General features: G+C 36.3%; 4 protein-coding genes across 4 annotated transcripts; 2 read left to right on the top strand and 2 right to left on the bottom strand.

The window, feature by feature from the left end:
- Nucleotides 1–67,268: 67,268 nt before the first annotated feature.
- Nucleotides 67,269–76,718, top strand: LOC149776457 (sarcoplasmic calcium-binding protein-like). Its single transcript, XM_089940876.1, has 2 exons — nucleotides 67,269–67,425; nucleotides 75,579–76,718. The coding sequence occupies exon 2, from the start codon at nucleotides 75,593–75,595 to the stop codon at nucleotides 76,133–76,135; it is 543 nt and encodes a 180-aa protein (XP_089797002.1). The 5' UTR covers nucleotides 67,269–67,425; nucleotides 75,579–75,592; the 3' UTR covers nucleotides 76,136–76,718.
- A 37,223-nt stretch (nucleotides 76,719–113,941) lies between these two features.
- On the top strand, nucleotides 113,942–171,448 carry LOC149776456 (glutathione S-transferase LANCL1-like). Its single transcript, XM_089940875.1, has 9 exons — nucleotides 113,942–114,115; nucleotides 118,963–119,080; nucleotides 134,086–134,302; nucleotides 142,160–142,304; nucleotides 144,752–144,892; nucleotides 147,196–147,381; nucleotides 149,862–150,038; nucleotides 163,273–163,345; nucleotides 167,308–171,448. The coding sequence occupies exons 1-9, from the start codon at nucleotides 114,044–114,046 to the stop codon at nucleotides 167,385–167,387; spliced, it is 1,209 nt and encodes a 402-aa protein (XP_089797001.1). The 5' UTR covers nucleotides 113,942–114,043; the 3' UTR covers nucleotides 167,388–171,448.
- Nucleotides 171,449–172,551: 1,103 nt separating this feature from the next.
- LOC149776454 (transmembrane channel-like protein 7) lies at nucleotides 172,552–283,759 on the bottom strand. The gene is made up of 17 exons (XM_089942398.1): nucleotides 283,661–283,759; nucleotides 278,446–278,603; nucleotides 276,418–276,551; nucleotides 273,043–273,115; nucleotides 264,017–264,089; nucleotides 253,594–253,769; nucleotides 248,427–248,560; nucleotides 244,818–244,965; nucleotides 221,129–221,232; nucleotides 217,413–217,491; nucleotides 208,407–208,499; nucleotides 205,875–206,000; nucleotides 194,842–194,916; nucleotides 186,868–186,981; nucleotides 179,818–180,203; nucleotides 176,351–176,429; nucleotides 172,552–172,783 (listed from the first exon to the last, which is right to left on the bottom strand). The coding sequence occupies exons 2-17, from the start codon at nucleotides 278,572–278,574 to the stop codon at nucleotides 172,688–172,690; spliced, it is 2,019 nt and encodes a 672-aa protein (XP_089798524.1). The 5' UTR covers nucleotides 278,575–278,603; nucleotides 283,661–283,759; the 3' UTR covers nucleotides 172,552–172,687.
- Nucleotides 236,271–237,254, bottom strand: LOC149776455 (uncharacterized; the record flags this gene model as incomplete). Its single annotated transcript, XM_089942546.1, has 3 exons — nucleotides 236,271–236,471; nucleotides 237,018–237,111; nucleotides 237,196–237,254. Coding segments are annotated over 3 exons (354 nt in total), but the record flags the coding sequence as incomplete, so codon positions are not given.
- Nucleotides 283,760–288,358: the final 4,599 nt, after the last annotated feature.

The following is a 288,358-nucleotide window of genomic DNA, read 5'->3' as shown; positions in this document are numbered from 1 at the left end:
CGTCCCTTTATCACTAAGCTCGGACAAACGTTTGAACTCTGCGAACTGTTATGCAACAGTCACAATATTCCTGCCTGCCCTCTACCTGCCAATACAAGTAAAAAACGAAACAGGTACATGGGCGTATTACTGGAATTTTCCCTGCCTTGGATAAGTAACTGGTTTATCACATGGTATACTTGTTGAAGAGTCATCAAAATCCCATAACCAGGGCATAATGTTTATCATAATAGGATCAGAAATAGAATGATAGATAATCCCCAGCTAAAACCTTGACACTGGAATTTCCAGATATTAAGTACACCTGGGTTGAACATCTAGGGCAGGGTTGTATGTATTTTTATGACAGCATGACAGATAGGAAGAAACCATAGCAAATAATTTTATAAAAATGTCAGCAATTCGAATTGCACACCATGGAAAATTTATAGCAATAAATAAATGGGTTTAAATTTTGTTACGACGTACATTGTGATAAATAGAGAGAAGCAAAACTTTATATGGACACGATATTTTCACGTTCTAGTAAGAGAGATATTAGTGGCAAAAGCCTTTCGAGCGAAATGTGTTTTAAACCTTTCAGCTATTACATAGCATCGTTCAATAAAAAAAAAGCCGGATTCAAACTTACAAAACGAGAAAGCGTGTTAAAGGAAGATGAAACAACAATGACTAAATTATGAATATGCCAAATAAAACAGAAAAGAAACAAAAAAATATTACTTTTTGTTGTCCAGTTGGGTGATTGCTGATAGCCACGTTAAATGTCTCTTGCAACTTTTACTTGACAGATTTCTATGTTATATATATGTGACTAAGTGAAGTTCGACCAAACTTCACATCTATATATCGTAGCAGGTCAAAACTATCCTGGTCGATATTCTAGCATTGTTTACTGGATTTATGCAATACGTGAGGGAATATCTAGCATTGTTTACTGGATTTATGCAATACGTGAGGGAATATCTAGCATTGTTTACTGGATTTATGCAATGCGTGAGAGAATATCTAGCATTGTTTACTGGATTTATGCAATACTTGAGGGAATAACATGTCTACCTGCCTTTCTCACCCGCATCCTTCACAAGAACAGTATTATAAAGATTTGGGAAAGAATATCCCCAGCATATTTCCTTGATATAGCTATAATAATGTGCTTATTTCAGAGAGAGAGAGAGAGAGAGAGATTAAAGACTACTTTGCAATGCCGCACTGATGTCGAAGCAGAATACCGATACTATTCAAAGACGAAGACAGTACGTTCGTATCATCAGCCAGTAGAGAACACTGGATGCTTAAGGTACCAACTTGGTAAATTACAGATTTTGTCGACTCTTAAAACGACATCAAGTCCTTTACCACGGCTAAGAATAGTTTATGCCGAGGTTTCTTCCTTGTCCCACTTTGGTTTCCTGAGCATGGTTTTTAACATTTTCCATCGAGCATTCGAGAGCCTTGAAAATAATTACGAATCAATCTCACGTTCCATTTTACTGCAAGAGAGAAAAGCTTTTAGGAAGGCCATCACGTCATGGTGTATTGATGGACTCGGCATATTCCAGGAATGCAGCATATTTCTTTGAATGCCTTTCAAGCTAGTGAGATATTTCCTCTTTTGTAGCCAAGTTTTTATGCATGTATATATGTGTGTTTTATTTTGTATGTACGTATCCAGTAATATATCCTTGTATGAAATGTGACTATACATCACAGTCTCTATTTCAAAGTATGTTATTTTTTTAGCACTTTGTACTCCCTAAGAAGATAAACTTGAATTAAATATTTGAATAAATAAATTCAAGCCCAAATTTAATACTTGACACAATAATAATACATCTGATTCTGCTCAGAACTGCACGAATGAATAATTTATAGAAACAAGAAGATGATTAAGTCCTCTACTTGACCTCAGGTCACAATTAGCAGTTTCTAAAAATAAACACATCATATGTATGTATGTATGTATGTATGTATGTATGTATGTATGTATGTATGTATGTATCTAACATGAAACAGTATATATTTTCGCATATAAGATAAAGATCAAACTTCATTGTTTACACGCTTTATGTTTTTTCTTTTTGTTCTTCTTGACAAGTATGTACGTTGATCAGTGCGAATCCTACACTGTTACACAGAGTGTATAGCGAAGAAGAAATTCCCAGATGCCAAATAATATTTGACTTTTATAACTGGAGGGGTGGTGGCTTATTACATCATATGGCAATTCAGGCAATACAAATGATTAGAACTGAAAACCTCTATCTACATATACATAGGTTTGACATTCAGAGAGATGACCTGATAACGACAATATGCATAAAATTATTGTATTCACGCTTTAAGTATAGAACACTTTCCAACCTAGCTTAAAAATAAATTCTTAATTTGCAAGAATAACATTTTCAATCAGCAAAATAGAAATTAAGGATTAAGTATTCCAAGGGATGATGTCGTTATCCTGCTTTTAATATGCATATATTTGCAAACATTGTGACAGTAAATGTGCAATATTTACATCCAGTTCATTCAGCCAAACTTGCATCATGGTAAGATATATGAAAGAACAGGACGAAAAAACCAAAAGATTAAAGTGTGAATGAGAGAGAAACTGAGTGAAACGAAAAAGAATAGAAATAGGGTTCATAGAATATATGTCACGTTATATGTACGCAACAATAGCCAGATTGCAACATGTATATTCTAGACTCTGAGGCTAATTATTCGCGTCATAAATGTTGTGAGTGTGCGCCGACATAAAAAAGACGGGAGGAAGCCAGTTGTATATAACATGACCATATAAACTTGTTACTGGCGCCTTATTCGCCTTATTCGGCGTCGTGCGATTCACAGGTAAGTGGCATAAATTGCCGGTGTTGGCTGAAAGGATATCAAGTGGGGGTCATAAATCCACCCTTGACAGACTGCCGGGGAGGGGCAATGTTTGCTAATTATGTAGACCACGGGTGAATCGACATCCACTCGGAAATGAGCAAGGTGTGGCCACCATTGGAATCGCAAGTTTAAATCTAGTGTCTTGAAACTAAACGTCAGTAGTCGCTAAACCATCTTGCGGGCATAAGGAAGTTCTAAGCTACTCAGACGTCATTCGAAATCTACATACATATTTTGAGATATGAGCAATGTTTATGTAAAGAATTAATATTGTAATTCGCTATTTGGTTAATTCGTAGTAACCTCGTGCATTTATTCATGTGATATTCTAGATTTGCAAATGTTGAATTGATTTATAACTTTGTATAATGGTTGCAGTGTGCAACATTAGTTACTATGAATATTATATATACTTTGTAGCAGTATAATGTGTAAGGATATATCAGCGCATGGATATGTGGATATCTGTGTACACTTTGTAGAAGTGTAATGTACAGAAATGCATCTGATTATGTGATATTGTTCTGTATAATTGTTGTTGTTGTAGTGTTTAACGCCATTTTTCAGCACACGATAGGCTATACATGGCGGCCAGTATTAATGGTGGAGGAAGAACCCGGGAAAATCCCGGAAAGAACCACCGACCCACGAGAAACTACTGGCAAGCTTTCTCACATACCGACATTGGCTGAATCCGAGACTCGAACCCACGCAGGCAGAAGTGAGATGGCAGTGATCCGTAACGGAGAGCGCTTTAGACCACTCGGCCACTCGGGGCCCCGTTCTGTATAATAAGATTGAGAATCTATATATATCGATGTGATGAAATCTATTGATATATGATAAGCAGTTGATACCGTGTATACCATACCAGAAAGTATGGGTATTTCGATGTGCACGAATGCATGACCAAAGAAGGTAATGGCTTATCTAATGATAGATTGTTGCTAGATAGCTAGAGGAAAATACTAACGTCTTCTTGTGTGTTCGGACAGGAAGCTTTTAGGGACCGGAGGAACTGTAAGAAACAGAGAAGGGAAATACCCTGGTACAGTTGGTCCGGAGTCTCTGGGAGACAAGAAAAGGAGAGAACGAAAGTGGAGGAAGTGAAGGGTGAAGAACGTGGTTGTTGGACTGAAGGTGTACTGGATACCAGTCAAAAAATACTACAGATGAGTAGAAACACAGGACAGGAGGAAAATCTATCACACTAAGTCAGATGATGAAATAGGCCGTCACTTGGTCGAGTGAAAGACGAGTGATAGGGTTTTGAATATTGAATTTCATTTGAGGAGGGATTATCTGTAATTGAATGGCGTTAAATTTGTTGTTTATTTGAATTTCACCTTTTGTGTATTCAGTAATTTAACTGTCGGCATCGCTGACTGGGGGCTCGGAGCTTTGCATCTCTATGACTACTTCAATTTCTGACAAGAACGAGCCAGGGTGGGTCTTCTGTAATAATTAAATATAATACTGGGAGCACCCCACCCCAGCCTAAGTTAGTCAACGACAGCCCCTTTACAATATGTCTTGTTATGTATATTTAATTTTCATTGTTTGTTATTTTTTATATTTATTATATGTCATGGGTTGTGCAAGATCGTATTTTGTAGCTGACCTTGTGCAAAATCAAGTCTATTGTCTGACTGACTAGAATCATTAGGTATTTTTATATTCTGTAAACAACTAATACATAACTACTATTTTCTCTTTGAGTGTGGGTTTAATGTTAGGATCATTATTAATAGAAGTAAACATACTTATCCTGGTCTGCGTTAAGGACATTATGTTTATCATGTTTTCTATAATAATTTTAGTAACAGACCGTGTCTAAGTACAGCTTGGATTGTTCTTTTCAACTTTTATTCTATATCCTTCATTGTCTCAAACAACATCTACGTATAACACTTATAGGTTTGAAGTCAAGTTTAACCTCACATAAAAAATTCGTAAAGACAACATCCTATGTAAATTCTCGAATAATTACGTCCATTCATGATAATTCTTGATGAGGTCACATAACAGGTGACGCGAATGAAACCGTTTACTTTGCGTCACCAATTCCATTCCCACTACAATACCATTCCTGCACTAAATAAAAGGTTTCCAACATTCAACAATTCTATCCAAATCGATAAAGAAAACATGGAAGTGGAGCTGTGATTTATAGAGTTTAGATAAACAAAAGTTACGAAAACATCTAAGCTGCGATAGGACGAACAATTTTCTTGCAAGCATGCAAAAACGCAACCCAGTACAAGTTTCTACTTTTCGGAAAATGAGTCTCGTTTTCAAAACTGGTACCTCGCTGAGTATAATCACAATTATTTAATTTTTTGTTTTAAATTTTATACATAACACTGGGGTTTCCCCAAATCTAAACAAGATGAACCAAACGATTTGGATGAAGTTGGTGGCAAGACAATTATATTAAATATCGGATATTCTCGTTTATAAGTCCAGTCAACTGCAGACAAGATCGACCCTGGGCTGAGGGTGGATAATGCTATAGGTAGATCAAAGTCTAATTGTTCTACTGATTACTCCGAACAAACTGCACACACCCAGATCTGCCGTGACTCTATTGGACTGCATATTAGAGTCTGTGCAGTTTGCATTTGGATTCAACTTAATAGAGGACGGGTGATAATCATATGCTACAGAGGTTACATTTGTCATATTACCTAAAACATCTACTTTTGGGAGATAATTAGCTTTATTTTGCATAAGAAGAACGGATAGCTAGGTACTAGGTTGGTGTGTACATATGCATGTATGTGATTTGGATTTTTAACGTAGCTTTAACAGTTTTTTCAGTCATGTCGCTACGATGTATGCAGTGTGGCGGTTTATAATAATGTCTAGCACTGGGGTACCATGCCGCAGACATGTATCATTATATCCCACCCGGTCACATTATCCTGACACCAGGCCGACCAGTCCTAACACTAATCTCTTTATGCTGAGCGCCAAGCGAGGCAGCTGTTAGTAGATGGATGGATGGATGGATGGACCGACGGACGGATAGATAGATAGATAGATAGATAGATAGACAGAGCCACGAAAAAGTTTTTTTTTTGTCCAATCAGTCGTGCATGCATAATTCATTAAATGGTGCATCATAGATCGTCTAAAAACCGGCAGGGCTAAGTCAAATCTGATCAGGATGTCTTATTGAATGTATAGAGATATACTTAAGACAAACGCTCGATGGAACTTTAAAAACTGACTTTTTAAAACAATTACTGCTTTAAATAACATCCTGGATAACTCGTAGAAGAAAAATTACAAAACATGTAGTCAATACAACTATAGGTACATAAACAAATAATTGTACACAATTTAAGAAAGTAGACATACATACATACATACATACAGTTTCTCATAATTTTAGATTGATCTACATGACACATGTACATTAAATATTCCCAAACATAAATTAAGACTGAAGCAAATGCAATTTGCAAATTACATATTTTCAGGTCATTCTGATTTTTGATGCATTTCTTCAGATCTTTACCTGCAGCAGCTGCTCTTGTGTTATTTTTGGCTGACCTACAACTGTTTTTGGATAACTTCAGTTTTCTAATCTAGGTATTTATTCCATATTTAAAAACCTGAAAGAATATTAAGAGTCTTTCATTGTTAAAAGACCATATAGACTAGAGGACTGGTGCCATTTAAAAGTCCTATAGGTCTCAACAGTCACACTCCTAAGCCAATGTGTATGCAGAGCTCTTGTGAACAGTTCCTCGTGCCATTGTTGACTTCATACGTACATTTTAGTGCTCTGAAATCGAGCTTTTCGAATGTGCTAGTGTAAGTTGGGCTACAATAATGTCATGCCATGGGACAACACTTACATTTGACATGACAAATCCAAAGTATATCACTTTTCTATCATCAAGTTACAGATAATGTCTACACCGTTTCAATATATTTTTTGTTTTCAAGCTTTCTTGCAGAATATTTAATCAATTTAGACCCCTGAAAGTTCTTGAGATTGTACAAGTGCAATCTCTGTATCCCTAAAAGCAGAAGTCGGGGTTTTTTTTAATCAAAGGATTTCTCTTCTATTGATGAACCTTGAAAAATAATCTGGATTAACCTTCAGCTGGCTTTGAATTTTTAAAAAAATAAGAAGACTGACAAAGATTCTTAACAATGCAATTATAGAGTCAGAAATTATATATGTATAAAAAGTCTTAAGGATAACAGACACTGTCGAATGACAAAGGATTAAACGAATATATCAAATGCACCTCTAACATGATGATGCCCTTATAGGTCTCTTTTTCAATATAATATTTTACACTGGTCTGATTCCGGACGGTTTGCTTGAAGGAATAATTCGACTGATATAAAAGGGGAAAGGGGGCCGAAGCTCATCTGATAAACAGTATAGACCTATCACGATTCTGAGCTATTTTACTAAACTTTAAACATCTGCTCTTGAAAAGAAACGTCAGACGTTTTTAGATTTTCACGATGATCTTAAAGAGAACCAAGCCGGATTCAGGCCAGCCTCTTCGACTACAGATCATATATTTTGTCGCCACTGAAATTTTAAACACTTGCAAGGTTTTGTGCTTGTATTGATATTAGTAGCGCTTTCGACATTTTTTGGAGAATAGGGCTATGAATGGAACTATTAGACAACAGTGTCAATGGGGAAATGTTTATAACAGCATGTAAAATGTATCATTAAATCAAATCTTTTGTCATTTATGCGGGAGAGCAATCCCTTTTCTTTCGATGAAGTAAGAGTGTGAGACATGGTGAAAATCTTTTGCCAATTCTATTTATCAGATATCTAAATAACTCAGATGTGAAAATATATTTCAGATAATGAGTGCACTATGGCGCAATTACATTTTTTTAAATCACTATATGTCTTTTTTCCCGCAAAATTTTATAATGCTTTACGCTGATGACACTGAGTTTTTTTTTTTGGGGGGGGGGCACTGACGACAAACCTTTACAATATAATTGATATGTGTTTTATGAATACTCATGGCTATGCAAATTGAGTATTAACCAAACAAAGACAAAGATCATAGTACATGAAAAGATGACGATGAATATATATTTACAATTGATAATAATCTAAAAGACATATGGGCTGAAGTTTTAATGCTTACGTGTTATTTTGTCTAAAAATGAAAAGTTTGTTGAGTCAGTTAAATACAGCATTGATGAAGCTAGACAGGCCCTGTGTCTACTTAACCGAAAATAAAATACTTCACTTCTCCGTCAGACCAGCAATTGCATCTTTAGGATTATAATATATTACCTATTTACTATACGAGTGCGAAGCTTGGGGATTTGAAAGTGTCAAATTAATGAAAATCTGCATATAGAATTTTTAAGAGACATTATTAAGGTGAGGAAAAGTACTCATATATATATATATATATATATATATATATATATATATATATATATATATATATATATATATATATATATATATATATATATATATATATATATATATGCTTTGTTCATATCTAGGATTTGAACCTATTGAAATAAATATCAAATCACGAATGACAGGTTTTGGATGTGTTATAAATGGTAATATATATATATATATATATATATATATATATATATATATATATATATATATATATATATATATATATATATATATATATATATATATATATATATATATATATATATATATAGTAACGGTAGCCTTATCATCCAACATGAACTTTTACCGTAGTTTAAAAGAAGACCTGAATTTGGAAAACTGCTTATTAATGTTACCTAGGAATCAGTATTTGCCGTTGATAAAGTCCAGGATTTCAAATCACAGACTCCCCGTTGAAATTGGTAGTTGGAACAATATACCATTTGAGGAACGAAAATGTTACTATTATGATAAAACTTACATCGGGGATGAATGCCATTATTCGCTTATTTGTCCCAAATTTCAAAAAGTAAGAGGTAAGTTACTAAAACCGTTATTTTAACGCAAACCATCATATGGAACGTTACAAACCTTATTAGCTACCAATAATGGCAAAATTCTACAAAATCTTGCAAAATATGTTACTGTAAAAATGTAAACAATATCATAAACTTTGTGCTATCTGTGAAAGTTATAATTTTTCCATACTTCACAATGATATAATATGTTCTCTCTTACACCTTCTGTACATTCCATGAGAAACCTTGTACTCTACCCAGACAATGTTGCATGTAGATACCCGAATGATATCTCGTGACGTCCGAATGTTTATTTTGTTATGATTGTAAATGTTGACCAGTGATTTGATTTGTATATCCATATGTTGGCAAAGTCGCCTTACAATATTGTGGCAGTTGTGGCATTCTTATATGCTTCCCGTGACTGGCCTGAGATATAATTTTATTAATAAATGTTCTCTTTTTTTGTTCTATTTGAAACCATTCGATCATTACCGTACTTTCATTGTTAAAGGGTCAATTAATAAATATTAGAAACCACATGCAAGTCAAAGTATTATCATCAATATAATTAAAGAGTTTATTATTTTTGCGAAAATAAAAGATATCATTAATACATATTTCAAATACGATTGGCGCTAGTACAGAACCATGTGGCACACCCCAAGCAATATTTAAGTAGCTACTATTGCAACGGCCTAATTGAGCACGCTATATGCTCGGATAAGCAATAAGTAAAATCAACAACCACATCAAACAGCCCATATGGAATCTGCTTCTGTTTAACAACGCAGTGTGACAGGCAGTCAGATACGTTAGATAAGTCCATTGACATGTCCTAAACCATCTGGCATTCCTCAATGATAGCAATCATAATTGATTGATACTTGTGTCCTCTCATGATGGCTGATATGAACAGGTGCAAAATGTTACTGAAATATGCATTCGACTGCTGACATTCCTGCTTTCTCAAAATGTGTTGGCAGAGTTGACAAAATGGTTACTGGCCGATAATGCGGCTTATTTGATGGATCAGTGAACTATAACATAACAAACATTGCAATGCCCGCTGCACAAAATGATCACGTGTGTAAGTACGTTCGTGTGAATATTATCATACAGGTTCAAGAATATTTATTTAGTTCCCTACCAAAACTGGAACCCGGGTCATCGGGTTACGGCAATAATATAATATATAAGCTGTCATAAGCAATCATTTTTAGGGTGTCTGGGGTGTGTGATCCAGACAGATCCCCCCCCCCTTTTCAAACAAAAGTGTGTTCATGTTTTTCTGTTTCCCTCTACGGTGTGTATATGTCTGTGTGTATTTCTTTTTCGAAATAGAATTCCGATCAAAAATGTATTTAAATACAACAAAATTTATGGGTTATATTTTTATCCCTAGTGTATTCTAAAAGGTTGTTCATCCGATCATGACTTCAGTATAAGGTCGAATTTCCCTCCCTTGTTTTCTTCAAATGACGTTTGCTAAGGGTTCCCTATGTCCTGTGTATGCTATCTGTCTATTTTGCTATTATTTTTTTTGTGCTATAGATTTGTTCTCGAGGACAGCATTAAAATCCAATTCCCCTTCAGTTTTTCTATATTTTGATTGGTATAATATATATATATATATATATATATATATATATATATATATATATATATATATATATATATATATATATATATATATATATATACAACATACATTAAAAATAACATGGCATTTAAAGTGTTGGTATAAAAGAAATTGATATACCAATACTATTGGTATATTAAATTGTGATCCGCCGATGGCGCAATAATACGAAGATATAAACAATCTTTCAACAGCAGGTCTGACTAATCCTTCATTAGTCATAAATGACATATGAAAATAACTATAAATCGTATTAATAGTCCCTGTTTTCTCAATTAAATTAAATAGGTGCACGATTTCATCGGAATCCTTTCTTGTTTGCATTCCCATCTCCCCTCTCATGCATAAGGGTCAAAATAAGCAAAATCTGTAGTGAGAGAGAAAAACATTTTCCGCTGGACCAAAGCAATAAAACTAAAGTTGTACCAAGTACCCTACAGTAACCTGGTTCTTCGTAACGGTATGTTTACGCTTTCCTTGGGGTCTGTCTACAGTGTTCATAGTATCAGTGATACATAATTGCGATAGCCAGTCGACACTAGGCATATTCGTTAAATTTGTCGGTTACGAGGCGCAAATACTGTAACGTATTTAATGCTTTGTTGTTGTTGTTTCATAAACCTATTATGATGTTCTAAAAGTCGATTTTTAATTATTAAATTTAAAAAAAGTCCAAATGGTCGCCCTCTCTCTCTCTCTCTCTCTCTTTCTCTCTGATGATGATGGTCAAGTTTAGTCAAACCGTCAAAAGGGGGAGAGAGAGTATTTTAATAGTGTTTAGCTGTTTAGAAATGTTAATTAAAGCAGAATATTGACTGAGATAAACTCTCAGTATATTAAAATATTTTAATTACCTCTTGTTGGTTCGTCATTTCATGTTTAAATCATGAGTGTGTCTTATATTGAATTAATAAATGTGAATAAAAATATAAACTAAAAAAGAAAACAATCAAATTATGTGATTGTGAACAACAAGAATAATCCTAGAACTACATTTTGTAGCGGACACACTCGCAGGATGTGAGGAGCTCATTCACGCGATCAATACACAGTTGCCGGAGCATATCGTAACTTCATTCAAAGTGCAAACATGTGTATTTGTATGTGATATAAATAAAATATATATGTATAGTATGTATGGTGTATCAATGATATACCATTCGCTGTCGTGGATGCGAGAGGTTGTGGGTTCGAACCGCGGCCGAGTCATACCGAATACTTCACAAAATGGGGCTAACAGCTGCCTCGCTAGGTGCTCAGCATTAAGAGGTACGGTGATGACTGGTCGGCCTAGTGTCAGGATAATGTGACTAGATGGGACATCAGGTGTGCGCTCATAGTGTGACGTTTCTCATTTTTCCTTCGAAGTGATTCAGGAGTGAGAAGGCTCATAGTGTGATGTTTCTCATTTTTCCCTCGAAGTGATTCAGGAGTGAGAAGGCTCATAGTGTGATGTTTCTCATTTTTCCCTCGAAGTGATTCAGGAGTGAGAAAGCTCATAGTGTGACGTTTCTCATTTTTCCTTCGAAGTGATTCAGAAGTGAGAAGGCTATGTATGCCCTGCTTTAGTAGCCGCATTTCCCTTATTGTATTATTCATGCTTCTCTTAATTTCTTTGCATAGCCTTGTCTGCAGTCTTGTACATTATGTTCATTTAACTCAAATGAAAATAGTCCGAAAGGTCCTAAAGTTAAGAAGATAACAACTTTGTTAGTTTTCTCCTAAGGTTAGCTTGGGTACCTTTGTTACTGGAATTAGTCCTATATCCCGTGTATGTGTTTTATTTGTCCATTTCCTGCATACGAGTTTTTCTGAGACTCTTTCGCAGGCCTGTTCACTTCGCGTAGCGCCTTGTGACTTAGCACTGCGACGTCTAAGCCTCTTACTTCACCCGTATGCAGGTTCCCTGTATCCCTCTAAAGTTTCACGAAAAAAAAGAAGAAAAAAAGGAAGAGTCTTATGTTTGTTAGTTTTTTAGTGTTGGGGTTTCTATATGTTGGTTAAGTTTTAATGCAAAGGAAGTTCTTTTTATGCTAAATCGGTTTTACCTTTTTATATTTTATATACAGTGGTACCTCGGGTTACGAGCTTAATTCGTTCCAGAACTCGGTTCGTAACCCGAAACGTTCGTAACCCGAAACAGTGAAATCAATAAAATAGAGACAATCCGTTTCAAGATGAAAGAATCGTTCTTTTTTATTAACATCCGGTCGTTTACCTGACAAAACGCAAAGAATACGTGTACTTCACGTATTAAATAAAGAGAAAGAAAACAACCAAATAAATTAAATGTAAAATAAAAAAAGATTTAGTCCATCTTTCTTACCAAGGAAACGATCATGGGAAATTTGTCACTTTGTTTGCTATTCTGAATCATTAGTTTCAGGAGTTTCTTGTCGCTGTTTCTTGGCAGCCAACTGGGAATCTTTCTGCACCAAGAAACTATCAAGGGAAATTTGTCGCTTCCTTTGCTGGAGAATCTTTCTGAAGTGGGCCATCGCGTTATTATTCATCAGGTTTACTGCCCTGTTAGCAACAAGTTTGTTTGGATGATGGTTCACAATGAAGTCTTCGACGTCTGCCCACTTGCTGCAAATTTCTTTAATCCTGGCAGTTGAAACGGTCACTGGCTCCTCATCATCGGACGGCTGCTCTTCCTTTAATGTCTTTAGCTGTTCATTCTGAAGATCCACAAGCTCATCTGTAGTGAGCTCACCACTGTGGTCCTCAATCAGCTCCTCCAAGTCGTTGCCATCGACTTCCAGGCCCATCTTTTTGCCCAAAGACACAATCTCATCCACTACAGCTGTTGCGTCTGCCTCTAATCCTTCAAACTCTTCTTTCTCTGGTACACACGATGGCCAAACTTTCTTCCAGGCAGACTTCAAGGTACGGGTGGAGACATCATTCCAGGCCTTGTCAATGAGGTTGATGCAGTGGAGGGTTTTGAAGTGGTCTTTCCAGTAATCTCTCAGAGTCAATTCGGTGTCATTAGTGACCTGAAAACACCTTGAGAAGAGCTCCTTTGTGTACAGTTTCTTGAAGTTGGAGATCACTTGCTGGTCCATGGATTGAAGCAGAGGAGTAGTGTTGGGAGTTAGTACTGCGAGGCCTTCGTTTGTACTGTACGGGATCGTTTGTCTCCAACGTTAAACCTTGTTCTCTCTCTCTCTCTCTCGCCTTCGTTCGTAACCCGAGGCACTGTTCGTTACCCGAGACAAAAAATTTTCGAAGTTGTTGTTCGTAACCCGAATTGTTCGTGACCTGAGGCGTTCGTAACCCGAGGTACCACTGTATGTTTTTTATTTGTTGCCCCGAAGTTTGATATGAGATGAAGGCTCCAGCTCGCGCTCAGGCCAGTGCATACCCCTACTCGGACGGCAAACCGAAGCCCTCTTCCCACCTGTCCCCTCCTTGTCGCGCTGTCTTGTTATTGATTTTTTTTTTTAATTCAGTCATTGGTTAATCTGTAGTTTCTCTCTGAGGTTTCAGCGCAGGAGAAGGGGTCTGGCCGGCGCACAGGCGGTACATACCCCAAAGCGGGCTGTAAACCAGTCCCCCCTTGCACCTCCTAGTTGTTCTGTTATTTCTTTATCTTGATTATTTGTCCACAGACTATCATTGTCTTTGTGAGATAATCGGTTATTTTCAAAATTATGTTAGTGTCAAAGTTTCCGTCTATAAACAGAAGATTGTTTCTATGGTATTTTTCGTTTCTGCAGATTTCCAAAATTAGAGTTAGCCTATCGTTTTTTGGTTTTCTCACATAGGAATATAGTATGTAGTTTTGTGAAGTTCGCTATTTTGCATAGTGGGCATCTCGGCATTAATCTAATCATATGTCTTCTTATTGCCTCTTCGCCTGTAAGCCAGACGTTGTGTAAGAATTTAAATAGAATGCTTTATATCTTGACAGATTTTATTTTTCCCGATTTGCCCAGACTCTTTCCCATCTAGTTCCCCAGTTGTCTTGCTCTACTCCGCATCGGATTTTCTTTGTTGTCTCCTCTCTTACCCACTCGTACGTTTTGTTTGTCGCCAAATTCCATAGTTGGTCTTTACCCCTAAATTTTAACAGAATAACTTTAATATACCGAAATTTTCTTGGGACTTCCAATTTTATGGAGACTAGGTTATATATATATATATATATATATATATATATATATATATATATATATATATATATATATATATATATATATATATATATATATATATATATATATATATATATATATATATATATATATATATATATATATATATATATATATATATATTACCTGTCTTATGCAGACACACTTGCATAGCGATCCAATTAACTCTGTAATACTCATCACTCTGACATAAATTAAGGCAGATAGCAATTGATATGTACAAAATATACATTAGAAGGAGCGGAAAGTGCTATCCCAGGATCCGCGAAGATAAAGGGTGAAATTATAACAACCGCAATATATATTTTCACGCAATAATGATTTCATTCTATATCATCACGCAATAATAATTTCAATCGATATTATCACGCATACTCGTGTAGAATCCGTTAAATACGCTTGAAAATTAATAGAAAACTTAATAATACATTACAACAGAACTAGACAGTTTTGACATAATAAACACCTTACCCTTCAACAAAGTATGTGGCGTAGATAAAACAAGTGACCATATGCGCAAAGGAACGGTCGCCTCCATTATTAAACCATTCTGCATAATATGCAACATGTCCCTTGAACATCCTCCATTATTCAGTCCCACATCTTAACAATGACTGCCTAAATAGTTGTTTTCTCTTACCTTGGTAATTTCGCCTAACTACGTGTTCTGTCTAAACTCAATGTTCTATAATTTATTTGAGCGTTATATTTTATTTTATCAATCTCAACCATTCCTATTCAGTTTTCTCTTAAGCTCTACGATCTGTATTATTTACGTTCCATGCAGAACTTTACATTGTATTGTAGTGTGATGTGCGCACGAATTGATCGTGTAGGAAACTGTTCTAAAATAATTCGCGCCTGTCAGAGTTATTTGCGTATTCGCAAAACCGTACATTGTATTATCGTGACAGGTACGTACGAATAATTCTTGTAGGTAACTGTTCCAGTAACCTTGATCGTGGTATGGAAAGACGACCCTTTAGTGAGCTGATAGCCTTTTTCTCGGTAAAGGAAAAACAACAAAAGAAAATCATATATTCTTAACTATTATTCATTGATTTTGATCTTTTTATTATTATTTTTTATATATATGCACAAAATATCTTTTAAATTTCTTTCACCATAGGCTACTGTGTTAATACATAAGTACTGATCGAGTGAAATACACTTTTAGTTTAAAAAAGTAGGCTTTGTTGCATGAGTTATATGTAAATGTAATTACATATCTGCGTATTATTTGCCATTGTTTCTTAAATATTAATACATGATCGTGTCTTGTATTTATGTGTATTCCATATTAGTTACATGTATACCGTGGAATGCACTTTTTCTCCCTCCATGTAAGGGTGCAAATATATATCAATCGATAAAGAGCACATTAATTTTGGCAAGAGAACAATTAATTAGATTTATTGGGACAGGTGCGTGTTAAATCGTTATACTGCAGTGACTTTTTATGTCTGTGTAGTGAGAGGAAGTGATTCTTAATTAAGCCTTTGGTTATTTAACCGTCAGACAGACTGAAAGAACAGGGTTAACTTCGATCTTTGTATCAAACAGGGCAGATTTGAAATTGTCCAGAATCAGTTATTTGGAAATCTATAAGTCAGGCTAACCGCAATTTTGGCTCCGAAGTATAAAAGGCGGTAGATACATTTAATCCTGATTGGTTACGCTAAATAAGGGGCGTGTTTCACACTCGAAATTTTTTGGTTTTATACGCCCCATCGCAAAAATTTTGTCAGTCTACGTTTTCCTGCAAGAGGAAAAAATATAGGAGACTCCTAGATTGAATTTAGAGTAATTCTCTCGTAAAACATTTTCCCCAGGGACCAGATGTCTGGAAAATCGACGAACACAATTCTGGCGGTAGAAGCGAGCAAAGCTTGAAAGCAATATGTATTTGCGTCAATCTCATGTAATTCGTTGATGCAAATATAACGATTTGCTTGAATTTATTTGCTTCTATTTGCATGAATTTATTTGTTGAAATCCGTAGATCAATTTTCTTGATATGAGTATAAACGTTTGAGTTCATCTATCTGAATTCGTACAATGATCTTCTTTATATAAAATTGACGAATTGTTTCAATTTGTCATCTTGATTGTTATAGGAAGAATTCATGCATTACTTTAGTTGATATGAGTTACGAGAATCCGTGTGAATTCTCCGATCTTAGATGATTTCATGTATGATAAATACTTGAGTGCGTATTGACTGAAATTAAAGTTGTTAAGCCATGAAGTGAGATTTCATGTATGCTGAAGACTTGAATGTGTGTATTCGCTGAAAATAATGTACTTAGTCTATGTAATGAATTTTATTCATTCATTAGTATAATTGAGTCGAAAACGGAACTGTTATGTCTCGTGCGATGTTAATGTGCGTCAGTGATGAAATAGCCATTAGGAAGTATATTATTATTATGAAACTAGGCTTGTTCATGGTCTGCCACGTTTGGCTTGACCAGATAGCCTTTGATATCTGTTTGAATTCAGATAGGACGAAATCTGACATAATGAGAAGGTAGTTATGATCTATTCCCACTAGGATATCTGACAGAAGAGTTATGCTGCTTCTCTGTTTATTTTGAAATGGGAAAAAGCTCCACTGATGTATCCACGTACCTAATTATCCAAGTATCTACGTATCTACGTACTTACGTATCCACCTACCCACACAAAGTTTGATGGCCGAAAGAGGCGAGACAATGGAGAGTTTGGAGAAGAAAAAAGCGAAAGGACCAAGAAGAACAGCCACAGTGAAGATGGAGTGAACCGGAAATAAGCAGGTTATGAAGTTGTACAAGGCATTGACTTCGATTGTTAACTCGATTCTATGATGAACCTAATATATCTTTTCAAACAGATCGCCTATTTATATAAGTATATCTTTGTTTGAAAATCGTTGAATGATTTATCTCAAAAGAGACGTGCATCTTCCTAATGTAACGTATTATCACAGCTGTTTATGTAATAGATTAAATTGTTGTATTTCGGGGGGGGGGGCCTTTTGTCATTTAGTTCTATATATCTTCTCAGATCTCTTTTTATTCCATCTTTAAGTTTCACACTTTATATTAATATTTACTCGATCCGGACAACAACATTTAGGGTGATCATAGATAACGAAACCCAGATAAAGCGGACACCTTGTAAGAAGGTACAATACGCCAATCAATCCCACAAACCCTCCAGCCCCCATACTGCACTTACCACGTTACTCGTCTTAATCAGTTATATTAAATTCCATGCTATTTGCGCTGCATACTGCTCAAAAGAATCTCTGTCTCGATTCAACAGTAACATAAATTATCGTCATTCTCTATCCATTCATTCTTCCTTCATTCTGTCATTTCTATTCTGTATTTATTGATTATTCTGTTTTGACCGTGGCATGTTTCATTGTATTTAGTACTCTATATAAAATGTGTAGAGTGTAGATTTTTCTACAGTTGAAGAACGAGACAAGTCCGTCATATTAATTACGTTGAAACTAACTACACGTAATGTCTTTGTTATTTCAGATGGATAAGCATCGGACTTTTCCTCAGTTTGAGGTAGATGCGTACCTTGTAAGAAAAGGTTGACATGCAATAATGTGTTTATCTACCTCATTGTTACAGCGGGTAAAGAGGCTGTTCACTTACCTTCTCCTTGAACCATTCATACAATGCTACGTTGAATTAGCAGAATTTTGGTGCGTGCAGGGGCGTAGCTACTAAATAGCATTAAGATGGAAAGCATAGGGGCCCACGAATAAAGGGGTCCCACGAGCACATCCAAACAAAATTATTTTTTTAAGCAATAGACAGAAACCAGGAAGAGGCAATATACCGCCCCATTAAAAACCATAATTTGTAACCATTATTCTCTATTAACATTGTAAAACCCATTATTAAGCTTTATATAGGGGATCCATGCACAGGGTCCCTAATATTCTAACAACGCCACCAGCGTTAAGAAATATAATAAAATTATTCATAGGTCCAATACTTTTGAATATCAATCGGTTTAAAATGTGTACATTTGTATGTTTTGGATGTTTCTAGTTCTTATATTATCCGGTGACAAAAAGCTTAGCCCATGCCCACTATCTGTATTTGTAGTGCTTCCCTTACGTCATCATTTCTACGTTTAAATATTAGATCCGTTAGCCATAAATTAGATTTCGTCGCTATATATTTTAATGATTTCGACGTTGTCCTCTAGATAATTATAGTACTGACGATAATCATATAGACGGTTACCATAAACGAATTAGGTGTATATATGCGCGCGCGCGCGTGTGTGTGTGTGTGTGTGTGTGTGTGTGTGTGTGTGTTTTCGGACCGCTCGTGTGGCCTAAATGATTAAAACGCCCGCGTCGGATGAGGGAGGTCGCGGGTTCGAACCCGGGCCGAGTCATACAAAGGCCCATAACAATATTACTAACATCTGCCTCGCTTGGCGCTCTGCATTAAATGGTTACTGATAGGACTGGTCGGCCTGGTGTCAGGATAATATGGGACAGGATGCTACATATCTGTGGCATGATGCCCCAGTGCAAGACATCACTATAAATTGTCTCACTGGAGACATTGTAACGATATGACTGGACAATTATTAAAACGACGTTAAAAATCCGAAGGCGGTCTTAGTGATGTCATTGCAACTTGTCGTGTATTCAGTTCGCTAAAGATTGTATACCATTTCGCACAGTATTCATTCGTTTGAGTGACAAATGTTGGTATGATAGCACAACTCGCAGAAAATACAGAAAGCGCAACTGCATGGAAATAAAAACACATCTATTTATTGTAATAACAGGGAAACGTAAAAAAAGTACGTAACAATGTCAATAGACGGTAAAAAAGGAAAGGAAAACATTATACCTAACTTCGAAAATATTTATTTTTATTAGCTTAGACTCGAAAGTTTATTGAAAACTTGTGCGTCATTTTTGTCAAAGAAATATTTCCAACTTTATTACATCCATTATAGAACATTATAGCTCATGGTACGTTAGCATTTTCAGGTGTGGAACAAAGCAGAATGTCTTAATTCCTTTTTCGCCGTTACAACGAATGCTATGACAACAACGTCAATAGCAAACCTAATAATCTGTTAATAACAGGGCAAGAAGATTTTGATGTAATCAACACCTTACCAGCCAACAGAGCATGTAGCGTGGATAAAGTAAGAAACCGTATGCTCGAGATCCATACATAAACCACTCAGTATTCTACTCAACAAGTCCCTTGTTCAAAGCGTTTCCGTCTTTATGGAAAACCGCGAAAATAATATCGGTAAACAATAAAAGATGTAACAAAGATCCTTCAAATTACGTACCCTTTTTACAATTGCGTAGTGTTGTGAAAAATTTGGAAATGATATATCTTTACAACCACCTACAAGGAAAGAATATTATATTCAAATGCTGATGCACTTTTCATCTCAACAATTATACAGTATTTCAGCTCATATATTGAATGCAACCAGACTCTTTGCTGGTGATAGGTGACTAGCGTTTTTATCAAATGATACTTACGACAGTGAATATGTACTGAACACAGATTTACAAACGATTGACGATTGGTCAGGACAGCGGTCAGGTGACTCCCTACATCCAGCAAAGAGGCAATGTTCTTCTCGCATGGTCTAAAGTCAGATTTTCCTAAACTAAAATTCAAAATTAAATTCTTTCTTTTGTTGACTTCCATAACTTTGAGTATTCTAGGCAAGTGGATCAAACATATTGATAATAGATTTATGTCGACCTCAAAAAGTGATAACAGCTTTAAACTGATTTAAACAATTAAAAATAAAATTTAGCCGAAAAATGTAGTAGGGAATATATTTTACATAATATCGCTCAACGATAATTAGAATCAGGAAGAATAATATCTGACCTTAGTATTAGTGCTTCGTATAATAGGATTTATTAAGAAAATGGTCGTCATAACTTGGCAGTTAGACCAAAGTTTCGTAAATTATGTTACCTTCTTAAAATTGTATACGGATTCTTACCGCGCTAGTCTTCTAGGACACACGGTACTAATTCAACTCCAATAGTAAACATATGGAAACACCATCATATTCAAAATTCAGTAACTTAAAATTTCTGGGTGCTGGTGATGAGACCTAAATCTCCATGCACATCTAACCTTGGTGCAAGCTTATGTGTGGAGAACACCGTATGACCCGCGGCATTTTGTTTACATACATGTGCATGAAACACATGTTATTGATTCTGCACCAAATGAATCAGGTGCTACTTTCATTATTGAGTACTCCTGAGTCAAGCCTGTAAGAATGCTAAAATTGCATCAGTAGAAATTTGTCTATATTTTTTTAAAATTACATATAGGATAAGCTCTCAAAAGATATTTTCACTAAAATATTAAATTTTCATTATTAACCAATTATGGACCACCAAACCCGTAAATACTCTGTTGTTTCTTCGCCCATTTCTAGACTGGTTCACAGTTCTTCCGTATAATTAGTACCGTGTGTCCTCTATACCACTGGTTGATGAGACAAACGAGACTGCACTTTGAAATAGTAATAAATGTATTCGAATAAATGATAATCGAAACTCAATCCTACACCATTTTATTCCGATTTGGAATTCTCTTTATGATTCGATAAAATGCGTAAGTAACTATTTTATTTTCAGAAATAAAATAAAGGCTAAAACAACCCAAGTGCCTTCCCATTTTAGTTGGAAACAGTAATTGATCTATTCTGCACATTAGAATTAAAAATAAGTGTGGTTATTTACATAGTGATTTATATTCTAATCTATTGCGAGATAACCTGTTGTGTGCCTAAGGCGATGACAGAAATGCATATCATTACATATTTGTTTGAATGCCACGGTCATTAATTTATTTATTTCTATCTTCTTTTTTTTAAAAAAAGCTCAGTCAGGCATGTTTACGTGTGATTTATGGAATACTGTTTTAGTGCCGCTGTCCAAGTAGATTTATTATCAATTATAGGGGAAGAAATTAGTCTTAGTTGTGAAAACTTGTAGTCCGACCCCATTCGTAAACATTTATGGCAATAAACAACCGGTCTGGCTACTCAGAAAACTTTGGATACATAACATGCATATTTGTCCTTTTTAATTACTCGCTTATAAGTCGGGTTCAACTGCAAACAACATAGACCCTGATCTGCCATCACGCAATGCTAAGTTGTGTGTTTTACTGGTGAATCGTCACAAACTTGCATACGCCCAGATTAGATGGCACGTTATATGACGGCAGATCTGGGTCTATAAATTTTGTAGTTTGACCCGACTTATAAGCGGAGCACGTACAGATGTTTTTAATCGTGGCCACATGACGCTCATCTCAATAGGACCAAACGCTTCTGTTTAGAACTCATTAAGGCGCTGCTTGCACGTCACATATTTGTTATATTATAAGTAAATACTTTCGTATCATATATTTGGTATATTTCCGTCACATTTATAGAAAAAATACATACATACATACATACATACATACATACATACATATATTGGTTGGTTGGTTAGTAGATTTTTTAAAAATTCAGTTTGAAAATGAAATTAATTTACTGATATTAGTCTTAGAACGTGTTGAGCCTTAAATGGCATCACTCACCTTCAGACATTTAAATGGCATCACTCCCCTTTAGACACTTCAATGGCATCACGCATCTTCAGACAAACGAATGTCATCACTCACCTTCAGACACTATATAATATCTCATATACGTAATGTAGAAATACATCTGCATGTTTTACTCTATGATTCCTGTGAAATACCATATGGGCGTTTTTATCTTTGTTTAACAAATACTGGTGAAAAAAAAAGACTGACACTAGGAATAAATGAGGTAGTAATTGATTGAAAGAATACAAAACGTATTTTACTTGTTATTATTACGGTTATGCAAGCAAACGATTTGATTTAATACTGTACGATAACTCTTAGCTGTGGGAGACTTGAGCAATATGGTTTTCATAAACTACAAAGTTAATTCTTAATTTAAACGGAAAAGCTAGAAGTGCGTGCTTGATGAATTGTACTTTTTCGCCAGATGGGTCTTGTTTCACTTTCCACATTTGTTCCATACACTTCTGAACATTCATCACTGATGTCATTACACCTACCATGTAACTTCATGTTAACTTTGCGCACTGAATATTTCCGTTTATATGTCGTTTTCACTAGATCATAGTGTATCAACGTCCGTACACACTTGTTAATTATACACAGAGAGAGAGAGAGAGAGAGAGAGAGAGAGAAGTTAATTACTGATATTTTCCCACCAGGTTTTTGTAGTATCTTATATATACATGCTAGAATGCTTATGCAATCTTTTGAGAGATAGTTAAAATAAAATTTTCTTTACTTAACAAAAAAGCGTATTTGTCTAAAAGTATGTAACATAAGGAAAGCGAAAACATTAATTTAAATAAAATCAACAAGCCACTGAAGTAATTAATTTTCTCTATATTGTACAATATGGAGAATTCTTCAGGAATATTTTTTTAATCGTTTGAGTCAAATTATTTTTAAAATATTACTACTCAAAGTTCTTTATCTATTGCCTTTATTTTTCTAATAAAGTGGTGAAATCCAGTGCATTTGTAAAATACACATCTTTGTTTTTTCATTTTATGCATAAGCCGAGAGCTGAACTCAATCAACCTTTTACTTTATGTTCAGATTTTAATGCTGTATTCTTTTTAATGTGAATAACAATCTTCACTGTTTAACAGATCTGCTAGAAAAATAAGATAACAAGTACTAATTTTTTTCGTAGAGACTAAAATAGGCTGCAAAAATTAACAAGTCACTGGCCCAATTAGTATAGCGATAGTAGTTAAGTGGGCCACCATAAGGACAATGGGACTTAGCATTAAAAACACCCCTGGGCAACTCTAGGGACAATGGAAATTTAACATGGAGAAAAACGCTGGGCCACTTTAGGGACAATGGGAATTTAACATAGAGTTTTGGTCTGTCTAGGGACAAGGGAAATTAACATGGGAATAGAGTTTGGGTTTGTCTAGGGACAAGGGGAATTGAATATGGGATTTTTTTTTTTTAAAAAAGTTTTTTTAAATTTAAATTTAAATTTAGAAAAGGGGTAAGCAATGGAAAGGCTATCTCTTTTCGAGAAATATGGCTGGCCCTGAAAAGGGGCCTTTGGGTTTATGTTAATATTAATATTAACATAGATGGCATCTGTCACATCTTCTTCTTCTTCTTCTTAAACTCCTTCTAACTACCGGTCCATACACAAGTACCCTCTTGAGACATCCTTGTCTTTCTATGTAAACTCTCCTCATCCATTGACTAGTATCTGTCCTATCAACAACAGTCCACTTGGACCTGATATACATGAGCATGTCCGTCCTAAACATCATGGAAGACACAAGGGTGGATGACTCAATGAGCGGGTACAAACACAAACACACAAACACAAACACACAAACACAAATACACAAACACATACGCTAAGAAACAATAAACAAATCCATAATCTACTATCCACACAATCTTACGTGAGCGGGTACAAACACAAACACACAAACACAAACACACAAACACATACCCTCACACTATCTTAAAAAAGAGTTAGTGTTTATATTCACACTACTCTACCAACACATTGGCAAATTGATGGTTATTTCTTTTCTAGAGTATTGGGTAGCCCTGAAAAGGGCTGTTTTTTTGGAACTTCATGGACACCTGGTTAATGGTGGCACCTTCCAGGCCTGGCGCCACATACACATCTTATCCCCCAGTTACTTTTTACTTTTTTGGGGGAGAGAGCAGAGGCAGGATATGTCGCTTCAGAATCCCAATTTTCGCTCTCTGGGATTCTGAAATTTATTCTTCTTCTCTTCTTTTCCTTCTCCTCCTCCTCTTCTTTGTTTCTTCTCTCCTCCTCTTTGTATCTTCTTTCCTCTTCTTCTTTATATCTTCTCTCCTCCTCTTCTTTATTTCTTCTTTCCTCCTCCTCTCTTATCCTTCCCTCCTCCACAATGGCTTCCGCGGCCAGTTCATTCAACAGGCGCCTGGCATATTCCAGATGCACATGAAGTTCCAACAGTTTAGACAGTCTCGTGTTCATTTTTGGTGTTGATCAATCAACAAGGGTAGCTAGACTGCGCAGCGAGTTTCAATTTATAGTGAAAGCGCGGACGTGAAGGAAAACATCCCCCTAAAAAACATAAAATTGATGTTACCTACATCATGACCAAACACAACAACGCGCGGACCTAAAAGAAACACTCACTCACTTTTTTATGCTACCCATCACTATTTTAAAATTTTTTATAAATCACTTCAATAGACTATCCACATATGCAAAGCAATCCAATCTAACTCCAAATATACACATCAAACACCAAAAAAACATGATTTTAATCTACTATTCATACCAACTTACTTAAGCACTTACTAACACACAAACACATACCCTCACATTTTTTAAAAAAGAGTTAGTGTTTATTTTCACACTACTCTACCTACACACATTGGCAAATCGATCGTTATTTCTTTTCTAGAGTATTGGGGTAGCCCTGAAAAGGGCTGGTTTTTTTTTTTTGTTTGCTATGGCATTCTTTTTTTAGTTTCTAAGAATGCGATGTCCTCTGAGGATAGACTTTCTGGCGATAGGTCTGCTTCTTCGGAAAGAAAAGAAGAACTCTTTGGTGTCGATACGGCAATCGACAAAGCCTCTGTCAGGTTCAGGTTGCTGCTGCTGCTGCTGTTGTTGCTGCTGTTGCTGCTGTCTCTGAAGTCTGTACTTCTCTGTCCATTCTTCTTTCTCCCTGTTCATTTCTTCTCTGAAGAGCTCTTCTATCAGGTCTTCAGTGATTTTTAACATTCTCACATTCTCTATTTCTTCTGGCTTCGGTATCAGACTGTGTCTGACCCTATGCAAATTCACGTAGGCTTCGTTGAGTTTAGCTAGTTTGGAGCACATCTTCTTAGGAGGATGAGTCGACAATGGATGGTTAGACTGGAAACAACCCGGTTCTTAAAGTCAAAGCGCGGACGTGAAGGAAAACATCCCCCACACGGTTTTTGAGTCGCAACGTTTAGTGAGTGTCATGAGAGGGATAGTAAGAAATGAAAGAGCATCAATCCAACATTCTTATAGCTAAACAAAAGACAAAGGCATTTTTTTCAAAACACAACATTTTTTATTCAAAAATCACTTAACACTAAACAACAACTCTAACATTTTTAACAATAATCCAACATCATAACATCAAACAATTTTTTTCAAAACACAACATTTTTTTCCACAGTCTCATCACATTCCATCTTTAAAGTTTCTCCACTAGGTAAAGAGGGATAACAGTCTTCCATGGTTTCTAGTAATCTAGGATGACTTCTCTCAAACTGTTGATTTCTATGGTATTATCGAATTCTGCATACAGGATGACGTTCACCGTTTCATCAGGGTCTCGGTCTTTAAACTGAATTTCCACACGAATCTGGCCGGATTTTATAGGGTGGAAATGTCCCTCGTCGCTGCCTTGGTCTGGAGTGAAATCGAAAGCCCACAAAGCGTAGCCTCCTGCATAATCCTCGTACGTAATGCCGTGACTGGTATTGGTTCCTAACTGTCCGGTGGCTTCGTACAGGGACAAGTACGATCTCAAGTAATTCTTCTTGGTAAAGTCAGGTTCGAAAGGTCGGGTACACAAGGTCTTGCCATCGCGACTGACTTCGATTTTGGACACGCCAAAGTGTTGAAAGTAGAAAGGATTTTTTTCGGCAGCTCCGTTGAAGGCTGTATTCTCGACGATACCAACGATCAAACGTTTGGGTAACTGTCCTTGGAACAGATGATCTTCGATCATGGATCGCTGTCCCTTGGGAATGGTGAAGGTTTTCACTTCCACGCGTCGTATGGGATACTTGGCGGTCGTTCTGCTCAACGTCTGACTGATGTCGTTTCCCACTTTAGGTAACACTTCCACACGGCGTACGTAGAGTCTGGCTTCTAGGATTTTGGTTTTGTAACCGTCACTATCAGCCATCAAATGGAAAGCGGCACTGCTACGATTCAGTCTCAGGCGGACATCCACCCCGTTCAGCAAATACTTTTCTTGCAACCACATGTCCAAATGCAAACGATCCATCAGTTCTAAACTTGTGTCGGCTCCCGTGATTCTCTTTCTTCGTTCTAGAAATCCATCATTGTTGTCTTTCTTTTCATCAGTTTCCAATATTTCAAACTTGGTAGGTTCGTCAGCTTCCCATACCACACAGGCATTGAGATGAGTGTTCTTGGCATCTATTCCGTACGTCAAGAGATTTTCCAGGTAGGCACGATAAGGGTAAGTATCCATGCTGCTACTGACCAGTTTGTTATTCAAATACAAGTCCACTCCACTGAACAAGGAATGCATGAAATTGTTGACGGGAGCTACTGCTTCATCGTCTATAGCACCTCCAGGCTTATCTAGAATTTTGACTTTCAGGTACAAGTAACTGCTATTCAGACCGATGTAATCTTCGGGATGCCTTTGATTTCAAACTCGATGGGAGCGGAATCGGTCAGTGAGGAGACGGGGTGAAATTCCACCAACTGGGATTCTTGCATGGTCATTATGGTAGGGGGCATGGCAAACAGATCCAGTTCCGTCTTGGAACAAGCGCAAGATTCTCGGTGCATCAATTTTTTGTCTCTTTTCTCAATAATCGAAAACGTCTAAGTCTCGAACGGTTCTTCTTTTCTTGGCCTTTCTCGCTTGAAGTCTGGTGAAAGGGTGTTTTCTTCGTCGTCTCTTTCTGCCTTGTCCTTGCTGAATGCCTGACTCGGTAGCGTGCAGGGCATTTATAGGTGTTTCTCGTTGGCCTAAAATGTCTTTGCCCGTTTGCAGCAAGACATTTTTGCCTGCCCTCATGAAGGCTTCTTTAGGGTTTTGTTTGTCGATGATGACATTTTGGAGAAATTCTTTGCCTTGCGTCAGTGCCGCATCTTTCAAGGCGTGCAATCCGCGTGTCACCATCGGTTTCAACACCGGGGCCACCGAACGAAAGGCCGATTTTAACATGTCTCCTAAGCCGTGTCCTCGCTGTCGAGCAACCCCTCGGTACACTGGATACATGACTTAAGAGTCGTGAGAGAACCGTTTTCGAAAATGGAGTTTCACCGTGACTTTTCCTTTGGTGAATGGAATATTTTGTCCCAAATCTCCTTTTATAGCAATGTTGACCGTGTCCAAATACGACTTGCTGACCGGCAAATAGTGAGGATGGACAAATTCGCGGTGGACGTGGTAAGTGTTTCCACCTTCCTCGTCAGTGTTCGTGGCAGAATCCACTTTGAAAGGAATGACACGCAGTAACGGTACGGAGGTGTGTCCCACCACGTTGTACTCCACCACATCGGAATACACGAACATCAAATTCAGTCCTTGGTTCAGTTCTACCGGGGCACGAAATAACTTGCTAAAAGACTCGTTGTCGTAAACGATGGGTAATTCGTTTTTCTTGAGCATGGTCTTTCTCATGTCCATGTCTCCGCCCAACATGTCAAACAATTCAGGACAAAATGAAATGGACAGGATTTTACTCCGTTCAAATTTCATCAAGAAGCGACGAGCTGCTTTGTGGTACTCCATGGTGACACTTTTGTTGACATGCTCCAAAGCTTTCAGAAACACGACATTAAACCTGGAGGCTATGGTGCTGACCAAATGTTGACCACTAAAATAATAGCCTGGGGGAATGAACAAGTGATAGGTGGTGTACTTTTGTGTACGGGTTTTCTTGTCACATTTGACATTGCTATCTATCCACTGTTGCATTTGCTCGTCATAAACTTCCACATCAAAAAAATTTTGATTGGGAAGGACATTGAGGACTTGGGTCGGGTGAATCATTTCTACTAAAGCCACTTCCCAATAGGCTTCGTGATCTAACTGGATGGCTTGAGGTAATTTGGCCGTGTAACAGCACAACGTGTTCTTGGGAAACACCTCCATGGAACTGTCACTGGGTAAAGTTAAGTAAAATTGGTTTTGGTGACTCATAATTCCAGAGTTCTGTGGCTGTCCGAGGGGTTACTGGACGTCAGAGGCGTGTCTCCGTCTAAAATGCGGTTCTGGTTGTGATTGAAGTGGTGACTGGCACTGACACTGGACACAAGGTTCCCGGGGTTCCCGTTCGAGGTGAATTTCAGGGAGGGATTAGGAAGCAGGTAACCGATGCAACTGCTCAATAAAATGGTCCACAATTGTTTGTCTCCTTGTTGCAAACTCAAATTGGCGATGGCTGCCCCGATGACACAATACACCACGAAGATTTGGCAGAAAAAGACGATTTGCGTTTTAGGCACACGTTCTCCACACCACACCCACAAGGGTTGTTTTTGTAAATCTTGCACAGAAGAACTAGGTGAAGGAGGAGTGGTCGACGTAGCTGCGTCTGCTGTGTGAAAGGGCATGATGGTCACTTCTTTTTATAATCGATGACTTGCGAAGCGTCGATCCAAGAATCGAAACTGGGTGGATATCCTTTCCAACGTACTTTGACTTCTTTGACACGTCGTTTGCCCACTTTACGGGTTCTGCGTTCGAGAATGCTTTCGATGTCGTACACGTCGTCTTCTTTTTTGGTGACACGTTGTAACTCGGGCAAATAAAACGTTCCTTTGAGCACTTCTCCGTTCATGTCTTCCAATTTATAGACGGTAGGATGACGGCCATGCACTCGTCCAGTGACGCGAAACAATTCGGTCGTCCAGTTAGGTAAGTAACCTTTGTCGAAAGTGCGTTTGGTTTTGCCAATGCGCACCCAATCTCCTACGACCAACATTCCACTTTTCTCGGGGACAGCCCTCGTCGGGGACGTACCAAACAGACGCTCAAACACCAACACTTCGTTGTCGGGAGTCACGTCTTGCGGGGCACGTCCGATGCTTCGATGGTAAGATTGGTTGTACGCTTGCACCAGGTGCGGTAAGATGTCGATGTACTTCAGAGTGTGGTGATGCGTAAAATATTTCCACATGCGTTCTTTCAAAGTGCGTTGAAAACGTTCCACGATGCTGGCTTTGGTTTCGGGATTCTCGGTGGTAAAAAAATGAATGTCACGTTTCTTTAATTCTTTTTGGAAAGCTTGGTTCAGAAATTCGGTGCCTTTGTCCGTTTGCCATCGAAGAGGGTGACGACCGCTTTGTTTCAACACCCGTTGCAGGGCTCGCACTAACTCGCTGCTCGATTTGGAAGTCAAGGGCACGACCCAGGCAAATTTGGAAAAGACGTCGATGACACAAAACAAATATTTGTAGGCACGATTGTAGCTGGCCAAATGAGAGACATCGGCTAAATCGGCTTGCCATTGATGATCGATGCCTTCCACTCGGGTGCGACTTCTGGCAAACTTGCGTCGAATGGGTTTGTGTAAAGTGTAGGTAGCTTGTTCTTGTAACCATCGTTGCACTTGAGGTAAACGGAGACTTTTCAGTCGAGTTTTGGCAGCACGATACAATTTTTGAACTCCTGCGTAACCTGCAGGATGGGAGGGATCGTAATAAATGCTGGCTAAGACTTTTTCCATTTTTTTGTGTTGGTTGGTATGTTAATAAGACACCCACTCTTGGAGGATGCTACTCTTTTTCTCTTGGGGTATTTTCTTGGATTGCAATGCTTTGCGTGTGCGGCCAGCAATAGGTGTCGAAGAGGAGAAGGATGTCTGAGCGGGGGATATCGGTTCTTGTTTCACTTCTGTCTTCACTTCTGTCTTCACTTTCTTTTTCTCTTGTGAGGAAGAAGGGGTGGCTATCATCTTTTTAATCCATCCAATTCTGGAGGTAGGTGGTGTTGTTAACTTGCGTACTTTTTCTGGTGGAGTTTGAAACCCTTCCTCTTCTTCTCCTTTTTCTGTCTTGGTCACGGGTACTGGTGGTACTGGTACTGGTGATGGTGCTGGACTTTTCATCAAGGTCTTAAAATCTTTCAGAGTGGGTAGAGCTGTTTCGTCTAAAGCTTTCTGGTGAAAGAGTTGCAGTCGTTGCAAGAGTTGACCGTACTTTTGCGATTTTTCTGTTTCGGACGAATCTTGGCGATCCATCAAGGACTGCAATTCGTGTTGTAACTGGGACATCTCGCTCAAATGGGGATTGGGAGGTAAATGCGAAGTGTGTTGTTCTTGCCACCGATGGTATTCCATCCATCGTTTGTAAGGCACTAAAGCTAGTTTTCGTCCTTCGATGGGGTTGTCAGGGGTCGATTCTGAGATCTTGGGACTTCCGAAGGCCTTTTTATCTTGCTCCCACCAGTCCTCCCAACATGATTTCCAAGACTCCTTTCAGTATGGGGCCTAACAAGAGAGGTAAAATACCTCCACGTTGCACTAACATCTTCTTTTTTTGACGAATGGGAATTTTCTTTCGAACCATTTGGCGAAGAACGTGACGATGTTTGCTTAAGCATTGTTTCTGGTGTTTGGACAAAGGGATCGTGCCTTTCAAAACGTTCAAACAACATTCGCACACGGTATCGATGACCTCTTTGGAGGCTGTTTGAATGAGTTTTTTTCGTAGGGGTGGAGAAGCTTTGGACAGGACAGATAACATGTCCCCATGTTTGGCTAAACGTGGTGGCAGTCCTTTCCTTTTCTTTCCTTGGGGTTTTCTGGAGGGTGACATCTTTGAGTCTTCAGGAGCACCAAAAAAAACACTGATACCCGACTTGGTCACAGGCCTTTTTTTATACTGGAACGCGTCGCCACTGATTGTCTTGACGTCGTATCAGTTTGAGGACAGGCATGACACGTCGTGCAGGGGTACGTAACGGACTAAATCGAGCCAGTTCTTGCTTGGACAAATCCAGCAAACTTTGTAACATGCCCGATCTTTCTTGAACTTTGATTTTGGGAGAAGGTACTTTGTGAGCAGCAGCCACTGCCACTAAATTGGAAGGTCCTGCCACTGGGGAAGTTCTTTTGGGGGTCATCAACGGAGAAGTTCTTGGTGTGATCAACGTCTCCAAGTACTCTTCAGTTCTGGGTGTCATTAACGGAGAAGTGGACAAACGTGAAGCTGCCGCAGACGCAGTCACCGCCGTGGCAGATCGTGGTTTGCGAGTGTAAGGTTGCGTCCTGGCCGAAGTGCCTCTCTTGCGACTAGTTTTCTGTGGACTTTTCTTTTTCTGGGGGCTTCTTTTCTTTTTCCGGGCTGGTGGTGGTGTCTGGTCAGAGGAGGATCCTGCCACTGGAGAAGTTCTCCTTGGGGACCTGGTCTTTTTCTTCTTGGGGCTTCGTTGGACTTTTGTCTTGGGGATAACTTTGGGGGTATTAGGATCCCATCTTAAGAATGAGCGAATGATGACCCCTCCTAGAGTACCGCTCCCTCCAGGTTTCAAAATGATTTGTTTTTTGGTTTGAGTGTCGATGCGGGGATCGGCCAGTTGGACCAAAGCGACTTTGTTTCGATCGAAAAAGCGTTTGGTTTGATGAGGAATCTGAATGATTCCTTGGAGTAATTGACGTGCCGTCACCGTGAACCATCGTAAGACTTCTTTGAGACTAGCTTCTAAGACACGAGCTCGTGTTTGTGGATCTTTTTCTCGACTGATGCCATACAAGGCACGAATCAATTTGACGGGAAGATGCGACTGAAGGGACGTCATGTTCGCACTGAGAGTGAGACAGACGAAAAAGGGTCTGAGGTTTTTATAGATTTTTTTATGGGGAGTGAAATGAAGTCGAGGACGGAGACGTGTACAGGACAGGCCCTCCGTCTTGGCACCAGTGATGAAACAAGTGGGTACGAAATCGCAAATCCTCAGGAGTCGTAGGTTTCAAATCGACGAGTAAATAGGCGTGTGGCGTTTGAGTGGCATCGTCGTACGCCTGAGTCAGCCAAGGCGTTCCTAACTGTTTGGCTAAGACTTGCACTTGCGATTTATCTCGAGGGCTTTTAAACAAGACCACGTAATGCGCATTGAGACTGATGGTGCGATGGGCTTTACTTTGTTGAAACAAATTTTCGGTGATGTAAACGACACTGGCATTACGGTGATGCCCTTTGCGCGTGAACCACAGTTTAATTTCTTCTTCGTCTTCTCCTAACATGTCGTCGAAAATGACCAAATGGGTTAGACGGGAGTCAGAGACGATGCCGTCATCTTCTTTAGGAATGCCTTCCACAAACACGATGGAATCGTCTTGACTTTCTCGCAAGAGGCTGTACGCCGATTGCCACTCTTTGTAACACCACACGATTCGTTGAGGGGGTCGATCGATCAAATGATGTTTATGTTCGATCAAACGTTTGACGAATTCGGTTTTGCCTGAACCGCTAGGTCCAGCAATGAGCATGTTAAAGGGATGGCGAAGATACAAAGCCTCCAACTGGCACGATCTAAGTGTTCGTCGATGACTTTGACAGTAGAGGAAGAGGGAGCAGAGACAGCAGAGGTAGCCATGGTGTGAGAAATGTCACTTGTGACACGAAAACAAACAAGACAAGAGTTTATATACTTTTTCAGAACACGTTTATTGAATGTTTCAAACATGAATACGAAAGACAAAAATGCATAAAAGCCAAAGGCTTAAGTACAAGAATAAAAGGCACATGATAACCATGAACGTGGAATAAACACAAGTGTCTGTACAACATGTTTTGGGTAAAGTTCTAACCAGTTCTATAGTAGGGGTAAGGTCACACAAGTGTCCTCCCGAAAGGGTCTTTCAGGCCTGTCCACGACAGTCCTGTCCTGGGTGACGGGTTCTTCTGGCACCGTCACTAACACAGGTTGAAAAGTAACTTTTTTGCTTGAATAACTCTCGTGCATACTGGGCCACCTCTTGTGTCCAAGCCTCAAAACCCTGGTCTCGGTGATGTCCAACATTTGACTCCTAACCAATCTGGTTTCTTCTTCGTCAACGACATGGTAAGCTACTTCAATGAACAGTGAACTATCGATCTTGCCTAGGGTTCCTTTTCATATACAGACCAATACCGACGTGACCGTACGGTAAGGTGAAGTGATTGCGAAGTCGCACTCGCTTCTGGTATACAATTTGATAGACTTTTTCCAAGGGTCGACTGACGATGTGGTGAGTGGGTAAACGTACAATCTTGTTCGGTTGATAGGTGGTCACTTTAAAGTTTCCATCCTCTCCCGATTGCAAGGCTTCTTTCAATACCTCAAAGTTGACCACTCGACTGGTACGATGATTCAGAGTCAGTCCTTTCACTTTGCACGTCGTGTGCACTTCTCCTTGTTTGTCCCGGTATTCGTAGCCGTAATTTTTGGGACCACCACTGACGAAACTTAGAATCTTGTCGTCGGGATGCTCGTCTGTCCAGGCTCCTAAACGGTCTCCTTCGATGTCAGGGTGCTGTTGAATCGGGTGATGGATGTAAATGCAACTGTCCGTGTCAAAGTACAGGACGCGTTCTTCTAACAGTTCTAAAGCTTCGTACAATTTTAAGCGAGCGTGAGCTGTCACGTAAGCCGCAATGATGACGTTTCCAAAAGGGTCGTCTTGTACAAAGTCCAGATCTTCTTCTTAATTGACCAAGATCAAATCCTCGCGAACGACGTCCACGTGTTTCATGTATTTGGTTTTGTCGTGAATCATCTGGAAGTAGCGGGAAGGTTCTGTCAAATATTCCGTCTTGGGTAAACACGGTCGTTGTGCCATTTTACCCCACAAGCAATTTAACATCACTTTGGCAAACGATCGCCTGCCCTCGTTTTTTTCGATGTGGTCTAAAGAGATGCCTTCTTGTGCGTAGTATTTCTCTTTGAATTGTATTTGGTCTTCGGGAGTGTGACACCAGGAAGGATAGCCGCTGGCTTCTTGTTTCAGTTTCAAAAAGGCATCCACGTAGTCGGCGAAAATGCCTTTCTGAGTAGGGTCACCCTTGTGGTACTGTTGTGTCCTGGGAAAGTGGCAAATTTCGTACACTTCTAACAGTTGGTATCCCATGTCCAGAGCTTTTAACAATTCCACGCTGACCCAGGTTCCCGTCAAGGCCCGTTCTTCCTGGCTGTGATGGCAAGGTTGGTCCTGGTTGCACGTTTCGGCACAAGTACGGCACAAGGGAAACATCAGTTTGCCTTGACAATGGTGAGGTAACACGGGATGGTATAGGTTCGTGGGAGGCAAAACTTTACACTTGATCAAGCCTTCGTATTGTCGAATGTTTTTCAGGTCGATGTGTTCCGTGAACAATTGCGGGTGCCCTACAGGAAAGCGACAATATTTGCACACGTAGGGATACAGCGAACACACGTCCAAGTATTTGATTTCTTCTCCTTTCTCTTCGTCGGATTGGTACAGCAAACAGGTGGCATTGGTCCTTCCTCCGTACAAACTATCCCTCGGGTTCAGCGGGTCCATGAACTGGTAACTTTCCACGAGGCGTTTAAACTCGGGATCGGTTTTCATACGGTGATCGTACTCGTGTTCCCACATTTCCACCACTTGGTATACTTGCTGTTCTAACTTTAGGCGTCGCTGACAAGTGTCCTCGTACAAGTCTTCCATGGTTCGTTGCAAAAACTGATTTTTAGTGCCACGGTCAGGGTAACAGACGGGACATCCGTGAAATAAGCAACCGTTAAACTCGTACACGATCTTGGGGTTTTCTAAGTCCCAGCCATCTACCGAATACGTTCCGATGGTCTTTTCGCCTCCTCCGTTGCGGGCATGCTGAATCCATTTGTCTTCCTTGTCGCACAAGTAATGTAACCAACGTTGGGCTTTGACCGAGTATTGACGCTTGACATAGTGGGTCGTTTGAGGACTGATGACAGCCACGGTGTTTTCAGGCATGAATCGTTGGCGGTACACTAAGGAACACGCTTTGGCAATGGTGCAAGCTTCTTTCAAAGGATCGACCCCTCCGTGTTCCATGAACAGTTCTCGAAATTTTTCACAGCAACGCCGTAAAATGTCCACGTCGGAACGACAATACTTTAACATTTCTTCCTGAAAGTCGAAAGGGTCCGAGGCGTGAGCTTGGTACCAAACGTAGAAAGCTTCTCGTTGTTCGGTACGCATGTTGTCGGGGTCGTAATAGTGAGCCTCAGGCAAATGGGGTAGAACAGCATGTTGATTGGCTTCCGTATTGAAAAAGTGTGGAAAGTACCCTTTAGCCATTTCTGTCATTCCAAACGTTTTAGGCATTCGGCTCAAAGGCATGGCCAAGTAGCTCATCGAATCTTTAAACTGTACTTGTCCCACTTGCATGAAAATGATTTTGGCTTAGTTCAAAATCACTTTAGGACGTTCGGTGCCATGTTCCGTATAGTACCTCAAAAGAAACTGTCCATCGTATCCGGAGAAATTGTGAACCATCACCGTGGCATGACGATGACAATCTCCGTAACGTTCGATGTCCTCTTGGCTCCACGTCTTGTCGATGGGGTCTAAGACCCATTGGGCAAAATCGGCTAACGTGTTTGGTCCCCGAAAGATTTTTTCACGTCCTCCAGGAATCTTGCTGCAGTGAGGGCAATGACTGAAGATAGGTTCTTGAATGCACTTCTCGCACGCTCGATGAGCCACGCAGAAATTAGGGATGTGAATGCCAGTCTCTTGCATGCATTCGAAATCGAAAAATATGAAATTGCCTTTCTTCTTGTGACCGTCCTCTTTCTCTGGTGGGGGTTGGTATTTTTGCACGTGACATTCGTGTTCCAAGTCCACGATGTGGTGACAAATGTGACATTTTTTCTTTCCTCGACATACGTGTGCCTTGGCATTGTTGGTACGTATGCCTTGTCTACACGTAGGGCACAATCTCAGGAGTTGACAAGCACATTTCTTCTGTGAACCTTGTGTTTTCAAATGTTGTTGGTAACGGGTAGGGCTGACAAACGTGCGCAGACAAGTTGAACAAGGCACTGGTTCTTCGCTCAGACAGGGTGGAGAGGCCAAACATCCTGGGCATTTCCATCCACAATGCTTGTGTTGCTCTCGATTAGTATAACCATAGTCACATTTCTCACAGTAATATCTGTATCCCAGGAATCCGGTGATACTGGTAATGGTATCGAAATGGTCATCGTGATGATAAACATGAATGTATTTTCCGTCCTTAAAGTCTTGGCCTCGAAACAACAGAGACCCGCGCATTTCTTGAGGGTGCACTTTCAAGGTGTAGCGTGGAGCTAGGGCATCTTGCAATTTTTGCATCTCAGGAATGCCACAGGGTGTGTCTTTGGACAGGCCAGCTTGTTGCAACAGGAGTTCTGCTTCGTTTCGTTGTTTGGTTCGGTTCGATTTTCGAATGTTCTCCCAGGTTCTTTTCCATTCTGTCGTGTCGTTCTTGTTGGCATAGGTTCGTCCCACCACGATGGCACGGGCTAAACACATCTGGTCATGAGGATTGTGAATTTGGACAAGACTACGCTTAATGCTGCGAAGCTTGTTCACCAATAACATCTTTTTGCGTCCTGTCCCTTGAGGAAGAGAGACGTGGGCCATTTTCAGTGTGGCTTTACCATCGGTGATGTCAAACTGGTCATTAGATTGTTGTACGTGTTGAATCTTGTCCATGATTTTGGAAAGGGTTAGTTCTGCAGGTCTGCTAAACTCGATCCAAACAGGGGATTTCAAACCGTCGTGATCTATGGATAGTGTCAAGCGATCGTCTTCTTTGGGTTGACATTGTCGCTTGAGTGCGGTGAGCAAAGAATCCCACATCTCGGTGATGAACCCTTCTGCTTTCTCCAAGGGTACGTCGGCCTTGAAATCTTTAAACTTCACCGTGTAGGTGTAAGCCGTGGTTCTAAATTTTCTAGAGGAGCGCTTTTCCGTCTCTCGAATGGAATAGTATTTTTCAGCGTTGACTAAGGGTGACGAACTTGGTTTAGAGGTTTCAAATTCTGGTTCACTCATGTCCTCTTCAAAATCACTGGCATGAATCTGTGCCAAGATTTGAGCCCTGGTACGAGGCGATAGATCACGTTTCTGTCTCTTACTTTCTTCTTCTTCTTTCTTCTCGAATGAATAGGATCGTTTCATCTTGAGTGCAAAACGTCAAATGACTCAAGTTTAAACACCATAGACTAATTTATAGTCTTGTCAAACCAGCGTATATAAAAAGGGTGTGTGTCTTGTCCTTTCACTATTCATTTCACTCTCAAGCTGAGCACAACGATGGAAGAGACTACCCAGATGGAACGTTTCGTCAGAGCTTTGCGAGGGGTCATTAGAAAATTCTCTTCAGACCAGCCGACGGACTACTCTCCTTCCTTTCGAGATAAAAGTCAAGATACTTGCTATATCTGTCAGAAGAAAGGGCATTGGTCTTCAGAGTGTCCAGACCGTCAAAAAAGAACACAAACAGGGGCTAAAAAAGACAAAAGTCAAGATGCCTGTTATTATTGTAAAGATAAAGGACATTGGTCTCCAGATTGCCCAAAAAAGAAACAAGAGGAGTCAGAAGAAAAGAAGGATTCTTCAAAAGAAGAGAGGGATTCTTCAGAAGAAGAGAGGGATTCTTCAGAGGAAGAAGAGGAAGAAAGAAGACAATTCTATTTAAAAGAGGCAAAGAAACAGGAGAAGAAAAGAAGAAGGGAAGAAAATGAGGAAAAAACGGTGAAGAAATTCAAAAAACAGAGAGACTAAATAATGAAAAAGAAGAAGTGTGCGAACTTTTTAAAGTTGTTCTGTGGTGAATTGTGAATTGGATTGTAAAAAAATGGATAAAAGAATACATGAATGATATAAGGTAAGTGTCTTTGAGTTTTGATTTTAAAATAAGAAGCTACACTCACGCACTCATACACAGACACGTACTATAAGGGTAAAATGGGTGGGTTTATTTTTGAGTTATTGGCAAATTGAAATTGTATTTCTTTTCGAGAAATGTGGGTGGCCCTGAAAAGGGCCTTTTTTCTTTATGGTGTAGGAGTGAGTTTAACCAATCAACTTTAACTGCCTTAAGCCTTTGCCACGGCCAAGGCCTACTTCTGATGATTGGGTTGAAATAACTAAGGGTGGTACGACAGGCTTAGTCACAGGGTTGGCGTGTTTAGCTCGGGAAGGTCGTATTCTCTTCGGTCGTGATAAAGAAGTCTGATACATTTGTTTCAGACTTCTTAACTCCGCTAAAATGTCCAACAGTACCGTAGCCGTTTGATTTTCACCCTCTTGTTTCTTTGCTGCTACTTCTTCTTGCTGTTGTTGCTGTTGTTTTTTTCTTACCTCTTCTTGTTGTTGTTGCTGTTGCTGTAGGAGAAAAGCTTGTTCCGCTTCCTTTTGTCGTTGCATAAATTTCTCCAATTCTTCTTTCTGTCTCTGTCTAAAATTCTCCACTTGCGGTAATGAAGAAAGTAACGAAGGTTCCGGAACAAATTCTTGCGAGGTAAGAAAATCCACAAAATCCCAATGTACCTCTTCTGAAAGTAAGTCCGGGTTCCCTTGGGCAGTCTCCCCTGCTGGTGCACCCCAATGGATCGTTTTCTGAGTTTCCGTCATGTTGAATCACTGTCGCATAGATTGACTGCACACAAGCGCTAGCGAATCTATATAGACCAACTGACGTCACAGACTACTCTCTTCGGATTGGATGCGGGCTGACTGAATTTTGTAACGCGTGTTTGGATTGGTGAATGAACTCAATCCGTTTCAATCCTGCCTCTACCTATAAATAAGCGCAGTTCAGTGCATTGATTCACCTGTTCTCGTCGCTTCAAGATGTGGACCGATGTGCAATCTTCTACGCTTGTGTCTTCCATGATGTTCAGGACGGACATACCCATGTATGTCCGATCCAAGTGGGCCGTTGTCCACAGGACAAACACCAGCCTGTGGATACGTAGGATCTACGTAGAAAGACAAGGATGCCTGAAAAGAGTGCTGATTTACGGACCAACAGTGAGACGTAGCCTAAGAACAAAAAGAAGACCAATGCGGTACCATTTATGTTAATGAATACATTAACATAAACCCAAAGGCCCTTTTCAGGGCCAGCCATATTTCTCGAAAAGAGATAGCCTTTCCATTGCTTACCCCTTTTCTAAATTTAAATTTAAATTTAAATTTAAAAAAACTTTTTTAAAAAAAAAAATCCCATATTCAATTCCCCTTGTCCCTAGACAAACCCAAACTCTATTCCCATGTTAATTTCCCTTGTCCCTAGACAGACCCAAACTCTATGTTAAATTCCCATTGTCCCTAAAGTGGCCCAGCGTTTTTCTCCATGTTAAATTTCCATTGTCCCTAGAGTTGCCCAGGGGTGTTTTTAATGCTAAGTCCCATTGTCCCTATGGTGGCCCACTTAACTACTAGCGATCCCTCAAAATGATCTGGCTCTCTGACTATCTCCAATGTACGACACGGTATTGGTGGATCCTTATCAATGACACTTTAGCGTTACTGCTTGGCGTCTCTCACATCAATTAGAATGTCTTCCTGCTTCCTGGTTGCATGCAAAGCACGGACGTTAAATAACCGTAGTTATTTCATAGGAAATGCTTCTATAATTTAAGTGTATTGGTCGATCCTCTCTGAGCCAGACAAGCATGAAATTTTATGGTGGACCATTTCAAATATTTTATCTCTCGGATCTATTTGTTAGGATATATTTTACTACCTTATCTTTTCCACGGAAACGTGTACAACAGAATGTATATCTTCTATTTAGTTTTTTATTCGCTGCCTATTTTGTTTATTTCTTAAATAATATTTTGAATACAATATTTGTACTAAATAGGGCAAAAAAATGTATGAACAGAGGAATGAGGCCTCGATAAACTTGGATAGTATTGAGTGTTCAAATGCTCGCTCGATTCTTGTTGAAGAAGGAGCATCGGATCTTGACTGAACTGAAAAAAAATCGTACTCCCTCCTCCTCATCTTCAATAACTGTCATCATCTGGTGATCGAGCTTGTTTGCAATGGCTTTCGCTATTTCTTTCTCAGCGCACTGTGCTGTAACTGGACTCCAGAGAGACGATTATCGATTCTGCCTTTGAAGAACCAATGGTACTCTGATTATAAATGGTGCCGGGTGCAAAAGAGCTCATTATTACCTATATTACATAATAATAAGCTGATCACCATAAATCAAGCTCTTGCATTATAACAGTCACTACCATTTTATTCCGTGAATGTTTCATCATTGTTATGACATGTAAAGAATATTGGTGCTTTCCTGCACATGCGCGTTAGATACAAACACTACTAATTCATTCTTTTGAGGTCTGTTTTATGTTCTAAGGCTTATTTGCAAGAATTAGTGTAAATACAATTCTCCAACAGTAGTATACACGAGTAATTCAAGGATGCGTCTTTTGGATTACCCATTTGTTTAGCACATGGCATTTCCGTAAATGCGCATGCCTAGAACCATTTGCATGACGTCTTACAAATTAGCTATTATTCGTTGTCGCAATACCTTTTGGTTTATCATTTTTAACCCCAGCCCCACCCCTAACGTTTTTCCGACTTACATAAATTATTATGTATTTATTTTATTAATGTGTTGTTCAACCAAACGTATGACTGAATGTTTTATGTACTTCACATCGGTCTAACTAAATGTCTAGTACTGCACACCGTTGTAACTGAATATTTAGTACTGCACATCGGTCTAATTGAATGTATGGCGCATCACATCAGCCTAACTGAATGTCTGGTAATGTTCATCGGTCTAACTAAATGTATAGTTCATCACATCAGCCTAACTGAATGACTGGTAATGTTCATCGGTCTAAATTAATTCCTAGTACTGCACATTGGTCAAACTGAATGTTTAGTACTGCACATCAGTATAACTTTATTTCTAGTACAGCACACCAGTCTAACTGAATATATGGTACTGCACATCGGTTTAACTAAATGTCTAGTACACCACATCCGTCTAACTGAATGTCTATTCAGTCGCGTAGCTAGATCAATTTTCGTCTTGCACAAATATAGAATGACGAAGACATCCTACTCGTTGCATAGCGAACAACTAAGAAAGTGGTTGCGAATATTCAATGTTAGTACTGGTCATGAAATCATGTACTGATTTTTCTCATATCAAGGCTGGTTAGATTACTAATAAATCATTTGAATGATTGGTTTTTCAGATACAATTTTTAGGTGTCACAATTTTCGTACACAGCTGCGTGCCTGCGTCTAGGCAGCTACCCGTCTGTAAGTACTGCACATCGGTCTTGCTGAATTGCTAGTACTGCTCATAGATCTTGCTGAATTTCTAGTACTGCTCATCGGTCTTGCTGTAGTTCTAGTAGAGCTCATAAGTTTTGCTGAATTTCTAGTAGAGCTCATCGGTCTTGCTGAATTTCTAGTACTGCTCATCGGTCTTGCTGAAGTTCTAGTACTGCTCATCGGTCTTGCTGAAGTTCTAGTACTGCTTATCGGTCTTGCTGAATTTCTAGTACTGCTCATCGGTCTTGCTGAAGTTCTAGTACTGCTCATAGGTCTTGCTGAAGTTCTAGTACTGCTTATCGGTCTTGCTGAAGTTCTAGTATTGCTCATCGGTCTTGCTGAAGTTCTAGTACTGCACATCGGTCTTTTGAAGTTCTAGTACTGCTCATCGGTCTTCTGAAGTTCTAGTACTGCTCATCGGTCTTGCTGAAGTTCTAGTACTGCTCGTCGGTCTTTTGAAGTTCTAGTACTGCTCATAGGTCTTGCTGAAGTTCTAGTACTGCTCATAGGTCTTGCTGAAGTTCTAGTACTGCTCATAGGTCTTGCTGAAGTTCTAGTACTGCTCATAGGTCTTGCTGAAGTTCTAGTACTGCTCATCGGTCTTGCTGTAGTTCTAGTACTGCATATCCGTCTTGCTGAATTTCTAGTACTGCTCATCGGTCTTCTGAAGTTCTAGTACTGCTCATAGGTCTTGCTGAAGTTCTAGTACTGCTCATAGGTCTTGCTGAAGTTCTAGTACTGCTCATAGGTCTTGCTGAAGTTCTAGTACTGCTCACCGGTCTTGCTGTAGTTCTAGTACTGCATATCCGTCTTGCTGAATTTCTAGTACTGCTCATCGGTCTTCTGAAGTTCTAGTACTGCTCATCGGTCTTGCTGAAGTTCTAGTACTGCTCATAGGTCTTGCTGAAGTTCTAGTACTGCTCATAGGTCTTGCTGAAGTTCTAGTACTGCTCATCGGTCTTGCTGAAGTTCTAGTACTGCTTATCGGTCTTGCTGAAGTTCTAGTACTGCTCATCGGTCTTCTGAAGTTCTAGTACTGCTCATCGGTCTTGCTGAAGTTCTAGTACTGCTCATAGGTCTTGCTGAAGTTCTAGTACTGCTCATAGGTCTTGCTGAAGTTCTAGTACTGCTCACCGGTCTTGCTGTAGTTCTAGTACTGCATATCCGTCTTGCTGAATTTCTAGTACTGCTCATCGGTCTTCTGAAGTTCTAGTACTGCTCATCGGTCTTGCTGAAGTTCTAGTACTGCTCATAGGTCTTGCTGAAGTTCTAGTACTGCTCATCGGTCTTGCTGAAGTTCTAGTACTGCTTATCGGTCTTGCTGAAGTTCTAGTACTGCATATCCGTCTTGCTGAATTTCTAGTACTGCTCATCGGTCTTGCTGAAGTTCTAGTACTGCTCATCGGTCTTGCTGAAGTTCTAGTACTGCTCATCGGTCTTGCTGAAGTTCTAGTACTGCTCATCGGTCTTCTGAAGTTCTAGTACTGCTCATCGGTCTTCTGAAGTTCTAGTTCTGTTCATCGGTCTTGCTGAAGTTCTAGTACTGATCATCGGTCTTCTGAAGTTCTAGTACTGCTCATCGGTCTTCTGAAGATCTGGTACTGCTCATCAGTCTTAGTGAAGTTCTAGTACAGCTCATCGGTCTTGTTGAAGTTATTGTACTGCTCATCGGTCTTGTTGAAGTTATAGTACTGCTCATCGGTCTTGCTGGATTTCTAGTACTGCATATCGGTTGGAGCCAATGACAAGATAACGATAACGATCAATTGTTATCTTACTCTTAATTCCGCTTTAAAGTCTGTTAAATAATATAGACTAGATTTTGGTAGAATTTCTTCAAAATAATCAATATTTCTTGGAAGGCATGAAAAGTGAACATGGATGTATAATATGAAAAAAGTGATATCTGTTTATATTTTCTGAAATAAGCATTATTAATAAAATGAAATTAAAAGAAACACAACAGACGTATATTTGCGATACTTCTTGACAAATAAGAATGCACACGTAATAAAACTCAGTTTTATTTGATAAGCGGGAAGCGTGGATAAAACTAAGTCTGTGGTGGAAGTGCTTTTATTGCATATCTCGCTTGTAAGTGGGATATAAAAATCTGAATCGTTTTATGCCTCAATGAAGCTGACAGATGGTAATCAAGGTTCTTCTTTAAAATTAAGGAATTCGTTTAGGATGTTTAATGTTCTTAACAAGATGACATTATACCAAGGGGAAATAACCAATGACTTTTAAGACTATTATATTGCATATTTTCCTTTTTTGTTTTACAAGGGGCAGATAAGAGGGAAGGGCACATCTCGACCTGAAACTGAGCACGAATCAGCTGTAACGTTTCCGAGCGTAAGTTTCTTTATGGTTATATGGTCAAGATGCCGGAAAAAAATTTTAAATGAGGAAGCTTCCGGGGGCTTCCCACTTTGGTCTCCCACAAGGGGTTCCGTATCATAAAGAACTAGCCTGCTTGTTTACGTTCGCCCAAACAATACCAAACAATATTTGCAGATACTGTTTTTACTTCTCGCTTATCAAGAAACATGTAACAGGCAAGGTACAGTCAGAACGATCTGAACATACAAAACAAATGTAATGGCATGAATAACAACAGCTGAGACGATCCACTTTTTAAAGCGACAACATCAAGAATAGCATGTAATTATTAGAGGAACAACTATAATGTAGACATAAAGACAAGGAAGTAGGTTTAATTAACACGAATGCAGAATACAGACTACAGGAACATTCACTTGGACTCAGGCTCACAAGCAGCACGATGAACGTCAACAATTCCTTATGACACGGTTCAGCTTTAACAGGATTTCAATTATAAATAGCTACACGTGCTAAAAGGAAGTACATGTACGGCACACAATAGGACTTTCTTAAGACACAAACGGGCTTACATAATTTACTTTAAAACGAAATAAACTTCTATGCTCATTGATACCTCGTCTCCTACGGCAAACTGCACATCCCATATATGCCAAGGGATCTGGTTCTATGTAGTTTTGTTATGGGTAATCGGTATAATAAACGACATTGACCCCGATCTGCACGCGCACACTGGAAACATATAGTGCGTTACATTGGCATGAGATTCAATACCAAAACAGCTATATGGATTCGGAAGACCTTAATGAATATGGTTATGTACAGTTTTGTTGACCTGGCTGACGATAAAATTAAAACTGATCAAATTGTCAGACTCTCACGACAAATCTCGAACCTAATACGATACGATATAATAAAAACAAATACATATGAAACAATACGTTACTATTTATTTTATAATTTTTACTAAGTCCTATTCCTCTTCGAAAGCTTTGCAAAATGTGTTATTCATAAAAAAGCGTCATAACTTAAACCATTAGAGACAAATCTAAGTGCTTTCTCGTATTTTGTGAGCATTGGGTAATTATGTTCTACGGAGGTATTATTACAAAGGGCTGTAGTCTTCACAGGCAATAATAGAAAAATAACCCCATTAATATACACAAGCCGAAGTCTCGCCTCAAATAGGCCTACACAAGAACTTTGGAGCTGTATGCTTTGTAATTCACCCTTCTCTTGAAATTATAAAATGTATGATAAAGCACTTTCTTTCAAATATATCTTTGAAAATCTGGGTCATACGAAATTCACGTGCTGATAACGGTACAATTTGCCCAGACACAAGAAAGTTACACTTAGAATAATTGCAACTATCACCGAAATCAAAGGATATGGAGGGAAAACATCTAAATAAATCACCTCTTCAAAGGTGCAAGTGAATCTACAACATCGGCTTCTGCTAACTTTATATCCAGTGATGACGTAATGAGGACATTAGAGATTAAATTCAATTCTTCAGTTTGGCTGTACTTGCTTATGAAGCTGATATCAACATGAACTGGGGAGAGAGGCATTCCGTTTATATAATTAAAGTTCCATATTTAGGTGCTATGCAGACTCGTACTATTTCTGGAGAAAGACCAAATTTATTTGGTATTTTTGGGGTGCTAGATAAATGGGGGTGGGGTGGGTGAAACAATGCTGATATTTTGGCCGGTATGTCTTGTGCATTTTGTACTTCTTTGGAGATGCTATTTCTAGAATATCTGATAACAGCAAGATAAAGTAATTAAATGATTATGCAAGAAAAAGCCACAAGATTGGGTATCACCTAATAATAAACACACATACGGAACACTAAAGCTGTCATGTAGGGATAAAATTTGCTGTCGTCTATGTAAGATAAAGTAATTAAATGATTATGCAAGAAAAAGCCACAAGATTGGGTATCACCTAATAATAAACACACATACGGAACACTAAAGCTGTCATGTAGGGATAAAATTTGCTGTCGTCTATGTAAGATAAAGTAATTAAATGATTATGCAAGAAAAAGCCACAACATTGGGTATCACCTAATAATAAACACACATACGGAACACTAAAGCTGTCATGTAGGGATAAAATTTGCTGTCGTCTATGTAAGATAAAGTAATTAAATGATTATGCAAGAAAAAGCCACAAGATTGGGTATCACCTAATAATAAACACACATACGGAACACTAAAGCTGTCATGTAGGGATAAAATTTGCTGTCGTCTATGTAAGATAAAGTAATTAAATGATTATGCAAGAAAAAGCCACAAGATTGGGTATCACCTAATAATAAACACACATACGGAACACTAAAGCTGTCATGTAGGGATAAAATTTGCTGTCGTCTATGTAAGATAAAGTAATTAAATGATTATGCAAGAAAAAGCCACAAGATTGGGTATCACCTAATAATAAACACACATACGGAACACTAAAGCTGTCATGTAGGGATAAAATTTGCTGTCGTCTATGTAAGATAAAGTAATTAAATGATTATGCAAGAAAAAGCCACAACATTGGGTATCACCTAATAATAAACACACATACGGAACACTAAAGCTGTCATGTAGGGATAAAATTTGCTGTCGTCTATGTAAGATAAAGTAATTAAATGATTATGCAAGAAAAAGCCACAAGATTGGGTATCACCTAATAATAAACACACATACGGAACACTAAAGCTGTCATGTAGGGATAAAATTTGCTGTCGTCTATGTAAGATAAAGTAATTAAATGATTATGCAAGAAAAAGCCACAACATTGGGTATCACCTAATAATAAACACACATACGGAACACTAAAGCTGTCATGTAGGGATAAAATTTGCTGTCGTCTATGTAAGATAAAGTAATTAAATGATTATGCAAGAAAAAGCCACAACATTGGGTATCACCTAATAATAAACACACATACGGAACACTAAAGCTGTCATGTAGGGATAAAATTTGCTGTCGTCTATGTAAGATAAAGTAATTAAATGATTATGCAAGAAAAAGCCACAAGATTGGGTATCACCTAATAATAAACACACATACGGAACACTAAAGCTGTCATGTAGGGATAAAATTTGCTGTCGTCTATGTAAGATAAAGTAATTAAATGATTATGCAAGAAAAAGCCACAACATTGGGTATCACCTAATAATAAACACACATACGGAACACTAAAGCTGTCATGTAGGGATAAAATTTGCTGTCGTCTATGTAAGATAAAGTAATTAAATGATTATGCAAGAAAAAGCCACAACATTGGGTATCACCTAATAATAAACACACATACGGAACACTAAAGCTGTCATGTAGGGATAAAATTTGCTGTCGTCTATGTAAGATAAAGTAATTAAATGATTATGCAAGAAAAAGCCACAACATTGGGTATCACCTAATAATAAACACACATACGGAACACTAAAGCTGTCATGTAGGGATAAAATTTGCTGTCGTCTATGTAAGATAAAGTAATTAAATGATTATGCAAGAAAAAGCCGCAACATTGGGTATCACCTAATAATAAACACACATACGGAACACTAAAGCTGTCATGTAGGGATAAAATTTGCTGTCGTCTATGTAAGATAAAGTAATTAAATGATTATGCAAGAAAAAGCCACAAGATTGGGTATCACCTAATAATAAACACACATACGGAACACTAAAGCTGTCATGTAGGGATAAAATTTGCTGTCGTCTATGTAAGATAAAGTAATTAAATGATTATGCAAGAAAAAGCCACAAGATTGGGTATCACCTAATAATAAACACACATACGGAACACTAAAGCTGTCATGTAGGGATAAAATTTGCTGTCGTCTATGTAAGATAAAGTAATTAAATGATTATGCAAGAAAAAGCCACAACATTGGGTATCACCTAATAATAAACACACATACGGAACACTAAAGCTGTCATGTAGGGATAAAATTTGCTGTCGTCTATGTAAGATAAAGTAATTAAATGATTATGCAAGAAAAAGCCACAACATTGGGTATCACCTAATAATAAACACACATACGGAACACTAAAGCTGTCATGTAGGGATAAAATTTGCTGTCGTCTATGTAAGATAAAGTAATTAAATGATTATGCAAGAAAAAGCCACAACATTGGGTATCACCTAATAATAAACACACATACGGAACACTAAAGCTGTCATGTAGGGATAAAATTTGCTGTCGTCTATGTAAGATAAAGTAATTAAATGATTATGCAAGAAAAAGCCGCAACATTGGGTATCACCTAATAATAAACACACATACGGAACACTAAAGCTGTCATGTAGGGATAAAATTTGCTGTCGTCTATGTAAGATAAAGTAATTAAATGATTATGCAAGAAAAAGCCACAACATTGGGTATCACCTAATAATAAACACACATACGGAACACTAAAGCTGTCATGTAGGGATAAAATTTGCTGTCGTCTATGTAAGATAAAGTAATTAAATGATTATGCAAGAAAAAGCCGCAACATTGGGTATCACCTAATAATAAACACACATACGGAACACTAAAGCTGTCATGTAGGGATAAAATTTGCTGTCGTCTATGTAAGATAAAGTAATTAAATGATTATGCAAGAAAAAGCCGCAACATTGGGTATCACCTAATAATAAACACACATACGGAACACTAAAGCTGTCATGTAGGGATAAAATTTGCTGTCGTCTATGTAAGATAAAGTAATTAAATGATTATGCAAGAAAAAGCCACAACATTGGGTATCACCTAATAATAAACACACATACGGAACACTAAAGCTGTCATGTAGGGATAAAATTTGCTGTCGTCTATGTAAGATAAAGTAATTAAATGATTATGCAAGAAAAAGCCGCAACATTGGGTATCACCTAATAATAAACACACATACGGAACACTAAAGCTGTCATGTAGGGATAAAATTTGCTGTCGTCTATGTAAGATAAAGTAATTAAATGATTATGCAAGAAAAAGCCACAACATTGGGTATCACCTAATAATAAACACACATACGGAACACTAAAGCTGTCATGTAGGGATAAAATTTGCTGTCGTCTATGTAAGATAAAGTAATTAAATGATTATGCAAGAAAAAGCCGCAACATTGGGTATCACCTAATAATAAACACACATACGGAACACTAAAGCTGTCATGTAGGGATAAAATTTGCTGTCGTCTATGTATTAATAGAACCAGACACACCTCTTATTGTGTCAGTTCTATAAAATGGCTACCACATCAGGTCTTGATTCTTGATACTTCATTAGCTTAAGAATATGAAAATCATTGTGGTTAATTTCAGATGAGCATTCTCTCAATTCATTATTGAAGAGGTTTTTCGTGTGTTGTTGTTGGTATTTTAAAATTATTTTATAATTTTTGAGGTGCGGGAGTGGGTAACAGTTTTAGGGAGACAAATGGAGGAGTGATTCTGTTTTCGGTTTTCTCTGTGGAAGGTGAGGAACAAAGTCATGTCCTCTGACGAGCCTTCGCGGTAACAAAATATGAGAGTACATCGAACGTACATTCTCCTCTCCAACTCTCATCCCCCCACCCTGTACGAGGGGCTTAGAGTTTGGGCAACTGTACTTTATAAAACTGTTATTCGACACTTGTGAACACGTGAGTAGGTGTGAAAATAACGCAGGAAGGACCCATACAATCTCAAAACAACCTGTTTCACAGGACACCTCCATGCGTAATATACATGATCATAAACAATACTTACAGAAATCTCCAGTAAGAAAAATGCTTAATATTGTCCTTTATGAAGGTTTCTTGAAAAAATAATTGGACACAATACATTTTTGCAACGAATGTACATGTTTGAACTGTATATAAATGAACCTCGCCATTTAGAATGTTCAGGTATTGTAGTAAAACATATTCAGTCACACTTAATGTGGCGGTCTTTCCAAGTGTTTTACTCGTTCATACTAGTATATATTATTTTATGTCATAAGAATTGACAGATTTGTAAATCTTATGATGTCACTATATTTAGATTTCAAAACACGGGTAGTTAGAAAAAAAAAACAAAACAAGAATGCATAACGGATCGGATGAATAAAAGAAAAATATGATGCTTTCCAAAACGACTTTTACAAATTGAACTTACGTATCCCGAAAGGTCTGTTTTCCGCCCCTTGACATGACCATACTAGACATCAAATTGAATTATTTTTACGTTTCGTCCAAGCTAAGATAAATACAATAAGCATTGTCTGTCTTGCATGCCTTAATTTTGCCAGGCATCTACGCATATATGCGAGACGATAGACCAATAGACCAAACGACAGCTCGCTCGATAGACATCAAATACAGTATTTGGAGTGTAGCGTCCCTTGGTTACAGAATAAATTAAATGGAGACATCGTTGCTAGACAACAGTATGGAAAGAGTGGATGAAAGCAGAAGTATGCAGAAGTCATATACGTTTGAAAATAAAGATATAAACTACCGTCTGGTCAATATAAATTGAATTGGATGGCGGGAACATCCTTTGGAGAAGTACGTCCATCATTCATGCGGAACGTATATTATATTAGATTCAATCGATATTAATCAACCACAAAAGTTGAAAAGGATAGAAATAGTAAGGAAAACGGGATGAAATAAATAAGAAAAATGTACAAATGACGAAGATAGTGATGAATAAATACTTTATAAAAACGTTTGAGATTGATAATTGATTTGAAATGGTATGATGCTTTCCAAATATTCGTCAGCATGTTTCCTTAGAACATACCTATGGAAAACCACATATAAGAGTATTATATATAAATATCAAAGAAAAAACATTATTTACTAAAAGAAACAGAGAAAAGCAACCGAAGATAGGCAGACAAACAAAGAAAATTTACCATATGTGTGAATAGCTCAAGTGTATTGTATCTAAATCATACAAACATAAAAATACTTAAAAGATATTGTTTGCAGAACATTTATTTAGCCTTAAAGCTGATGTTTTATTATATAATACATTATATATAATTTCCAATTTGAATATATTGTCAATGTTGGAACAACACAATCCGTATACGGCCCATTTTTTTGGACATTGTTTAAATATGATGGCAATTACATTATCTGATCAATTTTTTAATCACGTGATTAAAAACTGCTACACGGGGCACTTGAGAAAAGAAGACTTCGATTTCAGAATTGTTGGACAGGAAAAGAATCATACAGGTGTAAAAGGATAAAGCCGGGCTGAAATTAAATTTTAGCTAAGACTTTGAAAGCAATTTCGTGAATAAGATGTTTCTTTACAATGTATTGAACGATAAATGAAGCTGACTGCAAACTCGTGCGCATGAAGTCCACAGACGGATTTAACAGAATGATGCGCATCGAGTAAAAATAAAATGATACGTGGAAATGGTATGTTCCTGACTGGAAGTAATCACATGATGCATCAGAAATGAACAATCATGGTAGAATCGCGATATGGAAGCTAATATGATTTCTATGTATCACCAAGGGTACCAAGGTATAGAATTTACACAACATTGAATAAGGTATGATTATATCACCAAGAGTGATTACATTATAGAACTTTCTTATGTCACGTGGTTAGGCTCGAATAAAAAGTAACACATGCAGCAGTGAAAACAACAAGCTTCGAAAAATACAATAATTTATTTCCCTGGAAAAATTGTGTTAAAATATGAACTTACGGTTTTATAGAATGAATCCAAAAATAATCCAAGAATAATCCACGAATAAAATTTTAGTAGTCCTATTAACAAAATTTTCTATTGATTTCAAGTTCGAATCCCGACGAAGAATCCAAGATGGAAGACGATGACGTATGGTGAAATCTGTAGTGTTGAATTCTATAGTTCCTCATAGAAACAAGAATTATCACTCAGGTTTCTGACAGCTGAATGAATTTTTATTGTAAAAAACTGTCCCTGTTCAACAATTTTACATGAGCACACGTATTTTCCAGAAAAATAATAGGATTAATCCTTTTGAGTCCAAGTAATTTGAATTAACTCCAAACAGCAAAACAAACAACTTCCAGTTTAACAGCCCAGCTTCTACTGAGAATAATTCTCTAAAACATAGGTTATATGTCTTCTAAACGTAATCAATAGGGTAAAGTGATCATGTTCTGGAAGCTCATAGAAACTAAGTACTTGTTAAAGATCACGTCTACCCAGTGTGACCCTGACGAAAACCAGTCATTTTACTCTAAGATTTTTTTAAAAAAAAAACATCTTAAACACGAAGTTCCACCATGACCTCGACAACAACCAGTCATTTTAAAATAAAGATAAAACTTGTTTACGTGATTGCTACAAATTTTGAAACAAGGTTAGGATCCAGATCAACACCTGGTGTTTATAAAACAAACAGTCAAGGTCAAACTATTTTCTGAAACAAAGTATCATCTCTAGTGAATAAATTTACATTAAAATAGTATATAATAAAAAAATCACAAATAATTAAATTAAAATAAATATATGTTAAATCAGATGCAAGTAAATCAAATATACACAACAATTTGTACAACAATAAAAGAATAATACTTCATCCACAACTAAGATATATGTATATTTTTGATTTGATTTTCACTCATATACTGATACTGACTAATTGATTTTACTCATATAGCCATAGTGAATATTATTTTGGCAACGTAACATGTGTAACTCGTGGAGTTCAGTTGGGGATGACGAGATATTTCCGGTCCCACAACTCTCGTCGAATGGTCAATAAACAACCAAGCATGGCCCGCTTGTTTGTGTCAGTTGCTGAAGGACCATTCCAGAGCCTTCCTATTCCCTGCAGATCAGGCGGTCCCAGTGCATTGATCCATTACTGTAAGATAAACAGAATTCTACGAATCTCCATCCAAAATAAGCTAAACTTATAATGACTAGACCCGTGTAATACATAAAACACGGTTAAGTACGAATGCAGTGATATAAGTTACCCATGCGCCCACGTAAAATTGCTTCGTTACATATTAAATCATTTCATGAGAACTACTGTACGAGATTATTATTATTAAAAGAACCAGATTCATGCATAAATCTGTATCCGACAAGAATACTCTCATTGAAATGATAAGAACTTGAACATTTTCTAATCCTTTAGAATCAATGAATTAAAAAGACTGTTCAGATATGAATGGGGTAACTTGAAACAGACTATAGCCTATCCAATAGCAAGACGTTAAGTGACAGAAGTCTGACACACTTTAAATTTAGAATAAATACTGGAACATCCAATATATCAAACAATTTTATCACATAATACATCTAGCTAAAACAAATTCAATTTCATATTTCACATACCTCTACAGCTACATATTGATTCCGTAAAGTTTAATGGTTTATGTCATTTTTCAACAACCAGTCAACACCTGATTTGATTGGGCAGATTCCGTTGTAGGATATTTTCTCTTATAGGCTTCTTGTTTGTTCAGGAAGCCATCGGTAAAAGATAGTGTGTGTGTGTGTGTGTGTGTGTGTGTGTGTGTGTTTTGTGTGATTTGGATTTTAAACGTAGCTTTAACAATTTTTCAGTCATATTGCTACGACGTCTTCAGTGTGACAGTTTATAGTGATGTCTAGCACTGAGGCTCCGCAGACATGTATCATGATGTCCCACCCGGTCACATTACCCTGACACCAGGCCGACCAGTCCTAACACTAACCTCTTAATGTTGAACGCCAAGCGAGGCAGCTGTTAGTGCCATTTTTGTAAGTCTTTGGTATGACTCAGCCGGGGATTGAACCCACGACCCTCCGCATCCTAGACGGACGCTCTAACGACTAGGCCACCGGAGCGGTCGTAAAGGATATTGGTTCATATAATTTCATCATACAATCAATAACTGATTTTGGTTGGGCAGAGCCCGCTGTAAGAAATTTTGCATTAGATGATTATTGTTGGTTCAGGTTTTTGATGTGTGTATTTTCAGCACACAACTAGCACCTGATCTGATTGGGCAGAGCTCGCTGTAAGACATTTTGCGCTACACGCATTTTGTTTTGTTTGAGGATGCCATCGATCCGTAAATAGACAGCTTCCTGACAAAACTGACTTGGCTATATTAGTACACTGGCTCTGGTGACATCAACGGCCAGAGAAATTAAGGCAAATCGGTTTTCTCACTGAAAGCACTTTGTTCGTGCATCAATGGTTTAACAGAACTCAGTATTTTGAACTAGCTAAAGACGTAAATAAACCACCCTCAGGTAATGTTGAACGCGGTAACGGAACTCAAGTACATTTTCGTTCAATAATAAAGTATATGTATTAACATATAGTGCACAAAATTCCATGACAAGGTGGGTGGGGTAATAATAATCTAGCAAACATGAGAGATATAGTTCGTTCATGATGTTGCATATATAGCAAATACAAAAGCGTTTAATTTTATGTTTACAATTGAAAACAAAATATGAAACTAAGTATTTAAATATTCATTCACTGAAAAGAGACACAAGTACAAAGAAAAACATAGACAAAAGCACAAAATTAATATGCAGTATACGCAACACATAATCAGTATAAGGGATAACAGAAACATCAGATTGATAACGCATACATTTTGAAACGTAAGATTAGAAAGATTATTATCATTTTCGAGGGAATACTTGAGCAAACACGTCCACGTCGAGGCACCTCGTAGACCTCCCAGCTGGTGCAGATTAACTTACAAAATAGATTCAAACCAATCAAAGCGGGCAAAATATATATTTGAATTAACAAACGACTTTTAAACAAAGATTAATGTCTTCAAACAGGTGTAGCGTATTCTTCGATAGTCAATACACCCTCCTGAAAAAATAGATATTGACCTGCATAGCAGACGAGATGCCATCTGTATATTGTTACGTCATAGGTGCTTAGTCTATGTAACACGAGAAGGCTAAACCCAAGAAGCATTTAATTATAAAATGAAGCAAAGTGAAAGATTACAAAATAGCTTACAGTATGGTATGAGTCCCAGTACTATTTCCTACATGTACTATCAATTTCACAGTAATCCGGAACGAGACAAAATTATTCCAAATGAAGGTTCTAATGTGTGTGTATGCTAGCACCAATGAGAAACATTGCACTGATATCCAAAAGTGTACTTCAAGGTAAATCCAATGAAAGTAGCATATCACAAATATCCTTCAATGTTTCCAATAATATAACGAAGTTAAATAAATATCCAAGTCCTTGAATGTTTCACAGTAATCCAGCAAGGTACTGTCCGGTTAGAATAAATGGTTTACCGCTCTGCAGTTTCAACGAACAAATTATAAATAAATCAAAGTTCCTCTCATGACCATCAACTGACTGAAATACAAATGTAGAATGAAACGCCGTGTATTTAATTCCTTTATATATCCACCATATACGCATCAAATCAACAATTATGAATAACTAAAAATTCCAGGTACTTAAATTATTCTGTATTATGAAATATCTTTAACAATCATTATCTAACTTTTTATTATTATTGAGCCAGTTAGTATCTATGGCATGCATGACATCTCTAGATTACCGATGTCCTCCTATGATCACGTGATGGTGAGATTAACTTTGACCGACTTATTTGCTGACATGCACTTGGCAATAGCCTTGATTTATGAATGGAGAAATTACGTATATGTACTCTTCTTACAGTACAGTCCACCTAATTGATTTAAGTTAAATAATAAAAGAATATGTCATTACCCAAATGACCCACACACAATTATATTTATAAAATTATCTATGTGTGATATGGATAACTGTAACAGCATGCGCCAAAACAGTTGCCATCCACAGCACGTAACAAAATATCTTCTTTATGGCCTGTGTCTTCGGACCAAACGCAAATCGTCTAATCCGGCTACCTCTGAAAAGATACTTGAATGGCTCATTAGAAGGAGTGGATACAAAAGGAAATACCGATACAAGTCTATTACCAAAAATTATACTCCTCGATGGAACAGCCCTCTTGAACAAGAAAACCAACGTGGATATTTCCAACCTCATTGCCCCAAAACTTACAACAGATCATTCCGAAGAATTGTCACCAGATCTATTGTGCTGAAAGTCTTAAGGGCATATTTCAAGAAGTTCATGTGAGTGCGTACCGTAGACATACAATTCTCAAGGACCGTATGGTACGTGCCAAGGTAATTTCAAACACGACGACAGATTCACGCATACAATGATCCAAAGACAAGCGCCACCTGATCCGAAAACATATACCCAAGTACAAGTTTGACTACGTGAGTTAGCTTTACGATTAATCAGAAGTGAGGATGTCTTACAAAATATTTAATATATCTTTATATATGCACAATTGCACTACTCAATATTTTAGCAAAATGGTTGAGTTTTAGAAAGCGAATGAAGAAAAAAAAGCCACTCTCGCTAAAAAGTCAACGCGAAATATACTAACTACTACAATACAGCTGGGCGTTTGGTCGAGTTCCGTGATATGCTACCGATGGAGTCTAATGAATGAATGAATGATGCTGGATATTGCAGCTGAAAACTCAGAGAATTTGGCCTAATTGAAAGAATACAACCTTCCCAATGCAATCTTATCAGAAGTTAAAGGTCATGCTTCAGTTTATCACCGGTACTAATTTATTGCGATACTATTTACCCAAATAAATATTCCTGAAGACCTTTCAGGCATTACTTATTATTATTATTATTATTATTATTATTATTATTATTATTAACTTTATCTCTTGACAAACATCCTGCCACAAAATTCTTATGCCATACTTACTTTACATCTTTCACATAACACTTTGCTGGGATAAAATATATATTATAGTATCTTGTCTAAGATGGCGTTGCTTTTGCTTTTAGTCACGCATGGTTCCCAGCCTTAATCCCCAGTCGAGAAGTAGTTCACTGCAGTTTGGTTTTCTGTACGATAAACAAGATCATACATCCTTTAGTTTTGCTATAAGTCTATGGTAATCTGACATCAACATAAATTAGATATGTAGTTACTAATTTTAAGACTGCTCTAGGGGCCTAGTGGTTAGAGCGCCCGCATCAAATACGGGAGGTCGCGGGTTTGAACCCCGACCGAGTCATACCATAGACTTATTAAAATGGTACTAACAGCTGCCTCGCTAGGCTGTTAGTAGGCTAATATACCGTGTTCACTGGGGATTGCACGTCTCCGTCCAGATAGGTAACGAAGGTAACTTTGTCATTGGTCTGCACCTTCACACGATCTTCGGAAGGCAATCTGAACAAGCGTCTTCGGAAGTTGTTGTCTTACTCTGATTCTTTTTCAAATGCCACACCTTTCCATTGTGTCAACTCTTAGGCTGTCTTGAAAATATATGTCAGTACAATGTCTACTCTTAATTATTTGCTTACAGTTGCCAGCACACGATGAAAGAGAACTGTGGGGCTATTCTCGCCAAAAGTCGTGGCATTTCTGGGTCTTGTTAAATGTTCAAATACATGTGAATAACTGCCGTCGAGGTTGTAATGTATTTATCTGACAAACTCTGCGATTCAGTACAAATATGACTGTATAATAGTCATTGTTGCGGAGTCTCTGCTTCTCGTTTTGTAACTACTGGCTAGCGGTTCTACAGCGAAAGTGCCACGTGATGTGAACGAAGAGGACAATGTTTTATTTACACGCTAGAATATGGCATGCCAATATTGATTATGTATATTTCAGCTACAAGACGATATGATCACCCGGATTGGCCGAGTGGTCTAAAGCACTCTCCGTTACGGATCACTTACATTTCACCTCTGTATGCGTGGGTTCGAGTCTCAGATTCGGCCAATGTGGGTATGTGAGAAAGCTTGCCAGCAGCTTCTCGTGGGTTGGATAGTTCTTTCTGGAGTTTTTCCCGGGTACTTCCTCCATCATTAATACTGGCCGCCATGTATAGCCTATCGTGTGCTGAAAATGGCGTTAAACCGTACAAGAACAACAACAATATCATCAAAGAATGTTTAGATTAAATGTTTGGAGAATCGGCTGTGGCAGGGATAGGGAATTTCGCATGTCCGTTACGATAAATACTTAACCTGACATAAATTTGCACGGCGACAAAAAGCTATGTTCACGTTCAGAATTATAAAATCTTGAAGGATACATGCCACGTAAGTCTTCCGTTACAAATAGCAGTAAATGATACAAGCAATGGACTATCAAAGTAGAATGTAAATGATAGCTTAATTCAAAGTTAACACTTTTAATACCGAATTTACAAATGTCGTTTTTGTATCCCCTTATGAAAAGCACTCAACATGCAGCTTGTAAATATATCGCCTACACACCATGCACACTTAAAGTTCAAGAATCTATAGTTATTTTCTGGTTTTTAGCATCTGCAAAGTGTCGCTTAATGACACGAATGGATGAGAAACAATTGTGTTTAATATAGTTGAGTGCAGTAATTACATGCAAAAGACTCTTAGAAAGGCACAAAAAACATGCTAGATTGGTGCGTAGAATATTCATTTTAGATTACCGGAGTAAAATTACGTAGATGCAAATGCTTTTGGATTTGATGATGATACAGAGAGACCCGAACAGACGAAAAAGAAAGGAAGGAAGAAAATTAATTGACAAACAGACAGACATATATATATATATATATATATATATATATATATATATATATATATATATATATATATATATATATATATATATATATATGTATGTATGTTAATCCCAAAGTCATATTAATCCCAATGTGTACTTTGTAATGCCAACGATAATTTAAATACCTAATTCCTCACAAATTATATCTGAACAACACTAAAAGTGATTCTACGAAGACTGATATTAAAACAGAAATGATGATTTGTTCGCCTGGTCTTCTTTAAATATAGACTGTCAACTGACTTACGATACAACAAAATGCCATGGACTTGGGTCGTTTCCAATGGAAATTTCAGGTCTTTTTACCTAAATTTAAGCTTCCGGCGACTACGGTATACTAATCGCTATTTTAATCACTGCAAATGATAGAACGTGTGAATGTTTTAAAATGAAAGAAATTAAAAATCGGGTTCCTGGGTGGCTGATTTGTCTATCGGGCTCGCCTTTACATATAACCATGGCCTGGCGTGGATTCGAGTCGCAGGAAGCTTACCGTGAGTAGGTGGTTCTTTCAGGATTTTTTTTTCCTTCTTCCTCCCCTAGATATACTGGCCGCCATGCACAGCCTATCATGCGCTGCAAAAGTGCATTAAACCCACAATAACGGCAAACAACAAATTGAAAATCATTTATATAAGGACACTGGAGATATTGTGCAAGGACAAGATTAAATAGGAGTTGACTGCGCTGCAAATTTTGTTTCGATGAAATAACAAGAATGTAATCTAATCGAGAATAAAAACGAAATTAAATTAGAGAAACTATTAACAATTTATCGTTATAAAAAAGGCCTGGACTGTGGAAAATATACAATACAGATAGTACAGATGTATGTAGATAGTAATGTGGCAATAAATAAATAAATAAATAAATAATCCAGAGTAAGATCACTTTTGTTTTTTAATCGAAAATTATTGAGATTGGTGGTACAAAGCTTACTGTATCTATCTCAACAGAATTAATTTATCTTTAATAATATATTACCAGAAGATGATTCTGCAAACCGATATAAAAAAAAATCTCTTTCCAAAATACGATATCAATGTCATGAAAGATTACAAAGACTTTGACCAACTGAAGAATAGTCGCATACACAACCAAATTACCCACATATAACTACTTTTGCATAACGCCAAACAAGACATGTCCCTTTGGATAATGAGATGCAATGAGCTGGTTGTTTTATGAATAGGTAAGAGAAGGAGATAGTATAATTGACGATTACCATAAAGGTCGAGAAAAAAAAGAAATAAACGATTATAAAAATTGCTATATACGGCATCAGTTCTAAAATGGAATATTTGTGATCTGGTGTTGAAATGAATGAAAAACGGTTTAAAGAGATTTCTAAAGAAAACAACAAAGAAACAAACCCAAAACACAAAGATGTTTTGGCGGGAGCACTTTGAAATGGGTCTAAGTAAAGAAGCACAATTAGCTGCGTGTATACAGGGCCGACAAGAGTGGGGTAACCAGAGATATATCCCCGGTGCCCGGGTCCATGATGTGGCCCGGGACGAACAACACTTTTTAATTTTATAAAAGAAAAAGTTTGCCTGAACAAGAACTAGGAGAGGCCGGGGTGCTTTTTACATCAGGGCCTGTGATCGCTCTCTACGGCCCTGCATGTATAACACTGATGGGGATATATTTTAGAGAAAATATAGAACGAAAAAACTAAAAGTGTTACGCAGAGACTGCAGTTGAATGAAGGGCTAAAACATCCTTCTAATGAACAGGTCCTGCCTACAGCTGCCGCTGTGAGAGACGTTGCAACTTGGGGTTGGAGGTACTGCTTCATCAGGAGGCAAAGATTTTTAGTTTCTTGCAAAAGTCAAGACAAGTTTAATAAAAATGCTAATTATTTGTCTGAGTCCGCTTTGCTTCATGTTAATGGTATTTCGTAAAGCTTGTAGCTCACGGGAGTTAACCAAATTGTTTCTTTCCGTAAACACACTGTTTTCCTTGTTTTGACTGTCGTGTGTTTGTTATTTCCTGTTTTGGAAGCACCGAACCCGATTAGATTTAGCAAACTATTTCAAAATGTAAGCTACGACAGAATATTGATATAAATTATTTTTTATTTCATTTGTTTTTCGTCAATGGTTTATTTTAATGGAGTTGTCTCTATGGACCTGTTATGGATGTTAATAGAAGCATCAATTTGCTTTGACATAAGGTCAACCCCTTTACTGTCTTCACACTGAGTGAACTACTTCAACGATCTAGCCTTCCAGATTTACTTCCACAATCTACACTTAAATGTAAACCCCCTACCTGGCTACCACAATCTACACTTAAATGTAAACCCCCTACCTGGCTACTCTTTGAGTGAACTACTTCCACAACCTAGCCTTTAGACTTCCGTTAAACCTTTCAAAATCTGTACTGCCAGTAAATGTAAAAATTTAAATCTGTGACGTTTACTGTGTTTGCGACATTCAACTGTATTTCCGGGCATTTCCGGTATTTCTTGGCATTTCCGATATTTCCGGGCATTTGTGACCATGATGGTCATTGCCAATATTCCGTTAGCTAATGAACGGTTTAAAGTACGGTCGATGGTGTGCAAATGAAACGGAACATTCACAGTTTATATTTAGCACAAGCTGTTTATTATTTTAAGAATAGAAAGCGAAAACAACATCACAGTTGTATGGTTAAGCGTCTGTTTAATGCACTTTAATACAAATTACTTTCGTCTGTAAGCATTAGAGACCGACCTTCTGTTACTTGATACAATCTCCTGACTGAACTCTGACTGCAGTTTAGACGTACATATATTGTTCATTTACAAGCAGTAAGGCGGTCTGGCAAAATAACAAAAGCATAATATGATATTCTCGTAGTGGGCACAATTCAGTGGGATCAAGTCTTACCATGTAACGATCAATGTCCTTTTCCGGTGACGATTTGATGGTAATTATTCACCTGCTTTTGATTTATTATGAAGAGAAATAAAATCAACCGTCAAACAATATAACAATAACTTAGTATAAATTTCTAGAGTTTAAATAATTTGATTTCCAGTAAAACTTTATTTTGCGTGTTGACCGTATACAGCACTGTTTGCGACAGCCACGGAAGATAGACTCTTGCTCTTTTCAACCAAGAAGCATCGAACAAGCTTTTCGCAACATAAATGTTATTTTTTTATTATCAAGAACTCGGGTCCTTGTATATAATAAAAATAGATTAATGAAAACAAGCCGAAAGACATTGTAAGATATCTCACCAGTTTGCATTACAATTACCAATTGCACCAATTTTGAAATCTATAAAATTTGTTTTCCATTTTCCTTATCGGAAGCATAGCATCCATCTTTTGGTATAATATTGCGTAAAGTGGGCCACATTCGCATCAGCAGCTACCGATTGCATTAAGTAACAACCTGACGGCTTTCGTTTATTTAACGATTTTCTATCAGTTATCATTCAACTCTTTTATTTACATCTGGTATTTGTATTAACGTTTAATGTTTTTATACATGTGAAGACTCTAGAAGTGTCAATTCCGGAATATCTGGAACTAATTATGTATCTTCATTATTAACAAATCAGTTCATACCAACTCCCAACTTCGGGAATGTATCATATGTTCTCCAGTTAATGTCTGGTGGCCCGCTATCAGATATATACGAGGTCTTTGACGCAATCAGGTGAGAAGAACCATTCTTAATCTTTTGACTAATGTTATTCATTCATCAGTCAAACTCATCGGGATTAATCGAGACAATTCGATATTATTCGAATTAAAAGGTCTGATGTATGTCAAAACCGATCATTTCCATATATATATATATATATATATATATATATATATATATATATATATATATATATATATATATATATATATATATATATATATATATATATATATATGTGTGTGTGTGTGTGTGTGTGTGTGTGTGTGTGTGTGTGTCCGCCGAGCTGACTTGCGTAGGGATAATATACAACACTCTGTAGTCAATCGCCAACTTCTGACCTTTGCGTGGAATGTTCCTGTCCTACACTGATACAAGTAACAAGTATATAATTATTTTAAGCTAAACTAAGTGACAACTGCGTTATAAGAGAATGTTCCACCCCCTATAGCACAAATATTTATGTGTGTTTGTTTTTCTTTCCTCTGAAAATAAAACACAAAATCATTTTTTGACACAGTACGTTTAAGCAACATGCAAATGTTGTATGAACATTAAACGCAAATACCATAGGTTGATAAAAGTTTGTGGAACGCTGATGTAAGCGTTTAGTGGAATATGGAACAAACCATTGGTAGACAGCCTTTCTTCATATTAATTAATTCACTCGCCGTAGGAGAACTGAATATTATTTCACACCAGTGTGTTGCATATTTTTATTATCGACATCTTTGCTGTAGATAGGTCGGTCTGAAGCATATACGGAAGATGAAACTCAAAAAGCGATAAATGCGAGAAATATACATCTAAGTTAGATAGTGAAAACGTTTGAAATTGAAATTAGATAATATAATTTTCAATCTAGACAATATCGATATATTTGATCAAGTGAAAGCGTATGTGATCACAGATTTCACGGGCATCATCGAGACATCATCATACACCCTCTTTAACTAAACAATTATAGAGAAAGTTTCTGTTTTTAGTATTTTGTATTTCATGATATACTGCAAAAAAAACGCAATTTATATGATATTCGAATTGCTCCCGTTCTTTAATAGGATGCAGAAGTGTGGCAATTTATGCAAGGATGTATGTACATAATTTATTCCAAACCTCGAAAAAATTTCATTGTCGACAAGAATTAAAGGGCTGATTGATACATTCGGTGCCGAAGATGTACAGTCGTAACAACGTGTTCCTCCAAATGGTAAAGCTAATTGGATTCAATATGGCAAATTCTTCAGTCTTGGTAGAATAAGATTGTATAGTCATTTTGCAAACAGTACTTCATAATAAAAAAAGAATATTTAACGTGCATTGCTATTCTTAAATGGAGATAAACACTGACTAAATTCTGAACATCAGCCATGTCCATGGGCAAAGCTACAAGTTAATATGGTCAAATTTATTTATCTACTTTCAAGCAAAATTAAAATTATACTAAACGGAATTAGTTTCATTGCGAGAGTTTGAAAATTTCCCAGTGAATTAATGAAGTCTGATCCGTTATCCTAATTTATTAAACTTTTAATATCCGTTATCCTAATTTATTAAACTTTTAATATCCGTTATCCTAATTTATTAAACTTTTAATATCCGTTATCCTAATTTATTAAACTTTTAATAAAAATGATACATATTCAGCCATTCCCAACCAGCTACTATATAAGATGATAATTATTCATTTTCACATTTTGTTGTTTTATTTTTATAAGTTACCTTTAATGTGTTCACACTTTCCTTTCCTTTTCGTGTGGTTGTTTTTGTACTTATTCTTTCTTATTCACTTTATTCATCACGGAAGTCTTTTATAGCAATTAATATAGACTCAAGAATCATAACGATTGAGATTTTCACGTATCCATATCATTGGTTAACATTTGTTTATAATTTATACTTTTGAACTTCGTTTTGTGATTTGGAAACACCGATTTCTATTGCATATTGTTTTATCGGTGCCTACCTTAATTTTCTAATGGCATTAACTTTTATATATATATATATATATATATATATATATATATATATATATATATATATATATATATATATATATATATATTAATATGCTTGTAAAAGGCATAGAGACTAACACACAAGGACGACTGTATCATGCTATCGCCTACAACAGGCAGAGTTACCACTATTTATATCTCGATAAGAGTCGGATGTCGGCGAATAGATGTGTGGAAATATCTTTTAATATCATATAAGGACATATAAATCAGCTGTAGTCGTCACTGAGCAACATGGTTGTCTACAGACAGGGAGTACATCTGTCTCCTTCTGCCCCGGGGGAACATCAGCAAGCTCACTTTGATCAGATTCAAATGCTTGTGCACGTGTGATCGTTATACTTTTAACTGTTTCTTTAACACGTGCATAAAGGTAGCTGGTTGCATATGCTCAAAATCGGTAAGTTCGTTATTGGAGATTGTAACATGATAAGAAACGAATGCCATCTACACATGCATATAATTAACTCTAGACTGAAATTGACGATAACTTCCATGTCGATCAGTTAATATACGGCAAGATGAGACCTGCAGAATTTTGTTTGATATAGCTAATACATTGTTTATCGACACTAACAGAGTAACCAATGTTGCAATGCCTTTCCATTAAATTGTTACGACTTTTCTACGAAGATTTAAAAAATAAAAAAAATTACGGCATTATCGTCTTTGCTTGACTAGTAATTGCTTGGGACCTAAAATATGCACGAACAGACCCCGCCCCTCGCCCCCCCCCCCCAAGACAAAGAAGAAAACAGTTAAGGTTACAGAACTATCATGCTATAATCCTATTATTCAGTGCTAATTCCTTTGATACAAATAAATGACCTCTGATGGACCAACATCGGAAAGCGGGATCGGAGGTTCAGAAATATGAAATACAAGGTGGGGGATTTTTCACTGCAATGGAATTAACTTTTGTTTTAGTACAACAAATATCCGCATCATGACTATGAATTTCCTTCCCTCTAAACCTAGATACTTTTCGTTGACGACATTTTCATATGGAACAAAATATTGTTTCGATAGTTTAAACAGAAAATGTCTTTGATATGTACTGAATAACGAATAAATCATCGTCTGTATGTATCGTCATTCGTATTGCAACAAACCAGGGGTGTAAAAGCATCCAGTTCATATATGTACATCAGCACCAAGAGTAGAAAAAGAGCCACCTCGAAAACACTGTGTGCATTTGGTTTAAGATCCTCATTACCATCTTTATTTTCACTTCAACAGTTTATTGTAACTAAACGATTCTTAATTGTGCCGACACAAATAATCTTTCTCTAATCAAACGAAGAAACATAAATTCAGGAAACCAGTTTCACACTTGCATGTTTTTTCTTATTTCAGTACGTAGTTCTAAGACGTAGAAAGGTATTTTATGCTACGTACAACCAAACAGGCCTCAAACATCTAACATACAGTAATAATCATATATATACTTAATAACAATTTATAGGTGAGCACACCCCAAGAACTCTTTATTTTAACAAAGTGCCATAATACGAAACTAATCAAACTGGCCATGAAGTCACGTGAATACGCCTGTACCTAGTAATTCGTTAATTACTTGGATTCCGAAATATCTTCCCAACGCTGAGTTGCCATAATCAAGCCAATGCCCACTAAAATGTATCCAAATTATAAACGGAGATTCAATTAGAAATATCACATAATAATGCTTTTGTGCTTTCGCTGTTAGAAATAAACGACTTGTCCTCAATACTACACTTTTATGTTGCCGTATAAATGACCTGGATTGATCCTAATGTTCGATTCGAACCCGCGTCCTTCTCTCTCTCTCTCTCTGACACCCACCCACAGAAATTTAAAAGTATGTTTGTATAGGCATGAAACGACGAAATAATTATCATTCTTGTAAACCAGTTCTCTCAAACTCAAAACTGCCTTCTAAAATATCAAATACTAAATATGTTTCTATATGAATTATTCTGTCTTTAAACGTCGATAAAATGATTGTTACTACGGTATACTATCCCGTTAGGCTTATCTGTAATTTGAATAAAATCTACATTTGACATATTTTATCATACATATTTAAAGTGAGAATGTACTGCTTGGAATATTCAAACAATAATAAACAGATATAAAAATTTTTTTTACGTATATTATAGTTGACCATATGATTCTTTCATATCAAATTAGTTTGATGGATTAAAGTCATAAGACACTAACAATAATTCCTTCCATACTTACATAAAATTTTAAACGTTTCTTACTTCCAACACTAAAGGACGAATATAATTATATGAGAGAATATATTTCAGTTAGCCAATTTTTGTAAGCCATTTTAGAAAGAGAGACAACGATAAAATGTTTTCCTTCTCTGAAATAAAGAAATAAATCAATTAGATAAAAGTAAATCACACCAAATAATCTCAGTGTCAATTTGGGAATACTTATCTTTAGCTAAAATGAGAAACATTTTTTGGGGTATTGTACTTGTCTGACATTTATTCCTAGCTAATGATCAATATACATGTATCTCGTCACCTGGTAACATATGTCTGTAGCATCTTTGACGAATTACAATCATTTACGATAACATGCCTAGCTATATTCACAACAGGATTATATAACAGCACCGTTTGATACAAGTACATATACAGCCTGAAATATGATAGCGTAACATCACCCTTGCTGTAAACGTGCCACTCGCTTATCTGCTTATTGTATCTGAAGTCATATTGAGCACAAAAATCGTACGAAAATTGACACCGAACATATGGTATTGGCCTACGTCCCTCCCCTCGTGCTTTTGTAATGGATTGCCAAAGTTCGCGAATATTTGCATGGAATGCAAACAAGGGAAAGTTTATGACGTCAACGCAGGCGACATATATATAACAGGCGAGTTGGTAGTAGTCAGTAGATTGTAGCACTCGTGCTTGTCTAGCAGCTGCCATTTGGAGACCAGAGCGCCAATTTCCCGGACCAGTTCACGTCTGCTGCGGAAAGTTCTACCTCAGTAGAAAAGGAACCTAGTTAGTTTTTCGTTGGAACAAAGTAAGCAAACCTTCTATCTTTCTGAATAGTTGCACAACATTTTCTAAATCATATATATTCCTGTCATTTTAGAGCATTTTTATACATAATATCGTTTCCTACCCAATTTAGTACATTTTGTCTGTCACAAACTTGTTTGTGGAATTCTGTCTGGCGACATAGCTGCTTAAAATAATGCTTAACAAAAGCATAACAAATGTGCATATTTTTATAATATTTTTCTGCGCTGAAACATTGATGTGGTTCTTTTCGGAGAAATAACTGTCTTAAGCTTAGTAGTATCCAATTTTTATCATTTGTTCCAATGTTCTATAAGATTTAATGAATTTCAATCATATTAAATTCCAGTTAATGTAAAACTATTCAATCATCAGTCAATAAAGCAAACATTCCAACAATTAAACATATCCACGTAATATGCTTCATCAATGTTATAGAAAATATAGTACTCAGTTTCCTTCAAATTAGTTCATGTGAAACGGCTGGAACTTTTTTTTTTTATATATCAGAGAATACTGTCACGGTTCTGAAGCCTGAAAAAAAAAATTACCTATTTATATGCCGAACTGAGCACATAAGAGAAAACGGATTATTAATCTTTGGGGAAATATTATAGTACAAAGAAAATTAAATAAAATAATCTGATACTTAGAAATAAATTTATTCTGTTAGAATCCACTAAATTATTTCATTATTCTATCCATGCTTGATAGGGAGTCTTGCAGTGAATTAGGACTGGCGATCAATAATTTATGCGATTCGAATAAATGCTAAATGTGCCAATGCTCGATTCCTAATATGTCTAGTTTTGTTAATAGATTCAAAAATTGTTTGTATTGTCTTCATACACTGCAATACCAATTTGAAATGGTTCGTTATCGCTTATGCTGTAAGAAAAAGTCGCATCATACGACACCGGCACAAAATATAAATAAACAGTGCAGGTTGCAAAATAACAATGCTCTGCAAGCAGTCTTTGTGGCATTGGTTTTCGCTGTGGTATTACTGTTCTTATCTATGTATCGAACAGGAAAATAACTTTTTCTTCGAATTAGAAAGGTAATGGACCTTAATACCTAGTTAATTCCAAGTTGAAAGGCTTGTCGTCTTTGAAGCAAGAACAGAAGGGCGTTAGAATTCTTTGCCTCGGCAGATGTATGGGTTTCTTAATGTACATGCCGTTGTTACGGCAGTACTTGACGCCTTCTGAAGGAGGTACGAACATACTGATTTGATTAGAGACGCTATTAGGAGACGCTCTAGTCCAATTAACTGTTAATGGCATGTAGGTAAATATGTATAAACGAATCTTGAAAAGCACTTGTAGAGGATTCGGCATTTTGTACCCCACAAAATACATTTTATTCGTAAATGGCACATTAATGTAAAGGTACAATTTAATATTGTCTCTATTAAAGAATAATTATATTGTTTTTTCCTCTTCTTTTCAACTATCTTTCTCTCTAAAAACAAACGTACCATAGTGTGAATGATTTCGAGGAAGAAATTTACCATCTTAGCTCGAGGAAAATATCAATAATTTGAGTGCAAATTTTGTCATGTTAATGCGTATTAATGTAAAACAACGTTTCATTTATATTTGTGCAAAAAGAATGCTTTTGGCAATATTTCACCACAAAATTAACATCACTCTTTGATATATATTGAGCTCTTTCGGTAAATCAATATGCAAACGACCCGTTAGATTGGCGCAGAACTGATTCAATCTCATTTTAATTAAGTTATTTAGTAATCTAGGGGCTATAACCAGTCAAATGGAGTGTGAATCGGATCTAAATCGGGCAAATTACATATGATTATTGCGTTTTAGATACAGTAACAGCACCGTCATGTCAGTTTAATTGCCATTACTGAAATTCATTCAAGATCCCTCGGCATTTAACAAACAGACAAGATCGTAGACACAGCAGACTGTTCAATGATTATTGATCACTATCATTATTGATCAATAGCAGATACAGACTGGTTTTATTTTGTTCACTTCAATAACTTCGTTCGATCAGTCATAATCGCTCATTTAATTTGTAAATAATATAACAGGGGCTATCGTTCAATGTTATGAAACTGAAACCTTGAAGGAAAAAGTCTTATAATAGTGAAATAACATTGCCTGAAATTTCGTAATTGAGACATAATCGTCTCCAGTAATATAAATGATTTATATTGTCTGGTTTTCCCATGCCAAAATATTCAGATATATTTGAATGAGTAAAATTACATCGAAATGTTGTGTCCAAGAAGTGATTTTGTCAAGTCATCGTTTAGCAGGTAATGAGATACTGGCATCGCTTGCAGGCAGTGTCGGTGATAACATTTTGTAGTTCTATGCCTTTGAAAGTATGGTACATTCCGTCCTGCCTGCGTTATTGCTGTTACAAGGTGAGATGTAGCGTCCTTCGGAAACTTTCTATAATGAGATGTCTGAATCTTTTCGGGCGAATGCCGGTTCCACGCACTGTTCATATGCATCTGAAGCGTCCATTTTTTGTCACATTAAGACTTTTTTATTTTATATAACAGACGTTAAATTAGAAGAGAACAAGTCTTTAACGTATTACATCATATATGTAACCTTTTGAATTATTCCTTTCTTTATATTTACAAAATCTTAGTAATAAATCTCTATTGCAGAAGCATAACTCCAAATTATTTGTATTTATCCATATTAGATTGCGCAAATGTACTATTGATCGTTTTGAAAGTATACGCTATATTAGCAGTAAGCGAAAACGAGTGTAATGCTTTTTTGTAACTATTTTCTTTCTACGCCATGGTGCGATGGAAACATTATTATATTAAGGCACTTTTAATATGCCGTAAAATGAAATTAGGATTTTTAAAATGGCCTAATTAACATACCTGTGCTGAATTGTAGCAAACATTCAGTTCGGAAATCTATATAATAAAAAAGCCATTTGGACAAAATCTCTGGGTTTTATCTCGTATCTATTACACAACACAGCTGCAGTATTGTGATTATCTTCTTTGAATGCCACAGAATGATGTTAACTTTAGTATATTCAAATGCTTTTAATGTGCCGTAAGATGAAATCAGGATTTTGTAAATGGCATAGTTATGATACATGAGCTGAATTATAGGCAATAATCAGTGCCACAAAATTACAGTATAAAACCATTTGCACTACAATTTGGCTGTTCATATCGTGTAAAAGCAACGCTTCCTCATTGTTGTGTTCATTACTTTCCAGCAAGGATTACAGTTAAGCTGTATCTTGGGAACGAGCATCTGCAGTCAAAACTGGTTTATAACCAAGCTGTTCGAAAAACGAACTTTGCGAACACTAACTGAAATTGATTTGTCGTTAATCTGTGTACATGTACTTTGCACTTGCAATACAGTGTACGTTGCCTTCCATCCCGGAAACTGGACTAATTATCTTAGTTATTCGGCATATAAATGAATGGAAATATCAGGAGGGTAATCTAACAAGCAACATCTTCAAAGTCTTCATTTAAAATTGAAAGCTAAAGTATGTGTAAAATTGTAATTGATTTTAGATCGGAGAATCAACGTTTATGACATTTTACATAAATCTTACGGTTTAATCCTGTTTTTATTTATCATTTATACCACCTGATACTGTTCAAATAGTAAAAGTAAAATTGAGGTTTACAGTGAAAGAAACTTTATTCCGTTGAACACTTCCTCAAAATAAGGCATTTGTAATGATTCCTAGATATCCGGAGGCAGGTAAAGATCGTTGTCCTTAAAGTTTATTCGTGTGAGGGCTTAACGACGACATTACTGCAGTCAGGCTATGTATGAGACAATTGAACCTAAACTCGTTTTTAATGCTCTTCCAGAAATTTGTTTTCGATTCCAATCTTCACGCTTGTCATGTCTAAATATATGGGTTTTTTTATTAGCTGCAAAACTACACGCTCGTAATTTTATTTGATGTAGTTGGTTGGAGTTACATGCCACGAAATAAGAAACGTCTGAGCTTTATGTCTCAACTGCTCGTACGTCAAAATAATCTTGTTCAAACAAGGGATCAGACAGCGACTAACGAGTTGCTTTGGAGGCATGCATTAGCAGGCAGCCATATTGATGATAAGTAAGTCAATATATCCCTAGCTTGGATGCAGAAAATCTAGAACACAGATTTATGTACTTTCTGAAGAAGATTGTCTTTCAAATCGATAGCACCTAAGAGGAGGTTGTATGGTCAAAGAAAAATGAGAATAAAACAATATTAAGTGTACCTCATCATTCTTATTCATCCACAAACAGACATTTCTTTCTTTAAAGTCGGAAGTGTTGATTCGTACATTTAATTAAGTAATAGGTAATATTTTATCACTTATTTGCTAGTGTTCCACAATTGGCAGTTTTGAGATCGAATAATGTATACTATCTTTGCATGAGTTGTTTTCTGAATAAATGTATCTGCTACAGGTCATTTTATCCATCAATTTTCTGTTGTAAATGTTTTAGAAGTAATAGAGATATAAATTCAGAAACAATGACTGTGTGTATGGTCAGAGTGATTTATTTCCACGATCGAACACATAGGTCTTGTATTATTAAAGAAATGTTCCGCTTTTTTTTTTACTTTGTTTACATTTATTTAAGGTGAGTTCTTTGTATAAATTTTAAGTAATAAAATTATTGAATGCTTATGCCAAAATGTTTAACTGAATTTAAACTCGTGACATCCAAGTGGCACCACTGTTTGATAAAATGTATATGAAGTTAAATCTAAAGACAAGCATAGATGTAGGTATATCATATAATGCTTGACCATTCTGGCTGAATTCACTATGGCTTAGCTATGAATTGCCTAACTTTCATATGTGATAACATGCCCATCATCATTTAAAAGCGTAGGTACCTGTAATAGGTAAGAAGACAGAGTACATAGTGTCGGTGATATGTTTTCTACAATGGATGTTCGAAATGTCGTAGTCAGTTACTGCACATCATGTCGAACACAAGCTCATGTTATGCTTACTCCTTGACCTAGTGATCTTATCGTCGGGTACGATGAAAGACTGAATATTCTGGTGTCAGTCATATTTAGCATAAAATGGTAAGCAATGAATGCCAGACTGAATCTAAAGGGCGGACTAGTATGTGTAAAGAGGCGAGCATGTTTTCCTATCATTTTCTTCAATATGCAAAAAAAACCCAAAAAAAAACATTTAATGGCAGTTACGGGCAAGTAGTTAATTGAGTTTTCGGCGTTGAGTGCTTCATGTCAACTTTGCAATACTTTTACAGGCAACGCAGTAAATGTTCTCATCATAAAAATAGATATATTATAAGAAAGAATGGAAATGACATAAAATCGAATATCAGTTCGTGTCCACGAGAAACAATCTAATTGCCACGAGAAAATTTCTCGTGGCGACAACATAACTCTCGTGACCACGAGACACTTTTCCCTATATCTCTTCCGTGGTTCCTTATTATCAAAATGTTCTGGGTGGTGGTGGTGGGATAACGTAATTTTAAGGGCCACTCGGAAAAGAACTTTTAATCAAGTAAACAGTAAATTAAATTTTGACTTCAACGCGGTACGATTTTTCTCGTAACTTTAGGTTCTGATTTTGATTCATTGGTGTTTAGAAGCACATCAGCACGTTAAATGCTATATTGTGCCATGACAATAGACACAGACACTATAAGTTTTCAAAGTATTTAGCTAATAGTTGAAGTACTGATCCATGTTATAGGAAAATTCATTACATCTCATTATGTTATTTTTTAGCTGTTTAGTAATTTTTTGTCTCCAAAGGCAATTTTCTTAGTTGTTCGATGTATTTCAATAGTTTTTTTTTTAATAGAAATAGCTGCAAAGGAATAGAATAGAGATTTTGAACTGGTAGGTCAAGGTCACATCTGCTCTTAATAATTGGCACGGCACTGCATTTTGATATATTTCCTTTTATTATGGTAACGTCATGTCGTTTGTCCATTCTGATATTCCTTTCTCAAAAGGAAGCTCTACATTTTTATGATCACATGTGATTATATCTATACTGCTAATTTGAAAAGGTAATTGCATATGTTGTCCGCCCTCAAGTGCAGACGTCATGCTTCTATAGCAACTATATAGTCGTAACCATGTTTGGTTATGTTCTTCTGATGCATATTGTATTATCTCCTGTGCACATTCTATCTTTCTAAAGCCTAGATCTGAGATGACTGTATTTTACGTTCTTACATATGTTTCCAATGAACCTCTCCAGGTACAGTGATTAGTAATGGCAACATATATCTCTCGGGCTGTCGATTTCTATACCAGCTTCATAGAACACTCATAGACTATTAACAGTGTCCCAGTCAATTCTCAATGAGCGACACCTGGAATATGTTAGGATGGCTACCACGTACTATGCTAGAGACAATTAGCATTGCCCAGAATCTTCGCGCTCCAGGAGTAGGTTCGCGGCATCTATCAAATACACCTTTCCTTTTTTATCACGCAGTCTATTTTTTCTACAGATTTACTGTTGGTTATGATAAATGGGTCTTTCAAGTAGTAGTCTGTGCCCAGCATCTTTGCAAGAACCGTCTAGGTGATATCATCGTAATATTGACATCGACATATAACTATTTCCTAATCCGTAAGCAACAAAAATATATCTTGACTTATTTAACATAAAACTGAATTTAGTTAAATCTGCCCAAAAAGTCACCATTATTTTAACAACGCTCAGTCTCAAAACGGGTTCCGTTCTCAAGGCTTTTCATCAGTCCTGATTGATTTTTTTTCGAAACAAGGTTTAAAATTGCTTTCAGTTAGCAGCATATAATATCTTAGCTTAAATATATTTAGCTAATCTAATATTTACAAACCCTTTCACTTGATGAAAACAGAAGGTAGGCTCCGTACCACTTAACTGCGAAATAATTTGTTTTCACCCAAATTTAGGAAATGAATTCTCGTTTTACAAGTTTCTGCGATTATATAGAAAAGGCCGAGGATAGTCCGATTTACAATTTCATATCAAATTACTGTGGAATAAATTTCGTTGCGGTAGCCACATGTCTTCAATCTCCTTTTTTCACCGAGAGGGCAGATTAGGACAAATTTGACTGTACTATAGTTTTGACTAGAAATGTACACTGCATCATTTGTCGAGCAGTGAGTGGCATTCTACAGACATCAGACACTCCAAATTTCAATTCAATATTCAAATATGCACTCTTTAGTCCTAAAAATGCTAGAATAAATAAATATTAAACATGTAAAAAATCAACAGGTACGTCTACTCATTATGTAAAATTTTTTTTGAGTATATTGAACCTCTTGTCGATGTCAATTTCCCTCTTTTATCCGTATAAATACTATCTACTAGTTTCACAGCGAAGCACGTAACAGGAATCCTTCTAAATCCTGAAAGAAAGGCTGCCTTAGCCTTTCAACACTTGCTTCAAGATGGTCAATATTTTGAAAGCCGTTGAAGTACAGAAATTAACATTGATTGTTTAATATAGAATGTTTTGACGAGACAGTTTATTAAGTTGCGTGCGAATTCAAGTGAGAAGTACTGTAAGAGGACGAACTAATCTGAGTCAATACATGGTATACATGAATCCTAACAAGATCTTTATTTGCACAACCTTAAATGGTCACTGCTAATCAGGAATATTGCAATCATACACGGCACACGATATTGAAAACAATTAGATATGCACAGTCAGCACATACATGTTTGACTTAATGGAATGATCATTTTCAGTCGACATTAACGATGATACTAAGTTAGAATATGTATTGTAACCATTTTCAACCATCTTTTTTGTACGTATCAGTCACTGATTAAATAGCTAGCTAACTGACAAACTGACTCACATGCTGATGTTCACATACTTTGTCTTGAAAGAAGGACAGGCTTGATGATATAGAACATAGAAATAAATATCGCACTTTATACATGTTCATTGGTACCTCAATCTAATGTATTTGTTATACAACCAATATGTCATTTTACTGGAGTTTCAGTGAAAATGTAATCTAACCTGATTACCAGTTTCTTGATATAGATTTCATTCGTCCAATCTATCCATCAGATGATAAATCACCAAGCATTCGATCAATTAGTCCATCAGTTTTAAATGAAATGCTCGCCTTAACCTGTTTTAAATTCTTCTATTACAGACAACTCACACAAAATGGGTATGGAATATTTGGCACAGAAATGGATGATTTGGTACAAAAGTCTGGACGTCAACCACGACGGAACTATCTCCATGGCAGATGTAGAAGAGTCCCGCAAAAAATTCACAGATCTTCACCATTTAGCTGCAGACCAAGGAAAACAAGTGGAGAAAAACTTCGAGGAATGGTGGAACAAGTACATCTTCCGTGGAAAGACGGGAAATATTAGCCAGAATGAGTTCGTCGACGCTCTCAAGAATGAATACCAGACAAACAAGGCCAAATTCGTCGAAGAGATGACTGAATGCTTCAATATATTCTTCGACGTCATAGACACAAATAAGGATAGGTCTATTTCCGAAGAAGAGTTTCTTATCGCCTTCAAAGCTTATGGTCACGAAAACGTAGCTTTGGACAGCAAATTCTTCCAAGCCTACAACCCAACAAATGATCTTGTTCCACTCCGCAAGATTGTGGATTCTTGGATTCAATTCACTACCTGCGAAGATTCATCCAAAACAGATGTAGTGAAAAACGCATTTGAAACCGGGTTTTGACCATACAACTGTGAAACCTGTTTATAATGATTTTGTTCTCTCTTGAAATTCATGTGTTCGCAATCCACGAATATTATTTGACCAATTACATGTACATGTGTGGAATTGGATAAATCCATGGACATTATTGTTGCATGCATGCAAATTCACAATGTACAAGTGATCGACCGAATGATCAATACAGTCATAGGTCCCGATGTCTCACCATAAACCCACACAAGATTATCCCTAGGTTTTGGGGTGTTTTCAAACTGTTCCGAATGTGGCATTCAAGAAAGTCAGAACAGCAGAACTGTCGAAGGTACTGTTAGTGAAGATCTGACCAAATCGTTGTCACACGAGTTGCCAGTGACACGAGTTCCAAACATTAGTCCAGTTGTGACTCTTAATAAAAAGAATGCAATAAATTGTACACTACATCTGATTTACTCAGATGTATGTCTTCATCCAGTTGATGTTCCAGATACGAGAAACAAGTACAATGATTGTGTTCAAGAAGTAAATTAACAGCTCGAATAATTACATCTGTCCTTCTAATAGCCGGCTATTGTTCAAAAGCACCCTGAATAAATCTTTCCAATTACTTTGTTTCTTAGAAGTGTGAATCTCTCTCTCTCTCTCACACACACACACACACACACACACACACACACAAGTACATACACACATTCATACACACACACACACACACACACACATATATATATATATATATATATATATATATATATATATATATATATATATATATATATATATATATATATATATATATATATACAGCGTGTAAGCATGTATTTCGAGTTGTGTTATCTATATATAATTGCAGCTGCATCAGGTGATGAATGTAGGGAAGATTTCCATTGGTCAGAACATAGCCATGTGATCAGACTCATTTGAGTTTATTTCTGTATACAGTATACCAAGACCTACACTATACTAACGTCTTTAAAAACGAAATAAAAATGGATAGCTTAATATTTTATTTAGAAAATTGAATAAATTGATTTGAGAGAATCAAATAACACGTTTATAATTATTCTGAAGATAAATAATTCTTTCCTCTTCTAATTTGAAGAAAAAAATACGGGAAACTCAAAATCTGCCACGAAAATATTGGGCTTATACCACATTCACTGCAGCTCGTTACTAATGAAATTAAAACTATAGGTAAATGGACATATGAATTGGGAGAAGGGTTATGGTCAAAGACTAACATTATAACAATAAGTATACTATGTGGAGCTGGGTGGGAGTAGACAGATCCGTTACTCTCCCATCGTAACTGTCAGGGGCGATGTCTTGCACTGTTTGAATATTGGACCCCTATCACTATAACCATTTACCGATAGTCTTAATTTCATTTGTAATTAGCCCCTGTAGGTAGCCTAAGCTGTTAATGAACATGAAAATAGATTTAAATAACTGAAAATTGGTTACTCACGTGTCTGGACAATAATGATTCGGCCAAGTAACAATTAACTCATGAGAGCATCAAATCCAAGAGTCATTCGCATGTCAAAGAAAACACGACATCTTTTGCTTTGGATATTGACTCCTACTCAGACCACATATGCCAATTTAAACAAAATATTAAGACCATACTGTGGAATGTTCAAAACCTTAGAATATCTACCATTGGTAGAATTTGCTTGATGCTGACGTAGCTATGACGTTAGAGATGGAGAATCCCCTGTTATATAAACAATTACGCAGCAGACGCCCTCAAAAAGAATTCATATCATAAATACGACTCTAAAACGGATAGGAAATATATCTATAAAAGAATAAAAATAAAAGAATAAATAAATTTATGAAGAATTACAATTATAAGAGTTTAATGGTTTTTTCCTGAGTTTCTCGTGGTATAAACTCTCGTTTGCCGAATAGCTTGGAAAATAGTCTTGCGTTGATTTATAGGAAAGTATTATCTTGGTTACAAGATATAGTATTTTGAGATAAATTACTTTTTTCACATCCCAGATCGAGAGAAAATCCCATCCCCTTCCACACCCACACCCTTCGACACCGAAATTCTGATGGTCTGCCCCTAATCTTACAATGCTAACTGTTATATTTTTCACTTCTGATCATTTTATACTCGAATGTTTTTGTTTCACCTTTGGCCTTCTATTGTTTTTGATTAATCATCGCATACTTTAATGTTTGACCAAACAAAAATCTATACTAGATGTCGAACGTACAGTTTTATCATTTTGAGGTTTTACAATGGAGACGGTGCCACTACTAAACTATGGAAGCCTACTTAATAAGGCTTAACAAATTATTAGGCTTTAGTTTAGTTTAAACATTTTTTTTGGGGGGGGGGGCTAAGAAGATCGCAGTTTTGTACGCAGAACAAAAGGATCGGAAGCAAGTTTTTCAACCTACAAGTTGCTCTCCATTATAATATAAATAATTGCATAACGAGCGTATGAGCATTAACTGTCAAAACCGTCAGTACACGTGACGTGCATGTAAATAATGAAATAAGTTTTTCGGAATCTGAGTTAGTATACGAAGATCAAACGTAAGATGCACGCTACATGATTGGGTGAATGGGTGTTAAACAAATTTTACTCGGGTTATATTTTGATAATTGCAAATAAATTCGTTTTCTTAGATGTAGATTTACATATGTTAAAAATAAAATCTTTCGAAATTTTCTGTATATGTTATAAACCCACCGTTATTATATCTTTTTCAAGTCATGCAGTGTGTATGCCTTCTGAATTAGTGTTTACATTAGTTACTTTGCACGTGACTCTAGCTACAGAAATTATTATAAAGTAGTTCTCAGTACACTGTATACAGAAATAAACGCAACTGAGTCTGATCACATGGCTTTGTCCTGACCAATAGAAATCTTCGTTACATATATGAACTGATGCAACTGCAATTATTAGAAATATGGAGCATTCGAGAAAAATGTACATTCATACATGCATGCATACATACATACATACATACATACATACATACATACAATATTCAATTTTCTCAAACAAAACTTTTTAATCGTTATTCAATAAATGATTCTAAATGTGGTAGTAAAATTACATATTTACAGCCGTCTAAAACAGACACTAATTCGTTTAAAGCGTAAATACGGTGAGACAAAAGGGGAAAATATGCGGGCGGACGAATGGAATCACTGTAAATACATTCCATCTATAATTAGTGATGTATGATGCACGTTTGAGGAGAGCTGCATAACTGCCTATAATGGCGATAAGACGTCAAGTAAGTTGTTGGAATCTTATTGCACCTTCGTGTGATGTAACATTCTAGCAAAGACAACAAGTGATGATTACAGCACCTTCGTGTGATGTAACGTTCTAGCGAAGAAAACAAATGATGATTACAGCACCTTCGTTTGATGTAACATTCTAGCAAAGACAACAAGTGATGATTACAGCACCTTCGTGTGATGAAACGTTCTAGCAAAGACAATAGGTGATGATTGAACCTGTTAGAATACATAAAGAATATAAGTTGAGTGTCCTGATATACAAGGTTCACTTGATCGAGGTTATAAACTATGAAAACAGTAGCAAGGCTAGTCCGAGCTGTCTTAACGTTTCGCACCGAGACCAAATAAACCTTGAATTAGCATACACTAGCATATAAAGAAAATAAACCTTGAATTAACAGACACTTGCATATACAGACCAAATAAACCTTGGTTTAGCATGCAATAGCATGTACAGACCAAATAAGCTTTGAATTAGCATACACTAGTATACACAAAGCAAATGAACCTTGATTTAGCATATACTTACCTTGTATTTTATTTATCCTGCAACTCTGTAATAAAGAAACCTTAAACAAACACGTCATGTTTTTATTATAACTTCCGTTAACATTACTGCGTGCTCACTGTGACCGCAGTACCGGATAAGAACTGGAACCATTAAAGAGATGTAACTTCATCCCATGAAAGTTAGCAACATTAATATAGTTCGTAACAACGTGCAAAAGTTATCAATAAGCTGATGAACAAGCAGCAGACGACTTTTTCGAATATACTAATGAACACCTCTGATCACAATTCAATAATAATGCATTTTGCAGATTGAACGAAATAAAAAATTTCCAAAATAATATTATTCATAAAGCATTCGGTCCTCCAGCAAAAAATAGTATTCTGTTGGATTGACACTCACTTTGGAATATATATCTCTATGAAGGGGTGATAATATCGGTACATGCCGTGCTGAACCGAGAAAACAAACGATAAATATAGTCCTGGTGTGAAAGTGAAGTTCGTCAGGAAAAACGATTCCTGCACACGAGGAACTGTGACTTGAATTCGGGAGAGAATTTTGAACCGTGTGGATGACTTTATTTATCAGCATATTCGAATAAGTCGTCTGCTGTTTGTTCCTGATGAGACTGAAGATCGTGAATGGCTGCACGTTTTGATTTCCACCAAAGTTGCATTATATCTATTGTGTGCACATTGTTTTATCACTATTTTTGGAAGAGATGTTTTCGGGTCCCATGCAGTATTCACCTATATGTAAAGTTGGTCAAAATGTTTACAATGTCTGGTCGCGTGTGGCTTTCTTTTGGGTCCTAACCAATTAAATCTTTGGTTTTTTGGATAACTTACTCTGAGTGAATTTTTTAACACTAGTTGCTGAATAAAAAGCTTACTTATGTTGTATAAACCTGGTAAGCAAAATTAGTGTACTCTAATCTGTCAATTTATTTCACTTTTGAAAAAAACCATAGCAACCAAAGAAACATTCAGTCCTTTAATATACACGACATACATACACACAGAAACAAAGATACATGCATAAACGTACACACAGACATGCCCATTGATTAAAGCTTGACATTCTGTAACACATATACATACAAAACAACACAATTTTGTCGGATGAAGAACTATATAGAAAATACTTACATTCTTGATCCCCATAGCAGCTTTAGCAGTCAACCTAAACAAACTAAAATACATGAACGAAATAATAGCAGTTCACACGAGCAATGCAGTTTTACTTTAATATTGGAAAATCAAAAATAGGAAATAAATTCAATAAAATGGTACTTTCTTTATTATCTCATTGTCTAATATATGTATTCTACTTCAGGCGCCGTATCATTAATGAGTAACACAATTTTGCTGATCATAACACAATTTTGTGCTTGAGTCTTGGGCAGACTGAGAGATGAAAGTACAAAATAATGGACAACCTTGGTCTAAGCTGAGTGATAGCACAGGGGCAGAGAAACAGGTACGCCTAGGCAGATCGACGCCAAAGTTAAAGAATGTGACAACGAAGAAAGGACGCTTCGCCAGACGGGACAGTGCAAAATATTTCCATGATTGAAACAAGACAGAACAGTCAACTTCAGATGCCCTACCATTAATGAGTAACACCATTTTGCTGATCATAACGCAGTTTTGCTGATCATAGCACAATTTAGTTGATCACAGCATAATTTTGGTGATCATAGCACAATTCTGTGCTTGAGTCTTGGGCAGTCTGAGAGAGGAAAATACTTATAGAAAGCCATAAATGTATTATACCATACATAAGGCGTACTATCTTTAAACAAGAGATTTGAATTATTGTGAGCTTACTTTTCAGGAGTTTGGTTTCTATTTGTTTTTATCTATACTTTTCAAAATCTCTGCATTCAGACATGACATTTTATGTGTTGGCAAGTCGATCTTGGTAACTGACATTGCATTCAAGTTTGGATTGTTACAGTTTTAAAATATTACGATAAATACTCGAGTTAATAATAAGGAGACTGTCCCTACGTTTGGTATAATATGTACAGTTAATACTACGAGACTGTACACTTAATATTAACGAGGCTTCCTTTTGGTATAATATGTACAGTTCATACTAGCGAGGCTATCCCTATGTATGGTATAATATATACAGTTAATGCTAACGAGACTGACCCTGTGTATGGTATAATACGCTGTCCCTGTGTATAGAATAATATGTACGGTTAATACTAACGAGATTATCAATGTGTATGTCATAATATGTACAGTTAATAATAACGAAACTATCAGTGTGTATGCCATAATATGTACAGTTCATACTAACGAGATATATGTACAGTTAGTATTAGGAGACTGTTTCTGTGTATTCTATATGTACAGTTAATAGAAAGAGACTGTTCCTGTATATGCTATATGTGCAGTTAATACGAACGATACCATCCCTGTGTATGATGTATGTGCAGTTAATACGAACGATACCATCCCTGTGTATGCTGTATGTGCAGTTAATACGAACGATACCATACCTGTGCATGCTATATGTACAGTTAATACTAAGAGACCATCTCTGTGTATGTTATATGCGCAGTTAATACTTAGAGACTGTTCCTGTGCATGCTATATGTAGATTTAATGCTATGAGACCATCCCTGTGTATGATATATGTACAGTTAATACTTAGAGGCCATCCACATGTATGTTATATGTACAGTTAATACTAAGAGACTATCCCTGTGTATTCTGTGTGTACAGTTAATACTAAGAGACTATCCCTGTGTATGCTATGTGTACAGTTAACACGAAAGATACCATCTCTGTGCATGCTTTATGTAGGGTGGATACGAGACTGTCCCTGTGTATGCTATATGTACAGTTAATGCTACGAGACCATCCCTGTGTATGCTATATGTACAGTTAATGCTACGAGAATGTCCCTATGTATGTTATATGTACAGTTAATACGAAAGATACCATCCCTATTCATGGTATATGTACAGTCAATACGAAAGAGACTGTCCCTGTCTATGTTATATGTACAGTCAATACGGAAGAGATCATTCCTTTGCATGCTACATTATTTACAATCAATAGGGAAATGCAATTCGTCGTCAATTGCAGCAGTAGGACAGTGTTTACCTAACCTCTCAGATACCAGAATGATATGAGTACAAGGAATGCAAATCCAGTAGTCTGTATTCTTGGCACATGTGCTTACACGAAATTAGCTACGAAGTCGTATTTTTCTAATATCATTTATACATAGATTGTTGTTATGGTTTACACTCAATGTTTGTTTTGCAAAATAGACATGCATTTGGTCCGCCAGAACGACACTAATACGATTAGGTGTAAGTTGAATAAATGTGTTATCAACTGGGGGGGGGGGGGGGAGTAGAGTAGGCCCAAATTTCACACTTGTACAAAAGAATAGGTTCGATAAAACAGGTGAAAAACTTGTTCTTATACACAGCTTAGGTGGAAGCATTGTACTGTTTTGGCTTAAACAACGGCCTTCAATACCGCATTACATAGTTCCTGCTTTGCAAGCATAAAAGATCATAAACAAGGAAAAAGTAATCTATATGTATTTGTTAAAGGAAGTACATTCTAAATATCTGTTGCAAAGAACAAAGTTTCTTTTTTATGAAACGGCCTGTGGAGGGAAACATAATAATGTTAGATTTGTAAACTTTCATGTCTTTAAACCGATCATTACAAATCTGTACTAATACATTACATTTTATTTTTAAAATTCTGTCATTATTAGATAACTCAATAGCATCATCTTCATCAATTAGGGATCAATTAGGAAATAAATTCGATGTTGGTGGATTTTAATAGGACCATTAATGCATAATAAGTTTGTGTTAGATAAATCATTGAATACATTTTTGAACTCACACTTCGCCTTGTAGGACACAACCACTTGTTCAGAATGTGTCTGTATGCTTTATTCCCAGCCTTCAATGATAATAAAGATGCGCTTTACCTGTTCTTTACGATGTGATAACAGGGACTATTAATTCCCATCGACAGCATCTTTAATTGTATGTCTGTATCGAGAACCTTTTGAAAAGCAATTAAACATGTTTAAAGTTTGCTTTGCAAAAAAGTGTTTATCAATAATGACTTTAAGCATAAATCTGTTATTCGATGTTCTGGCTTCTTTGACAAAACCAATTTGACATTCATCTATAAGACTGTCTTTATAAAAAGTTTAAAATATTGTATCATCAAATAATTTGCTAAATTCATATATTACAGCAAACCCCCAATTCCGCCTACCCCCTCCCTGTAGTTAGTCTGATAGAGGTTTTCCCTGCTTTGATAAATAGCAGTATGTAACCATTAGTCCAGGTGGAAGGCGAGAAGTCGGATACAAACGTACTATTGAACAATTTGGGTAGGAACGGTGCATGTAGGGGCTGCCTATATTTGCTTATACCATTTGTAACGCGTTGACTAGCACCAGGCTTGCCATCTTCAAGGTTCTTGATAGCTAAATCTAGATCTTTTTCGTTGAATGAAGAGAATTCCATTTATCAGCAGAGCCGCAATCATTACTTTCAGGCAAAGTACGAATATATTGAATTTGTGCCGATCTTTTAGGGGCAGTATTAGAAATGTTATCAATTATTCAAATTGTGATTCCAAGTATTAGGTTGAATTATAGTAGGGTTCTCATCTTCGTTTTTCAACAAGTTATCACAAGTTCATAATATCTTTAGGTTTGTCTTCATTAAAAGCATTATATTGATCAAGAATTGTCTGTCTGAACTGTCTGACCTTGTATTTTCGACGTTTATTGCATTCTCTATAGATTTTATAATGACTGCCTTTGATGATAGGACTTGTGGGGCACAGGGATATAATCTTGCCTGTGTTGATGAACTGATTTATCGGCTTTCTAAGGTCTTTACCAGCCGTGTTTCTATTTTAAACACAAGTCAATCGTTTATTATTTTAGGGGCGACAAAGGCTTATATTGGGAGAGTCAAGGCTGCAAATTTATAAGGCTGATGAAATTTGATTAATTTCGTAGGATAATAGCCCAAATTTCCTCCTCCAAAACGTTGTTATTTATACTTTCCGACATTGGGTCAGTACATTAAAAAAAAAAAAAAAACCATTGCGATATTTCTCATGTGAGTTGTCAGTCTGTACATAATGAGGAAAGATTATTTAGGTTAAACTGACTACAATATAGGATGAATTCTGATATCCCAACATGTATACATTGTTTCAGCATGCTTTCTGTTACTATTAAATAGTTTACTGTATTGGGGCCATTGGCAGTATAATAGGAGTAACTAACGAGTCTGCCATTACGTAATCGTAATCAATACTACTTGACACAACGGTAGATTGGATTTTTCCCCCTACTGTCGACAATTGCGTCCGTACTGAGGCGATATTTGACCCCACTGGGGTCATAATTGGTATACGCAGTACTCTAGTAGAATACAATCAGATTAACCTCCAGTTCGCGTTCAAATCCCAGCATAATGCATATTACCATTTTTAAAGCACACAATATCATGTTATTCTGAAATCGTCCTTGAACAAGACGAGTAAATCATTCTGGTCCGCTGTCAGGACGTCTGGTTGCCTGACGTCTGGTTGGCTGTCAGGGTGTTTGTCATGCAAGAATAGCAACATGGGAGTTTATCTAACAAAATACACGAATAGTTCAGTCTGCAATGTTGAACCAGTGCTTCTTACGAACAAAATAGTTGTTGTTAATGTTTTCAATTTTGAAAGTTTAAATAGATTTTATAAGATACCACTTTATAACAATTGCAAGGACAAAATATTCTTAAAGATTTATTTACTATTATGGGAGTATAGTTTTCTATTGCTCACAAACTCCTCATATCCAATATGTTTTTTAGATACTATTAATGATATCGTGCTTATTTATATGCTTTATCAGCGTATGATATCGGACCGCAATTATTCCATTATCATGTATCAAACTTATGCTGTGGTACAATATTTCACTTTAATGTATTTGCAATCGGTCAGTTTGTAGCGGCATTGACCGTAGTAAATAAAAATATTCCCCGTTCCTTATATGGTAAACACGTACCCGCATTCAAGGAACTACATTCGGCTACGGCTAAATAAATCGTTGACCACGTCATATATTTAATTGCCCCGAAAGGCCGACGGTGACTGTAAACATTTCCACCTGAAACAAAACCCGAAAAATCAGTAAATCTTACATTCAGGAAAAAAAAAAGAAAATTATATAGATCATCTAAACTGAATAAAGAAAATATGAATATATCTTAAGACTTAAATTGCTGTGCGAAAATATATGATTTTGTAACAATAAAATTTTTAGAACACATGATAGACTATACATGCCAGCCAGAATATCTAGTGGAGGAAGAATCAGGAAAACACCGAGAAGAGCCACCAAACCACTTGAAGCTATTGACAAGTTTCTCACACACCCATGCTGGCCGAGTCCGAGATTCGAACGAAGTAAAAGTCAGCGTCTTAGACAACTCGACCAACCGCCCACACCCCAGAGAGAGAGAGAGAGAGAGAGAGAGAGAGAGAGAGAGAGAGAGAGAGAGAGAGAGAATGATTTTACATTATTGTTTCATGTATTATCCAGAACCGATGGACCTCAATCCACAATGCCCTGGCAACAATCATGACAAGGACAGCAATAACCTTTGGACGGAATTTTTTTCTGGCTCAACTTTTCATAATTGGTATCTTCGATTGTTAATCATGCATTGTGTCATTTTCACATTTTCACCTAATATCAATATTTTCATGGGGCTTCTTTGCCTAAATTTCCAATTGTGTTTTAACAAACTAAGTTTCTTTCATTGCTGAATGGGAATCACCCCATGTTCGAGCACACTTTCATACCAGTAAAGTTTTGTTTTCAAGACGGCAATGGCAAATTCGAGTTTGATAGTATTGCTCTCCTTGGTTGGTATTTGTAGCAAAATTATTATTTTCACATAAGGCCAATTTTCACTCTTTCACTCAACATACCAAGGCCATACTAGACAAAATTCCATTTGATGAATCTGAGGTGACCTTATTAGTAAAGTAACCAAGTATAATGTGATATTGTTTTGTGGTGACGTCACTGAAGCATTAGACTATGCGGTATTTATTTTGGTGACATTATCAGTTAAACATTATATGATAACAGCATACGGTATTGTTTTGGGGTGATCTTATTAGTAAAGCAATGAAGCATAACATGATGGCATTGTTTTGAAGTGACCTTTTTAGTTGAGGTGCGCGGTATTACCGGTATAACGGATGACAGCGGTGTTTTCTTCCGGTGGTACGTACCACGATACTTTTTGACATAATGGTTCGTCGGTAGTTATATTAGCAGTATGTTTTACGTTTTATTACAAAATAATTGTTAATGTTTCTCTACAAACATTTGCATTTGTTCCCAAATTAGTTTTGAATAGTACAAATATAATTATAGTTACTATCCTTTAATCACATATTTGATACATGTAATGTATGCCAACGTGGGGACCAAATGGTTTGCAAAAACTTTCCAATTAAAAAAGGCTACGTTTTATTTATTTATTTGCGGATGATAATGAATTAAAAACATGTATGCCATTGTTAGACTGCGAATCATCCTATGATTTTTAGGACAGCAGTTGATTTTGAATTTTACGTAATTTCTCAAGTCCACTAAATATTTTCTCGTTTGTTGAGTGTGTGTATGTTTTATATTTAATGGATGTTTACTGGCCATCTCTGATACAAATCTTGCCAGGGTGTTGGGATCTCATTCAAAGTTTACCTGCTTATTATATTAATAGTGTAGCTACCAAATTGTAAGTCATGGTGTGAACACCTCCTTTTTTATTCATCACCTCTTGTGTCAGCAGAACGTCTTTCAGAAGGTGGCAGCTAAAGTGCAATCATTTAAATTAAATTACAGTTTCAAAATTACAATGTACACAACGACTTGGCATTGTTTTGAGGTGACTTTATTAAAAAAGCAACGAAGTATAACAGAATATGGCATTGTTTTGATGTGGCCTTATTAGTAAAACTACAAAACACAAGAGGATGAGGTATTTGTTTTGAGGTCGCCTTATTAGTAAAGCTACAAAACACAAGAGGATGAGGTATTTGTTTTGAGGTCGCCTTATTAGTAATGCTACAAAACACAAGAGGATGAGGTATTTGTTTTGAGGTCGCCTTATTAGTAATGCTACAAAACACAAGAGGATGAGGTATTTGTTTTGAGGTCGCCTTATTAGTAATGCTACTTAACATAACAACATGTGGTATTTATCTTATTCCGGAAGTCCAATTTTTTCAATAAGTAGCTTTTTGCGGCCGCAATGTGTTATTTAGGTAGGTTGCTGTATATTTTTAATACGATGAGACCCATTGGCGTCTGTATTTGGTGGTTGAGGTCCCAACCATGGGATCAAAGGATTTTATCGCAGTTCCAATGGGTCTCTTCTTTTTATGAGCAATACAATCTTTCACATAGTCGATGAAATCAATTTGCCTAGATGCATGCATCTTAAGCACTATAGTATCGCTACACTTTTGTTTCCTTTCTTTGACCGACAGTGACTGGTTCTCAATTTTCAGAATCTATTCATTCTTTACTTTATTCGGTTAAAAAGAATAAACATCTATAATTGTAGTTGAGATTGCAGACAATCAATTTTACGATATAGTCCGATGTACGAGATTTGAATTTGCTTTCCATGGACAGAGGGCTTTTGTTAGTAGTTTGTGTTGACACTTTCGTGTTTGGCCTGGAGTTGTGCATATTTATTCTTAGTGCCAGATAATTTCATCATTATGGCATTGATCTGGTTTCGGGTCGGAATTAACTTTCTCTGTAATTAATCTGAGTTCATTGCACAGAATGTTACGATTTTCGAAATTAGTCCATGCTGTCAATAAAGTTGGACTCCAGCTTAGATATAGCACTTAGGATGTTTATGTACTGTTCTTCAACAAACTTTGATTAATGGTTGGAACTGTGGGCTGAGATTTGATTGTTGTGGTTACAAATGGCTCAGGCTGGGGGCTGTCAGTGGTAGACTGGTTTTCTAAAGTTTAAAGGAAACCAGAATCCAATGGAAATATAGACTACTAATAAAAGCACGATAGAAGAAAACCTTATTCTGAAGTATCAACTGTGACCGTGATGCCAATATTTAAATATCTTGTAGGAGCTGAATTTCCGTGACCTCGTATGCAAAATTTCCGGCCTATTCGGTTACTTTTGGGATATGACGTCATAGTACCGACTCCAGCGTCCCATATGGGAGTTGCCAAAGTAAAAGACGATGCCGTTTTGCATTGCTTACGGGTGTAAATAGCACATTAAGAAAAGCACGTGGACAAAATTTTTTATTTTTCCAGAAGATAAAGGCATAAAGAAAGTATGGATACATTACTACAAGCGAGTCGATTTCAAAGCAACACCATACAGCACTCTGTGCTCATTACATTTCTCAAAGGAATATCACGAGATGGATCCTGAAATAATGGCAGCTCTAGGATACGCAAATGCGAGGCCTGGACTAATAGTTGGCGCTGTTACAGACATACCTTTGGATATTTGAAATCCTGCGAAAAGTGTTAAAAGTGTGAGTTGCGAAAAAAGTCAGAGGGCCGAGTAAGTGACCACAAAATGCAACAATCAATTTACAGATTTTTTTTTATCTACACCAGCAGTGCTAAAAAATCGGATAGCCCGACACCCGGTGCCCCTCTGGTTTTAGTTTGGGTCCATCCTGAATTCAAAGTGAGGTGCCCGTCGGACTTGTCGAAACATAAATTGTTTGCCTCATAAACTTTGATCGCGCTGGTGAAATGAGTAAATGTATTTTCAAGATGTTGACATGCATGCCTTAACACGGCACAATCTAAATCAAATCACCACTGTCCTAGGTGAAATTGAGATCTGATTTTAATCAAATGGAAGTTTCGCTAAAAATAAGAGTAAACACAATTTTCAGTAATCTTAAAATACAAAAATTATTTAACAAAATTCAGTCTATGCCTGTTACATGTAGTATGTATAAACGATAATCTGTAATGATTGGAACTGATGTAAAACTATCTCTTGGGCAGTTTGAATAGCAGCGATTAAAAGAAAAGAGGTCAAATTTCACATTAACTAGCTGACAATAGAAATTGGGGGGAAGGAAACTATTGACCCCACCCACTTGCCCCGATGTGCGAGCGCCCATGGGACGTGCCATTTCTCCCTGTGATACGCCTTATTATTCCCCTAGGACAAGCCCCTTTTGCATATTCTGGTCAGCTCTGGCTAAACTGCAAAATATCTAAAGTTTTTTTTAGTACGCAAACAATAAAGACAGTGTCCTTATCCTTGCATTGATCTTGTGAAAAGGACTGCCCTTCGGACATACTTCAAAGAAACCATGTTCGACAGTGTGTGTATGTAAGCACCAGAAACTGATTGCCAAATAAACTATGCCTATTTTGTTGTAACTTATGATGATTCAACTTTTGAATGTGCAACCCAAATCTGGTATCCTCCCGTCTGTCTCGCTCGCCATATTTATGTTTGTATTCAAGGACTGGCTAGTAATGCGTCAAGGGACCACGTGATATGTCGTCTAAAAATTAAAACTCAGAAAAATTCTGCAATTTGCGAACGACATCGTGGTATCTTCCACGCAATATAATCACTACCCGCTTACGATATTTAATTTTAATCATGACAGTCAAATTAAAATATGTCGCCGTTATGCAGGCTTCGTCTGATGATGTACAATTAGACATTGTGCCACAATTGTCAGTAGCAAGGGTGTTAATTTCTTTAATGCGTGAAGTTATTTTCTCTCATAAACAGCGAGGAAGATCTTCTCTGCTTTAATAGTATCTGCGTTAACTAATACACTAAGTTTGAACAGCAGTAAATTCCAGGAACTCAGCAAAAATGATATAGAGCGAGACTATGCAAATATAATCATCAGTGACATTATTAATATTTTTGTAAACTATACTGAACTAACGTTTTCATAAAGGGCATCAAGCTGAAAACTTTGCAAATGTACGCAAGAATAAAACTGGCTTTAAGCAATGATTCGTCAGTGCTGTATGCAAGCCAGAAAACATTACCATTTGTGTTTGAAAGAAAACGAACTTAGGAAAACTTCAGCGAGTAAAGTATACGTGAACTGCAAGTAGGCATTGTAATACAACTCTTGCAAAACATTACTCTCGTCATAAGAAAATCATTTCAAATGAAATTACGCGCGTTACAGTCGAAAGATTTAAAGAGATACTGGAGCATGATAGACAATGCCGGCAAGGTAAAACCGGTAAAAAAAATTGCAATTAAAGAATGTAAATAAAAAAAAAAATAATATTATTTTAAAGAAATAACTTCAGTTATCACATATAGTGATGATTGTGTAATCCCAGAAACGGTGGGTTCTCTTCATAGTTCTTGTTTGAACGACCCAATTACTGCTGAAGAAATATTAAAAAGTTGTTAAGATAAAAATTGATAAAGCAGGTTCAGTCGGTAATATATTAAATGAATATATAAAAAAGATAAATTGCTAAAATGTTAAACGTATATGTACAACATTTTAATATAATCCTTGATAATGGCTAAGCGCCAGATAGTTGGACTAAAGGCATTACTGTGCAATTTAAAAAAATAAAAGTGACAAAACCGATGTGCAAAATTATAGAAATATTACTTTAGCAAGCTGCCAAAATGTTTTGCACAATACTAAACGTAAGATTGTCTAAATTCTTTTACGATAATAAATTATTATCTGAGACACAATCTGAATTCAGAAATGGCTATCGACAATTGAATATATTTTATATAACATTAAAAGTATTTATTAGTCAATGCAAAAAGAAGCATTTTTTGTACGTTTGTTGATCTTAAAAATGCCTTTGATAATGTATGGAGAATTGGATTATGGCATAAATTATATTCGGTATGCAACACATAAAAATGTTTTAATGTTATATTAACTATTCATAATACTATTAAATCACCTGTCTGTGTAAATAATGAATTTCCGTTTTCACGTGTGAAATAGGTAAAGACAAGGCGAAATTCATTGTTTTCCTTATTCCTTAATGACCTTGAATCTTCTAATTTTTTTATTAGTAATTCGGTGCACATGATGCGCTGTACGTTCCAAACATACTGACCTCGTAAATATTTTAAATGTTATGTTGGTGATGATACTTGTCGCCGATAATCCTGCTAACATGCAACATACTCTTGATGTGTTTGGTAGATCTTGCGAAAACTAGAAACTTAAAAACAAACAGGGAAACCCAAAATTATCGTATTTGATTTAAAAAAAAGAAGATACATAGAAATTTAAGATAAGCAATACCGATATTGATGTTGTAGAAGAATGGAACATTCTCCAACTGCCTGAACATCTATTATTCATAGCTAATAATAGTATGCGTTTACTTTAAAAAGCGTATACACAATTTAGACTTGACTATTGATTGTAAATTGAACCTGTTCCATCAAACCATTGTACATTTGCTTGTGAAATTTGGGGATTTGTGAAATCTGATATTGTTGATAAAACTCATCTTTCTTTCCTCAGAAGTATATATATATATATATATATATATATATATATATATATATATATATATATATATATATATATATATATATATATATATATATATAAGGTGAACGTTAAAAAGTCGCATGGTAAACTGTGGGGTAAATTGGTTAGTGGTTACTTATGAAGAAAAAGTAATTCATTGTATGTAGTTCCTCTTATACAAACACATTGTTGATAATACTGTAAACGGTTACTTGAAGTATACGCTATACTAGATGATGTTAGGTTAAATTACATATTGAGATATCAAACTTTTGTGTCAGTTAAATGGCTAACAAACTGAATGCATACAGTTTTGGACAGCTAACATCAACACGTAATTTAAATGTCTAACTTACAGTTGTTTTTTTTAAACCTTAATTTGCCAGAAGCTTTTATATTCTTGAAGAAAAAATAAAATAATTAAAGTAATGTTATTTTCAACGGCCAAGCTTGTGAAAGTTGCTTTTTACTGGTATTTACACAAATTATAACAGAAAATGTTTCTTAGAGAAATCTTTGCATCTTTTTTGCGGCCATCCTGAAGACGGCGGTTAGGATTGTAAATCATCAAACATGACAATTTAGTTCAGCATGGCTTGCACAACGGGCTTTAGAGAATTAAACAACTTAACTAGATCCAACTGTAGGTTTTCCGGTGATGTACGTTCTGACTGCTTTAATACGTAACATGCCGATTGATGAAAAAGTTATCCCAAATTAATCACCAGGAACTTATCGGTTATCTCCCATGGGGAAGCTCTCCATGCTTCCTGTTAATATCATCCCGGTTGTCTTGATTAACCAATATAGGTTTTGATAAATTCAACCGACTTACCAGATTCTCTGATTCCACTGATTTCAGCTATGTTCTTTGTGATGGCGCCGTGCAGCTTCAAACAAGATCTTGGATATCCAAGTTGGACATTTGTAAGTTTTCCAAATTGATCTTGGAAAGCAAGCCCAGGTCGACGTCAACAACAACCCAACTAGTAAACTCGGTAATTCTGGCAAATCTGATCAGATCCAACTGAGCACCGCATCGAAATGCTTCTTTCTCGTGTTTGTAAATGTCAATTGACGTGTTGTATGCTACTATGCGTAAATTTGAAGTGATACTGTACCACCAATAAACGTTTGCGCGGTTGGTGAACGTATGAACTGATGTGTCATATGTTAAATTAATATGCATAGTGATGATGAGTCTAGCAATGGTGCGGTATGGTATCTGGACCCTCCACGTTCTGTGCATAAGATTAGTTCGTCTGTGGGAATCTGAATAATATTTACAGGCCTACTGTTGCTACAGATGACTAGGATGTCAACAGCGTATTGTGGAAATTCGAGATAAATAAGTCTTACTAGCTGATAACGAAATCCTATCGTTCCATTTACCTTTTTGACCACAATCCAACGAAAACACAAAGGGTTATTTCGTGGGATGGCTACCAAAAACGGTCGCAAACGTGTACTTGCTCAACAATAAATAAAAATGCAACGAGGTATGTGGAATCTCGAGTGTGTGATCTTCCCTATCATTACTCGGCGTAGAGAAAACCACACACAATTCTGGTTTTGTTGACGAGATTGGGATGATCGAAGTTTCGCTCTTGGTTGTATTTACAACTGCAGGCTGCATCGTAACGCTGATTTCGTGAAGAATCGATTCAAAATTCACCACCATCTCTTGCGTCGAAGCATGAAACGTCCCAACGTCTGTGATGTCATTAGTAATCAATTGCTGACACATCTATGTGGACTGATTAATAACTTCTGATGTATTGATGACCGCAAGAACCGATCCCACGAGTGTTTCCAGCCCTCTGCAGTGACACATTCCGCCAAGGCCTTCACCTTTCTTCGGTTATTTGTCTATCTGCTCAGCAATTTGTTTCCCATTCTTCTTATTTCCCCGTAGCTTTATTTATGCTGCAGTGAAGTAGCGATGTAGATACAGATCATGATTGCTTTCTTTTTTCCGGTCAGCTTGTAGGTCTGGATGTGACTATACGTTTCAGTTGCTGTTTTCTTTTTTTATCCTTGGGCACAGATGATTTTGCCAGTAGAAGTATGTGGACGCGTCTTTGTTAGGCTTTGGAAAGATGTGCTCGTAGAGGTACAGGTAAATCTACTAGGGGTGGGGTGGCTGAATGCAGGTATTCGTTGCTCCGCTTCTGTCTTTTTTCTTTGCTCGAATTGAGGTATGGAAGATTGTATCAGTGGAAATTATTAGGATAGTCCAGTTTCTTATGATGTTTTGGGTTCGGATCCCAGTTTAGGTGGACGTGTGTGCCGCATGTGACATCAGTTTATTGTTGATTCTATTCTCTGTTTGTCTGATTAAATCCTTAAACATTGCCTTGCCTTCTAAGCTTTTTCAACTTCAGATGTATCAAGTATTTTATTATAATCTTCCCAGTACTCGGGCGGGGTGGGCGGGGTAAGGTAAACCCGGAAAGAATGAGATTTTCAAAGTTCCACTGATATCCTTGATAATTACAATAACTGCTTTGGTGCTTTCATCTTTGACTAGCACAAGTGTGGAGACAGCCACATAAGTTTCTAAGCTGCCGCTCTGTCGTCTTCGTCAAGCACATGGGTGCCTTTTTGCGATCACACCAACATTCTCTACAGTTTCTCTGATGTCGTCTTGGAAAACCTCCATCTTCGCAGGCAACTATTCAATGAACCAGGCTTTTCCCTACAATACGCAAAGAAGCCTAGGTGGTCCCAGCATATAAAAACAACAAAACTATCGTCTGTCAATCTTCTCCCAACTAATTCGAAACCCTTTGAACGAGCCATCAACAACCAGATCACTAATTATTTTAACAATATCTCACACAGGTATCATTCAAACAACGATAATTCGGCTGTTAGGAGTCTTACTCTTCATTCTAGACCAAAACTGCAGATATATTATTGATTTATCAAAAGCTGTTTAACCTATTGACCCCTGCTCAAGAAACTGGCATTATAAGGACTTTCAAATTTGGCAGTAAATATTTGCACTGTACCCAGTTATCAATTCTTGGACCCATGCCTATTAATGTCTACATTAAATGATCTGATCTGTATAGATATGCTGATGGCAACACACTTGCCTACGCTCACAATGACTTTAATATTGCGAAATCTACTCTGGAAACGGACTTGCAATACATTGATTAAGTGGAAAGGAAAGGGAACCAACGAAACACTTGAGACTTTCTCTTCCAGCGAGGCTAATATATTTTGTGCCGACGAACTTGCGGCGATGAAGTTCCTAGTTTAAACCAACCACAAGGCCACAGTGTACGCTTGTGCTATAAAACCAAAGACAAGGCCACAGGGTAAGCACGTGCTATAAAACCAAAGACAAGGCCACAGGGTAAGCACGTGCTGTTCAACCATTATATGCATAGTATACATCCACCTGTGTGTGTTTGTTTATATGTATAGTATATATAAAAATTTAAAAATTGAAACATTATTTTATCAACTTTTAAACAAGGCAAGAAATTAAAGCAATACGAAATAATTATACATACATAAATATAAACATACATACATACATACATACATACATACATACATACATACATACATACATTTACAGTCTTGTATTTTTAATGAAAGTACGTGCTAAGAAATTTATAGAAGATTGCTGTAAACTACAATCGCAAGTAGAAAGTTGATTCAGTGGTAGAATTTAACTTTTAAGTTGTCAAAACCTATCCAGGGTCCATCATCATTAATAAAATCACTTAAGATAGATGCTGCCTTTCTGAAACCATATTTTGTTAAAAACACTCTTATCTTATTATGTTTTTGCTAGGAATAAACCAGTCCAATTTTTTTAAAACGCACTCCGGTGAATTAACTTCAGTTGATTTAAGTACTTCTGAGAGCGTGCCAAAAACATCTTTCCAAAAGGGATTAGGTTCATTTCTTATGGACTGAAGATAATCCATTTAAAGGAAGTAGAAATAATAAATATTAGAGATGTAAGGTATTTATATTTATAGCTCCCAGACAACATTCTGCTGGGTCATGTAAGACATCTTTATATTTTGAAAAAGTCTGCAATCGTTATACTTTCTTCATAATACTTTTCTATTAAATTTTTTATATTTTCATTTTTTGGGGGGTCTTTTTTTCCCTTTTGTTTTCTTTCTTTTGCTCCCATCCATTGAAACTTGTAAAAATGTGTACTCATTTTATTAGGTACCTGTTCTGATGGATTTGATGAAGTTAATACACGGTGAGAGATTTTAGATTTCGTTACTTTTATCGCTAATATCACGTCAAGTGGTGTAAGAACACGTTTATTCCATTGTAAAATGGAATTATTAATTACTCGAATTTTGGTGGGATAGTTAAGAATTAGTACATGATCTTGGTTTGTTGAAAACGTAATCCCCAAGCAGAGCTGGTGCAAGCTATGTTCGAGTGGTGCATTCGCACAGTACGCCGTTTTTAGAGGGGCGCCAAAATCGGAGAATAAAAGGGGCGCACAAATCAGGCAGGGGAGCTAAAATGAAACAAAACTTTAGTTTTTTCTTCATTTGGGAATCCTTTTATTTGGTCGTAACTTACACCAATTTCTTAGCTTTCTTATCAGCAAATATTTTAATGATCTGGAGAGAGAGCGAGAGATTAGTCATCAAAATTAACAAATTTCACTACTGTAATCTATTAAATCTGCTTTTTAATTCGGCGATTACTATATTTTTCAAGATACAGATTTCAAATTTTCAAATTTCTCTTCTCTCTTCACGCACTCCTTAAAAATTGCATTCAAGGATAATCGAGCACATTTTGAATGTAGTTTTTTCATCTGTGTTCAATTCGCGCGCGTGTGCGTGTGTGTGTGTTATTTTTAATGTAGCTTTAATTAAAAAATTCCGTCGTATCGTGACGATGTCCACAGTGTGGCAGTTTATAGTGATATCTAGCACCGGGACATCATGCTGCAGACATGTAGCATCATATTATCCTGACACCAGGCCGACCAGTCCTAACACTAACCTCTTAATGCTGATGGCTAAGCGAGGCAACTGCATGTACCAATTTTTCAAGTTTTTTATATGACTCGGCTGGGGCTCAAATCCGTGACCTCCTGCATCCGAGGCGGACGCTCTAACCACTTAGGTCACTAGAGTGGTCACAGTTCAAGAGAACTGATTATTTAGCTGCATATGGATGATGCATGCATAATACATGGTATTAACCATCTATTTGAATCTGTGAATAACAGTTTTGTTATGTACTTGTGAAGTTTTTGTTTGGTATTTCATATATCAGGTATTTTTAATTCCTTCATTTTCTATTGCACAGTTCTTTCGCATGTATTGGAGACAAGAAAGTCGTCTTTTTTAAAATATAAATATTCAACGTTGTCATGCTTGTCAATAGTGTAATTCAATTATTGTTTTACGTCGTATCAGACTGAGAGGTGTGCTTTTGCAGATGATCATTTACATCATGTCTGTAATGGTATACTATTTTCATCTAGTACCCAACTGTTCATCATATCCTTTCTATTTCACGAATACCGTTCGCTATTGTAGTTTAAAGTCTTTTCTTTTTTGTGTATGTTATCTTGTTTGTCAGATACAGATAACTGGATCAATTAGAATTACTTGCATTGTGTTACATATCTTCCGGGTAAAGTTAGGAAGGTAGTCTTTTTCAAACATATGCCTGTTTTGAAATTCCAACCGTTTCGCCGATTTAAATTTAGGCGTTCTAAGAAGTATGTGCCAGGTAACAGAGTAGACTGATTCTTGCTTTTTATATATATGTTTTTATTTCGTACTTCGACCTGAGTGATGTCTATTGATACGGGATGAGTAGAACAGTATGCCAGAGTTAGCTTTTAGTAAAAGGTAAACCCCTTTTTCTGGTTTCATATTTACTGTAAAACCTTCGACACTATAGTATATGGATCTTTTAAACTTTATATCTGCATATTATCTTTTATCTGCACAAGTTGATAAAATGTTTTGTTTTAATATTTTCCACTCGTTTGATACAGCAAGAAAAGAACAGGTCGCTCAGTGAAATTTTACGTTATTTTGTTATTGGTATATTGATAAACATATTATAAAGGAAGACACTAGCAGAGCACTTAGCGTGTCAGCTAGTGATCAAATAGCATCAGAACAACTTAGCGTGCACCAATCAAAGAAAACAAAACGCTCTACGCACAATGAAAATTCGAAATATATCTTCAAGGGCGGTTAACGTAATTGCACATGTTGTATAACGCTATTGAGCTTATATGTAAAACAATAAAGTGTGCGGGAGATAACCCAAACTTTACAGTTGATAGCCGATTACATCCAAACTTCGGTTGATTCAGAAGAAATTTTCAATGAATAAATACATTAATTTCTTTCTATGCGAAATATGAAAACCTGTTTGTTGGGGATTTTTTAATTTTTAAATATATTCTTTTTTTTTACGAAATTCAGTCACGTCAACGTTGAGAAGGGAACTTGAGAACTTAATTTTCAGCTGCAGAATTGTATGATGCGGTCTGGTTTGAAGATAGTCCAAGCAATACGACCTAGTGCCTTTTATACGGACAGAGGTGGGATATCTTAATATTTGGCTTCATTTTCACGTAGTGAGCTGCAATTGAGATTCACCAGGAACATTTGGGCATTTAATTTTGCCTCAGATAACGAAGTCTGTCAATCAGAATATAAACAAGGCCTTAAACACATTAATAAAGTATCGAAAATTAACTTATATCATAGTCCATCAGCGATGATGATCGCAAATTTTAGTTTTGAATCGACAAACCGTATCTTCGTTGCAATGTGTCTATGAAGCAGTGTGAGGTATGCCGAATGATAGCTGTGTCACACTTGTCATTGAGGCCACAACAAAATTAAGAAAAAAATCTATTAAGTCATTGTTGGTTTCGTTCGTACACTTTGTAAATTTATCTATTTATAGTATCATTAAACCATTCCGCTCCGCCATTCCTGTTCATTCTATGCTTTACAATGAACCACCTCCCTCGTGAAAGCAATGGTAGTCAATACTAGGCATTAAGTGAGACGACCACACAATGAACTCTGATGAAAGTCATTTCTAGTACGTGGTAAATGTCATATTTTTGCATAAAGACAGTTTCTTCGTAGATTTTTCAATTGGTAAGCATACTTTTTTTAACGCCTACAACTATATAAAATATTGCCATATGCTCCACCTTTACTAGAAGATGACACTACAACTATGTTTGCTATATATCTACAAGTATATGAAAATACTGTCAAATCATATGCATAAATGGAGACAAATAACAAAAGCCTTCATATCCCCGTGAATGTAAAAAAAAAGTTATGTCATACAGACTGGGCTTGCCTAGAGGAGAAATTCATCATCAGAGATACTGGTTTATACGTAACACACAATCCACCAGACATTTTGCTCGTCAAAAAAAGTCGAACATAAGACATGCCTAAGCTTATTATAATAGGATACGTTTGGAATTTAGACTTTAGATTAAATGTTGCCATCGTTATATACTGATTACTCACAGATTTTACAATCAGAACAGCTAGCAGAGTGAGCATGCATCGGTTTTTATCCCAAACATGCTGGTGATAACTTTTGCTAATAAATAATTCATCGCAGCGGTGAGGGGTGGGGGATAAGGATGGTGACTACTTTGATCCCGAGTGCATCATGGATATCAGCTGGCGTGATGGAACTCAGCTGTCCCGTGCCTGCATACAACTCTAACAAGGCGCACTAGGATGGAATGAAAATGGGTCTGCTCAACGACTGGTACCGGAAGGATGTTTGCCTATGCATATAATTTTCACAAAAGGGTAACCGGGGAGGCACATTTTGGGGGAGATCATGGGTAATCGGTTATAAATCCTAATATTTGATCCTGTTTTACCCGAAGAGACTAGGTGAAATGGACACCTTTGGTACCAAATGGAAACTGGCTATACCAGATACCTTTGTGTATAATCTGGGTGCATCATGCGGGATCTACGATATAAAACTATTTGGTTTCCTGAAGCTGTGGCCAGATTATCCCATTATTTGCATTTGTGCTGTTATTTTTAGAATGAATGCAAGTAGTATGTTTATACTTGGTCGGTTGTTAAGTGAAAATAATTACTGATTTCTCGAAACTCCTACAGTAATCTTGTGTGATCGTGCATCCACCAAACCATCTTGACGAAAACATCGCACACATCGCACCAAGATGGCGTATCAGAACTGGACATGATTAAACATATGCATGCATATTATTATTCATATATAATTGTGTACATAACCGTTTTCCATGACTGTACGTTGTACTTCAGACAATGTTAACATAATGTATTCATAACTACCTTTTGACCACGATTGTATGTTTACACAGTATTTGAGTTCAGAATATTCTAGGCTCAGTCTTGTTAACACTCAGATAGGAATTTTCCATTGGAATGATTCACATCTAGGCCAAGTGAAAATGTGAATAAATAGGGAGTCGATTAATAAAAATTGTTTAAAATGTATTATGTCACTCTGCGTGAATTAAGGTTAGTCGGAACTTACAGTAAAGTTCAGATAAAATTCGAGAGGAATTATTCATTAAAAATATTCATTGTGTTAGTGTATCTAAAGTGTGTGCGTAAGTTTTGTCCGTGATCGAGTGTTGTGCTTACACGATATTCATCACGTTATAAAAAGTAAAAAAGATGTTTACTTGTTTTTAAGTTCAGGATCTACCATGGTTAGAATTAGTAAATGTTTGTATTAGAAATGATTAGTTTTCCAGACCATTATGTTCTGTCATAGGTCGTGTGACAGTTTGTATATAAATAGAGATTTTGTAAATAATCATTCCTTCCTATCCTTAGATCAGTCTGCGGAATCATTTTTAGCTTTGTTTTATATATAAGTTAAGAGGAATTGTCTATTTAAGTTATTCATTGGACTTACTTGTGCTCATTGACTTTTGGTCACATTCAAATACATTCTGGATTGTGTCACGGTGTTACATAAGACATTTAAGATTATTGGAATTTATTAGGAATATTCAATATGTTTGGACTTGTGATAGAAAATTTGCTTTATCTGCGATTTAATTCGCAACAATGTAAGTGTCTCTTAAATTTTAACAATGTATTGTAGAGAAATAAATTGTTTCTTGATTTTCCTTAAAACTGTTGGCTTTACAATCTTTCTGTTACATAATTTAAGACACAGAGTCGTAATAATATTCAAATTGTATATCACGGCGTTTCAAATTAGCATCCCACGAATAAAAAAGATGCCGCTACGAGCAGGATTCCTTCAGGCACCATTGTAACAGGATTAGCGAAGACAATGGAATCAATTTCGTGGATGAGATCTATAGTTATCATGTAACTGAACGATGAATGAATCTAAGAGTATATTCGTGCGTATAGAGTCCAACAACAGGTTTAAAAGAATAATGCGCGCCAAGTTCAACAATTGATATAAATAAATGATATCATTCCTAAACGGAACCAGTCAGAACATGTAACATCAAAATGTAGTCGAACGCGAATCGCCGTATGAACCTATAGACACGTTTGATTCATATATGGAAATATCAGCATGAATGATAAGATTATACACTTTATATACAAATATATGCGTTTGATTATATCGCCAAGGGTTATCTGACTATAGAATTTATATACAAATATAACGTTTGATTATATCGCCAAGGGCTATCCGACTATAGGATTTATACACAAATATACACGTTTGATTATATCGCCAAGGGTTATCCGACTACAGGATTTATACACAAATATACACATTTGGCTATATCGCCAAGGGTAATCCGACTATAGGATTTATACACAAATATAAACAATGTATGAATATATTGCCAAGAGTGATCCATGGATCGGATTCATGCAAAGAGTTAACTTAAGTATTTTAAATAAATACTGTTTTTTGTTTTATTGGAATCACTGATTTTTATAATATTTATCGGACTGTGTTTCATGCCTGAATAAAGAGTATTTCTTGCATATGCTGCGCATTTTCAGTCCGAATGAGAATCATATCCTCACCAGTAGGTGCTCTGCAATAAATTGATCCAATCTGTATGTCTGCTTTATTGTTTCTATAATGATCAATTAAATGGTTAATCAACATGCAGTATGGTGTCGATGATACTATGCCAACTTGTTGAACTCGTCGTTGTTCGATGAAAGTTCTGGCTATTCCATCACTCCGTGATACTAGAGGGGATATGTTCTCGTAGCGGCCTTGTAGTATTAACCAGCACAATTAAAAGAAACCTATATTATAAAGTTTTCTGAGCATGTGGTCCTGCCGTACAATGTCGAACAATTTAGAAGTATCATATAACTGGCATTTAATCTTCTGCGATGGCTTCAGTAAAAATCTCGGCAGCAGTTGGTGCCTAGTACGTTTTTTTAGCACGTACTTTCTATATGGAATTTGAATACTAATAGCATGGTTACTTTTATTACAAAACACACACACATACACACATACACACACACACACACATACACACATACACACACACACACATACACACATACACACACATACACACATACACACACACACATACACACATACACACATACACACACATACACATATACACACATACACACACATACACACATACACACACACACATACACACACATACACACATACACACACATACACACACACATACACACACACACACACACATACACACATACACACATACACACACACACATACACACAAAACAATTCATAACAACAACAAACAATAAATTCTTCCAACAAATGTTTTCGCAAAAACTGCAGAACAGAATTTGAAGACTATTTACTGAAAGCGTTTTGGCTAAAAGCCTTTCTTTTTTTCTTTTTTTGGTTACAAATGAAACCTTCAATTAACTTCTCAATAGTAGCAGAATAATTGTGACCAGATTTTACAAAAGCATTCTGGGATGAATCTTCGTGTTGGAATACTGTATGCTTGTTCTCGTAGAGAGAATGCTATGTCCCGTTGAAACTCTTCCGACAGTTGCACAATCAGACTTTTCTAGAGTTCTGGTTAGCCCTGAGAAGAGCTGTTTTTTTTAAAACTTCACATGCACCCGGTTAATTGTGACATCTTCCATGCAGGGCACCACATATACAACGGCGGCTCCAATCTTGCTCCCAATTCCCAGTTGTTCTTGGGAGAACAGAGGCAATTTGAGTGCACTCATCATCCCATTTGCCACTTTGAAGGATAATGAAGACTTCCCGGATTTGATCGATTATCGACGTTTGACATAGTTGATCGTTTGAGGGCTGATGACAGCCAATGTGTTTTCGGGCATGAATCTTTGGCGGTATACAATGGAACACGCTTTGGCGAAGGTGCATGCTTCTTTCAAAGGATCGAACCCTCCGTGTTCCATGAATAATTCTCGAAATTTCCCAAAGAAACGCCGTAAAATGTCCACGTCCACAATACTTTAACATTTCTTCCTGAAAGTCTAAGGGGTCCTAAGAGTGAGTTTGGTATCAAGCCTAGAAAGCTTCTCGTTGTCGGTGCGCATGTTGTCGGGGTCGTAGTAGTGAGCCTCAGGGGAATGGGGTTGATTGGCCTCGGTATTGAAAAAGTGTGGAAAATAACCAGTGGTCATTTCTGTCATTCCAAACGTTTTAAGCATTCGGATCAAAGGCATGGCCAAGTAGCTCATCAAATCTTTAAACTGCACTTATCCTACTTGCATATAAATGATTTTGGCTGAGTTCAAAGTCAATTTCGGACTTTCGGTACTTTGCTACTTATAGTATCTGAGAAGAAACTGTCCATCGTATCCCGAGAAATTGTGAGCCATTACCGTAGCATGATGACATTCTCCGTAACGTTCGATGTCCTCTTGGCTCCACGTCTCGTCGATGGGGTCTAAGATCCATTGGGAAAAATCGGCTAGCGTGTTAGGTCCACGAAGGATTTTTTTCATGTTCTCCAGGAATCTTTCTGTAGTGAGGGCAGTGACTAAAGATAAGCTCTTGGATGTACTTCTCGCACGCTCGATGAGCCACGCATAAATTAGGAACGTGAACACAGGTCTCTTGCATGCATTCTAAATCGAAACAGATGAAATTGCCTTTCTTCTGTTCATCTGCTTCCTCTTGATGCTTGGAATGGTATTTTTGAATGAAGGATTCTCGTTCCAAGTCCACGAGTTGGTGACAAATGGGACATCGTTTCTTTCCTGAACGTACGTGTGCCTTGGCACTGTTGGTACTTATACCTTGTCCACAAGTAGGGCACAATCTCAGCAGTTGACAAGCACTTTTCTGCTGTGAACCTTGCGTCTTTAGACGTTGTTGTTAACAGGCAGGGCTGAAAAAAGTGCGTTGACATGTTGTGCAATGCACCCGTTTTTGTCCTTCGTCCAGACAGGATTGAGAGGCCAAACATCCATCACATTTCGATCCACAATGCATGTGCTGCTCTCGATTGTTATAACCATAGTCACATTTCTCACAGTAATTACTGTATCCCAGGAATGCGGCGATGCTGGTAATGAAATCAAAATGTTTATCGTTGTGATAGACGTGTATGTATTTTCCGTCTTTGAAATATTTGCCTCGAAGCAATAGAGGTCCGCGCACTTCTTGGGGATGCACTTTGGAGCCAGGAAATCCTGCAATTTTTGCATTTCATGAATGTCACAGGGTGTGTCTTTGGACTACTCCTCCTCCTTCCGAGATAAAAAGTCAAGATACTTGCTATATCTGTAAGAAGAAAGGGCATTGGGCTACGGAATGTCCGGACCGTCAGAAAAGCAAGACAGGCGTCAAAAGAGACAAAAGTCAAGAGACTTATCATTGTCAAGAGAAAGGATATTAGTCTTCAGTCTGCCCTAAGAAACGATAGGAGCAAAAGAAAGAGAGGGGTTCCGAACAGGAAAAAGATGTAGAGGTACCCTCACAAAAAGAAGAAACCAGTCACGTTCAGAAAGAGAAAAAAAAAGAAAAAAAAGACGATGAGAAAGTGAGGAAGAAAAGGAGAAAAGCCTGTGAAAGTGAAGATTTTTATAATAAAAAAAAGAGAGTGAACAAAAAGACAGAAGTCTATGAACTTGTTAAAGTGTTGTATTGTGAATTGGATTTTTCAGAGAGGTGGGTGACCCTGAAAAGGACCGTTGTGCGTTTTTTTAAATAGTGTTTTAAACACTCAGGAACGTGAAGTAATCAGCTTTAACTGCCTTAAGCCTTTGCCAAGGCCAAGGCCTACTTCTGGGTTTGTTTCTGTCGATGATGATTTGGTAGAAATCACTAGGGCTGGCATCTCAGATGTAGTAACAGGGTTGGGCTGTTTGACTCGGGGAGGTCTTCAGACTTCTTAACTCTTCCAAAATGTCTAAGAGTACCGTTACCGTTTGACTTTCACTGTTCCCCTTCTCTCCTAGACCTTGTTCTTTGCTGCTGCTGCTGCTTCTTCCTGTCGTTTCCTTCTTCTTGCCTCTTCTTCTCGCTGGTGCTGTTGGTGTTGAAGGAGAAAAGGTTGTTCTGCTTCTTTCTGCTGTTGTAAATTTTTGTCCAATTCTTCTTTCTTTCTCTGTTTAAAATCCTCAACGTGTGGTAAAGAAGGAGAAGTTGAAGAAGGTGCTGGTACCGGAATAAAATCTTGCGAAGACGAGAGAAAATCCACTAAATCCCAATTAAAATGGGTCTCTTCTGGAAGTAGGACTGTGTTGACTTTGGTAACCGCTGTTATGCCATCGCTTCTTGTCTCTATGGCCGGTGCACCCTATTCATCGTCTTCTTAGTTCCCTTCATGTTGTAAAACTTTGTCGCATTGATTCACTCCTCACAGACGCTAGCGCATCTATATAGAGAATTTGGCGTCACAGGCATCTCTCTTCGGATTGGAAGACAGACTCAACACTGTGACTGAATTTTGTAACGCGTGTTAATATTGGTGAAAAAACTCAATCCATTTCGATCCGTTTTTCCACTATAAATAACCCCGTTCACTTTCGTTCCCTTCGCCTGTTCTCGTCACAATATGTGGACTAACGTTGGATCATCTACCCTCGTATCGTCGATACTGTTCCATACGGACTTACCAATGAATGTCAGATCATCATGGACAATCATCCGAATCATCGATACTAGCGTTTGGAAATGAAGAATCTATGTGGAGAGACAAGGCTGTCTGAAGCGAGTTGTCATCTACGGTCCAGAAGTCAGAAGAAGTTTGAGGAAGAGAAGAAGACCTATGCGTTGCCCTGTGTTAACGGAATGATGTTAACAAAAAACCAAAGCCTTTTTTCAGGGCCACTCATATGCCTCGAAAAGATTTGCTTTCATGCCTTAAACTTGTTTGAGTCAGTTGTACAGTTGTTTGTGTTTGTATGTTGTATGTGTTACATATGTCTATGTCCCGCCAAAACGTTCCAGTGTTTTTTTTTCCCGCTCTTTAGCCCCGATTGAGGACAGCCCCTTGTTATATTGTTACCAATCTTCAGTACTGTGACGTCACCTTACCTGTTCCAATTTGTCGATATATAACCCCGATCTTTTGTCCGTATATAGTCCCAGTGTGTTTTTGACTGAGATTTCCATTATCCGTATAGTGTCTAAGGGGGTTATGTAATGTATATTCGCGTTACACATTTACTACTCTTAGGTAAGAAGAAAAAGGCACTTTGTGACATATCGTAGTTTACTTGCTAGTTCTAACTAATAACTGCTCCCCTTAGTAGCTGCAACATTAGATAGGGACCGCTCCCAGAGGCAGGGTGTGCCGGGATTTATCATGGAAGCTTACTGATGTGTACTCAGCACGTGTGTGAATAAATACTGTTTGTGTAACAACTTGAGGCTCCCTCATTTTCATGACATGGTGTCAGAAGTGACTCCAAAGGATATATAAACTTTTGCAGTGAGTGAAAATGGCGAAATTCCAGGCACCGGAGAGCTTTAACTTTGGGAAGCCAGTGGAGTGGCCGGATTGGAAACAGCGTTTTGCGCGCTTTAGGATCGCCCCCAAACTAAATAAGGAAGATGAGGCAGTTCAAGTAAGTTCACTAATATATGCAATGGGGAAAGAAGCAGAACAAATATTTAAATCGTTTGAGTTTGCTAATGACGAAGATGCAGACAAGTACGCCCCAGTTTTGCAGAAATTTGATGATTACTTCGTCCCCAAGAGCAATGTAATCCACTAAAGAGCGTATTTTCACCAACTTAGTCAAAAACCAGGAGAGTCTGTGGAGGAATTTGTAAGAAAACTGTATGAAATCGCCGACCATTGTGACTTTGGCGCACAAAAGGATGAAGCAATAAGGGATCGTCTTGAATTGGAATTCTGGATAAAGAGGTTTCGGAAAAGTTACAAATGGAAGTCGACCTTACCTTAGTGAAGGCCATACAAATAGCGAGACAGTCAGAACTGGTAAAAAGTCAGATACGCGACCAAAGTCAGACCGTCAAAGTTTTGGATGAAATCTCTAAACAGAACAAGGCATCAAGCACTAAACCAGGATCGACCAACCGAAATGGACAGCGTCATTGGCGCAAACTAATTCAGATTGGTCAAACAACAGCACAACAAACATGTCACAAATGCAACAGGAGGCATGGTAGAGGTGAGAGATGTCCCGCTAAAGGAAAACGGTGCAGAAGTTTTAACAAGCTTGACCACTTTGCCATTGTCTGTCGCTCAAAAAGAGTAAATCAGGTCACATTCAATGAAACACAAGCTACAGATTATGCAGAATACCAAGAAGTCTTCTTCCTTGGCTCAGTAACTAAGTGTGATGATGATAAGGAGGCATGGCGTGTGATTTTGAACATTTGTGGAGCCTCAGTTCACTTCAAAATAGACACTGGATTCTGGATTCAAGAGGTGAGATTATGGCACATACTACCTATAAGAAAGAATCATACCAGTTTCGGGTATTTGTCATCAAGGGACCACGTGCCAATAATCTCCTTGGACGTGCAGTTGCACATGCAATGGGTCTTGTGAAAAGAGTTGAAGAGATCAACAAAACAGCCTTTGGGCACTTTGGCCTGTTGAAGTGTGAGCCAGTAAAGATCGTTCTCCAGGATGAAGCCAGGCCATACAGTATAGCTGTACCCAGGCGTATACCATTTTCCTTGTTGTCGAAGGTAAAAGAAGAACTGATCCATATGCAGCAGGAAGGCATCATTGAGGAAGTAACTGAGCCCACAGAATGGTGTGCGCCTATGGTATCAGTCCCTAAGAAAAATGGTAAAGTCATAATTTGTGTTGACTTGAAGAAGCTCAACGAGGCTGTCAAACGGGAAGGATATCTGCTCCCTACTCTAGATGATATATCACCGAAGCTGATAGGCTCCACTGTCTTCTCCAAACTTGATGCAGAAAGCGAATTTTATCAAATACCTTTACATCCAGAAAGTGCAAAACTGACCACCTTCATTACACCACTGGGTCACTTCTGCTTTAAACGAGTTCCATTTGGTATTACGTCGGCTCCAGAGATTTTTCAGAGAAAAATGACAGAGCTGCTGACTGGCTATGAAGGGGCAGAGGCCATTATGGATGATATACTCATTTATGGCAGAACCTTAGAGGAGCATGACAGACGCCTAAAATTGGTACTGGAAAAGCTCAGCAGGAGTGGTCTCAAGCTCAACAAAGAAAAATGTGAATTTAGGAAGAACAAACTGGAATTCTTCGGTCTCGTGATTAGCTCGGATGGCATACTCCCCAGTCCAGCATTGGTTGCCGCAGTGAAGGAGCTACCTGCTCCATTAAATATCAGTGAGCTTCGTCGTACCATGGGCATGATCAACTACCTTGGTAGATTTCTCCCAGACTTGTCTACAATAATGCGACCAATTATGGACCTGCTGAAATCAGACACAGCCTGGTATTGGGGCCCAGACCAGGATTATGCCTTCGCGAAAGTCAAGGAGATGCTGACATCCACACCAGTCTTAGCATTTTATGACCCTGGCAAGTTAACAGTTGTCAGCGCTGATGCCAGCAGTTATGGAATTGGTGGGGCAATATTCCAACAACATGGAGATAAACTCAAGCCAGTTGCCTTTTGTTCCAGAACACTCACCCCTGCAGAGGTTAAATATGCACGGATAGAGAAGGATTGCCTTGCATGTGTGTGGGCCTGCGAAAAATTTTCACGATATCTTGTTGGGCTGGACTTGTTCAGATTGCACACGGACCACAAACCTCTAGTGCCATTGATCAACACACATGATTTAGATAAAGCTCCTTTAAGGTGTCAACGACTGTTGATGCGGTTGAGACGCTTCAACGCAAAGGCAGAGTATGTAGCTGGGAAGCTTTTGGTAGTTCCATACACCCTTTCTAGGAGCCCTCTCCTGGGCCAGGAAGCCACATACGAAGACGAAATGGAAGTTTTTATAGAGTCAATGGAGGCATGCAGGCCAATTTCCGATATGAAATTAGAACAAATAAAAGAAGGTTACAGGAGTGACCACAATCTGCAGACTGCAATGACTTTCACCAAAAATGGATGACTGGATGAGAAACATAGCTGTCCCCTAGATGTACATCCATACTTTGCTGTACGCAGTGAACTCTCAATTCAGAACGACCTATTTCTCTTCAGGGACAGAGTTATCATACCTACAGTCTTAAGGCCCGGAATTCTTGATAACATTCATGAGGGTCATCAGGGATTAGCCAAATGTCGTGAGAGAGCCCAAAGTTGTGTATGGTGGCCTGGAATCGCGAGACAGATCGAAGACAAAATAGAGACATGTGAATTTTGTCAGATTAGGAAGCCAGCACAGAGGAGGGAACCATTGAAGACAACCTCTCTACCAGACAGACCATGGCAGAAAATTGCAATTGATATTTGTGAAGTCAAACAAGAAAGATACCTGGTAGCTACTGACTACTTTTCACGCTATTTGGAAATTATGCATCTAACAAAAACAACCTCCCAGCAGGTAATTGGAAAGCTAAAGAGCACATTTGCACGATGGGGAATCCCAGAAATTGTAGTTTCAGACAATGGGACCCAGTTCTCTTCCTCAGAATTCAAAGAATTTGCTGAGAAATACAACTTCAGAAAAGTATTTACCAGTCCTCACTACCCACAAGCAAATGGTGAGGCAGAAAGTGGTGTCAAAATAGCAAAATCCATACTTAAGCAGGATGACGTATTCCTTGCCTTAATGGCTTATAGAGCCACACCGACGGCTGCGACAGGTGCCAGCCCAGCCCAATTGATGATGGGACGCCAGATGAGGACAACATAACCCATTATTGAAAAGAAGTTAAACCCCAAGTGGCCAAACCTCAAAATCATCAGGCAGAGAGACCTTAAGACAAAACAAAGATATGAATTCTTTTACAACCGGCGCTACACTACACATAATTTGCCAGATATTACTGAGGGAGACAGCGTCAGAATCAAATGGCATGGAAATGATAGCAAGTGGTCAACACCAGGCGTAGTTATTCAAGCCGACAAAGACCGAAGAAGCTACTTGGTAAAAACTCCCCAAGGGATATACAGGCGCAATCGAATCCATGTACAGCGGATGAAAAGCTCTGAGAATCTACTTCCAGTCGAGATAAATACGTCTACAGACATTGCAACAGAGTCCCCACAGTGTCCTGTTTGGAGTCATTTGGAATCCAGCACAAAGTCTCTCAATCACATGGAGCCCGTGCCACCATCTGATGATTGTACCACCGAGTCTGACCCAGTCCAGCCAACCCCCAGCAAGCCAGCTGTACCCAATGGGACAAACAGTCTAAACACTCCAGTGCGGACTTTAAGTGGGAGAGTTGTCCGAAAACCAGCCAGATTCAGTGATTTTGTCTAAGAAAGTGACTTTTATAAATGTGCCAACGCGTTGTTTAGTATTCGTTTTCTGAATTATTGCATTAGAATTGGACGTTTAGGTTTTTCTATAGTATTAGAATCAGGACTATCCTGTACAAGTTTACAGTAACCTATTATATAAATCAATTCCGTTAAATTCTTTCAGTGGACATTTCAGATACAAGGACAGTAAATTCATTGTTTACGTATTTAATGTTTTCATATTGGCGGAATTTTATCATTGTTTTTAATATCTACTCATAAGCAAAATCTTATGTTCATATAATCTGAAAAGAGTGGAGATGTGACATATCGTAGTTTACTTGCTAGTTCTAACTAATAACTGCTCCCCTTAGTAGCTGCAACATTAGATAGGGACTGCTCCCAGAACCAGGGTGTGCCGGGATTTATCATGGAAGCTTATTGATGTGTACTCAGCACGTGTGTGAATAAATACTGTTTGTGTAACAACTTGAGACTCCCTCATTTTCATGACACACTTATCTCACAGTAAATATATAATAATATACAGTCCGTCTTACAATCCTGAGAACAAACAGAACAATTATACATCTTCGACATTTTCTCTGCGAACACAAAGTACAAATAAAAGTAAGATTATACAGACCGCAATATATAATTTTTAAGCTAGATTTTGTATATGCAACAATTATAATTATTTAAGTTTAAATAAAAACTGGGGTTGCTGGAGAGATTCTTCTTTGATGTCAGTGTTCAGACATGGTCACAAATATGTAGTTCAGTTAATTGTAAGATAATTACCGGATTCACAACTCTTCGTAGGTTACCTACACATAAATGATTAATTATGAGTGCGCAAAAGAACAATTATAATAAACAAACGTGTGAGAATCAAGTCAACATATCCATCGTGGACATTACAATATCGGCTTTAAATGAAGTTGAAGATTAAAGAACCACCATGGGTTTATTAAGAGTCCCCTTTCTTATGCCAGATGTAGATAATGATTTTTCTTGACCAGTGCTGACAAAATTTTCTGTTAATCCAATTTAGGCGAATGAATGCAGTTTCCTTCCATGAAGAATTCAAAGTCAATATTCTTTCAAACTTTATAATTCTTCTTTTATTTCCTATGTACACGTGATAACATTTTTTATTGATAACACTATCTCTACAAATATTCATGTCAAGGAAACTAATGTTCACCAAACATATTTCCAAAATAGAACTTATCCTACACATATAATCGATTCTGCGCTGAACAAAGCCCGTAATCTTACTCAACACGAGGCTTTAAAGACAGCAAAATGTACACTAGAGACAAATATAACTTTCACAATACAATATAATCCTTCAATACCTAATATGGGCCTTATAATTAAGAAATATTGGAGTCTCCTAAATTTATCAAATAAAAACAGCGTAAAAACGCTTTACAAAAATAGACCAATTCTTGTTTATAGAGGACCCAAGTATTTGCAAGATTTTTAATTAGAACTAAACAGACAGAAAATATTTTAAAAATATATTTTCATCTAAATGTAACGGCATTGGTGCTTACAATGTGCTAACATAAGAGAAAGTACTTCTTTTAGCAGCGCCAATACAAAGTAAGTATTTTATCTACGTTACAACACTAACTGCGTATCAACTGATGTGATTTATTTGACAACCTGTAAAAAAAAAAAATGTGTAAAATGGAATATGTTTGACAGACACTTCAACTATATAAAATTGTATAAAATGTATATATTTCATTTTTTTTTTTTTAAATTCCAATAATCACTCTACTCGACTTTTCTTTCATGCCAATTGATATTGTGCATAAAAGAAAGTTATTGGATTCATAAGATACTTTGTATCCTAATGGCCTTAATACCAAGGCACTATAACTGTTAATTAAAAGATTGATATGTTGTATATCATTTATATAAATGTTATTGTATGTATGACTGTTTGTCTCTATTTTATTATTTTACTATAATTTTTAATGAACCTTTCGTAACGTTTCGCAACTTTTCGCATTTTAGTCATACCGCTTGTCGGAAAGTCCGCCCAGTTTGTTTTTGTCTCCTAACTGATGTCAGCATACATAATAGCCGGGGACATTTTAGCTTTGTAGTTTTGTTTTTGTGTTGAACACATTTCTTTTTTTTCCTCTCTTGGTTTTCTTGCAAGTTTTCTTTCTTGATAAAGCAAGCAAACGCGCGTACATGTTTATGTGTATCAGAGTCTGATTTTGGAGTTTTCACTTTTCCATGATCTACATGTTTTCCATTTTCCTTATTTGTTGTGTTAGGGTCTCTCTTCTTTCCAACATTTCAATAATTTCCAAACTTTTTTAACCCACCCACCCATGTATGCATTTTCTGTGATCAACGTTATAAAATAAACATACAACAACAGTAGGCCTAGTTACGACACTCTTTTCCATGAAATATTATATTTTTTCTTTCTTTATGTTTTGCCAATTTCTTTTTTTCAGTCTTCCAGTACTTTAATCTACGACTAAGATGTCCAATATGCTACACCCGGCTTTAACTAATCTTATTTTGTTGTTTCTCTTTAGCGAGGAAAGGGTCGATATGACGTAATCATCAACGTATGGATAAACTTCTTTAGATATAGATTATATTTCGACACCGGTTTGTTCGTGAGTGGGTCGATATAAACACTATGATAGTTTAGCATTTAATACGAACATACGTTATCTTTTTTACATCTCCAAATGGAGAAAAGAGAGTTTGATAATCCTTTTGAAGATTATTCTGGAGAGACTTTGCTGACACCTTCAGGAAAGGCAAGATAAAGCAGAATAAAATAGCTCTTAATTTCGAGTACATCATAACACGCTGGTCATTATGAAATGAAATTTGGCAACATGGTTATAAATTATAATGAGCACAGCACAGTATAAACTATAAATTGTAATGCATTCAGACTACTGGTAGTATATGGTACGTATGATATATATACTAAAACTACTTCCTTTGTCAACCAGACACAATGTAAATATGTAAACCTGGTTCTTTCTGTTGACCTGCAAACCACATTATCCATGAACTATGATACAGATTTCCGGTCAACATTCGATTTCTAGGATCAGTGACCACTTTGTTGTGCAGTCATTGTGCATTTGGCCTTGTATGCATTTAAAGTGGTTTCATTTTTATTTTAATGGCTTTTTTCAATTGTATTCAATCAGCTTTTGGGAGCTTATTGTTGAAGCTAGTTTTAGAATAGGCTTGGTATAGTTTGGGACCACCATTCCCAGACTTTTACAGGATGCAAAAAAAAAAAAAAAAAAAAAGATTGGCAGCTAGATTTGTTACACCCAGTTTTGAATATCCTACAAATAACTTGTCCTGGAAATTATTCAACCATTAATATTTTGCTACAAAGTTTTAAAATATATAAAATATGTCATGCAACAGTTCGATTAACCAAATATAACCAGTAGAAATCAACATGAATAAAACCTACATAACACCAAGTGAACAAAACTAATTCTACAATTTGCTTATTTTCCAACAACAATGAAAAATTGGAATTTGTTGCCACAAATATTAATCACAACTGCTTAATCTTCAGAAAACTATACTGATACCTGTTCTAAAATAGGACGGTCAGATTTTGTCTAAAGCAAGGCTTTTGATAGGGTTGACACAACATTATGCAACATTAGCACTATGATGTATCGCCAAACTAATCATGATCAAGGTTGACAAAGCATTGTGGTATTACGATGTATATCCAAACTAATCAAAATCAAGGCTGACAAAGCATTGTGTAACATTGGCATTATGATGTCTCACCAGATCAATCAAGGCTGACAAAGCATTGTGCAGCAGTGGCATTATGATGATGTATTACCAAACTAATCAAAATCAAGACTGACAAAGCATTGTGCAACAGTGGCATTATGATGTATTGTCAAACTAATCAAGATCAAGGTGACAAAGCATATGTAGCAGTGGCATTATGATGTATTACCAGACCAATCAAGGCTGACAGCATTATGTAACATTGGCATCATGATGTCTCACCAGATCAATCAAGGCTAACAAAGCATCGTGTAACATTGGCACTATGATGATGTATTGCCAAACTAATCAAGATCAAAGCTGACAAAGCATTGTGTAACAGTGGCATTATGATGATGTATCACCAGACCAATCAAGGTTGACAGCATTGTATAACATTGGCATTATGATGATGTATTGCCAGACCAATCAAGGCTGACAGCATTGTATAACATTGGCATTATGATGTTTTGCCAGATCAGTCAAGGCTGACAGCATTGTATAACATTGGCATTATGATGTTTTGCCAGACCAATCAAGGCTGACAGCATTGTGTAACAGTGGCATTATGATGTTTTGCCAGACCAATCAAGGCTGACAGCATTGTATAACATTGGCATTATGATGTATTGCCAGACCAATAAAGGCTGACAGCATTGTGTAACAGTGGCATTATGCTGTATTGCCAGACCAATCAAGGCTGAAATCATTTTATAACAGTGGCATTATGATGTATTGCCAGACCAATCAAGGCTGACAGCATTGTGTAACAGTGGCATTATGATGTATTGCCAGACCAATCAAGACTGACAGCATTGTATAACATTGGCATTATGATGATGTATTGCCAGACCAATAAAGGCTGACAGCATTGTGTAACAGTGGCATTATGATGTATTGCCATGCTAATCGGGATCAAGAAGGGCCATGTTAATTTTCCATTGGAAACTATAGAAAACATTGTTTATTCTAGTGTCAGTTTACTAAATATTTGTATCTGTTACCAATTACCATACTGTAATCAATGTACTATCAATAGTTAGAATTCATTACAATGTATAGCTTCAGCTGTTCCAATTTGAAGTAAACTATATTGCCAAAAATACATGTTGTAATGAATAAAGAGATATAATGTACCATGAAGATAGCAACATTTATACTTCATTTTAAGGCAGGGCTAGTGTAAGGCAATATCGTACCCTGTGTTAAACAGACATCCCTCCACCACCACCAATGATCTGCAAGCTTAATATAGTTATGACCAAATAAAAGATTTCCACATGAAGGGAATAAAAACAAAGGTTTTGTTTCATTTTAGCCCCATGTCTGATTTGAGTGCCTCTTGTCTTGTCTGACTTAGTGACCCTCTGAAATGGCTTTCTTGCTAAGTGAAATGATAACATAGCTTGTGCCTGTATTTTCTAAAGGTGAAATGTACCATGTTATGGTGTTTCTCAGTCTGTCCAATCATTTGTTTTTGGCATTTGAACTTTTTTTTTACACTACATAATTTGACCAATTATTGTGAAACTTTGATTTTAAGGTTAAAAGAGTTATAAGTCTATGAACTTAATTACTCAAAGTAAAATGATTACTGCCCCACACTGCAAATAAAGTTATTTACTGAAAGTGACTCAAATGCATATTATTTTGATAATCATGCAATATTTGTGATATGTTTTCTATGAGCCCATTCATGCTTATGAATTGAAGTATTATCATTAGATTATATTCTTTGCATTTTTCTTAATTTGCATCTTATTGAAATACAGCATAACCACTGTTGCACTATTAACATCATCAGCTGGGTGTTTCACCCCTTATCCAGGAAACCACTCTGGTGGCCTAGTGGTTACAGCATCCGCCTCAGATGTGGGAGGTTGTGGGTTTGATCCCCGGCCAAGTCATACCTAAGACTTACAAAAATGATAATGACACTTGACTCACTTGGCAAAAAGCATTAAGAGGTTACTGTTAGGTCTTCTCGGCCTGGTGTCAGGATAATGTGAATGGGTGGGACATGATGCTACATGTCTGTGACATTATGCCCCAGTGCTAGGCATCACTATAAACTGCCACACTGCAGACATCATAGCGATATGACTGAAAAATTGTTAAAGCTTTGTTAAAAATCTAAATCACACACACACACACACACACCCTTATCCAGGAATATCCTCCTGATGGCTGGGCAGCAGTACTGATCAGTCACTACTTGGTGGTAGTAGGCAGCCACTGCCTACCCTCTTGTTTCATCCAACGCCAGCTGGATTCTTTCCAGCAGTTTTGCAGAGTGTTTGAACTGCTACTTTGCAATTTTTCTCCTTTATCCCTAGAGCAGTGAGCATCTTCCAAAGCAAATGAGCAGGAAACCCTCTACCTCCAAAGGGAACAACCAAGTACAGTACTTACTCTGCTCCTGCACGTCTCCATCAGCTCTGCATAGTTGGTCAACTTTCTGTCATGAGCATCATCACACCTGTCCTCCCAAGGTACAGTTAACTCAATGGCCACCAGCTTCTTCCTAGACTCTGATAAAATGACTACATGTGGATGTAGAGGTGACTTTAGAATTACCTGGAAAACACAATTTCTTCCAGTATTCACAAAACATGTCCCACCTCTGTTTCAAAATCCTCCTCTGTAGTGAGGTGTTACTTGTTTCTCCTTCTTTGACAAAGCTGATAAATCTTGGTCTGATGATTGGTGCTAGTCTTTTCTTCTTTCACTCTCTCAACTAGCTTTCTGCTAGCTCTCAGTGGACCTTCTCATGTCATCATCTGTAGCAGCTTTGTAGGTATTAATGAAGTTTGGCATGCTGACAGGATGTGCTCTTGGCTGGAAGATCATACAATGGTCTCAGCAGAAACTAGTTCCGGATATGCTTGTTATTCCAGATATCTGGATCCAGTTATTGTTGTTCCAGTTGTTGTTATTCCAGATATCCGGATCCAGTTATTGTTATTCCAGTTGTTGTTATTCCAGATATCCAGATCCAGTTATTGTTATTCGAGATATCTGGATCCAGTTATTGTTATTCCAGTTGTTGTTATTCCAGATATCTGGATCCAGTTGATGTTATTCCAGATATCAGGCCATGTTCGCTTTTTTCACATAATAAGCATCCAGCATAGCTGACAAGCCACTATCTCCCCGTATTGGGGGACTTGAGACAATAATATGATTTATAATTTTATTCACAAATTTGATGAAACATTGTCCATATGTCCTTTTTGTGTACATCACAGCTTAATATAGTGAGTGTGGATCAGATCTAGTTAATTAAACTGTTAATTAAATAATTAATTAGTTAATTAAGCTATTTACTAGAATGAATTCAAACAAACTGCTTGCTACACTTTCTCAATTTATGGCTATTAGGTGATTTGCCTAGAAATCACTTAGGATGACCACATGTTTGTTTCATGATACGTAATGAACAAGTTAGATTGGCACTTTTTAAGTGTTTGAAAGTAAAGCAAAGAAAAAAACATGAGTAAACGATAAGAGTGATTTGAGTGCACAGATTTTTCATGAGGTAAGTGGTCACTATTTAAAACTGTAATTAAACTACTATTTTATATTTAATAAACCAAGTGACCAGTTGGAGGTGTTTTTAAGTAATGACTTTGGCTTTTGAGATGTTTTGAAATTGGTTATTGCTATAACTTGCACCAAATGTTTAATGAGGACACAATGTTTAATGAGGACACAAATTGCTCACACTGAATGTAAATAGTTCTGTAGTGAAAACTCTTTAAGCTGATGGATTGATATAGTGTATACAGTGAGTATATATGGTACTTTTAGAGATCCTATCAGGACATATTGTGTTGTATTTCAGCTTGAGGAATCCCTAGCTAGCATATTGAGAAAGAACATAGACAGCCTGTTACAGAGACTGCATGTTGGAATTGCAGATACGGATCCCGGAGATTACTCAGTGTACACAGGCACCAGTGGTAAAATCATATTTATTACTAACATTGCTTGGGTGGTGTTTGAATATTCGGTATAGTGGTCAGATTTGTCGATAAAAATATTGACATGATGTATACAGTTAGCTAGTATACCAGGTAAGGGTCACATTATGAAATTTCCATTCTGGATCTGTCTCTTTTTAAACCTGAATCATTACCCATTATTAAGTTGTATTTTCTTTCATAATTGCCCACCTTTTTCTGATATTTTTCTTTTGAAACTGATATAAATAAAAGTTTTACATTCCCAATGTTAAGAAATTTCCTCGCAATGTTATGCTAACTGATGTCAGGAACTTGAAGGTGAAAAGCATAGACAATAACACATGCCCAAAAGTTTTAATTGCCAGACATGTTTTTTTTTAAAACCAGAGCTCAAAGAAAATTATTTTAGACACAGGCCCAGGGCTGGTGACTTAAAAACATATCACATGCCCTGACTCAAACTCCACAAGCAAGACTCCAATTTCCATATGCCCAAAATAAGAAACTAAATCATATCAAATTTTTTACTTGGATTATTTGGATCACAACAAATGTTATGCAGTATTTATCTTCAGGTCCCAAGGTTGTTGTTGTTGTAGGGTTTAACGCCATTTTTCAGCACACGATAGGCTACACATGGCGGTCAGTATTAATGGTGGAGGGAAAACCCCGGAATGAAGCACTGACCCACGAGAAGCTCGGCAAAGGTCCCAAGGTCAGCCATTGTCTAATTGTCCTTCTTAATCAGTAGGTCAACAGTGTTTATGTTCATTAGCATTAGGAACTTTTAACATTGCTCATAGGTGCCACTTAATTTGGTAAGTCAGTATTTTGTTACACTAGAGTGAGCATGTGCATGGGACAGCTGAATTCATTCCACTTAACTTCAAACACCTGGAACAACACAATAGCAATTAAACAAGTCCATTAAAAAAATAACACTCATTGACAGCATTCTTGCCGGTCTCACCAACGCCAAAGGTCGGCCGATTTTTATGAAGACAAAAAGTCAACATGGTCCATTTATACCTCAAAAAACATTTGGCCTCCAGATTACAACAAAAAATTAACCAATTAACAGCCAGTCATGTATATACACTGGCCTTAAATCCCATTATGATTACAACAATAAAGTAACCAATTAACAACTTGACATGTATACACACTAGCCTTAAATACCATTATGTAGCCACACATCATTGCACCAGTTGCAACAATTAATGAGACAGTTCTGGTACCCACTAGACTGGTTGTGGCTGGTTTCTAGTACATACATATCCAGAATGTGAGCAATGGTTAAAGTAACTGTTCCAGAGTCATAGGTTACTTGCTTTGTTTTAGATCTTTTGAGCGACTTACAATAATAATAATAATAATAACCAGGTCCTTGTATAGCGCCAAGAGAGACAGTATAGCGGACTGTTTCACGTGACATGCAATGATGATACAGTACCTTAAGCGAAAAGATAATAATAATGAGGACTTTGTATAGCGCCTAATCTTTAGAAGCTCTAAGCTTAATCATTAGACAACAACTATAAGATAAAAAACATATATAATGATATGATTACAGAAACAAACACCATGAAATTAGAAAACATAAAAAAAACATGCTGAGAATATTTAAGGTAGGAAATATTATTAGGTCTTTAAGTTTGTTCTTGCAGTCCAAAAAAGTGAGTTTTGAGAGCACTCTTGAATTGGATCACTGTGTCTTTGTGTCTAAGTTTAGTGGGCAATTCATTCGACGTTGCTGGGCCCTGGTATGCAAAAGAACGCTGTCCATATGACTTTGTTTTCATAGTGGGAATAATAAGTATACGATTGTCAGAAGAGGAGCTTAAGTATCTTGCTGGTGTGTACACATGGGTGACATCAGATAGGTATGTTGGACTAGAGTCCGACAGTGAAATGTAGCATAGAGAACAAATTTTGTGTTTGATTCTGGATCGAATGGATAGCCAGTGTAGGGTACAGAGTAGCGGGGAGGTGTGCTCTGATCGTGGTACTCTAAGTATGATCCGAGCAGCTGTGTTTTGAAGTTTCAGAAGTAGATATTGAGATGAACCAGACAGAATTGAGTTACAGTAGTCCAATCTTGAAAGTACTAATGAACGAACACACAAGTGTTTTAGTGGCATCAACTGAAAGATATTTGCAAATGGAGCTAATGCGTCTCAGTTTAAGATATGCAGCCTTTCATGTGTTCATGACATGTTGGTGCAATGTGAGAGTACTGTCCAGAGTAACACCCAGGTTTCGTACTGATTGTGTGAATTTAATGTTGGTGTTGCTGATATTTATTGTTTGATGTAAAGGATGTGAATGAGAAAGTCTTTGTGTTGTGATCAGAATGGCCTCAGTTTTATTGTCATTCGTCTGCAGCTTGTTACATGTCATCCATGATTTCACATCAGAAATGCACCTCTCTACTCCTTGGATGGTAGCATCAACTTCAGTTGGGTGGCTAGATTTGTATATTTGGGTGTCATCAGCGTACAATTGGTGAGACACTGGATGATAATCTATGACACTTGAGAGCGGCTGAGTGTACAGAATGAAGAGAACAGGTCCAAGAACAGACCCCTGTGGAACACATAACATAGATTAACTGGGCTGGAGTGTACTCCATTTGCAGATACAATTTGTGTCCTGTTGACCAAGTAGGACTTGAACCACAGTAAGGCGGTATCATGAATGCCAAATACATGCTGGAGATGGTGAAGTAATATATCATGGTCTGTTGTGTCAAATGCTGCAGACAAATCAAGGAGGGTGAGGACTGTAATCTTTCCGCTATCCAACGCTAAGAGAATGTCATTAACTACTTTTAGAAGAGTAGTTTCAGTACTGTGGTAAGGGCGATATGCAGATTATACATTGCTAAAAAGACTGTTTGAATTCAGATGAGATACAAGCTGGGATAGAACAACCTTTTCTAAGATTTTTGATATGAATGGGAGATTAGAAACTGGGCGGTAGTGCTTTAAATCATTATGGTCTAGTGTTGGTTTCTTCAACAGAGGCTTTACAATTATGGCAGTTTTGAATAATGATGGAAATTTCCCGGATGAGAGAGGTATTAATAACATCAGTTAGTGAAGGCAATAATGAATCTAAGCACTCGAGTAACAGTGATGTTGGAATTGGATCAAGTTTACATGACTTTGGTGCACTCTTCATTACGACTGTATGTACGAAATCCATAGAGACAGGTTCAAATGCTGCTAATGGTTGCCGCTCAAATTCTTTATCCCAACTGTATGGTGACAATGAGTCAGTTGAAAGTGTGGTGTCAAACGTATCTCTAATGGTTTGTACTTTGTCACGGAAGAAATTTGCAAACATGTCTGGAAGGTTTACTGGAGAGACTTAGGTAGTTGGAAGTGGTGTAGATTTGTTCCTTGACATTAGCTTGTTAGTAATCTTGAAGAGCTCTTTGCAGCTGGAACTTTCCATGATCTTAGTACTGTAGTGGGCTGATTTCGCTGAAAATGTGTGTATTTTGAAAAACAAATTTTCAAGGTATAATATTAAGTAGAGATCTTTATAAACCTTACCTATGACCCCTTGAGATGAAAACCTGTATACCAGACCAATAAGAAACTTACAAAGAGCAAAAAACTTAAACGAAAAAATGTATTCATACAGTATATAAGATTAACAGTTTTACACATAATTATTTACATCTCCGAAACTTTAATTTATTTTATTATGTTGATTTTGAGTGAGTTGTAACACACATGCTGTTATATGTGACACGTGCAACCTTTGCACTTTTCAAAATGTAATCAAGGGTTTAAAGACTGGTATCAGTGTTATTTTACACTGTAAAAATGTTGTTAATGTGTCTGTATTCAGGGACTTCTACAAGCCGTATGTATTTTTTCCATCATAGAAAAAGATCTCTCACAGTCTGCATTGTTGTGAGGCAAGGTATTTAGTAGTCACTGAATAATTAATTTCAGATTTGGGAAGCGGATGCCCCCAGTACTAATTGTCTGGCTGATAATATCCAGCCAGTAGCTACAAAAGCTCCTTTTCTGGTGATCATCTATTAATACAGGCACAGACTCATCAGGCAGCATACAGTATTCCTCAAAGGTGGCGCTCACCAATTAGTTTGAACTTTTGAGAGAGTGACGTAGGTAAGGTGAAGTTGTTTGCATTTGTAAGATGCACAATGGAGATAATGTTGGCCTACCTCTATGTTACTTTTACGTAATGTGGCTGACATTTCTTTGGATACTGTACTTGTGGAAATTGTACATGATCTAAGCACACGGTAGAACAAAATGGATGCTCCCCTGTGCTTGACAAATTAACCAGAATTAATCAAAAGTACACTAACTTTAGCAATTATTAAAATAGGGAAAACGAATTTTGCTGAAGTAGACAATGAATAGCATTTACTGAAAGTGCAATGAACCAAGTACAAAATATCTGAAAAGTAAAAAAAGTTATCGGCTCTTTTTTCTACAATTTACCTCTGAAGTCCAGGAAGTGAAAATGACCATGCGGAGCTAGCAGTTTTTTTAAACGAGCACATCTTAAGTGAGCCCAAGCTGTAAACTCTAGAACCCATAGTACACCCATCAATCATATATCAAAATAAAGGGAATTAAAAGTTCTTTTAACAGCACCTAAGATATACAAAGTCTTTATTATATAGCCTGTATAACCAGTGAAGAAATCATGGGAAATTCCTTTTCCTTAAAATTCTAACCCTATGCAAAATACGAAACTGTAGAGCGCCACCTTAAAGAATCAATGAAAATGTGTTGTCAACTTGCAGAAAAATTTGTCATATTCTGTATTCAATTTCAAATATTTTGATATATTATACATGGTATTTACTTCCAAAATGACAACTACATAATTAATTTACTATACCCCTCTGAAGTAGCTTGAATGTAGTTTCATGACATCAAAACTGTATTCTAACGTCACTAGGAAATGCTGTAATTTGTACATGAAAGAAAGATATTCAAGAGTAAAATACATATGAATTATTTGTTTTATTTTTCAATTCCAACATTATATGATGTATTCTGATCATTTCCCAAGTTGCATACCATACTTTAGTCATGTTTACATTGAAATCAAGAGAGAAAAGTGGGGAAAAGTCCATATAGTTTGAGACAATAGTGCAAAAATTGTCCAGCATTGGATTAATAAAAATAAGTCCTTGATGCTATAACTTCATAACAGTAGACAAAAATGTATATTTTTGGTAAATAATTACTTTTTCTTTGTTACTAGAACCTAATTTAAATCCCTACCAATGCTTTGTATGCCAAAGAATTGAAATGAAAAGTCAGGGGGAATTAACTCCTGGTGAGACCATTCCATGGACAATGAATGTGATTGCTGATTACATACACAATTGATTACAATGAAAATGAAATAAGTTTACTGCATTATATAATCAAACAAATTAAAAACCTCCAAACATGTACACTTTTATACATTGGGGGGGGGGTTGCTTCCTAACAATTTCAAGCCCCAGCCTGACAATGATGTCACATCCTGTCTAAGATCCATCACAACCAAGAACAATTGGTAACCATGACGTCACTGATACAACATCAACCTACATTAGCTACTTCCTAAGAAAACATGGCTGCAGGAAGACCTATGAAAAGAGCAAAGCGTCCACAACAGTTCACACAAAAGAGTCAACCATGGAACTATGGTGTACAGATAGCCAAGAATGACCAACCAGGATCTAGGTTGCAATCTGGCTCTGCATCTCCATTAATAAAGCGGCCAAGATTAGATGTTTATGAAGAGTCACTATCATCTTGTGGCCCAAATCAAGTGCCATCCAAGCTTTGCCCTGAAAAGGAGAGAAAAAATGAAGAAAACTTCATTGTTGGGTCACATGAGGAGGCAACCGGTGTGGACAACATCAGTGGAAATATAATAATTAACATACAAAAACTTAATATTATATTGGAAAAGTTGCACATAACGCATGATAGAGTTGGAAGTTGCTTGCGATACAGTCCACAGATGTATGCAAGCAAAACTCAAGGACTATGTGCTTTTTTGACCATTAAGTGTACAAACTGTAATCTTCAGGAAGCAGAACAGGCTGCCTTTCCAGAGAAGTGCCCAGGACAGAGAAAGAGAGGCCCAGTCACGGGAAACTTAAATGAGATGTTGGCACTTTCATGCTACAAGACCAAAGTTGGAGTGACTGACCTAAGATTTATCATATCATGTCTGAACATTCAGCCTCCTTCTTGTGGCTACTTATACAAGAAACTTAATGAACTGTCTAGTACTATAATAACTGTCAATGAATATGCTTTAGTGGCAAATCAAAAATTTGTTCATGAGGTTAATCAGTTAACATACAAAGGCATTCATGTACAGACAGACACTGCATACAACCACAGACCACAGAGTGGGGGGGAGTCTGCCACACAGTCTGTGGCTATAGTCATGGAACATTCCACAAGCAGAAAACTTCCCCTCTGTGTGTCCATTGCAAACAAATTATGTGGGAAAAAATCCTGCATACACTTAAACTGCAAAAAAAATCGCACAGAAGACTCGATGTCCTCCACAGAAACCAAATTAGCAAAGGAAAATTTAAATAAGCTTGAACTGTTAAACATACTAAAGATTGATTCTTTAACTTGTGATGCAAGCGTTCAGCTTGAAAAGACTGTCCGGGAACATTCGGCTAAGGTTCAGAGACCCATACGACAATTTACATGCTATGTGCATGCAATGCGCACACTTCAAAAACATGTTAAAAATGTACATTTAATTGGTCCCTTCCCTGGTAAGGACAAACAACTCTTTCAACGAAAAATCGCAACTGCTATCAGGAGAAGAGTACATTTTGAGCTTGTACGCATACAACAACATTTCAGTTCTGAAGAAGCATTTATGGCAAAGGCAAAGGCAGCCATCCTAAATATTATCCAATGTTTCAGTAATAAGCATGGAAATTGTCGAGAAACATCCTTAGTCTGCCTTGCCCATTTAGCATCCTATTCATCAAAATTTCTGCCATATGGTAAACATTTAACTCTTTCTTCTGATGATATTGAAAAGCTTGAATCGGTACTAAGACATTTTGTCTCAGGTGTCAAGCTAAGTAAAATTTCACGCCTTCTAAACACTAATAAATGTGAAAGCTTGCACAGTAGGATTTTTACATATGCACCTAAGACATCAGTATGGAGCAGAAATTTTGATGCATTATGTCATTCATCCCTTCATAGCTCTGTGTATGGTACAGGAAAGTCTACACTCATACTGGCCAAGTCTCGTGGAATTGTTTCTAATAAATCTGATCCAGTATTTCAGCACATGGTAGAACGAGATCAAAGAACAGTAAAAGATAGGGAGAGGAAATCGAGTTGTCAATATAAGTATAGACGCTACATTAAACGCAAACAAAAATGCAACAGAAAACTTATACAAAATTCAATGTTTGCCAATTCAGTAAATAATTTTGTAACCAATGAACATTCATACACATTAAATCCATTAAATTAACACCATTTTACCAATATTAAATTTACCTGACTATCACAGTACACACCTCCCATAGCCCCTATGGCCTTGGCATTCACCATTGGCTTTACATGATTTTCTAGCCATGTTTACTCTTTTTGGTTCAAGTGATAAATGATCAGGATTTATACATGTTTTTGTATGGCATCTATGCGATACCTCACACTGATATGGTAGTGAGTTTACCATAGTTTCTACATAAAACTTTAGTCCGTGAGCCAAAACAGTCTTTCTTTTCCCACGAAAGGTTACATAAATTATTCCATAACCATGTCGGTCATGTGAGCCTGTCCAAATGTGACACTTGCTGGTGACTTGTGTATGTCGAGCTAAAGCTCTTTTAAATGTAATTAATTCTTGATCTGTTAATTTACTGTGAAATATTTGTGACATATCAAGACCATATGATACTATAGAATTTTTATCTGAAAATAAAAAAAATATTAAACACCATGACAATGAATTTTGTTGTGTTTTTTTTACATCTTTGTCCATATAGTTTTATTTAACAATTAAAAAAAAAGAAAAAATACCCATATTATTACCAGTTCAAAGAATAACTGATATTGTCTTCCTTGAGAATGGTGAAACTAATGCAATATGTTTAAAAAAACAAGTACACACAGAGGTTTCTAATTGCCATAAGTCATTGCCAAATTGTATACAATGCCAAGGGACCTAACTCTTCTCAAGCCTACCTGCAACCTCTTAATTAAAGCATATTTTGGAATGAAAGACACATTTTAAGTTCTAAAATTTAGTGACTATAAACTAAATGAGCCAATATTAATACAAACAGCAATAAATATAACTCCATGGGTATACACCCTAATACCCTTTATGGTGGCGCTCACCAATTAGTTTGAACTTTTGAGAGAGTGACGTAGGTAAGGTGAAGTTGTTTGCATTTGTAAGATGCACAGTGGAGATAATGTTGGCATACCTCTATGTTACTTTTATGTAATGTGGCTGACATTTCTTTGGATACTGTACTTGTGGAAATTGTACATGATCTAAGCACACGGTAGAACAAAATGGATGCTCCCCTGTGCTTGACAAATTAACCAGAATTAATCAAAAGTACACTAACTTTAGCAATTATTAAAATAGGGAAAACGAATTTTGCTGAAGTAGACAATGAATAGCATTTACTGAAAGTGCAATGAACCAAGTACAAAATATCTGAAAAGTAAAAAAAGTTATCGGCTCTTTTTTCTACAATTTACCTCTGAAGTCCAGGAAGTGAAAATGACCATGCGGAGCTAGCAGTTTTTTTAAACGAGCACATCTTAAGTGAGCCCAAGCTGTATACTCTAGAACCCATAGTACACCCATCAATCATATATCAAAATAAAGGGAATTAAAAGTTCTTTTAACAGCACCTAAGATATACAAAGTCTTTATTATATAGCCTGTATAACCAGTGAAGAAATCATGGGAAATTCCTTTTCCTTAAAATTCTAACCCTATGCAAAATACGAAACTGTAGAGCGCCACCAAAGTTATCTTAAAGTCAGTGCTTCATGATCCAGGTGTGTAGCAACTCGAAAATGTGTGTAAGGTATTTTGAAAAACAAATTTTCAAGGGATAATATTTTATTAATATAATTATCATGGTCTCATTATTACATGTTTATATTTTCCCCCCAATAAACCCGTAGTCCTACAGTGTAAGACCTTGACCTGATATTTATTTTTGGGGCATTGAGGTCTTACTGCCCAATAACGATGCTTTGTAGTGTGATCCGATGTTGATTAACATGGGAATGATAAGTCAAATTTTCAGGAATATCTCACACACTTAGCATCCCATATTGGCTCTTTTCTACAAATAAAAGTTATAATCTTTTAGTCAGACTTTACTTACACTGATATCTTTTACCTAATAAATTCAAATTTCCTCACAAGCAAATGGACATGTTTTCAAGTTCCATTGGTCTACAGTTCAGTTCACTGGAATGCGAAGGAAGTTGGGAATCCTGAAATCAGTTTAAAGGATCACAAGAATCTTGAACAAATGAAGCATCTAAACACTTTCTTCAATATTAATATATTTTTAATCATTTTGTTAAAGAAGGAGACATTAACTTAACCTGATTTCGGCATTCCTGGCATCCATTACTTTCCAAAGCATATTAGAGTTATCCCCACCTTGCTTGTGCATAGCTAAAAAAGATTCTGGATCATGCTCATTTTTTAAAAATAATTACGTCCTGACTTAGGAATTAACAACAACAACAACAAAAATTGTAAATTTAAAACAAAAATATGTGGTTTTTTTATAAGAAAAAAACACAGAACGGTTGTACAAAAACCTGTACAAATTATGGGTAACCTGTACAGGTTCACAGGACCTGTACAAATTATGGGTAACCTGTACAAGTTGACAGGTATGATAAGGGTAAGGGCCACCTGTGGGGATAAATATTAATAACTTACTAGTCTTCAAACATCTTGAAAATAAATTAATGCATTTCATCAATGTGATGGAAGTTTCTCAGGCAAATTGGATTTTTTTTTTTATTCAACAAGCTCGATGGGCACCCCACTTAGAATACAGCAGGGGCCCATTCTGAAATTTGAAGGGCTCTAGGCATTGGGCAAACTGATTTTTGAGCACTGTAAATCTGTATCCTCGTTGGAGTTGGGGGAAATCTCCCAAAGCCCCTGCATACTTTGACAACTCATCCTCCAACTTTGATGGAAGGCCCTGTTGCCAGAGTTTATGTCATGGAAACAATAAGTTATATGTAAGAGTTGGTGAGAGAAATGAAAATTTCAAAGTGTGTAGGATCATATAATTATTTGCAAAGTAATGGAACACTGTATAATAATGAACGCTAGATCAAAATTCCACAATAAAAAGTCAGTAAAATGGTGACATATTTGTCAGGATATAGGATGAAAATTTGTTTATGGTAATGTTTAGTGTGTTTAAGAAAAACCCAGAACAGTTTAGGTTATTAATTGCAAATTCATTGCAAACTTTAAACAGTTTTGATCAGCAAATTAAACAGAAACGGCAGCATTATAGACCGTTAATAGCTCTGTTTATGCGTGTCATCCTGTTGCATCTTGGCATTTATTCTTCTGATATTTACCCTTTATCTTCATTCCTATGCATGTGATTATTTTATTTGTATGTATGTTATGAAATCAGAGCGTACCTGGCTTGTAAGATATCATGAGGCTGCTGACTCGGTTCTTTAAGATATGATTTTGTAAGGTGGAGTTGTTGGTGGATGTCAATTACAATTTGCATTAAAATGAAGCAATTGATCACATTTATTATTAGAATAAATAATTTTAAATTTAAAATAAACAAAAAAAGAGAGTTGCAAGCTAATGCATAGTCCGTAGCAGTGATTCGAAAATTTGCAAGAGAGTATATGATCAGATCTACCCATAAGTTCATTCATTGTCTTTATGTCTATTCTTTTATATGTTTTCTTTTCTTTTCTTCATTTACTATTTAAAAAGTTAGTTAAAAAAGACTTTTCCCAAGTGCTTTTACTGTAGCAATCCTGATTTGCTGTAATTTTAGCCACAGATTCTTTAGAACCTGCCATTACACTATTATGGTATGCTTTTAGGTTTCCCAGACCCCTTTAAAGTGTATCTGGTAAACAAAGATTGTGTCATCTAATTCAGAGCCCAATCATTTAAAGAACACCTTTTTTGGGGTCTGTAATTAAGAGAAACAAGTATAATTACTCACTCAGTGAATCATTAATTTGTCTTGGTCCGTATTCTAGTGCTCAAACTTTGATGCTGGTTTTGTTTTTGCATTGATAGAGGCGCTTGATTGGCCAGAAATCTAGTCTTCTTATATATATATATATATATATATATATATATATATATATATATATATATATATATATATATATATATATATATATATATATATATATAAACACAGAGTAAAGATTATGTTCTTCTTACCACTGTCTGCATGGGTTTAAGTCTTGGCTTGGCCAATGTGGATATGTGAGAAAGCTGCAGGTTGCTTCCTGTGGGTCAGTGTTCCTTTGTTACAGTTTGGTAAGTTTAGCATTTCAAAGAAAATTAGCTCAGTTATAATGTTTTTGATGTGCTGAAGCCAGATAAACAATGGAAGTTATTTAAGTAGCAAAGGCATAACAACAGTGATGCCAGGTAACAAAGGCATGATTATCACACGTCATTCATAATCATCACTTTAGAATCACAGGTTGCTGGTTCAGTGCAATTAAGGCATGAAAACAAATGTTTCCGTTTTGGACAATTTTTGAATAAATAATTTTTTAAATAATCATTAGCTATCATGCTGTGCCTGAGTACACGTTGAAGTAAGTCTCTTGTATTTATTTTGAATTCTATTTGAAAACTGCTGAATATTTGCTAGTCAGCAAAAGAAAAAAAAATGTATCTTTAGACACAAAGCTACTGAAAAAGAATGAGAAATTGAAGTGAAAGTACTAATATGCTCTATGCCAATAGATACCTCACAAGCTTTGACAATGGAAAAAATTTATCTTGGAATAAATGTACCGTCCACAATCAGTGTGATCGATCGTGTATGGCATGTTTCCTCAGACTGCATTTCAGGCTATTAAAGCAGATTTTAGTGAGCAAACAGTTGTAAATACCAGTGTTAACAAACTGCATAGACCCGGACCTGCTGGCACATTATGCGATGGCAGGTATAAAGTTTGTTCACTTTTTGAAACAGTATGTACTATATATAGTGAGCTTACCCTGATGCTATCAGAAATGTTTGGGGAGATCACTGAAATTTAAAAAAAAATACCATATACGTGGGAATTGTGGACATATTCAGTTTTCCCTGACAAATTAATTACATTTCCATCATACTTTAAGAATTGTATATTCTCTAGGTAGTCTTTGCTAAAATTGGGATATTCTGGGTAGTCTTTGCTATAATTGGGATTTTCTGGGTAGTCTTTGCTATAATTGGGATTTTCTGGGTAGTCTTTGCTAAAATTGGGATTTTCTGGGTAGTCTTTGCTAAAATTGAGATTTTCTGGGTAGTCTTTGCTAAAATTGGGATTTTCTGGGTAGTCTTTGCAAAAATGGAGATTTTCTGGGTAGTCTTTGCTAAAATTGGGATTTTCTGGGTAGTCTTTGCTAAAATTGGGATTCTCTGGGTAGTCTTTGCTAAAATTGGGATTTTCTGGGTAGTCTTTGCTAAAATTGAGATTTTCTGGGTAGTCTTTGCTAAAATTAGGATTTTCTGGGTAGTCTTTGCTAAAGTTGGGATTTTCTGGCAGTCTGGATTTAAGTGTAATTTTAATAACTAACAAGCTATTTTCTCTTTTCCTTACCTTGGTTTCCACACCATAAAGAATGTTGTATTTAAGCACCATCTGTCAAGCACCCCTATAGTGATAATGCATTGAAGGAATTGGATTTTGAGCATTCTATATAATTATTTATAAGAGTTATGGCCCCTTAATGCCCATTCTTCTAACTATCATTTCTTAACACGAGTTCCACTGTTCAAAGCCCTGTAAAGTATGTTTGTAGTAAATGGAACCCTTTCTGACACTCCCATTGCTTATAGCTCTAGTGTATATAGGAATGCAGCCTGCAGAACTTGTACATTGTAAGTAATCTGTATATGTAGGTGGTTGCTATAACAGGTTTGACTCCTTTTATTATAAATGTACTGAATTTACGCACAAAGTTTTTTTTATCTTACTTAAATCAACAAAACTTTTGGCATATATTAAACCAAGTCTACAAAGAACATTCACAATTTATTTCATACTATCATTTTATGTTGGCATCTCATTGATATGTCCCGCAGTCTTGTTGGGACCTCTGCATTCATTGGTGGGAATTATTGAAAAGTTCACTGCAGTTTTTGAGCCAGTAAAATCTGTTACATGTAGCAAAGAACAAAAATCTGCATGTCTACATTCCATGTTAGACAGTTATGCATAATGGGAGATTCTTAAAAGTATCCTCTCTAAATTTACTTTTGCATGTGAAAGCATACACATGTGGGTAATATAGTCAGACCTCGGTTTTTATCCCAGTCCTTTTAAAGACAGCTAACCCATACATAGGGTCATTGTGAATCCTATTACACTATTCAATCTTGGCACATGAATCTTGTGTGAATGATAGCACTGTGGGTGTAGATTGTGTCAGAAATTTTAGAATTTTTATTAATTCCTGGAGGGAGGCATAAGGGTGATTTTACTTGAGTTTCAGATTAAGTCCTGTGCTTTTGTCTCACATGTCTGAGAACTGACGTGTGTGATCAGCGACCCAAGTTTCATCATATTGTCAGACTGGGACCATGGATGATGCCTATGGTCTTTCTCTACTCTGAAGAACTTAGGTCCTGGTTCATAAAATAGAAACCATTGAGATTACTACCGGATAATCATGATATATAACCCATGTCCTTGGCGTGAAAAAAAAAACCCAAATTGTATGGGTTACATATCCCCAAAGGACCTTATCCTGTGGCTTATATCTTAAAAATAATTGAGATTCCAACACTATAACCATTTACATATTTGCTAGGTATGAAAGATGGTGCAGGTCAGGGCAGGGAAGCATGTTTTACAAAAAACAGAATTCTTATCTTTTCTGTTTTAAAACAAAGTTTCTGGAGAAACCTGTTATTAGAAGACTGATAGACTGTGTAACCAGTAATTCATGCAACTCGGACATTATTAACAAAATACTTGGCATAACTATATGCACCATTCACACACATACTTGACATAACTCAAAAACCATTAAGACAAATACTTGTCATAACTTGGACCCCATTTACACAAATACTTGTCATAACCATTCACACAGATACTTGTCATAACCATTCACACAGATACTTGTCATAACCATTCACACAGATACTTGGCATAACTATTCACACAAATATTTGTCATAACCATTCATGCAGATACTTGTCATAACCATTCACACAGATACTTGTCATAACCATTCACACGAATACTTGGCATAACTCATACTACATTAACACAAATGTTATAACAAAGACACCATTCACACAATTACTTGGCAGAACTCAAACACCATTCACTCAGATACTATGTATAACTTAGACACCATTGACAAGTACATGGCATAAATAAAAAAAGCCATTTACACAGATACTTGGCATAACTCAGACACCAATAACACAAATACTTGTCATAACCATTCATACAAATACTTGTCATAACCATTCACAGATTCATGTCATAACCATTCACACAAATACTTGTCATAACCATTCATACAAATACTTGGCATAACTCAAACAGCAGTCACACAGACATTTAGCATGACTATGGCTGTTGCAGTTCTCAAGTAAAGCATTGGTTTTTTTGCAGCCTAGGAAAAGTTTAACTCCTGAAAAACTGAAACCTGAAATTTGATCATGAAGTGTTTTAAGTTTTTATGGTTCAGCTCTATGAATTTTCTTTTCTTTTGCATTTCAGGTATCGCAGCCTTATATTTACATCTTGCCAACAAGTTAGGTGATGGTAGAGGTGCACAGTATTTGCAAACAGCTTTGACTTATGTCAAGCATCCATTGAATCACCTTAATGGAAAGCGTTTCAGTTTTGCTTGTGGAGATGCTGGGCCTCTTGCCTTAGGTGCTGTTATCTACTCTAAACTTGGACAGAATGATAAGACCAAGGATTGTATTAACAGGTATACTTACATGGTCAGGTAGGTTGTATTAACAGGTATACTTACATGGTCAGGTAGGTTATATTAACAGGTATACTTACATGGTCTGGTAGGTTGTATTAACAAGTATACTTACGTGGTCAGGTAGGTTGTATTAACAGGTACACTTACATGGTCAGGTAGGTTGTATTAACAGGTATACTTACATGGTCAGGTAGGTTGTATTAACAGGTATACTCACATGGTCAGGTAGGTTGTATTAACAGGTATACTTACATGGTCAGGTAGGTTGTATTAACAAGTATTCTTACATGGTCAGGTAGGTTGTATTAACAGTTATACTTACATGGTCAGGTAGGTTGTATTAACAAGTATTCTTACATGGTCAGGTAGGTTGTATTAACAGGTATTCTTACAATGTCAGGTAGGTTGTATGAACATGTATTAAATAAATAAAATCACCATCTGGCAATGGAACTGCAGAGGAATCTAAAAAAACCGACCAGAACTGCAGAACAAACTGAATAATACGACCGTAAAACCAGATGTAATCTGCCTACAGGAAACTCTCATAACACAAGAACACAAACGCCTGCCCAAACTACAAGGCTATACCCAGGGAATCTTTAAAAACAGACCCAAGGGGCAGAAAGGGGGTGGACTAGCAATTTTTTTGATAGATACACTAATCAAATATGAAATAATAGAAGTACCCCCTTACCCAAACATCAATAATAGCATCGAAATAATGTCGGCAATGATAAATATAGGAACCACAAACATTCAAATAATAAATGCATACAACCCAGGGGGTACCTTCTGCCCTACCAACCTAATCTCACTAAAGGCAATCACTAATAACAACAACAACAATCTAATTATCTGTGGCGACTTTAATGCACACAGTGAATTATGGGGAGGTAAAAAGAAAGATCAAAGAGGGAAAATGGTTGTTAAATGGATAACTGAGAACAATCTGGTCATCTTAAACGATGGGTCAAACACTAGATTAAACCCTGAGGATGGCACTCTCTCAGCCATATACCTAACCATCACTACCCCAAAATTGGCTCAAATCACAAATTGATGGATGGATCAAGAAGATATGTTAGGAAGTGACCATTTCCCCATCACAATCAATATTCAAACAAAAACTCAACACATTCGAAACGAAACCAAAAACCATCGATAGAAACATACAGCTACCTATAGGGTACCTATTTAGAACAGAAAACCATAACAGGATAATAACTGGAAAAACTAAACTGGCAAGTAGTTTTGGAAGGGTTATAGGACCCAAACCAGCAACCATTAACTGCTTTAACTGCCACACCACCAAAGATCTACACCATGTATTCAATATATGCCCAAAATATCAACCCACTAGGAAAATATTTATCAAAATCCAAAAAGAGATTGGATCACCACACACATACCCAGAGTTTCTTATGGACTCTAATAAAAATAAACAATCAGCATAAAAATATAAATAAATTCATAGACTCAGCAGGACTTAGGAATAAAATATACTTACTATCCCCACAAAACCAAAAGACCCAGTAACTAGCTAAATAAATTTAGAAGCCCCCACATAAAAACCCATAACATATCATTCAATTTTCTAAAAATATTAATAAATGATTCACTTATGAAGCACCTATCAAAAACTAAGGAAACCGCAAAATTGGATGTCCTAGATGTCCTTAACGAACTGAGTAATCAACTAGGACTCCGGTCCTAGATGTCCTTAACAAACTGTGTAAATGGCTAGGACTCTGGTCTCTTGCTGAATAAAGTATAAATAACATTCAATCTCTAACAACATTAATAAATAAATAACTTAAAGAGGCAATATCTAAAAACTTATAAATAACATAACATAGAAAGCACACCCTAAACACCTCGACTAGTAATACCATAATAACCTTGAAAATCTCTCTTCATACATGATTTCTACTAACAACCTCTATAAACAGCATAGAACACACACACCCTTTTTAGAACATTTTGAAAAAGAAAAAAATGCAAGAAACACCAGGCAAATGCAACAAGAAACCAGGTATGTGAAGCAACCAGGACCGTTCCCGAGCTCTCCTTCCCACTAATGACAGCCAACCATTCAACTGTAAGGGACCTTTATGGACCCACAGATTGAGGCCAAACTATCAGGGTTCCTTGAACCCATAAAAGCCTGGGGGAGGTGGCACCATTCCCTACCCTAGGAACAACTAGCAGGCTGTGGTGCAGTCAGAAAAAAGTGGCACATATACAATTCTGCGCACGCCACTATAATTAAACTCAATAACAAAAAACAACAACAGGTATTCTTACATGGCCAGGTAGGTTGTATGAACAGGTATTTTTATATGGTCAGGTAGGTTGTATTAACAGGTATTCTTACAATGTCAGGTAGGTGGTATGAATAGGTATTCTTGCATGGTTGGGTAGGTTGTATTAGCATGTATTCTTACATGGTGACAGGTAGGTTGTATTAACAGGTTCTTTTACATGATCATGTAGGTTGTATTAACATGTATTCTTATATGGTCAGGTAGGTTTGATGTGTGCACTCTTTCAGCAGAATTGATGCTTACGCTGAAAGTTGGCATTTTGAAATAAGTCAGTTCACAGCAGTATGTTTTCCTGAAGGTCACAAGGTGCGGATCATGCAGATGTTTTCTGTACAGTACATGTTCCCTTATATGTTAGGTCCAACTGCAAACATAGACCCAGATATGCCATTGTATAATGTGCCATAGGACATTATCTATGTTGTTTTGCTCTACTTATTACTGCTAACAAACATCATAGAAGCAGATCTGTTTTTGTGTTATGCAGAAACAGATCAGGGTCTATGCAGCTTACATTTGGACCCAATTTATAAGAGAGTACATATGGTAGAACTTGTGTGACCAAATTCATATGTCAGCAGTGCTGGAAGACTCGTATATTTTGGAATGGATATTTAGTCAACCTGGCCTTTTGCCCATCATGCATCAGCAGTGGTTGTTTTCAACTTACTGGACTAATTTTGACCAATTTTGGCACCAAGCATCTTGGCGTGAAAGACTTGTAGATTGATACTGTAACAAATGATACCAATTCACCATAAAATATGGCCACCATTACTAAAAATAGTTTTACAAAACCTCTTTTAAAAAAACTTTGTCGAAAACTACTGAACAGAATTTAATACAAATTTCATATAAAGCATCCTGGCAGGTAGATCATTTGATTTTTTTTACAAATGATGCCAATCCACCTCCAAATATTGATACTGTTACTAAAAAATAAATGCCACTTATTAAAAATTGAAAACCTTCATACGACTTAAAAAGTACCAAAGAGAATTTGATAAAACTTGAAAGTATGTATCATGGCATGAAAACCTTTCCAGTTCATACAAATGATGCCAAATCCTTCTCCATCTAATATGGCTGCCATTAATAAAAATAATAATCCTATTCAATGACTTCTTCTCCAGAAGTATTAAATAAAATTTGAAAATACTTGATAGAAAACACCATGGCATGAAAACCTTTCCGACTTTTAGAAATTATGCTAGTCCTCCATAAAATATGACTGCCATTACTTTAAGAATAAAACCCCTTCAAGGACTTCATCCTGGCATGAAGACTATTCAGAGTTGTACAAAAGGTGCAGAGCCACATTCAGATATGGCAGCTTTTTCTACTAAAAGTAGAAAACCTTTAAATGACTTTTAAAAGTCTGCTGAGCTGAATTTGAACAATTGTGACAGAAAACATCAAGGTATGAAACCTTCAAAATTTGTACAATTGATGCCATTTCAGCTTCAAATATGGCCACTGTAGAAATTCATTTAAACAACTCATCCTGCTGATTGTGTATAGGAGTATCTCTTGAGTTTTTCTCATCCAGCTGATCGTGTATAGAAATATCTCTTGAGTTATACTCATCCAGCTGATTGTGTATAGGAGTATCCCTTGAGTTATACTCATCCAGCTGATTGTGTATAGGAGTATCCCTCGAGTTATACTCATCTAGCTGATTGTGTATAAGAGTATCCCTTGAGTTATACTCATCCAGCTGATCATGTATAGGAGTATCCCTTGAGTATACTCATCCAGCTGATTGTGTATAGAAATATCCCTTGAGTTTTACTCAACCAGCTGATTGTGTATAGGAGTATCCCTTGAGTTATACTCATCCAGCTGATGGTGTATAGGAGTATTCCTTGAGTTATACTCATCCAGCTGATTGTGTATTGGAGTATCCCTTGAATTATACTCTTCCAGCTGATTGTGTATTGGAGTATCCCTTGAATTATACTCATCCAGCTGATGGTGTATAGGAGTATCCCTTGAATTATACTCACCCAGCTAATGGTGTATAGGAATATCCCTTGAGTTTTTCTCACCCAGCTGATTGTGTATATTAGTATCCCTTGAGGTTAACAGCTTATTGTGTATAGGAATATCTCTTGGGTTATACCATTTATACATGCATATAAGACGATTAATTTAGGAAAAATTAAAGGCATGGAAGACCGAGAGGGTGTGTAAGCTTATCTGCAGGCCAGTGGCTAAACTTGTCATTTTTTAAGTCTTTTTGTTGACTACTGTAAAGGCTGTAAATCTTGGGACATGAAAAACTCATTTTTCGCTGTGTCTTAAGACATATTCATGTAAAAAAAAGTCATTTTCAGTGACGTGACACTTATTGAACTGTTATCAAGTACTATGATTGATTTTGTTATTATTTTGCATGTGCATATTTTCTGATTTCTCCAGCACGAAATTAATTAAAGGTAAATACAGACTTCAAAATTTGTGGGCCAGTTGAGTTTACCCAGTAGACCAGGCTGAACTCTAATGTACAGTACTTACACAGTGCAAAACATAAACAGCATCAGTTAAATCCATCCCAAATATATTAGATGCTGGTTTTGTTTTAATCATTGTTTCGACCAAATTGCTTTCTTCCAGATAACATTTCAGCAAGTCCTTAATAGCTGTTTCATTTAAGTTTAATCATGCGCTCATGAGTTACTCATTTTCATATAATGTAAGCGATCATACAAACTAGGTAATATTTTTAAAAAGGTACCCATGTTTAATTGTACAAGGCACATAACCAGCATAACTTACATGTTCATGAAGAGAGGTAATAATAAAGGCTAAAATTCTCATATAGATCAACTAAGATCAACTTCAATCAATTTTAATTTTGTGTCTTGGCTGAATAACATAAAACTTTCCTCACAATTTAAAGCTTGATGTTTTGGCATCTTCTTTGTTAATATATGGTGGATTTGTCTTTCGTTTAACAACAGCAATACAGGCCAGTTAATCATTAAAACCCTGAAATTTGCTTGTGTTAAGAGGAATTTTGACCAGCAACTAGTCCAGTACATTGATGTGTAATTGCCTAAAGTCGGGAGGTTTTCTGTGGCATTTTTAAAGCCTTGTTTTCACTAAATATTGATCCATTTTGTTAGTCTAATATGGGCAAAATTCGCAAAGGAAGTGCATTTTCTCTGTTATGCGCCTTATTTTCCCCCAGGACATGCCTTATTTTCATATTCTGGTCAGCTGTGGCCATACTGCACAATAGCTAAAGGTTAGTCTGAAATAAACAAGCAAGAAAGACAGTGTGACTAATTAAAAGTTAGTCATTATCGATACAACTATTTTATTAAAATGACTGGCCCTCCGTCATGATTCAAAGAAACCCTGTTCTACACTACCGTGTGTTACACAAGCACACACAATTGATTGGGAAATAAAGGATTACCAGTTTTGTTGAACTAAAGGTACCTAAGTAGGCAGCCTCATGGTACCGTTCATGTAACTATTTTCCCCTCATATATCCAACCTTATTCCTTCATTGTCAACTCGTAAGGCATTTAATATTATCTACTATAAAACATATATATTTTGAATTAATTTTTTGAGGATACATATGCTCCATGGTATGTATTTTCATTCCTTCTTTTAATTTAATGATGGTAATTAACGTTTGTATATATGGCATAAAATGCCAGGTGCTTTTTAGTTTAAGTTTCTTTGGTGAGAATGGAGCTACAGCATTCACGACAATCATTCTTTGGATTGAAATTAAATGCAGACAATTTTATGGTTGTGGTTTATTTTTTGTTCTGGTTTATTTTCTGACTTTTGTATTGTTGTAGATGAAAAAAAAATCATATATTTACGTGAATAATGTTTAAACTTAACATCCTGTTTAGTGAAGAAGCGAATTCTTTCTGGCAAAGTAATTATTTTGGTCACGATAATATTCATAGTAGTCATACATGTAAGACCTCCATGCTGATACTTATGTTTTGGCATCAGGGTCATAGCACTAAGACATAAAGAACATGTAATACGTCTTACGTAGGACTATATTCACAGGTGATACAACAGAACATGCCTTCCATGGATTGTATGCAATATATCTATTTATGTAGGACTTTTCTGTTTTAGGAGAAATTAAAATCAAAGACATAATCAAATAATTGGGAGTTCTCTGCAAAAATCGGGAGATATTATGAAATCAGAAGGTAGGCGTGGAGTGGCTCGAAAATTTGGGAGTTTTTTTCTTTCCTGGCATGAGAGTTGACAGGTATGGTGTAAGGTCGCTTGCATCAGAGCAAACTACAACTCAGCTTTAACGGTATTAGGATAATTTTGAAGGATTATTTCTGAAACTTCATTATTGTATTTTGGAGATATTGTTAAAATTTAGTGCAGTGGTGCCCATGATTCAACTCTAAGGGATGTACTTCATTCAGCGGAATGTACTTCATTCAGCACGTGTTCAAACCTATGATGTACATGCGGTGGTGCCATTATGTAAATACGTTCAGTAGACTAATTGCAATCGTTGAATCAAACCGTATTGTTATTTGTTGAGTTGTCATACTGGGATCAAATTTTTAATGAGTTAGATATTTACAATATCAAGGCAAAATAAACACATAATTACTGGTGCACTGATATAAAAAGTCCAATGCAATGATGCATAAACAAACAAAAATTAAGTCAAAAGGAAGAGGTAGTGTTACAGCAACTAGTGATTATTCAGTTCTTTCAAACAAGTTTATATCATTTCTTTTTAATAATCATTTATGCCATGCCTGTGATAAGTATACATGTACTCTTTGTTAACATAAGTTTGTCTAAATGAATGCATTTAGAACTTACCGCGTGCATCTTGTAATGTCTCAGAGTTGTGTGTTGGCTTATACGCAGGTCATGCATTATTTAGTGTTTATACCTGTTCAGTTTGGAGGGTCGGTTTATACACGAACAGGCTTATACAAGAGTAGATACGGTATTCACCCAGCTGATTTTATAAGGGAATATGTTTTGTGTTGTACTCAATCATCCAGCTGATTTTGTGTAGGAATATCTCTTGAGCTATTCTCATCCAGTGGACTGTGTATGGGAATATCTTCTGAGTTATACTCATCTAGCTGATTGTGTCTAGGAATCACTTCTTGCTTACCAAAGTTCAGTATTCTCAGTACTTTGATATACCAAGGGAGGCAAATCCAATTTATGTAATGATTTGAATTTTTGGTAATTACCTCTCATGGATATTGTTCTACGGATGGTAATACTTGAAATAATAGTAGAAAATGCTTTTAATGCCATAAAAAGTTTCAGATGTCAATAAAACTTTCTCATATAACATATATAGGAATGAAAATTTAGAATAAATCATGAAAATTATTTAGAGCAGTCAGTTTACAATAGCAAAGTGGACCATGAATAACAGTATCTTGGGAGTTCTTCCGTCTGATCTTATGTAATTTAGGAACAGTGTAACCTCCAAGCCATAAATGTTTTCAATACTTTGATTATTCTAGTTATGTATGCATTATAATTTTAGATTGTCAGCTATTCATGTCACAGTGTGCCAGGACAAGTCTCTCCCAGATGAATTTCTGTTTGGACGAGTGGGTTACCTTTTTGGCCTTCTTTTTGTGCAACACCACTTAGGCAAAGACAAGGTAGACGACTCACTTGTTGCCAGGGTACGTAAATTGTAGTTTCCATAAATATTCAGAGAATATGTGTTGAGCATGATAACAGTGACTTTTTTCAAGAATGATCAAGTATAAAAACCTATACCCCAAGATGTGATTCTGTACTGTTGTGCCAGACAAGTTTAATAGCATACACCCCAAGATGTGATTCTGTACTGTTGTCCCAGACAAGTTTATTATCCTACATCCCAAGATGTGATTCGGTACTGTTGTCCCAGACAAATTTCATAGCATACACCCCAAGATGTGATTCTGTACTGTTGTCCCAGACAAGTTTAATAGCCTACACCCCAAGATGTGATTTTGTACTGTTGTCCCAGACAAGTTTAATAGCATACACCCCAAGATGTAATTCTGTACTGTTGTCCCAGGCAAGTTTAATAGCCTACACATCAGGATGTGATTCTTTATTATTGCCCCAGATAAGTTTAATAGCATATCCCCAGATTGTGATTTTTTCAGTTGGTACAGATAAGTTTAATAATCTACACCCCAAGATGCGATTCTGTACTTTTGGTCCAGATATGTTTAATTGCCTGCACTCATATGTTTGGTTATAGACTGTTTCCCCAGACAAGTTTATTGCATGCACCACTGTATATGTTTCTGTACTGCTGGCCCAGACAAGTTGAAAAGCTGACACCTTTGTATGTAATTCTTGACTGATGCTCAATTGTTACTATATAAGTGGTCGTTGTAACAATTGATTACATATAGGTCAGTGGTGTCTGTCTGTTCTCACGATACGGTCGTTTATAGGGATGAAGGGACTTACGATAAGGCAGGGAAGCATGCTAAGTGCGGGAATAGTCTGGTTCCCTGCTTTGTATGCTCTCTGTGTTGCTCACCCCTATGTGAATAGTGGAGAACAACACAGGGAGCATACAAAGCAGGGAAACAGACTATGAAATAATCTACATATACTTTAGTCTGGTTTATGACAGAAACTATAAAACACTATTGGCATAGTTAAAACGTTCAGGCATCAATAGCCAGCCTGTTTTTTAAAAACAAATTCTCATTTAGAACAATATGATCAGTCATTCTTACAGGGATTAAATAAAGGTCAGTGGATTTTATCCTCATTTTTGCGATATCATCGTTCATAGCAGTGTCGAAATGCATATTTTGTCAAGAAATCACGGTTGCTGGTCATGTTTAGCAGGTGGTGACATTTTTCATCTGTCCACACATATATACATCTATTAACCAGTTTTGTTGGTATGCAATAACTTGAATGTTCCACCATCAACACTCACCAAACTATTGGATGGATTGCCATTGGGGTCAGGAATAACCTGATTGATTTCAAGGTCAAAAGATCAAAAGTCAAGATTACTTGGCTGCAGGAAGAAAAGAAAAGGTGTGTGTGCGATCAAATTATTTCTCATCACATACCTGGACCAAACTTTGTGGATGGCTTTCACTTGGGGTAAGGAAGAAGGCTACTGGATATGGAGTTAAAAGGTCAAAGGTTAAGACCAATGATTTAAAGAAGCAAAATGGCTTCTTCACAGACATTTATCTACATTAACCACAGTGCATACATAAAATGTGCCAATCATTGTAGAATTCTATTTTATAATTTAAGTCATAATTTCATGGTATTTTGGAAACTGAAAGGGTATGGTCAAATATTTTTATCAAATATGGTCAAATTCTGTTGAGTAGCTTTGGAGAAATCAAAGAAAGGTCTTTCTATTTTTATAGCAACATCAGTTATATTTTAAGGTGATTCAGCCTTATTTCTATGAATTTAGAAGCCCTAAGTTACACCTTAGCACTCTCTGTTACATTTGGTCAATCTTCTCAAAGCAGTTTTTGAGAAGTCACTTACCTGGCTGTAAGGGGTCAAGGGATCTTATGGCCCTGCTGGGACTCATGCAGCATGTGTCATACATCCATCTATCAATAATTGCTTGTCACCACACTGAAGTCCATATTTCTGTTCCAGTTTCAATCAGTCTTGGAATGTGGGTTTATATCATCAAAATCTTGGACTAGTTTGATAATGAGCAAGAACCATGCATGTTAATGAGGTTATCTTGCACCTAATTGGCTAATCTTGTTAATGCTTGTTAATGCTCTGGAGGCCATACCTCGAATCAGATTTTAAATGGTATGCAAACTTGGATTATCAAGAAATTGGAGGAGTTCAAGTATGAGTGAGATCCACTGAGGATTCTAGCTGATCTAGTAGTGTCAACATTCGACATGTGTCATTCAACATGTAAGTGCATCTAATTTTAGAAAGTGAGATTTTCATAATGTGATGACTCACTTTTTAGCTTCATTACAATAGTCCATACACATTTAGAAGTAGCACTGTACTGGGAATTGATAATCTCTTGTTTACATGTATTGTTAGCAGATCAGATTGTGAGGCTGTGATGAAACATAATTTATTAAAATAAGTACATTTTGTTACACTTCAGGTAAGTAAGGAAGTGCTAGATTCTGGTAGAAGCCTGGCACAGGCAGAGAGGTCACGAGTGCCATTGATGTACATGTGGCATGAAAAATATTACTTGGGAGCTGCACATGGTCTGGCAGGGATTTTCTACATGCTTATGCAGGTAGATCTGTTCATCAGGTCTTTTTATTTCAAATGTAAATAGTTCATTATTATAAATATGATAACTGGCAAATCCTTTGTTTAAAAAATCTTGAATTTCATGGAAAATCTAAAATTGTATATATTGGCCTTCCTGATTTTTTTCTGTAGAATATATTATGTTTTAATATTCATTATATATATATATATATATATATATATATATATATATATATATATACATACATACATACATATATGTTGTGATAGACTTGGGCTCTAAAGTCTAAAGCTGTAATATGACGGATGGGGAAGATGGTTTTCCTATTTCATAAATTTAACATCTTTATGTCAGTGAATATATATGAACTGCTGAAAGAGTGAATTTGAACATTGTATGCTTTATAAATGTATAGATTGCGACTTACCAAGATATCTGTATTAAATTGTTTTTCCTGCTTGTCAAGTGCGATCGCCGGTCATGTTTTAACAAATGTCATCGATTCCAACCTCGTACATTTAATTTCATAGTCAAAAATATAAACATATACGTGTGTGTGTGGTTTGTGTATCAGTGTTTAAGCAATGAAATTATAACCATGTATCAGGCATGCACATTAATATTTTGGTTTGGTTGGACTGAGACTACTGTAAACTGTTTAGCATAAAACAGTATATGCAGTTCTTCCCATTTAACTCAAAATCCTTTGGCCCAAGGTGATATTGTCAACAAAAGCTGATTTTTAAATAATTGACTGTTCAGGGGTTGGATGGGTGTAAAAAAAATCACAGTGAAATTTGTCTGTAGGAGATCAACTGGTGTCAATAAGTAGGATTTACAAGGAGAGAAAATAAACAATGGAAAATTTGATTAAATAATGACAAAAGTGTTGAAATAACACTTGTATATTGCCAACTTACAGTTGTGTTACCTTTGTGTGATACAATCCATAATGCATTACAGTACATGTGTATAGAAAATTCAAGAATTTGAGTATATTTCACATGTTCTTTTCATGTATCGGTCACATTCCTAAAAAAAAAATACATTAAAAACATCAAACGATAGATAGATATGGTGGTCCGCATTTGATCTGTATGACATTGTCAACAAATATGTGTTGCTGTGATACATATTATCATTATTGCCAGTACCATATTGCTGGTCAGTAGCTGTTTACATGCACATGTTCTTTAACTGGCCTAGATTTTTGTCTGCCTCAAATAATTATTGCTGAGCCTACCAAGGGGAGGCTATTCATAGGGAAATGAAAACTCATCACCGAATGAAAATTTCACAACACCATTGCTAGATGCTATATATTTAACTTCCTTTACAGCCAGATATTTAGTGTCAAGGAATTTTAAATTTTGCTTGTGTTTTACACCACCATTGGTAGCCATTGTAAACATGACATTACTTTTTTTTTTACAGCGAAACAGGAAACATTCATTGCACATTAAATTTGTTCCAACACTGAAGTTTAATGTTTTGTCAACAAAATGCAACAAAAATTTGTGAAAACGTGACAGTCTTATTTGCTCTGTGTTGTATATTTATTGTATAGATAAGGTTAATGTGTGTTGGCACATATTTTGTTGCATTTTATTGATAAAACACCAGACTGCTATGGTTGCAATCACCAATAATGCAGAAAATGCACATGATCAGAATCCATTACATTTTTTAAGGTTTGGTTCTACTTTTCTTTATTGAAGGGTGCATTGTCTGTACTGAAGAATATACTTGGCTTGCTTTAATGAAGGTTGCCATGAAAGGCAATATTTGGATGATCAAAGAAATACCCATTTGTTGATGCAATTGCAACATTAAAGCTGGCAACAAACATCAAATTTTGTACAGTAGAACAAAGTATGGGTTGCAGCTGCCAGCTTGGCAACATAAACAATTAGAAAATAAAGGACTTGTTTTATTTGGGACCAATGGCTTCTGTTGACATAGGCATTTTTTATCTCACTGTCAACATAAGCATGACAAATTTGGTAGTAATAATAGACCATGGGCCTTGGATTTGGCATTTTTGTCAACCTAGGTGGCTTGTTGACACAAGTGATGTTAAGTGGTGTCAGTACCAGTGACTGTATATGTGGTGCATGTTTGTATGTATGTGTGTATATATATATATATATATATATATATATATATATATATATATATATATATATAGATATATAGATATATATATATTTCTACAAGGTCATATTACAAAGTGATGCATGTCTTTGTTTGGCTGTTCATTTCTCATGTTATAATTAGATTAAACTTACGCTGTTGGAATAAATCCCACACATTTTCCATCACAGGTGTCAGAACCATCAGTACAGTCCATAATGGCAGAACTTGTCAAGCCATGCGTAGATTACATGCTCACACTTCAGTTTCCATCAGGGAACTGCCCTTCATCTCTAGAGAACGTGTCATCAGACAAGTTGGTACACTGGTGTCATGGGGCCCCTGGCTGGATTCATACATTTGTACTGGCATACCGGGTAATTTAAGACAAATGAGAATGAGAAAAAACTGAAATTTTGTTGAATGTATATCTTTAAATAAACACTTTCTTCAGAAGCATTGGAAAGAGTGTGATATGTGATGTTATCCATCCATCCATCCACCATCCATCCATCCATCCATGTTTTTGTTGCTTTTCTAGTTTTAAGTTTTATTTCTGCGTCATCATCAATTGAAGGTTGAAACCACCAGCCTAAACACTAGGCAGCATTCTTGTTAAATCTGATAGTTAAATACCAGGCAGTATGCTTGCTGAATACCCCTGGCTTAAATACCAGGCAGTATGCTTGTTGAATCCCCCCGGCTTAAATACCAGGCAGTAAACTTGTTGAAACACGTAGCCTAAATAACAGGCAGTATGCTTGTTGAATCCGCCAGCTTAAATATCAGGCAGTAAACTTGTTGAAACCCATAGCCTAAATACCAGGCAGTATGCTTGTTGAATCCACCCCCACCCCACCCCCGTTTAAATACCAGGCAGTAAACTTGTTGAAACACGTAGCCTAAATACCATGCTGTAAACTTGTTGAAACCCATAGCCTAAATCCCAGGTAGTATGCTTGTTGAAACCCATAGCCTAAACACCAGGCAGTACATTTGTTGAAACCCGTAGCCTAAATACCAGGCAGTACACTTGTTGAAACCCACAGCCAAAATACCAGGCAGTACACTTGTTGAAACCCATAGCCTAAATACCGGCAGTACACTTGTTGAAACCCATTGCCTAAATACCAGGCAGTACACTTGTTGAAACCCATAGCCTAAATACCAGGTAGTATGCTTGTTGAAACCCATAGCCTAAATACCGGCAGTACACTTGTTGAAACCCATAGGCTTAATACCAGGCAGTACACTTGCTGAAACACATAGCCTAAACACCAGGCAGTATGCTTGTTGAATCCCTCTGGATGAAATACCAGGCAGTATAGTTGTTGAAACCCATATCCTAAACACCAAGCAGTACACTTGTTGAATCCACCAACCTAAATACCAGGCAGTAAACTTGTTGAAACCCACAGCCTGAAAACCAGGCAGTATGATTGTTGAATCCCCCAACCTAAATACCAGGCAGTATACTTGCTGAAACCCATAGCCTAAACACCAGGTAGCATGCTTGTTGAATTTCCCCACCTAAATACCAGGCAGTACACTTGCTGAAACCCATAGCCTAAACACCAGGCAGTACACTTTTTGAATCCCCCAGCCTAAATGCCAGGCAGTACACTTGTTGAAACCCATAACCTAAACACCAGGTAGTACACTTGTTGGATCCCCAAGCGTAAATAGCAGGCAGTATACTTGTTGAAACCCATAGCCTAATGCCAGGTAGAATCTTTCTCAAAGCCCCTAGCCTGAACACCAGGCAGAATCTTTGTCAAAACCCCTAGCCTGAAGAGAAGGCAGAATCCTTGTTGAAACCCATAGCCTGAACACCATACAGAATCATTGTCAAAACACTGTAGCCTAAACACCAGGCAGAATCCTTGTCAAAACCCCCAGCCTAAACACCAGGCAGAATCCTTGTCAAAACCCCTAGCCTGAACACCAGGCGGAATCTTTGTCAAAACCCCTAGCCTGAAGAGGAGGCAGAATCCTTGTCAAAACCCCTAGCCTGAACACCAGGCAGAATCATTGTCAAAACCCCTTAGCCTAAACACCAAGGCAGAATCCTTGTCAAAAGCCCCTAGCTTAAACACCAGGCAGAATCCTTGTTATAACCCCTAGCTGAAGCACAAGCCAGAATCCATGTCAAAACCTCCAGCCTAAACACCAGGCAGAATCCTTGTCATAACCCTTAGCCTTAACACCAGGCAGAATCCTTGTCAAAACCCTCAGTCTAAACACCAGGCAGAATCCTTGTCAAAACCCCTAGCCTGAACACCAGGTAGAATACTTGTAAAATCCCCTAGCCTGAACACTAGGCACAATCCTTGTCAAAACCCCTAGCCTGAACACCAGGTAGAATCCTTGTAAAATCCCCTAGCCTGAACACTAGGCACAATCCTTGTAAAATCCCCTAGCCTGAACACCAGATAGAATACTTGTAAAAACCCCTATCCTGAACACCAGGCAAAATCCTTGTAAAATCCCTTAGCCTGAACACAAGGTAGAATCCTTGTAAAATCCCCTAGCCTAAACACTAGGTAGAATCCTTGTCAAACCCCTAGGCTGAACACCAGGCAGAAAACTTATAAAAATTGTTAGCCAAATTACCAGCTGACACATGGCTGGGTTGTTACATCAACAGGGTACTGTATTATTATGCTGTTTATTTTAATTATAATTTTGAAAATTTGTAAACCTCAACAACAAAAATTCAATATAAGTTAGTGGCTTTGTATACAGTTGTCCATATTTAAGAAAACGTACAAGGGCATATATATTACCTTGCCAGAAGAATTTGCACAAAGATATTCTCTGATATGTTTTGAATTGTAAAATTTATTTTTTTCTCCAGATGTTTGGTGATGAGGTGTATTTACATGCTGCAAGGCGTTGTGCTGATCTTATTTGGAAGAAGGGTTTGTTGAGGAAAGGTTATGGAATTTGTCATGGTGCAGCTGGGAATGCTTATGCCTTTCTTGTGATGTTTAGAATCACGCAAGACCAGAAATATCTGCACAGAGCCTGGAAGGTTAAATTTATTTTTCAACTAAATCTTTGCAGATTTCATAATAGTTTTGTTATCTGATTTATTTCAGCATATCTCACAGATTGCAGTTACTGTTAAAAGCGTTAATTGGTTAAGTGTATTTTAAGTTTTTGGAAAGACAAAAACATTTAGCATTAATCAAAACACATTTTCAAAAAATTCACTTGAAATATAAGGTTGATCTTCATTAATATTGTTTAGAACACCAAGCATCGTCTTGGTGACCCAATCCAGAATTGCAAGAATATATTCATTCCCATTCAAAGACTAAAATTTTAAATTTTAGTTTCATACATGCTGTATTTCATTTAATAATACTTTAGGGTGTTGCTATTTCCCTTTTCCAGTTTTGCATATGTCAGTACTAGTTATCTGCCTTTCCTAGGCTGCATTCTGCTACAAGGAAACTGTGTCTTGGTGCTTTGTACCATTTATATATTGAGCTTTATTTTCCATGTGGAAGAATTCGGAAAGGGATGTATATTAGAATATATACAGCATGTCTTAGAGTTAGCAAAGTTATCTTTAATGTATCATGACAAGAATGTTCTTTGCTTAATTCATCGCGATTTCAGAGGGAATGTAGATTCGAGTGCTACTTTTTATTTTTGCATATCCTTAAATTTTTATGTTCATAAAACATTGGAGGCTTGAATATAGACAGATTACGGTAAAACCTGTACTGAGCGACCTCTGCTATGAGTGACCACTTGTCATTTCTGACCACAATCGTAATGCATGGATCGATTTTATTATATAAACACTGTCATGAGTGACCACCTGCTGAACGCGATCAGCGACCACAGTGTCTTGGCAAAAAATGCATTTAGCCACTGCTATGAAGGACCGCTTCTCAAAAACTGGGATAAACTCTGCTGAGCTTTATTTAATCCATGTGACACTGACCACTTACACCAGTCTAAAAAACATAAAAGCAAAACAAAGCAAGAAAAAAAACCCAAATTGAAATATAAACTGGTTACCGATAACTGAACTATTTTAGGTATGCTTGTTGTGTATATATTTTCTATTGTAAACCAGACTAAAGTACGTGTAGATTATTCCAGCACTCAGTCTAGTTCCCGACCTTTTTGTTCCTAACACATATGTACGTGTAAGACCCAGTATCCCTATGAATGACCGTATCACAAGAACAGAGACAGACACCACTGATCTATACATAATCATTTGTAACAACAACCGCTTGAATAGTAAAGATTGTTCTGATAAAAAAAGAAACATAAAAAGAACAACAACAAAAAATATGAAAAAAACACAAACAAAAAACAGTCTGGCTACCGATTTGTATATAGTGAGAGATGGTACAGTCTGTAAACCAGGCAAATGTATGTTGCAAATTGCCATTGTAGTGCTGAAATTAAGGTAGTGGTCGCATATATTGTTTTGTTTTTAGAGTTAATCCATATTGCCGGGGGGTAGATAAGGTCTTTGTCTATTAAACCAGCAAGTGAGGAATTGTTTGCGGGATTCGATTGATAGTGTTATATGTTTGTGATGTTAGTTCTTTCTATTTTTGACTGATGTTACAGTTATTACATCCCAAACACCAAGCTGTCAACTATTCAAGTGGGTGTGACTGGGTTACACACTTTGATTATAGAGTTAAAAGGTGTTTAATATAATTAAATGATGTTTACACAAAGAATGGAGTCCAGCCTGGGCCCGTGATGTGGGTCAGTTCAAGTCAGTTCATTGGACATGCACACTAAGTTGGATTAGCAATCAGCCAATCAGAGACAAGGGTCTGTTGTGCTGAGGTAGCTGACAGCAGGCATTCACTTTACAAGTGATCAGCATCGAGAGTGGTCTGTTTTTGTTTTCGTATTATATTCTATTTCTGAGTTGTTTGCTATTGGAACTTGACAGTCTGTCAGGACTCATTTATAGCCTATACTGGATATATGTTGATATAGTTATGAATTTCGAGGTTTGACGCTTACATTTGGATTCATCTGGTTTACATTACAACGACAATTTACAAGTTGCCTGATTCTTTTAAGTGGCTGTCGTGTAGCACCATCTGCTTCACAACCTTTTTGTTCAGCTGGGCAATTGCTGACTTAAAAAAGCTGTGTTTTGCTTCGTGTTTATCACCCATTGTTCTGCGGGCAGTTGCTGACTTCTTGTATATCGTGGATAAATCGCACCAGCTTTCGTCTTCTGGGATGCTCAGTCACTAAAAAATTGGTCGGTGGGAAAACTTAAAATAATACATAAAATAAACATTATTGTGCTGGCTTCTTTAAAGAAGGCTCAGCTTGTGCTGATTTACGAGGAAAATTTGAAGCTAATTCAAGATGCCAGCCTAATACAAGCCATTAGGCCCCTGCTCGGGATGAAGTTCCCACAGACTCGCCCACTTACCTGGATGAGACTGGGCTCAGTATTTCTGCCAGCCAGCCAGTGGCGAGCCTGTGGCAATCTACCGATGCAGCTAATCCCTTACATTCATCCATGTGCCCAGCATTGAGAACCAGTCATCATAGTGTGCAGCCTTGAGCAATAGGATTACCTTGTTTGAAAGTCCACAATTTCCTGTATTCTGGATTAGCCCCCTCGGCATAGTACAAAGCAAATATTCTGGCAAATACAGACTTATAGTAGATCTGTCGGCACCTCACGGTTCACTTGAACATGAAAGTATCAATGCCTTAATCAGCAAAGAGGATTTTTCACTTTCCTACGTAAAAATAGATGGTGCTATTCACATTCTGGTGCAGTTAGGAATGGGTGCTAATATGTGTAAGACGGATACCGATGCATTCAAGCTAATTCCCATACTCACAACATTGTGACCTCTGTATGGTGTCAAGTGGAGGAAACAATATTATTTCTACACCAAGTTAGTGTTTGGTAGTAGAAGTAGTCCTAAGATTTTTGATACACTATCCAGAGCAATTTCACGGAAAGCTCAACATAATTATGGTATATCGCATTTTTTGCATTTACTGGATGATTTTTTGTCCATTGATGAGCCTGGATTTCCAGCTGAAAGAACAATGGCATTAATCACATTGATTTTCAATAGGTTATCTATTCCAATTGCTTCCCACAAGACTTTTGGACGGTCACCAGTCATGGAATATTTGGGTATATTTCTAGACTCAGAAAAAATGGAATCTAGATTGCCACAAGATAAGCTGAGAAGATTAGCTACACTGCTAAGAAATCTTGTATGAAGAGGGAATTGCTAAGTCTGTTGGCTCATTTACATTATGCATGTCAAGTGATTGCCCCTGGTTGGTCTTTCACATCATATATAATATCCCTGTCAACAACAGTCACCGAATTGAATCATCCTGTAAAAATAAATAGCAAACGTAGACGGGATCTAAAGATGTGGGGTGACTTTATGGCTCAATGGAATGGAGTTTCTTTTTTCTTGGATTCTAATATTACTGTTGTTACAGATTTTGAGCTCTTTACTGATGCAGCATCAACCCCTGGCTTTGGCGGGTTTTTCCAAGACAGATGGTTCCAAGGATTTTATCCGGATAATTTGGATGTATATGGCACAGACAAGTTGTCTATGGCCCCGCAGGATATTTACCCCATTGTAGTTGCAGCCCATATATTGGGCCATATGTGGCAGAGAAAACAAATTTTGTTCCATTGTGACAATATCAGTACAGTCAAAATAATTATGAAGTGTCGATCTAAGTCTCCCATGATAATGAAATTGCTCAGGCGTTTAACTTGGATATCAGCACAATATTGTTGTGAAATTCTAGCTGAATATGTCCATCCCAGGGAAAGATAACCTCATTGCAGATGCTCTCTCTCTCTCTCGTTTTCAGATGGAAAAATTCTGGCATCTGGCTCCAACTACAGAAAAAACTCCTCACCCATGCCCAGAGGAACTGATACTCTACTAAACAAAACTGTAGACAGGTTACTACAAGCAACACAGCCCACGGATGCAATTGGTCTATTTATTAGGTTGGAAAACCTTCAGTCATTTTTTGGTCATGTTGGGTCGCTGGGATCATATGTGTAATCGCCCTTCAGGACCAATATATGAAGATGCCCTTGTTGCTTTTGTGGCTTCAAGAGTATTGGTAGTTGATATGCATCTATCAAGCTGTATTTGTGTGATGTGAAGTATTTGTGGCAAACCTCACCCCCTTGATGGCCATTTGTATACATGCTGTCCAAGATTGCAAATGGTATTGCAGGGTGTGAAGAAATTGCAGAGTAATGTACCTAACTCGAGGTTACCCATCACCTTCGATATATTGGCGTGCATGTGCACCTTGCTTCAAAAAGGTTTCTTTAGTCCCTGGGTGGATGGTATGCTGCTTGCTGCATCTTCATTAACTTTCTTTGCCTTTTTAAGTTGTGGCGAATTTATGGTGACGTCAGCTACGGATATGGAGTACTTGCATATCAGTGACTTTATTATTGCTGCAGATAATTCTAATGGGACTGTAATGTTGAAATCATGAAAGGCTGATCCATTCCAGTATGGTGTGCAGATCAGACTTTTTTCAGTGCATAACTATACTTGCCCCTTAAGGGCTAAGCACGAGTACCTAGCACTCTGCAGCAGGGTGTGTTGTCATAGAACTTCGGACCCACTATTTACTACAGATGGCATTGTTGTTGCTGTTGTTGTTGTAGGGTTTAATGCCATTTTTCAGCTCATGATAAGCCATACGTGGCAGCCAGTATTAATGGTGGAGGAAGAAACTGGGAAATCCCAGGAAAGAACCACCGACCCTCGAGAAGCTACTGGCAAGCTTTATCACATACCCGCATTGGCTGAATCCGAGACTCGAATCCACGCAGACAGAGGTGAGATGGCAGTGATCCATAACGGAGAGCGCTTTAGACCACACGGCCACTCTGGGCCCCACAGATGGTATTAATCCACTTTCTAGATCAGTGTTTTTGGAGAAGTTATGTTTGCTCCCACACATACTAGGCTATCCACAAATTCAATGGGCACCCCTTTCAGATGGGGCTGCCGCTACAGCAGCAAATGCTGGGATCGAGGACCACCTTGTTAAAATGCTAGGCCGTTGGAATTCTGATTCTTATTTACATTATATCAGGACCTCCAATGATGCCATTATGTGTGCACAGCAGGCCATGTGTGGAACTACCCATTCATAGATAAAGTAATGCCTTATGAGCAGTTTCAACTACGCGTTTCTTTTGGACAGAGTGCATCTGATGGAAGTATGTGTGTTCTAATCTAGGCTAGTTCATGTGTGGCAGTGTATTCTTTCAGAGGTAATCATTCAGCTTCTATGTATTTCTGAGAAGGAAGTAAGCAGATTCTGTGTATTGTACTAAGTATTTCATTGCACGTTAGATTTCTCAGTTTTCTACGCGTGATCATCAGATTCAGTCATTCTGTGAGGTGTGTTAGCATCGGTAGTGTGTGATCATTAGATTCAATCACTCGGTCAGGTGTGTTTTGCACTGGTGGTGTGTTCTGTGGAACAGGATCATCAGAGTCATTGGCATTGGGCAGTGTTTTAAACATTGTGTTCACTTAATCTTGTTTGGTGTATCTAGTAGGTTTCTAGTTAAGTCAGTTTACTGTATATGCACTGCAATCTGTTATATGCATCTGACTTAATTATTGACCAACTGTATACGTGTCTGCGGAGTAGATTTTGTGGCAGCTTGTGAAAACTTTACTGTTTTATGCATCAACCCCAAACGGGGAACAAGCCATGAACATTGCAGTGCTGAACGTACATGTTTATAGTTGTCTTAGTTTCATCATATATGACTTTCTTACAGATTCTTGCATTACATGCTTGCTTACAACTACATCTGGCTCACCCTTTGCCTGCAGGTCTTATGATTAACATCCCACCAGCATACTAATTTCCACTATCTCTGGAGGTGGCAACCAGACCCTTCATACTAATAGGCTGCTCTTGCCGTATCTTCTCATGTGGTATTTGCCACTATTGCATCATCAGGCATTCTGTCCCCAGTCCACTTGACTTACAGACATAACTAGTTGTGGCAACTCTGCCTCAATACAGCGGCAATTCTGCCTTAACAGTTATGTCAGTCAGTCATACTGGCAAGTCCACCTCAAAACATCGGCAATTCTGCCTGGACATCAGTCATACTGGCAATTCTACCTCATAGATAGGGCATGTTGGCCATATGGCCCTAACATCAGTCATCCTGGCGATTCCGCCAGCAAAAAGATCATTAACATAGATTTAATTCTAGTGTACTTTGATCTCATTCATGGATGGACTGACAATAAGGTGGGGGTGAAAAGTGTGAGATTTAGCATGACTGGTGCAGATGTGGAAAAAATCTTTAGTCCTTGCAGTTTCCATTTCAGGTGATGTGATGCCTCTAAAAATAATTTTTCATGGTACAAGAAAGCTAAAACAATATTCATGCACCAAAAGAATGGATTGTACATGTGCAGGAGAAGTGTTGTATTGATGAGATGCTGCTGCAATGCATTAAAGAGTTTATCTCAAGTACACAGTTTATATTTTTTTAAATAAAATTTCAGTTGGAGTGCATTTTCCGGCATGTAATTTTGAAATGATTTAAAAGGTGTACCACAGCTTAAGACTAAAGAAAACGATGTGTCCTAAAACATACAGTGCACACAAAAGATTACTTTCAAAATTAATTTATTGTGTCCCAACAAATACAGTAAATATGGTATTGCTTGTTTATCTTCAAAAATGATGGTGTGTGATATGGAATTTTAATGTAGCTTTAAAAATTTTTTAGTCATATCACTATAATATCTGCAGTGTGGCAATTTATAGTGATGTCTAGCACTGGGGCATCATGTCCAACCCAGTCAACATTATACTGACACCAAACCAACCAGTCTTAACACTAATCTCAATGCTGAGCGCCAAGTGAGGCAGCTTTTAGTACCATTATTATAAGTCTTTGATATGACTTAGTTGGGGTTTGAACTCGCAACCTCCCACATCCAAGACAGATTCTCTAACCACCTAGGCCACTTAAGTGGTTGAAAATGGTGGTTGGTGTTTGGAATTTTGAATCAGCTTCATTATATTCTCAACTTTTAATAAGAAATCCTTTATTTTATTGCATTTCCTGTATAAGAAAAATTCTACTAATCTGTAAATAACAATATGTAGAGGGTCCTCGAGTGGTCTAAAGCGGTCTCCGTTATGGATCACGCCATCTCACCTCTGTCTGCGTGAGTTCGAGTCTAGGATTCGGCCAATGTGGGCATGTGAGAAAGCTTATCAGTAGCTTCTCGTGGGTCGGTGGTTCTTCCCGGGGTTTTTCCCGGGTTCTTCCTCCTCCATTAATACTGGCCACCATGCATAGCCTATCGTGTGCTCAAAAATGGCATTGACCCCCACAACAACAACAATATTTAGGGTTTGTTGAGAAAACTAGGGAATCTGAGTGCAGTTTTATCCTAATTGATCCTCACAAGTTGGAGAAATCTTGGATAAATAATCTAAATCTTGCAGAAGAGTTTCCCATGAAAATTATGCCGTCTCATACCTGCTGAAACAATGTTGCATGCAGGTTTTCTATCCCAACCCAGAATTTGTGCATCTGGCTTTTAACAAACAATCCCTCAGGAAGAAACATTTTTGTGAACAGATGATTGACAGAAAGCCTATTGAAGGGTAATGGAGAGTCCTTCCAGCAGTGCGAGCAGAGAAACATCACCTTGAAAGACATGGTAGTGAAATTTCTAACTCCCTCCTCAGGATCTTCAAGAAAAGTTAGCCTGTCAGTATCAAGGGCTGTCGTTCTATGATATCTGAAATGTGTTCTCATCATGGAAGTAGGAGAACAAAGGCAACATCAAAGACCTCTCCAACTATCTGGTCAATTTCAACTTTAAATTGAAACCTGTTGGGTTTTCACAAGGTTCCATTTTATGTTTGAACCATTATCACAAGCCTTGATGTCTCATCTCATATCAGACCTGCTTCCTTGTCACTCTATCTTGAGCAGGTGGAATCTGTGGAATTCATGCCTTGTCAGTCAATGTAAATACAGGACTGTTACGTTATCATAACTTAACAGTTCTGTCAAGATGTTTCGGTTTCTCTTATGACAGCCCCAGGATTTATGGCTAAGAACAGACTCCCATTTGTGGAAAAGCAGTCTCTCATTTGGAAACCAAGGTCTTCAGTGGACCCTTCTTAAGGAAATCTTCAAGACCCCATTTGGGCTTGATGTGGTGCCTTGGACATGCCAAGCTAATCAGAATAGGGAGATTTTGCATGTTGATTCCACTCAGAAAAGGAAAGGACAACATATCCATTCTGTTATTTCATCTTGGATCCATTGGACAAGTGGCTAGTCAGTCTACAATGAACTAACCCAGAACCATGTTACTTTCTTATCATTGGCTGATAAAGTTAGGGCAGTGGCTACCAGATTAGCATTGGCATGAAGCTGCTCCCTGACATCGAGTGAGAAACTTAAATTCTCAAAATGCTCAGTTTCATCTGGTGGCAGATTATCAGCATCTTTGTACTGACATGTATTATTCTACTTCTTCCATTAGATTTGCAGGATCAACATTTCTTGTATGTTAGGCAAAATTCTTGTACATTTTGGAGGCTTGAGCCAAGGCTAGCTTGAAGGAAAGGAATGTAACTCCTTCCACCACTTACTTATTCACCTACAGTTATAATTGGGTGATGTATTTGAACAAGAAATCAATTTTACTTGTAAAATATATTTGTTTGAAGATACTTTACCAGTCATAATGCTGGCATTTTCTACCAGGCCATCCCTAAAAGATCACTTGATTCTATTCCAGTAGTAACTGAACAGTTAGAAGATTTCTTGCCAGCTGGTTAATGGAAGGACTCAAAACATTATGACTGGGTAATTATTAGTATTACTGAAGAAATATCTTTTACTCCAAAAAGTGGTTTCTGCTCAGTAACCTCCAAAGAACACACACACATCCCACCCACCACTCCCCATTGAAACCAGATTTGAAACAGGGCATTATCTCAAGACCTGGCTTGTCTTATGTTTTCCGTACCTTCTGACATTTGACTGAGTTATGGCATTAGAACATTGTCCATGCACATACTAATAAGCTTCTACAAATGCATCATATGGGAAGGTGTCCAAACCTTATGGACACATTTCTAGCTTTTTTGTATGCCTTCCCATTATCCAACCATAAAAGGGCTTGAATGCCTTTCCACTATCCAGCCCCACAAAAAGGCCTGAATGCCTTCCCACTATCCAACACAAAAAAGGCCTGAATGCCTTTGCACTATCCAACACTAACAAGGGCCTGAATGCCTTCCCACTATCCAACACTAAATATGGCCTGAATGCGTTCCCACTATCCAACACTAAAAAGGTCCTGAATGCCTTTCCGCCTCCAACACTAAAAAGTGCTCGAGTGCCTTGACACTATCCAACATTAAAAAGGGCCTGAGTGCCTCCACACTGTCCAACACTAACAAAGGCCTGAGTGCCTTCACATTGTCCAAAACTAAAAAGGGCCTGAATGCCTTTCCGCATCCAACACTAAAAAGGGCTTGAGTGCCTTCCCACTGTCCAAAACTAAAAAGGGCCTGAATCCCTTCCCACTATGCAACACTAAATATAGCCTGAATGCCTTCCCACTATCCACACTAAAAAGGGCCTGAATGCCTTCCCACTATCCAATGCTAAAAAGGTCCTGAATGGCCTGCAGTAAAATGTTCTCTATATACCTCTGCAGGTACAAGCTCAGTCTCACTGCTCCGGTGGCCTAGTGGTTAGAGCGTCCGTCTTGGAAGCAGGAGGTTGTGGGTTCGATCCCCAGCCGAATCATACCAAAGACATACAAAAAGGGTACTAACAGCTGCCTCGCTTGGGGCTCAGCATTAAGAGGTTAGTGTTAGGACTGGTCAGCTTGGTGTCAGGATAATGCGACTGGGTGGGACATCATGATACATGTCTGCGGTATGATGCCCCAGTGCTGGACATCACTATAAACTGCCACACTGCAGACATCGTAGCAATATGACTGAAAAATTATTAAAGCTACGTTACAAATCCTAATCACACACACAAGCTCAGTCTCTGCTTTCACTGGATGGGAAGGTTTGTTGCCCTAGTCTGTATGGACAGCATTCTTTTGCATACCAGGGCCGAGCAACGTGAAATGAATTGCCCACTGAACTTAGACACAGTGATCACATTCAAGAGTGCTCTTAAAACTCACATATTTTGACTGCAAGAACAAACTTAAAGACCTAATAATGTTTCCTACCTTAAATATTCTCAGCATGTTTTTTAATGTTTTCTAATTTCATGGTGTTTGTTTTTGTAATCATATCATTATATGTTTTTTATCTTATAGGTGTTGTGTAATATTGTAAAGCGCTTAGAGCTCTAAAGATTAGGCGCTATACAAAGTCCTCATTATTATTATTATTATTATTATTACACTGGTCAACAGTGAAATCATTACTGACTTGAAAAGGCCCTAATCTGTAGTATTTTGGTGTGCCGAACACGAATATAACCGTGAAAAATTTGTATTGGCTCTCGTTTTGAAGATATTCATATACCTCATTTTCTATGTTTCACTGTGTAAATTTCTCCAGTAGGACTGCAGCAACATCCGGAATAATGATGTAACATTGCATAATACCATCATGCTCACATCATCCACAGTTGATTGCATCATTTTCTGATGCAATGCAATACTAATGCCATGCGGCTGCTGAAGTAAGTTGACGTCAGCAGTGTACTATACATGTGTAGGCCTATTATACTAATGCCAGGCGGCTGCTGAAGCTGACGTAAGCAGTGTACTATATAAAGCCCAATCAGATAGGTTCAGCATTTAAAATATTTTAGACGTTGTGCGAGACAGTTCAAGCTACTGTTACATAAAACTTATTATTTTATCCATTTACGTACAATAAAGAACAGTAATGCCTCGAAAGTGTGTTAATACCGCGGACAATTTTTGCTGTATTTGTGGGGAAGTGACATTTGCCAACCAGAAGAAAAGTATCAATTCTCAAGTGAAGAAGGCATATCATCTTTACTTCGGCTGCAAGGTTGGTGACCAAGACAAGCCTTGGGCTCCGCATATATGCTGTGCTACATGTACAACACAGCTTTCACAGTGGTTGAATTGCAAAAGGTCATCAATGCCGTTTGCAGTCCCAATGGCGTGGAGAGAGCCAAGCAACCACCTAAATGACTGTTACTTCTGCTTGGTTCCTCCTCTTTCCGGCGGAATAACGAAGCGAAAGAAGTCGAGAATAGTCTACCCAAACATTCCGTCTGCATTGAGACCAGTTCCACATGGTGAGGGACTTCCTATTCCAGAACCTCCAGCAGAATATTCTCTTGATTCATCTGACGAAGACAAAGGTGAGTCGACCTGTTCTTCTCCTGGTCCATCAGCATGCAGTGATCCAGATTTTCACTGTGGTGCATCATCAACCCCACACAGAATAACACAGGAAGAACTAAATGACCAGATTCGTGATTTGGACTTATCAAAGAACAAGGCAGAATTGCTAGGATCAAGACTCCAACAATGGAATCTTCTAGAAGAAGATGTCACAATTACTGCATATCGAAAGCGCCACCAGCAATTGGAGCCTTTCTTCAGAAAGAAAAGTAATCTGATATTCTGTTCCGATATTGAGGGCCTCATGAATGCTTTAAAAATCACTCATGACCCACAAGAATGGAGACTATTTGTGGACTCTTCGAAACTGAGTCTCAAGGCTGTGCTTTTGCACAATGGAAACATTCTTCCATCTATTCCAGTAGCGTATGCTGTCCACATGAAAGAGACATACGATAACTTAAGGCAGCTACTGAATTCCATTGAGTATAACAAGTACAGCTGGCACCGCTGTGGTGATTTGAAGGTAGTTGCCCTTTTAATGGGACTGCAGCAAGGATATACAAAATACATGTGTTTCTTATGCGAGTGGGATAGCCGAGCAAGGGAAATGCACTACATGAGGAAGGAATGGACTCACAGGCAGAATGTAGCCATTGGAGAGAAGAATATCCAACACCCAGCTCTGGTTGAGGCTCAGAAAATCTTGCTACCACCCCTTCACATCAAACTAGGTTTGATGAAGAACTTCGTGAAAGCCATTGACCGGACTTTGCCAGCATTCCGATACCTGCATGAAAAATTCCCTCGACTCAGCGAAGCAAAGATTAAAGAGGGAGTTTTTGTGGGTCCTCAGATTCGAGAGCTTTTCAAAGATGACCGGTTCAACAACTTGCTGGAAGGTGACGCGAAACAAGCATGGAATGCTTTTCGCCTAGTTTCTACAAACTTCCTCGGAAATGTTAGGGCAGAAAACTATAAGGAACTAGTAGAAGACATGTTGATGAAGTATAAGAAACTTGGCTGCAATATGTCTCTAAAGATTCACTTCCTTCATTCCCATTTGGATTTCTTTCCTAGCAACTGTGGTATTGTTAGTGATGAACACGGCGAACGTTTTCATCAAGATATCGCAACAATGGAACAAAGATACCAGGGAAAATGGTCCACTACAATGCTGGCTGACTACTGCTGGACACTCCTCAGAGATGCTCCCGAACAGCTGTACAAGAGACAGGCGAAGAAATCTAAGATGTAGTCAATGACTTGATTTTTTATAGGTAGGCTATTACAGTTGACCTTTTACTATTGGAATGCATTTCGTTATGTAAACATTAATTTCTTGCAGATTACAAAAAAACTAGAGCCAATTTTGCAATTTGACTGTCATATTCGTGTTCAGCACATAAAAATTGATAAGAATTGACTAATTTTATTTCAGTAACATGACTTTTGTAAAAATTTGTTGTCCAGTGTTATTAAATGTTATGGTATTGTCTTTGTTATTTGACACAATTTCAACCAACATGATTAGACAGGCATTGAAATGGAACCCTCAAGGCAAGCGGAGAAGGGGACGACCTAAAAACACCTGGCGACGTGACCTTGAGGCAGACATGACTAAGATGGGTCACACCTGGAGTCAGCTTGAAGGGATGGCACAGGACAGAAGCCTCTGGCGATCTTTTGTGGGTGGCCTATATCCTGGCAGGGGTGACGGGCAAAACTATTCTCTTTGTTATTTAACAGTTCAGACACAATTTCAAAACAGAATATTAGTTGTCAAGTTGACCTGTAACAACAAAGTTGGTTAACTTGTGAAATTGATGCTGAAGAAACCATAATGTCTCTGCTTTGTATTTTCAGTTTGCAGAATGGTGTTTCAATTATGGAAAACATGGCTGCAGAACACCAGACCATCCATTTTCATTGTTTGAAGGCAAGTATCAAAGAATTTGTTAGGTGTATTTATCCAAAATAACAAAGGAACATACATTTTCTTATAATATTTACTTAGTATTGTTCTTTTAATATGATTTCTGCTATTGCTGAGGGATTTTCTTCAAATTACAAATCAGCTTAATAAGTACAAAGCTTATGCCATACATCGAAAAATGGCATGTTTTTTGTAGCTGGGGTTGATTGTATCATTAATGGAAAGATCTTTTTCTCCTTAAGAGAGTAGAAAGATATATCAGAATAGGAAGTAATACCCATTAATTTCTAGCTTGAAAATACTGTACTGTATCAGGCAAGACAGTTAACTGGAATATTTTTCATTTTTTTAACGACAAAAGGCAGATTGATGCCAAAAAAATTATAACTATTTTTTTCTTATAGAAAAATCTACGCTCGCCAGTTTATTTCCAACCATTATACATCCCCAGCTACCAAATTTTATGGATTGCTTGCACCTGAGGTAAAGAAAAACAAACTGATTTTGGAGTCAAAACGAAGGTCTAGGTCACTAAGACTGAATAAAGAGAAATCGATGTTGAATAATGACTTTAGTTCTAGACCGAATACCTTGACCATAGTTTGTGTACTTCAGTATGGAAGATGCCTGTGGAATTTGGCATAAGTAGGTCAAAGGGCAGGATCAATGTGAGTCAGAGAAAAATGGGTTTTGCAAAATGACTTTTTCAAAAGTTACTGATTAAACATTTTTAATGGCTTGCACTTAGGCTAAGAAAGAAACCTAAAGGTCAGAGGTTGCACTCATATTAAGTCTAATGTTGTTGTTGTTGTACGATTTAATGCCATTTTTCAGCACAAGATAGGCTTTACATGGCAGCCAGTATAAATGGTGGAGGAAGAACCCAGGAAAACCCCAGAAAGAACCACTGACCCATGAAAAGCTACTGGCAAGCTTTCTCACATACCCACATTAGCCGAACCTGAGACTTGAACTCGCGCAGACAGAGGTGAGATGGCAATGATCCGTAAAGGTGAGCTCTTTAGACCACTCAGTCACTCGGGGCCCCAGTAAGTCTAATAATAAAATACTTGTTTCTTCACAATAAGTTCAGTTCAAGACTGCATACCATTAATCTGTTTCATCAAAACCTCATGGTCAGTAGTCTTTTGAGATAACCTTGCAATACTAGTGCCTTCACCTTGCAGTACCAGTGCCTTCACAGTGAACTGTTAAAGGCAAGGCAGGTGTACAGTGAGCTGTCCACAGTACTCTTATTTTATCAATGTCATCAGAATTTTGTGTATAATTCCATATTGTAATCCTTGGTAATATACATGTACTGAATCTGGATAAACTTCATTCATTTGTTATAATTCATGCACAATTTTGCAAAGTGCCTTTAATGAATACATTGAATTTTTATTTTAGTCAATGATTAAGTGCATTTTTATGCAATTATTAGTATATGTTAGTATGATTTGTATATTGGGTTTAGATCAAATAGGATCAAACATTGGAATATATGAAGCAAATTGTCATAACTGACACAAAAATATGCTTGTTGGCCTAGAGCACAATTTTACGCAATGTATTTCACTACCGTGTCACCCGAATTTATGGTTGTATCAGGGTCATGGCCAGGAACGTTTGATCTTGTCAGACCTTGCAATTATGCCAAATTTCCCATGACATATGTAATTACAGTGAGAAATGTGCATATACTGGTGTTTTCACTATATCAAAAACCATAATTCCTGCTTGGAAATTGTACAAAACTTCAGTTTGAACATCTTGCAGTATAATAACTGCTATAATAAGATATATACGTCATAATTAAAATTAATCCTTTCTCCAAAATGATATGGATCGATTCCAGCATAAAACTTTTGGCCAGTTCAGAGAATAATTTACAAATGCAGGGGTTGTCACAGTAGGTAACAAGACCAAGAATGTGTCATAGCACTTGCAGAACACTAGAACACCCCTTTCAGTCCTACATGGATGGAGTCCATCATTATTTTCTTGAAGACTTAAAGAAACATGGTATAGTCCCACTGAGGACAGATTTTCCAACTTAATTTATTTTATTTATTTACTAGTTTGCAAATAGCTGATGTTATTTGCCATATATACTTGCTTATCAGTTGAGTCTTGCAGACTGCACAGAACCAGATCGGGTGTTGCACAGTGTACATCAGATTGGGTCTGTGCAGTTTGTTAGGTGTAATCAGTGGAACAAGCATTATTATATGCTCATATTTTTCTCGTTTAACTTTACACTGTTGGAATCATGCAGTATTTTATGATATTGAACTCATGTGAATAAAGGAACTACTTTCTACTGTAAACAAACGATGGATGCAGATGCCAGCACTTTTTATTTATTTTATTTGTCTGTGGATGAAGTAAACCAATGAATGAACTAAAGCAGAAGTTTCGTGGACTGCCACAAACGAGCTGCTTTGCCACATTCCATGTGAACTTTTTTGATACAGTGTTTTGGATTTAGGCTAGCTAAAGACGCCAGACAGGGTCCTTACAAATAACATGCAACTGACAATGCATAAACTGTCTCCTTTAGCTGGTAATAAGAATGGCAAAAAATATAGTTATAGTTTTACATACTGACTCTCCTCAAAATGTACTTTCTTAGTTCTGCAAATCCGAATTACATGAGCTATGTCATAGGTTCTCAAACTTGATTACACATTTCAAAAACTGTACTGTAATTTCGACTATATTCCAAGTGCAATTACATCCTCCTTACTGCACTCAAAATAAAATAAACATTATATTCCATAGCATCTTTTTGATAATTGCAATTGAAAGACTTCATATTTTTCCCACATTATGATTTCAAACATTCAATGACAGACCATTCCGGTGGCCTAGTGGTTAGAGCATCCGCCTCAGATGCAGGAGGTCGTGGGTTCGATCCCCAGCTGAGTCATACCAGAGACTTACAAAAATGGTACTGTAAGCTGCCTTGCTTGGCATTCAGCATTAAGAGGTTAGTGTTAGGACTGGTCAGCCTGGTGTCAGGATAATGTGACTGGGTGGGACATCATGCTACATGTCTGCAGCATGATGCCCCAGTGCTGGACATCACTATAAACTGGCACATTGCAGACATCATAGCGATATGACTGAAACATTGTTAAAGCTAAGTTAAAAATCAAAATCAGATCATATCAATGACAGAACAGAAACACACTTGCAGATGTCAACATGCTGTTGAAATCCGATGTACTTCATGTAGAATTGGCACAGATAAATCCAGTCCATAATCACAAAATTTTGTAGAATCAACAAAATAACCAAAATCTATTCATTCCAGATCCAATGGAAAAATTGTTGCAATGCGCATTCATTCAATTATGACCCCAAATTTAAATTTTAAGTAGACCAAAACGCCATTTTCTTTCTTAAGTTATGTCTAGCACATGAGTAAGTTCAGATTTATCTGGGCAGAGTTATGTGTGCACTAATAATATTGTTCTTGTGTAATGATAAATCTGCACATGTGTATTTCATTTGGAATATGGCATACATTTAGTTTCTTTGTTTCTTGTAGTGTATTTTTGTTCATATAATTAAGCCTTAGGTAGAAAAAGAAAATGAGCATATAATAAAAAGGTTGCTGCATTTGTATGGGAAAATATGAACTCGTTTGGTTGGATGGATATACTTCACTCCCAAGGTTGTGCAGTATATCATCCGAAAAACTCATTCATATTTTCCCATACAAATGCAGTAACCTATAAATATAGACCCTGATCTGCAGGTGCATAATGGTATGGCAGATCATGATCATTCTTGTTTGACTCAAGGTATGTTGTGTTTATTACTCCAAAATAGCTCACATACGTAACTATTTAAGAAAAAGCTTTGGTATTAAGTTATTTACTACCAACTAGAATAATATAAAATTAATTGACTATCAGCTCACCTATCTTATTACAAAGCAAAAATTCATTTTTCAGGCATGGCAGGTACGATTTATTTCCTGGTGGATTTACTTGATCCAGGGAATGCTATGTTTCCAACTTATCAGCTCTGGTAATCCAGATATTGATAAAACCAAGATTTGGAATTGGATCTCAGCCACTGTATAGAAACAGAGTTGCCTCCATGTTTAATATTAAGATTTCATGAGATGTCATTGTAGGGCTCAGCCCACAAATTCATTTTCCATAGACATCTATGTTAACACTTGAAAATATAAAACCATTTTGAGCACCAGAAGGCCAAGTAATTTAAGTTAGTACCAATTTACTTATCAATCAAAATAGGGTGTGTTGCATCACATTTTGTTTAGATAAATGTTCTTATCTTGGGGTACCGGTAAAAGCCAACCTCTGGGATGTGTCACACTGGGATGGCACAAATAATTTTGGCCTGTGGAAAAAAACATTGTACTTGTGAAAGTGTTTAGACATAAGCATGGCTAATAATTAGTGGTTTGAGTGCTATACCAAAAATGCAGTTTTACAAGAGTCAGTCACAGTCTTTATATCTGCCATTTTTTCATACATGTCAGAAAAGTAATTTTTCTTGTTGAATTTTAGTGCAAAATGTGTTATTTTCATATCTGTTTGAAAATATTTGTTTTAAAGGGACACATGACAAAATATTTTAGAATGAACAGTCATATAGACTTAATTTCTTTACATTAATGAACTTAAGTTCTCTTGGAAAATTTGTATCAGTGTAATGTATTTCAGTATATAGCACATGGAAGTCTTAATACATGTGTGTTGTGAGCTCAGAATGACTAAATTTCAGATACAAAAATCAGATTTTTGAAAAGTCAACACAAAGTGTCTTATATTTAGATATTTCTACATAAATAGACCATTATAGAATTTAACAGCAGTTCCTATTTTATCAGGATTTAATATATGACAGACACCCCTCTTGTGTTTTATCAATTTTCTGTAGAATCAATGTTGTTTAAACAACCAAAGGCACCGTATGTTAAAAGCTACCTAAATCAAAGGTCTCACACCAAGTGGAACAAATAAAAATTGTGGAAATGCACCAGCAGAGTCCATGTAGAAGTTGTAATCACTGTTAAAATTAAACAAGAAAAATTCAAAGCTGATATTAAGGCCAGTGGCCCAGTCTTGAAGTATTAAATACAGTATTCTAATGTTCCCCCACTTTGGAACTGGTACCTTGCTTAGTTAGTAATTAGTGGTTGCAGTCATGTCACATTCAGAGTGTCTTCCTTAACAGTCATTTGGTATATGGATACGTGGACTTCCTTTCAGTGAACTAGATCATTTTAATTTATTTCTTGCAGATTGCGTGTCTGCATGAAAATTGTTATTAAATTTAATCACTCTTTCTCTGTGATCTTAGAATTTTTGAAGTCTTGTTTATTGTCTAGTGCTGTTTGTGTCATACATAAATACAAAATTTCATAACTTTTAGCAAGGCAGTGTATTATCAGACCTCATCTCTGAAGAAAACATCAGAAAAGAATACATGTTGTTAGTTATGCCTTGCATTATGTTTGTCTAGCAATCTGGGTGTTTCATTGGCATTTTCATGCACATTTGAGTTGGTATTGTAATGTATTGTTGAGCAATGTAAAAGACGTCACCTTTTTTAAGTATTGATTATATAAAACAGATATAAAATGAATCATAAACAAGGAATTGGAAATAGTAGAGTGGAGTTTTGTTGAGGAAAGGCTCATTGATGATAGAGATACACTAAATGAGTTAAGGAACATAAAAAAAGCAAAACACTACTGGTGATGTAGAACATGACAGGCAAACTAGGTGAGGTCTCTATAAACTTGCATACATAATTTGCTTTAATTAAATTACATTCATCAGTCATAATTCCACTAAATGATGGTATAGAAAGCTAATAATCAGATTCTGTTAAAGTTACATCATTATAGGTGTGCATATATATATATATATATATATATATATATATATATATATATATATATATATATATATATATATATATATAAAACTGAATGCTGACAATCAAACGTGTAAAAGTTTTTTTTTTGTTATCAATATCAAATTGATTGAAATCCAGCAGTAATTTAGGAGTTGTGTGGAAATGATGGTGGGTAGGTCTGACAGTTGGGGCTATACTTTTTCCATGTCATCTTTATAGAATAATGTGTTCATCTCAGTTTGAGTCACTTAATACATTTTTTGTTACTCATTTGAATCTAATAGTTACGTATTCAGTGTGCTTCAGACAAGTATATAGCATTCATCTCAATAGATTGCACAGTACACCACAGTGGCACCATCTTTAAATTCTCTACAGAAATTTTGCAATGTTAAATGAGCTTACAACAATTTCACATCATTTTGAGTGGAAAAATAGTATGCAAAGAGCGTGTGTGTGTGTTTGTGTGAATGTATGTATGTATGTATATAGATAGACAGACAGATAGACAGACATACAAGCAAATAAATACAAAATATATGCTGGCTACAGGAGCAGAAGGCACAGTTTGCATGCAGTGGATTTCCATGGTAAACTCCTTGTTTTTGATCAAACTGGAAAGTAAACCTTTAAATTTATTTCCTTATTTATTCATCTGTTGAACGGAATGCATTAACTTAGATGGACTAAAATTACAAGAGTTTGTGCCTTAAAATTTGTAGATGTCTGAAAATTGTGTAACTACATATTAATATTTCCAGAGATATGTGATATGTCTCTGATATTTCTCAACATAATAATAATTATGCGTTTTGTTTTACAATTTTTAGAAATTGAGAAATTTCTATTCCTGTGAGCCTAAGATGATCTTGTGAACACCAGTGGTGAACACTTTATTTTTATTTTTTTATTTTTTGTTAATGGCTCAACTTGATTCTTAAACATTGTCATAATTAGCCTTTCTTACCACTTGACAACATATCGAAGTAGGTAATGCAAGCACTGGGGTGTTAAACATCATCCAGAAGGGTATATTTTAGGCAAACAATTTTCGGGGGGGGGGATTCCACTACCTTTTCATCATTAGATGCCATGATGTCAGCACATGTCTATGACATCATACGAATACCAATCTGAACTCTTATCGGTATTATTCATTTTATGATTGAAATAAGTCTGTCTGTGGAAAAGTAAAGTGAACCTGATTTTAGGGCCATTTGGAGGGTATAGTGAACCTAGTCCTTTGATTTAAATCCAGTAATAATTAGGTCTTTTGAAATGAAACTGTGCGGAACTGACAATCAGGGGCCATAACTCTGCTAAACAAGGGTGTAGAAGCCAATGTCAGCCAAGCTCTCTTAATTATTGAGCCACATAGCAAATTTAACTGCAAAAATAATTAGTGAGTTATTTGCAGAAACAGATGTGGGATGAAATGGTGGACAAACTCAATTTAATATCTCCACATTCTACTAAAAGAATGAAAAACCCCAATAAAGACTATAAGCAGGGTTTTTCATGACAAAGTTAAATGCAGTTTCTAATCATATGGCTTCATGGATATGCTCACAGTGCAGAACATGTGTCATGAATCAAAGACTGTTTCAGCAGCGTTTTTAATACATTTGTCTTCTAGAACCTACTAATTTGCTTGCATTATGCAGTGGTACTCGAATGTATCATATGTTGTGTACACTAAGCCACTATGCTCTCTTGGGTAAATTGGTAGGTAAATATGTTGGTAGGTAGGTAAGTAGGTTGATACATGTCATTCAGTATGTTCATACACTTACTTATACGTGATGATGAATGGATCAGGTTGAATTTATGAATGTATGTAATAAAGGCCTCCTGAGATCACTCAGCAAAATAAAAAAATCCATACCAGATTATTTCATTAAATTCTTGTTGACCGAGTGCATCATTCTTCATTATATTGTATGTTCTAAGTGATATATTTTGTACAGATGTTGTGTTCAGCATTTATTGGCTTTTTTTTTAAAACTTGTACTCTTGCTATTGTTTCACATTATTTGACAGTGAGATTACAGAAATTTGTCATGTAAAGTTTAAATTTGTATTGACAAGATATACAGTTTTGCCATATGTACATCTCTAAAATACTGCCACAGACTGAAATGCAGCTTGTTGCTTTGAATTTATTTTAGTTGATCCAATTAATAAAATTCTATAACAAAACCTTGTTTGTTTTCTTTTTAAATAAGGGATTTCTTATATGCAAATGACTCCAAACATTTTTACTAAAATAATGGGTTTACAAGCTAATATTTGTTATATATATATATATATATATATATATATATAGACTGCAAGCCTGAAGACTTAATTTGTATTAAAGCACACTTATAAACCTTTGCAATTGTAAGAGCAGCCAAACTCTTTGATTCTACTTAAGCGCCATTAGGATCATGTATTGACCTCGTTAAGCAAAATGACCTAGAAACTAATTATGATTGACTTGGGTTGAAATTTAGTTGTGTTGTTTGTTTTTTGACACTCCAGTTTTTAACAAAAATGGCCAGACATTACAGGAGCAAATTAACTCACAAAATTTGTTTTCTAGTTTAAATGGAGGGCTGATATAACCTACAGTTAGAACCTTTTATCTGACATCGTGTATCCCATTTTTATATTAAGTTTTGTCTCCCCTGAATTTACCATTTTCATTGAATCAGTTTCTTGCTAAAACCATTTTTATCATGATATTCAAGTTATTATAATAAGAGTGTATGGTTTAGATTTTTAATGTAGTTTAACAATTTTTCAAACCCTTGACCTCCCGCATTTGAGGTAGATGCTCTAACCACTTACACCACTGGAGCTATATATTCCAGTAATAACTTGTACAACAAAGCAACAAAAATCTGATATATAATCAAATTATAAACTTGTTGTCTAATTCTAGAAAATTCCAGAAATTTTAACATTCTCATCATTTAAATCCTACCAAAGATTTTTTTAAAATGGCACTAGCGGCTATCTCACTTGGCGCTTGACATTTAGAGGTTAGTGTTAGGACTGGGCAGCCTGGTGTCAGGATAATGTGACTGGGTGGGACAAAATTCCACACTGCAGACATTGTAGTGATATGATTAAACAATTCTTAAAAGGTACGTTAAACATCCAAATCACACACACCAATAATTTTCCAAAAATTTTAAGATGCAGTTACATGCACTTTTTTTAAATAATAAACCGCAAATTAAAAAAATCCAAAAATAATTTTTAATGAAATATTAGAAAATATTAAAAAAATTCAACATTTTCTTGTTGTATAGCAATGCAAGCTTTTGAATTTATACAAAGTATGCATTTATTCCTAAATATGTTGCATCTTCACTGAAATAATAAATAAATGACAGCTTTAATATCTGTATAAACATACTGATGGATGCATTTTTCCCCAAACAATGTTCACTACTTTTTCTTGAAAATACTCTCATCTTTAGTGAAGCCCAGGTTGATTCCCATTCCCAGCATCTTGTTCACCAGATGCTTGTTCTCATCTCTCTCCTGGAATTGGAAAATAAAGACGACTTTAAGTTCCATTTCAGTGAAGACTACGAAGACGAAGATGTCCCTACCAATAAGGTATAATTAATGAAAGCATTGTTTATGTACAAAAGTAAACTTATTGAAGATGGCTGTAACTCAAAATTTGACCTTGGTCTTTTATTAGTTACACCACACACTAATTATAATTTAAATCCATGCAGTCCTTAAAGTTGTGAAGCAAACCGTAGAAACAGAATCATTGGTTTGTTGAGTTTTAATGGCAATGTTTTACATTGTTGGCTATATCATGCGTAGGAAATGGGAGCTAACTGACTCTTGTAAGGGCACACCCAGGCAACTGACCAGTGCTAGCCTGGGTGGTACTGTACCCTTGACACTTAGGTTAGGAGTCCGGTGCTCCATCAATGGAGCTTCCACTCTCTCTCTCTCACAAACTGCATGGAAATACAGCAGGACAGATATATATGGGCCACCCCCTTAGAATATGGAGAGAGCACAATTATATATTTTGTCCTAAAGAAATTAAACTAAGAGGAGTTAAGGCCTAGAGAAAGTTGCTGATGTCAACCTAATGTATAAAACAAATTTAGTGCAATTGAGTTTTTTTGTACACATTTAAATCCATTATCAGGCCTGCCAAAAAAGAACTTTCTCAGTGAGACATTTGATATTTATCCGAAAGCTGGAGGTCAATGACTTCTTACCTATCTCAATCCTGCATAATATTTATGTATTGCTGAATTTGTGCGGTGGTTGCAATCATTTCTGCTCTAAACAATAGTCAAATCAACACATGATTCAAATAAAATTATAGCCTTTCCTGCCTTTTTTCCAAGCAGGGCCAAGTATATTAATATTTCTGTTTTTTTTTCTCATACTTGTGTGAAGATTTTGGGGACTTTTTGAAAAGCCGCTTTTCCTCTTAGCCTGCAGTGTTTTAAATTGCTGGGTGACATTTCCAGACCGTACTATCATGTAAATAGCAAATGCAGGTAGCATGGGTAAATTTAGTCTGGTTCCCTGATCCATTCCACTGAGTCGAAAACTTTGATTGGGACAAAAACCCATACAAGTGAATAATTATCTAGATTTCACTATAATAATACTTCTATTATTTTTGGCTTCTTTTCTTTAGCCTGTATTTTAAGGATCTTTTCAGTAATTTTCCAGCCATATTGCTACAATGACTGCAGTGTGGCAGTTTAAAGTGATGTCCAGCACTGGGGCATCATGCCGCAGACATATAGCATGATGTCCCACCCAGTCACATTATCCTGACACCAGGCCAACCAGTCCTAGCACTAACCTCTTAATGTTGATTGCCTAGCGAGGCAGCTGTTAGTACCAATTTTAGAAGTCTTTGGTATGACTCTGCCAGGGTTTGAATCCATGACCTACCATACCTGGGGCAGATGTTCTAACCATTATGCCACCGGAGTGGTCAGTAAAACCTTGCAGTAAAAATCATAAGTGTTGGCAGGTCTACAAGATTTGTATATATTTCTGTGTGTATGTATGCTGCCTGCAGTGGCATAAATCTAGGTTCAGTTTGTTAGAAGCTACATGATTAAATGTAGAGATGAAAGGATGTATTTGATTTGTAGAAGCTACACGATTAAATGTACAGAGATGAAAGGATGTATTTGATTTGTAGAAGCTACACGATTAAATGTACAGAGAAGAAAGGATGTATTTGATTTACAGAGATGAAAGGATGTATTTGAATTGTAGAAGCTACACGATTAAATATACAGAGATGAAAGGATGTATTTCACTAATTAAAATTTATGCAACTTTATTTATATGCACCAGCAGATGTATCATTTTACAGTGTACTCAAACCAAAAGAAGTGCATCTATTAGCACTATCAAATGATATAAAGTGTTCACCCACTCCCCCAGCAGTTTACAACCAATACTGATTTTTTAAATGAAAAGCATATAGAAAGTAAAAATCCACAAAAGTCTTTTCATTCATCAATTTATAATTTCTAACCTGATTTTCATAATAGGATCTCTAACAATGTCATCTTATATGTTTCAAACCAAACAGGAGATTTTTACTAACGCAACCACCATATTTGTGTCGGCAAGACTATTTTTTTTTCAGACATCAGGAGTGTAGCTTCAAATAATTTAATATGCTTCCGCTACTTTGTGCATTACGTCCCTTTGAACCCATGTACATAAGAGTTACACTGCTTGCCCTTTATTTTTTTTGTTGATATATTATTGCTAGACAATGCAAATGATGGATGAGTCAGTTTTTACATCCTAAAGATAACTGAAAATTGACTTTTTCAGGAACTTGAAAAAGATTGTGAGCAGTCTCCTTATTTATCCTGAAAACTTTTCATTTGGTTTGAAACATGAAAAAATAACAGTGTTAGGGTCCCCCTGATGACATTTAGGTTAGAAATGATAACAAATTCAATGAATAAGTTTTGTTCTTTTTTTAAAATATCCTTAATGCTTTCAATATTTAAAAATCCCCAAGGGGTACAAACTGCCAGGATGAATATTAATACTAATAACTAGAAATGTGCTATAATGAGAGGTCTTATAGTGAGGGAGTGCTGTATGCATTTCTCCATGTTATTATCATTTTTCTTAGTATGGGGAATGACTATACATTTTAACAACCTGTTGCAAGACCCCTTGTTATTATATCTTGGGGGGTATGGGGAAGGGTTATTGATAAATTGTAAGAACCTGTTACCAGACCCCAATGTGCCCACCTTTTCTAGGCAGTAAATAAAAATAAAACAATACAACTTCTTAAAATTATGTTATGAGATAAAAATTGTCACTATGTGTTGACAATGATAACAATGTCTAACTGAAGTCAATCAAGGCCCATGTCTTGGAAAGGCTCAAAATCCATTTATCATCGATCTCATCTGAAAATTTATTGAATGAATGCTCACTGCAAATTTGGCTGAATCAAACTAAACAAAATGACAATACTAGAGTGTTCACAAGCCTATCAAATATCTATTCAAAGTCCATCAAGGTCCATGACTCTAAATTATCTTCAGCCTCTTTGTCATAACTGGGTTCATGGAAGACCCTGTGAAGATGAAACTCTACAGAACATTTTGTTGAAATTAACCCAATAATGTTTTATACCTATTCTTAGTTGATCAAGTGACAAAATATAGTTTCACAAGAATTTAGTTCAAAATGGACCAAATGTAAAAATGATCATGCATATTAACTTTTGGAAATGAAATTCAAATATGCTTTTCATTTAGTTCATCCATGAGTTTGTTAAGATAAACCTTCAATTGGGTTGAATCAAATTAATAAAATGTGGAAAGCAGAGCATTCACAAGTCTGTATACAGATAGATGGACTGGTGGATGTTGCTTCTATATTTTCTGTCTTTGAAAGCTGAGAAAACTTGTCACATTACTGTTTGCTGACAATTCAATGTGTCCCACAGAACCCTTGGTTTTATATTACCTCCTTTGCCAAACAATCTTTCATGATCCCTTAGAAGGATGATAAAGCGAAACCGTGTATGCAGTAGCATGTATAATTTGTTTAAATTTCCCAACTGACCTCCTTCAATTCCGCTATAAGAATACGGCCATGTCTCTTCTCTCCACCGAGTCGGATCTTCAAATAGAATACTATGGCCCTGTTAAAATATTTAACTTTAGCAATACAGCATGATCAAATGGAACAAATGACTTAAGGTCATTCAAAATGTACATTATTTGTCAGCTTATTTAATATACATACTCACAAGTTGAGTGTAACCACATACAACACAAACCCTGATCTGCTGTCACATAATGTACTGGCAGATCAGGGTCAGTGTTGTTTGTCTTACTGATTACTTCTAACAAACTACACAGACCCAAAGCTGCCAGTGCATGTGATCGCAAGAAAGGAGACTGATGACCAGTCTGAGCCAATCATATTATAAATTCATTTATTTTTGTGGGTATCAGTCTGTGAGGTTTTTCTAATCTCCAAACTAGAAAAAATACATATCACCCGACTCTAAATAAGAAACCTTTTTTATGCATATATAAATCACTATCACAACACCCTAAAGTAAGTCCACTTATAACTAAATTAACACATATACTCACTTTTAAGTCCAGTCCAACTGCACAAGACCAGATCTGACATTACAATAATGCATCAGCAGATCTGGGTCGATGCAGCTGTGTAATGGGTAGGACCCTGATCTGCTGGTGTGATATGTGACAGCAGATCTGGGTCTATGCAGTTGAGTAATTGGTAGGACCCTGATCTGCTGGTGTGATATGTGACAGCAGATCTGGGTCTTTGCAGTCGAGTAATTGGTAGGACCCTGATCTGCTGGTGTGATATGTGACAGCAGATCTGGGTTATGCAGTTGAGTAATTGGTAGGACCCTGATCTGCTGGTGTGATATGTGACAGCAGATCAAATCAAGGACTATGCTGTATGCAGCTAGACTTGATTTTTAAACATGTATAAAGGCACTTAAAACTGAAGAAAATACTGCTTATAATGTTAAAAATAACCCAGTCTCTAATAGATGTCACCAAAGCTGCATTTTATCTGCATTCATTCTGCATTTCCCTTCACACTAGAATTTCATTTTCATTCCCCATTACATTGGAATTTCATTTGCATTCCCCTTTACATTGAAATTTCATTTGCATCCCCTTTACATTGGCATTTCATTTGCATTCATTCCCCTTTACATTGGTATTTCATCTACCATCACATCGATCATTTTTTTTGGTCACAGAAATGCATTCACATCATTAATACATTAACCAAAATTAGAATGTTTTCATTCGTAATAAACAGTTAAATGGAAAGAGCTATTGCTCTTATATCCGATTTAAATGTCCCTTAATAAAATAGAAAATGCATTAAATTGAAAAGACAACAATGAATTAATGATAAATAAAAATGTAATGGCAAAGGCCATAAATGTAAATGTAAAACTATAACTGTTGTAGAATATATGGCAGCAAACTGTATTTAGTTTTGTTCAAATAAAATGTGTACAGTGATCATGTCATCAAATCACTGGTGGTTGTTTGAACAGTTTCATGTGTGAGTAGTGAGACAATATTTTTTCTCAGTGTCAAGAATAAAGACTCTCATTCTGGATCATCACGCAAATGAATTTATTTTCTGTAGACATCTGGCAGCAGCCTGAGATAAGGTAAATACATTTTCAAATCCATACATGAAATGCATTTGCTTGAACTTTCTTATCATTTTTATTAATCATTCTTCATACTGGATCTCACGTTTCGCAACTGTTTTCTGTTTTCTTCATGATAAATTCGTCATTTCTTTTACATTCATTCTTCATTTTGTTTGCATTTCTTCATTCTAATTTTGTTTTTAGTGCTAATGTTACCTGTTTTCATTTTACTAGTAATATACCTGCTTCAAGATCTGTACCAATATGTGGCTACAAAGATGTAACTGTTTTTGGTCTTGTCAATATGACAACACTAAGAGTTTAATGTATTAGCAACACATCAGAAAATAACTTGATAGCTCAGGTCTTGTTAACAATGAAAGTGTTCAGAGTTCTTTAAAATAATCACATGCATATTCAGATTTACATGGATTATCAACAGCTTACATATTTAAAATAATTTTAAAATGAGTTCCTGAAATGGTCTGGTTTCATTATGATTGGTTTGGCATTATACATAGAAACACTGTCAAATACATTATTTAGTGCCAAGGGAATTAGCTGATAAGGGCTGACCTAATGGTAGGATTAGAACCTGTACCCGTTCAGAGTCAAGCATGTTAATGACCAAGTCACCACAGCTACTCTGATACTCTAGGAATCTGTGATAATGACCAAGTCACCACAGCTACTCTGATACTCTAGGAATCTGTGATAAATCTGTTTTATTCTCTGCTTTATTCTTTTTAACAGCCAAATACTGAATGTATCTCAGATATTTCTGAGAAACTGCAACATGCCTAATCTTGATGCATGCAACAATTCTTTTTTGTAATGTTAGAGCCCTTGAATATGATGTCAAGTATAAAAGAAAATCAACAAATTTGTCACACAAACACTGTGAAGGTATATCCACATGCTAAGTTTGTTAACTCTACACTGTCTTGGTATTTGCTGGAGAACAAACAAAATTCCAGATATATTCACAAAAATCTGATTAAGTTCAAGAAAATTCAATTCACACTCATTTTCATATATCATGACCACAAGCAAGTAACGACTACAAACCAATGTAATGACCCTTGACCTTAAAATCAAAGACAGTTGTGACTATCAGTTTGTTTGCTGAATGCAACTACATACGAAGTCTTATTAAATTCAGTTGTATATACGTTTCTGTTGTCATAAGCCGAAGTTTAAAAAGAAAGTAATGACTTCAGACTTGACCCCAAGGTCAACTGGGGTTGGGTTTTCAAACTCCTTCACAAACATCTAGACATGTTATAGATCTGCACCATTTTCATTGTAAAAAAAACCTGCATATTGTAAGAAGTGTTTTTGTGGAAAACCCAAGTTGTGTTCAAATTTAGATGCTATGTTGATGACATTATAACAAATTGCTTTAAAATGCAAAAACAAGAAATCTGCAACAAAACAGCAATATCTACACGTTTTTCTCATTTATCATTATATGCCCCATTTACACACACATTTCACTATCCCCACTCCACTCCCCAGAGAGAAAGAAAGAGAGAGCTATAAAAATATATGAATATGGGTTAATGTTAACATTGGTGTAGATGATTAATGACCAATTTACTGAGAATGAAAACAGCTGCATTTGTACTGCATACAAACCAAATGTCAGCAGTTTGACTGATGCTTATCCTGATTACTCTTCGATGGCATATTTCAATACAAGTTGTTTAGCATACATGCATATATTGAGGATCATGCTCAGCTGGTTATTCACTGTTTGCAATTAAGTAGCTAATGGGACATAATTTTTTCCATTTTATGCAACTGATTTTGCTTTGTTTCAGAATTCTTTTTCTTAATAAAACTGGTAGTGCAAATATTTACTTACAGGAGCATAAAAAATAATGTAATAACCACTGTATCTGACACGAACCACTGAAGGATCACTTTAACCACGTATGTCTGATCAATGCTAAATTCTGTGTATACGGCAGTTGGCTTCAAACCACCAAATGGACCACAGAATTGTCCCTGCTTTTCTGTCTGACCTAGTTTGATGATGTCATGGTTGCCAATGACAACTGCTGCAGGTATGATGGTAAAGGCAAGAGTTGTGAGGAGGAATGTCATAAAGAAGGTTGTGTTGCGGGACTGGTTCCAGCGTTTGATTGGAGGTCTGCATGTCTTGGAGATGATAAGGTAGTTCATGAAGAAGAAGACCAGACTGGACAGCATTCCAAGTACAGGCATCACGGGACAGGCAAATGACCCTATCTGTGTAAAATAAGGAATAAACAAAACAGTATATTAAAGCTAGGTAATGAGGGAATACTGTGAACCATTTAAACAATTCTGTATTGTATTAGGTTTCCAGTTTCAAATAATGTCAATTTTTTTTGGTTATATTAGAATGGTATTTAGTGTGAATTATCATTTGAGACCATAAAACTGCATTCCCTCACAAAACAAGAGACACAAAGTGGGCCTGAAAGTACTTAACATACGTTGTTCTCGAAGGAAAATGTAGTAATAAGACAAGCCATGGGCTTTGGGTTGGAGGACACCCATGTCATGATAATTTCCAACAGTTTGTCAGAAACTGGTGTTATCTGATATGGTGTTGACCTGTATTTCAAATATGAGTAACTTCCAGTGGACCGGACAGTGCACTGTCATCTTTTCATGCTAGACTCTACATAGATGATTCATCTCTGCTTTGATCTGGCAAGACAGTTTTGGAGAGATGGTCATTCAATCATACATTTTTGTTTCTAAAATAACTCTAACAAAACTCGTACTAGAATGGAGATACGTATCTTCTGTAGGTTTTACACCCCATTATTCTAGCAGTCACACTGTTCCTGTAAGAGTCCCCCAGGACACAACTTTAATAGAGCTTGTCTTGAGAAGGATTCACTCAAAGATCAAAATTCCACTGGTCATTCTGAAGAAGCTGAAAATGGGTTGTACATGCTGTTGCTGTTGAAATCACATCACTGAGAGGAAAACCAGCTCCAACACAATTTTACCAGAAAGTAAATTCTAAGAAACATTTTTAACGAGTTTGATAAAAACTGGTGAGCAGTTATAAAGAGCAAGTCAAAAATGGGTTTTTCATATGGTTGCTATGTAAGCTAAACCTCTTGCTTGGGGGGACACCCCACGTAAGATGTTGATGTTACATATCCTAAGAAATATTGCTATTAACTTTAACTGAAGGCTTGTTTCTTTTTTCTTATAAATATTAGCAACAACAGCTGTACTTGATGGGAGGTGAGTATTATTTGTCGGTTTTCCACCTGGTTGCTAATGAAGTCATACTGTTATACAATTCTCTTTCTTACCAAGTTTAATAAAAATTGTCTGCACTATTCTGAAGAAGTTGAAAATAGATTTTCTATCAGGTTTCTACAGAAACAACTGTACACCATTGCTAGGGGTTGCACCCTGATAAAGCATGTCTTTTAACAAGCATTCCAACAAAGTGTGAACAGAATTCAAATATCCATTCTAAAGAAGAAGTCTAAAACAGGTATCCAGTATTGCTGCTATGGCAGCCACACCACTGCTTGTGGAACAACCAAGGAACAAATTCTGATCAAATATGTCCAAAGAAACATTGTTCCAAGTTTGATAAACACTGGCTGATCCATTCAAGGATAAAGTTCAAATATATTTCCAAATGGCTCCTATATGAAGCCACACCACTGTCAGGGGTGCCATACAATTTTAATAGAGCTTGTCCTAAGAAACGGTACTATCAGAAGTTTGAGCAAAATTCACTCATCGAATCTAGAGACAAAATCAGTATGGTTCCTATGGGTGTCACAACACTGTTAAAGGAACCACTGAGAAGAAAACTCTGATAAAGTATGTCCAAAAAAACACTCCTACCAAGATTGATTTAAAGTGGCTCAGCCATTCTAGAGATGCTGAAAATAGATTTTTCACCTGGTTGCTTGCAAAGCCTCATAATTGGTAGGGGATAAACCCTTGATGCAATTTGGATAAAGCATGTCAAACAAACATTCCAACCAAACTAGAGCAACATTCACTTATCTATTCTTGAAAAGAAGTTCAAAATAGGTTTCCAATATCGCTGCTATGAAGCTACACCATTGCTAAATAAGCCACCCCTGGACACAAGTTTGAAAGATTATGTTCCAAGAAACAATGCTACCACTGAACAAAACTGGCTCAGTCATTCTGGAGAAGCTGAAAATGTGTTTTCCATATGGTTAATTTCAAAGCGACACCACTGCTTAGTGAAGAAACTTTGAACAAAATATTTGGATATATGTTGTCCTAAGAAACATTCCTTCCAAGTTTGATCAGAACTGGCCTAATATCCACTCACAGAAGAAGTCAATAGATTTCCCTCTGTTTACTTTGAAGTCATGCAACTGATAGGGGAGACAACCATGACTAGATTTTAACAGAGCAGTGGTTCCCAACCTGTGGACTGCAGACCCTTCTGGTCAGTTGGGTTTTTCCAAGGTAGCCTAAAAGTACAACTATTAGCACGTGGGAGTCTATAAACTTTATTCTGAAGTTAAGAGGGGGTCCTCACATCTGAAAAGGTTGGAAATCGCTGTGATAGAGTATGTCTTAATAATAATAACAACAATAATAATAATACATTATTTTTAGAGGGTGTCTAAATTAGTTACAAATGAAAATTGATCTACCTTGAGGTCCTCGTTTATGTACATATAATGTTCAAGCAAATAATAAATGCTACGCTACTTTGCTGCAAAAATTAAAATGAAGCATAGGAGGTGGGTAGTGTTACATGTACTTTAATAAATACACCATTGCTTTAAAAAGTATACTAAAAATAATTTTCGATGATTTTGATCATCTAATACACTAACGTGGAAGGAAGTGATGCTTGGAGCTGAGTTAATATCATGTAGAATATTATTCCAAACCAGTGCACCTGAAAATTGAAACTATTTTTAAAAAGCTCCTTTTTGGCTTTGGTACTTTGAAATTGTGTCCTATGAATGGTCTTAGATTTGGGATATCAGCAGATTCTCTTTCCTGGAAAATGGTGTTTAGGTTAGAGGGGGCAGATTTTGTAAAGCTTGTTCATTATTCTGGTCTTTCTCAATTTATTTTTCTTCTTCACGCGTTGGTAATATTTTTAATGTATTAGCACTGCAGTTTGAACATTTTCTGTTTGCTGATCAAGAATTATTTTACATGACCTTTCCAGAAGTCTGGAAATTTCTCTCATATTTAAAATGCAGTTGAAATGTAAGTTTTGTATAAAAAAAAGTAACTTTGTAATGTAAAGGCATGAAGACCTTGATTTTCTTTAGAAGCCAAAGAGAAGAGTTCATTTTCTTTGAAATATAGTTTATATAATAAGATCCATGCAAGTTATTCTCTATAAATATTCCAAGAATTCTACCTAAACATATCATTAATGAACATTATCATAGAGAACATGCATCATAACAGTTTTCAACTTTGTTCTTTTCTGCTGTGTAGTTATCAAGACTTTTGTTTTTTCCATACTGAGGATCCTACCATTTTCCTTGCATCATATATGAAGTCTGTTGAGAGCAGGCTGAAAGGTTTATTTTTTCAACTTCGACTTGATTGCTTTGAGCATTAAACAAAGTAGTGTCATCACCATACAAGTCAGCTGATGAGACTGCATCTCCTATATTTACTGGTAGGTCATTATGAACAAAAAAATAACAAGGGCCCCAAGAAAGATCCTTCTGACACATCACAATTTATTAATTTAGTTTAAGACAGGTGTCCATTTAATGTTACCTATTTAAACTTATTGTTTAGTAGAATGTGAACCACTTAAGGGTATCTTTACTACATTGACAGATCTTTAACTTTTCAAGAAGAATTTCATGAATGGTTGTTGTTGTTGTTGTTCTGGGGTTTAACGCCATTTTCAGCACAAGATAGGCCATATATGGCGGCCAGTATAACTGGTGGAGGAAGAACCCTGGAAAACCCAGGAAAGAACCACCGACCCACGAGAAGCTACTGGCAGGCTCTCCCACGTACCCACGCTAGCTGAGCCTTGGACTCGAACATACGCAGACAGAGGTGAGATGGCAGTGATCCGGAACGGTGAGCGCTTTAGACCACTCGGCCACTCGGGGCCCCTCATGAATGGTTGTAAAAATATTGTGAACAAAGGTACACCAGAGTCAAGAAAATCATAGGGAATCTCATCTGAGACCTAACACACTAGACAAACAATTCAGAATGTATACAAGGTAGTTGATATAATTTGTCCAGTATAGTATTTATCAATGCATGTGTCCTTTAATATAATAAAATGATTGGTGTCCAAACCCAAACCTGGTTTAACACATGTAAGAGTAATAGATCAAATCAATGTTGAAAATAAACATCTGAACACAGTGCATTTTTACAATTTAGGGCTAGTGAATCTTATTACTGATTACTGAGAGTAAATAATACAATATTTGGTCCCATCATCAGGGTTTCCCCAAAATCTGAACTCTAAATGTTATCAATTTCACTAAGCTAACTTATAAAGTATTGCAGGAACTTGACACTATGTAAACCAGCTCTCAACTTTTATATCAAGTAGAATTTAATAAAGGAAGAAACAAATGTGTTCCAAAGATAAAAGCAAACTCATTTAAGATTTTATCAAAATCACTTGAGAAATAAAGCCCACAAAAAGTGACCAGCTGAGTCTTAGACAAATTCTCGTTCCAACTGATTAACTACAAAGATTTACTTCTGGACTGCGTGAAATGACTCAGAGTTACTATACCTGACAAGGTCATTACACCTGTTTCAGTGGGCACAATTTCTATGCACCAGTGTCCTATGATACCATATTACATCATGTGAAATACAAAATCTATTACTGTCTTCTCTCTTGGGAATCATTGTTCTCCAAATGTTTTCATTGGTGAGGAAAAGTGACCTTCTTTTGGCCGGGATACTAAACCCACCATAAAATGTTAACAGGAGGATAATTTAGAAAGGGAGAAGGCAATAACAGAATAATATGCACATATTGTTTGATATAACAAAAATAACTTGAATGACACATTGTGCATAAACCATTATTTTCTTATATGCTGAAACTACTGTGCAAAAAAACATTATTTTCTTAATGGCTAAAATTACTGTGCATAAACTGTTTTCTTATACGCTAAAATTACTTTGCATAAACTGTTTTCTTATACGCTAAAATTACTGTGCATAAACTGTTTTCTTATACGCTAAAATTACTGTGCATAAACTGTTTTCTTATACGCTAAAATTACTGTGCATAAACTGTTTTCTTAATGGCTAAAATTACTTTGCATAAACCATTATGTTCTTATTACACTTACAACGACCATGGCCATGACCTCAAGACTACAAAACCACCAGGTTTCTTAATTACGCTAAGGGAAAGTCATCCACAAAGTCTGGTCAAGGAATTTATTGTTGAACCAATAGCTATTCTGGAAAAAAAACATTTTTCTTTGAGTTACAATGACCTAGACCTTTTAACCTCAAAATGATCAGAAATCTTCCATACCATAACTCATTAACCCCTGGAGGTTTTTGTAGTTTTTGCCTGAAATGTGAGTAGGAAACAAATTTAGGGGGCTATTTCTGAATACATCCTAATACATTGACTTCCAAGAGATTTCCTGTTAACCTAATGCCTAGTTGTGTTAGAAACATTGTTTTTCATTGGCTATTTCACTTGTGCAAGAATAGAAGGGTAAAAGTTGGAGTTCTTTTTTTTGTTGTGCTTAACGGACCCATCATTTTCATGTCGAGAGCACTCTTTATTCCAAATGCCCATCTTATCCTACATTTTGCAAAGGTTTGCCCGTCTGTGTGCAGTTCAGACCAGTCTGCCTTAGATCTGAGGCCAAAAAATCTAAAATCCTAACATAAAATCGCATTCTGACAACGGGCAAATTTTGGGTGGAAAAAAATCTTTAACCTAATGCCTACTTGTGTTAGAAACATTGTTTTTCATTGTCTATTTCACTCATGCAGAAGCAGGAGGGTACAAGTTGGAGTTTTTGTTTTTGACTAACGAACCCATCATTTTCATATCGAGACCACACTTTATTCCAAATGCCCATCTTATTCTACTTTTTGCAAAGGTTTGCCTGTCTGTATGCAATTCAGACCAGTCTGCCTTAGATCTGAGGCCAAAAAGTCTAAAATCCATTCACAAAATCGGATTCCGACCACAAGGGAATTTTGGGTGGACAAAAATCGGGTCCAAAAAATTAGGTTTTTCCCTCTGTATTTTGTAGTTCAACTAGATATTCCCGATTATTTGATATCATTGTATAGCTACATCTACCTTTCTATAATGCCACCCACTTTAGTGTATCATACATGAACTTGACGCTACCGAGCTCGGCAGTAAGCTACTACCTCCTGACGTGTAAATGCAGCACCAAGGGTTAATGAGTTAAGTCCATTCCTTCCACAAATCTTGATCAAGGTACATGGTTTTTAACTAAAGTTATTACACAAAAGAAAAATATTTTTCTTTCTTCATTCTCGATCATCCTGACCTTTTTATCTCCAAAAATCAAAAGCTTCTTTTTACCAGAAATGTAAGTCATCCACAAACTTTGGCAATTTAGGTACATGGTAAATATCTGAAATTTTGGGCAGAAACCATTATCATTTTTCAGCCACTTTGACCCCAAAATAAATAGGCTTCTACTTAATTCTAAGTGTAAGTCATGCACAATATTTTGTGAAGCTCTGTCATGAAGAAAGTTATTTTGTGCAGAAATAATTGACCATTGGTACGCTCCACTGCTACCCTAGGTGCATGCCATCCACAAAGACATGGAGAACTTGAGTTACTGCACAGAAACAAAATACATATTTGCACAATATCCAGCTTTTACATGATATAACCTTTTGTTCAGCTTTTATTCTGTAATTGACTCACCCACACAAGCCCTTGTCTGTAGATAAGCACCAACACGTTAGAGGAGATGCTGAATTCAGCCTTCGTCTTCGTCCAGAAATAACTTGCAAAGTTCATGGACAGCTGCACAACTGCCTGAAATATGAATGCTACAGGTATCATTCATATGTATTTTACTTTTCTGTAATAACAGGACACTTAAAAATAAAAAAAAATTCTGTTTACAATAGAACAAGGGGTCCAAGTGGGCTCATACCGCTCACCAGCTTATGTCACTATTTTGAACCATGTGTAATTAGGCATATAGTAATTTTTTTGATTTAGAGATATCTATCTCCATATAGGCAATTTGCTGAGGTTTCAACTTTGTCTATAAGCTACTTGACTCAGTCTAGTAAAACAAAAGTATATTATGAGGTTAAGGTTACCATAGCTGCAGGATATATTCTAGTAATTATGATTGTGAATTTTTTTTTCTAAAAAGTGTTGGGCCAAAAATTCAATTTAATGCATACCGGTAAAGATCATCTATACCATTTTTTAATCCCTGCCATTTGTTTTCATTAAATTCCACCTATGTTTAAGAAATCTCCCCTTTTTTCTCAAATGAAGGAGGGGATATTCCCCCTTAATGTTTTAACAGATCCTTTAGAATGGTCACAAGGACAGTCCATTGTGGTTACAATACTATCCTTATTTTTTGCGACATTCTACATAAATTATGACCCAGCTATAGCACTCTGTTACAACATGAATTCAGATATAACACAGTTGTAGCATGGCTGCCGAAATTTCATATGCATTTATTTTTCTCTTATGTCAAAAAATATTTTTTCTTCTTCAAAGTATGAAAAATATTGTGTAAAATGTTAACTATCATTTTGAGGAAGTGTTCATATATGAATTTTAATAAAAACAATTGTAGCTGAAATTATGTATGCATGTATATTTCTCACTCACTAAAAAATATTTTTTTCTTCTTAAAAGTATGGAAAATAACGTAAAATAGTTTATTCAGGGATTGCACTGGGCTTTGACAATGTCACAAAATGCGATTTTTTTTCTTTCTTACTGTGACAAAATATATCATCTGGTGAAATTGTTAGCTGTTTAAACTTGTCTATACAATCTTGGGTTTGGAACTGAGAAATTCAAATGTGCCATGAAAGGAAGCCACAAACTTGGATACAAAATGCACTGGAATCTATCTATTGTTACATAAATGAATTGTTTGTTCATGTTAATTGACAAACCATCTTAACAGTGCATTTTTACATCATAATCTTATACTGACATCTGGCCAGATTACTGTATGCTGCTGAACCACTCAAACAGTCACGCTATTAGACTACATTTACAATCGTCCAACCTTTGAAGGCAGGAACAGGTACAACTACAATTGACCAAATGATGGTTATGTTTTTGTTTAATGTACCCAGAAAAATTTCTTTTGCCAAAACATTAAAAAAACTGATCTGTATAAATACTAAGCAAATGAAAAAGATTCAGTCCCAATCAATGTTCTACAATTACTGGATGCTGCTGCCAGAATAAAAAACGGTCATTTGTTTGGTCCTTCAAATTTGTTCTTTAGTGGTGACTTCAATAACACATGCATCATTCATCAAAGCAAGTGGACTACTGTAACAATCTTCAATAAAAAAAGAGCACCTTTCATCCTAGGATGTCAGCACCTCAATTAAAAAAATACAATGGACTCTGATGGATTGTTGCATTTTCCAAAGTGACCAGAAGATGTCTATTTGCCATGAAAGTTGCCTTTTTGCAGGAATCCTTTTCAGCTTACAATAGTTACTAACTGCAGCATAAAAAAAATTACATTCCAATCTTTTGAAACCATAAATATCTGGCCATCAAGCTACTTTTTAATTTGTTCACGTTTTTATTTCCTTATGAAGTCTCATCCATTGGGTAGCCTCGGCAAGAGGATAGCTGTCTCCAGCTGACCAAAACCTAGGGCAGTTTATATACATGTAAAAGTAGCATGTAAACAACCATAGCTATGTGCTATTGCCAACAATTTCATAGTGAAATGTTTAGTGAAACATGTTCATTGACAATGGGAAATAGATCAAACGAGGACTCCCACTCCTCCTTAAAGACTTTTTCAGCTACCTCATTATCTGCCCTTTCTTTTCAACCTAATTAGTGTATAGAGGTTGTGCTAGAAGCATTTCCTGTAGATATTGCCACTGGTCAACATTCACTCAATTCAAAACAGAACGAAGTGAACGAAATTATATTTCTTGCCATGGGCAAACATTCCAATTAAACGCCCTAAATAAATGCTCAATAAAGTAATTAATGAATAATTGTTAGGCACAATGGAAAAAATAATATATCAATGGGTGTGTGTGGATAACCTGTGCAGATACTTGCAACTGAAAGTTTTTAAAAAATTAAGAAGATAATTTAGGAATAATAAAATTGTGAAGACAAATCGACAACAATAATACAAACATACAAAAACATAGAACCAATTACAGTTAAACTGAATGTTGAAAGTAGCATTTTATTTAAGTCAATTATGAACCTTCATTCTTGATGATGTTGTATATTATGCAAAATGCTTAGAAGTCCTTCTGTTGACCTTCCTTAATCAAATAAATCATTGAAAACTAAAATAAATAATTTCCACAGGGTGCTTTATTTCCATTGCGTTAAAGCTTTATACTATCCATGTTTTATAAAATTATATCATCAGTTTTGAAAATTAATTCTATTGTCTGTTGTCCAATTCAAACTGATATGTATGCATCTGATGATTAAAAACATCTGATTTTTTTCAATGAAAAAATTAAAAACAAAAATAATTTCCTTTGCTCATTTTATTTCCACTGTATTCCATTTTTGCATTGCATATTTTAGTCATATCTATCTATAATCCTCTGATCATGTTTCTCAATAGCTGGACCATTTATAAGAGTCATTTTACGAACGGTGAGTTGTATACTATTTTATTTGTGGGTACTTTAAAGGCTTTAATGAGTTTCCGTATACCCCATAGTGTGGGTGTTTGTCCTTCTGTAACAAATCAAAAAGAATTTTGAAGAAACAAAGTATTTACTATTCTTGTTCAGGGGTTGCTCATTGCTATTTGCACTTTATTATTTTATGGTGTGTTGTACTTACAATATCCCTGGAGCTGGTCCCTTTGTTTTCCTTCCCAGTATACTTCTTTATGACATATACTTCCTTCCTCAGACACAAGGTCTTGTGACTGGTTTCTATATCATGGTCCCTAAATTTTAGTGATCTTGACCAAGGATCAATCTATTGTATTGTGTGTGTTACATGTGTATGCTATATGGTTTTAATCATGTAATATTGTTATTGTATCAGGAATGACCACTTTATATATATTTTTATTTGCATTACATTTTTTATCTACTTTGTTTATTTGCATATAAAAAAAGGTTTAAGGTATAATAGTTATATAAAGTTATGTGTCGTGATGGTTCTCCGGTTTCGGTCTAGTAACTATTTTCTAATAGTGATGAGACCAGCATTTTTGTACATAACATATATATATATATATATATATATATATATATATATATATATATATATATATATATATATATATATATATATATATATATATATATATATGTATATATATATATATATGAGAGTGAGAGATTTTCCTCCTTTCGTCACTGTATATATACGTAGTTCCTCAGTCCTTTCCCCTTTAGTAATTGTAAACTGTGCGAGGGGCAAGAAATAACTCAATTGTCATAACATAACTAAATATAAAACACTTGGCTAAGACAGATTCGTTAGTGATGGCAGCAGTTATCTTCTTGTCCAACGGCTTAATTACCTACCGGATGCAGTAAATACCTAATACAAGAGGGAGATAACTAGGTTACTGAAAAGGTCCATATATGTCTTTTTGTGTTTTCTAACAGGAAGTGACTGATACGTGAATTTTATAACATGATCTATACTCGAATTCATGGATTATTCATACATGATGTATTGTATTTAATGCAATATGGACTATACTACACATATGCTAGTTGTCAATACACAAGTGTATTACAGACTACCTGTAGTTTTGTCTTCATTTAATCAAAAGCACACATTTTTGCACCCACTTTTATTACCCATCCCCCATCTTTTCTTGGTACAGTCATAATTTTCTTCAGCTAATTGACCTGGTAGCTTATAACATGGTCAGATTATATGGATTTACTTGTTTAGTTGACACTTCTGTAATAAGGATCTGAACGGGACTACAGAAAAGGTTTGAATGCTCTGTTGAGTTATACTACCTTAATTGGAATAGATACTGTAAATGTTAATACGTTGGGTCCAACTGCAAAAATAATACAGACCTTGATACTTTTCCAGAAAATAGTTTGACCTTGACTGTTCATTTAGTAAACACTTAAAGCTGACCTAGTTCCTGACCTTAATTCAAAATTAATAACAGTCATGTGAATAAGTTTTTTTAAATTTATTTTTATTGTGGGAATAATAAGGCTGAGATCGAAGCTGTGTTGGATACGTGACCCTTGACTTGTAAATAGATTTACTTTTTTTTTTTATTCTTGGAGTAAAATGATTGTTTCCTCAGGGCCATGTTTTGAGTATGTGATCTAAACATGATCATGTGACCTATATACGGGCACCCATTCTGCACCTAAAAAAATTACCGTATAACCATTGTTTTAGAGAAATAATCTCTGTCAGGCTTATAAACACTGGGACGTAAAGGTGTTTCTTTTGTTGTGTCATTTTGGGAATTACATTTTAATGTTTATTCATATTTGGATTCTAAAAGATTAATTTGTTTCTCTGGATATATTCTGAGTGTTCATATAGAATTCTTGAACAAAGAAATATCATTAATTCAAACACTGGATTATTTCTTGTGTTTCTACATGGAACTGTAGACAACAATACTGAAGAGGATACAGCATACATCATCTCCTTCCATCTTGGATTCTTCATCGGGACTTGAACTTGAATTCATTAGAACATTTCATTATTAGGACTTCTAAAATTTGATTCGTGGATTATTCTTGGATTATTTCTAGATTTGATTCTTAAAACCATAAGTTCTGATTTTTTCATTTTCTTTAGTGTTTTTCCAGGGAAATAAATTATTTGTTACATTTTTCAAAGCTTGTTGTTTTCACTCTATCTTGTGTTACTGTTTATTTGAGCCTAAACACGTAACATAAGAATATATTTATCGGGGCCCCAGGTGTCCGGGTGATCTAAGGTGATTGCCTTTACAGATGACGAACACATCTCACCCTTGCTATGTGGGTTAGAGTCTTGGTTTGGCTAACACTGGTATGCGAGAAAGCTTGCTAGTACCTTCCCATGGTTTTTCTGCCACCAAATACACCACTCCCTCGATAACTCGCACACATCGGGGTCCAGAAACATTGACCGCACTATAAGTGAGGCGCGAGTTATCGAGGAACCTATAAAACAAGCCCAAAACCAATAAAGTGATTGACGACATAATGGAAAAATAAGGGGGGGGGGGTAGGCAGATTACACTGTTGAATACTCACTTTATAATCGTTCTGAGATTAACTGTTAATAAATATCTCTTCATAACGGTGTACTTTATTATTTTCTCATAGGACAACATTAATTTCAGGATAAATTACAGTATATTGAGGCGATCATCGAAAACATTATTCCATGTGGTTTCCGTTCGCTGAACAGGTGTACCACTTCAGATATTGTGTACTACGTCTCTAATTTTTATGTTGAATTGGATACATTCTAGTTTTATTGTTTGATCCAAATTAGACATTTTTTTATATACAAAAGATCTACTCTTTTCAAGAAACAGTGTCGATCGAACGATAGATAGATAGATAGATAGATTTGAATGCGATAGAAGTAAAATGGAAAACAAAAAACAAAAAAAACAAAACAAGGGTTAATCAATACTAACATATTTAATTGGTCTACAAATTTAAAACAACGTAAATTAGAACAAGTTAATACTTGCCATTTGTGCCACGCTTGACAAATATCAATTCACTTTTTGAAAAAATCAGTTAATTTGTTTTCTTTTTGTGGGTTACTCCTTGGTTTCTCTGCCGCCGAGCAAAATCCCTCAGATTTCTCAACTGCATGAGCTTTACATAGTCAATATTTTGGGTCTCCAGCCACCTTATGGCAATATCAAAATATTTTATTGCTTCCTGTGCAGAGGGGTGGGGGTGCAACATCTGCGTCTGCATCACTTTCAACACTTGTGTTACTCCAGTTAGAATCGTCTTCTGCTGCAAATTTGTTCGCTGTAGAAATAATTATAGTTTCATCTGACATGTATTCGGCTGTGGGGCAATCATTGTCAGCACAAATCCACTCCTCCATATCATCAAGAGAAACGCCTATCTCAGGACCATGAGTCTGTACAAATTTCTCCCAAACAGCCTCGGCATTAATGACATCAGTTTCACTGAAACATTCGAAGTCACTATCATCGTCGTTGTCTCTTACTGTTTTGCTTTATGTCAAAGGCAGCTCCAAGACCCTTAATCCAGCACCCGAGGTCTCTTGTAATCAATTTTTTTTATTATGCAACAAACACTTCCCCAAGTTGTTGAAGAAACAAAGCCGGCATGTACATGTAATTAGGTTCTCACAGAAGTACTCATGGGTTTCGATGTGACGGTCGATTGACTCTTTTCATGTTTTCAATGAACAGAATATGTTGTGATTATAATGTTTACACTGAAACGGAATTAAAGGATTAGAACGTGACTTTCACACAGGAAGACATTTAATTGGTGTTTATTTCATTCTCTGTTGCCACCTGTTAGCATTTACCAGAAGTTTTCATTGATCGCTATTTCGCCAGACTGTTTATTTACAGTATAATGACAACTATTTATCATAAAAACTTACATAATATATGATATCTTTAAACAGAGGTCTCGCTAGGATTTTAAAACTGGGTCTTTCTGCCTCTGAATTCAATTACTAAATATCAGTACATTTTCTCACTCGGCCGCCAAGTCAAAGCCTTTGAACTAGCCGCCTAGCTGTTGCATCATGTTCTTTTTTTTTTTTTTAATGTACTCTTATAAAATAGCAACAGTACATCAAAGAGTCTTTCAGCCACTGAATTCTGTCATTGTAAATATCAGCACAGTAAACTGATCAACACATTTTCCCACAAAGCAGGTGGCTGAAACAGGACCGGCAAATCTTTGAATTTTCCCCGCGCACCTATTACATGCGTATGGAGGACTCCCGCCTCAATGATTTTCTGCGTCCCAGATCAAAAATTGACGTCCAAATATGCGTAACTAAGTGTTTTTGAGATCTCTGAAATTAATTCTTCTCTAGAACTTGCAAATTTCAAAATATGGATTATATTTTTATGGGCATTAATCACCATTTTCGATGATAAAACGAGCAATGTATCAGGTTTAATTTATCAATTCTTATCGTAATTTTTTCATGTTCAGCATATTTTAAAGATATTTTAAATACATTTTCTCTGGAAAAAATCGGGAGCCAAGATGGACACCACGTTATAAGCGGGATCGCGAGTTATCCGGGTGCGAGTTATCGAGGGAGCGGTGTATACTGGTCACCATGTATAGCCTATCATGTGCTAAAAAATAGCAATGAACCCACAAAACAAAAGCAATTATTTATCTTGGATATGCCTAGGGTAGATAAAATCATGGATCTCCCATTTTTATTTGCTTGGATTTTCTGAATTTTCTTGATCTCATTGTGGTCATTTCCAGTAAAATTAAAGACTTAAACATCAAATTATTTATAAAAGGAAATTTAAAAATGAGAAATAAAAATGTAAATGCTTTTGTTTTTTCAGGTTTTACTGTATTGAGACTATTTTACATTATCCCAATGATCATAAATAAGAGAATAAATCAAATGACAGCCAACTGTAATAAAAGAAAGACAACACTTTTCTGAAGTCTTTCGGAATTCAAAACAGTATATCCTTCAACTCACATTAATGAGGGTATCCATTATAACAAGCTTATACAATTCCTGTCCAATAACTGTCCCAGTGCAACCAAGTGTCCGCTAAATACAAATGTAACAAATTAAGCAAATTAATAATAATAATAATAATAACTCGCTGGCCCAGTGCAACCAAGTGTCATCTAAATACAAATTTAAGGAGTCCCTCAAAGGTATTAATACTCTACTGGGCAAAAAGGATTTCCATTAATTCAACATAGGACTTTTTCTTCCTTTTAATTGACAAGTGTTGAAACCATCTAAGATATTCTTCAGCAATAACAAGATTTTCAAATTATCTGCAGTAGTACACATACTGTATGCCTGTTTGGCACCATTTTCATTTAGGACAAATTAGATATCATTTAGATTAGTTTTTACATCATAAGAAGTCTTCTGGTGAAAACTCCAGGTCAATATGACTTTCTGTTTATTAAATAGTGTTGTCATAACAAGATTTGTAAGATGGCTGCCGTATTAATTGTCAGACTAGCACCATTTTTACTTCAGACCAGCTGGACATCATAGGAAGTCTTTAAGTGAAAACTCCAAGTTAATATGATTCAGGAAGAATAGCAATAACAAGATTTTCATGACAGCTGCCACAGCAGCACCATTTTTATTTAACACCAACTAGATATCTTATTAAGTGTGTGTGTGTGTGTGATTAGACCTCTCACTCTTATTAAGACTTTTAGTGTATAAACCCCATGTTGATATGACCATCCAACAGTATGTAGATGCAGTGATAATATTTTCAAGATGGCCACTGTGGCAGTATGACTAGACACTGTTAAGTCTTTGAGTGAAAACCCGATGCTGACAGGACAATCATTCTGAAGTAACAATAACAAGATTTTCAAGAAAGCTACTTTCGACATCAGATCAGCATCGTTTTCATTTAGGATTAATGAGACATAAGAAGTCCTTGAGTGAAAACCCCATGTTGATATGACTATCCATTCAAGAGGAGTAGTGATAACACGATTTTCAAGATGGTCACAGTGGAGGGCATACTGGATCTGCTAGATCTGACCAGCCATTCAGAAGAAGCAGTGATACGATTTTCAAGATGGCCATTGTGGTGGCCATACTGGATATCCAAGCAGCACCATTTTCATTTAGGACTAACTAGACCATGGAATTACCTGTGTAAAGTTTCAAGGCAATCTTGCAAGTAGTTTAGGAGTAATGATAATAAACTTGTGCTAACATATGGACAGAAGGCAGACAACAGACCATCCCATAAGCTCTTCTGGTCTCTTTTTAAACCAGTGCAAATTAAGAATAATTCGAATCAGCAGTAGTGTAACAATCATATTATAAGTATTTTTATTTTAGCACTAGCATTAAAATTAAAATGCAAAAGAACAGCAGTTTTTGTTGCATGACAATGAATTATCAGCCCAGCCAAAGCAGTAATGAGTGTATGGATTATAAGTGCTAACATACATGACAGATTCCCAGACTATGAGATTTTTATTCACCATGTTTGAGCCTGACACTTTACCTGAAAATGTTACTGACATGCTATAGTTTGGTAATGATTACAATGTCACTGTCATTGCTCATTATGGTCAATCAGTAGAGATCAGTGATGCAGTCATCAGTACCAATGACATAAAAATGTGTGATTTGGATTTTTAACGTAGCTTTAACAATTTTTCAGTCATATCGCTAAGATGTCTGCAATGTGGCAGTTTATAGTGATGTATAGCACCGGGGCATCATGCCACAGACATGTAGCATGATGTCCCACCCAGTCACATTATCTTGACACTAGGCCAACCAGTCCTAACACTAACCTCTTAATGCTGAGCACCAAGCAAGGCAGCTATTAGTACCATTTTTATAAGTTTTTAGTATGACTCGGTCGGATATCGAACCCACAACCTCCTGCATCCGAGGCGGACGCTCTAACCACTAGGCCACCATAACGGTATGACGTAAAAAAGGAGTTGGGAATTATCTAGTACACTGTGTACAACAACTACAGAGGAATGTTTGCAGCTGAGTTATGGACAAAGGTAGTTTCAATGAAAGGACAGTACTCAAATGTTTCATGGAAATTTCACAGATACTTTCAGTGTCAATCACATTAATGTAAAGAGAATAGGAGGAGGGAATGATGATCATTGATTTCTACCTTGGGTATCTTTCTAGGGAATGATGGCTGGAGTCCCCATATTAATAATAACCCATTCTCCTTATTACATAAGCAACACACCCTAGGGTCGCTGTGTGTGACTCCTACATATGGTTAAGAAGGTAATTATTGAAATCGTTGTACCACGAAATTTCACTGAAGCTGATAGGCTGTGTTGATTATTTTAAATGGGTCTGGTGGTCATCCTGGCTGCTGCCACTGGACCTACTAGATTCAAGGTTTGTCTCTGCAAACTTATATCTCTGAGATAAAAACCTGAGAAGGTTCACTCTGCATGCCAGCCAAAAGCTTCTACTATATCTTGGAGATCACTCTAAACTCATGAGCAGTAATTTACATGAGATGACTCTGATCTTGTGAGACCTCTGAGTATGCCACCAAGCATATAACCCATTTCAGCCACGAAGCATGGGGTTGAGAGGTGACATCCTGTTTTCTGGCTTTTGCTGGAAGAGGCAGTTTCGCATGCCATGACTTGTCTCTGTGCATTTCAAGTACTGCTTGAGTGTGCAAACAGGATCTTGCATAGCTGCTGCTCTTGACCTGTCTATAGAAGACAGTGAGTGAATGATGACTCTTTGATTGATGATAGACGGCAACCTATATTTGGCTACAAAGCTTGATTGTGTCAAGAGGACTACCAAACCATCCAATCTGAACTGACAATAGTTTGGGTCGATGAAAAGGGCATGTAACTCACTCACCCTCCATGCTGAAGCCAAAGCTATAAGGAAACATAATCTGTATGGTAATAGCTTTAGTGAAGTGTGGGCTAAAAGCTTCAATTTATGCAAATTGAGCCATGTTAAAACCAAGGATAGATTCCATTTTGGAAACTGATTGAAGAATTTTAGTCGACTGAGATCAAAATTGGCTAAAAGATCCAACAGATCTTTACCATGCCCAATATCATGTCTACCATGGTGCAGGAATCTGTCTGATATCATGGATCATGGGACTAACTGTTCCTCCCTGTAAAGCCAGAGAAAAAATGCTGCCATTTGAGGGACTGAGGTGCTTAGAGGGACAATGTTATTTGTATGGTACCAGTCCCTGAAAACATGTTACTTTCCCTTGTAAGCCTTCAGAGTGGAGGGCCTTCTTGCTCTTGAGATTCCACCAAGGTTTAAATTTGTATGACAAGGCTGTCCGGACAAGAGCAAAGCAAGAAAAAGAAGATGGTCAGGGCAGGGATGGAACACCTGTGACCACTGCTACATGAGAAGGTTTTGTTTCACCAGAATCTTCCTGGGCAGATCTATTGCTAGATGGAGTAGATCGGTAACCCAGGACTTGTCCCATCTGAGAGAGGCTATTAGAATCATTTGGCATTTCTGACCCTGTAACTTCTGGATCATTTTTAGTACCAAAAGTGTGGGAGGGTTGGCTAATGCCCACAACCTTTCCAAATTGATTGACAGTGTCCAAGGCCCAAGCTTCTGGGTCTGGACCTGGAAAGACAAAGGTTGGCAACTTGTGATTCCTCCTTGTCGCAAAAAAAAACAAGGAGTCTGCTAGGAATGTGTCTGATTTGTACATTGATAATAAGGTTGTCAAACCAACGTAGAAACTGTCAAATCATAAAAGAATGGTTGGGTGATTTGGTGCCCTTGTTTGAGGAGGTAGGTCACCACCAGAGTTGATGGATATACTGAGGACTGTTTTGCCTGAGAGTCAATCCTTCCAGAAGTGAAATGCATTGATGACAGACCTTTTTTTAAAAAGCTGATGTGGAGAGGCCATTCACCTGACTCCCGTGTGCCACTGATGGTAATGAAGTCACGCATTAGGTGGGCACCCCAGCCGTATGTACTGTGTCCGTACATACCATTATTTCTTTTTGGGGCTTATCCTGTGAGATCCTCATGGTCAGCTAACTGCCACACGAATCACTGTATCTCGGGCATGATCATGACTGTTTGATCCAGGGGACTTAAAAGGAGTGCCACTGTGCTAGCAATGTCATTTGTAAGTGATGCATAAAAAGACGATCGAGTGGAATCAAGTCTACTTCTGCAATGAATAATCTAAGGAGTTGCAAAAACTCTCTTGCTGAAATCCATATCCTTAAGAAAATGGACTCAACAAGTTCAATGATCCTGATTATGCAAAAATGAGGAAGCTGTGTCTGGGTGGTAGGGAGGGTAGGTCAATGTCTAGAGTTAGGAGGCTTTAAGGTAAAAAAACTTGGTTTCGTGCCACCTCTGTATGGTTGCCTTTTATCATGGTTTGACTAATGTATCTCTTCCTCCTCATCAAAATCTACCGATGCTTTAACTTTACAGTCTTGAGTAATGGTAGGAAGTGGAAGGCATTCTGAAGTTGCCAATACCTTATAAGTTTCCTCAACTGCAGCTTTGAAGCTAAAATTTAGTCCATTCCATGGTCAAATCTCAGTAGGGCTGATTTGTAGGAGCTTCATCACACTCAACGAGTCTCAAGTCCTGGCCTGATTTGACTTGCAGCTCTGGATAAGCCATATCAGGTGGCACTTATGCCTCAATTCTGTCCACTTTGAAAATATCACTAACTCTCTCATGTGGATAAACAGTGAAAATATGGAAGTCAGGCACTACCAGAATGGCTGACTGGTTTTTCGCTTGGCATATGGTTGGCCTGGGTGCTGGCAGTATAGAAGATGGTCTGGCTATCACCAGTGCTGGCTGCTCCAAGGGCTTGACTGGATGGACAAATTTCCCACTAAAATCTCCATCATAATAGGGTATGTTGCCTACAGGTATGGCTAAACAACAGATCTGTCACTAAGATTCTCGAAAATCCTAGTTGGCCAGACCATTTTATCAAAAAAAGTCCCCATGCTGGGATGGCTGGAAGGCCGGTGATCACTACGGATGTCAAGGCTGTATTATGAAATTGATCCAATGGGTCCAGTACAAAGCCATGCATCCAGACTTACAGGCTAGAAGACCATGCGCGGACATGCAGGGAGACTTACAGCCACTGGGCAGTCTAATTTTGGGGATACACTCCCCCAATCAGTAAGAAAAAGGTGCAGAAGCAATTGAGGGAAATAAGGGTAATAACTATCATGATGCCAATACTTGCGTTGTTGTTCCTGGATCAGACAACACATCTGTTTAAAGGTGGACTGTTGTACCATCTCAACACTATTCTCCTCCACTGCCACTGATGTTAATGTGGCTGAAGGTTGCAAGAGACAAACTTTAGGTTGGGGGGATACACAGCATCCCATCAAAGACCTGCAATGGAGGTTGACTTGGGATGTATACTGAGGATATCAATGTTTATCATCTTTCCTCAACTTATTCCATCTTTCCCTTTTGTTGCCTTCTGGACTGCTGTAGGCCAGGCTTTCTCAGTTCACATATTACACATGCTAAATGGCATAGAGGAAGTACACTTAATACATATCATACATTAGAATGGTTGTCTTCTTTTGCTTTGAACTTTTCGCATTTCATGCATTTAGTTGACATTTCTACTGAAATGACACAAGAGAAAACAAAGTATAAATTAGCAATTCAGCATGTTACTAACTTGTTAGTACCACCAACATTACTAATGGAGTAAGCAAAATTAGTGTTGCAATAACTCATAAATGACACATGAGTTCAACCATAGCATGTTTTAACATCATCTTAAATAGACAAAGTCCATAAAGGTGACAGTTTCTCAAATTTGGGGAAAAAAACTGTAAAAAAAATAATCTATACAACCTGTAGAAGAATGATTGTCCAACACAATCAATCCAAATTTAAAGTTCCAATTTTAACACTAAGATGGTATGGATTGTTTGAGGTAAAATCAGGGTTAGAATTGGAAGTGAGTTTCACAGTTTTAGGTTAATTTTAGTCTTTTTTTCAAGGTTTTAAAATATTTTTGAGGTTTAAGACACACAACAGTTACAAGATTATCTCCATGGTGAGCATTACATTCATTAAAAATCTGATAAAGTATGCTTCAAGTTTGTTCCTAAATACATGTATATTGAAAATAAAGATAAAGCAAAAATTAATAAATAATTAAAATCACCAGAATCTGTCTTTAATTTGCATAGTTCACGCACTTTCTAGAATGCTAGGCTAATCGATTGAAAAACTGTGTGCACAAAATGCATTTTTTGTAGGGTCAGAGTAGAAATATTCATCATTTTAAAAAAAAAATATTATTTATTTAGGTTTTCCTCAGTTTTAGAAGGCAGTTTTAATGTTTCTTTGAAAGTCAAAATAATTTTAGGTTTTTCAAGGTTCATTTCTAAAACTGTATAATGTAGGTGTTATCAGTACAGCAGCAAAGCTGAAAAACTAGCGACACTAAGTAGGGTTGGATTTACAAGATAGCAGGCTTATATCCCCCAAACATTAATGTAACTGGGGAATGTATTTAAAGGAGAAAGCTGTCCCTGAGGAAGACATCTTAAATCCAAGTTAGGATCTTCCTCCTTTGGGGTGAACATAATGTGGGAAAGCAGTGGAGAACAGTCTGCAACCTTACAAACCCAGCAACTGGCAAACTGATGCTAGAAATTCTCTGGAGGATTAGCATAGCTTTCCTCTCATTAAAACATTCTAATTATGATGCTGAGGAAACATTCACCATTCTTCACAAAACACAAAGTGATTCTGGGGGAAATCTGGACCAGAAACTATTGAGAGCTAGTTAACATGGCTAATTGTGAAGCCTAATAATAATAATAATAATAATAATAATGAGGACTTTGTATAGCGCCTAATCTTTAGAAGCTCTAAGCACTTTACAACATTAGACAACACTATAAGATAACAAACAAATAATGATATGATTAGAAAAACAAACACCATGAAATTAGAAAAAATCACAGTTCATCTCATCAGTGGTGACACCAGACAGACTGATCTGGTGAAGGAAGCTACAAATGTGATTGGATATTATTTTAAAAATATTTGCAGTGAACTATAAGATAAAAAACTCTTCCTGTTCCTTTAATTGTGAATATACTAATATTAATTAATTATTATTGTAACATTGCCCTCAGAATCTGAATCAGACAGGCATTGTTTGAAACTTCCTCAGTTTTGTTTTCAATCCCCTTCAAGAATTTAAAATTTACACCAATAAAAAAAATCTACTGGTTTTGAAGTCAATCAGTCTACTGATCAAAATTTGTAAATCTGCATATTGAAATCCTGGTTTTTTCACATGTATGTGATAAATGCATAACCTAAGAAACATTTCTTTGATAATAAATTTAATCAAATCTGACTTGGTAAAACTGGAGAAGTTGAACATAGGATTTCCATATGAATTCTTTTGAAGCCATACTATTAAAAACAGTCACCCTGAAAGTAATTTCAACAAATCAGGTCACAGACAACACTACAACTAAGTTTATTGAACACTGACTCAGCTATGTGATAGAAGAAGTTGATAATAGGTTTTTCACTCAGTCCCTAGGGAAACCTCACCATTGCCAAAAGAGTCAACTGGCACAAAATGTTTATAAAGCATGCCGTAAGAAATATTCCCACCAAGAATGATCAAAACTGGCTCAACCAAAATTGTGGGGAAGAAGTCAAAAATAGTTTGTTTTTTTTCACCGGGAATGCTCTTAAAATCACACCACTGTTATGGGTGCCACCCTAGTCTTAATTTTCAAAAAGCACATGTTAGGAAATATTCCAACAAAGTTTAATCAAAACTGGCTCAACCATTTTAGTGAAGAAGTCAAAAACTTATTTTCTGCCAAGTTGCTTTTGGAAGCCATATCAATACTACAGAAGCCACCAGTAACAATCTCACTATAACATGATTTTATTTCTGAATCTACCATGGAGTTTTACAATGCCTACTGCTTTGTTGTTGCCAGTTAACTTTGTAGGACTAAAAAAGTATCTAACAACACCCTGATGTTACATGTGTTTTATTGGGCATGGCCATATTTGGAGACAGTGACTGAACCTCAAGAGTGGAGAGTTATCACCATTTACAAAGTAAGGTATGCCTCTTCTAGTACTTATAAATAATAATAATGATAATAATAATAATAATAATAATAATAATAACAAAGACTTTATTTAGAGAAGGTAACTCAATTAGTTACATAACTAATCTACCTTGAGGCCTTCTAGCTGTTATGAACAAATATATACTGTATATACAACATGATGTTCATGAAGAGTCTGGCTTGACACTAAATAACTTTAAAATTCAAAGTATCAAGCCTGGAACACATGCACAGGCATCAGTGAAAACATAAATATATATAAAACATAAAATATCATCCTGCATTGAAAAATTCAGCTATGAAAATGATGCAAAACTACAGAAAAGCATGCTATATTTTTTGTACTAGAACTGTTCAGTTTTCTAAAGATTTCATCCATTTAAGATATTGATTATGAAAAGAAGAAATGCTAGGAGCCTGCCTTATGTCACTGGGAATGTTGTTCCATACCAGTGGACCAGTATATTGAAAACTTTTTTTATAAACAATTCCTTCTTTGGCCTTGGTATAATGTAATTTTTTCTTCTTATGGACCTTAATTTTGGAGAGCCATCAGTATCTCTTTGGTGAAAGCTATTGCTTAGATAGACAGGAATGTCTTTTCTGGATACTTTATACATCAATTTGGCCTTTCTAAGAAATATTCTTTCAAGTATTGTTAAAACCTTTAAATTATTCATTGCATCCTGAAAATTGTCTATACTTTGATCTAGAATTAAATGGCAAGCCCTCTTTTGGAGTCTTAAATGTGTTGTTATGTTTGAATTACAGGTATTACCTCCAATTACATTACAGTAGTCCAGATATGGCTGAATATAACTTTTATAAAAGATGACCCTATACTGAAGAGGAATGTATGTTTTGATTTTCCTCAGTAGCCAAAGATAAGAATTAACCTTTTTTGAAATATGTTTAATGTGAATAGACCAAGTAAGATTGTTATCCACAAATACACCAAGAATTCTATTTTGAGAGGTCATATTGAAGCTCCTGTTGCCAAATAAAACCTGGAGTTTGTTGCTATCTAGCCTTGCTCATTTTTGTTGTGTTGTAACTAGTAGGGCTTTCGTTTTTTCTGTATTTATGATCATACTGTTTTCCTTGCAGCATACTTGAAGTCTTTTGAGAGCATCTTGTAAGTTATTTTCAAGTACCATTTTGGTTTTACCAATCACAGACAGTGTAGCATCATCTGCATAGAGGTCAGTGTAAGAAACTTACGTTCCAATCTTGAGAGGTAAATCAATGATAAGCAGAATGAATAACAGAGGTCCAAGGATAGAGCCTTGTGGTACTCCACGATTAATATTTTTACTTTCAGAAAGTTGACCATTTTAAAGATACTTTTTGCACTCTATCGGTTAATTAAGAAGTAAACCAGTTTAGGGAGTTTTCACTGCATTGATAGATTTTTAGTTTTTCAAGCAAAATTTCATGGTCTACAAGATCAAAAGCTTTATGAAAATCAACCATAATAGTGCCTACCATTTCTCCTTGATCTAATGCTTTCAGCCATTTATCAATCAAAGATACAAGTGCAGTTTCACAGGAGTGATTCTGGCAAAAACCATACTGATTATCATGAATAAGATCATAAACTGTTTAAATAGTTGAGAAGAGAATCATGTACATGTTTTTCTAGTAATTTTGAGAAACACTGGAGGATAGAGATGGGTCTGTAGTTATTTACATCATCTTTTGCTCCTGCTTTATGCAATGGTATAACCTTGGCAGTTTTCCATGTTTGTGGAAATTTATTAGACCTAATACTTTCATATCAAATGAAAGTTATACTCTCTACAATTGCAGAGCAGCTACCTTTAGTAGCCTTGGTCCAATCATATCAAGTCCTGTAGCTTTACAATCATCCATTTTTTAATATATTTCAGCACAAATTCGGGACTCATTTCAGGAATTTCAAACTTTATATTGTTGGTAGTTTTTTAGCACAAAAATGTTTGAGTTCCAGATGATCAGATGAAGTTCTGGGTTCTTTAAGTTTTTCAGCAATTTGAACAAAAAAGTTGTCAAAAATATTTGAGATGTTAGTTGGATTATCAGTATAAATGCCTTCATGATTGAGGGACAAAATTTCAGCTTTACTCTTACATTTGCCTTCACCAAACCCTGTAAACACTTTCCAGATAGCTTTGGGATTATTTTGGTTTTCATCAAGCACATTTTTATACTGCGCTTGTTTGGCTTGACATATCATTTTATTAACTTGATTCCTCCAAACTCTATATTCAGATTGACTTTCTACTGATTTTAGTTGGTCTCTTTGCTTTATTGCTTCTAAAATATTTGGGAAGATCCAGCCTGGCTGGTGGTTTTTCTTTATCCTGTGTGTGTTTTAAAGGGGCATGCTTGTTCACTATACTGATAAACAGATCTGTCCAAGTAACTAAAACATCATCAATTTCTTCAAAGATTTGGATTGTATTCCATGGAATCTGTTTCAGATCTTCTAGGAATTTAACAGTATCGAATTTTTGAAAGGATCTACAAGTAATGGATTTATGGATATTATTTTTTGTTACATGATGGGTACATTTATGTCATTAATGGTATGCACAAAGTTTTGTAAGTTTTCATCCAAAATAAACATTTTTAGGTGAACAAAACATGTAATACCATTTTAATTCACTTATAAGTCCAGTAAAACAGCATGCAACAAAGATCTTGATCTCCCATAGCATAATGTGCTTGCAGACCAGGTTGTATGTTGTTTGTTCTAATGATTACTCCTAACAAACTGCATTTAAACCCAGACCTGCTGGTGCATTATGCAATGGCAGATCTAGGTCTGTGCAGTTTGCAGCTGGACTCAACTTGTAAGCAAATATATAAGGTGTGCTAAATTTATTAAATATGACGAACATAACTTACTGAGGTAACACTGCTGTAGATGGAGGCAATCAGAGCAAAAAGGTTTGCCATCCGCAGAAAGAAAACTCGAGCCAGGGTCACATTCAACTCATACCTACCACTTGCATACTTCTCTATCTTGGGAAGCTGAAATATAATTTTGCATTATCTTAACAACAGGTACGGTCAATATATTACAATTATTCTCTATAAAATTCAAAACATAAAGCTCATCGGGACATCAAGTGAGATATAAAATGAACTTGCTCATGTGTATTTTAATATGCAAATTAGGTTAAAGTTTTGGAAAGGCTCATGTCAGTAAACTTTCTTAAGTGAGCTGATCTAGTTCTAAAACGCTCTTAAGATTAAGCTTTAACCTGTTTACAACTATCAACCTACAAAAATGGCTGTGAATTCCATAAACAAATTATCATGAGACTGCCTAATTATCAGGAGGGCACTGTGGCCAATCAGTCTAAGACGCTCACCTTCACAGATCACTCAATTTTATCTTAGAGGTTTGAGATCAGCTTGACCAATGTGAGAAAGCTTGCTAGTAGGTTGGTGGGTCTTTCCAGGTTCTTCCTGACCAGCAAATATACTGGCTACCATGTATAGCCTATTGTGTGCTGAAAAACGGTGTTAAACCCCAAAAAACCAACACAAAGTTCACATAAACAGCTAGTAGTACTGAACAATCAGACTGATAGAATTAATGTATCCTCTTTCAAGGTTAGTCTAAAATAAATCAGAAGAATAAGTATATAAAGAGGATTCATAAAACCTTTTTTTTAAACTCATGAAAAGTACAACTGATCCTGGACTTGTCCAGGATATTACAATTTAGCAATACAAACCAACCAAATCATCATAGCTTAAGCAACGTTGTTGTTATTGTTGATAGGGTATATGGTGGCCAGGACATCTGGTACAGGAAGAATCCAAGAAAATGTCTGAAGAACCACTGACCCACGGAAAGCTACTGACAAGCCTATTCACATACCCATGATGGCCAAGCTTGAGACTTGAACTCATGCAGACAGAGGTGAGTGTTCAGTGATATGTAAAGGTAAGTGCCTTAATAGACTACTTGGCCAACTCAGGTCTTGTGCACTATAGTTATTGGAATTCCAAGAAATTCACCATGCCATATTTTCAAATTCTTTCACAAATAAATGAGTGTGTGATTTGGATTTGTAACATAGCTTTAACAATTTTCAGTCATATCGCTACAATGGTAATTTATAGTGATGTCTAGCACTGGGGCATCAAGCTTCACACATGTAGCATTATTTCACACATGGTCACATTATCCTGACACCAAGCCAACCAGCTAACACTAACTTCTTAATGCCAAGTGCCAAGCAAGGCAGCTGTCAGTGCCTTTTTCTTATAAGTCTTTGGTATAACTTGGCTGTGTTTCCAACAGCTTATTACTGATTTTCAAATAAAAATGCCTTATTTTTAACTTCACTCCTATTACATGAAGCTCATGTGAGCTCATGTGAGCAATTTAAACTTCAAATTTTCTGGCTAAGATATACAGGTGCTGAAAATCTAATGTGTGATCCCATGTAAGAAATTAGTTTCAGAAACAATCTTTTTCATGAACATTTTGTTTTTTGACAAATAACCAAAGCTTGTGTGAAATATATAAGTAGAGACTTATTTGCAATTTATTCTAAATTGCTTCTTACAAGCTTATGATGTGTTGCATTATTCTGTACAGGAGTTATGTTGCATAATTTAGAAAACCTATGACTATGTTAGGCATTAAATAAACCATATTAGGCATATTCGAACAGAGGACCCCCAGTGTGATATGTGACACACCTAATGATCATGTGAGACCCTGAGTGGCCAAGTGGTCCATGTTACAATCACCTTGACCACTCAAATATCTCACCTATTGTCCATGAGAATTTGAGTTTTGGTTTGACCAACATGGGTATGTGAAAAAACTTGCCAGTAGCTTCTCATTGGTTGATGGTTCTTCCTGGGATCCTATTATTTCTTCCTACATAAATATACTGGTTGCCATGTATTATCTGTCATGTGCTGAGAAATGGCATTAAATACCCACAAAACCAAAACCAGCCTAATAATGAAGTGCATCAGGTATCATCCCATAATCTCAAATGGATTTTGAGTTACAGCGCTAAAGGGAAAGTCTGGCATAAAAGCTTGCTGTGACCTTGACCTTGAAAAAAGATCCCCAATGAAATACACAACACACCTTAAAATGTTGATGCAAAAGTATATCAAATTTTATTTCTTAACCAAAGAAGCTTTAAAGTCATAAAAACTGAAATTAAAGTGTGTCAAATGAATGTACAGATGGAAATACAAATGCCATGTCTGTTGCTTTTCAGGAAAAGATTTGGGACAATAAGTCTCAAATAATACTGATATAGTAAATATCATGCATGGAGGAATGAAAAACATTTTTGCCAAAGGTATTTATGATAATGAATACCTTTATGCAGGAAAATCAGAGAGAAAAAGAAAGAGAGAGAAAGAGAGAGAGAGAGAGAGAGAGAGAAATTGTACCTGTCCAATACACATTGGTACAAATATGTTGATTAAGCTGAAGATAATGGTTGTTCCATATGTACTCAGAAAATCTTCTGCTTCTGCACTGCTCTATACAAGTAAAGGCAGAACATGTAAATTATTTGTATTACATGGAAGATGTACCGTATTTCATGTACTTTTTTGTACCCTTTAATTTCTTGTACACAATCCAGTCATCAAAATAACAATTATCTAAATGTAACACAATTTTTTATACATATCACTTTGTATTTTTTTAAAAATCCATTAAATTATTGGACAAAAAATTCCCCTAAGAAGGTTTACGTTTGCGAAAAAGATTGAAAATACCATATTGCCATTTTGATTTTAAAAAAAACTAATAATTAATTGTCGGTGAGAAAATATAATGATTGATGCATAAGCTCTCTTATTGTCATTACAATATCTACTGGTGCTTATTAACAAATGGACCAAGGACTTCACAGAATGTACCTTTAAACATTATCGTTAATTAGTTCTCCTTATTAAATCTGTCACTGCAACAAAACACCACATACATTTTAATATGAGTTCGGAATCCCTTTGATGTTTTCTTATCCAACAAAAATACATCTCAGTACATGCTAAAGTGAAGACCATAGACCCTTGGTCAACTAGTCTTATTGTTTCATTATAGTCAAACATAAAATATAAAAACCTTGTCATTTTCTATCCTAAATTTGAAAGTCACGGACTCTATTAAATCAATTTGTATATATACATATACTATCTTTTAAGTGCTTGTACCATTTTGATGTAGATATAATTAACATTTTACAGCAAATCTATTCTATGATATACCCCTCTATTGTTATCTTTATTGGCGACTTCGAATAACACGTAATGCATATGATTGTTTGTCCTTATAACATCTGCTGAATAGACAAAGGCTTCAATAGCACATTGACAGATTTTCATTTCCCTAAAAACCACTCTGGTGGCCTAGTGGTTAGAGCATCTGCCTCGGAAGCGAAGGGTCATGGGTTCCAACCTCGGCTGAGTCATACCAAAGACTTACAAAAATGGTACTAACAGCTGCCTCGTTTGGCTCTCAGCATTAAGAGATTAGTGTCAGGACTGGTCGGCCTGGTGTCAGGATAATGTGACTGGGTGGGAGGACATGCTACGTGTCTGCGGCATGATGCCCCAATGCTAGGCATCACTATAAACTGCCACACTGCAGACATCATAGCGATATGACTGAAAATTTGTTAAAAGCTACAATAAAAATCATAAACACATACACACACACACAGACACTCATTTCCCTAAAGACAGCCTCATTTCCTTACTGGCAGCCTGGCTGATTTGATCTCTTCTGTTGATTCTTGCCATCAATATGGTTTCAACTGGAATAACCAAAGTGCTAAGCATGTTTAATTACTGTGTAAATAACACTGCATAGCCATGTGGTTGTTGTGACAATGTATATCATAGTTAAAACTAAAATGAATTGTTGATTTAGCAGTGTTTATTGACAGTGAACTAATCCACTGCATTGGAGATCATAATGTAATAAATTTGGATTTAGTTATAGCACCCTGTTTTAAGGAATTCTAAGATTTGTGTGATTACTTATTTGATTTTTTGAACTCAGTGCAATGGAAATATTCCTTAGCCCAAATTAGCCAATTAGTTGGAGCATTGACATCATGGAGTGAAGTGTTAGTGAGTTTCCATGATGCCATGGTTGACTGTTGGTGAATTCATGTCAAAACCACATGAGTGTCCCTGGAGATGTTGTTGTTGTTGTTCTAGGGTTTAACGCCATTTTGCAGCACAAGATAGGCTATACATGGCGGCCAGTATAACTGGTGGAGGAAGAACCCTGGAAAACCCAGAAAAGAACCACCGACCCAAGAGAAGCTACTGGCAGGCTTTCCCACATACCCACACTAGCCGAGCCTTAATGGACTTGAACACACGCAGACAGAGGTGAGATGACAGTGATCCGGAACGGTGAGTGCTTTAGACCACTCGGCCACTCAGGGCTCCTTGTCCCTGGAGTAATATAGTCCGTATTAAAACCTAATGGTATACATTCGTGGTGGGACTGCAGTGGCAGTATTTACAGTAGGAGACTGGTAAATTACACAAAGGAATAAACAATAAGGGACTCTGCAGATACCATTTATGTCATCATGGTGGCAAATGTGATGCAGTTGTACTGGCCAAATGTGCCTTGAAATCATGAATTGACTGGCTTAAGGTGGCGCAATAAAAATAGTTCCCTGTGTTAAGGGATAGTTGTATAGTTTCTACAGCATGAACTACTGACCGTATGGAAAGTTGATGAAGAGAAACCATGCAGATGTGCATTTGATAGATATTTGGCAAGTTTTGAGATCTGTGGGCTTGCATTGATTAGCTAAACATTTATGTACTGAATGGACACGTTGGGCTTTCTAATTTACAACTGAAGTTGTATAGAAGTCTTTGGAAATTTGGGGTAAACTTATGAGTTCTAGCAGAATAACGTCAGGGTTTGACACCGCTCGGTCAAGCAAATACCCCATGGCTTGTAACAATAACATTTGGCTTGATTTGAGCATTTATGGCAGGAAACTTGCCTTGTCAGCAATGACTATTCACTTTTTGACAAAACAGAGTAATATCTTCCTTGCCTAATACTCGTACGAATCTTGTCTCTCTCGGGCATGTGCAGATTTAATGTTGAAAATAAGAATGAATGTTTGTGTTACCCATATTGTGTATTTCACAGAGACTTTGTATTTTTCAAGTCACTTTGGCTGAATAAATCGATGATGCATACAGCATTATTTCTGTTGTAATCTGTATAGTGTTATTTTTTTCAACCTCAACACAAAAAATAATGACAGACTAAAAACAATGATAACAATAACAACAACTTATCTATGTTAACTGAAATGAAACCTCTTAAATATCTATAAAGTTCAGTAATTTCAGAAGTGAAGAATAGAGATCTATGAGAGCACATGTATGTATAGAGTTAGTGGATGGGGATAATTTTCTAATATCTTTTCACAAACAGTTTATCCTGTTTTATTGTTTTGGAGCCATGAATGAACAAGAATATACTTTAATGGTACAACACTCTCTTGGTTTACCTTCCAAATCACTTAGTTTATACATTTGCTAATTCAAGGTACCACGTAAAGGTGTTTTGTATCGCTGATTGGAAGATTTAAACAGTTCTTTTTTTCCGTGTCGCTTTCTGTATAAAACATGCTGAAAAAAGACTAAATGAGTAAGAATATTACTGCCTAATGCGCTCTAAATAAATGTTCTTTTAAGTTATAAATGCAAAATTTTCCAGTAGAACATCCTGAGCATTTTGGCTATTGTTAAACACCTCTTTAAATGTGGGAAAACAATATACATTGACACCTTGTTTTAACATTTTGTGTTTAACGTTTAATACAACTGAACTATTGATACAAATATAATTCAGAAACAAAGCCATAAAATCACCAACTGAAGCAAGTATATACATTTCAAAGAACACTGAATGCATTCAACAGTTTTTGATTGTTTGCACGTGTAGTGAAAATGAAAAACATATTGCTGTAATTAAATGTTCATTTTGGAACTGATCATCTTGATGATAAATGTTTGACCTCTGTATATTATATTTATTTTTATATATATTTATTTAAGTTCTGTGCATGTAACTTCCAAATTCAGTTAGTGATAATTCAATCTCACTTTAATCTGTTCTCTCCTGTTTGAGTACTTAATAGGCAAATGATGAAATAAAGGCAGATATAGCTCATTTAATAATTATAAAATAAATTTTGCATATCAAGGATGTCTTTTCAATATCTTTACATGTGTAAAATCTCGCTGAAAACATTATGTTTTAACTTTAGAGATGGGTCAGATAATTAGGCAATTTCGGTACAACTCTAGAATGAATTCATGCGCATTTCCAACAGTATTTTGATGTACCTCTTTCGTACATGTCATAGATTTATTTGCCTGTATTGGATGTGTATGTTATAAATATATTGTGAGTTTCCTAACAATATTGTCTCACATGCATAAAATATTAATACAAAATACCAAGGGCTGTTATATGCAACAACTTATCTTCTTATAGTTAGCTAAGTAATTGGTATCTGATGCTTGAATCTAATGGGAGATAATGCGCAATTGCAAACTAGTACCAAGCATGTAAACGGGGACCTTCCTACAAATAATGATTTTACATTATTCTAGGCTACAATAGCTGGAAGAAGCAAGATTTTATTATTTTTCCAACCAAGGATTTCCTCAGTTGGAGGTGTGTCCTCTGTACATTGGTGCATAATCTCTTGAAAGTCCTCGGTTTACACCAAATACACACGCACACACACACACACACGCTCACGCGCATTAACTAAAACGTGATTTCAAGTACTTTATTTTTTGTAATTGCATTATTTGACAAGATTATTGTTGCTGTAAAAGTACAAGTTGCACTTAATTTCTTGACAATTTGGACAATTTACCAATAAATAACACCCATAACTAATACATGTTCAAACCATCTTAATCAATTTGCCAACATTAAACAACATAACAGCTACACATGCTCTAAATGCAGATGAGCTTTCACACAGAGACATAATCCTTTCTCTCTCTTGTTCACTAATAGCAACAAAAATCTTTTGAGTACTTTTATTTTTATTGTAATTAGATTCTTGAGTTGAGAGCATACAGAGACGGAAGATATAGGTTAACTATGTATGTTTGTATTGTTAGGTTGTCAAGTAGTGTGTGTTCTGTAGAACTTGTTCAGTATGATTCCTTTTTTATTTGTACACTGTCAGTAACACAAAATGATAATTACTTATTTTACATACAATTTTGTTTGTATAATGAAATTAATAATTATTTTCTCATGTACAAAAAATTACATGAAATACGGTATTATTGAACATTTTCTTCAATTTTAAATTATAAAGGAAACTTCACTCAAAATATAGAATAAAATTTAGTTGTTTCAAAGACCTAATAAGGTCGAGTCAACTTGAGATATATATATACCCCTTGTCTCCCTACAAGTCATTTAAATGAATGCACCCTATGGTCCAGTCAATCTCATTTTACATACACCTCTACCCTCTGCAACTCATGCACATTGGGGTCCAAAAACATTGACACTATAAGCGAGAGTGTGAGTTACCGAGGGACCTCCCAAAAATCTGCTTGACAAAAGACAGCCAGAGAACCGTGGGGTTGAGGGAGGAAGCTGGGCTGTTTACAGACAGAATTCTCGTTATATAATCATGTCAAGAATAATTGTCAATAAATCACTTTTTCTGATGAAGTTGTTTATTATTCTGCATAAATCACATTTATTTTCAAAATATCCAACATCTGAAAGATTGATAACATGTTTCCAACTTGTTTCAACAACCAACATGGTATGCGAAAACATTAGTGCATAATGCCATGTCTTTTTGTTTTTGTTGATTAGTCTGGTTCACAGAGTGGTGTATAATAGGTTTTTTGAAACAAGGAGTCTTCGAAGCTGGGAACCAGACTAACTGTTGATACGATACCAAACAAGCTGAATTTTTTAATTGTTCAATCAGAAAAATATGAATGCCGTGATTTCATTGCAAGTAACTGTGAAACTTCTTATCATCCTTGAAAATATTTCTACATGCAAATTCAGAAATTTTCTGAAATTCGTTTTCCCCACAATGGTCCGTATCTGTGAAACAAAGCACTTTATTTTATGAAGTACTCACTTTGCTTGGTTGCCTTGCTATCACTAACCACAGTTATGACTGAGTAGGTTAATATAAGGTAGTCTAATTAGATTATGTACACAATAACGTTTATAACAGTGTTCAATTGTCCAAATGAAATGAGTTACCTGACATACAACCAGAGGTGCTGGTTCTTTAGCATGTAGGATTTGTTTGCCTTTTTAATCTTTTGTTTATTCCACCTCCTTTATTAGATTCAAAAGATGCAATTTACATAATAATAAAAAAGGAGGCCTGCTTTTTATATAGTGCGACAATACAACAAATGTTTCTGCTAGTCCAATATCAAAACAAGGTTGGCATTTAATTAGGTTCTCAGAGAAACGCTCATGGACAGAGCTGTTATGGTAGGTTGACACATTTTACAACAGGACACACTGCATTTATGATGATTACACTTAACCCTTTACTTCATGCAAGCATCTCTGGATGCCTCTACTCCATTCGCATGGAAGCGCCTTTTGACGCCTCTACTCCATTCGCATGGAAGCACCTTTAGATGCCTGCTGTAAACATCAGCCATTTTAAGCCGGTTTTTGCAGTGCCACCTTTGGGGGAAAACCCCCATTAGATAATACATTCATTTCTGCGACTGACAATTACATCAGATCACGAGGTCACTGTTTATGCACTGGTCGATATCTGCTATTTAAAGTAACTGCGTCGTAATCTCCACTCTCCAAAATGGCGGTTGCTGATTTAATTCAGTACTTATGAAGTTTTCACGATTAGAATCACAACTATGAAAGATTCAATAACTTAGGTAAAGGCTCTGATATTGATGTAGGCAGCAATTAGTTTTTATAAATTATCAAATTCAGATAACTTAGTGATGTAGACACAGATGAAAAACTTGTAAATTTCGAGTATGAGAAATGACAGTTATGGTTTGTTGCCCTGCCTCACTGACATGACGGTGAACGAGTCCTTTCAAGATTTTAAAGCACATAAAAATTCTTCCGTGAAAAATAATTACACAGCTATAACAATTGGACTTTACTCTTAAATTTTTCCACATATAATAGATGTGTACCGAAAATGTAAAATGGTTAAAATTGCTGTTAAACGTAACATACACTACACTGCTTAACAGTTAACAGGCAGGCCTTAGAGCGTATGGAGTCGATTAGGTAACAGGTGTTCTATTTATAGCGCGCTGCACTTTGTAACTATGCTCTAAGAGGTAAAGGGTTAAAAGGAACTAAAAGATGGAACTAGAACACAAATTTCAATTGATACAAAAAAATTATTAAATTGGTATTTATTTATCAAAGTACTGCCTCCACTAGGCGCAAGTGACATTTTCATTGATAAAAATTTTCTTCTTGAGTATCGTTAATTACAGTGTACTAAGAACGTTGTTTGGAAAGAAAATGGAAAAAATTATATGACTTCTTTTTAAAGTTGATATTTCATGATGTTGATTAAAATTTCCAGGCCCTTCTACTGTTTTTGACGATAAAACGAGTAATATATCAGTTTCTGTTACCAATTTTGATAGCAATTTTCTTCAAGTTCAACAAATAGAAATACATTTTTTGGTATTTTCTGGTTTAAAAATGGGATCCATGCCTGACCCTGTGCTATAAGCGGGTTCACAAGTTATCAGGGTGCGAGTTATCAAGGGTGTGGTATGTTACTTATAGTATGCTTTATTTCTACGGAAATTTTTAAAAAAATTCTGAGGGCATAAAGTCTCAAAAAGATGCATTTTTGCAACTTGCTTGACAGGGTACCAAGTGGTGATAACATATCTTGAATGGTTTTAGAGCTTTTAATGCTGTTTTAAAAAAAAACCATCTCCTAACAGACAGACATATGGATTTAGGTTGTTGCTTTATGGCACGTCAACACAATTAGGTTATTTAAAGCTTAGGCAATTGGAGTAAGTGCCTTGCCCATGGACACATCATCGTAGCTGACCCACGCTGGTTTGATGGTAGGATTCAAATTAGAGTCCATCTGCTGACTTCACAAAGCCAGATCTGCCATCACATAATGAGCTGGCAGACCTGGGTTGGTGCAGTTTCCAAGGAGTGGTCAGTAGAACAAACAATACGGTCTATGCTTTTCAGGTACATTATGAAAAGGCAGATCTGGGTCTACGTTATCTACAGTCTGACTCAAATTAAAGGTGAGTACATATTGTATGACAAAAACCTTTTGCATTTCTGTAGCAGGATCACATTAAGGCCTGCCCTTTTTTAATTGTTCTTGCTTCAGAAACTTTTGTTCAATCTCAAAGCCCCAAAATTATATAGCACATATTGGAGTATACCTACATAATCAAAATTTCCCATGCAGGTAGATTTTCAAAGATAGGAAAATCTTTATTGTTATACAAGTCAAACTTTAAGTCACAGATTGTCCAAGTTTTCAGACACAGCCTGAGCTGAAGTTTCATGCTCAAAAGTAATTTAAGAATATGGGACCTTGTATGAAATAACACCAGGTAAACAGAAAAAATATGAGGATACTTTGATGTAAATGACCTCAATTTTTCACAAAGTCATTTAATATTTTTCTGCTGCATGTATAGAAGACCTCCATCGTGTTTTGGGGTGTAGAATAGGTCTGATGCACCCTGTTAAATGCTGTAGGATGCAACTAAAGGAGGTATGGTGGCAAAGTAGCTAGCAATGACTAAAACAGTGTGGGTTTGAATCCTACCACTGGACGAGCCCAGGATGGCTACCGTGGTGTGTCCTTACCTTAGACAAGGCACTTAAATCAAACTGCCTCAACACTAAACAACCTGCATTGGTTTGCTGTAAAACACTAAACCAAACCAAAACCAAACATGGTTCCACATTACAATCACATGAAAATAATTTTTAAAAGTTAATCCCATTAAAGGGATAAATTAATTGCATGGTTTCTTACTGACTTAGACTGGATCAAACCTAGTCAGTAGACCTGGGATAGTTGCAAGCATCTCCCTGAATAAGTTTCCTAAATTATTCAGCAACATTTAATACTAGGTCACAATCAAACCATGTTGTTAACAGCCTCTAATGCTTTCTAAACAAAAGCACAGTAATAACTTTAATTAGTTCCACTAACCTGATTTGGTAACATTTGATTAAAATTCACATAGATCACAAGAAAAACAATGGCCTGAATAAGTTTCCTAAATTACTCAGCAACATTTAATACCAGGTCACAATCAAACCATATTGTTAACAGCCTCTAATGATTTCTAAACTAAAGCACAGGAAGTACTTTAATTAGTTCCACTAACCTGATTTGGCAACATTTGATTAAAATTCACATAGATCACAAGAAAAACAATGGCCGTACATCCTCCACCAATCAAAATGCTGAAAAGAAACAAAATGATATTACCATACACTAAGCCGCAAGATATAAATATTACTTGAGAGCACAAAACTGAAACCGATTCAGAAAACATTCTGCTTTAACTATTTATGTGTCCTTGCATTTTACTGTTAACCAAGGTTAGATGTTTAGGTCAGGCATGTACTAGGCATTCTAGCAAGAGAAGAAAATGTGGCATCATTGGACACTTTGGTATAAAGTTACATAATGCTAACTGACCAACTTTTGAGTCAGACTTATTTTCTGTTTTGCAAAATGTCCCTGGAAAGGCCAATGCAAGGATAAAAAAAATTCTGCATCTATTCATTCTTGAATTATCTTCTTTTTTTCAAACTGATAGATATTATTCTTCAAAGTTGAGAAAACCTTTTTTACTTTAGGAGTTAAAGTAATAAAAATTCCAGGTTTATTTGATCATGGATAGCATCTTTCTTTGCCAATTTTGTTAATATGTTCTTTCGTACTGACCATTTGTTAGAATAGTTACTTAAGAACTAAACCAATAGAAAGAGAAAGCTCTTCATAAATGCTCTTCATATTAAAATAATAGATAAATTTCATTAATTAAATTAACAATTAATTGCACTGACTGAATATTGCATTTTCCATTAATGTAGAGTTTGCATATCAAAAGCAATTTAAAGGCATGCAGAAGATCATTGTTCTTCCCATAATAAGAACAAAATATTATAAAGTAAATGCACATATTTTGCTATGACTAAAATTGCCAAGTTAACACTTAATATGAAATTTATTGGCTTTGTAGTAAGCGGAATATATATATATATAGACACACACATTCAGAGACACACACAAACAAAACCCGAGAAAGAATTTGATATGGCATAGGGATACCATAAGGCCAAGATGTAATCATAAGCCATGTCAAATGAATTCTTTCCCTTGACTTAGCACACAACAGTAATGCAGTTTTACATTTATTACATACCCCCTTTTTAAGCTTTCTATTTTAAGCTTTATTGTAAGAATGAAACTCAGAAAGAAATGTGATTTACAAAAGTTTCATTCATTGTGTCTAAAAATATATATTCGCATATGTCAAAGAAGGCACATATTAATTAAGTAGTTCTAATCTGGATGTGTGGTATGGAAATATGGACCGAACAGCTACATCAAACTTCAGATCAAGCATGTAAGATTAAAAGGGTATGTAATAAATGTTATCACCAGTAAAAATTACAACAACAACAAAAAAAAAAAATAATTTTTTTTTACAACAAATAGTAAGAAATATTCTCAGCTAAACAACAGGTCAGCTAAGAACCAAACAAACCAATAATAGTTCCAAAATAATAAAATGTAACACACTTTCGGATCAGTCAAATGTAAAACTTTCTGGGTAGTCAAATATAGCACACTTTATGAGGAGTCAAATGGAATAATGTACAGAAGTAAAATCTATAACAATTGGTTTCTATGGAGAAGTCAAATCTGCATTAAAATACACAATTTTGACTTTGGATGCAAGAGAATTTCAACAGCATTTGGGATGCAATATTTTTCTGCAAAACTTGTCTTTTGTTAGATTTAGTTTCTCATCATGAACATCAACTATTTTATGTCCAGTTTTCCCTGCCCCCAAAAAGTGTCCATGCAATTTTAAAGGGATTACATAAAGTTGCACTGACCAAGATCTTAATAGTTAAGATTAAAACATTTATTGACTATAAGTGCCTTATTACAGTTTTGATCTAGTATGCATGTATGCTTTTAAACCTTACTTCATTAAGCACCATTCAGCACAGAATTTCAAATCCTGGCAAACTGTTTGAAACACTCACATTTTATTGTATACCATTTTAAAAAATAGCGCAGAAATAATATAAATTAAAGGTATTCTTATGTATTTGTGTCAGAGAAAAAGAAAAAGAACTTGTTATCAAATATGTTGTTTTTCAGTATCCAGTTCAGATGTACCATCATTCTGAATCGTATTCAAATGTGTGCTGTTCCTATGGCAACATCACAAATCTAATTTGCTACCATTAATGAGCCTGATTCTTGCAAGACCAGCCAACAGAAAGTAGGTAACAGATCCAATTCTGATTAAAAAAAGACAGAATTCCTAAGAAAATTAGACATTTATCTAAAAAAATCACAGAACCACACATTAACATGGGTCACTAAATTATTTGTTGGGTTAAGGATTAAATGAAAAAGTGAATATAATATGACAATGAGTTGATGAAAGATGAAATGATATTAAGTCATTTAAATAAATATAAAAAGAACATTTTAATCTCTTCTTTGATTCTTTCTTACTACAACAAAAATAAAAGACAGGAATATACCATATAGAGAATTGCTTTACATGTAGTTGTGACATAAAAGTTCTCAGTTGTAATTGATTTTCTTTCTTGTATAATACTAGGCATTTCACTATGAATTAGAAATACCATGACATTTATATTACTGACTCAATGCGTTGAATTATTGCCCAGGAAATACCAAACTTCATTATTGGGATTCCTAATATTTGGGCTGGGACCTTTTTTAAAGGTAGTAGTCCTGAATTCTGACTCTTAAAATCTTAGAGAGAAACCTGAAAACTTCTCCGGTGGTCTAGTGGTTAGAGCAGGAAGTCGTGGGTTCATATCCCGGCAGAGTCATAACAAAGACTTTAAAAAATGGTGCTAACAGCTACCTCGCTAGGCACTCAGCATTAAGAGTTTAGTGTTAGGACTGGTCAGCCTGGTGTCAGGATAATGTGACTGGATATGACATGATGCTATATGTCTGGGGCACGATGCCCCAGTGCTAGACATCACTGTAAATGTCACACTGCAGACATCATAGCGATATGACTGAATTTTTGTAAAAGCTACATTAAAAACCTAAATCGCACACACACACACACTGAATATCTCTAATACCTTTGTGATATCATGACTCTCACTGTAAAGCAGTACAGAAGATTATATTTTGGTTACTTTTTGACAAAATTTCCAAAGTGTCTAAAAATGGAGAAAGTGATCTTGTGTTTGAGAAATTGAAAAATTAAATGTGGATGTTTTGATTCCAATTACTGTGATTTCAGTATTTTTTGGTGTGGCAATTTTCATTGATTTTTCCAACTACTGTAAATTCACTATTGCTGAGTGTACCTATTTTCATTGGTTTTGTGGTTGCTGCAAATACAAATTTAAAGACACCACCCTCCTCCCTAACCAGATCTATAAGTGCAATTGGTTGTCTGGGTGGTTTTTAATACATTAGTGGCCATATCACATAGTGAAAATGGTAAAGGCACAATGTGGCAGCCAAGCTGGTCTGTTTAGGATAGGTATCAGAATAGCGACCATTGGATTATGAGTCTGATGCCCTATCAAATAGAGCTATCTTCCTCTTCCATATTCTCAAATTTAGGAGCTTACAAAAGTGTCATTTTGAACACAAACATTCAAAACTGAAACAAACAAAATAATAAAGAAAATAAATTTACCAGCTCTTTACACATGTTGTCAGTTAAACTTAGTTTGCAATGGCAAAATATCAACTATTAACATCCTTAAATACTCAATTACATCAATGTTATCTGGTAAATCAAAATGGAACAATAACCAAATAAAAGTGACTTGTAGAAAAGGAATGCATTACATGGTGATGAACCATGCAAGTGTCCTAAGAGCAAACACTGTGTACTTCTGCCTTTTGCTTCTATTACTGGTTTCATCACTGGCCTTTGCTTCATATATGTTGTCCTGTATAATTGTAAGAATAAGTGATGAAGGATGTAACTAACATCAATTTGAGCTGACTGTTTCCATCTACATCTTTAAGATGAACATGAGTCTATATGCTACAGCCCATGTCAAGTACTAAGGTAACTAACATAAATGCTACAGCCCATGTTGAGTACTAAGGTAACTAACATAAATGCTACAGCCCATGTCAAGTACTAAGGTAACTAACATAAATGCTACAGTTCATGTCAAGTACTAAGGTATCGGTAACTAACATAAATGCTACAGCCCATGTCGAGTACTAAGGTAACTAACATAAATGTTACAGCCCATGTTGAGTACTAAGGTACTGGTAACTAACATAAATGCTACAGCCCATGTCGAGTACTAAGGTACTGGTAACTAACATAAATGCTACAGCCCATGTCAAGTACTAAGGTAACTAACACAAATGCTACAGCCCATGTTGAGTACTAAGGTACCGGTAACTAACATAAATGCTACAGCTCATGTTGAGTACTAAGGTAACTAACATAAATGCTACAGCCCATGTCGAGTACTAAGGTAACTAACATAAATGCTACAGACCATGTTGAGTACTAAGGTACCGGTAACTAACATAAAGGCTACAGCTCACGTCGAGTACTAAGGTAACTAACATAAATGAACTACATGCTAGACTATAGGGAAGAAATGTGTACATAAGGCACCTAATATTTCTAACATAGGCACAATCATTCAACTGTGAGCATAACTAGCCTTTTGATGATCTTGTTTCTATGAAATGGACAATAGTTATCAAGTCATAAAGCAGTCATAGTAATGTCAAATTCAAATTGATAGTAGTATGCTATGAAAAGAAATGGAGATTAATATTTAAGCATCACTTATTCAATGGCTGTACAAATTCTAATCATAATGACCATTATCTCTGTCCCTGATTTTCCCATATGGTAGTATTTGGAGGCATATGGATGATTTGGTTTGGTTTGTGTTTTCTGGAACACCAACACTCTGAATGTTCTATGCTGTGCCCAATGACACACTAAGATGCTTGATCCTGTCTTATCGGATGGTGGGAACCAAATGCAGGCTATTCTAGTCATAAATCCAAATCCCTTAACCACCACAGCTCCCTCAACTGAAGGAAACTCAGGAAAAGTCACTTTCATGTGAATCATCCTTAGAGAATATTCATTCCCAGGTGAAAGAAATTTTTTAGGCAGACCGTTTCTCTGAGAATTCTTAAACGATCATATCATGCTTGGAATATTCGACTGCTGCATTGAGAATCCAGCCCTATTAAAAGATGAAAGATTGGTCTTTTTTCTGCCTATATCATACAGACAAAGGGAAATAACTCTTGCCCATTACCTCCCTTTGCCACAGCCACGTGTCGCTAGTTTCTTACCCGAGTGATATACTAATGAGGTTGCTTGTGTGGCGGGGTGGTTGGGATGGATTTTAAGTAATGTTATTGGGTACTAAGTATTCTCAGAGAAACGTGATTTATTTAAAAATTTGCTTTCTCCTTCAAATACATTCCCCAATCACATTAAGTTAGAAGGATAGGTAATAGGAAAAAGGAAAGCTGAGCATCTGTCACCTCTACCTTGGGTATCCTTCTGGAGAATGATGGTTGGATTCCCCTTGCTAATGATAACATGTTCTCCTAACTGCATAGAAAACACAGCCCAGGGTTACATGATTTGTGACCCCTTCATATGGTCAAGGAGATAATTAAAATCTTACCTACAAAATTTCACTGGCAAATCAGACTGTTTCAACTGGGTCTGGTGATCATCTGGGTTGCTGCCACTGGACCTACTAGACACAAAGTTTGCCTCTGCAAAGCTAAATCTTGGAGATAAAAACTCAAAAATACTGACCTTGCATGCCAGCCAACAACTTTTACTGTATTTCACATTGAAATGTTACATTCGAATGCAAGGCTCGAAGACACTGCTCTAACCTCTTCATAAGGCAAATCTGATCTTACAAGACCTCCTAGTATGCCAAGCATATAGCCCATTTCATCCACGAAGCAAGGGCCTGAGGGGTGATATTCTGTTTCCTGGCTTTCATTGGAAGAAAGCGGTTCTTGTGCATGCCACAACTTGTCTCTGTGCTGAGTGTGCAAACAGGATCTTACATGGACACTGTCTGTGCAAGAGAGCAAGTGAATGACGACTCTTTACTTGCAGACAAAAAGTAACCTATTTTGGATACAACACCTGATTGTGTCAATGAGTGTGTGTGTGTGTGTGTGTGTGTGCGATTTGGATTTTTAACATAGCCCTTAAAATATTTTCAGTCATATCACTACGATGTCTGCAGTGTGGCAGTTTATAGTGATGTCTAGCACTGGAGCATCATGCTGCAGACATGTTGCATCCTGTCCCACCCAGTTACATTATCCTGACACCAGGCTGACCAGTCCTAACACTAACCTCTTACTGCTGAGCATGTAGCGAGGCAGTTGTTAGTACCATTTTTATAAGTCTTTGGTAAGATGCCACCAGGGTTCGAGCCCATGACCTCCAGCATCCAAGGCAGACACTCTAACCATAGGACACCGGAGCGGCTGGGTTGTGTCAAGAGGACCACCAAACCATCCAATTCGAAGATAGTGTGGGTCAACAGAAAGGACATGTAGCACACTTACCCTGCATGTTGAGCTAAAGCTATCAGGAAACATGTTTGGTATAATAGTAACTTCAGCAAAGTGTTGGCTAAAGGCTCAAATTTATTCAAATTGAGCTATGATAAAACCAGGGACCAATTCCATTTTGGCAACAGACTGAGGAGTTTTGGTCGATTCAGATCAAAATTGGCTAAAAGATCCAACAGATCTTTATTATACCCAATATCATGTCTACCATGATGCTGGAATGTGTCCAATATCATAAAGCAGTATCCTCTGAAAGTAATGGGGGCCAACCGCTTCTCTTCAAACAGCCAGAGAAAAAAGTTTGCCAGTAGATGGATCGAGGCACTGAGACCAATGTGCTTGACATGGTAACAGTCCATGAAAACTTGCCACTTTTCCTCATGAACCTTCAGAGTTGAGGACCTTCATTCTCTCAAGAGTCTCTCCACTATCAAAAGTCTGAATTGTTTGTCTTGCAAGGATTTCTGGAGAAGAGCCAAGTATGCAGAAGAACATGGTCCAAGCAGGGATGGAACACCCTGATTATGGTTGCTTGAAAAGATTCAGGTTGGCTGAAATGTTCATGGGCAGATCTATTGCTATATTGAGTATATCTGTGACCTGGGACTTGTCCTATCTGAGAGGGGTTATCAGAATCATCTCACATTTCTTACCCCGTAACTTCTGGATTATTGTTGGTATCAAGATCGGTGGGGGAGGGGAGTAGGCAAATACCAATGACCCCTCCGAACTGATTGAGAGTGCATCCATGGCTCAGATTTCTGGTTCTGGGATAACTTGATTCCACCTCGTCACAAACTGATTGATCATCATAAGCCCCCAAAGTGAGACGATCTGAGTAAAGACCGATTATACTGGTATTGGTACATACTGTTATTTCTGCTTGGGGCTTTTCCTGTGGGATCCCAATGATCAGGCAATCTGTGCTGCACCGATGCTGAAGGAAGGATGATATCTCAGGTGCAAACATAACTGTTTGATTGAGAGGACTTGAAAAGGGGTGCCACTGAGTGAGCAATGTCATTCGTAATGGGTGCACAAAAAAACAGTTGAGTGGGATCAAGACCACTGTCACATTCAATAATCCAAGGACTCTCACTTCAATCCAATTCCTTCTGAAAACTGACTCAATGAATTCAATAATCCCAATTATGCAAAAACGAGGAAGCCATATCAGATTAGGGTTGGTGATAAACTCAATACCCAGATGGATAAGAGTTGTTATGGATGGATGTCGGACTTTTTGCAGTTCAACAGAAAGCCTAAATGATCAAAAAGTGAAAGATCATTTCTGTCTTATGAGTAGAATAGAACTTACCATATGTTTCTGGAGGATGTTGTCACCATTGCTGTTGAAGATGAATTATATTGGAACAGGTGATGATACAATCCAAAACCTTGGTAAAAACCCAAGGGCTGATGTTGAGGCCAAAGGGTAGGACTTTCAACTAATAATGTCATGGTAAACCAAATGGAAAAATTTCTATTATGCATGGTGGAGAGTGTCCTGTTGCCCACCCATGATTACGTAAGTCGAGAACAAAGGAATTGGTAAGAAGCCATGTACATATGTTAGACCCCGCGGCTATAGTGGTCCTGTTTGTAATTCTTAGACAGCCAGCTTTGGTGGGTGTCAAAAATCACATGTGGATGTTAAAAGCCTTGTTAAAGAACAAACGACCCTTACTGGCATCATAAATGTCACCACGCTGACATACGGCTGGAGCATTGTCTGCTAAGTTGAATAGAACAGGGTAGAATAAATATCCAATTGGAACTGAGAGAGGGTGTGATCACCATTTCAACCGAAATTTAATTTAATTTAGACTAGAAACTTCAGTAATTGTGAAAGATTGTGCTGGAAAATTAGGGCATTAACTCCAGGAAAGCCACTTGTAAATTGGTGTAAAACTTAGGAAATTCTAAGGAAAGACAAAGCTTCATAAAGGTCAGCGAGTTATTTGCTCAATTGTTGCAGAATATTAAGGCATTGTAATTGTAATTATGTGCAGCATGTATACTTCATTACTAGAATCGTTAGTACGTAGAATTACCTAAGTTTGTAGTGTTTAATTTACATGCGTATTTGAGAAATGAGCTATGATTATGTAAAGAATTATGTAGACTGCTAGCTAGTGGTTAGAATTAATGTTGTAATTCACTATTTGGTTACTTTGTAGTAAACTAGTGCATTTATTCATGTTATATTCAAGATTTTGCAACTGTTGAATTGAATTGTAACTTTGGAAAATGGTTGCAGTGTGTAAAATTAGTTAATATGGATATTTGAATATTTGTGTACACTTGTGGGAGTGTAATGTACAGAAATGCATCTGATTGCTATGCTGTTGTTCAGTATAATGAGATTAAGAATATATATCTACTGATGTGATGCAATTTATTGACATCTGTATGATAAGTAGTTGACACCATGCTTTTATTACGACATTGTTTACCATACAAGAGTGAATGGGTATTTCGATGTGCATGAATGCATGACCAAAAAAATGTAATAGCCTTTATCTGATAACTGATTGTTGGTTTAGTGTGAGACGAGATGGCTAAGGAAATATGCTAAAGTCTTTGTGTTTTCACAGGAAGCTTTTAGGGGACAGACTTCCGGTGTGGTTTAGTACCGAGTCTCTAGGAGAGAGACGGGAATAGAGATTAGTGGATAAGTTGATTGTGAATCGAAGGCTAGTCAGAAAGCAGAGTCAAGGAGGAGGAGGAAAAGGAGTCGAGGAGGAGGAATTGGAGAAGGAGCAGTCTAGGAGAAGGAGTTAGGAAGGAAGTCAGAAGGAGAGATGCAATTGCCGGATAGGAGAGATACAGATAAGTAGAAAACAAGAACAGGTGGAAAAGCGATCTTACACTATAAATCAAAGGATGCAATAGGCTATCACTTGGTGAAGAGGAAGAAGAGTGATTGGGAAGTTATTATCATTTGAATATTGAATTATATTAAATTGTTATTCTTCTGAACTTCACCTTTTGTGTTCTCAATAATTTAACTGTCGGCATTGCTGACTGGGGGCTCGGAGCCTTACTTCTCTCTATCGCTAATTTCACTCTCTACAAAACTGAGCCCGGGGTGGGACTTCTATCGTAATTTAAATAATATATTGGGAGCACCCGTCCCCAACACTACCAAACTCCAGAGAGAAGTGAAAATATGTGTCAGTCAGATTGAGAATGACAGCATACACATCCCGTCATATGGAAAGATATGGCTTGATCTTGCTGTCTCCATTTGGAATTTCAGTGTTGAAATGATTTGGTTGAGGCAACTCAAGTTAATGATTGGCCTCAACTTGACATTCACCTTCCGAATAAGAAACAACTTTGAATAACACCCTGGTTATTGTGGTCTTCGCACAATCTGTACTGCCTGTTTTTCAATGAATGACCTTATCCCATGCTGTAGAAAGGCATTCTTCTCCCGATCTGATGGTACATCCATGAAGATGGAAGAGGAAAGGGAGGGCATTGGATAAATGAAATGTGTGGGTTGAGCAGGAAGTTGGAGGGCAGTTAATGAGCTGCCTGCCAAATTTCTTCAATTATTATTCCAAAAAAGCAGCAGTGACCCAAAGTGGGTCATCCCAAACCAAAATGCATCCTTCTTGTTAGCCTGACGCAAGGTTGCAGCAAGCTTGTATAATCAAAATATTTAGCTTGCCAGTGAATATTTGTCTGCTTGTGCAAGCTTGCACAATCATGACACCATTTATGATAATTTTCTTACCAGCATCCACAAGCTTGCCCTTCCTGCAAGCTTGTGCAATTCGCAAGCTTATTAAAAGTACAAGATTCCACATATTTCCAGACCCAGTTTGTTCGAGAGTTTTTGTTCATTGCATGTTATATACACAGAAACTGCAAAAATTGTCTTGCTGTCCAAATTCCACTGATAAGTATGTTATACAGTGTATTCAAGTACATATGTTTAACCCTGATATATGCTGAAAAATACACCGTTAAAGTCAATATGTAAGGTAAAAAACACACTTAAACATTTCTGGGATTATTATTAATTACTTTCTATGTTATTACAGGCCTGACTGAAATGAACAATCTCGGATTAGCCATGTTTGCACACACAATTATCTCAATAACATCTTTAACAGGAACTGTTATGCAAAAGTGTGTAACCTTGTCAGATCTTATGTTTTAATAGTAAGTTTGATTTAAGTCTGCATTACCCTGGATGAAAATACATTTTTCATATGTCTTTAAATGATAGCCATAGTATTAGCAATGGAGTGGAAATGAACAAAGAGAATAACATTTAACAAAAACAACCCAAAAGAATTGGGCCGCAACAGAATTAGTATTCTGAGAAAAATACATGACAGTATATGAATTTCTGTAATTTGTGTTATATTTGATACAATAATATAAAACATCATACAATAAAATTCTATAAAATATGTAACATTTTAAAAATGAGTGACTCTTTAGTTTCAATGCTAAAGCAGATATTTCAGTTCCAAGTTGCAAAGGCACAACCCTCCTATTAAGTATATACCATATAAATCTCACCAATTCTCATGAACTTCTCATAAACTGCCCAAAAACCTTGTTAGAAACATATGCAAATAGGGTAGATTTTGCAAGCTTATGTGTGCAGTTTGTTAAATCATGTGAGCCAAGGAAAAACTAACCAAATGTTCACATATATTTTGCCCACATGAGAATTTGAATGTTCACATAAGAAAGTACAACTTAGAAACCATTCTTTGCCATTTCATCCAACTTTGTTTGAAAATATGGCAGAGTTCTAATTTCTCATGGGAGTCATCATCTTAGGAATTTGGTCTTTAAATATGATTCAACACACTAAATTTGTTCCAAGTTGGATTTTCTCAACTGTGCGTTTCATGAGCAATTTGGACTTGCACTGCAAATGTTGGATATCAAGCAGGTTATCCAGATTACTGTCAGACATGTCGTTTGAATACAAAATTACTGAAAGACATGATTCTAATGTTTAAATGTCCCATCTGCACATCATATTTTTAAACAAAATCCTAAAATAATTTAAACAATGCTATAAAAAATGAATTTTCAAAAATTTCATGTAGCAAATGTACAAGAAATAATTTTATGCTAAAGATGATCAAATAAAGTAATCATGCAGACCATTTGATTTCCATCAATTAGATTTTTTTATATTTAATATCAGATTTATACATTTCTGAATGAGGTAAATATCAACTACTACTAAACTCCAATATTGATGGACGTAAGACAAATGAATATGATTTTATTCCTTTCATCAAATTTCACTGCAAGCAGTACCACTGTACATGTGCATCTGATTCAATAGATCAAGGAACCCTAGAGATAATTTAAAATCCCAGAGTTATGTGGGCGAGAAAAATCAATATTGTATTGCATTATGTTTCTTATTATACTGCATATTGTATAATGTTGGCTTTCAACAGTTGCTACACAGCTTTCCAATACAATCTAATATGTCAGATGAGATGAATTTATAACCTTCTCCTTATAATCATTGACATGATAATTTTTAAGATCAATATTATTTACTGCTGTGCTTGCCAAACTGTGGTTGGCTCATGCAAAGTTGTCAGTTATCAATAACAGGTCAAAGAATTATCAAATTACATGCAAGTTTGTTCTAATTTCCATTTTTCTTAGGGACATTTTTTCTTCTCGCGTTATCACATTCAGCAATTGCCCTCATGCAGTTTATTTTAATCAAGGCAAGTTTAGAGATCAGCACATCTAGTTTTTTTATTTTTAATCTCCAAAGATGGCAGAATTTTTTCAAAGGATCATGTGAGCAATTTCATTGTTCTTTTTGTGTTTAAAAATGTAGATGTTGTACCCCTGTACAAATGGACAGTAAAACTAATATTTAGGACATTGTTGTCCAACCTTTTTGACACCATGGGCCACTGAAAAAAAAAATCTTGAAGCCGAGGGCCACAGCAGAATACTGAAAAAAGAACGACTATATAGCTGCTCGAGCTCTGGCGGGCCATTTAAAACCAGTACAAGGGCCACATGCGGCCCGCGGGTTGGACAGCACTGATTCAGGGTCTCTTTAAAGGTTGGTCATATCATTATAACACTTAGAGAATGTTTCTATGACTTGTAAAATGATTTTGTAATGTTGAACCTATTAAATAAAATGTGTTTGCCAAACAAATAAATAGTCAAATATTTTGACCAGGCTAAACAGTACTTGTTGCTGTGATCTAGTAGTTGGTACCCAACTCTACAAGAGGCAGAGGATGATACAGGATTTTAATATTAGAGAATTTATTTAGAAAAGGTGGTTCAATTTGTTCAAATGTCTAACATTCTTGTGTTTCACATTAACAGCTAGCTAGCTGTACAATTTTAACAGATGGGCAGGGAACCCAACTATTTGACACCATCCTCCCCCAAATGGATTTCTATATGGAAGTGAAGTAAAAAAGCTTATAAAGCCATGCAGAAAAAAGTGAAGATTTAAAATTCTGCTGTGATTATCCAATTTTGTTCGATTCTATAGATCATGTAAGTTCTACCTAGTTTGCACGCTGAAATGCACATAAGACACATCAGTTACATCACACAAAAACAAGGCAGCAAAATCTGGCATACTTGTAATTGTTAAGTGGTATTTAGTACACTTGTAAGCTTTAGGTACAGTGTCATAGAGTACTTTCTTTTTAACACATTAGCCCCTAGCGACGACTTTACGGGCCAGGAGGTAGTAGCCTACTGCCGAGCTCTGTAGCGTCATGGACATGCACGATACACTAATGTGGATGGTATTATAGAAAGGTAGACAGATGTAGCTTTACAATGATACCAAATAATCTCGAATATCAAGTTGCACTACAAAATACAGATAGAAAAACCTCATTTTTTGGACCCAACTTTTTTTTAGGCAAAATTCGCCCGTGGTTGGAATTCCATTTTGTGTCCGGATTTTAGACTTTTTGGTCTCAGATCTAAGGCAAACCGGTATGAACTGCAAACAGACAGATAAGCCTTTGCAAAAAGTAGGATAAGATGGGCATTTGGAATAAAGAGTGGTCTCCATACAAAAATAATGGCTCCGTTTAGCAAAAAAACCCAAAACAAGTCCAACTTTTACCCTCCTGCTCATGCACGAGTCAAATAGCCAATGAAAAATGATGTTTCTAACACAACTAGGCAGTATGTTATTGAAAGATGACCGGGGATTTGGTGTTTTTGAGTCTATTCAGAAACAGCTTTCAAAATGTGTTTCCTACTCGATTTTCAGGCAAAAGTGGCAGAAACCTCCAGGGGTTAACGTGTTAATATGATCTGCAAGAACTGGAAATTTAAGCAAATCTGGTAACAGCATTTGCAATCTGCACAACAGGATTTTGTGTTCCAAAATGTTTTATCAATTTACCATTCATGCTTTAAAATGCATAACATGAATACACCCATAATGGTCCAAGTCATTTTACAGTGTCTGTAAATGCAATATATGATATCAATTTGCTGACATATTAACTGCTTTTCACCATACTATATAGAGTATTAGCAACAAAATTTACCGAGGACATCAACACTATTTTTCCTTGTCATTCCATCTTTCCTTCTTTTTTGACTGCCTTCTGGACTACTATAGCACCGACTTCATATAACCATGTATTGTATATGCTTGATGGCCTTCCAACTTATATGACCAAGTACTGTATATGCTTGATGGCCTTCCAACTTCATATAACCATGTAATGTATATGCTTCATGGCCTTCCAACTTCATATGACCATGTACTGTATATGCTTCATGGCCTTCCAACTTAATATGACCATGTACTGTATATGCTTGATGGCCTTCTTTCTTCATATGACCATGTATTGTATATGCTTGATGGCCTTCCGACTTCATCTGACCATGTATTGTATATGCTTGATGGCCTTCCGACTTCATATGACCATGTATTGTATACACTTGATGGCCTTCCGACTTCATATAACCATGTATTGTATATGCTTGATGGCCTTCCGACTTCATATAACCATGTATTGTATATGCTTGATGGCCTTCCGACTTCATATGCCCATGTATTGTATATGCTTGACGGCCTTCCGACTTCATATAACCATGTATTGTATATGCTTGATGGCCTTCCGACTTCATCTGACCATGTATTGTATATGCTTGATGGCCTTCCGACTTCATCTGACCATGTATTGTATATGCTTGATAGCCTTCTTTCTTCATATGACCATGTATTGTATACGCTTGATGGCCTTCTGACTTCATATAACCATGTATTGTATATGCTTGATGGCCTTCCGACTTCATATGCCCATGTATTGTATATGCTTGACGGCCTTCCGACTTCATATAACCATGTATTGTATATGCTTGATGGCCTTCCAACTTCATATGACCATGTATTGTATATGCTTGACGGCCTTCCGACTTCATATAACCATGTATTGTATATGCTTGATGGCCTTCCAACTTCATATGACCATGTACTGTATATGCTTGATGGCCTTCCTTCTTCATATGCCCATGTATTGTATATGCTTGATGGCCTTCTGACTTCATATAACCATGTATTGTATATGCTTGACGGCCTTCCGACTTCATATAACCATGTATTGTATATGCTTGATGGCCTTCCAACTTCATCTGACCATGTATTGTATATGCTTCATGGCCTTCCAACTTCATCTGACCATGTATTGTATATGCTTGATGGCCTTCTTTCTTCATATGACCATGTATTGTATATGCTTGCTGGCCTTCTTTCTTCATATGACCATGTATTGTATATGCTTGATGGCCTTCTGACTTCATATGACCATGTATTGTATATGCTTGATGGCCTTCCGACTTCATATGACCATGTATTGTATATGCTTGATGGCCTTCCAACTTCATCTGACCATGTATTGTATATGCTTGATGGCCTTCCAACTTCATCTGACCTTGTATTGTATATGCTTGATGGCTTTCTTTCTTCATATGACCATGTATTGTATATGCTTGATGGCCTTCTTTCTTCATATGACCATGTATTGTATATGCTTGATGGCCTTCTGACTTCATATGACCATGTATTGTATATGCTTGATGGCCTTCCGACTTCATATGACCATGTATTGTATATGCTTGATGGCCTTCCAACTTCATCTGACCATGTATTGTATATGCTTGATGGCCTTCTTTCTTCATATGACCATGTATTGTATATGCTTGATGGCCTTCTTTCTTCATATGCCCATGTATTGTATATGCTTGATGGCCTTCTGACTTCATATAACCATGTATTGTATATGCTTGATGGCCTTCCAACTTCATATAACCATGTAATGTATATGCTTGATGGCCTTCCGACTTCATATAACCATGTATTGTATATGCTTGATGGCCTTCCAACTTCATCTGACCTTGTATTGTATATGCTTGATGGCTTTCTTTCTTCATATGACCATGTATTGTATATGCTTGATGGCCTTCTTTCTTCATATGACCATGTATTGTATATGCTTGATGGCCTTCTGACTTCATATGACCATGTATTGTATATGCTTGATGGCCTTCCGACTTCATATGACCATGTATTGTATATGCCTGATGGCCTTCCGACTTCATATGACCATGTATTGTATATGCTTGATGGCCTTCCGACTTCATATGACCATGTATTGTATATGCTTGATGGCCTTCTTTCTTCATATGACCATGTATTGTATATGCTTGATGGCCTTCTGACTTCATATGACCATGTATTGTATATGCTTGATGGCCTTCCAACTTCATATGACCATGTATTGTATATGCTTGATGGCCTTCTTTCTTCATATGCCCATGTATTGTATATGCTTGATGGCCTTCCAACTTCATATAACCATGTATTGTATATGCTTGATGGCCTTCCAACTTCATATGACCATGTACTGTATATGCTTGATGGCCTTCTTTATTCATATGACCATGTAATGTGTATGCTTGATGGCCTTCCGACTTCATATGACCATGTATTGTATATGCTTCTTGGCCTTCCGACTTCATCTGACCATGTACTGCATACGCTTGATGGCCTTCTTTCTTCATATGACCATGTATTGTATATGCTTGATGGCCTTCCGACTTCATATGACCATGTAATGTATATGTTTGATGGCCTTCCGACTTCATATGACTATGTATTGCATATACTTCTTGGCCTTCCGACTTCATCTGACCATGTACTGCATACGCTTGATGGCCTTCTTTCTTCATATGACCATGTATTGTATATGCTTGATGGCCTTCCGACTTCATCTGACCATGTACTGCATACGCTTGATGGCCTTCTTTCTTCATATGACCATGTATTGTATATGCTTGATGGCCTTCCAACTTCATCTGACCATGTATTGTATATGATTGATGGCCTTCCGACTTCATATGACCATGTATTGTATATGCTTGATGGCCTTCTTTCTTCAAATGACCATGTATTGTATATGCTTGAGGGCCTTCCAACTTCATCTGACCTTGTATTGTATATGCTTCTTGGCCTTCCGACTTCATCTGACCATGTACTGCATACGCTTGATGGCCTTCTTTCTTCATATGACCATGTACTGTATATGCTTGATGGCTTTCTTTCTTCATATGACCATGTATTGTATATGCTTCTTGGCCTTCCGACTTCATCTGACCATGTACTGCATACGCTTGATGGCCTTCTTTCTTCATATGACCATGTATTGTATATGCTTGACGGCCTTCCGACTTCATATAACCATGTATTGTATATGCTTGATGGCCTTCCGACTTCATCTGACCATGTATTGTATATGCTTGATGGCCTTCCGACTTCATCTGACCATGTATTGTATATGCTTGATAGCCTTCTTTCTTCATATGACCATGTATTGTATACGCTTGATGGCCTTCTGACTTCATATAACCATGTATTGTATATGCTTGATGGCCTTCCGACTTCATATGCCCATGTATTGTATATGCTTGACGGCCTTCCGACTTCATATAACCATGTATTGTATATGCTTGATGGCCTTCCAACTTCATATGACCATGTATTGTATATGCTTGACGGCCTTCCGACTTCATATAACCATGTATTGTATATGCTTGATGGCCTTCCAACTTCATATGACCATGTACTGTATATGCTTGATGGCCTTCCTTCTTCATATGCCCATGTATTGTATATGCTTGATGGCCTTCTGACTTCATATAACCATGTATTGTATATGCTTGACGGCCTTCCGACTTCATATAACCATGTATTGTATATGCTTGATGGCCTTCCAACTTCATCTGACCATGTATTGTATATGCTTCATGGCCTTCCAACTTCATCTGACCATGTATTGTATATGCTTGATGGCCTTCTTTCTTCATATGACCATGTATTGTGTATGCTTGCTGGCCTTCTTTCTTCATATGACCATGTATTGTATATGCTTGATGGCCTTCTGACTTCATATGACCATGTATTGTATATGCTTGATGGCCTTCCGACTTCATATGACCATGTATTGTATATGCTTGATGGCCTTCCAACTTCATCTGACCATGTATTGTATATGCTTGACGGCCTTCCGACTTCATATAACCATGTATTGTATATGCTTGATGGCCTTCCAACTTCATCTGACCTTGTATTGTATATGCTTGATGGCTTTCTTTCTTCATATGACCATGTATTGTATATGCTTGATGGCCTTCTTTCTTCATATGACCATGTATTGTATATGCTTGATGGCCTTCTGACTTCATATGACCATGTATTGTATATGCTTGATGGCCTTCCGACTTCATATGACCATGTATTGTATATGCCTGATGGCCTTCCGACTTCATATGACCATGTATTGTATATGCTTGATGGCCTTCCGACTTCATATGACCATGTATTGTATATGCTTGATGGCCTTCTTTCTTCATATGACCATGTATTGTATATGCTTGATGGCCTTCTGACTTCATATGACCATGTATTGTATATGCTTGATGGCCTTCCAACTTCATATGACCATGTATTGTATATGCTTGATGGCCTTCTTTCTTCATATGCCCATGTATTGTATATGCTTGATGGCCTTCCAACTTCATATAACCATGTATTGTATATGCTTGATGGCCTTCCAACTTCATATGACCATGTACTGTATATGCTTGATGGCCTTCTTTCTTCATATGACCATGTAATGTGTATGCTTGATGGCCTTCCTACTTCATATGACCATGTATTGTATATGCTTCTTGGCCTTCCGACTTCATCTGACCATGTACTGCATACGCTTGATGGCCTTCTTTCTTCATATGACCATGTATTGTATATGCTTGATGGCCTTCCGACTTCATATGACCATGTAATGTATATGTTTGATGGCCTTCCGACTTCATATGACTATGTATTGCATATACTTCTTGGCCTTCCGACTTCATCTGACCATGTACTGCATACGCTTGATGGCCTTCTTTCTTCATATGACCATGTATTGTATATGCTTGATGGCCTTCCGACTTCATCTGACCATGTACTGCATACGCTTGATGGCCTTCTTTCTTCATATGACCATGTATTGTATATGCTTGATGGCCTTCCAACTTCATCTGACCATGTATTGTATATGATTGATGGCCTTCCGACTTCATATGACCATGTATTGTATATGCTTGATGGCCTTCTTTCTTCAAATGACCATGTATTGTATATGCTTGAGGGCCTTCCAACTTCATCTGACCTTGTATTGTATATGCTTCTTGGCCTTCCGACTTCATCTGACCATGTACTGCATACGCTTGATGGCCTTCTTTCTTCATATGACCATGTACTGTATATGCTTGATGGCTTTCTTTCTTCATATGACCATGTATTGTATATGCTTCTTGGCCTTCCGACTTCATCTGACCATGTACTGCATACGCTTGATGGCCTTCTTTCTTCATATGACCATGTATTGTATATGCTTGATGGCCTTCCAGCTTCATCTGACCATGTATTGTATATGCTTCATGGTCTTCTGACTTCATCTGACCATGTATTGTATATGCTTCTTGGCCTTCCGATTTCATATGACCATGTACTGTATATGCTTCTTAGCCTTCCAACTTCATATGACCATGTATTGTATATGCTTCATGGTCTTCTGACTTCATATGACCATGTATTGTATATGCTTGATGGTCTTCTGACTTCATATGACCATGTATTGTATATGCTTGATGGCCTTCCAACTTCATCTGACCTTGTATTGTATATGCTTGATGGCTTTCTTTCTTCATATGACCATGTATTGTATATGCTTCTTGGTCTTCTGATTTCATCTGACCATGTATTGAATATGCTTGATGGCTTTCTTTCTTCATATGACCATGTATTGTATATGCTTCATGGTCTTCCGATTTCATCTGACCATGTATTGTATATGCTTGATGGCCTTCTTTCTTCATATGACCATGTATTGTATATGCTTGATGGCCTTCCGACTTCATCTGACCATGTATTGTATATGCTTCTTGCCTTCCAACTTCATCTGACCATGTATTGTATATGCTTGATCGCCTTCTTTCTTCATATGACCATGTATTGTATATGCTTCTTGCCTTCCAACTTCATCTGACCATGTATTCTATATGCTTCTTGCCTTCCGATTTCATCTGACCATATATTGTATATGCTTCTTGCCCTCCAACTTCATCTGACCATGTACTGTATATGCTTGATGGCCTTCTTTCTTCATATGACCATGTATTGTATATGCTTGATGGCCTTCCAACTTCATCTGACCTTGTATTGTATATGCTTGATGGCTTTCTTTCTTCATATGACCATGTATTGTATATGCTTCTTGGTCTTCTGATTTCATCTGACCATGTATTGAATATGCTTGATGGCCTTCTTTCTTCATATGACCATGTATTGTATATGCTTCATGGTCTTCCGATTTCATCTGACCATGTATTGAATATGCTTGATGGCCTTCTTTCTTCATATGACCATGTATTGTATATGCTTCATGGTCTTCCGATTTCATCTGACCATGTATTGTATATGCTTGATGGCCTTCTTTCTTCATATGACCATGTATTGTATATGCTTGATGACCTTCCGACTTCATCTGACCATGTATTGTATTTGCTTGTTGCCTTCCAACTTCATCTGACTATGTATTGTATATGCTTCTTGGTCTTCCGATTTCATCTGACCATGTATTGTATATGCTTGATGGCCTTCTTTCTTCATATGACCATGTATTGTATATGCTTCTTGCCTTCCAACTTCATCTGACCTTGTATTGTATATGCTTCTTGCCTTCCAACTTCACCTGACCATGTATTGTATATGCTTGATGGCCTTCTTTCTTCATATGACCATGTACTGTATATGCTTCTTGCCTTCCAACTTCATCTGACCATGTATTGTATATGCTTCTTGCCTTCCAACTTCATCTGACCTTGTATTGTATATGCTTCTTGCCTTCCAACTTCATCTGACCATGTATTGTATATGCTTGATGGCCTTCTTTCTTCATATGACCATGTATTGTATATGCTTCATGGCCTTCCAATTTCATATGACCATATATTGTATATGCTTCTTGGCCTTCCAACTTCATCTGACCATGTATTGTATATGCTTCTTGGCCTTCCAACTTCATCTGACCTTGTATTGTATATGCTTGTTAGCCTTCCAACTTCATATGACCATATATTGTATATGCTTCTTGGCCTTCCAACTTCATCTGACCATGTATTGTATATGCTTGATGGCCTTCCAACTTCATCTGACTATGTATTGTATATGCTTCATGGTCTTCTGACTTCATCTGACCATGTATTGTATATGCTTCTTGGCCTTCCGATTTCATATGACCATGTACTGTATATGCTTCTTGGCCTTCCAACTTCATATGACCATGTATTGTATATGCTTCATGGTCTTCTGACTTCATATGACCATGTATTGTATATGCTTGATGGCCTTCCAACTTCATCTGACCTTGTATTGTATATGCTTGATGGCTTTCTTTCTTCATATGACCATGTATTGTATATGCTTGATGGCCTTCTTTCTTCATATGACCATGTATTGTATATGCTTGATGGCCTTCCGACTTCATCTGACCATGTATTGTATATGCTTCTTGCCTTCCAACTTCATCTGACCATGTATTGTATATGCTTGATGGCCTTCTTTCTTCATATGACCATGTATTGTATATGCTTGATGGCCTTCCGACTTCATCTGACCATGTATTGTATATGCTTCTTGCCTTCCAACTTCATCTGACTATGTATTGTATATGCTTCTTGGTCTTCCGATTTCATCTGACCATGTATTGTATATGCTTGATGGCTTTCTTTCTTCATATGACCATGTATTGTACATGCTTGATCGCCTTCTTTCTTCATATGACCATGTATTGTATATGCTTCTTGTCTTCCAACTTCATCTGACCATGTATTCTATATGCTTCTTGCCTTCCGATTTCATCTGACCATGTATTGTATATGCTTCTTGCCTTCCAACTTCATCTGACCATGTATTGTATATGCTTGATGGCCTTCTTTCTTCATATGACCATGTATTGTATATGCTTCTTGGTCTTCTGATTTCATCTGACCATGTATTGAATATGCTTGATGGCTTTCTTTCTTCATATGACCATGTATTGTATATGCTTCATGGTCTTCCGATTTCATCTGACCATGTATTGTATATGCTTGATGGCCTTCTTTCTTCATATGACCATGTATTGTATATGCTTGATGGCCTTCCGACTTCATCTGACCATGTATTGTATATGCTTCTTGCCTTCCAACTTCATCTGACCATGTATTGTATATGCTTGATGGCCTTCTTTCTTCATATGACCATGTATTGTATATGCTTGATGGCCTTCTGACTTCATATGACCATGTATTGTATATGCTTCTTGCCTTCCAACTTCATCTGACCTTGTATTGTATATGCTTCTTGCCTTCCAACTTCACCTGACCATGTATTGTATATGCTTGATGGCCTTCTTTCTTCATATGACCATGTACTGTATATGCTTCTTGCCTTCCAACTTCATCTGACCATGTATTGTATATGCTTCTTGCCTTCCAACTTCATCTGACCATGTATTGTATATGCTTGATGGCCTTCTTTCTTCATCTGACCATGTATTGTATATGCTTCTTGCCTTCCAACTTCATCTGACTATGTATTGTATATGCTTCTTGGTCTTCCGATTTGATCTGACCATGTATTGTATATGCTTGATGGCTTTCTTTCTTCATCTGACCATGTATTGTATATGCTTGATGGCCTTCTTTCTTCATATGACCATGTATTGTATATGCTTGATGGCCTTCCGACTTCATATGACCATGTATTGTATATGCTTGATGGCCTTCCAACTTCATCTGACCATGTATTGTATATGCTTGATGGCCTTCTTTCTTCATATGACCATGTATTGTATATGCTTCTTGCCTTCCGATTTCATCTGACCATGTATTGTATATGCTTGATGGCCTTCCGACTTCATCTGACCATGTATTGTATATGCTTCTTGCCTTCCAACTTCATCTGACCATGTATTGTATATGCTTGATGGCCTTCCGACTTCATCTGACCATGTATTGTATATGCTTCTTGCCTTCCAACTTCATCTATGTATTGTATATGCTTCTTGGTCTTCCGATTTCATCTGACCATGTATTGTATATGCTTGATGGCTTTCTTTCTTCATGTGACCATGTATTGTATATGCTTGATGGCCTTCCGACTTCATCTGACGATGTATTGTATATGCTTCTTGCCTTCCAACTTCATCTGACCATGTATTGTATATGCTTCTTGGCCTTCCAACTTCATCTGACCTTGTATTGTATATGCTTGTTAGCCTTCCAACTTCATATGACCATATATTGTATATGCTTCTTGGCCTTCCAACTTCATCTGACCATGTATTGTATATGCTTGATGGCCTTCCAACTTCATCTGACTATGTATTGTATATGCTTCATGGTCTTCTGACTTCATCTGACCATGTATTGTATATGCTTCTTGGCCTTCCGATTTCATATGACCATGTACTGTATATGCTTCTTGGCCTTCCAACTTCATATGACCATGTATTGTATATGCTTCATGGTCTTCTGACTTCATATGACCATGTATTGTATATGCTTGATGGCCTTCCAACTTCATCTGACCTTGTATTGTATATGCTTGATGGCTTTCTTTCTTCATATGACCATGTATTGTATATGCTTGATGGCCTTCTTTCTTCATATGACCATGTATTGTATATGCTTGATGGCCTTCCGACTTCATCTGACCATGTATTGTATATGCTTCTTGCCTTCCAACTTCATCTGACCATGTATTGTATATGCTTGATGGCCTTCTTTCTTCATATGACCATGTATTGTATATGCTTGATGGCCTTCCGACTTCATCTGACCATGTATTGTATATGCTTCTTGCCTTCCAACTTCATCTGACTATGTATTGTATATGCTTCTTGGTCTTCCGATTTCATCTGACCATGTATTGTATATGCTTGATGGCTTTCTTTCTTCATATGACCATGTATTGTACATGCTTGATCGCCTTCTTTCTTCATATGACCATGTATTGTATATGCTTCTTGTCTTCCAACTTCATCTGACCATGTATTCTATATGCTTCTTGCCTTCCGATTTCATCTGACCATGTATTGTATATGCTTCTTGCCTTCCAACTTCATCTGACCATGTATTGTATATGCTTGATGGCCTTCTTTCTTCATATGACCATGTATTGTATATGCTTCTTGGTCTTCTGATTTCATCTGACCATGTATTGAATATGCTTGATGGCTTTCTTTCTTCATATGACCATGTATTGTATATGCTTCATGGTCTTCCGATTTCATCTGACCATGTATTGTATATGCTTGATGGCCTTCTTTCTTCATATGACCATGTATTGTATATGCTTGATGGCCTTCCGACTTCATCTGACCATGTATTGTATATGCTTCTTGCCTTCCAACTTCATCTGACCATGTATTGTATATGCTTGATGGCCTTCTTTCTTCATATGACCATGTATTGTATATGCTTGATGGCCTTCTGACTTCATATGACCATGTATTGTATATGCTTCTTGCCTTCCAACTTCATCTGACCTTGTATTGTATATGCTTCTTGCCTTCCAACTTCACCTGACCATGTATTGTATATGCTTGATGGCCTTCTTTCTTCATATGACCATGTACTGTATATGCTTCTTGCCTTCCAACTTCATCTGACCATGTATTGTATATGCTTCTTGCCTTCCAACTTCATCTGACCATGTATTGTATATGCTTGATGGCCTTCTTTCTTCATCTGACCATGTATTGTATATGCTTCTTGCCTTCCAACTTCATCTGACTATGTATTGTATATGCTTCTTGGTCTTCCGATTTCATCTGACCATGTATTGTATATGCTTGATGGCTTTCTTTCTTCATCTGACCATGTATTGTATATGCTTGATGGCCTTCTTTCTTCATATGACCATGTATTGTATATGCTTGATGGCCTTCCGACTTCATATGACCATGTATTGTATATGCTTGATGGCCTTCCAACTTCATCTGACCATGTATTGTATATGCTTGATGGCCTTCTTTCTTCATATGACCATGTATTGTATATGCTTCTTGCCTTCCGATTTCATCTGACCATGTATTGTATATGCTTGATGGCCTTCCGACTTCATCTGACCATGTATTGTATATGCTTCTTGCCTTCCAACTTCATCTGACCATGTATTGTATATGCTTGATGGCCTTCCGACTTCATCTGACCATGTATTGTATATGCTTCTTGCCTTCCAACTTCATCTATGTATTGTATATGCTTCTTGGTCTTCCGATTTCATCTGACCATGTATTGTATATGCTTGATGGCTTTCTTTCTTCATGTGACCATGTATTGTATATGCTTGATGGCCTTCCGACTTCATCTGACGATGTATTGTATATGCTTCTTGCCTTCCAACTTCATCTGACCATGTATTGTATATGCTTGATGGCCTTCCAACTTCATCTGACCTTGTATTGTATATGCTTGATGGCCTTCTTTCTTCATATGACCATGTATTGTATATGCTTGATAGCCTTCCGATTTCATCTGACCAGGGGGTATATACATGGTATATGCTTCATGGCCTAGATTATGTACACTTAAAATATACAAAAGTCATGTTTGTCTTCCTTTGCTTTTAACATTTTGCATTTCATACATTTATTTAACATTTCTATTGAAACTACTCAAGAGAAGAAAAAGCAAAACATAAATTAGTAATGCAGTATGTTATGAACTCACTAATGCTAACTCTGTTACTAACAGAGTAAGCAAAAACAGTGTTATGCTAACTTGTAAATGACAATGATAGTATGATGTAACATGGTCTTAAATAGATAAAGTCCATAAAGGTGAAAAAGTCACTCAAATTTAGCAGAAATTATAAACATAATGCAAATAACCTGCAGAAGAATGACTGTCCCACGCAACAAATCCAAAATGTTCGATCATCCAACTTAATCACCATGATGGTTTGGACTGTTGGAAATAAAATGTGTGACAGCAAAGCTAAAATGCTAGCAGCACCTGGTGGTGGCAAGGGTAGGTAATGGGCAAAAAGTATTGCTCTTTGTCTAGAGAGACAGAAAGATGATTTTTTTGATGTTAATAGGGCTGGATTCAGGAGGTAGCAGGCTAATATTTCTAATGTAAGGTGATTGGGGAAGTATTTGAAGGAGAAATTTCTATACAGAACATACCCTCATGGGTAAATATTCTATTATTACTGAATTCCTACCACACCCAGATCCCAAAATACCAAACATTTACCAGTTTAATTGTTGTTGTTGTGGAGTTTAACGCCATTTTTCAGCACACGATAGGCTATACATGGCGGCCAGTATTAATGGTGGAGGAAGAACCCGGGAAAATCCCGGAAAGAACCACCGACCCACGAGAAGCTACTGGCAAGCTTTCTCACATACCCACATTAGCCGAATCCGAGACTCGAACTCACACAGACAGAGGTGAGATGGCAATGATCCGTAATGGAGAGCGCTTTAGACCACTCAGCCACTTGGGGCCCCACTATTTTAATACAATGGTACAGATAATAAGAAGACAATGAACATGATGCAAATTAAAAACTGCAATGATGTTTCATGTATAATTATATTTGAGCATCCCTTACTGTTAGTCCCAATTCATTTTATTAAACATTTTTTAATTCCTTATCAGAATAAAGGATGGCTACAGCTGAATGAAATCAACCTGAATAAAATCAAAATATGCTTCTATTTAGAGACTCTCTCATACCATCCAAGATCCAACCTGATTTAGACATCTAATATTGCATTAAAACAGAAAGTTGTCTCATTAGAAACAAGTTAGCTGTGAAGAAATAGATAAAGTAAAACCACTGTAAAACACATTTTGCTACAGCATGAATTTGAATAATGCACAACTGTGGGATGGCTCCCAAAATAATGCAATAATTTTACCAATTTCTTGGAGTACTACAAAGCCTTAATACTAAAATAAAAAAGAGTCTGACAATAATTTGGAATGATGTTTTGTAATCTTAAAGAATAAAAAAAAGATCTGATTGCTTATTTTTGAAATGACATTAGCTCTTCAACAAGTTAATAATTGTTACTTATTCCTGAACCATCAACAATAAGGCTGTTATGTCTTCTTTCTTTCATCTTCAATGAATTCTGTGAACAACTGTTGGTCAGTCGACAGAAAACAATAGCTATCAAATGACTGCTTAGTCCTGATTAAAAAAGTGTTTCAAAAATTATAAGCTAATCACTTTTCGAGAAAGTATTGTAATAATACTATGGATATTGAGATTTTCTGATTGACAGAGCAGATATTAATAAGGCTTCATTGTACACACCTTCAAAGCACTGATAATCCCCTTGGTCAGGTTGCCAGCGGCTTCACCAGAGGTTATGGAATGATCCCAGGAGGTCCAGAGCAAGAGAGAGAACCGGAAACGAGATTCATTGATAGCACTGTGTGAAGGTTGCTGGCCTTGAGCAATACTGTAAAGCAAATACTTATATACATGACTGTGAACAAGGCCTAGCTCAGGGGTCTCAAACTCAAACCACCCTGAGGGCCACATGAGGGCATTTTCAATGGCCCAAGGGCTGCACCACCTACCACCTTTGTTTTCTCTCATGACACCATGTGATGCCAATCATTTTGCTGGCCACATGATACTGCTTGGCTGGCCGCATGTGGCCCATGGGCTGCATGTTTGAGACCCCTGGTCAAGCTGTATGCAAATTATGTCCAAATACTGTAATGTGTGGTATAAAACATAATTTATTTACAGAGATATTACAAGATATGTTTTTGACCCCTCCGGTGGCCTAGTGGTTAGAGCATCTGCCTCGGAAGCGGGGGGTCATGAGTTCAATCCGCTGCAGAGTCATACCAAAGACATACAAAAATGGTACTAACAGCTACCTTGCTAGGTGCTCAGCATTAAGATTTAGTGTTAGGACTGGTCAGCCTGGTGTCAGGATAATGTGACTGGGTAGAACATCATGCTACATGTCTGTGGCATAATGCCCCAGTGCTAGACATCACTATGCAGGCATCGTAGCAATATGACTGAATAATTGTTAAAGCTATGTTAAAAATCATAATCACACACACACTCACAAGATAGGTTTTTAGATTATGTAATCGCCTTTTCCTAATCCAAGCAGAAGTGGACAATAAATCAAGATTCTCTAGGTAGGCACAAATATATATTGGAGAACACAAGTGCAGTAAATGATACACCATATACACCCACCCCATATTTAACTGACCTGTATATAAGGACTAGTAGGGCACAGTTAACTCTGAAGAGTATTACCTAATGAGTCTCAATGACTTTGACCATGACCTTTGTATCCCTACTAAAATATAATTAATTAATTTTACTGAAATAAAATAATCAGCAGCATGTTTTTCTTCATATGAGTAAGGTATGAGTTTCAATAACTCACCTAAGCCAGCCCAAGTCAATTGCATTTGTGATTAGTTGGTAAAGGTACTAAATATTCCCCATAACCTCAGTAAGATTTGGCTAGCAATATATTGAAAGTGCTGCTAAAACCAACACTACCCAAACAAAGATTTCTTTCTTGCCCCATGTGCAAGCCACCCAAAACATTTTGTGTGGGTAACTGCCTACTACCAAATGTAATGTGCAGACTGTCACGGAATGGTGTAAAAGTTGTTAATTAAATACATGTACTAGAGTTTCGTTTCTTTTCTCTGTACAACGATACCCAAGGGTGATTATAATATGGTCTATGTATTTCGAAATCGTGAGTACGATTCGTCCTATGCCACACGTGCAAGGTGCCTTCGATAAGGAATAACGAAAATTCTAAAGGTATAAATACGTTACTACTTGTAAAGGACCTTTACAATACTAATGGTTTTGTCAGCAAGCGGCCTGCTAAAAGGATTCGCACAACTCCAGCTGTAGGGGTAGGTAATTTTTGGGTTTTAAGTGATAACTAGTGTTTTACCATATTTACCTTTGCATGTTTGTTATAGTTTTCTTTACATACCATAATGCGTGCATTTTTTTATTCTTGTTGCGACATAGTGCAGGATTTATATTGGTAATGTAAAGCTACATTTTTTAAAAAAAAAAAGAATTGTTTACTATTGTCTTATCGAGCAGGGTTAGGTTTACTATTGAACCTGTTTTGTAAAATGCCATCATAATATAATCTTTATAACTTACCATGTATAACGTCCTTACGTTATGTCTGTATCAAGTTTAGTACACTGTATCGGGTATATTTTCAGCTGTTTTTGATGGTAGGAATATCCGGGGTGTCCGGTGTTGTCTGAGAGTAGGAATATCCGGGGTGTCCGGTGTTGTCAGAGGGTAGAAACGTCCGTGTCCAGAGCATTTAAGGTGCCGGAGCGTCTAATGTCTAGTGTCCAGAGTGTCCAGAGGGACTAAGGTGACCCAGCTGTAGAGCCGTCAAAGGACCAGGGGGTCCGGAGGGTCTAATATTTCAAGTGTCCGGAGGGTCTAATATTTCAAGTGATCATAGTATTCCGAGGGTCCGGAGTCTATATCAGTTGTGAAATTGATTCGGAGGAGCTGTGGAGCAGATATGGTGCACGGGTGACGGAGTGCATCTCCACACATGTATTTTTAGCTGTATGCTAATTTTGGGTTAGTAAGACCCAGTGTATTATTCAGGACTGGGAGGATAGATTGTATATCCGTTCTTGTTTAGTGACATAATTTCGCTACCTGAGCGAATACATTTTTTTTACTATGTGTAAAGACTTACATTGTTTACTATTTGAGTGAACTATATTCATCTTTCCATTATTGAATCATTTGTGAAATCATTTATCCTGTATTTTAGGGTTACTGAACTAAATTTATTTGTATATTTTTTCCATCTTTGAAACTGTGCGTTTTTTATGTTAAATAGATCCAATATTTGGATTATAAATACGCACACATCTTCATAATCCACTACTCATATAAATCGCCACATTAAACCATATATCTGTGTCGTCAAAACGTGTTCTGTTGTTAATCCGAAATATCCCACCCGGTTATCTTGTTACACAGACACTATTATTTTCTTATTTGTAGCATTAAATGACCTTGACCAGTGACTGCAAAGCCCCAAATCTCTGTTCTTTCTTCATCAAATCTTACTCGAGAACAAAATTGTTATTGCACAAAAATGATTTTTCTTTGAGTCACAATAATATAAACCTTTTACATTTTTACTTCAAAATTAGTAGACTTCTTCCACACCATAAGGGCAAGCCAGCAAAAAACTTTAGTCAAGGTAAGTGGTCTCAAAGCAAAGTTATTTTGCAAAAACCACTATCTTCATTTACTGTAATCTTGACCCCTGACCTTTCAACCTACATATTAATAGGCTCTTTGCATTCCCAAAATGTATGCCATCAAGACAATTTCTTTCAGGTACATAGTCTATAACTAAAGATTTTGTGCAGAATCCATTTTCCATCTTCCAGGTACACTGCTCTGACCTTTGACCCCAAAATGATCAGACTTTATCCCTCAAAGTGAAATCTATCCAGAACGTTTGGTCCAGTTATAAGATGTAAAATATATTTGTCATGAAGAAATCATTTTTCATGTATCTGTAACAATGACCTTTACCATCAATCCACAGTCAGTTTAATTTCTGTGATGCACAATTCATGTTTCTCTGCAGAAATCATTTTTCTTGTCTCAGTCAGAGGAACCATGACATTTGACCTTTTGAATCCAATACATTAAGCTTCTTACCTCATGTGCAAGCCATTCCCAAAACTGTGTCAAGTTATGTAATCTAGAGGTAATGTTGTTGTGCAGAAACTGAACAGACAGACAGATGGACATCATAATGATGAAGAAATTTAGATGGGAATCCCTTTTAGTATCTTGTCCAAACCATACTTTTGTATGCATCTGTCATTCAAGGCAAATGTAAATATTTATCTTTACCTTCTCAGAATGATGATTAAATTTCCATAATACGTTATCAGGAGTAACAGAAGGTATACCAAACTGAGTGGGTATGCTCCCTGTAAGTATTCCGTGTAAGCCCCATAGAACAGCCATAACTGTCCTATTATACCCTGTGAAAAGAAGAAAGTACGTAACTAAACTGAATAATTATACTCATTTCTGAAGTGATCTAATAAATTATGGAGAGGACCAAGTGGGTCTGAACTTGCTTACTCGACAAAGAGTGACATTAACCAAAAGTCACATAAATTTTAAATAATAATGACCAGAAAATTTGTTTGAAAGATAAAAATGCCAGGATGGTCACTGTCAAATTTTAAGTGAGTTTGAATTGTACAAGTTTTTGAGAAAATGTAGTTTAAAGGGTTTCTCTATGAAGTGGGTGATAAATTAATGATGGTTAAAAATCTTTTGTACAAAAAGTTAATATGTAAATTAGTTAAACTTCAACATAAATATACATAGCTTCAAGCCAAAATGAGACTAAATTAATTGGAGCTGTTTCCCCCAAGAGTTTTCTACTTTTAGCAACAGTTGCCATATTTGATGGGAGATTGACATCATTTGTAAAAGATTAAATGGTATTGTCAGAATGCTCTCTGTCAAGTTTAGTCAAAGTCTGTTCTCAGTAAATGGGGTAATATTTGACAGCAGATGGGGTCCCAAATTCAAAGAAACTCTTCAACCTGTGTGTACACTCAAACTCCAATTTTGAAAGCTGACAATAAATAAACTAATTTAAATAAAAGAGATTCAAAAGTAGCAAAGCATGTAGATTCCCATGTTTGTTATAAATGTATAGTTTATTTGTAACAATTTAACAAATACTGACCTATGACAAAAGAAATTTTGATTTTTAGTTTGAGCATTCAATTTGTAGAGTTTCATAAACAGGGTGGGTGGGACTAGATCATTGGCAGTGTTAAAAGGTCAAGATTTAGGATCTTCTGTGTGATATTTAGTCCAGCTCTTTTAAGTGATTTGTAAATTGCTTTAAAGGAAGAAGATATACTCAAAATATTTTGTTATGTATACCTAGATTGTGTGTACTTATTTTCATTCACAATTTTAGTTTTATAAGGTTAGTTAATAATATTTTTAAATACTAAATTTCTTATAAATTTTAAGTTCTCACTTTAAAAACGAGTCACGTACCAAGTGTATAGGTCCATTTCATGAGTTCCAAGGTTGAATCCTGATAAACATCACATGATTTGAATGGAGGTCATGGGTTTATCTGAAAGGCCAGGCTGACCTAATTTCTAATTAACAACTGTAACCTATGTGATCTTGTTTACTGGTTAAAATTATTTATAAGAGATGCTATCTCACATTGATAATCTATCTAAACAAATTATTACATAGAATTTGGCATTCTTTGTAGTACCACCAGTCTTGAAAATTATTCAGTTATACTGAGAAGAATTCATTTAGTTAAAGTAATTATTTGTTGGAATTACAGTGCTTGAAATATTCTGATCAATATATGGATTTATAATAGCTGTCAAGGAAATACTGTGAATTCAAATAAAGATTATTTTGATATTTATAGGCTTTATGGAATAACTGTGAATTCATTTAAAGACTTTTTGGAATTATATCACAGTGATTCTTCTGTCCTGATGATAAATCGGAAAACCTTTGGAATTCATTTGGATTACAGCATACTTCTGGAACTGATTGAACATTTAGGTCCTAAGGATTTCATTCAACATACTGTAAGTTATTTTTAATTCTTTCACTGTGCATTTTAAAGAAATAAATAATATTTCAATTTCACAGAACTTCATTTTGCTCTTTCTTGTTACTTATTTTAAGACCATAGTCATAATAATTTACATCTAGAAATTGTCATTTCATTTTATTTCAAGACTGGACCAAAGCCGGCATATAAAAGTGAAGAAGTGGTGGCCACCAAACAAGTTTTGTCACTATGGCCATCACTGTATTGGACATAACTGGATTTCTCATAGGGTTTCATTGGATTTTGCACTGAATGAGACATTTTTAAGATATTTTATCTATAATTTCTTAGATTCTTATTTTTTGAAGTACTGTGCATAGATGATCTGAAGAATATAAATATGAAAATATAAAACAAAATTCATATACAATTGCGCTTAATAAGCCTATAGTTATTTTTCATATAAAAAAAAGCATGCAGGTAAACTGAATGAAACAGAGGTATTAAAACAAGGTTCAGAGTATTTGCCACAAACCTGACAAGTCACTACTCACTCCCAATCATTTCATCATATGTCATGAAAAGACTTGCCTGGTAGAAATTCACATATAACAGATGCAAATATTCAATTTTTTCCCTTTTTATCCCAGAAACATGTAATAAGTAAAACCAACGAACAAGCAGACTTGCTGGATATGCATATTTACTGATTTTGTTGATGAATTATAAACAAGAGTACAAAATCTTTGAGAATCAGAATGGTGATTAAGTCCTAAGACTGAGAAAATAATATGTGACCTACCACATGTATTTTGAAAAATTATCATTTGTCTTCATTCATTTCCATAAGGGATCATATGTGCAAAAGACCAGATGATAATATGTCAGCAACTATAAGCAACAATTTGTGTGCCACCACTGGTTTCAACTGCCAGGCCTATAGATCTGATGTCTTGTGATACAAGCCTTATTTAAAGAGCTCTCTAAGTGAGCAGGGCCAAACTGCCTCATGTTTTGCTCACTATAATTTTGTTCTGTTCAAAGCTTAAAGTTACAAAAGCATTTTTGTCCATATGAATGACGTTATATAAAGCTTGCTTTAAATTAATATCCATATATGAGTATACTTCAACCTAAAGATTTTTTTATTGTCTTAGTAACAGCAGCCATGCTTGATGACATGGTTCAGAAATGGGAGCTAAATGATGGACTGGGTGGCCATCCAACCATTATAAGTATGACACTATGCCAAAAGAGCTCCCATAACTCCCCTGATGACAGATTTACAAAAACATCAAAAAGTAAAAAACTGTGATGTCATAATGCTCTATGTTAAATTTAGCCAACATGTCTTTCACTTTTTTCAGAATATTTGTTTTAAATGGGGAGGGTGAGTTGCTTTAAAAATAACAGTGAACATATTTAATGGCTATTTCTGTACAGATGCAAAAAAATGTGAAGCACACATTCTGAACCTGATGGTTGGTAGAGCAGAGTAGACCATGCCAGTTCTGGCAAATACAGTGTCAACAACAGATAATACTAAAATTTAAACCAGCTCTACCTAAAGGAGGGCAATGGACCTAACTTCAAAAACACTCAATTTTCAAAAAACTATGGTCATGGCTGATATCTTGACTTGGATTCATGTTTACAGCACAGCAACCCATGTAGGCTATTTTAGTGCCAAGGCAATTGGAGTAAAGTGTCTTGGCCAGGGATACACCATGGTAGCTGACTCAGGCTGGTCAGATATTAGGATTTTAACCTGCATCTTTCAAGTCCCAGTCCTAATATGCTAACCAGTGAGACACTATGGCCCCTGCCTATTATCCATCAGTTGCCTATTCCAACATGCAGGTGGGCACACTGGGTCTATTCCACATCATAATGGTAGCAGAGGCTAATACAACAAAATGCAAGATAAGGTTGGTTGGTTTTTAACAGGGTCATGGATGGCCAAGTTGTCTAAGGTGTTTGCCTTTACAGAGACATTTCACCTCCATTGCCATGTGTTTAAATCTTGGTACATCCCATGCAGATATGTGATAAATCCTGCCAGTAGCTTCCCATTGGCCAATGGTTCTTAATGGCACTTGCACAACATTATTAGCTATATTACTGTGTTGTGGAAAAGGGAAGTGCCTTTTGCAAGGACACACTAAGGCAGCCAACATGTACTAACCTGCCTGTGTTCTGAACTCCATGACCCTTGGATTACGTGAAAGCTCTACCAAATGAACTAGTCAAATTACAAAAATTAGGAGTTAAGTGCATAATGATTAGTCTAACTTAAGTCCAGTAGTCCAATTACAAAAATTAGGAGTTAAATGCATAACACTTAGTCTAACTTAAGTCCAGTAGTCAAAAGTTAGGAGTAAAGTGCATAATGCTTAGTCTAACTTAAGACCGGTAGTCCAATTACAAAAATCAGGAATCAAGTGCATAATGCTTAGTCTAACTTAAGTCCGGTAGTCCAATTACAAAAATTAGGAGTTAAATGCATAACACTTAGTCTAACTTAAGTCCAGTAGTCAAAAGTTAGGAGTAAAGTGCATAATGCTTAGTCTAACTTAAGTCCAGTAGTCCAATTACAAAATTTAGTAGTCAAGTGCATAATGCTTAGTCTAACTTAAGTCCGGTAGTCCAATTACAAAAATTAGTAGTCAAGTACATAATGCTTAGTCTAACTCAAGTCTGGTAGTCCAATTACAAAAGTTATGAGTTAAGTACATAACGCTTAGTCTAACTTAAGTGCAGTAGTCAAATTACAAAAATTAGGACTTAAGTGCATTATACTTTTAAGTCTAATTGGAATTTGATAAATGGCTTTGTGAAGCATGGAAAGAAAAAAATGTAACAAAACAAAGTAAAACAAGATAATACTAACAGTAAACTGAATTAAATGCATTCAATCCAGAATTGAGCTGAGACATAAATGGGACTAATTGCAAGATGGATGGGCAGACAGATAAATGGACATAGGAACAAGGGCACCGATATATCTAATGGGTATTTTGGCACAGAGAAATATTGTCATCTTCAGATTTTTTTCAGAAATGTGGTTTAAGTTTTGCATTATTTATTTTGTAAATTCAGAGATTTGAAAATGCCATGTAAAAATACACTGGAACAAACAGAGAAATTAGTCATTCTAATCTTGGCATACAATTTCCATCTGCAAAAACATGGCTAAAATAGCCAAGATAACCTGATATATCATACCATCTTGCAAACGAAAATACATTTCTTCCATTCCAAGATTATCTTCAAAATACTTTACCTATTTTATTGTTTTGGCATAATTATTTACCAGTCCCAATTATTTTAGTAATTGATTATTCTTTGTTTTGAACCCCATATACGAAAAGTCATACATGTATAACCTATAGAGAGAATTAAAAACAAGACCTGTATTACAATGTGTTCATATCAACAACCGGCTAATGAGCACCTTACCTTTCCGTCAATGAGATTCTTGAAGGCAAAAGCTCCGTCTAAGTTCTGGTATTGAGTGACAGTAACTGCAGTGGGCAAAACAATAAAACCAAGCCATAAAATGGCTAAAAAGGCATTTAGGCAGAATACCCATCGGGTGAAAATAAATACTGAACCAATTCCTGAGCCAAAGTTACCTACAACAGAAAAAGCAAAGCATTCAATCATGACATTATTCCTTGTCAACCTAATATAATTAAAAAATTTCTTTTGTCATTATGAGTTACAGCAATCTGATTGGCTAGACTCTTTATAAATTTTTGGGTTCATACCAGTATGAACGATATATTTTTTTAAAGCCACGCTCACCTGCTCTATTTTTATGTACTGGTAAGATTTTAACTTAACAGAACTGGAACTTTTTCAATGTATGATACATTTGTTAATGCTACAAGTAAAATACACTTTAAATGAATAAATTAACATCATTTACTTACATATTTTGATGTGAAGACATGATAGTACAGTGCAAAATTCATCAGTCTGCATATGTATTAATGTATGATATGAAGTCTGTTTACCGTTACAATATGGAAATTTGAAATTTGTTTGTAAAATAAAATAAAACAAAATAAAAGAAGAGAAAAATACTATGACCACAGGTGGGTTCCAACTGACAACCTTTGTGTTAGAAATGCAACATTTTAACCAACTGAGCTATGCAGACACTAATCGGATGAGGTATCAGGTAATGTATAAAAGCCTGTATGGTCTTTTTACATAAGATTGAATTAAATCATGAACCTTTTTTCAAATATATGAGATTTCTTTGCTAATGCTAAATGAAATACATGTTAAATGAATAAATAAACGTCTACTTATGTATCTTGACGTGAAGACTTGATGGTATAGTGTGAAATGGCATTTTGCATCCTGATTTGTATATTATCCTATACAATGATGAAAATGAAGAAAATGTTTTGTCTAAAACTACAAAAGTCTTTGAGGACGATGATTTCAATTGTGCAAGTATGGATTTTGATTTTTAAACTAAGTGGTGGCGTAATCTTCAAGTGAGAAGTGGGCACGGCTTTAAAAAATGCTTTTCTCTGATTGGCTGTTTATATCATGAAACTTCACTGTTCTGTATTATTACGCCTTATAAATGAAGTTCAAAATGTGGATCAAAAAAGGAATGTTATTAAACTATGAGTTTTTTATATCCACATGTATTTATGCTGCTGAATTTAATTTTAAGGATTGACTGTTTCTCTTTTTTAAATTCAACAAAGTATGAACCCAAAATAGATGATGTGCAAACTTTGTATGATCCGCTTCATGGATCATACAGTTTGCACATGGACTCTTCGGTTCATAATTTGTTGAATTTTAAAAACAATGTCAATCCTTAAGTGAATACTATATTGTCTGTAATATTTAGTAACCATTTTATTACTGTTTCATAAACAAAGTTAGAGTGTACCAAGTATTAGAGACAATAACTGAATGGCATAAAATTGTAAGTCATTCATAACAAAGCAGAGTGTAATTAAAATGGGATATCTGCATGAGAATGTAAATCATCAGTAATATTACTATAATTAGTTTTTAGACATCTGCATGAGAAAATTAAGTAATAATAATGCAGTGAGCATCCTACTCAGTGTTTCCCTGCCTCTTATAACAATAGTGTAATGAGCATCCTACTCAGTGTTTCCCTACCTATTGTAATAGTGTAATGAGCATCCTACTCAGTGTTTCCCTGCCTATTATAACAATATTGTAATCAGCATCCTACTCAGTGTTTCCCTGCCTATTATAACAATAATGTAATGAGCATCCTACTCAGTGTTTCCCTGCCTATTATAACAATAGTTTAATGAGCATCCTACTCAGTGTTGTCTGCCTATTATAACAATAGTGTAATGTGCATCCTACTCAGTGTTTCCCTGCCTATTATAACAATAGTGTAATGAGCATCCTACTCAATGTTGTCTGTCTATTATAACAATAGTTTAATGAGCATCCTACTCTGTGTTTCCCTGCCTATTATAACAATAGTGTAATGAGCATCCTACTCAATGTTTCCCTGCCTATTATAACAATAGTGTAATGAGCATCCTACTCAGTGCTGTCTGCCTATTATAACACTAGTGTAATGAGCATCCTACTCAGTGTTGTCTGCCTATTATAACAAAAGTTTAATGAGCATCCTACTCAGTGTTGTCTGCCTATTATAACAATAGTGTAATGAGCATCCTACTCAGTGTTTCCCTGCCTATTATAACAATAGTGCAATGAGCATCCTACTCAGTGTTTCCCTGCCTATTATAACAAGAGTGTAATAAGCATCCTACTCAGTGTTTCCCTGTCTATTATAACAATAGTGCAGCCAGAAAAAATATTGTAGGCTTTTCTATCTACACTTCCTATATTTATTTTATTCACAGTATCAGCTATAATGTAAGCTTAATGATCCCACTTTAGTTACAGCTTTTGTGTTACAACATCTAGAACAATTAACATACACATAGCAAATTCATCTAGTATATGGTAGTGGCCATTTAATTGGCAGTGGGGTGGGTGGGATGGGCTCTGATTTTCCTTTGAGCTGAAATATTTGCTTTTTTTTTTTAATCTGAAGATAATTCATACAAAATAGTATCATGGATAGAGTGTGTAATTGTGCTATAAATCAAAGATGCAAGATATTTTTGCCTGGTACTAAAATAAGAAAATTAAAGAATAAAGTGTCAGGCCCCTGCCTCAGACCACGAAATTGTTGGACCATAAAATAATTGCAGTATAATATGATACCTATCACGGTACATTCTGAAATAACCCAATATACCATGGTACAAAATGTTTTGTGGTAACCAACAATTAGCATCAGATATATCCATGAAAATGTAAGTAATCAGTAACTGTAATTAGTATTGGATATTTGCATGAGAATGTATATCAGTAACAATACTGTAATTAGTATTGGATATTTACATGAGAATCTATATCAGTAATAATACTGAAATTAGTATTGGATATTTGCATGAAAATGTACTGTAATAAGATTTGGATATTTGCATGAGAATGTATTAAAGTCATCAGTAACAATACTGAAATTAGTACTGGACATTTCAATGAGAATGCAAGTCATCAGTGCAATACTGTAATTTGTATTTGACATTTGCATGAGAATGTATGTAATCAATAACGATACTATAATTAGTATTCAATATTTTCCTGCAACTATAAATAAAAAACAATACTATACTTAGTACTGGACACTGATAAGACTCGGGCCATAATTATTACCTCCATGTTAGCACCCATGAATATAGTCCCAGTCTATTGTCAGAGCATTATTCCCTCTCTCAATTTTGGTATCAATACATGAGTTAATGTTAGGCATTTTTTGGTGCTGATTCAAAGGAAACTGTTTATTCTTTTGAATGTAAGCATTATGGTGTGGTTGTTTGTGTATTTTGGAAACAGTGCACAGCGAGTAACGAGGCATTGCTGCTGGTCTGGAAGTGAAATAAATGACCCAATGCATGCTGGTTGTTTTTTTTGTGTCCAGCCTCTCAAATGTTGGTTAAACTATGACAAAAACTTCACTGAAAATTCATCTTTGAGGATTCTTTTCATAAATGTATGATTAATTAGGATTCAGACACAACGGAAGTTCAGTACTAACAAACAAATGTAGTAACAATATAGGAAAATTAATTGGGATCCAAATTCCTGTTATGCATAAGAATGTGAATCATCAACAATTTGTTAGTAGTGGGTATTTGCAATAAGAATTTAAATCTGTAATAAAAAATCTGTGTGTGTGTGTATATATATATATATATATATATATATATATATATATATATATATATATATATATATATATATATTAAAGCTTGCATGATATTGTATCAGATAAAAAAATATTACATGTTTATGAGATAAACTGTTGGTTTATCAAGGGGATTAATATCCTGTGGTCTTATGGACCTCAAGCTGGATCCTGACCCTAGGCAGGAAAGACAAAGAAGAAAAGAAAAGTACATTATCATATAATATTCCAGTCATGAAGTGAATTAAGTCAGAAAACATTTAAAGATTAGATAAATAAGAAACTTAAAATGCTGCCATTTGAAAGCAAGATGCAAGAGCTGTTGGCAAAATAAAATTGATCATTGTTTTCTGTATAATGTCTTCCAGTACTACTGAATACAATATGTTAAAAATAATAATTTTATCAAGAATCTGCTTGCGATCAAGTCCTTGACCAGAATACGTTTGTTGAAAATGGTTTTCAAAAGAAACTTAAAACTGAAGTTGTTTTCCTTGATCTAACAACAGCATATGATATGGTCTGGCACTGCATGGCTGTTGCTGAAAATTTCCAGAGTTACTGTATTTCCAGAGTTACTGTATATATTGCTGTGCTGAATAGTTGAGATTATTGAACTATTCCTTTATGATAGGTTCTTCAGAGTGCACATGTGAGAGAGCTGCAGCTCATGAAAACTTCAGTCTAATGGACTACCACAAAGGTCTGTTCTTTTGCCAAGTCTGTTTAATGTTTATATCAATGACTTGTCTGAAACAAAGTCACGCAAGTTCATGTATGCTGACAATGTTGCTCTTGGGACCCAAAGTCTCTCATTTACTGAGCTTTAGGAGGTATTGAACAAAGACCTCGAGGAAATGATTGACTTCTTCAAGAAATGGCAACTACAAAAAGAGTCTCCAGCATATTGCACCTTAATAATGCAAAGTGAACTGTGAGTTTTGCATCCTCTTCAGTGGGCAGCACATAAAATATTACCTGATACCAACATACCTCAGTGTGACTCTGGACAGATCGCTGACATTCTACAACCACCTGAGGAAAACTGCAGCAAAACTATGCACTCGAAACAACCTACTCCACAAACTGGCTGGCTCAACCTGGGGTGCAAGAGCTCAGACACTCAAGATGTCATGATGTACAAAAGACTGTACCATATGCTCATCTGGCTTTATGGCCAAGGCAGCTTAAAACACCCCATGAGGAATCCTACTTCTTGACCTCTTGGATCTATCAAATGACATAATCCAGAGTACAATATGGTATCGTTATTTTGCAGATACCATTTTTTCCTCTGAAAGTCAGTCACTATCACAACTGAACTTATGATCAAAAAGATCAACAGCCATCCTACTTACCCAAAGTGCAAGAAATTCACAAAGTATTTTTGAGGTGTGTCATGTAGAACTAATGTTGTTGTGCAGAAACCATATTTCTATATTAGTCACAGAGTCCTTGACCTTTGACTCTGAAATCAGTAGGGTTCTTCCATACATCAACCACAAGCTATTTAGAGTTTGGTAACTGTAGATGGTGGAGAACTGAAGTTATTGTGTGGAAACCATTTTTCTTCTTTCAGTCATGGTGGCCTTGGTCTTTAACCTTTTGATTCAATTAAGATCCTTCTATCCTGAAGTGCAAGCTATTCATAAAGATTGGTAACTGTATATAATGGAGAACTTGAGTTATTGTGCCAAAACTGATTACTTTGTTTCAGTCAGGGTGACATTGATCAAATCAGCATTCTCATTCAGGACATGCTAGATATCATAATTAGCCTTCTGTTGACAGCACAATATGTACCAGCAAAAATATTACTTTAGGAATAGTAATAAAAAGAGTTTTTCAAAATAGTTGCCATGGTGACAATAGTGTATGTTAGAAAAGCTCCACTTATAACCAACAATATATCTTAAGAAGTCTCCAGTGAAAACCCAATTTCAATATGATGTGCCATCTAGATGGAGTAGAAATAAGATTTTCAAGATGGCTGCTTTGGTGGCCATATTGGATACCAAATCTGCGCAATTATACTTAAGGCCAACTGGGCACCATAAGAAGGCTTTCAACGAAAACCTCATTGCTCATGCAACTTTCCATTCAAGAATAGCAATAAGAAGATTTTCAAGATGGCTGCTTTGCTGGCCATACCGAATGTCAGATCAGCATCAATTTATTTATGTCCATTAACTAGACATAAGTAGTCTTCAGTGAAACCTCCGTGTTGATACTACCATCCGTTAATGGTGAGCAGCAATAACAAGATTTTTAAGATGGACACTGTGGTGGCCATTGTGTGTGCAGAGCTGAGCTGCCATCACACCCACCCACTGGTGGTAGATAGTGGAGCAGCCTCTAGATAAAGAGGTTAGCTGTTATATAAGCAGGTTGAACCTAAAGAATAAGTAGTCATGGACTAACAACGACAAGGTTACCAGGATGTAGTGTGAGTGGCACCACACTGGCACTGAAAAGCTACATAAATCCACTGACAGCTATGTGACATGGTGAGTGCAGGTTGCCATTCAATAAACCTGTGACCCTTACTGCTTTGCAAGAAGGTGACTGCACCAAAGGCTAGGTCCACAGCTGATAACTGTGGTGACATGAGGAAGGGCATTCGGTTGCTAACAGCTGCTTCAATAGTTTTTAATATGGGTGCACAGTAGATGTCATGAACATATGCAAGGCTGCATATCTTGAGCTGAGACGCATCAGCTTAATTCGCAAATATCTTTCAGTTGATGCCACTAAAACACTTGTGTGTTCATTAGTACTTTCAAGACTGGACTATTATAACTCAATTCTGTTTGGCTCATCTCAATATCTGCTCCAGAAACTTCAAAAAGTTCAAAACACAGCTGCTCGAATGATACTTAGAGTACCACAATCAGAGCACACATCCCCGATGCTCTGTACCCCACACTGGCTATCCATTCGATCCAGAATCAAACACAAAATTTGTTCTCTGTGCTACATTTCTCTGTCGGACTCTAGTCCAACATACCTTTCCGACCTCACCCATGTGTACACACCAGTAAGATATTTACGCTCCTCTTCTGACAATCGTATACTCATTATTCCCACTATGAAAACATAGTCATATGGACAGCGTTCTTTTGCATACCAGGGCCCAGCAACATGGAATGAATTGCCCACTGAACTTAGACACAAAGACACAGTGATCACATTCAAGAGGGCTCTCAAAACTCACTTATTCAACTGCAAGAACAAACTTAAAGACATAATAATGTTTCCTACCTTAAATATTCTCAGCATGTTTTTTTTAAATGTTTTCTAATTTCATGTTGTTTGTTTTTGTAATCATATCATTATATGTTTTTTATCTTATAGGTGTTGTCTAATGTTGTAAAGTGCGTAGCTTCTAAAGATTAGGTGCTATACAAAGTCCTCATTATTATTATTATCATTTTACAGCTAGGGCATCCTCCGGTAATGACCTGCACTGCCCAAATGGTGTAAGAAATGAGGAACTGACTGCTATGACATAACCCATAAGTGATATGGGATGATCAAAAAGACAACCAGAAAATCAGGATGGCCACATGGAATGTTGGCAGAGTGAGTCTGATATTGAAATCAAGAAAGTTTGTTGATGTAATGCAGAGAATGATGATCAATATTACATGTATACAGGAGGTAAAATGGAAATATCATAGTGCTAAAGAACTTGCTGTCAGGGATACAAGGTAACTGACAGTGGTGGTAAGAACAAACAAAATTGTTTTGGAGTGATTTTAGACCCAGAATTGAAAAACGCAGTGGCAGATATAGCAAGTCATAATGATCAACTTATGTTAGTTAAATTATTGTGATACAAAGCGAAGTGTTCAATATAATATATATGCTCTGCAGGCAGGCTGCACACAGGAGAAAGATACATTTATTGAGGACATGGAAGCACTAGTTAGAACTGTGCCAGCCATTGAACAAATAGGATGGACATCAATGGCCATGTTGGGGTGGACAACAATGGATATGAAGTTGTCCAAAGATGTGTATGTGTAGAATTTCATGGCATGAAAAGTTACCAGCTGATATGAAAGAGAGTGAGATAGTGACTATCTACAAGCAGAAAGGAGATCAACTCTACTGTGGAAACTTTAGAGGGATCAAACTTGGAAACTGTGTTGAAGGTGCATAAAAAAGTGGTTGAAAGATCTATCTGAGGAAAGGTAAACATTTGTAACAATCAATCTGGCTTCATGCTTGGCATGGGTACAGATGATACAATTTTCATTCTCAAGCAGCTAGGTGCAAGAAAAGATTCTGGAAGGGAACAACAAGAGATAGTGATTTTTCATGGATTCGGAAAAGGTTTCTGATCAAGTGCCAAAAGAAGTTGTGTACTGGAGTTTAAGGAAAAAGGAAATCACAGAAAAGATAATACAAGTCATTAAATCTATGTAGGAAGGAGCAAGAATAATAGTGAGAAGCAGTGTGGGATCTACAGTGAGATTTGAAATTTGAGTTGGTGTTTATCAAGAATTGTGCCCGAGTCCATTACTGTTCAAAATTGTAATGGATGGCATCAGTGAAATTACCAGGCAAGAGGTACCATGCAGATGATTGATTGTGGCAAAAGATTCAGAGACGACCTTTCAAGACAAGGGTCATCAGATGGCAAAGTGCCTTAGAAACTAAAAGCCTTAAGAAGAATTATGAAGGCAGAAGTTTATGGACAATGGAAAGAAAACATGGATGGATGTGGTACAGCAGAATATGAAGAAAACCAAACTGCAAAAGCTGCTGATGAAAACTGAATGAAGACAAACCCATGGGACTGACCCCTCTTCAGAGAGGGATTAACAGCAGAAGGAGATAGTATGGTGGCCATATTGGACATCCTCATGGCAAACTCCATGTTAATATGACTTTCTTCTCACTACAGGAAGTCAGTAACCAAAAACTTGGCAGCTAGATTGGCACCATTTTCATTTAGGACCAATTTGACATAATAAGAAGTCTTTCAGTGAAAACCCACTGTTGATAGGACCATTCATTCAAGAGGAGTAATGAAAAAAGGATTTTAAATATAGTTGTTATGGTGACAATACTGGATGTCCAAAGAGAACCATTTTCATTCAGGACCAATGTGAACATCACAACGACTCTTCAGGTGAAATACTCATGATCATATGACTTTCCATGCAGGAAAAATAGCAATAAGGAGATTTCTAAGATGGCTGCCATTTGGGACTAACAAGACAGGATGAGAAGTCTTTTAGGGAAAACCCCCACACTAATATGCCCATCCCATGTGGAAAAGTAACAATAACAGGAGTTTCAAGATGGCTGCTGTGACAGCCATATAGAATGTCTGACCAACATTTAAGACCAACTAGATTTTGGGATTTATTTCTGTGTAGAGTTTCATGGCAATCCTACATGTCATTTTGGAAGAGAAGCAATAACAAATTTATGTGTAGAGTTTCATGGCAATCCTACATGTCGTTTTGGAAGAGAAGCAATAAGTTTATGTGTAGAGTTTCATGGCAATCCTACATGTCATTTTGGAAGAGAAGCAATAACAAATTTATGTGTAGAGTTTCATGGCAATCCTACATGTCATTTTGGAAGAGAAGCAATAACAAATTTATGTGTAGAATTTCATGGCAATTCTACATGTTGTTTTGGAAGAGAAGCAATAACAAATTTATGCTAACAGTCGACAGATTTTGACTGGCTAACTGACAACAGGCCATCCCATAAGCTCTTCTGTCTATGACCAGTATAACTACAAATGGGAAAAAAATTGTCTAATGGCTTGATTATCTAATTAGGCCATTAAAACATGCCTATTAAATAGAATTTGTCTTGTGGTTTTTGTATGATCATGCAAACAAAGTTATCACACAAAGGTACAAGTTCAAAAGATTTAAAAAGTGATTTTAGAGAGATTCTGTTTACAAGCTTTATTGGAAGGATGGCAGTAGGGCAATACTGATGAAGGGATGAAAGAATGGACAGATGAAAATGATGAAGTCAATGTGCACTCTCTGCAAGTAGTAAAGGTACAAAAAAGTTCACAAATGCCCTTATCTACCCACTAGTGCAGCTAGTGTAAGACAGAGTTATCTTACTAGGTAATTTTATAGATAACTCCAGATAGCGTTTCGTTGCATAGGCATATGTGTATATGTGGGGTGTTGCATAATACTCAAACCACCTGAAACAGTGACTTCAAACTTTGGGATAGACTCCAAGTTGTTTAGCACAACAGCTCTTTAATTTGATCAATTTAGAGACATTAAGAAAACAAAGGGGATGAAAAGGAGTTATTTAAACGGGTGTAGCCTAACACCCCACTTTATTACAGATTCTTGCTGCAATTTACTGATCAGCTGATCAAACTAAACAAAATCCTGTACCAGCGTTATAGCTCAAGTGTCTGTGTGTCTTGCTTTCCATTATTTAACACACCATGATATATATATACACACACATTTATAGGCCAACAGACAGAAAGAGAGAATGAAAAGGTTATACTTTGGATGCATGGAGCTAAACAGGTGAGAATCAAAGATCAAAAAGACTGCAATCAAATCAAATGACAATAATTACCCCTATAAAACTTACTTTCCATATTTTTTATGTAAATTTTAAACAGAGGGTTATCTTTTTCCTTTGCCTTCCATCTCTGAAACCATTTCTGAAGAAGAAACCAACAGCATACTTGAAAGATTACTAGATTACATGGTAAAATACACAAGCCATATCTTTATTTGTATACTTTCCACCAATTTAAAGTCATACTAATAACTGACATTTCAATGTACTTTGACTTATTAGAGGGTATTGTCTATAACAGATTTACTACTTTAGCAGAGTTCTCTCTAGATTTCTCCATCTTTTAAATAAAACTGAAAAGCAAAAATAAAACCACAGTAGATCAAATACAATACTTCTGTTTCCTATCAAACTACAAAATGATGTACCATTATTATAGTAAAACACACAAGTCATGTAGGCATTCAACACCGAATATTTCAGTAATGGGCATCATTTTTTTTAATTTGATTCGACATACCTTTAAGTGGAAAGTATTCACTTCATTTTGATTCTTATACATCCATATTCTTTTGGAAGGTCATTACTTAGATGCCCTAAGAAATGCATATCGCAAAATCCATGTTAAAGTATGCAGACATTTTTTGACGAAATGAATTAATAGGCATGATCCAGTTCAATCTGGATCAATTGTCACGTGCTGTGATGTCACAATGAAAGCTACGCATATTGCTAAACAAATTCGTACTACCTTATATTATGCTGATTCCACTCAATGTGCTCTTTTCTTGGCCCAAGTTTAGCACATGCCTACCATTGTCGAAAGACCATAGCGATCAACAATTTTCATCTGAAAGTTTCTTGAAGAAAGTTGAGATGCAGAGCATTCAATAATCAGGATTGAAAAAACTTTGACTAATGAAAATCAGTGTTAAATTTTAAAAAAACTATATTTAATTTAAAATGAATAAATGTGCATACATAATTTGTGTGACTTTTACTATAGTTAAAATTTGACAAATATATCATCTTCTTTATAAATGCTCCTCTGTCTTTCAGTACTTGTAACTTCTACAGTCTATGCTAAAGCCAGTACTTGTAACTTCTACAGTCTATGCTAAAGCCAGTACTTGTAACTTCTACAGTCTGTGCTAAAGCCAGTACTTGTAACTTCTACAGTCTATGTTAAAGCCAGTACTTGTAACTTCTACAGTCTATGCTAAAGCCAGTACTTGTAACTTCTACAGTCTGCGCTAAAGCCAGTACTTGTAACTTATACAGTCTATGCTAAAGCCAGTACTTGTAACTTCTACAGTCTATGTTAAAGCCAGTACTTGTAACATCTACAGTCTATGCTAAAAATCCAGTACATGTGCTTGTAATTTCTACAGTCTATGCTAAAGCCAGTACTTGTAACTTCTACAGTCTATGCCAAAGCCAGTACTTGTAACTTCTACAGTCTATGCCAAAGCCATTATTGTAACTTCTACAGTCTATGCTAAAGCCAGTACATGTAACTTCTACAGTCTATGCTAAAGCCAGTATTGTAACTTCTACAGTCTATGTTAATGCCAGTACATGTAACTTCTACAGTCTACGCTAAAGCCAGTACACGTAACTTCTACAGTCTATGCTAAAGCCAGTACTTGCAACTTCTACAGTCTATGCTAAAGCCAGTACATGTACTTGTAATTTCTACAGTCTATGCTAAAGCCAGTACTTGTAACTTCTACAGTCTATGTTAAAGCCAGTACTTGTAACATCTACAGTCTATGCTAAAAATCCAGTACATGTGCTTGTAATTTCTACAGTCTATGCTAAAGCCAGTACTTGTAACTTCTACAGTCTATGCCAAAGCCAGTACTTGTAACTTCTACAGTCTATGCCAAAGCCATTATTGTAACTTCTACAGTCTATGCTAAAGCCAGTACATGTAACTTCTACAGTCTATGCCAAAGCCAGTATTGTAACTTCTACAGTCTATGTTAATGCCAGTACATGTAACTTCTACAGTCTATGCTAAAGCCAGTACACGTAACTTCTACAGTCTATGCTAAAGCCAGTACTTGCAACTTCTACAGTCTATGCTAAAGCCAGTACTTGTAACTTCTACAGTCTATTTTAAAGGCAGTACTTGTAACTTCTACAGTCTATGCTAAAGCCAGTACTTGTAACTTCTACAGTCTATGCTAAAAAGCCAGTACATGTACTTGCAATTTCTACAGTCTATGCTAAAGCCAGTACATGTAACTTCTACAGTCTATGCTAAAGCCAGTACTTGTAACTTCTACATTCTATGCCAAAGCCAGTACTTGTAACTTCTTCAGTCTATGATAAAGCCAGTATTTGTAACTTCTACAGTCTATATTAAAGTCAGTAATTGTAACTTCTATAGTCTATGCTAAAACCAGCAATTGTAACTTTTATAGTCTATGCTAAAGCCAGTACATGTACTTGTAACTTCTACAGTCTATGCTAAAGCCAGTACGTGTAATTTCTACAGTCTATGCTAAAACCAGTACTTTTAACTTATACAGTCTATGCTAAAGCCAGTACTTTAACTTCCACAGTCTATGTTAAAGCCAGTACTTGTAACATCTACAGTCTATGCTAAAAATCCAGTACATGTGCTTGTAATTTCTACAGTCTATGCTAAAGCCAGTACTTGCAACTTCTAGTCTATGCTAAAGCCACTACTTGTAACTTCTACAGTCTATGCTAAATCCAGTACTTGTAACTTCTATAGTGTATGCTAAAAAGCCAGTACATGTACTTGTAATTTCTACAGTCTATGCTAAATCCAGTACTTGTAACTTCTACAGTCTGTGCTAAAGCCAGTACATGTAACTTCTACAGTCTATCCTAAAGCCAGTACTTGTAACTTCTACAGTCTATGCTAAAGCCAGTACTTGTAATTTCTACAGTCTATGCTAAAAAGCCAGTACATGTACTTGTAACTTCTACAGTCTATGCTAAAGCCAGTACTTGTAACTTCTACAGTCTAAACTAAAGTCAGTAATTGTAACTTCTACAGTCTGTGCTAAAGCCAGTACATGTAACTTCTACAGTCTATGCTAAAGCCAGTACTTGTAACTTCTACAGTCTATACTAAAGTCAGTAATTGTAACTTCTACAGTCTGTGCTAAAGCCAGTACATGTAACTTCTACAGTCTATGCTAAAGCCAGTACTTGTAACTTCTACAGTCTATACTAAAGTCAGTAATCGTAACTTCTACAGTCTATGCTAAAGCAGGTAAATAATCAGTTGATGAAAACACTATGCTTACTGTACTAATTCTAGGTCAGAGGCAAGCTTGTACAACAAAGGAATCTAAGAATGAAGAAGCTGGGGAGAAGATGTTGTTATGGTACTGTTAGTATGGTCTAGACTATAAAATAGTAAGAAATTTCCTAGAATGTGGATGCTAAGAAATATAATAAAATATGGTCAGATTGCAAAGCTCCTTTTGTGTAAATTTCTTATGATGCATCTTATATGTATATATATATATATATATATATATATATATATATATATATATATATATATATATGTTGCATCACTATGTAGTAATAGCATCTAAGAAACTGAACTATAAGCAGAACAATTACTGCAGATCAGTGAAGCATGAAATATGGGTCACAGTGATCTAGGTTTTAAAAAAGATTATATATCTCATAAATGATCTACATAATTAACATGGCAAGTTACATGACTGCAGTCAAATATTCATGTCTTAAAAACTAAGCTAAACACAAAAGTTCATACCAGTCAATGTAGTAGAATATATAGGTCACTGTGAGCTAGTTTTGAATGGCACGTGTAAAACATGAATCTAAAGGCAACAGTGTCAGAGAAATGAACCAAAATGCAAAAGATCAGCACAGATCATTGAACCATTAAATACAGATCAGTGACCTAGTTTTCAATGATTACAGTAGAACTCCTCATTAAAAATCTACCAACAAATTACGTGCTAGATGGATGTGTGGATGGACATACAACATGATATGTGTACCCGAGTTTACTCAATAATTTATGAGTCTGGATGTATGATTCTCCACAGTAACTTCCACCAAAATGTCTGTGTACAAGAATGACTTTGATAACCAAAATGAAGTCATTTAATTAAAATGGTTTGAAACTCAACTCTTCCCCCATCTACTGATTGGGCTTGCTGAAAATCTCACTTCTATTATAATGTGCATGCAATATCTTCCTCAAATTGTGATTATTTCAATTGCTGTACATCCTTCACCTCTTACAGGATTTTATTTGTAATGTGTCTTGATATAATATTGACCACTTTGGTGGCCTAAGTGTTTAGACTGTCCACCTTAGATCTGGGGAGGTTGCGGGTTTGAACTCTGGCTGAGTCATACCAAGGACTTATAGAAATAATACTAACATATGCCTCGATAGGCATTCAGCATTAAGAGGTTCGTGTTAGGACTGGTCGACCTGGTGTCAGAATAATGTGACCGGGTGGAACATGATGCTACATGTCTGCAGCATGATTCCCCAGTGCTAGACACCACTATAAACTGCCACACTGCAGTCATTGTAGCAATATGATTGAATTTTTTTTAAAGCTACATTAAAAATCCAAATCACACGCACGCAGACGCACACACACACACTCTCTATATAAAACATATTTTGTAGATTTAATAAAACATCCACAGGATTGTGGTGATAGATATAATTCACTGATGTTACATACAAAAATATCATAACAAAATCAATAATGAAACTGGAGAAGCTATAAAGACTAAGAAACTATGCAGTGACATCCAGTAAAAGTAAAGTGCATCATAATAATCAGTAAATCAGCCTCATGTGTAATGTTGTGTGATGTACAATCAACTTCTTTTCTTCTAGTGATGACACATTCGATGTGAAAATCATAGAAAAGAATTACCATAAAAATCCTACTAAAGAATCCTCTAGAGAAAGCTGTAGAAATATATATTTTAACTAAGTTCTTGTACCAATTACAGCCACGTGCAAGTTCACTTAGACATTTCTTGAGAAAACTAAATTGTCGTTCACTCATGTAAAAATTATACCTTAATTGGAAGCCATGATAGCTTAGTTAAAAAAATGTTGGCATTGTGATCCAATGGTTACAGGCTGAATACCCACCTAGACCAGCCTGTGTCAGGTGTTCATGTATTTCTTTAGGATAGGTACTTAGCTGACTTGTTCTCTGCATGATATAGCTAAAAATTAATTAAAAGTGTAATTAAAACCAATCAACCAACCAATCAACCAACCAACCAAATGAATGTGCATGTTTACTGTCATTTACTGACTTGTGCACATGCATAACATAATATCTAGTTCTAAATGCAATTAAGCATGAACACATTGAATACACAGGCTGTCCAGGCAGTCAGAGGACACTTTACATGGATTTACTACTATTCTTTATATGAATTCTGTAGGAAGATTTTATCTGTATTGCTCTGTGCATGTTTTACAGTAAAGAAAAGTTCTGGGCCAATGGTCTTTTGTAACCACCAATTTGTCATTCTTATTTTGACATCAAGCTTTTTATTTTTAAAAAATGTATGTGTTGATAGAAGCCCTAAGTTACAACTTGGACAAATCCCTTGTTTTCTAATTGTTTATGTGGAAAAGCTGCCAGGTCCAAACCAAAGTTTGTTCACTAATAATTTCATGTTGCCGACAGGTTTTAATGTTGCTGCCAAAAGAACAAACATGCATTTGTTCGGCTCTCTAAAGTGTACTCAATAATGCAAGTAACCTTCATCCAAGCAGGCAGACTACAATCTTCAATAACAACAATGCAACCTTCAACAAAGGATGTCATCATCACACTTGAATAAAAGCAATGGATATTTTAGATAATAATCTTAATAAGTTTTACTTGTACAAAATTAAAACTTTTAAAAATAAATGTCATTAAATGTTCTGTGATCAACTGTTATTAACACTTTTACTGCTAGTTTGAGAGAATTCCTGACTCAGTGACAGGTTTTCATTTCCTTATAAATATATTCTCCTTGGTGACCTCAGTAAAGATGATTCTGTTTGTTACCTCATTCAGACTAAAATTAATGGCATTTTAATTAGCATGTAAATAACAACTATACAGCCCTACATGTACTACTCATAACAAAGAATATCATAGTACGGTGGAGCCTAATTAATCCGGACACATTCGTTCTCAGTGAATATGTCTTGATTAACAAGTTTTCTGGATAAATGAATCATGCACATTTTTATTTTACAATGTCATCACACCTTATACAGGTACATGTATATGCTGGCTGTAAATGTACTGTATATTCAATAATGGTTGAAATAAATTAATGAATACATCTATTGACATGTGTTTATTTCACATTATTATAACATGCGCTTGTACATAAATGTATAGTAAATATAAGTTTAGACAATTAACACATCAAATACATCACACTATGTACACGTACATGTATTTCCTGAAGAAATCTGTAAAATTTGTTTGCCTGGATTCTTTGGTGGATCTATCTGCAATGATTATAGATACTGGCCATAGATTCTCAAGGGCTTCACTATTGTGTTTTATGTCATCACTGGTGACTATTGCTGACATCTGCTCAAAATACAAAATTAATGTTGCTATGCTGTCCTTGGCTTGGTTGATGGTAATGTTGGCAGGTACAGACAACCATTTATCCTTGTTGGGTTTTTTATGATGTCCGCAACTGTCGACTTGCCAATGTCTAAGGATGAGTAAGCTATAATATGCTGGCATATATCTTGAATGGTAGCTTTAGGGTGATCCTCTTTTATGATGGCAAATCTTTTTTATGCTGGCCGGTATCTCTACTTGTCTATGCTTGCTTGATGATGTCGCCATAATAACAAATACAAACTGATACCTTGCAGTTAAATGCATCATGGTAAACTAATAAAATGCAGTCATTTTTATAAGTCATATTTTACAGCTGTTATAGCTGCTAATGAGCTGATAATTGATGTCTCCATTTTATTCTGAAATGAAACCATATACTGTCCACAGCTTAAATCAATCAACTGCATGTGTACAGCCATCAATAAACTGTGATTGTTACATACAATTGGTAAACAACAAAGAGGCTTAATGACACACTTAATTTATTTACCATATGTTATGTCAAAAAGCGTGGACGATTTGATCCCAATGTGTTTATTTAATTATCAACACCCCTGTCAGCGACTAGCTAAAACAGACATTGTTTATACAATCGTTGGTTACAATATGGTCACGCCACTTAGTTTTTCCACACATGATCATGTGATCAATTGATAACTTTAACATACCACTAGAATTTAACCAATCAGAGACTGATACATTGGCACACCTCCAGAATTGCATAGGTGAATCTGTATTATCCAAATGACTGTATTTTCATATACAATTTTTTAAATTTTCTTATTTTCGGACAGATTTTTTCTGGATTATGGATACGACTTTTAAAGTAATTTTACACTTTGGTCCCCGATTTTGATTTCCAGATCCGGAATGTGGATTTCTTGATAAACAGACCAGTCCTAACACTAACCTCTATATATATTAGAGGTCTCAGAAACGCTTAATCACACATATCTGGACACAATTTTTTATCTGGGATGCAGAAAATCACTTATACAGGAGTCCTCCTTATGCATGCAGTTGCTGGATGGCAAATTCAAGGGCTTGCCAGTCCTGCTTCAACCACCTGCTGAGTGGGAAAATGTTCTATCAATTGATTATTTTAGTTGTGCTGATATTTACAAGGAGAAACTTCATTTGCTGAAAGACCCCAAGATATTTGTTGTCACTGTAAGGGTACAATTAAAGAACATGACTGAATAGCATGGCAGCAAGTTGAAAGACTTTACTAACTGCAGAGTGGTGGGAAAATGTGTTGATATTTACAATGAGTGAATTCTGAGGCAGAAAGATCCAGTGATGTACTTGTGTATAAGAGTACATCAAATGAACAATGTTAGCTTTCATTATTGTGTTGTTTCCATGTGCAGCTGAATAAGTAGTGCATGTGGCCTCGAAATCAGACATGTTTAGAGTTAGACAAAATGCTGTTTGCAAGTTGGATAAGTAGTTTGGGGTTAAACTGAAAACTGACATAGATTGTAATGAGATTCAGGAGAGTACTAGAAGTTGCTAGAACTGATATTTCACATGGAACACTATGTGTGATGCCTAGTGTAGAATTTGGAATAAGACCTTTCCTTGGCCTGACATAATTCACTCTCACTCTAATAGACAAACAAGAGTTATGTGTCAGTGGTGTTTGAAAATTAAACTCAGTGGCAACCACTGGTTCTACTCATCTGGAAATTTAGTCATGTTCCTGAAAAATTTCTTAGGTTAATTTATAAATCACATCTCTAAGCCCGCTTTCAAACGTTCACCTAATTTCTATGAAGAGGTTGACTACTAAAAAAGTCATTAATGTTTCAAGAAGCTGACCATTTAAAAAAAAGCTGATTAAGAATATATCTGGTATGGGAGGAATCATAATCAGAATGTAATGAATTATATTTTTTTGACTTTTTATAAAATATTTGCCCATACCCAACCATAGCAATTTTGATGGCAGTTCAATGCACATTTGAAATGACAGTACATTTTGAAGACTAATTCAGGGTACATCAGTTATATAGTTCTATTTCCATAGATATTCTCAAAGTGATCCAGTACATGTACTATCATTTCAAATATGCATGAACTTTCAGAATTTGTACTAATATAAACAGATCATGATAATATAATTTAAAAAGCTTTATCAAAATAGAATAAAAAATTAAGTTATCAGACTTTTGACAAGTTCAGCCAATTATATGCATGGCTGCATCATTAATATGTTTGAATTTCACTCATATTCAGTCAAAATATTGATGAGCAGACACAGGCATAACTGCCACTTTTAGATGGATATGTACAGTTTGACTCAAATTATTAGCAAGTATATATGGTAAATACAGAGAGAAAGGAACCAGATAACCACAGAGTCTATCCTACAGAGGAATTATGTTACATAAATTCTGGAATGGGTGAGTGTCAGGGGTAGGAAACTATATTTAATGATTCACTTACTGTGAAATCGAACCAAACAAGTTTCAAACAGTTCATGCCTGCTCTGATATTTTTCTGCTTCTTTGCTTGATATCTACAAAAAAAAATGTTAAGCAATACACGTATTTCATTATAAAAACAAGAAGGTACATCATATCTGCAAGAAATAAAAATGTAGCATTGTTGAGCAACAATACTGTAGATAACAAGCAGCATTTATGATGCACACTACAATGATGCTACTTTATCTCTGGAGAAATGGAAGCAAGTTATAATGATATTTTCCAATTATTAAGTGAATATGGTAAAGAATTACTGTGCTACATTATAGACAGTGTTGGTAAAACCTTGAAACCAAACTGCCCACATATGCATTAATGCACTGAAACCAAACCAAATGCTTGATTCCAGGTCTCAAAGGCATCAACATTTAGAAGACACGCAGAGCACCAGTTGAAGCATGTTAGTATGAAACTAATTCTAAAGCATAAGAACACCTTGCTATTTTTTCACAAGGGTCATTCAATAACATTGGCAGGGCTGGAAGAATGCCTTTTCTATCACGCTGGGATAAGTTAAAATTTGTGCTAGGAAGTTACTAAGATAGAATTCAATGTAAAATTTGTTTGCAGTTTAATGAAAATTTTAATTCAGTGCAAGGAGAAAATTCCAAACCAGTGGTGCAGCCAAGATTCTCATAAATGGGGGGCATGATGCTTATCAAATGTGGCTATATTTGTCAGGACTAAACACAAGAACAATCAATATATACCATGACCTGAAGGTCCATTATATGATGGCAGGTATGGTCTATGCTCTTTGGAACTGACTTATAAGTAAGTATATACCATATATTACTCGCTTATAAGACAAGTCCGACTGCAAATTGCACAGAAACAGATCCACCAATGCATAATGTGCTGACAGATCTGGGTCTGTGCAATTTGTTGGGAGTAATCAGTAAAACAAACAAGACAGAACATAATCAGCAGGCACATTATGCTATGGCAGATTTGGATCTTTATTGCTTGCAGTTTGACTCGACTTCTAAGTGAGTACATACAGTATGGCACCTGTGCAGGAAATGAATGCAATAGCAATTATGTTAAACCTGTGGTTAATATGAATTTATGGAAATACTAATACTAGATCTTTCTGTGTATGTTGAACTTTACTATCAATTTTGTTTACTGATTAGTCTTAATAAACTTCATAGACCATGATCTACCAGTGTATTATGTGCATTATGTGACAGCAAATCTAGATCTGTACAGATTGCAGCTTAATTTGATATACAAGTGAGTATAAATAGTTGTATATTAGCAACTGCAAATAAAGGAAGATAACCTACATAATACAATACATTTTGGACACTATTATTTTCATTTGTCTCCTAGACTACTAAATCACTAATTTTTACCAATACTAAATATACCCATTATATGATAACAAAAATAAATAAGATCAAGTACAAATAAATTTGTCAATTAAGATTTCATGATTTACCTGTAAGAGAACACAATTATCTATACAGACCTAACACACACACATCATAACAAAGATGCAGATTACCTCTCCATGCTAATGCAATACAAAAATGAATGGATTTTGTTTTATTCATCTTCTTTAAAAAGCCATAAATCATTCTTCCTTATCATAATTTAGTCATAGGTCCACCGATATTTGATTTACCAGTATTTTATTTGATGCACTCAACTGATTACTGTACATCTTTTTCGGAGCCCCAAGTGGCCAAGTGGTCTAAAGCGCTCTCCGTTACGGATCACTGCCATCTCACCTCTGTCTGCGTGGGTTCGAGTCTACGATTCGGCAAATGTGGATATGTGAGAAAGCATGCAAGTAGCTTCTCGTGGGTCGGTGGTTCTTCCCGGGGTTTTCCCGGTTTCTTCCTCCACCATTAATACTGGCCACCATGCATAGCCTATCATGTGCTGAAAAATGGCATTAAACCCCACAACAACAACAACATCTTTTTCACTGATATAATTGATCCAACAAAGGGATGTAGTCCATACAGATGTTTCCCAATAAGGTCACTAGCAGATGATATTCTACCCATTTTATGTGGACGATGGGCAACCTCGCAGTTTCTCCTATATGTGACCACCAAAATTGACCATTTTGAACAAGGCACACTGAAGCAAAATCAACTTACAAATTACAAATGTAGATAATAACAGAAAACCTGTATTTGAGATCTGTTTATGTTTTGTAACAGTATGTTGAGATTCAATGAAATTATTTCAACTTCCAAACACCATCTCAATTCAATGGGAAGTCTGACAGCATACCACAAATATGACTGCTGATGATGTCATTGAGGACCTATCTGTTAATGACTCTAATGTTTGATGAATATTTATAAAAGAACATACATTAGGCACATATTTATCATATATTCACAATACTGCCATATATTCATTAACAAATGCCCATAATATAGCTTGAAATTCAGAACACAGATGGACTGCGTGTAGATCATCAACAACCCATTTTTAGTTTTGCATTTCAGCTTAGAGTAAAATGTAATCTCAACTCATTACCTGCATTAATTCTTAACAAGCTGTTGTTTCAGCACAACTTTGATTATAGCATAACTGATAGATTGGTCTTTAGTTTCCAACAACAATCAAAGCATGTCAACTGTCTAAACACTGATATTGGCTTTGGGTAATAGACAATGCCAGAACACCTTTGCTCTCTATCATTAATCCACATAAATAACTGGTTTCCCAATCTCAAGTGGATTGATAACCATAAGAAATGATGCCTTCTTCTGCTTCACATGATCCATTACAATACTGGTAATATATCTTGAGGTGTTTACCATTTTATTCGAAGTAAATGTGAATCCCTTATGCTAGTCAATTTGAAATCATGCAAACCAGAAGGAAAAAAATGGAAATATTAATAGAATTTTGCATTTATGCATGGTGACAATTATCTCAGTATCACTTAAAAGCATATACAACAGACATACTGATGAAGCTGGATCTTTAATTCCAAGCAACAAAGCACACTACAAATAAAACAGGAAAATGCATGTTAACCTTGATAGCTGCAATTTCCCACTTAATCTGGAACAGCAAATTGCAATAACATTAATATTCATGAAAGCGAAAGTTACTAGTGAGAAAGACAAAGCCAAGATGTTGATCTGGCTTTGTCTTATACAGGTATTCTAAATACTGTATATGTGGATAAAGGCTGGAAGATTTCTTTTTTAAATTAACTAATTCAACTTTATAATATTCCACATTGACCAGTAGGATGAAAAATACACTGAATTCAATTTATTTGGAGGGGGGTGTGTGAATGGGTGTATGGGTGTTATAGTACATTTTTTAACTTTAAAAACTCTTTTTCTATTCTTACTCTTTTTTCTCTTTTGGCAGCATTCCATCATACACATCATCAACCTTGGTCTCGTCATGCCCATCATTATACGCTGCCCGAGTAAGGGACTGAGCCAAGGAAGGCTTTCTCTGTGGCAATATTTCTTTCACAGACTAAAAATTATTGAAATAAAACTATGGCAACTGAAGTAAGAGTGGAATAATGATCAAAATTACACGTAAAATTGAATTTTATTGAAATTCAAGTGGGTATGTTAACTAAAGACTATTCTGATGGTCTAAGAGAATAAATTTAAAGTGGAATACTTAATGCATTGTAATGAAAACATCTTGCTGTTCTGATATACCATAAAATTTGTCAGACATCAGTCGCTTTCAGTGAAATGACCAATTAATTATGAAAATTCATTTACGTAATCCAGTTTGGAAGAACTTTAGCTGTGCATCATTGAAACTGCTGTTAAATAAGTCCTTTGAAATACAAGTCTCAATTCAAGCAAAATACCATTAAATTCACTTACAGGACGAATCCAACTTCAAGCAACATAAATCGCAAACGACCACAGCATACTGCACCAGCAGATCAGGGTCTATGTTGGTTGTTCTACTGATTCCTTAACACACTGCATAAGGAAGTTGAGGGTCAAAGTGAGGGACACTATCAGGTCTTATATGATGGATAGGTTCAATCAATGAAACAAAGGCAATATAACACACACCCTAATATAATAATATTGACATCTTTCATTGCAAATGTTTATATTTATAATTAAATGCCATCTGAAAATGCTTTAAAAAAAAAAAGATTTTAGTGATCAGTAGTGATTATCTGTCATCATTTATGAACATTAGTGATCATTTATGAACATTAGTGATCATTTATGATTATTAATATTAGCCAGGCATAGGCTAGTCTCAGATCCTTAAAATTATCCATTTATAGTCCATTTAACTCGTCATTAAAGTAATACCTGTAATGCATGTGTCACTGACTTACATATGCTTAGTAAAGGCTTAGTCATGGGGTTGATTTCTGTATATTTTAGTTATTTTCATATGTTATATGGAGGTTGGCTTTGTGTCACTCTAAAGGAGTAATCACAGAAGGATCAGTTTTGCTATGTCAGTTTTCTACTGATTCAGTTTCTTCATTCTCTGACTAGTATGAAAATGTATACATACATCTTGATAGCTATAGACTTTTATTCTCACAGCATGTGGCTTCAAAGGTGAGAGGGTATATCCTTGACCCTAGCAGTAGCCTAAAAGTATTTAGTGCAATGTTAATGAGCGTTTACAATTTGTTCTTGTTTGCTTAGCTTCCATAATGGACATCAGATTGATACCATTTTCATTTAGGATTACCTTGACATAATAATAAGCGTTCTAGTGAAAAGTCCATGTCGATTCATTCATTCTGGTGTAATGATAGCAAGATTTTTTAAATGGCCACTGTGGCAGGAATACTGGAGAGCACAATTTTCACTGACAATTGACTAGACATTCGAAGAAATCTTCTTGTGAAAATGCTACAACTACCATGGTGCTACCAAGGTGGCCAAATTAGAACCTACCAGACATCACAAGAAGTCTGTCAGTGAAAACCCAATGTTGATATGACCATCCAATCAGAAGTAGATTTTCAAGATAGCTACTTTGTTAGCAATATTGGATATTGGATATCCAAGCGACATTATTTTCATATAGGACCAATCAGACTTTAAGATGATTGTGTGTTAAGTTTCTTGGCAATCCTTAAATTACTTTAAGAGCAGCAATAACAAACCTGCACACTAGATGGACAATGGACAACAAATGACAGCCTACCCCACAAGTTCTACCATTCTTTGTAATGATTAGAAAAGCAAAAAAGGTAGGTACATGTGTGTGTACATGTGCATGTGTGTGTGCATGTGCATGTGTGTCTGTGTGTGAATGTGTATGACTTTACTGCTCTCTGTATAATAAGCACATCAATACCTGTTTTATGCAGGGAGACTATCTGAATAAATCTTCTAATAAAAAGATAATTCTTGTTGACCTATACCTGCTTTTCTAGGGATATATCTGCATCAGAATCATCATCAAGCACATTATCATGTGAAATTCTTCCAGTCAAATAATGTTCCTTTCCATAGCTTGGTATGGTTGTGTGGTTCCTTAGTTCAGTCATCATAATGATGATTAGAATTTTCTTCAAGGATCCTATAATGTTAAAAATTGAAGGAAATATAATACAAAATCAAGTAAACAATTATAGTACAAAATAAATTAAACAATTATAATATAAAATCAATTAAACAATTATAGTACAAAATCAATTAAACAAGTAACAGTTCTGGTCTATAGTAGAGATTGGTTCTCGTTGGTGTCTGCAATGCGTGGATAGAACACATAAAATATCATGGGTTTTTACCTTTCTTTTTTCAATATTAAATTACATTTGTGTTCAATTATAAAACAGTATTTGAGTTAGACAGCCTTTCAAATGGTATTTCTGTCCAACTGCCAGAAGAATAACATGTATGTTAAAGACAAATGAGCACTAATTACAGGCAATATTTGCAATGTTCCCAATTACAAGTAACAGATTACATGATTTGTTTTGAACACAAAATTTACAACTTTTGTTAGAAGTATAGTAAAGAGAAAATCTTCATAAAGGTATTGGGCATACATGGGAATAATTATTAATTATTTCCTAGTCTTGGCACAACCTGAAATTAAAATTCCACATTTCATCAACATGACCAATATTACTTCAGGCAAAACCAGATTTGTTTGTGGTATTCAATGGGTACTTCACAAAGTATACAGGATGGGTCCCAATCTGAAATTAACGGGGTCACAGGCATAGGGCTATCAGAATTTTTGGGCACTATCATGTTTAAGGTAATCATGTACATATATTAGCAGCAGAAATGGGAGTTTGACCAATTCAAATCCAAAGGATTATTAAGCATAATCAAGATATTATGGCCAATTTTGTGAACAAATTTCATCTTTGAAAAGAGTTATATCCCGTTCCATAATGGCCAGGTCGTTCAAAATTTAAAACTTATCAGTTACATAAACTAGGAAGAAAACAACATATATGTGTATTTATGACTTAATTTGTTGAATACCACACATAAAACATAATCAAATAATAATAATAATAATAATAATAATAATAATGATAATAATAATGAGGACTTTGTATAGCGCCTAATCTTTAGAAGCTCTAAGCGCTTTACAACATTAGACAACACCTAGTAATGGTAAAAAAAGCATAATAATGACTTGGATCAAATGCAAATTAGTGTCCCCGCTAAATTTTTCATCTTTAGGGGTTTTGTACCCTAGGTCAATAAAATTGGAATAAAAAAAACTAGACCAAATTGGTGTTGACAGTAAAATAATGTTATTGCAATCCATCATTAAAACAAAATAGATTAAACAATTCAATACATATAATTAAACATTTTATAATTTGTTTATACTTGGAACTTCAGAAAGGTAAATCTACTGTACAAAGAATTCAATAATAAGTTATTAAACAGCTCCAAATATTATAAAAGATTATGCGTTTTTCCTCAGCATGTTCTAAGGTAGTCACAGTTTTCTTTGATAAAAATTACCCCATGGAATACAAGTGCCTACATTAATCTGAAAGACATGAATCCCAAATGTAACTCTGGATTTATTATTTCCACATTTTTTTCCAGGTCAGCATATTTTTTGTCATTCATTCTTAGAGTTTGAAGAGGACCATGACATCACTAACGGGATTGGTTTCTGTGAGTACATGAATGGCTGATCAGGCCAATTTCTGCTCTGATTTATCTGTTGCGCATTTGATAAGAGATGTCACATGGATTTGCTTGATGAATAGAGGATGTCCTGCAGTTCTGAGATTTACACTTCTCATGCTTCTGCAATTCTCCTCAGTTAAAAGTCTGTAGCCCAAATATGGATCAGGCTGCACCAGGTAAAGTAATCCTGTGTGAGATCTTCTCAAGACTCCGGGTCCATGTTAAAATGTTTCAAGGATGACTTGAAGGAATCTGAAGCATTTCTTCTGACCACCCTGACACCTTCCCTCTTTCAGCTCAATGTAGAAGATCTTCAGTAGCTGCTCTTCTGACACCCTGGTGATGTGGCCTGTGATTTCATCAGTTCAGTACAGCTTTTTAAAATGCCCACACTTATCTGTGTCTAGGACCCTGCTATATTATCCTCATCAGATTTCCTCATACAGGCCATATGAAAATGGTTCAGCTTCTTGGCATGGTGTATGTACACCATCCAGGTTTCACAGTCAGCAAACAACGGCTTTGAAGACATTCAGTTCTGTGTGTTGACTGATGCCTCTGTACTTCCACACACTTGTGCAGTCTGCTAAAGGTCACACTTGTTTTCATAATTCTGGCATTGGTTTCATCATCAATCTAGTCTGAATGTGAAAGTGTGCTGCCAAGATAGGTGAACTTACCCACTGCCATGATTTTCCAAACTCACATTTTTTTAATAGCAATTCTGGCATTGGTTTCATCATCAATATATACTGAATGTGAAGGTGTGCTGCCAATATAGGTGAACTTATCCACTGCTATGGTTTTCCAAAGGTCACATTTTTTCTTGGGTAGACACCCAAGACTGTCAAAGGATCTTGTCAATGAATGTCATGTACAGGTTGAAGTATGCTCCTGATGTTTCTCCTTGAGTTTTCTGTGGTCCCTCATCCTTTTCCAAGACCATACTAACTTTCAAGAAAGATCCCCTGATCAATGTGATTCCCAAGGCAACTCAGCAGAATTCTAGCAAGGCTCTTGCCAGCTACTGACGGCAAGGATTGTCTGCTGCCTTTCTACAAATACAAGTAGATGATAGACATGTCCTTTGATGAGACGAGTTCAGTCTATTTCTGTGCCATGTGTAATTATCCAGCTTCTGTTGGTATACCATCTGCTCCAGGAGCTTTGCCATTTGACAGGTCAACTGCTTTCTCAATTTCAGTCAGCACTGTGGGATCATCAAGTGACAGACCAATTTTCAACTGGGACAGCTCATCAGTTACTTCCTTAGTGACAGGTTACGGTTGACTGAGGAAGTAGGTGTTCTGCCAACCATTGAAAATGCTCCTTAAGGCTGGAAAGCATATTACTACAGTAGAGACAAGAAACATGTCTACCCCTAATGGCCAATAGCAGAGTTAAAACTCATGTGTCATAAAAATTGCACAGGACAACCTTGTTTAATCTGGTTTTCTTTGTTATCATTGAGTACTCAATAGAAATTGAGTAATACTAATACAAATCTGCAAAACAGTTTCATAAACAAAATTATGTGTAAGCACCAGACTTCAGTTTCTGAGTATGAAATGCATGTATCAGGCTGATGTACTGTATTTGCAAAGTGCTAATAATGCATAATTTACATACATTCTTACATGAATGGGAACTCAGGCAAATAATTGTGTATTTTAAATTTCTGAATTACATGCAACTCCATTTATATGCTCTTGGACTATTTCCCAAATGGTTTAACATACATCCTGTGAATAAATCAATACAAATGAGTGAGGTTTCACTGTTCATGATTGTCTGTGCAGTTTGTTATAAAATTATTTAAACCAGTTTTCACAGTTGAACTTCCAGCATCCCTTTTATTTATTTATTTAATCTATATGAATTGAAATAGAAGTGGATAAAAACAAGAAAATTAACAATTTTAAACAAGATTAAGAACAGTTACAAAACTAGATCTTGTTGAGGAAAAACTAGCATTATCTTCCTCCATCACTACACTGAACCTTGCAGTCTACCTGAAGTCCACTGTAAATACAAGTGTATTTATGTTGCTTGGTGTTTATTCCAGCTGGTGCATTGCCTTTTGTGTTCAAATTAATCAACTAGACATGACAAAAACTTTATATACTATGGAGGATTTAAAACTCAAAATACCTGCCAGATCTCACCTGTTCCTTTTTATATGCAAACAAAGTTCTCAGTGGAAAGCTGAGCAATAAGAACAAAGAGCAAAGCAGTCTTGTTTTTGTCTCCAGGCTAGAAACCTAGGGGTGCTTACCTAAGAAAAGTATAAGTTACTTGTAAAAATGTCCCTCTGAAAGCAATTTATACTTTCTATCTCACCTATTTATTATTTATGATGAACTATGCAGGAAAGGACAACAAGATATATATGTGAATTTACGTTAACAACAAAATTATAAAATTAAAACTATTTTGCATCATTTAGGTTGAGGAGAGTAAGGATCCAGAAAGAAGGAATCTCAGCATAATGAATAATGCTTAGAATAGTCCATTTCAGTAAAACTGTCATCTGCATCCAATATCTGCAAGGTTTAGTTTTAACATTTCTCAAAACAAATTCAACAAATGAAAAGCAGGAATTCTTGTATACACATGTTCAAAGAGAAGTAACTCCAAAATTTACAGAATTATTGAGATTATCAATGACAGTGAAATACACTGTACCATACAAATATGGTGACCATGTTACTAAAGAAACTTCTTTTTGATTCAAATGCCAACAAGCAAGCAGTGTTTGGGACCCCTAATGACAATCAGATTAGAATTTATAAATCAAAGAATGAAATAACTAAGATTTGAGTATTTTTCATATCCTTTATGCATTTCTGTTCTTCAAATCAATGGGGGGGGGTAGGTACAAAGGGGATGGTGTGCAAATTTTATAGTTGATTCTAAATGAAAATGGTGACAATATGATGTCCAATACAGTAACCATCTTGAAACAACTTATCGCTATTCCTGAATTAGAAGTCATATGATAAAGGGGTTTTATCGGTAATATAGTAACACACATGGTAATAGGGCACACTGTATTACATTAGCCCAATTTCTAACCACATCAGGCCACTGATTAGAAAGAAAAAAATTGTAGATTTTGGATGCTTTCTCTACGCAGACGCAGAGAATTTCATAACATTGCAAGTACAGTAGCAGGTAACAATTTTAAATTTACGAGAAGTATCACCATAAATGGATTTTATTTCTGAAAAGGTGAGATAAAAGTAATTTAGTGCGTCAAACCCGAGGACTTCACAAGCCAGTTACTATGGCATTTTTATGCTAGTAAATCACCCAGTAACTGGCGCTTATGGACGTCTGAGACTAATGTCACCCATCTTGAAAAACTTGCAACTTTTCTTCTGCATCGTGAAACCCAAGTCTCGCTTATCGTTTTCTTTAATTTAAAAAAGAAAATACATAAAAGAAAGATAAAGCGCTATAATTTACCTTTACTGCTTCTTGGTTAACCTAATTAAAATCTTTTATTAAAAAAAAAACTGCATGCGTTTCTTTTAAAATTAAAAACAGAATGACAGGCAGCTGAACATCAAAATCCGTGTCGCCTAAACTCGTATGGATGCATGAAAAACATCATCGAACGTTAGAAGCATCAAAATAACATCGAATAGCAATTCGGTGTAACTTCTCGTAGATGCTCTTTGAAATTTGATTCTGTGTGATTTTATGTGAAGGCGAAGAAAGTTTGATTTCTTTGTTTTAAATCTTTCTTTTTTTTGTTTCACTTTTTTGTTTTGGATACATACATTATATGTATATATGGTTTGGAAACTCCACGGTTGACATATTTTAACGTTGTCTCTGATGTACAGTCAGGTTCAAAGTGGGTGGCGAGTTGTCTGAATTTCCTCTGCCCCTTGTCACCAAATTTTTTGATATTTTGACATTTGTATACCCCAAAATAAATGTCCAAATATCAATAATGGGGTGGCTGAAGGTCAGAGGAAACACAGACTAGTTGGGGCGCAGTACATACAAATCAGGTTGGTGGTGGTTGATGTGCTGTTCGTAAGATCAATGGTACAACAGGGGTGAATTTCCCAAGAAAACCTGGCAAGAAACCTGACAACTTAGCGGTACCTAGGTGACAGATTACAGTGTTGCATTGGAAAGGAACTTGTATTTTTTACTGTCCTATTTTAAATGAAGACTTAATCTGTTGTTTTCACGTGACGTCACAAAACGTGTGTATTTCCGCATCCGCCATGTTGAGTCCCTAGCCCCGCAAAGCGGCACCTAATAACATTGTTCTTCCCACATAATTACGAAGACGTTTCATTTTGTGCGTAAGAATATAATAATACATCGCATTATGTTCTTGTCAACCGCACGAGACCGAATGCGCGACTTTTCTACTTGTTTTGTTAAGTAAAAAATTTAAATTTCAACCATCTTTGTTATTCTTTCATAAATACATTAGATCGATCAATAAACAAACGCATACACAAATGGATACACAAACAAGTAAAAACATGTAATGATTTTCAATTTTCGTGGTCTGAAATCAATCATTTGGTTATCGTTCAAGTTAAAAAGCTAATTCTTAATACATAATTTCATATTTCTAAAAGCATTTCAGGAATACTTCGTTTTGGCATGCGACACAAAGTCATGTTTCGTTTGAACACAATGAAGAACACTTCTTTGAATGGTTATCGCTTTGATTCATTATAATCCTACATCCATCATTTCCACCACAAATACAATATCTGACCATACTAATTAATTGGCACAAACACTTGTTGACGCGAAAAGAATTTGTACATACACGTTCTGGCATTAAACACATGCTATGAAATTTTAATTCGTAACTGATATTGAATCCCTAAAATCATTGTCCGGAAATACTCTTTCAAGATGACAAGCTTAGGGATATGATACAAAACACTTTAAAAATGTCAGTATTGTCTGTTTGTAAAAAAAAATAAAAAAATTACTGCATTTCTATTTGATAGAAATTTGCACGATTACGGTTCAACTTCACTATTCTGTCTTTCGTATATAATCATGGGAACTTGCAGCTTTATTTTTATTTTCATGCTATAGGGCAATTAATTTCAAGTATAATCTATGTATCTTTTCCATGAAGTAAAATTTCGACAGATAAATCAGATTAATATCTTGAATATACATGATGACTAATGTTGAAAAAGCTAGTGAAGTTTAAGTGTCGTGTGTGTGTGTGTGTGTGTGTGTGTGTTCCCCGAGTAGGAAAACCCCATGTTTACACACTTACGTTATGAGAACGTCTGAAATTAGGAGGATTTCCTCCTAATGTTTCCTAATGCTTAAATTGTTGACTGAAAAGACTAGTTTAGGGTTAGCAAAATCTGATAACAAGGGTGAAGCCACTTCAGTGTTCTTCATGACAAGCGTCACTGCAATGCAGACCATGACACCAACATGCTCTTCAAACACCTTTGCCTTTCCACGTAGACTCTTCTTTCCCGTAGGGCAGTGTTATGCGATGTGTGTGATCGCCCTCGTTGATTTGCCTTTATCATGTTGAAAATAAAGGTTACACACTCACATTCATCCAAAAGAAGAGTAACAAACTTTTGTTTATAAAACAAAAAGCAACAACAAGGAAGGGGGGAAAAAGACAATAACGCTAGGTGAACACAATGAAATATGTGTGTAGAATGAAGTAAAAACAGAAGTTCAGAAACTGTCAGTGTGTTACGGGACATTCACGTCTTTTTTTTTCTTTTTGGGAGCACCAGACAGATGCCCCCCCCCCCCCATTTCCAAAAAATAAAGTATTTTATGTTTGTGTGTTTCCCCCCTCAGATGTGTTGTATGTTTTATTCAAAAACAAAATTTTATATCAAAAATTTAGTTTTTAGAATTTTTGATGGGGCATTTATGTTTCCTTAGTGTTATCTAAAGGGTTGTTTGTCCGAGCATGGTTTCCCTCACCTTGCTCGAAATTCCTTCCCTTGAAATTTGTGACCTTTGCTAGGTCTCAATGTTTGCTATTATGTAGTGGTGCTATATTGTGTGTATGCTATATTTTCTGTATGTTTGAGACAGCAAGTATAGATCAAATATCATTCCCAGTTGTATTTCTTCCTAATTTGAATTTAAGATCCGTTATGATATGTTATATTTTATCTTTTAATTTGTTTTATGGTTTTCGAATTGTGACGATGGAACGGTGTACTATTTAGATTTTGTTTTAAAATAAATTCCTATTGTATTATTCGAGTGATAATATGTGTAGTTCCTCGTAATAGTTTTTAAGGATGCTGATAGGTAGGTTACGCTCGATCCAATGTCCACACTTCTTTATTCTCTATGTGTTTCTCCTGGGTCGAGTTAGGCCTCCTTTATTTAGTTTATCTGATTATTCTTTTTTGAAAGATCCAAAATTGTTTATGAGACCACATTATTGTGTAGTGGTCAAACATAAAGTGCGGGAGCTGTATGGTTTTTAGGATATAGAAGAAGTTAGTAGGGTTTTAAACTAAGTGTTATCCAGTATGTATTTGTGTCTCTGTTTTGTCTGTTTATGTTCTACATGGGGTGTTTTCAAAGACTCTTTCATGAGCCTGTCCACTTCGCGCAGCGCCATGTGACCTAGTCCCATGATGTCATCGCCTTTTACTTCCCCATATAGTTTCCCTGTATCCCTTACTATGTGTCTTGAGAATTTTCTCTCAGAAATAAAATTTTAAAAAATAAAAAAATAAAAAATACAATTACAAACAAATTTTAATTAAAGAATTCTTTCTTCTTTTTTCTCTTTCTTTTCTATTTTTTTTAAAGGTTATATGGATGTTTTTTTCTTAAATATTGGAAATATAATTTAAAAATTGTCTTTGAAATATGGCTGTTGTGGGTTGAGAGGTGTGGGTATGTGTATGGCATCGCAATTGCGCTACTCGACCCTTCGGTCTAAAATACCGATTCCTCCCTCCCCCTCTTTCTCCCACAATTCCAATATAAAATGCGTAATATCAACCTGACGGTAAGTATCTGTTCGTCGTAAAACGTACTGAGTTCGTATTGTGGTTAATATCCTTATTTGTACCACGTATCTTATTTAAAAATCTTTATCACCTGTCCACGGGATATCATCGTAGTTACTATATAGTCTATAATTTTTAGAACGATTTTGTTTTCGTAGTCTACATCTATGAATAAAATGTTATTTTTGTTATACTTATTTTTTTGTGCAAATTTCCATTAGTAACATTATCCTATTATGTTTAGTTTTATCACATTGGGCAATCGTATGTAGTTTGGTGAAGTTCGCTGTTTTACATAAAGGGCATTTCGGCATTATCCTGAGACGTTTGATTGCTTCTTCACCTGTTAGCCAGGCGTTGTGCAGGTATTTAAAAATTATACTTTGTGTTTTGACATATCTTATTTTTTCCCATATTCTCCAAGTTTTTGTCCAATTTACCCCCCACCCCACCCCCGTACCCCCACCCCCAGTTGTCCTGCTCTACTCTACATTTGATATTTTTGGCTACCTCCTCCCTAATCCAAGCGTGACTTTTGCTTATTTCAGTTTTCCATAATTCTGTTTTGTCCCTATATTTTAAAATTAGTTCTCTTATTTGTTTAAATTTGCGTGGTACTTCGAATTTTTTTTAATTATCTTGTTATTTTTGTATATCTATGGTCAGTTTCTCAAGGTGAAGCCGAACCAGTAGCTGCACAGTGCTGCCCACGCTGTAGCAGGGTCTGATTGTAATTTTTTTGATCTATTGATTATGTTAGTTAATTTTAGTAGTAGGGGGCTCGGCAACCCCAAGCCCCCTTTACTTTTGGCCCTATATAATGTCTCTTTTTTTTGATAATGCATTTTATGATTCCATGTATAATCTATTATTTCATTGTCTATTTTTTTAAAAATTTATTATCCATATCAATGGATTTAATTATATAGTTAATATTTGAGTATAAATAAGTCTTAGCCACTTGGGCCCGCTCCATGATACATAATGGCGCCATGGCCCAGATTTTCACATTTTCTCTTATTTTGTTGATATTATGTTTATAGTTTTCTACAGCTTCTTTTTTACCAAAGCAAACCCATAGAGCCTTTACCGTGTCTCACAGTAGGTGTGGGGATAATCCAGGGTGGTTGCCCCTCCAGTTGCCTATTTTTAAGAT

This window comes from Sinohyriopsis cumingii, chromosome 18, assembly GCF_028554795.1.
Source record: "Sinohyriopsis cumingii isolate HCF-2022 chromosome 18, ASM2855479v2, whole genome shotgun sequence".
Classification (NCBI taxonomy): Eukaryota; Metazoa; Mollusca; class Bivalvia; order Unionida; family Unionidae; genus Sinohyriopsis; species Sinohyriopsis cumingii.
Note: the sequence above shows the minus strand (reverse complement) of the source record. Positions and strands in the feature narration are given on the sequence as shown.

Excerpts from the sequence above, each read along its gene's own strand:
- LOC149776457 (XM_089940876.1), top strand. The coding sequence starts at position 75,593 with ATGGGTATGGAATATTTGGCACAGAAATGGATGATTTGGTACAAAAGT.
- LOC149776456 (XM_089940875.1), top strand. The coding sequence starts at position 114,044 with ATGGAGAAAAGAGAGTTTGATAATCCTTTTGAAGATTATTCTGGAGAG. Across the intron at positions 134,303-142,159 it reads ACCAAGGATTGTATTAACAG|ATTGTCAGCTATTCATGTCA; the intron begins GTATACTTACAT and ends TTATAATTTTAG. Across the intron at positions 163,346-167,307 it reads TCCATTTTCATTGTTTGAAG|GCATGGCAGGTACGATTTAT; the intron begins GCAAGTATCAAA and ends TTCATTTTTCAG.
- LOC149776454 (XM_089942398.1), bottom strand. The coding sequence starts at position 278,574 with ATGATGACTGAACTAAGGAACCACACAACCATACCAAGCTATGGAAAG. Across the intron at positions 217,492-221,128 it reads CTTGCATGGTTCATCACCAT|CATTTTGATTGGTGGAGGAT; the intron begins GTAATGCATTCC and ends GTTTCTTTTCAG. Across the intron at positions 206,001-208,406 it reads TACCAATGTGTATTGGACAG|CTTCCCAAGATAGAGAAGTA; the intron begins GTACAATTTCTC and ends ATTATATTTCAG.